General features: G+C 41.1%; 1 long non-coding RNA gene across 4 annotated transcripts; it reads right to left on the reverse strand.

Annotated features, from left to right (window-relative positions):
- Positions 1-62461: 62461 nt before the first annotated feature.
- LOC137164534 (uncharacterized) lies at positions 62462-225792 on the reverse strand. 4 transcript variants are annotated; one of them, XR_010923083.1, is made up of 5 exons: positions 225658-225792; positions 87217-87320; positions 66183-66406; positions 65100-65169; positions 62462-62988 (listed from the first exon to the last, which is right to left on the reverse strand). It is a non-coding gene; the product is annotated as an uncharacterized lncRNA (long non-coding RNA). The 4 variants fall into 4 exon arrangements; XR_010923085.1 differs by lacking the exon at positions 225658-225792 and adding an exon at positions 202449-202562 and having other exon boundaries at positions 66183-66360; XR_010923084.1 differs by lacking the exon at positions 225658-225792 and adding an exon at positions 202449-202562.
- Positions 225793-277561: the final 51769 nt, after the last annotated feature.

Raw genomic sequence — 277561 nt, forward strand, 5'->3', positions numbered from 1 at the left:
TACAAGGGAAAATAATTAAGCTTCCTGGACAGTAAAGGAGAGGAAATAACTTTTTTTAAAACTCACAGAAAATTATAATGGACAATTCATTAAAAAATACTTTTCACTCCTGTAACAACTTCTACTCAAGGAACTCAAAGCACTTTAGGAACAAATTAATTAAGGTGTTTTTCTAGCCTGAAAAAGATGGTAAAAAATGGCATTGTGTGGTTCCATGCATGATATCTAGAACCCCAAAATGCCATTTACACTGACGATAATATGACTATCTGTACCCCTATGTGTAGCTGAAGCGAGAATTTGTCCGGCAGACCCTCTATTATCGCTGATGCTGCACAACACAGAGACAAGCCAGAATACCTTGGGGGATGTAACACTCAGTTAGAAAACCATTGTTATTTTTAACTTGCAAACTGAGCCAGTTTGATATGGAAATCAGTGATATACAATGACTATTAACCAGCACCATGCCATTGCGAGCATCACTTTTTAGGGCAGAAGCACAGTTGTAGCCTTTCCAAGGTATCCTGGCCTTAGTGTCCCCATTTGACAGAGTGGTTAAGTAACTTGTAAAAGGTCAAGTGAGTTAGTGACAAAGCTGAGAATAGGCTCCAGCACTCCCAACCCAAATCCTTTGCTTTAGCCAGTACTCCATGCTTCCTTCCTGAAGGTAGCCCTCCTAACACCGTTACTAGACAATTTCAGCCCACAAAGGGCCTGATCCAAAGTCCACTGATGCGAATGGAATGACTACTACTGGTCTCAACTGGTTGGGTCAGATAGAGCCATAGTTCCCAAGAACCAAATGCTGTGCCCCCGTGTGGACTTGCAAGGCTCCAAAAGCATCTTCAGTGTAGAAAGAGATGAGCTGCCTCACTCTCTGTACAGCAGATCACTGGTCTGTGGCAATGCACTCTGAAGTTGCACACAGCTGACTCGATTCTCCCCTGTCACTAGGATAACCATTTTGGCAAGCTGAGTCCATTTTCTAATACCTGTCCTGGCCATTCCAACTTTTTGGGCAAAAGTGGGCAATTGTCCCATTTGTTCTTGCCAAGTTGGCAAATGCACATTTTTGTCAAAAAAAAAATGGGGATGCAGAGAAATGAGGGGAAGCAGGGATGCCAGCCCCACATATGGGGGCAAGCAGAGCTCCGGGGGGGAGTCACTCAGAGCTCTGGCAAGTAATGGACAAACGCTAGCCTCAGCCTCACACGAGGGCAGGCAGTGCTTGGGTGAGGAGAGATGCCAGGCCCAAGCAGGGGTGGAGGGGAAGGGCTTGGGCTAGCACCACGCAGTGTCCCATTTTCCCTTTGGGAAATATGGTCATCCTACCTGTCACACACATCGTGTCGTTACTTACCTCTCTGCAAAGCTCATGTAAAACACTGCCACCTCAGAGTGACGCAAATAATTGCACAAGGTGGAAGGAAACGGGGAGTTTTAGGATTGGGGATATGGCCAGGACTGGGAAGTGTCAAAAAGAAGGGTCAAGATTACGCAGCAATACTACCCAAAGCCCCGTATGTGGAGGGGTGGGGTTGGAAGTGACAGGATCCTACTACAGAACAGGGGCTGCTCCAGTGGGCGTGGAGCGGCTGCACTGGTACGCTGCCAGCATTTTGGATGGAGCATGCTGTTGCCAACCTTTACGTAGGTCCCCTTCATAACACCAGGTCACCTGGGCCTTGTTCAGAGAATTGGGGTGTATGCCAAAGTCTCACACTAATATAGGCCCTAAAGGCAGCATGTGCCCTTTCTCCCTTTATGCTCTGTATTATTTTTCCATTGTAAAGTTTATTAAATGTGCTTCAAACTTTGTTTCATGGAGATATGACTGTGCAGACTAACTCTTGAAGGATCCTATTTCCCTGAATTTGACCGTTAGCACAACTGGGACAGACCTTCTAAAATATCATTTACTTCCTGCTTCTGACTGGCAAAGGAATACAATAATAATAACCTTGCTCACAGTATTTTGATACTTGTTCCAAGTCCTGGCCAAAACCAGTAAATGGAGAAGCAGGCAAAAATGAAAAGTAATGGGGATAAAAGTGAAGCAAATGCTGAAAGGTAAGTCTTAAGTTTGGGTGGGGGATAGTTTAGGCTGGTTCTTAATGGATCTGAACCACATCACCCTTGCATTGTAACAATAAGTGAACTGTGTAAAGAGAGGCTAGCTCTTTTTGCCAAACAATTTCCTTAGTGCCACTGCCAAGCATCAGAGGTTTGGATCTCAGCCATTAAGTGCCAGTTACTATAACTGGCCCTGTTGTAGAATCAGTGTGTGACTTGTGAACCTGACTTTTCAGCAACTCTTCTTCTGTACTCCTCAATTTGAGACCTTGTTTTTTCCTTAGGTATTTATATTCCCTCCCACCCCCCCATTAGTGTATTATCTGAGCACCTCACAATCTTTAATGCATTTAACCTCACAACATGCTGTGAGGTAGGGAAGTATTGTTCTCCCCATTTTACAGATGTGGAATTGAGGTACAAAGAGGCTATGACCCAGTTTTTTAACCTCGGTTGCCTCCATTTGTAAAACGGGGGATAATAGCACTTCCTTATTTCACAGCACATAATTAACAATGAAGACAAACTCAGAATGTCTGTACATTTCCTAGGTGTAGCCCTGATTGCTTTTGATGTAAAACACATGAGACCAGTGTATGCGAATGAACGTAAACTGGCTGTAGCTCAGTCAAAGCTCTGAATGGTACACAACTTGGAAAGAATAAACTTGTGCAAGGCTAACGGTGATTGCATTGGAGAGCCTGCAAGGTCTGGTTTGCAAAGGGATTTGCTAACTGCAGTTCGGTTCACCAGAACTGGAAACAAATCAACCCCTTAAATGCTGATCTGAGCTTGAGAAACTCAAATCCGCCTTCCACAGCTACAAGCTCCCCACCACAAGGACCTTTATTTTTCCTCTCAGACTGACCGAGGATCATCCAGCAAGCACCATGTTCCCCCTTTCCAGACACACCTAAAGTAATAAGGAAAGAGGGATGGAGCTTTTTGAGAAATAGAATGAGAGAAGCTGGCTTGAGAAGACCAAGGTCTCTAATTTACCAGCATTGGTGGAGGAATAGCCAGTGCAGCTGGTGTGGGTGCCCAGAGGCCCACACAACTTAGAGCAGGGTTTTCAAACCATGAGTCATGACCCAAAATTAGGTTGCCAGAATCCATCATAGGGTCGCGGTACTGGCTTGGTTCACACCCTGCCCCAGGTGGTGTGACCTGGTGCAGGGGTTGCAAGGCCACTCACTCAGATTTGGCCCGGCTGCCCCCCATCAGCATGATGGGGGGCAGTTGGGCCAAATCTGAGTGAGTGGCCTTGCAACCCCAGCCACCAGGTCGCAACACCACTCACACAGATTTGACCTGATTGGGCCAAACCTGAGTGGCAAGCTGAGCTCAGCCAGCGAGAGGGAGTGATTGCTTACTTACAGTAAGTACCAACTAGGGTGACCAGACAGCAAGTGAGAAAAATCAGGATGGGGGTGGGAGATAACGGGTGCCTATATTAGAAAAATCACTGAATATCGGGGTTGTCCCTATAAAATTGGTACATCTGGTCACCCTAGTACCAGCTCCCCAATAAACCCCCTCCACTCTGTGGATAGGTGATACCCCCACATCTTCCATACCCCCTGCCCAGGACCTTAGCCTCCCCAAAACAGCCCCCAGATGTCTCTTTTCCTCACAGCTGGGCAAGTCCCCTCCTGTCATACCACCTATCCTGGCCTCTAGCCTCCTCAGATCTTCCCCCATTGGATTCCCAGCCCCTTCTGCCCCCTCCACCCCCAATTCTTCCCTCAGCCTGCCACTTTACCCACAGGACTCTAAATCCCTTTAGCCCCTGCCCCTCATGGGCCATGTATGGGGGCACCTTTCTGCCTCCATATCCTTCACCTGGCTCACAGTGCACCCCCCACACTCCTCTGCCCCCAATGCTTTCCCCAGCCCCCAGAAAATCTCCATTTCCTTCCTCACTACAACCCCAGCCCCACCTAATCTCCACACTTCACCTCCTGGTCCCCAAATCTCCCCACCCGATAAGCCTTGGGGAGGGGAGTGCTGTGTAATTTAGGGGGCATCTCAGCACACCACCTCTCCCCCAGTTATTGGGGAATTGAGAATTACATGTTATAACATATTGAACAGTTGAACTGGCATGTTTGATGTATATAAATAAATGTTACACTCATTTAAGATTTGAGGAAGTAGGCCCACAACAAAAATCTGCACTGGGGCCCATCTTTCTGTTCATCTACCACTACCTACCAGCTGTGTGAACAAACTCAGCCCAGATTTGCTGAACTTTGGTGAGTGCTGGACAAATCAATCAACACATCAGAGCTCAAAGCTGAGGGTCTGTTTGAGTGGGCTGGAGGTTCTACTTGTGATCTGGAACAGCGGGTGTGAGCTCCTGAAGCAAATGGAGATGAAAACAGAATGTGATTGTATGTGTGATCAGCCCCATGCTGACGTGATAATAAATTCACATTTCTCATTTCTGTAGAAAGCTCACAACAGGCACTTCATCAATCAGTATTTCGATTTGTAATGTATTCCGTATGGCCCTCAGTCATTACTTAATGGGGAACATCCCATCTGCAAACATCTGACTTGGAGCTCAGAATCGAGGGAGCTGCTCATATTTCAACCACGTTTCCCAGAAACTGAACACTCAGCAACATATTCATTTTAGTGACAACCACCACTAATGAGAAACAGCCATGTGCTTCACCAAGTCTTTTACAACCAAAAGTATTTCATATTAACGGGGGGGAAATCAGCCTAATTGTAATGATGACTACCCCTTTAAACCCACACCAGCAGCATTCTGAAGTCCTTTCTGCCTTGCAAGTATGTTTGCACATGACTTTTCCCAATGCTTTTTACTGTTGTTGTTTGATTGGTTCTTTTATCAACATCACTAGTTAGATCAGTTGTTTTGACATATATTCTTTATATCAGAACCAGGAAGCCTGAGAAAGAATTGATGCATCTGCTGGATCAGCACAGGTTTAAGGAAGTAATTAAGGAAGGTAAGTTCTTTGCTGAGAAACTAAATGATCTCTTTTCTTCAGCCTTCACTGCCCAGAATTTTGGGGAGATACCAACCCTGGACCTGCTTCTTTCTGATAATGGAGAAAAGCTACTATCATAGATTCAAATGTCAGAAGAAGAGATTCTAGAGCAAACTGTTAATGTACAAAGCAATAAGTTACCAGGCCTAGATGGTACACCCAAAAGTTCTGAAGGATTCTTAAGTATGAAAAGGCTCGTCTACTAACAAAAATGTACAAATCTGTCATGAAAAAAAGACATTATTCCTGAGGACTGGAAGGTAGCAAATGTTTGTACTTTTATTTACAAAAAGGTTCTACAAGTGATCCATGGAATTAGAAACCAGTAAAACCTTACATCTGTACCTGGTAAAATTGGTTGAAATGATAATGCAGGCTATGTCTACACAAAAGGGCTTACAGCGGCACAGCTGTACCAATGCAGCTGTGCCACTGTAAGATCTTTCGTATAGCCGCTCTTTGCCAACAGAAGAGAGCTCTCTTGTCAACATAATTAAACCACCCCCAACATGCAGCGGTAGCTATGGCGGTGGGAGAAGCTCTCCTGCTGGCATAGTGCTGTCCACACCGGCACTCCTGTCAGTCTAACTTATGTCTCTTGGGAGATGATTTTTCAAACCCCGAGTGACACAAGTTATCCTGACAAAAGTGATAGTGTAGACATAGCCTAAGAACAGAATACCTGGAAGATCATGGGCTGATAGGGTCTAGCAGCATGGCTTCTGCAGAGGAAAATCATGTCTCACTAATCTCTTAGAATTCTTTGAATCTATCATTAAATTTGTGGATAAAAGGTAAAAGAAGGCGCTAAAGCAGAGAAAGAAACTCAAAGAAGAGAATGGGATCAGGACGAGAGAGGCCTAAAACCTGCCAAGGGAGGGGTTTCTGGTGCACTGAGAGGAGCTTGCAGGAAATATGGAAATTTGTGTCCCATGGGTGGTAGAGAACACTCTGAAGAAAAGAGGGAAGCCCAAATCAAAGAAAGGTCCCTCTAAAGGGTATAAGAACTAGTGTGGAAAGAAGAATCAGAAGTACAGAAGGTGTCTACTAATCCAAAGAGATTCTACAAGCAGAGACTATGCTTGAGAATTGAGAGCAGAAAGAGGGGGATATGAAAAAAAGAGAGAGAATGCAAAAGACGGGTATCAAAGGATCCACCAACCTAAGGAGATTGTAACATATGGACATTGCTCTAATACATATCCTTTTTTATGCAATAAATTGTGAATTAATTAACAGAATCTAGGTCTTGAGGGTCAGGGATAACCTATAATTATGCAGATAATTTTTTTAACCTATAATGAATTGTTAGATTAAATATTAGCAGTTAAATTAATCTAAATGCAGGTGCAAAACTACAGGTGCAATTTTGTACATGCAGAAACAGAAGCTGAGAGGAGATCCAGCTAAAAATTAGGCCTATAGTAGGAAAAAGAGTTTTATTGCGTTCTTTTCTCCACATACAATACCACAGCACTCTGTTATTGATCACTCAGGATTATCCTTTTTCTGTTAGTTGCCTTCAACCAACACATGCATAAATTTGCATCTTGAATTTCGTTGGATTCAATCCTTTCTTGTTTGCTTTGTCCTTTTCTTCCATGGAATTGCCTTTACATACAGTAGAGCACTTGTAGGCTGTATGCTTGTGTTACATACAACTTTTTGCCCATCAGGGATTTTATGCATTTCACAAGTACCTCCTAGAGTATCATAGAATCATAGAATATTAGAGTTGGAAGGGACGTCAGAAGGTCATCTAGTCCAACCCCCTGCTCAAAGCAGGACTAACCTCAGCTAAATCATCCCAGCCAGGGCTTTGTCAAGCCGCAACTTAAAAACCTAGAACCTCAGCAAATTCATGTGTATAAGAATTTTATTTTCCTTTGATCAACTATTTTTCCCCAAGATCTATACATGCTTATCACTGAAAAGCAACTGGTGTAAGGTCTGGTGTGGGTTGAAATACTGAATTGATACTCCCTGGGATTTTTCCAATCTTCCAAGTGATCTGAGCACCTGATCCATGTGGCTACCACATTACAGATGGTGGTGATCCAAAAAGTGATGCAGTTTAGCCAAAGAGGGACATTTTTCCTAGTACAATCTTAGCTGAAGTCCATAGCAAAAGCACAAATTATTCCAAACCTCATACAATAACTCACTCTATGTAGCTTTCTCTGATGTCCAGCCAATAGAGAATTGGCTAGCAACATTGGATTATGCATGTGTACACTACCCACCTATCTAAAAGAAACAATGCAAACTTCAGGACATAAAAACTTTATGAGTTTGGGATAAATCCTGGATTATTTTAGTTTGATTAATAATTACTTGGACCATTTTACGACATCAGCTGTAAGAGCACAACAGGTTCAAATGGGTTTATCCAAAATGCAGAAGGGGATTGAACCTTTCTGTGCTATGCATGTCAATTAAGTATGCCACACATCTGCTTGCCCTCTGTGCATGACTTAGATCCCATTACTTATCACACACAAAAATACTGCAAACCCAACTGCTTTCATTTGGAATGTGGTGACAGTAAATTCAACTTGTCCAGGGGAGTCAAACACGGGTGTCACGTAATATTGGCACAGCAATATGACATTGTTGGTAAATATTTTACAAGATAACCCATTATGGAACAATCTTACTAATTAATTAGTTGGTTAATTAATCAATTAACTGGAGGAAGTATTGCCTAGTGGATGCAGACTGGACTGGGACTCAGAAGACCTGAGTTCCATCATTGTTCTACTGGGTGATCTTGGGCAAGTCACTTCATCTCTCTGAGACTCAGTTTCCCCATCAATAAAATGAAGAAAATTATACTAACCTCCTTTGTAAAGCACTTTGAGATCTATTGATGAAAAGTGTTTTCTACAGGAGCTAGGTATATTTTTAATGACCCATTAGGCCACTTGCCTTCTAGCAAAAACAAACATGTGGTTCAGATGGTGCTATTCTCAGTTACATTTAGGAAGGAAGTTGTCCTTTCAGCTAAGATATACTCTGCTTTTGAAAGCTAGAACATCTGGCACTACACTCATATTCTGAGTATATAAAATGCATTTAAGCCAATGAATGTCTCTGACTATTCAAGTACCAACTATTAACCCAAATACCTTCTAGTGACTTTGAAACTTTAGATCGTGGGTAACTGTTAATTGAACACTGACCATAGTGCAGATCTGCAAAACTCACCTACGGACAGACCACATGTGGGACTATGCATTAATGATAAGAAAGATGCTGACAAATTGTATTCTCCTGGTTATCCTGAGATCAGCCAAAAATAGGAATTAAGCCAGATGATTGCACGTATTTTGGCTTCAATCTTCAGCTACACCTAACATTCCCTGGGCACATCTGGAGGCCCATTTGTAGCTCCTAAGTCCTGAAGACAGAGAAGGGCTGGTTTGGCTACCAGAACAGTTTAGGTAGCTCATAAGGGGCTGTCACCAGCAAAGGATTGTCAGAGTGTAATGACTATGTCCCGTTCCCCTCTATCCCCAGGAATGCCCCAGGTAGAGCCACTAGGCTTGGCATACAAGCTGACTATACTCAGTTGGGATCTTGCACACACCGGGACAGTCTCCACCTCCTTTCTGGCCTCTCAGAGCCTTACACTGCAATAAAAAACCTATGGCACCCAGTCTCAGAGGCCAGGTCACCTGACTGAGGCTCACAGCACTCAGCTTGCAGGGCTAAAAATTTCAGCATAGACATTGGGCTTAGGCTGGAGCCCAGGCTTTGAGCCCCTGCCCTCTTGCAGGGCCTCGGAACCCAGACTTCAGGCCGTGAGCTCTGCAATTGAATTGCCCCGCAGCCTGAGTCAGCTGACCCAGGCCAGCTGCAGTCATGCCACAGGTCTTTTATCACAGTGTAGATGTACCGTATCATTGCTAAAGTCGATCCAGATTTGTTCAGCATTCAGACATGCAGTACTCTGCTGAAAGCAGTGACATTCTGGCATTATTGTTATTCCTTAGACTGTAAATTCCTTTAAGTTCTGTGTTTGTTCGGCACCTAGCACAGTGAGGCCCTGCTCTCTTGATGGGGATCCAGGCACTATTGCAATACAGCGTATGCCTGATTATCCAAAACCCTATTATCCGAACCTCTACATTATCTGAATCCCTTCCTCGTCCTCATCCCCCAAACAACTGCCTGCGTGCACCCCCCTCCCACCCAGTGAAACCCCCTGCCCAGCTGCCAGCACGCATATCCCTTCCCGCTCCCCTTTGCCTCTTCCCACCACTCCGTGCTGGAGTCGCTGTTCACCTGGTTGGCACTGTTGCTCTGGCAGGGCTGACACAGCACCTCTGTGCACCCAGGGCAGCCTGAAGGAGCCAGCGCTGGAGGGCGGGCGCACCAAGCCAAGCAGCTGCAGGAGGAGCCCAGAAGCTCAGGAGCCTTGCTGCCACTGCGCATGCATCGCGACAACAGCGAAGTCTATGCACCCTGCTCCAGCTGCTTCTGACTGCAAGGGAGAGCACTGGGGAGGACTGGGACAAGAGGATGCCCTCTTGATTACTCAAACTCCCAATCATCCAAATGAAATCCATGCCCCGCCCCACGCTATTCAGATAAATGGGCATATGCTGTTTACATAAATAAAAACAAGAGATAAGCAGCGGGTCAGATCCTGAGCTCCCTACTCAGTTTTCCTCAGACTTTGTTCAGGGAAAAGTCCCACTAATGTCAAACCTCAATAAGAATGTTGGGGTTTAGCCTGCTGCCATTCTTTTAATTCCCAATGGGATGTGGTTTCACTGTCATCCTGAATATGTCCTATCTGCCTTTCCCACCAGCGACAAATATATTGGTGTATTGTGAAGGAAAAGGCAAGCTTCCTCTGTGTCCATTTGCATTCAGAAGGGAGAGGGGAGGGAGAGGAAAAGTAGCTTGTGATCCCATTATTGGTTGACTTGAAAGTTAGAAGAGACAGGGACCTGTACTTCAGTTTGCAATCACTCAGGCAGCTGCCCCCTCCTGTACCTTTGAATCATCACTTTGGATGAAGCATCATTATCGTGATCTTCACTATTTGAACTTAGAGCAGAATTCACTGACCCTTCCATTTCATACCCTTATAAAACAATCAAAACAGCCCCTCCCCTTGCACAATTAGGCTGGATTGTTTGTGTTCAGGAAGGAAAGATCAGAAATGCGTTCAAGAGAGAAATGTATAGTGTCAAATCATAACCGTCCTCCCATCTGCTTTTGACACTTTTGGAAGAGCATGTTTTGGTATGAGAGGTTAATGTCTGAAAGAAGGTACCAGAGTAGTCAGTCTCAAAGGGGCTATCATCAAACTGTGGCTGAACATGTTCATAGCCCTGTGTTCTACGTGTAGAACTCCACAATTCTCTCAGACATCTTTTATTGTAGACATTTTGGCAAACAAATTGAAAATATATCAGCTAAGTAGAAAATTAACATTGAATGTTAAGAAATTATATTTAAGGCTGAGTTACAAATCTCTGGAAATATGGATTTAATACTTAACTGAAGTTAGACCCTTTACTACACTGCTTTGTACAACATAAGGCCCCATCCCCTGGTATCACTAGTATGCATATACTTGTGCCAGAGCTGAGAACAGAACCAGGATCTCTGAAGTTGTACACCCATAGCTCACACGCTAGACCACAGCACTTCTCACGGAAGATTTTTCAAATGTATGTCCTTAGGTAGGCCAAATGTAAAAATGGGTGGTGACAACACTCACACCTCTTTTAGTAAAGTTCTTTGAGAGCTACCTCTGAAAAACACTGTGTAAATGCAAAACAACAGTATGAGGCAAATGCTTCAGCTGTAGTAACTTATGTACAAAGCAATTCAATGACTTGGCAGACAGGCCCTGTTTTCTAGTGGATTAGAGATCGGTTGTGGCTCTGAAAGACATGTGTTCTACTATTAGGCCCGATACTTAATGTGCTATAATAGTCATCACTCTTTACCAGCATTCAGAGTGAAGATCTGCTGTGCTGCTCATGAATGTGTGGCTAAATGCAGCTAGCAGAATTTGTTGTGTGTGCATTGAATGAGACAGGGCTCTGCAAATGACCATTTTTAGCTTGAACAATACTGTTCACTCCTTCAGTGTAATACTCTGTATCTTCATTTATTTACACAAAATAAAAAATAAAAGACATTTAAAAAAAGTTGAGCAATTTTAAAAACACAAACTACATTTCAAAATTCAATGAAGGTTGCTAAGTGACAACAATGTACTTCTGGTACCTATCTTATCATTTACAAAAACCCAAAGACCTAAAAGCAAGGAAATGAATAATTAACAGCAACATAAATCGTATACTGCCTACACAATCAACAAGCTGATTAATTTTATCATGTATAAAGAAATATGTTTTATCAAAAAACAACCTTAACACTAAGTCAAAATAAACATTATTCTTTATTCAATACCCTTAAAATATCAACCTGCAAAAAAAAAAAAAAAAAAAAAAAAAAAAACCCTTTTGAAAAAATACATAAAAATGGTCTCGCATATATCACTTCCCTGTTGATCAGACTTTCATTCTAGCCACATGCATCCACAATTTTACCATAAATTAATTATGGTATACGCTTTTCCTGTTTAACTACGTATGCAATATTATTCTCAAGATTAGAGGTGGGTGAAATTTTTCAAATGAAACATTTTTCATGGAAAAAAAAAAAGAAGAAGAAGATTCAGTGACATCAAAATGTTTTGCGAACTTGTGTCAATTTTGCCAGATTGGATCAGTCAAGAAAAAAAAAACTGGCATTTTTTTGGGGAAAAAAGCAAAATGGTTCAATTTTTCAGTTAGAAATGACTTTTTGTTTCAAAATTGCCTTTAATTTTATTTTTTTTTAAATAAAGAAATTTTAAAATGGTCGACATTTAAAAAACGCATTTTGATTTTGTCTTAAAATATTTCATTAGACCGGAAATGATTTTTTTCAACTTTTTGATTTGTTGAAAAAATAAAAAATATGCCATTTGCAATTTGACCCAAAACATTTTTTAAACAGTTTTCTGAAATTGCCAGCAATTTTGTAAAATTCTGTTATTCTCCCAACTCTACAGAAGATGTGGCAGCACATTCTCTCTGTTTCTCTCTAAAATCAAAGCAACCAAAATACATACAACCCCCTGTGCTCCAAAATCTTTGGGTCACAGTTAAGGTTGTTGTATTAGGATGAAGTATGCATTTTTTGTACTTGATCAGAATAATGTTTTTGTTTATTATATGGGCAGTATAATATTTCTGATGCCCTTAATTATTCTTTTTTCTTGCTAGGTACTGTACCTAGCTTTGTTGACACCTACCAAACTCCACTAGATTTTTTTAAACAAAAGTTTTTTATTATTTTTAATTATTTACTGAGTGTAATGCATGTATATGAATTATTCTATAAAAACACACTCTCTCTCTGCTCCAATGCCCTTAGAGCCTAATTCAATGCTCATATCAGTAGCAAAAATTCTTTGTTTTTATGTTTAATTCTAAGTACTTTTCACTAGATTTGAGCTAATCATGTTGGGCTCAGTTCACACAGGAAAATGTGCCTATTCTACAACAGCATGTGGATGATGTTTAACTGAGCATACAGCTGCTCAAACCATTCATTGTGGGCATAACTAGGAAATGCTTTCTGAAATGCCCACAGAAAGATTGTTTTACCAGTGAGAATTATGGGGGGCTTTTTACATACACTTTATTTACATTTAATGTTGCACAGTCACTTTCCAAGTTTTGAATCTTTGCAGACAACTTTGGCATAGCTGTTTGTTCCCTGCTGACCTCATTATCATATAAAATGTAGAAAGAAAAAAACAGGCGGAGGCTCCATATTAGTCCTTCTCTTTCTGCTCATTCCTCATCCCCACCCCCCACTACCCACCAGAAGGCAAAAGGTCAAAAACTAACCAACATAATTTTGCCCCCCAAAATTCCAGTCCTGTAACCCTAACAAAAAACATACAAAAAGGCACCATTTATTAATAAACAATTACAATTCAGTAAATCCTAAACACCCCCACACAATGAGCATATGAAAGTGTGAACTGTTGAACAGAATTGTTCAGTTATTTCTTGGCTCAATGGCTTTAAATAAATACATTTTTACATCCAGTCAGAACTGTTTCTTTCTCTGTAAAGGGAAAAGGGATATTTGGAGGCTGCTATTGCAGAGACAAATAAGAACCAACATGATTTTAACTTGATTACATTCTGTTGGGCTGTCCCAAGGAGCACTGCTCCTGACAGTAAGTGATTCTATGGAGAGAAAGGGGGTGGGGCGGGGAACCCGCCACAGAGATGATAAGGAAGGCTGGGATGAATTGTGGGCTCTGTTCTCTGTTATCCAAGGGTGGCTAGCTGCTGCTGCACTGAAGGCCTTTATTCCCTGCCTGTGGGAAAGTGGTGGGCGAAGGCTGCGTTCTCAGTTACACTACACATGCAGATTTTAATTAGCTGGATTAAAAACAAGACCGTATCATGTCCTTTAGCGGTATTCTATATAGAAACAAAAGATTTTCTTTCCTGGCTTTTGCAAGCAGCACAGTGCAGCATTAATAAAAAGGTCACAGCAGTTCAAGATGAAAGGTCACACATGATAGAAACGCTATGTGAGAGGAACATCATGCTTGTGGCTGCGATAAAGGAGCTCTGTCCAGGCAGGTCATCACAACTTTCATTGGGAGTAAGAAAATGTAAACATATGTGGTTGAGTGTGTGTCTGCGTGAGAGAAAGAGAGCGCGAGAGATGGATGGATATTTCTGAGAGAAAGATCAGAGCTGCAAGGTTCCAACTTTGTTTGGGGTGGGGGTGGGGGGTCAGATCTAGGGTTTGGGTTCAGTCTGAGCTGGAGACTGGGTCAAGCCCGGGATCTACATCTGCTTCCAATACTCAGAATGTTTGGGTTGAGGTTGTTGGTTTGGCCCCATTTCTAAGTAGTATTTTTAATCTATTGTGGGGAGCTGTAAAGGGCCAGTCTTACTCCCAATTAAGGCAGGGGGAGTTTCTTGTTTGACTTCAATGGGAGCAGGAGCAGGAGCAGGCCTTAAATACATATTGTTCTTCACTAATAACTATAAGGCCTGACCCTGAAAGGTGCTTCAACTCCTATCAGTGGATGACAAAAAGGCTCAGCCCTCTCAGGATCAGACCCTAAAATTAAACACACACACAAACAGCACACCATCGGCATGATCCTGCAAACCTTTGCTGACAGAATAACTCTATTGATTGCAAATGTGGCTGCTTTCATGTACCAAAGTCCACAGGCTCAGAACCTTGACACACAAGAGGCAAGCGACCACTGTAAGCTTACAGGGGAGCAGGAAAGAAGACAGGAAAAAGGGGAGTGGGAAAAGGAGAGAGGTAGATCAGGTCTAATGTTCTGTTTCTGCTTTACCATTCTCCTCCCTTCTATTATCCCAAGTTCCATTCTGAAAAAGATTCATTTATATGTCTGGAATGCTTTCCAGTCTGCCAAATTCATATGAAATTGCTTTTAAAGAGTATCCCTAGTGAAGAGTGAATTTAGCATTTCTGCCTATTTAACATGAATTTCCATTCTAGCTCTAGTCTAATTCAACATCATAATTATATAAGGGTCACCGCTCGGTTTGGTCCAGGTATTATTATTGATGGGTCAGACTCTCTAGTCTATTATAAGTGAGTGAGTCATGGCTAGAGCAATCAAGAAACAAAGATTTTTTTTTCTCAAAAGTATATTAAAAAAGGTAAAGGTAATGATAAAAACCTGAAACCAAAGTGCACCCTATTCTGCTTCCACTGAGATCAATGGCAAAACTTGATTTAATTCAATGCATGCAGGATCATTTTCCATACGCATTGAAATACATTATGTCTTAGCAAAAATCAGCTGATTTAGCCCCTTTAAAAAAACAATTAAAAATCATTTAATCTTTAATGGTTTTTGGGTTTTTTTTGAGAATAAAGAAGAAATTGTTAGTTGTGAATTTACAATATAAGGGGCTTCATTCTCATTTACACAAAGCCTTCTTCACAATACCATGGCGACATAAAGGGACCTTAATATTTAAACCCACCTTAACAGGCCTGACAATGAATATGACTGCCATTCACACCCGTTTTAATGTCCCTTAACGCTGCCAGAGTGGAGTAATGGGGCCTTAGTATTAATAAGAACATAAGAGCAGCCATATTGGATCAGACCAATGATACATCTAGCCCACTATCCTACTTCAGAAGGAATGGACAGAACAGGCAATCATCCAGTGAGCCATCCCATGTTGTCCACTTCTAGCTTCTGGCAATCAGAGGCTAGGGACAACCAGAGTATGCGCTAATAGCAATTGATTAACCTCCATGAACTGATTTAATTTTTTTCTGAACCCTACTATAGTTTTGACCTTCACAACATGCCCATGTTTTTTCACACTCCTGAGTGACATAAATTATACTGACAAAAGTGATAGTGTAGACATAGCCTAAGAACAGAATACCTGGAAAGTCGTGGGCTGATAGGGTCTAGCAGCACGGTTTCTGCAAAGGAAAATCATGTCTCACCAATTTTTTAGAATTCTTTGAATCTGTCATTAAAGTTGTGGATAAAAGGTAATTTCTTCTCCTAATGTGAAGCATCAAGTACCAGCACAGTGCCAAAAGCAGGACACTGAGCTAGATGGCATTGTGATGTGAACCAGTATAGTAATTCTTCTGTATCTATGGGCCAGATTGCAAACCCCTTATTCCCACTGATTTCAGCAAGACTAGTTGAGGCATGATTTCCTTCTACAAAAGCCATGCTGATTCTTCTCCAACAAATTGTGTGTATTAGTTTGTCTGATAATTCTGTTCTTTACTATAATTTCAACCAGTTTGCCTGGTACTGAAGTTAGGTTTACCAGCCTGTAACTGCCAGGATCACCTCTGGATCCTTTTTAAAAATTTGTGTCACATTAGCCATCCATCTGGTACAGAAGCTGATTTAAATCATAGGTTACACAACACAATTAGTAAGCTCTGTAATTTCATAGCTGAGTTTCTTCAGAACTCTTGGATGAATACTGTTTGATCCTGGTGACTTATCACTGCTTAATTTGTCAATCTGTTCCAAAACCTTCTCTACTGACACCTCAATCTGGGACAGTCCCTCAAATTTGTCACCTAAAAAGACTGGCTTAGGTGTGGGAATCTCCCTCACATCCTCTGCAGTGAAGACCAATGCAAAGAATTAATTTAACTTTTCTGCAATGGCCTTATCTTCCTCAAGTGCTCCTTTAACACCTCAATCATCCAGTGGTACCTCTGATTGGCCTTTTACTTCTGAAATAAGTAAAAAAAAAAATTTTTGCTGTTAGTTTTTGAGTCTTTGGCTAGTTGTTCTTCAAATTCTTTTTAGCCTGCCTAATTATATTTTTACACTGGACTTGTCACAGTTTATGCTCCTTTCTGTTTTCCTCAGTAGGATTTATCTTCCAATTTTTAAAGGATGCCTTTTTGCCTCTAACCGCTTCTTTCACTTTGTTATTTAGCCATGGTGACACTTTTTTGGTTCTTTTACTGTGTTTTTTAATTTGGGGTACACATTTAATTTGAGTCTCTAGTATGGTGTTTTGAAAAAGTTTCCATGCAGATTGCAGGCATTTCACTTTTGTGACTGCACCTTTTAACTAACTAGCTTCTTCATTTATCTTTAGATCCCCTTTCTGAGGTTAAATGCTACTGTGGTGGGCTTCTTTGGTGTCTTCCCCCCTCCTCCCACACCATGAAGGATGTTGAATTTAATTGCATGACGGTCACTATTACCAAGCAGTTCCGCTATATTCACCTCTTGTACGCGATCCTGTGAGTCACTTAGGAATAAATCAAGAACTGCCTCTTTCCTTGTGGGTTCCAAGACTAGCTGCTCCAAGACAGAGTCATTTATGGTGTCAAGAAACTTTATCTCTGCATCCTGTCCTCAGATGACATGTACCCAGCCAATACGAGAATAGTTCAAATCCCCCATTATTACCGAGTTTTCTATTTTTATAACCTCTCTAATCTCCTAGATCATTTCACAATCATCATCGCCATCTTGGCCAGGTGGTTGATAGTATATTCCTATTCTGTTATTCTAGCATGGAATTTCTATTCCTAGAGATTCTATGGTACAGTTTGATGCATTTAAGATTTTTTCTCTATTTGACTTTATGCTTTTTTTCACATATAGTGCCACTCCCCCACCACCATTACCTGTTCTGAGAACCAAGCTGACAGTATGTAAAACAGACATTTTAATCTGGTCTGTTGATTTTAAATTGGTTATATCATTTCATTTCAGGCCTAATTCTCCTCTCAGATATGTTTGCCAAGCCTCTATTAAAATCAATGGGAGTATTATGTTCATATCTGTCTAAGGTACTACTTATATAGCCCCCCATCCCCATACTACGTGAATGCCTCACAGTCTTTTAATGTATTTACTCACATGGGAAAATGAAGCACAGAGAGGCTAAGGCCCAGATCCTTAAAGGTGCTCAGGTGCCTAACTTCTATTGAAATCCATGGGAGTTTGGTACCTGAATATCTTTGCAGATTTGGGCCTAAGTGACTTGCCCAGAATCATACAGCAAGTCTGTGGCAGACCAGGGAATCAAACCCAAGTTGCAAGTCAGTACCCCAGCCCCTGGACCATCCATCCTGCCATCTATCTGAGGGCAAATTATAAACTACTGTGTTAATACTATGCTTTAGTATTAAAATATTTCATTTCAGAACTCATTTGATGAGAGAGAGAGGCAGACAGACAAACAGACAGAGAATAGCCCAAAGATACAGTAATTGATCTAGTTAAACAGCTCTTTTACTTTTCTCCTTGATTTGCAATACTATGGGTACAGGCCCAGGGCTTTATCCCGCTCTCACTGAAGCAAATGGTGTTTTTCCATTCACTACAGTGGGAACAGGAGTGAACCCTCATTCTGACAGGTTTCTTTGTCTCCATTTCAGTTTGAATTATTGTTATTATGTTATTAATTTGTATTATGCTCTCTGTATGAATCAACAAGTGTATCCAGTAGAAAGACATGATTTCCCCACCCCCACTCCAATTTAATCCAGCAATTCTATTTTTAATGTAGTCTGCCATTGTGAAAAGCTCTTTTATAGGGTGACAGCATCTAGCATGACTTGGCCATGTAAGCAATATAAATGCAAAGCAGTTAATTATATTTTAAGAGGAAAGCACTATTATTTCAGGAGTGGGTTGAAGCAAATCTGGAAGTAATACAAACACAATATGAACTGATGCAAGCTATTTAAGAATAAGCAGATCAACATGCTTCAATTAATTAGGGAATAGCTGTATGTGGTTTACAAACACAAGCTCTATGTGCATAAATATAAACCCAATATAATATTTTTAATAAATATAAAAATTAGGACCAAGTAAATTCCAGGTATTAATAATAATAAAAAACCCTGATATTTTAAATGTGATAAATTCATTTTCCAAGGAGGACAAGCTGTTAAGATGTCTGTTTACAGGAACTCCAGTTTAAAGCAGTGATCATCAACACGTGGCATCAAAGTACCACAGGCAGCTACCCCAGAGTCTGGTTCTGAGGTGTGTCTGCTTTTAGGCAGAGATAGAAGAGCGCTGAACACAGTGGTTCTCTTCATGGACCTGATCAAAGCCGACTGAAATCAATGGGATTCTTTCCATTAACTTCACTGGGTTTTAGATTACACCCTATGCTTTCTGTCACATACAGGCAGCACTGCAAGTGGATTGCAACTACCAGAATTCCTCCCAGTCCTTCCAATCAACCAGGAGAATGAGAAACTCTTGACATTCCATCCCAGGAACCAGGACTTGGGGTAGGAAAAGAGAGGTGATACTGGGTCCAGCTGTTTCCTGATATAACTCCATCTCAGTGTAACTCTAATATCTGCAATGCACTGTGTTTCAAGTGGAGTCACACAGAGCCATAGAATAATTGCATGGACTTTAAAGAGCCCATAATAGGTTTTCTAAGTGTAGAGGTTGGCACCACTGTCTTTGGTCTATATTTTCTTTTGTCGCTATTATGTGCACCAGTTGACTACTTTACCAACAACCTCCCTCCCTTGAGGAGGATTCATGTTTGTATTTAGTTTGCAAAATGCCTTGGCGTGAAAGATTCTATATTATAATAGTAGTATTAAATATGTATTTGAGGGAAATAATTATCACTAGAGAGAGGCAGAACTAAATTTGGATCTAGATTTCAAGCACTCCAAAGTTCAGAGTTGTTTGGATTTGGGATTTTAGTCCCATACATGATAAAAATAGGGGCCATTTGCAAAACCAAGCATAGTTCACGGGCATCTCCCTGTAGGTGTTAAGTTTGAATCCCCGTTAAATTCTAGGAGCATGACAAAATAGCTTTCTAAAAGAGGAGATTTGAAAAAGACGGAAGGAAAAGATACAGTCTATGTTTTTGCAACTGTATGTCCAAAAAATAAAGGAAATTCCTCTTTTTCCAATTTGTCTGTAAGGCCACTGATATATGGGGGAGGGGAGGAAGACTCCAGAGGGAAAAAGCTCTGGACTGGATTAAATTGGTACATTTCAAGGTTTTTGCTGAGCTTTCACACAGGCTGCCAAGGCACCCTGGCACCAAATTCTAATTCCCCAATGTTTCAGTTTCTGTTTTCTCCAAATGGTAAGAAACTTTCTGTTTTATCACTGGTAAATCTTGGTTGGCACACACAAAGAAGATGCTGTTCACTGTCTCTGGAAAACTTAACTGTTATCATGCACAGCCAGCACCATTTAGAACAGGAGCAGAAGCTTCAGTTCATATTTGGATTCCACCACAGAAGCTGCACATACAGACAAAAATTAAAATGATCCTTTTCAAACCAATTATCTACTTCATCCCGCCCACACAAAGACTTTTGCAATTTTAGTTTGGGTGTTTTAAGGATCATCTTTCTCATTTTTGCTTAGTTAAAAAATAAAGGAGTTTCTGTTATGTAAAGAACCAAAGAATCAGCAAACTCTAAAAGAATTCAAAGAGGGTGCAGTAGTTTTAGCCTTCTGTTTGTGTGTTTCCAATAGGTGTATTTAAATGTAAATGCTACCCTTTCACCCCTGAGCCACCTATTCTTACAGCTAGCAGAAAGAGAGCATTCATGGTATAATGTCTTTATGAGGAGAGATCTTATACTTAATTTCTCATGTGAATCAGACTCTTTTATAGCACATGTTTGAAAGATTGAAAGAACAATATTGGTCTAGTGGCTCAGCAGGCAGATCATTGCACTGTCACATGGGAGACCAGGGTTCAAAGGGACTTTGTGGATCTCAGCTAGCAAGCACACTGGTGAAGCTGTAAAACTGATGAGTCCACGATTGCACAATGGTTTAATTGTGCACTATCTACACTATCACACCATGTCAGTGCATTCAGTTGGAAACCATGTCCAACTAACGGTATGCTACATGGAATCATGGGTGGAAAGAAAGGCAGCATCCCACAATTCTTTACAAAGTTTGCACTGACCTCCAATACACTGTGGTAAGAATTGGTGGGCAGAGGGAAATATTTGTAACAAGTATTTCCAGCTGAACATTGGTGCACACTTTTGAATGTGTGATATGTAATTACAAGCAAGTACACACATCTGAATTGTTGCACGTTCGGTTCAAATCACCACGGACCCATATGCACAAATACCACACTTCAAATAAAGCGGCACATCAGGTCCCTGAGTGTACAGCATGGTTTGCAAGTGTCATGGAACAAGCTTGTTGACTTAAAGGTGCAGCTCACCTAAGGGGGCTGACTAAGGCTGAGATTCTGTGAACATAGACTCTTGTGCCCATGCAGAGTCCCTCTGAAATCAAATGGGACTCTGCATAATTTGCACCACTGCATGTATTTGTAGGATCAGGACACAAGGCCCCCTTTACATTGGTTAAAGAAGTTTAAAACTAAATTAACTAAGTGCTGGCCAGACAAACTGTGTAAGCCCCTTTCTGGCCACAGCTTAAATCATGCTTACACATTTCTTTTCTTAGCTTACTCATAGGCTTTAAGGTTGGAAGGAACCATCATGATCATTGAGTCTGACTTCCTGCACAGCACAGACCACAGAGCCTCACCCACTTCTAAAATACACCCCTAACCTCTGGCTGAGTTACTGAAGTCCTCAAATCATGGTTTAAAGTCTTCAAGTTACAGAAAATTCACCATTCACACTAGTTTAAACCTGCAAGTGACTCGTGCCCCATGCTGCAGGCGAAGGAGAAAATTCCCCAAGGTCTCAGCCAATCTGACTTGAGGGCATATTCCTTCCCCACCCCAAATATGATGATCAGTTAGACCCTGAGCAGGTGGACAAGACCCACTAGGCAGATACCTGAGAAAGAATTCTCTCTAGTAACTCAGAGCCCTAGTACCCCGTCTTCCGTCATTGGGGATTTTTGCTATTGGCAGTCGCCAATGGGCCATTGTAGTCAGTCCCATCATACCAGCCCCTCTATAAACTTAATCGCATTTGTCATAAATGCCTGTTCCTACTACATTTAAATCACATCAGTCATGTGACAGACAACAGGCCTGTGATTACTCACTGAATGCAGTTTTCTAACATGGCTATCAGGTGGCTATGAGAGCTGCAGTGTAGACATAAACTATGCCAACTACTTTTGAACATTATGATTGTTTAATTGAATTGTAGTAGCATCTAGGAGTCCCAGCCTTGGACCAGAGCCTCATTGTGTTAGGTGCTGTATAAGCATATAACAAAATGCCCCAAAGAGCTTACAGTCCAAGTACAAGCCACATTGCTTTCCCAATGTGATTGTATGAACAGGGACATAGACACCTGTGTATCCCACACTCATAAGCACAAGTGCTGAAGCTCAAAGAGAGACAACTTCCTTATTTCCCTTGCTTCCCCTCACCCAGATACATAGCATATCCTTTGTCATGGCACTAGGGGCCGATCCCGCACCTCTGAATTCAACAGGCATTTGCCATTAATTAACCCAGAACAAGTATGGAAATACTTCTGCAAATGTTTCCAAATGCAAAATGTGAAGGAACTAAGGGATGTAAATATTTAGGTGGAAGAAAGGAATGTGTGTTTGTCTGAAGTCATTTAAAAGTGTGCAGGTCCTCTTTAAGAGCAGCCAGAGCAAAATTTGTACGGTTATACTCATTAAAAGAAAAACTAGCCCTTTTGATTTTCCCCCTCCAGCAAAAAGTCCAAGTTTCAGCTGATTTGCTGTTTCAAAAGAAGAAAATATGCCAGACTGATTTAGTGGAGTTTTAAACATTTAACTCTTAAAATAAATCCTGAGACTAGAACTGAATATCTTGGAAGCTCCATGCAAGTAATTTGGAAACTAGTTTTGATAATACATTTAATGCACTGTTTGTACCTAGGATTGGCAACCCCACAGATTAAATAGTTAAATTACTGATATCAGCTACAACCAGCCTTTAATATATATATATATATATATATATATATATATACATATATATATACACACACACACACACACACAACATATCCTATGTCCTAGCTCCTACTTTGTCCAGAAGAATAAAACAGTGTTCATGCAACATCAAATTTGTAGAAAACACTAAGAATGTAATGTTGACATTTATTAGCTGAACAAACAAACTCAATATTAATTTGATTGTAGTCAGTGAATACTGAGATAATGCTTAGAAATCTCTTCTTAATGTGTCTAATGCATGTTGAAGTCAAATAGGAGTTCTCTATTGTATATATCTTCTCAACAGCTGAAAACTAGAAATATATTAGTTTGATAGAGACAAGAAAACTTTACCTACTGGTCTCTTCATCTTGAACAAATGCACAGCCTTTCTGTGAAAAACTTGGCATAATTTTAAAATATTTTAAAGGAGTGTATTGATAAACTTTGCCACAAAATATTTTTGTGCCAAAAATCAATCATTTAACTGAACCTTTAAAAAAACAAAACAAACAAACAAAAAACAAATAAATAAATGACTAGTTCAAAGTGTATAGTCATAGCTGCATATGGGAAAATAAATATGGGAATCTGCTACTTTGCTCTCTGCACTGTCTTAATTTCCATCTACTAATTATAGCAGCCTTTGGCTTTAATCATTTATCCCAGGACAGCCCATCTGATTATTAGATAAAGAAAAATGTATTAAAACTTAGTGAGTTACTGGAATCTTCTGGAACTAGAAACTATACAGATGGTCTGCAACATATTTGTATAGAACATGCCCAATTGTTGATGGTTTTCCAATTATTATAGTAGAATAGTAAGAAGGCAGATACTGGGCAGTGAGCACTGAGCAACTGTTGTCACAGAGCCTTCCCCTCTTGGCTGCTTCCCCATTCACCCAATAAGCAGTGTTGGTCTCCCAGAGCAGAGACAATGGTTGCTTTGGAGAAGGAGGGAAGCCTTAGAACACCATGTAGATTTAGGACTGGATAGAAGGTATTGTGCAGAGGCCATGCCCATTACTCATCCACTGGCAATGGGCTCTCTTCCTTTTGTCTGGAAAGACGGTAAACTTTCAATGCCATCTGAAAACAGAAGGCCTTTCACAGAGTGCAAGAACTCTGCCATCTCAATCATGTGAAAATATTGTAAACACTTTCCCAGCCCCCATTCAGCTGTCCGAGAAGCAGAGCTAGAAAACACCAAACAAAACAGGAAGGAAAGAAAAGGGGAGCATGTGTTAATTTATATTTTAGTCTGAATGAGCGTTTTGCTTATTTTTTTAGCATTAGTGAACAGAGTTAAGTTAGCTATTACAGAAGAAAGAGGGGTTATAAACCTACAATGAGTATTGTTTAGACAAAAATCCAGGGCCCACTAGTTCCCCCTCAGCTGGCCTTCTCTTGTATTTCATTACAGATTCTGCAAGAGTAGATTTCAAATATGTGAGAGAAATTAGAATTGTTCTCTTTCCATCATCAAACAGACCCATCCCTATGATCTTTTACCAACACACCACAGTACCTTCAATCCAAAAAAACTAAGCAATACAAGCTTCCTTACTTACATTTATTAGAATTAAATAGTGTGCTAACAATATATAGTGATAGATATAATTGTAATGTTTATGTATAGAATATACATGTTATACATAGACATAGACATATACATTCACAGAGAATACTCTAAGAGTAATGTTATATATTATTATTGTGAAAATGTGAAAGAACTAAGGGATGTAAATCATGTGGTAGTTAGCACATGTTAAAGTTTGTTTATGATTTCCATTTTAATAGCCCCTCACCCCACCACTCACCCCTTTCCAATTGCTTATATCTTTGTCAGAGTAGCTGCTTTGTTTTTATGAATTTTGAGCACAATCAGTTCTGCTAGTTTTGAGTTGTGTTCACCCACCACCAACATCAAACTCTTGGCATTACAAAATGTATGTTTATTATGATTCAAAGGGAATTTAATGTGTAGTAACTGTTATGTTATCTTGAAATTTTTTAAAAAGTATACTTTTGGTCCAAAATAAATTATTTGATATGAAGGAATCAACAAGAAAGAACAAAAATGAAGTCCATAAGAGAGGACAGTGTGTACATCTCCTCTGCAACTGGCTTTAAGAACTCTGAAAACTATATGGATGCTTATTTCTGCAAACAGGTAAAGCTCTTAGACAAGCTTGACAGAGAATACAGCATGGTGCATACCCAGGTTTTATACTTCCTACCCAGGCCCACCTTGGGGGCAACGTGGGGCTGCATTGTCCAGTGGAAGGTTCAGAAAGAATTATATACCCTTAGGATTGTGTAACATGCTCCCCCGCTGTGTCCTTGGCCATGTCTGTTGGCCAGTGGTGGAGGGAGGGGATACCTGTCCCTATTTCCTTGTCCACCTTTTCCCTCTGGAAGAATTTGTGACCCCAGGGATGCTAGGAGGGAAGCAGACTGCTGGGACTACAACTGAACCTAGCCCTTGCAGAGAAAGAAAAGGCCTTACAGCCTCCTTTGCACCTACAAAGGAAGAGGAAACCTTTAGCCAAGAAAAAGTGCATAAGGTTGGATAAGAAATATTATACGACACATTGTGGTTTGAATGTCCTCCACACTGGCTGTTCCTGTGTAAGGTGTAGTTAGCTCTGGAAGATGACATTCCTGGACATTCCAGTGCTGTGATGGACTCCCTTGACAAAGGAGCTGGGAGTTGACCCTTCTGAAACCAGTGAATCTTTGAAATTTCACAGTAGCCTTCTGTGTCCACACTGGTCTCCAGCTCCTTTGGTATTTTTAAATAAGAGGTTCCAATATAAATTTCATATTTAACACACCAGAGCAATGACGACAAAAATAGTGGCTTTGGTTACAACTGGGCGACACACCCATTTGCACGAAATCTTGCTCTAAAACTCAGTGGTTTTAGTCTGAAGATGGAAGGCCCCAATCTTGCAAAGAGCGCCATGCAGAAGCAGGCATATGAGCACACGTGGCGCTTATTGTAGGATTGGACTCTAAATGTGTCACCTGGGGCCAAATTCTGAACTCCTTACTCAGTCAAAATGCCCACTGCCTTCTCTGAGTGCAAGGTGAATGTAATGTTACCATCTTCGTGAACATGTTTTTATGCCTTATCAGCCATTATAACCGTGACCAACTAAATGTTGCAGATTAAAGGGAGGCAGCCATCTGATGGACTTACTCAGTAGGACTTTTCTAAAAGTACACAGTATAGCAGTGGTTCCCAACCTGGGGCTCAGGGGCCAAAAGTGGCCTGCAGGGGCATTCAAACTTGCCCAAGGCTCCCCTCCCGCTGGCTGCAGAAGGGAACCGCTGCCTAAGGACCCAGGTGGAGCATGTTTCCATGGGGCTAAAAGACCGGGGCAGGCTCCTTGCTGCAGCCAAGGGGATGGGAGATCAGTGCTCCCCTCCCCCTGGCTGTAGCAGGGAACACGGAAAAGTGCTCCACCTAGGTCCATATGCTCTGGGGTCCCCTTCTGGAGCTAGAGGGAGGGGAAATCAATGGTCCCCTCCCCCGGCATGGTTTCCCCATGCTGGTGGAATCCGCAAATGGTCAGGTAAGCCAACTTTCTGGTTCCTTTGCTCCACCAAAGCAGCACAAAGGGAGTGCAGAGGGATGAAAGATCAGGCTCAGAATGAACAAGAAAGCGCTAGGAGAGACTCTTGCCCCGGTATTGTGGGAGGTCAGATGAGGGTCCTTATTCATCATTTCCCATCATACCTACTCTACACAGCTTCCTAGAGTGCTCATGACCATGATCTGAAAGCCTAGTATTTTTATTCTGTAAACAAAGGAGTAAATGTATATATGATTATTATCCCTGCAAAGTCATTTAAGATTTCTATCTGTACAGTACACACACAGCTGGGAGGAAAAGTGATCACAGATTATGAAAACTATTTGCGGATAAGCATAGCACAGCCTCAGCTTGGGGTAGTTAAGAGGACTGATGCTTTAAATTTAAAAAAACATTCCCTGAGTCTGCCTTGCACATGCTATCTCACTCCTCTCCCGCTACACACAACCCTCCTCCTCCCTCCCCACACCACCACTCCTTTTTATAGAGACGCTGCAATAAATTAGAATTTTATGAGACGCCAAACAAAAACCTTTGCTACAATTGAAAACAAGACATAGCTGTACAGACATATGGAAGGTTTATGAGAGGAGAGGGAAAAAAATGATCCCTATGCAATAAAAAGTATGTTCCTCTATTTTTTGGTCTTTAAAAACTAAGAGTTAAATGAGACAGATGCGGTATTTTGCTCTACAGTGCAGTAGTGGAACATTTTCCACTACAGCAGCATAATACTTGTTATACCCAGCTCCGACTTCCATAGCTATCCTAGTGGGAAATGATCTTTATATCAATTTTCTGACTTTTTTTAAATAAAAATTTTAACCTGATGTATGGAAACGATATATCTTCACTCTCCAATATTTAGTTTAGATATTACAAGACATTAGTGAATTCCTGGGGTTTTCATATAATTTTATTTTGAGTTGAGTGCTGGACCTTTGAATTGCATTATTGGCTTTTAAAATATATTATGGGAGAAAAGTAGTTCTGCTTAACTTATATTTACATCTCTGCTCCAAACCTCAAAGTGCTTATTTTGATTACAATGTGCACTTTCTTGCTACATTTCTTTCTCCCCAAAATGATTCAGGTTGGGGGTTTTGTTCAGCTAAATGCTGGAGCAGGTTATTAAAAAAAAAGAAAAAATCTGCAATGCCATAAAGTCTGTTTACTTTTACTAAACAGAGTGGTTTGGAACTGAAGATGGTCCCAACCTACAAAGTTTGGGTCTGGATCCAAATTTTCCCAGAGATTTAGGGGAAGGTTTGAGATACAGGGTTTTGGTTCATCATCTTTGGACCATTATAGAAATGGAAGCCAGCCACAACCAAGGAGCTCAGTGATTGAGGGTGTTTGGATCTAGGGGATTGTTTGGAAGTGACAGAGTCTTGGAACCCAACACTGTACTCTGTGTGAGTGTGAAACTGACTCCTGTGCAGAGACCCAACACAAGCCTTGCATACCACTACGTCCCACTTATGCACCCAAAATACAGGTTAAGTGGGACTTAAGTAGGCTGACCTGTTGACAGAGTATAACCACCACTACACTGGACACAACATAGAAGTGCTTTAGCTTAATGTTTCTGTTAAAATGATCAGTAGTGAAATGGTTAACAATTGAATTATCCAGAGTTTTAACACCCCCATTGAAATTAATTGAAAACGCATGATGGGGAGTGCAGGGACTGCTCGCTGGACCCCACCTACTGGGTCCCCAAAGGAAGCAGAACTGCAGAATGGAGGAGGTGGGGTCATGGCTTAGTGGGCTCGTACACTGACATATGGTAATCTCCTCCATTCTAATGGACTGGCCAGACTATGTTCCTACCAGGTGGACAGCACAAAGAGTATGCATCACTTAAATCACACTTCAGGCCTCCAAACAGAGCTGAAATGGGACGTAATTGAGGGCTCTGTGCTGGCCCTCTGCACAGGGATGAATTTCATCCATCGTGTGCAAGAAGCAGCACCAGAAAGGATTTTGCCTTCCCTGGGTCTGGCCTATAGAGTTAGGTTGACACAAGGCCGTTTACGTTGACCTAACAGTGGCTGCGTCTACACTTAAGTTTCCTTTCCGCCAATGTAACTGCCCCACTATGCCAACTTAATTTCACCTCCACCAGCACCATAGAGTCAAATTCGCTGTAGTTAGGTCGAAGCAGTGTCAGCATAGACACTGTTGCTTACATCAACGATTATTAGCTTTTAGGAGCTGCCCCACAAGGCCCCACACTGACGGTACAATTGATACATGTGCACCATCGACGCAAAGAGCAAAGCACAGACATACACAAGCAATGTAATTACTGCAGCGGCTGCATGCCGACATAAATTAGGTTGACTTAATTTTGTAGTATAGACATGGCCTCTGACAAATCTCTCTGGTGAATCTCCTGGGGTTTAGCAGAGCTTCTCTGCCCTCTGCTCAGAATTATAATTTAAAAGCCACAATCTAGCACCAAAGAAATTTCCTTCCTTCACAGCAATAATCCGTTAGTCTTGTGGCATGTCCTGCACTAACAGCTCTTACTCGGCGAGCCTCTGGAATGTTACAAGAGTCAGGAGAAGTGAATGGCTGCACACCCTCAGGCCATTTATCATTGCATGGGACAGTAAGGAGAGAGAAGGCCACTCAGCCCCTGAAGACTGATTTTTATTTTTATTTTTTTTACTTCATTTTATTAGGATTTTGAATGTTTTTCAGATCCTGATTTTGGCCTCATTCCAGCAAAGCACATTCATAGTCCCATTGAATTCAATAAACAAATAATATCAGTAGCATGCATTAGATTTTCCCCAGACACTTTTAGAAATAGGCCCAAACTCGAGTTAGGACCTGCATCCAGACTTTCAGATTCCAAGGCCAGAAGGGACCATTGTGAACATCTAGTCTGACTTCCATAGAACTTCCCCCAGATAATCCCTAGAAAAGATAGTTTAGAAAAACATCCAATCCTAATTTAAAGATGGAGTGATGGCGATGGAGAACCCGCCTCAACCTTTAGTAAATTGTTCCAATGGTTAATTGATCTCACTGTTAAAAATGTATGCCTTATTTCCAGGCTGAATTTTCTATCTTCAACTTCCAGCCATTGGACCATCTTTTACCTTTCTCTGATAAACAAAAGAGCCCATTATCAAATATTTGTTCCCCAGGTGGGTATTTACACCTTAACTTTCTCTTTGTTCAGCTAAATTTTCCTAGTCTTTTAATCATTCTCCTGGCTCTTCTCTGAACCGTCTCCAAATTTATCGACATCCTTCTTGAATTGTGGACACCAGAACTGGACACAGTATTGCTGTAGCAGTTGCACAAGTGCCAAATACCTCTACTTCTACCCAAGAGTCCTCTGTTTATGCATCCCAGGGTCACATTGATCCTTTTGGCCACAGTGTCAGACTAGGAGTTCATATGCAACTGATATCCACCAAGATCCCCAAATCTTTGTCAATCACTGCTTCCTGAGATTAGAGTACCCATCCTGCATGCATTCTTTGTTCCTAGACGCATACATGTACATTTAGCAGCATTAAAACTCATACTGCTTGCTTGCACCCAGCTTAACAAACCATACAGATCTCTGTACCAATAACCTGGTCTCCTCTTTATTTACCACTCCTCCAATATTTATGTCATCTGCAGACTTTATCAGTGATGATTTTATGTTTTCTTTCAGGTCATTGATAAAAATGTTTAAATAGTTAGTAGGGCCAAGAAGTGATGATCCATGTGGAACCCCACTAGAGACACACTTGCTGGTTGATATTGAACCCCCATTGGTTATTTATATTTATTCTGACCTGGGCCAACTGAAAAATTCACTTAATAGATAATGTGAATTCCTACTCCCAAAGAATGGCATGGTATACATTTATAAAGCACTGTCCTTCTAGACTGTTTCAGGGATGACTTCACTTTGATTTTCAGGACAAGTAGTTCATTGGGATATATATGGTTGAACTATTTGTAACACATTCCAGATCCTGAAATTCTGGAGTCTATTTAATGATTCCTAATACTTTATCCTCATCATTCGATCAAATACAAGACCCAGACATAAGTATTATCATTTCTGAGAGCTTTATTGAAAGTCAAACAGTCTTGAGATTATTTTCAAGTCCTTTTCTGTTTTCCTAAATGCATAGTGTGCTCTATCTGTGTATGGAGTTCCTACGGGCAAATCTTACTTTCTACATATATAGCTTATTTTGTCTGGTGTTCTGAACATCTAATATAACTTCCCCCTCCCCCGCACCCCAACTGGGGGATGTAAGTCAAGTCCAAGTACAACTGTCAAGTTCTAAAATCAGCATCAAAGCCCAGTAAAAGCAGGAAGGAAAAACAATATGCTATGTTAAACAGTACTGCTTCAGATCTTAAAGGGTTATACAATAAAAGTCATACCCTCTTTGAGTTCTGGATGTTGCAAGCATTACCTAACATCCTCAGTCAGAAAACGACTGTTTATGAGGTGATGAGAAAAAAATACAGCTCCTTCTCTTGTCAGTAGGATATCTGCTCTAGCCCTGGTGGGGAAAAAATTGATGCCTCAGATGTACTAAGTCTTCTAGATACTGGAAAAACAGACCATTCACTGCACACTTTGGAGTCATTATCTTCCTTGGTCAATTCACATGGTCCCTGAGGTCATGAAAAAACTGTGTTATATCACGTCCTACCTTTAGGCTATTTTTCCTTTCATGGGAACCTGAAACTGGGATTTAAACAGATTTATCAAACCAGAAATAGAAATATTTATGTTTGGAAACACTGGTGTTCCTAAACATTGCTTTTCTGACTTTCTTTTTTTCCCCTTCACATTGATATGCTTCATAGAAGTATGAGGAGTAACTTAGAAATTATTTTTCTATGAAAAGTCCGCCTGCCTCTTATACACCATGAAACAGATTTTAGCTTAGGTTTTCAACCAATAATAAATAAGAAAAATACAAAATAGAATAATAGAATCATAGGACTGGAAGGGACTTCGAGAGGTCATCTAGTCCAGTCCCTTGCATTTATGGCAGGATTAAGTATTATCTAGACCATCCCTGACAGGAATTTGTCTAATTTACTCTTAAAAATCTCCAATGATGGTGATGTCACAACCTCCCTAGGCAATTTATTCCAGTGCTTAACTACCCTGAGAGTTAGGAAGTTTTTCTTAATGTCCAACCTAAACCGCCCTCGCTTCAATTTAAGCCCATTGCTTCTTGTCATATCCTCAGAGGTTAAGGAGAACATTTTTTCTCCATCCTCCTTGTAGCCTTTTATGTATTTGAAAACTCTTATCATGTCCCCCCACCCCAGTCTTCTCTTCTCCAGACTAAACCAACCCAGTTTTTTTCAGTCTTCCCACATAGGTCTTATTTTCTAGACCTTTAATCATTTTTGTTGCTCTTCTTTGGACTTTCTCCAATTTGTCCACAACTTTCCTGAAATGTGGTGCCCAGAACTGGACACAATACTCCAGTTGAGGCCTAATCAGCAAGGAGTAGAGCCGAAGAATTTCTTCTCGTATCTTTTTAAAACACTCCTGCTAATACATCCCAGAATGATGTTTGCTTTTTTAGCAACAGAGTTACACTGTTGACTTGTATTTTGCTTGTGATCCACTATGACCCCCAGATCTCTTTCTGCAGTACTCTTTCCTAGGAAGGCATTTCCCATTTCCATGACATCTGACAAAGTGGGTTACAGCCCACGAAAGCTGATACCTGCAGAAATTAAATTTGTTAGTCTTTAAAGTGCTACAGGACTCTCATTGTTTTTGCTATATACAGACTAACACAGCTACCCCTCTGGAACATTTCCCATTTTGTATGTGTGCAACTGATTGTTTCATCCTAAGTGGAGTACTTTGCATTTGTCCTTATTGAATTTCTTCCTATTTATTTCAGACCATTTCTCCAGTTTTTCCAGGTCATTTTCAATTTTAATCCTATTCTCCAAAGCACTTGCAACCCCTCCCAGATTAATATAATATTTAAGTGTAATCTTTATGCCGTTACAGAACCTCAGAGTTACAAATGGAAACCTCAGGAATGGAGTCTGTTCATAACTCTGAAATGTTCGTAACTCTTAATAAAACATTATGGATGTTCTTTCAAAAGTTTACAATTGAACATTGACTTAACACATCTTTGAAACTACTATGCAGAAAAAAAATGCTGCTATCTTAATTTAAATGAAACAAGCATAGAAACAGTTTCCTTACTTTGTCAACTCTTTTTTTTTAAACAAACTTTCTCTTTATAATTTTAGTAGTTTATGTTTAGCACAGTACTGAATTGTACTGTACAGAATTTGCTTCTGTCTCTGCTGCCTGATTGCGTATGTCCAGTTCCAAATTAGGTGTGCGGTTGACCGGTCAGTTCATAACTCTGATATTCATAACTCTGAGTTCTACTGTATCTAAATCATTGATAAAGATATTGAACAGAACCGGACCCAAAACTGATCACTTCAGGACCCCACTCGATATGCCAGCTTGACTGTGAACCACTGATAACTACTCTCTGGGAATGGTTTTCCACCCACACACCTAGCTCCATCTAGGCTATATTTGCCTAGTTTGTTTATGAAAAGGTCATGCAAGACTGTATCAAAAGCCTTACTAAAGGCAAGATATACCACATCTACCACTTCCCCCTATCCACAAGGCTTGTTACCCTGTCAAAGTAAGCTATCAGGTTGGTTTGACACAATTTGTTCTTGACAATTCCATGTTCTTAACTTATTATCTTCTAGGTGTTTGCAAATTGATTGCTTAATTGTTTGCTCCATTATCTTTCCAGGTTGTGCAACTGCAATGATAAGAGCATGGACTTTTATTTTACTTTTACCACTTTTTTCCACCTGTAGATCTCAGCATTTTTTAAAGTTCATAGACTCAGATTTTAAGGACAGAAGGGACCGTTATGATCATCTAATCTGACTCCCTCTATAAAACAGGCCACAGAATATCACCCAGGTACTCCTGTAGCAATCTCAGTAACGTGTGTTCGACTAAATCAGATCTTCCAGAAAAGCATTCAGTCTTCTGAAGACTTCAAGAGATGGAGAATCCACCATTTCCTTTGGTAGAATAGTTTGGTAAGTAGCAGTATCATTAACACCATGTCACAGATGGAAAAACGAGTGACCGATGATCCATAACACTGATAATATAATAAATCATTGGCAAAGTAAGAGTCTATGGATGATCACATGTAAAAGCTGTTGCACTTGACAAACAGTATAGACAGCATTCCCTATAGTGAATGTAACCAGATATAGGGAATACTGTAAATACTGAGCTAATGTTATGTAGGGATCCAAAACAAGAAGGGAAAGGATTTTTGTGTGAGCTCAGCTTCAGATTGTAAAATATGTTAAGCAAAATGTATTCTGTGCCCACATGTATCTGTGGATCGCAGAGATGAAGAACAGAAGCCAGGAAATTGGGAGTGGCAATATAAAATGAAGACCCACATATGGGACTATCAAAAAGAAAAGGAAGCTTGACATTCATGCATAGAGAGAAGGTGGTGTTTGAGGAGAGCATTTTCTGGCAGCAGGAACTGCAGGAGGAATGTGAAGGGTTTAGACAACTAGACCAATATAAAAGACAAGACAAATGGAAGACAGTAAAAGAAAAAGGCACTTTTCTTTTGGCATAAAATGCTTCTAGATTGCATCCATTTTCAAATACATTCCTAGATGAAATTCCCAGCCAACAACCAACAAATTCAGGAATAAAAAAACCCCACAAGAAATCAGTTTCTTCCTTAGCAGCTCTTTCTCCTCATTCTCCCCTGCTCCTTTCCAGTCAATTGAAAAGTAATCTTATTCTGTCAGTAATCTGTTATGTGGTTATGTGCTCTCTGGCCCAGAGCCTCATAGATATCTAGGTGCCTAACTCCCATAGAAAGCAATGGGCCTCTGTGACTGTTTCCCCATCTCTAACACAGCAATAAAGATACTGTTCCTTACCTATCTTTGTAAAATGCTTTGAGGTCCACAGATGAAAAAACAAAAGTGCTTGGCTATGCTTCTAGCTCACAACCAGGGTTTTGTTGCTGGGCCCAGTTTGTGTCCAAGCAAATTCCATATCATTCCTCTTCCTGAGGCTCCCATTTATTTCAGATAGGGGAGTTCAGGCTGTCCTTCCTGAATTCCTATAGCAACTGAACTTGCAAATTAGGCAATTCTACTACAGATAACTATTAAGGACAGGTTATACTTCAGCCTTCAGAGAGGCAGTAGCAAATGAGGAGACATTTCCAGAGCTCAGGCTTTAGCAGAGTCAAAAACAATACTCTAGTCCTCTGTGCAATTTCTTGATTAGGAGATTCAAAAGACTATTGACTTTAATCCTAGGATAAACTTTATAATAATGGGGTTTTTTAAAGATATAACCACCATTCTATTATCTGCAACTAATTTTCTGTGTGTTTCCTTTGTCATTGCTGTTAGGCTGAGTTCAGTTTGCAGAGGTGGGTCAAATTACTTTACAAGTCAGGACATTGCTGGCTTGCTTACTTGCTTGAGGCAAGTTATGTTTGAGTGAGGCCCAAGCAAAACAAATGAGACTTGGTAACGTTCCAACGGGGAGGCACCAAATCTACACAATGTCAGGTGGTGGGTTGGTTTTTGGTTTTTTCATGTTTAATGTTTTTAAAGGAGTTGTTCCGTAGCTATTTTTGGATTATTTGCAAAAGAATAGCTGCTAGTAGATATATCCCCATATATTACAGCATCATACTTTGTGCTTTCAGACATAAACTACAAAGCAATGTTAACTTGTCAGGGGTAATATTCTGTTCTTTTTGTTTTTTAAATTTCATTCATTATAGACAAATACAACTGGAGGTTGGCCAAAATAGATCAAATGATCCTTCTATGTTTCCAGCATTCCTGCTCAATAAATAATGTCTAATTTCTGCACTTTTTCCCTTTAAAAAAAAAATCAAGCATTAAGTATTAAGGTACGTGTTTCTCACAGTATATAATGTTAAACCACTACCCTTATCTCATTCAAATCCCTCCTCTAAACACACTGCTTGTATGATGGTCACAAAATGTGACTAAATAATAAAGATTTAAAAAACCAGAACAACCTACTCCTCTACTTTTAACTGAACCCTCAAGATGCACGTAGGCCTAAATTGACGAAAAATGTGACCATGTTACTCTTCTCCTCTTTCCTCTCCCCATCCCTCCTTATGTTTTTCACTCATACAAGTCTCATCATACCTAAACCATATTTTGAATGTTTTGGGGGCATGTTTTTCTATTTTTTCTGTAAAGTACAAAGTACACTTTGGGATATTGTAAAAATATTACATAATAACAATATTTGTAAGTCAATGGAGTTTGGTGCCTACCTACCACTATGAAGCCCCCTTGAAATCCCAGTCTAAGATGACATAAGAACATAAGAACAGCTATAGTGGTCCACCTAGCCCACTTCTGCCAATGGCCAATGCCAGGTTCTTCAGAGGTAATGAACAGAGCAGGTAATCATCAAATGATCCATCCCTTGTTGCCCATTCCCAGCTTCTAGCAAACAGAGGCTAGGGATACTTCAGACATAAAGTAACATAAAAGGGTGGTGGGGAGGGAATATATGTAAACACATGCTGGTTTGATACACATTTTGCAATTTTTTTCTGTATAATTATAAAGTAAATTCGAACTATTTCATCTTACCCTATTCCAAGCCAATATAACATGGGGATTTCTTATTGGCATCATAGCCAGTGTGAGCCTTACTAAGGGATCTGAAGGAAGAGAAGGGGATAGCCTGATGGATCAGGTTAGAAGGTTATTACATTGGTAAAGGGCAGCATGGAAGAAAGCAAAGAGTGTTGGGGGTGCGAGGATAAGAGGCAAGAACAGTCTAGGAGAGGAGGCAGAGTTGTGACGAGCACTGAGGACAAGAGCTTTGAACTCAGTACCATGAAACAGGGACAATGGAGGCATTCAAAAGAGGATTGATAAAATCAGAGTAGAGACAAGGGAACTAGTCAGGACACTTGTGTTTTGTTTGGACCAGAGTAAGTCAAGTGGGGTGTAAGAAGGCAGGCTGAAAAGGAAGAGGTGACAGTCATTAACAGGGGGATAATGTGGGCCTAGGTGAGAATTATGGCTGTCTGGCTAGAAAGAAAAAGACAGATCTTAGAAGTGTTAGGGGAGAAAAGTTAACAAGATTTGGACACAGTCTGCGTGTACAGCTAAAGTGAAAGGAATCAAAAATTATCCCCAGGTTATGGGCCTGAGTGAGAGAGGAATGGCGAGGATGTCAGCCAGGACAGAGAATGGGGACAGTGGAGACAGACTGGGAAGAAAGTTTGGGAACTCAGTTTTGGCCATTGTGAATTTTAAGCTGTGAGGGAGACATCCAAGAGAGGATGTCAGAGACACAGGCCAAGATGCAGGACTGGATGGAGGGACACAGATCAGAAGGGAAGAGGTGGATTGTCATGTCAGCAGCATAAAAGTGGTAGATTTCTAACTACCGCATTATAGGAGCCGATGAGATCACCCAGAGAGAGGGTGTAATGAGAGAAGAGGGTGGGCCTAAGGATGGACCCTGAGAGACTCCCAAGGAGAGCGGGAGAAGAGGGGGGGACCAGCGAAATAGAAGCTGAATGAGCAAACCAAGAAGCAGAAGGAAAAACCAGGAGAGGACAGTCATGAAAGCCAAGAAAGGATAAGTTTTCGTTTAATGTGATCAACAGTGTTAAAAGAAGAAGAGAGGTCAAGCAGGATGAGGATGGAGAACAGGCCCTGGGATTCGGCCAGGAAAAGACAATAGAGAGTGACTGTAAACTGTGGGGTTTCTGTGCTTTGATATGAAAATCCTTACTAACCAGATGTTGGTAGGACTGTGCATGAAGTCCACACTGGAATAATTAAAATAAAAGCTGTTAGCTGAAGTTATTTTTGGTGAGCATGTTTGGATCAGCATATTAAGTTGTTGGGGACACAGTCTGATGCTAGCCAAAAGGGCATGTGCCTGCCATTGCATCGAGCCATCCCTTGGAAATGGGCTCAGAACCAGTGATGGAGAATTGATATGGACTTTGCAATGAAGGACAAGCTAATATTGTTGATGACAGTCAACACATACTCAATATGGCCAGCGATTATGGACCTGATTCTGATCTATGCCCCAGCAGAGAGAAGGGGGAGGCAGACATGTCTATATGCCACCTTTGTGGCTCTCTGGATTCTGGAGCCAGTCAGAAAACAGTCTGTTTCACAGTATAGCGGGATGCTCTAAATATACCTTGGCTTCAATGGCCTATGGGCTATTTTTGCACCTCAGATTAGGAGGAACAGAGCAGCTGTGGCTACAAGGGCAGAGGGGGAGTGGTAAAATATAGCTCCACACTGCCTGAGGAAGCCTTTTTCACCAAAGGCAGTGATCTAATCAATGTATACCGGTCTAATAGGCCACAGCGATGGCCAGAATCAGGACCTACAGCCTGAATAGCTGCCCCATTGAAATAATGAGGGACTGATTTGCAGCATGGGATACTGAGCACCCACTCACTATGGTGATGAGGATCATACAAGGAGACAAATAAGTCATATCATACGGTGACTTCCAAATCCGAGGAATTTGGGCATTCTTAAAGAGGAATAGTATTAAATATACCTTATCATCTGCTTACTGCCTTTCATCAAATGCACTGGCAAACTGGTTGTTGCAGCTCAAAAGAGCAATAGAAAAAGCTACCTCACACACTCGTATGTCACAGCCTCATTGAAGAGGATTTTTTTGGTGTCTTATGCCTCAAAACCCACAGTTCCAAACTGCTCTTCCCTGGCAAAACCTCTGCACTGACCAATGATGAAAAAAAGGGATGACTTTTTCCTGGGGAGGACTCCCTGCTCCAGTACAGCAGCCTCTCCTGATGCAGTTTGCCTTTCTCTTATTTGATAATTACCACCCCTCCCCCAAAACCAACCTTTGGACAATGCTCATTAGGATAATCCTGCAGACACTCCTTCGAGACAATATTTTCCAAATGAGACTCTTACTGAAAAGCAAAATAAAAATGTGTCCCTGTATTTTTCTTATATTTATAAGTTGGCTTGATGTGGGCTTTGCATGGTATTTATCTCAGTAATTAAAGGATTGCTTACCTCACAATGTACACACATGGACCAAGATTGAGTCTCTGTGAGCTGTTGTGTTTCTGTCAACTGAAAGTTAAGCACTGTGCTAAGAAAATCCAAACAGTGGCTTGAAATTCCTCAGAATACAACAGAAAAGAGGCTGTGCTTTTCTCCTCTAAAAGGCTAGAGTAGAGAACTGGAATGGAAAGCAGCAGCTCTCTCAAGACACCTGTTTATTCTTTCGAAACAGGAATTCCATAGGTGGGGCCTTGCTGTTGTCTGATGTTATTAATGCATTTGCTTTTCACCTCTGGAGTCCCTGGTGGAAATCTTGTTTTTACCAATTGTGTTTGATGGTTTCATCTCATGGACAACAGACTAGTCCCTCTCTAAGCCACAAAAGACCAGGCAGTTCCTGCTTAACTGGGCCTCAGAAATGGAGTTGAAAAATTGCTACCGTCAGAATTGAACTTGCACAGAACCTGCCTGTCCTAAACATTCAACTAGCTAGTTCTAGTATGTCCCTCCCTCTCCTGAGCACTAAGCTCACCTTCAGAAAAGTATTATCTAAACCTCAGTGGGCTTATGCTGCTTACAGTCAGCTGTCTGAACCACAAAAATGTAGTGCCAGATTATTACTTCCAAGAAACTCAGAGCTACTGGGTCTGAAGTCACAAAGACAGTCTTGACTTACAGCTACTGCTCCCTTACAGAATATTTCAGCATTTGTTGTATACTTAAAGATGTCAAGAATATATTTTGTGTTAAGAGTGAGATGCCAATATGCATCCAGTTATTTAGGGCAAACTTCAAAACTAAGCATCAGCTTTGGATGTCTTAACTTGATCACTTTCGTTGGTTACTGAAAACTGGGGCATCTAATTTTGGTGGCCCATATTGAAAATGTATACTGTATTCTGCTCCATTAGGAAAGTACAGCTTTGGACACATCTCATGTCATAAATATCTATTCCTCAACAAACCTACCCCTTCACCTTTCCTGCCCAGACAAACACATAGAGAGCTTTTATTTTGAAACATCAAGGGCCTCAATAATCTCATTTACAGTTCTGTAAATCCAGAGTAAGTCCACTGAAATCAATGGAGTCATACAGGAGTAAATCCAGAGTAAGAAAGAGCCAGATTTGGCACTTCACCTCTTTCCAGGCCTCATTATATTTTTACTTTTCTATATTGCCTTAAAAAAATAAATATCCTAGTGCCATATGATATACTGTGTATAGCTAACAGCAGGGGCTTGTGTCAGCACACTCGGTAGAATGCCTTCAAAACATTACACCCATTTGGAATTCATGCACTTCAGGTATTTCCTAACACTCTTAAGGGCTTATAAATAGAAACAATATAAAGTATCAGACATTTTAGCTAGCCATTTTATTGGAAATACTCCCCAAAGGTAGACTGATTTGTATTTTTTGTAAAGCAGAAATATAAGATTCTGACTTAAGAGTTTCCATAAATCCCAAGTTGGCAGAGGGGGACTTCATACTATTCTACTTATCATTATCAAGGCCTGATGCTGCAGATCCCAATATGGTTTACACAGACTTGCTTTTTGGCTCCCAAATTGGAAGCAGCCAGCTAGTTTGCACAAGTCTCCCATTCTGAAATATGTATAATTTATTCGAGCTGATAGAAAGGATAAGAATCAACTGCCTGTTTCCCAGTTAATAAAAAGCATACAATGAGAGTACAGCTTTGCCAGCATATTTTGTTTACCCCAAAAAATGTTTGGCAACAAATGTGAAATCGGAAATGAACTCAGTATCTGATTATTTTCATTTTGAAGAATTAACTGCTCTGGGGGAAAGGCTTGTCTTGAACAGTCCTTTGTATGGATGAGTAATTAGCTCAAATACATACCTCTGAAGAAAACAGCAAACCCTTCTGATTCTCATGGTAGGACACAATATTAGCAATACACTCTTGAACATTATGAATCTGATTGTCTCTCCTGTAACTTCAGTGGAAGTCAGGAATAAATCCATTGAATTCAATGGCATTATACAGATGTAAACAAGAGGAGAGGAGTTTCAAAATATGGACTAGATTCTGCTATGCTTATTCAGGCAAAATTGAAGTCAGCATGACTGTGTGGAGTCAATCTAAAGTGGCCAAGAGACACAGAATGATTATTCAAAGTAGATTTTTCCCCCTCTTTAGTCTATATAATAAGATTCCAGGACACTCTGTCTCTGTGTCACTCTGAAGCCTTGAATGTTTGTTGAATCAGTGTGAAGCAATGGAAACAGATACAGATACAGATACAGGTACAGTTGAGAGCTCTGTTTGTTTAGAGATCACAAGGCTCAGTTGTCACTAGGATTCATAGTCTATTACTGTTCACTTGTTAAGTTCTTAATCATTTTGAGCTTACAGATTACACCTGTGCAACAGCTTGGGCTTTGAGCTACAGTAACGCATGTATGTACTGCCATGCCAATGTGATATGAGAGGTAACTTACCCAATCACCACTCTTATTCAGCAGCTAATTTGCATACAACAATTTCATTGGTTGTATGAGCCAGCACAGATGGTAGATTATTGCCACATCTCTGCAAGAGCAAGGGCTTTCAGCTACTAGTTAATATTTATATTTAATTGCTAATGATCATCTGGACTTCAAAAGAGCTGTACCCATTTATATCAGTTGAGGACCTTGCCCATCATTTCAAAGTATCTGATCATCCCTCTAGTATGTAAAAACCCACATACTTTTAAATGAAGGAAAGATCTTCAACTGGTGTAAATGGCTACAGGTCTTTTGAAATCAAGATGATCATTACTCCTTGCTAAAAGGAAAAGGGGGGGAGTGTCATTTGAAATAAGGAAAACAACTTAGGCAACCCTCTAAAATGCAGAGATGGGCAAACTGGTAATATTCACTTCGCAGGATGAAAGGTGGTTGTCACAGATGGACGCAGGTCTGGGGTGTTTTAAGAATATTCTGTGTCTAGCACCATTTTGCAGATTATGCCCAGCAGCCTGAACAATTACCAAAAGGAGCCTCAAACCATTCTTGGAATAAAACAGATGTGTGTTTAAGATGGAATTCCAAGCTCCTCCTCTGGAGTTGTTTAGATCTGGAACATGAGATTTTGAATCTAGCTGGATCCAAAACCAAGCAAAAGATCAATTTCCACTACTAGGGTTTAGATGCAGAAATTAGACCACAGCAATACCCCATTCATTGTAGAAGTCTCTTTTCTCTGGTCGGGGTTCCCGTTAACTGTTGCAATCTAAAAGGGCCTTCAGTCCCCTTTCAGTTTCTTCTGGAGATGTCAGCTAGCTGTTCCCATCAGGCAGGCTGTCATTTCAGATCACCATCCCATTTTAAGCCAACAGCCATCTTCCAGGAGGGTGGTAATTAGTACAATACCCTCTCCCCTCCATATACAATGGCAATGGGGAAACTTTACAGTCTGATCCCTGCTATTGGTGCTGCCCACAGGAATTTCAAATCCCAGAAGCCTTTGCTCAGTTCCCTAAAAATACACAAAATCTGGGGGATATGGAATTACTGCAGGTAGCATTAGCAGCAAAGCATGGACCGTGCCATTTCCATGTGGTTGGCTGGTCTGTTTGTAACTCTGGTGTTTGTAACTGAAGTTCTAATGTACAATACAAAGAAATCAAGCCAACAGCTCCTATTCCAGCTGCTAGGACAGCCCCACACAGAAGTACAAAGGGAACGGTCTGATGGAATCTCTTCCACTCCTAATATATGCAGTTGCTATCACGGCTTACAGGCCACTGTGCTGTATCCTCTTGCTGTGGTTACTACTGCTTCTTTCTTCACTTCTCATCCTTTTAATCCCAGCTTTCAGTCTGTTTGCTGCCTGGCCTTCTCTCTGCAGCCACCTCCCCATCCACTCCCTCCAGCCTGCTGCTCCTGCTTTCATTCAACCTCTGCCTCCCTCCTGAGTCTGGCCCGCTCTGATCTCAGGTTACTTACTACTTCCTTTTCCTGTACTCTCGGGATTTGGGCTGGAATTTAAACAGGGTAGCACAGTGCTCTCCCACTGGCTAGAGCCTTTCCTTACAACTCAGCCAGAGTGGAGGGAAGGTACTCAGTAATGGGCCAGTAGGTTCATTACAATACACTGTTCCTTGGCTCCTGCCCTCAGTCCTGATCCCATGTGTTACAATACAACCAGTGGTGAGAACAGATCAGAGTAGTAAGAGGAGCTCACCAACAGCTGGTGAATATGTTTGGAGCCCCAGAAACTTCCTAGCCAGGCACTTGCTCTTCCTGCTGCTTGCATTATAGAGGCTTCCACACAATGAGTTCCCCATTCACCAGTCAGTGAAGAGGCAAGTGAAGAAGGAGATCTGAGGGAACTGAGCTCCCCCAAGACCACTAGAGCATGGGGAACTCCCATATGCACATCTTTTTTTTATAATCCCTGCTCAGCACCTCTAGTTTGACAGACACCAACACACAGACTTCTGTAAGGGATACTGACTCAGCACTTCTAGCTTTCTGGGCTATTGTCAAGGCTGAGGTCTCTGACACGCTACCACTAAGATAATACCAAGACACAAGTTTTGGTAAGTTACCGGCTCAGCAATCCTAACTTTCTGGACTGATTTGAAAGTGCAGGCCTCTGTTGGTTATTGGCTCGGTATGGCCCCATGTAGTAGTTTTCGACTCTCATCAGAATGATTTTCAATAAAATTTAAACCAATCTTTATTGAGATGCTTGAGATCAGTCACACAAGCTTGCAGGATCTAAAGGGATACAAAATGTTGTGTTAACCTTGTGATTAGATTGTGTTTTCTAAAAATTATGGATGAGCCTGCACTTTCTGGTTTTGGTTGAAAAAGTCTAAATACCTCAAGAAATTATCCTCTTGCATAATCGACATGCTAGGTGAAATAAAAATGTGATTGAAGATATCATCTTACAACTTGTTCCTGTGGGATTTCAAGCATCACATCCATCTGCACTTCATTCTGTACATTTTTGTTACAGGAATGCGATTTCTGTGCGAGCTCTACTGAATTGTTTTTCACTATTGTTTTATCATTTTTTGCTGTTATTGGCATACTGTAATTTACATATAAGGGGTTGTGTTTAAAAGGGCAGACATATACCAGTGGATTTATGCCAGGGATAATCTGAAAAATGCCATGGGACTATCTGAATAAGGCCTACTTGTCTGAGTAAGATTTTGTAGACTGGGCCTATCTACTTTATTGTTATGATTATTAACTCACTTTAGCCGCCCCCCAACAATAGCAATATATTTTACAAGGTATTACATTTATATATCTACGGTTATACAAAAATTGTATAAGATTTCTTGGAAATAGTATGTGATCATGCAATTAAATACTGTATTGTAATGTACAGACACATGAGGCAGAGTTAAGGTTGTGTTTAACCTTTGCACTTCATGGTTCTTAAATGCTGCATTATGTAACCTTAATGTTTTATTAATGTGATATCTATATCTATATATAATATTCTATGTGGCAAATAGTAACTCTGTCTCCCGAGATAGAGCGGTATTAAGAACTATATGTATATCTATCTCCTCCCACGACCCTCCCACACACACACACACACACACACATACGAAGTGTACATATATCAAGGCAAATGTGCTAAATCCCAAGGGCAGACATATATGCGCCAGGGCTGAAGTTGCTAAGGCAGGTTCCAAGTATTCTCCTTGTATCCTCTTTTTAAGTCAATGAGCACATAAGGAAGTGCTTCCTTCCTCTCTGACAAGCCATTCTAGACTCAGTTGTGGGACACCATAATGGTTGTGTTTCCATTGCCCAGAGCTCCCAGCAGTGGCAAAATAGCCACTTCTGAGGAACATGGTCTCAACCAAGATGTGTAAAAATAAAACACATTTTCCCCATTTGAATGGGTTAGCCTTTGTGTCCGAAAAAGCAAAAATTTAAAAGTCTATTTAGGCATTTGCTCACTTTTCCAAGACATCTCATGGGTCCTGATTGTCACATATGAATCTGTTGCACATGCTCACCATGTATATTAATAATTCCCTTGAGGAATGCATCCTCTCAAAGTGTATGGTAGTGTGAGCTTTTAAAATAGGCCGTTTTTTGTTTCCTTTCATTATAAACGTAGAAGGTAATTAAGCAGGAGATTTAAGTTAACAATTAAACATGAATGCAACAGAATAAATTGTGTGTTTCCCTTTGGATTCCTGGAGAAGTAGAAAAGAGGGAGAGTTAGTCTTGTTATAAGAATTTGTTACAAGTGCTGCCTGAACATGTCTTGCATGTCTTGCTGTTGCACAGACCATCAGATCTTAAAACCAGAATTGTATCTCCTTATCTTCCCCACTATAGCTTAGATCCAAAATTGTTGCCAATGCTGCATTTTTTGGTCTCAATGAATTGCTATGTTTGTTCCAATACAGTGCTTGCAATCATTTCTAGAAAGCTGGGAGCCACATATGTCCCCAGTCTCGCCAAAAACATAACAACATGCTCATTCCCAATATTCCAACAAGCTCTCTGGAGGGTATGACATCTTTCAGTGCCTGTGGCTGTGCTCAGCTTTTATCTCAGTTTGTGAAGAGCAATCAAACAAGCCAAGACTGGCAACCTTTAGATTCTGATTAGAGAAGGCAATCACAATTGTACCTTTACTCTAACTGCACACACAGAGGAAGGCTGGCTTTGACTAGCAGGTCTGTGAGCCTAGTGTATACTCTAATTGATCCTTTTACCTTTAATTCTAGTTTTCTGTATTTTCATATATTTCCTTTTGATTTATTTGCTTTATCCCATCTTTGGATTGGGAGAGAGATGAATGTTTTGGGAAAGATTCTGGCTCCCCAGCATGCTAGAGATAACCAGGGGATATGGATTGGCTGCTTTGTGGATCGAGGTCCAAGGTAAATGGTTGCTGTGTTAGCCAGAATTCCTCTTGGGGTTCCAAGGAAGTATACACTGGAATGGTAGCTCTGCCATCCTTGCTGAGAATGCAGTAAGCTTCTCTCTCCATGTCGGCTAGTTTTGTAGGCCAAAGTATGTGACTGGAGGGAGGGGAGGAATGAGGCCATGGTCTCCCATAAGGATGGCTAGCATCTGCAAGGACATTAGGAGGGAGCAGAGATCATGCTCCACAATGGGAGAAGGGATGAGCGTTCCATGCTCATCCCCTCTGAGCATTGATACACAGAGATGGCTAAGAGAAGCCCCTTTATTTGTTCTGTGCTCATTTAATAATAAACATTATGGATATTTAATTTACAAAGAGAAGGCAAACAGAACTGCATCATTTGGGAGACAATTGGACTGAACAGAAAAGGCCTTACAAGTGTCTGTTCAAGAGGGCAGACTTTTTGTATTTCTGTTTGAGCAGGCATTAAGAATACATTATCACTGACACTCAGTGAAGAAAGAGGTTGTACTGAGAAACTTTCTGGAAAATCCATAGCTGGGGGGATGGAGGTGAAGAACAGAGAAATCAGAAAAATTCTAATGGAAGCTTTAATCATTTCTTTTACAGCAGTTAGCCAAAAGGAACATGCCACGCACTCAGGACAAGGGCCCCACCGCTCTGACAATTTTAGCCATCAAAAATAAAAAATCTAGATACAAAAATTGAATTGAATGTTAAGTATTCTGAATTCTTCATGCTATTTGTATCTTTCAATGCTAACCTTTTGTTTAATTTGCCCCTGAAATGGGCTCAGCTTCCCAAAAATGGCAATGCTACCTGTTCACCAGAACATATGAAGTAATTTCTGCTATGCTAGCCCTTTGAGACACACTCCAAGCTGAAATGACATGCAAAGTTTTGAACAGGAAGCTATGACATGGTGGGGTCCATATTTTGGCTAGAAGCCTCTCGAGATGATGTGGTGTCACCTAAAAATGGTGACATCTCTGTTTTTAGAAATATAGAGTGTTCTCCTCAGATCTATCATTTCAGAAAATCTCAATCGCAACTGAGATACAGTTTGAAACCAAATGAGGATGCCATTGACATCACTGAATTTCAGTTTGATATAATGTACATCTATTTCTTTTTTACTTATTAACAGATTAATACAAATCTTAAAAAATTGTTTTGCTGCTTAAACAGAAATAAACTAAGGCATGGTCTACACTAGACTGTTCTGTCACACAAAGTTAGCTTTTTTGACATGACAGGGCTGGAGTACATGCTTCAATCACTCCCCCCGCTCCCCGCCAACAAAACTACCCTGTTTTTTCAACAAAATAAAACCACCTCGACAAAAAGCTTAGAGCTTTTTTTACACAACTTAAATCGACAAAGCATCAGTGTAGACACAGCAGTTGGTTATGTCACGGTAAACAGCCTCCAAAAGTATCCCACAGTGCCCATCCTGACGGCTCTGGCTATCAGTTTGAACTCCACTGATCTGCAGCCACCCACCACTCCCCCTTTAAAGTCCTAGGAATATTTGAAATTCCACTTCCTGCTTGGTCAGTGTGGAGACCCCACATCTCATCTTCCCAGCTGACCATGGCAACTCCATGCACCAAACGCTCTCCCACTTGGAACACACCATAGCTTCAGGATCTCATCAGCATTTGGGGAGAGTTGGCTGTGCAGTCCCAGCTCCGCTCCAGCCGAAGAAACTTTGATACTTACAGGAATATTGTTCTCATTTATGTCTAACCTGTCAAGAAGGCATCTCCAGTGAGCTTTTAATCTGCAAACGCACATTCAACAGTCATTCGGTACCTGCTCAGCCTGTTATTGAAGCACTCCTTCCTACTCTCCAGGTTGCCTGTATAAGGTTTCATGAGCCATGGCAGTAAGGGATAGGCTGGGTCTCCCAAGATCACTCTGGGCATCTCAATATCCCCCATTGAAATCTTTTGCTCTGGAAATAAAGTCTCTGCTTGTAGCTTCCTCTGCAGTGTTCCTGAAGATGCATGCATCATGCACCTTCCCTGAACAACCTGTGTTGATGTCAGTGAAACACCCATGGTGATCCACAAGCGCATGCCATACCCTAGAGAAGTACCCCCTTTCTATTGATGTACTCAGTCACAAGATGGTCTGAGCCCAAAATTGGTATATGCATGCCATCTATCACCCCGACACAGTTAGGGAATCCCATCATTGCAAAGCCATCCACTATTTCACACACATTGCCCAGTCTCAGTCCTTTGCAGCAGAATGCGATTAATGGCCTTGCTCACTTGTGATAACACAGCTCCAGCAGTGGACTTCCTGACTCCAAATCGATTAGCAATCAACAGATGGCAGTCTGGACTTGCCAGCGTCCACATGGCAATCACCATGCACTTCTCCACCAAGAGGGCAGCTATCATTCTGGTGTCCTTGAGCCGTAAGGCAGGTGCAAGCACTGCAGAGAGTTCCAGGAAGGTGGCTTTGCGCTTTTGAAAGTTCTGCAGCCATTGCTCATCATCCCATACTTGCAAAACGATGCTATCCCACCACTCAGTGCTTGTTTCATGTGCCTAAAAGCAGTAGTGCACCATGTTCAGGTGCTCCATTAATGCAAACAATAATTTGCTTGCATGGCACACAGCAGGTCAGGTGCCTCATATTCCTGTTTCGGTTGGGAGCTCATGATATACTGCGCGACCAGCCACGATGTGTTCAGAACACTGACAGCAACAGCAGAGAGCAGTGCAGGATCCATCCTTTCAGATAGAGATGCCGGGCGCTCAGGAAATGGGGGGCCATTGAAAAATGCTGCAAAAAACGCAGTCGGGAACACAAGGAAAGACAGGATGGAAATCAATGTATCATGGGATGTTGAGCCCGCACCCATGATGCACTGCAATCCTCTTCGCCTTCCCACAACTCCTAGTGGCAAAAAGTGGTGAACTGCACAGTGGGATAGCTGCCCACAGTGCACTATTCTCACTGTGGATGCTGGAGCACCAAGTGTGGACGCGCTTTAGCGATGCAATGAGTGCTGTGTGGACTGGAGCAAGCTCTGTAATTACAGCACTTTTTGATCACCGATGTAACTTGTGTGAACAAAACTTTCTAATATAAACAAGGCCTTTATATACACACAATTATAAACTGGCCTATGGAAGTCCCTAAAGCTGTATTGACGAGACAGGCTACCAGTCATTCTCTTGAGCTTTGTGATACTGATCATGTAGTGTGGATGATTCTTTCTAGACAGTAGATGGAATGCCGAGTAATTATTGAACCAATGCATCCCAGCATGAATGCTGGGGAGATACCATACTTCTGGATTAGCCAGCTTTTGGACGAGCTGTCAATGAGAAGATGTAACTATGGCTACGTCTACACTGTGAGCTTGGGGTTAGATTTCCAGTTCGTGTACACATACTCACAATAGCTCTCAGCGAACTAGTGTGAGTGTAAGTAGCAGGGTGGTCGCAGCAGTAGCTGAGGCATGGCTTAGCCATGCCAGGTACAAACCAGCCTGAGCCTCAGGGGTACATACTTGGTAGGGCTAAGCCATATCACCGCTCCCTGTGCTAACACAGCTGCACTACTACTTATACCTGTGCTAGCTTTTATCAAGCTACAGCAAGTATGTGTACATGAGCTGGGAATCGCACCCCTAGCTCATAGTGTAGACATAGCCAATATGAAGAATTAAAGATCCCTTCACATATTTTGCAAGAATTGATGATGGCTTCAAGCATTATAAGGGTGACTCTGATTTGGTAATTATGTTCTGTCAGTCTCAATTCCTACTGCACTGTCTACTGGATATTGGACTCTTCTTCACTTCCAGTCTTAAACTGTTATATAATGTTAGGCAGTGTTAAATAATGATATTCAACTTACATGTTAAATTCTAAATGAGGATGACCTCAAAGGGCTTTAAAATGTTTATTGCATTAAGCTTCACTAAAACACACAAAGGGTGGGAAACATTAGTACCTCATTTTAGAGATGGGAAAAGTGAGACAAGGAGACCAAAGTTATGCAGGACATCATTTGTGGCACACAGATAATTTGGTGATGGAAACACTGTGAATACACAGAAAGACCAGGAGAGAAAGCAAAGTTCTCCTGTCTCTCCTGACCAAATTCTCTTTTGATTTTCTTCCTGTGTGATCCCATTGACTGAAATGAAGTTATAAAAGGTACAAGTCAATGGAGAATCCTACTCCAATGCTTTAGCCACAAGACCACCTTTTGTCTCCTGGCATGTACCACGCCAGAGGTGGGTAGAAGTGGGTAAAATAATGCCTACACATGGTATACAGGACAAGATGCTGCTGAAGATAATAGAGTTATGCAAAGTTACACTGTGTGACTGAGCACTGAGAAAGTGCTTCGGGTACAAGGCCCAAGGTATTATTCACTGTAGATAAAAAATGGCAGCAATAATAACAGAAATAGCAGCTGAGTCAAACTATTCCACAGCCAGAACATTTTAAGCATGATCAGATTAATCAAATGGAAAAATATGTAAATGTTCTTCATATAGCACACTATATGAATGGTATTACATGGGAAAGGAGACTGATTTATTCTCCTTTCCTGAGGCATATATTTAAGTCCCATTAACACTAGTATCAGGGAGACGATATACATCTCAATATTTAGTAGATGATTAGATCCCTTTGAATTACATCTCTGTAATCCCATACAGCCCCTCAAATATTTCATGGGGATTAAGTTTCCAAACAGATAGACTGTTTGGATTGTAAAGTCCCAGGCAGCACCCCAGCTTTGTATCACTACTATTATTATATGACACATAACAAATAAATTTTAGACATTCTTCTTCGTATCTCCCCTATTTCACAACAACTGTAATTTTGATGTGGCTTTACCTGGTATTACAGACAGCCATATATTCCTAGTTGATGAGGCACATACTGTGTACAAAGAAAAAAAAATCTTGCCTTAGATTTCCAGCCAATACTTCCTTTTGTAAAATTGTCATGACACTGCAACATCAATATCTGAACTGAACCCCTCTAACCTCCTAAATTAAAGGATAATAAACAGAGTGCATAAACTCTACAGCATTTTTGTCAAAGAAATCTTTGCTTCGTCCATATTCCTCAGGATGAAGAGAATTTAAATGCATGCAATTACATGCAACCACTCAAGGGCAGTTTTACTTTCAGATTAAACCATATATTAACATTAGTCTAAAAAATCTGAGTTCTTGCCACCTTATCACCTATGTTCATGTTACTAAACAAAATTAGCCTAAATCTGAATTAGGACTCAATTAAGCAAAACATTTAGGCCCTGATTCAGCATGGTAGTTAAGCACATGCATGTTTTTTTGGTGTATGAGCATTCCCAAAGCTTAAGTGCTTTGCTGAATAGGGGTGCACTGCTAAATGAGGGTCTACGTTATTTCAAACTCAAGATTGCTCTTGTGCATCCTAAACTGAGGTCTTTAAAAGTTTAATTCCTTTTTCCATTAAAATACTTCCCTATAAATATCAGTGTTTTCATTGATATGGGGTGCAATATTTATTCACCAAAGTCTACCACAAATATTTTGAAATCTTGCTGTTATTTTACAGTCCAGCATGAGAAATGATGTAGACTGCTAGTAAGTAAATATTGGGAAAAGAAATTCTCCAAATATTTTGTTGAATTTTTAAGTGGATTTGCTTGGACAGTGTTGAAGTTTCTTTTCTATAAATAGTCTAGTGACCAAGTTTACTGTCCCAGAGTATTAATCAAAACTGAATTTTAAGTGAATATTGGAGAATATGCACAGAAAGCAAATTTTGAATTCATAATTGCAAGTAATTGCACCAGAAACCTGATGCTCATCTATTTAAAACAAACATACATATGTTCAATCTAATCAGTCCAAATTATGAAGATCAAATACACACAATGAACTGACCCTGAGCAAGCTACAAACCAAGAATTATTCACAGGAATTAAGAGGAAAATCATATCAAATAACACATTTGAGAAAATCATGATCTGCCCATCGACAAATAGCAAGAGGAAAAATTCATCAAATAAATCATTTTTCATGAACTATTCATCCATCTCTAATCCCAGCTAAACCCAGCTAAGAGTTTCATATTGCTTATTTGTTAATGTTGCAGTGGCTTGTGGGATGAGTCAGAAACAACAGCTGAGGAAGAGCAAGCATTAATACAATAAAAAAGAGCTATCTTTATGATGTCACTTAAAACTGCAGAAAAACAACCTCTGACTAATTTTCTTCAGAAACAAAAAAAAAAAAAAAAGAAAAATCAAACACTGAAGTTAAACCTGAAATATCTAAGAACGCTTTCAGCACTAATAAGCTATTTTAGCAATAGGCTTTTCTTTATAGACAACAAGTGTGGATACTACAGTTAGGGAATATCTACACTGAAATTAAAAACCCGTAGCTGGAGGCTATAGTCCAAGAGTGAATGTCTACACTGCAATTCCAGCTGCGGGTTTTTAACTGTGGTGTAGACATACCTTTAGAGATGAGCAACTGGCTCCTTTTTGGACCTTTAGTTACTGATTATACCTTGCTGACCATCTCAACAGGCCATGCTATGGTTAAAAGGAATGGTTAATGATCATGTTTTTTCTTGATATTCTGAGCACCGTCATCTCTAGAAGGAAATGCTCCCAGGAACACTAAGTATTACAGCACTGTGAACTGATTTGCTACTGCTGTGATACACCCAGAACCACTTCTCTGCTGGGGCAGCATTCCACCACTCGCAGCACGGGGCTACATTCAGATACGTGTGTCTGTAACAGGGTGGCTCATCCCTTAAAGGCAGGAGGGCTGGGGCTGGGGCTGGGTAGGCAACTCTGCTTACAGAATGAGCTGCACTTGGGAGAGATCATGGTGATTGCCCTGGAGAACACAGCAGGAGGCTGCAATGAAGTGAGGAAGCTTGGGAAACTCTTAAGTCAGTGTGAAAGGCTTCTGCAGGAACCTGAGAGCAACCTGGGGAGCTGTGATAGAGAAGAGATGCTGTGAGCAGGAGGTGCCAGCTAGAGACCCTGACTGAGAGAAGGGTTCGAGTCTGGAAGCCAGAACCAGAAGGCTGAGGAATGCTGAGCTTCAGCCACGTAAAACCCGGGAGTTCTGGGCCCAGCTCCTACTAGAGACCCTGACTAGGAAAAGTAGGCAAGCAACTTGACTGTTGTGCTTTTGTAATGTTTGTCCCTGTCCATTACTGAGACAAAACCGGATGTGGTTTTATCCAGTATCAGACAGGGGACACCACAATGGAGAGCGTGCCACTTACCCCCACCAGCACCCTGAAGGTGGGTAAGGCAGTGCACTTTTCAAAACGCCGCCTCCACCACATGTGGCATGCAAGGTCACAACGTTCCTGGAAGTACCGGAATGTCTGATGTTCTGGGAATGTGCAAATGGCCACCCTAGGGAGAAAGGTTTGGAGGCCTGGAAGTGAGAGGGCTGAGCTCCAGCCAGATAAAGCCTGAGAGACTTTGAATTGGGACCTAGCTCTGAGGAGGAGGGCTGGGGGCTCCCTACCTAAAGGGAGAGAATGAATGAACTGGGGCTGGGGCCTGGAAGGCCAGTATTAAGGACTCAATTGAGAGGACTCCTGGAGGAGAATGTTTTAATTATCTGTGGACTATGTGTTACTGAGGGGCCCCAAAGGGGGCAGAAATTGGTAGCAGGACACTGCAGAGTGACGTCTCACCAGGAGGGGGTGCTGAGGAAGCATCTGACCCTGTTACAGTGTCCCATTAAGCGATGGCCGTAAATATGCAATCTAAAGTAGACTGTTTTCCAATTTTACAAGCCATTAGAGTATGTCTAATCTGCCATAAAACACCTGTAGCTGGTCCATGTCAGCTGACTCAGGTTCGCTGGGCTCAGGCTTTGGGGCTATAAAATTGCAGTGTAGATGTTCAAGTTCAAGCTGGAACCTAAGCCCTGGGACCTCAGAGGGTTGAAAGGCCCAGGCTCCAGCTTGAGCCCAAACATCTACACTGCAATGTTATAGCCCCACAGCCTGAACCCCACAAGGGGGTCTCTGGACTTGGACCTCCCCTGAGCCCAAACGCCCACCCTGCAATGTTATAGCACCGAAGCCTGAGCCAGCTGACATGGGTGAGTCACAGGTGTTTTATTGCAGTGTAGACATACCCTTAACAGTCCTGGTTTGGGCTATTGGTATATGAATGTGGCCTTGTTTTAGGTTATTTGTGTTAAGAAAGGAAGGATAATCTCGTGGCCAAAGTACTGGACTATACTGCAGATTTGGATTCAGCTCCCACAGATAGCTGGTATACAAGATGGCAGGACAGTTGGGCAAGATTTTCAAAGGCACAAGTTGTAGTTAGGAAACTGAGGCCCAGGAGCCTATCAATAAAACAAGTAGTAATGCTTCCCACCTTTTGTCATTTCTACTTGGATTGTAAGCTTTCCAGAGCAGGAAATATCTTTTTACTATATGCCTGTCCAGTGACTAGCACCGTGGGACCCCCATCTCAGTTGGAGTGTCTAGACACTATTCTAATACAAATAATAAACAATGGGCTATTGGCAACTAACATTTTGGGGAGCCAATTTCTTTTAAACTAGAGTCAATTTTTTCTCCCAGTATACATCTTACTTTTGCTCTTCACCACAACCCAATGATAGAAGCCTGGGAAAGCAGTCAGTCTGTACTCTCCTTTTCAAAAGAACTCTGGACTCACTGATCTAGCAGTGTATAACTCTTAATAACCAAAGGTCAATCTAATTTTCACATACTGCTGTTCTCTCCCCACAATCCTCACCCCACAGGTTTCAACTTTACTTTGAAGTGACTTCCTTGCATACCATGTTGAAATCCAGAAACGCATTACCAGTCGTTGTGGCTATGGGTTTATGCCGTGACTAGCCACCGCATGAGGGGAGTCAGACTATAATCTTCTGAATAATTCAGAATATGTAAATTAACACCAGCCAGACCTCTGTCATGTAGACCTTTTCCTCCAGGAACCTGAGGGACTGTGTCTGTGTGTTTTGTTTTAAAAGCCATCAGTTTCAGGCCATCATCATCATCTTTTTTTTTTTTTTTAAGGCTAAGTCAACCTCAGGGAACCAGAAAGATATGGATTTGTTCAATGTGGAACTATACTCTCCCCATCCCTCATCCCAGAAATCTGGAGCCAAATTCAAATCCTCTTAAATAAAATTAAAAAGAAGCTTTAATCCCTTTCCCCGGGATAAAATAATGGCATCTACAAGCAGTAGGCAAAACACACACAAACACATACGCTCAAAACCCAAATGGTACCAGTACCAGGTAGAGCCATCATATGGACTCAAAACAACCTATCTTTTTGGCCTTCGCTGCCTTCCCTCTCTTTGTGATATATACATGTGCATTTCTTCGCTCTAAAGATAAAAAAAACAAAATAAAACTGACTGCTCTAATCACAGGCATAATGAAATGTTTAAAAAAATCCAACAAATCAAAACCTATTTTAGGTTCCAAGTTTACACAGAGACTAGAGATATGCCTGTAATGAAATAAATATCAACCACCCACAGCTACCCATGGGATGTGGTTAGAGAAATTATGTCTGACAGGGTGGCAGAAAGCTTGCTGGCACTAAACAATAATTTCCATAGCACAGTATATGAGGAAGGGGCTGTTGCATGCAGAAATGAAGATTCATCATGGTGAGGAACATGCCATTGCTTAGCCAAGTAAAATGTGGGGAAGGGCAGTCCAATGACCACTTATGCCTATAGGAACCTATTGTTCTGAGGTACTTGAAAGCTCAGACATGGACTTTGGGTCTCTCTTCCAGCAATCCAGAGGTGTCTCACGGTAATCTTCCACACCCAAGAAATCTGAGAATGACTGGATTATTTTTATTTGCCACAAATAAAAATATAGATCAAAGCCTCATGATAGGAGCTTTAAACTAGAGCTATTCTTGCTAATTCTCCTGGGTTTCTCATCCCAGATCTCCTACTGAGCTCTTGTTTTCTGGATTTCATTTATTGAGAGCTTGTGAAGATTGTTGGAATTTTCCAGGAATGCAGGAAAGATAGTGATGGATGATCTGTTCACCACATATTCTAGATTGAAGTTTCCTTCCTAATTATACTTCCAGAGAGGAAAGTTAGCAACTATAGTGTATGAAAGGCTTGTCATCCTAATTCCTCCCGCAGCTAGGTCTTTTGGTCCACATTGGCTTTAATGTGGAATGAAGAGGTCTGCAGGGCATCATCTTTGGATGAGGGGAACATCCAAAATAGTGTGAAATAGCTGGAAGGCATGGTTTAAACATGTAACCTGAAACACTGGAAACTAGTACTCACAGTGGGGCTTAGCAACAAAATCAACAATCTAGATAGCTCATGACATGTGATCGCCAAAGCAGAAATAAGGTTACTTAAATATAGCCTGGATAGGTATTAGAATATTTCTGAGAAGTATACATCAAGCGCGAGACAGATGCTACTAATAAGTAAAGAGCTTTAGACATTTATTTTTGTATTTAAATATCCAGCTATATTTATCTGAAAGATTTACCATTACATTCTTGCCATAAAGGTATGCCAGTGACTTACTGCTGTCTAGACAAAAAGATATAAAACTGCAGAAGATAACTTTGAGGGGGAATATGAAGAAATACTTTAGGACTCCACCAGGACAGATTGTCAACACTTCAGGTGGGTCACTGATGTTTTGGTTTTAACCACTGTGTCTGTTAGGGCATTCAGTATTTTTATTTTGTAAGCACTGCTTACAATGCCTGGTCTTTAATCTATCGTAATTGTCTGTTTCTTGTCATTAGACTGACTCTCTTCAGATCACTACCATTTGGATTAACATTCATTTCAAATAACAAAAACAGGACTTCTGTTCTGTCACATCCAGAGACAGTTGCAGAGGTGCTCACTGACCATGACCCTCCGTTCTGAAGTAGCAACCATGGACCGCTTACAATTTTAAACAGGATATAAGGATATGAATAATTTTCAATGGACAAACTCTTCCCATTTCCAAACCTATTACAAAAAAATCCGGACTATCTGGTCACTCTCCTCTAAGTGTTTGCACAGGTTTAGGTCATCCTATGACCCCAGTGAAGAATTATTTTTGAAAACAAGTTAGGTATTTTCTCGGCTATTTTTAGCATAACCATAAAGCGGAACTGCTAAGCAGAAATTCCCAACCTCTCTTACAGTAATCAAAAGCTGGAAGGAACCAGAATAAAGCAGAAGACAGAAGAGTTAACACAGACTTCAAGGAGAATGTCTCAGGGAGGAATTAAGAGTTTGCACAAACTTCTCAAAATATTAGTAACCAACTTTTTTTTTTTTTTTTGCATGGGGCAAATAGTCATTAATCACTGCTTCCTCTAAGAGTTTCAACACAGGACCGAACACAAGACAGACTACTAGCAGCACTCAATAACACTTCAGAACATCAAATCTATATAAGAGCAGACAGATACAGCATAAAGTGACCAGAAAGTTGCCCTAAAGAAACAGCTGTGGATTCCACCTGAGGCCAATCCTCAAGTGGCATAAAATCAATGTGGCTGGCTCTATGCCACTCACTCCTCTGACGCCGCACAGGACACAGGTCAAGGCAATGGAAACGAAGCTATCAGCAGAGTCATGGGCATAACCTGCAGTGCCAGAGTGCACAGCATTCTCCATAATCCTGATTGAGCAACAGTGCTCCTGGAACAGTTGCAGCCAGCAGGGTAGACTGCACATTGAGATGAAGCAAGCCACTTTTCTCTCCCTTCTCCTCAGCTACACCAAGTGTAAATTGGCACCACTGAGTACTCAGCCTTTTTTCTCTGAAGTGGATTGGTTCATTTTCTTGCTCACAATTCTGCTCTGTTACACTTGTGTAAATGTGAAGCAGCTATGTTGATATCAATAGAGTAATTCCAGATTTACACAATGTAACAGAGAAAAGTTTAGCCTTATGCTATTAAAAACAGCTATACTGTATAATTAAATTCACTGTGATAATAGTGTCTGCTTTTTAGGTTTTACTTTCTGTTATCTATCCTTTAGAGCTAGGCAAATGCTGAGGGAGGAAAATCCACTAATATTCTGTCATATTTTTTAACTAATTAACTTCCATTTTGCTGGTGAACTCTTTGTATTTGTTCCTCATGAATGTTCTAGCAAATAACAGGAATGTCACTGATGCAGCTAAGATTAAGCAATATTACAAGATATTTTGAGTTTGTAATCATGAGTGTTCACATTAGGAGCACAATGCCAAGAATTATGTTCCTCCAATCAAGGAACAGAAACACATCACATAACCTTTGTTACCAAAGAACCTCAATTTTTGAATGTTCATAGATAATACTAACAACAAACTGTATCCGAACATTCTACTGACCAATAATTATTCACTGTACAATTTTGAATAATGAATATATCCCAGAAAATAACAGCCAGCCCACAAACAGATAAAGCAGTGACATTCGTCAAACAAACTATTGGTTAAAAATTATTTACTCAGATAAATACTAAATACGTTTTATGACCCCAGCTCTAAGTCCATCCCTAATGCAGGCAAGAATTGCAATTCCATATAAATGTAAGTGATATCACAGTTATTCCCTTATACCTGTAAGAGACAACTATACAATTATGGTATCTGGAACTGTTAGGAAATGTTAACATTTTATTTACGATCAAAGTATATTCTGTCTTTATTATTTCAAGATATTTCGCCCCCCTCCTCTTCTGTCCTCTCTTTCTGTTCATTTTCTGTAGTGTCTTCTAACCAGAATCCAAACACAATAATATTAGGGTCAAACTTTTGAACTTGTAGTGTTCAAGTGTCAAAACCAGGCAAAATAAGTTCATAGGTTCATAGTTTCATAGGTTACATATAGGCCCAATTCTGCAACCCTTATTCATGTTGAATAGGAATTTTCTCCAGGAATAGTTCCATTGAAATCAATGGGACTACTTGTAGAGTGAGGTACTCTTCAGTGTTAGCAAGGGTTGCAGAATTTGGCCTTATATTACCATCATTGTCCCTGTCTGTACTTGGCTCTGTCATGCTGACAACATAACATGACATGAACTGTAATAATGTACCCAGTGTCATGCATGAAGTCATGCCAAGATCAAAAGGAACCTCCAAATATTGTTTGTTTAAATATTTTCCTTTCACAAACTTAGTTTAAAGGAAACACCATCTGTCAGAGGTTTGACTTTGGCTAATACCCTAAAAAGCAAGACTGAATGGGAGTTTGGTGCATTTTGCCCAGTCAGCATTACCAGGAAACATTCCTCTACGCTGTCTGTTTTATATCTCAATACAGAACCGTTGGAATGCAAACCCTACAACGTGCATGGATATCATGTGTTAGTGAATGAATTATGCTCTTTCTGATCACACTGAAAACACTTATGTCATATTGTTGATTCTTCAGCCACCTGTTCTTGTCAAGAGGTCTAGCACACATTCTTGATTAGCTTCAGTCATGCTCTGTTCTGTATTTTTGGGTTTTTTTAATCAGTTGCCATCATTTTCATATCAGTATCTTTTTGCACAGCTATATCTGTGTACATGAGAGGGAGAGAATGACACAATATATACTACAGTCCATGTAAAAGAATACATGCTTATTCCCCAACACCTATAACAACGCAATAAAGCCTATTTAAATAAGGACTTGTTCAAAAATGAAATCCAGTTAAACATTCACTTCTACTACTTCAAGGACCAGATTTTGCATTGACTTACACGCAATGCTTTCCCTTTGAGGTCAATCAGATTGCAAAGGGTGTAAAAGTCTTAGAAGCATTTAGACCAAGAAATAATATATAGCAGAATTGCCCGAAGAAATAGAACTGATAAATTAATACATTTTATACCAAAATAATTTATTCTCACTCCCACTGTTCATGTAAAAACTGGAGTCTATTAAATGTATAAAATCCCTGAAAGAATATATGGTATATACAAGTCTAATTGCTTAGATTGAGGCTATAACAAATCAAGGCCTATATATTGCCACATAAATATCTTCTTTAGGGATCAGTGTGATTCTGAAATCATGGAGGGATATGTATACATGCGTATGTATGTATGCTATTCTGACCTGGCTCCCAGAATTTCAGCAATCTAAGGGAGTGGATGGTATTGAGTATTGATAACAGGATTTAGAAACTTTCACATCTGGTTCTAATCCAGTCTGGGTTGGTACTGACAAAAAGTTTTGTTATGATCTAATAGCTGTTTAGTGACCTAGGTGAAAAGAGTTGATGGGCTCAATGCAGGTGCCAGTAGACAGGTGTCCATATTTCCTTGAAGACCATCTGTGGAGAGAGGTCAAAAGATTAGAAACATGGGGCGTGACTTGCTTTCATACATAGAAGTTGGCACCTCTCTGTCATAGCTGAGGCACAGTACCAAGGAATTGCTGCCCCTTATTACCTGATCTTTGGATAGATGGAGGGCTTAAGTCTCCAATACTATCCATTCAGCTGGAAAATTTCAAAATCATTTAATTTACATCAAATTTAATATAAGTCCAACAAACAAGAACCTATATGCATGATGATATGTCATCTAATATGTAAAATGGTAAACTATCAGGATCCCTTTGCTAATCTGATAGGCCCTGATTCAGCAAACTATTAAGTATAAGCTTAACGTTAAAATACATGATTAGTCCCATTTCTATTTACTTGCTTAAAGTTAATCGTGTGTTTATGTGCTTTGCTGGATCAAGGACTGAATGTACCGAGGCATTTCTTTAAGGAGAGATGGTCTTTTGAAAACATTCCACTCCTTAATAGTAGGTTGAAGCAGACTGATTCAGGCAAACTCACTCTGTTTTGCTTCTACTGTATACTTAAAATTTAGTGCTACAGGTGTTTGTAAAGTCTGTATTATGCAATAACATTGCATTCCTATATTTAGCTCTTATTTTCCTGTCAATTGCATCCCTAACAGATGCTGTGACTAACACAATTTTAAATCAGCAATTTTATAAGAGACAGAGTTGAACAAGGAGCAGAGATAGATGCATTGAAAGTCCACCCTTTTATCATGGATCATGTAATCCCATTTACCCCCAAAATGAATTTGGGCAGACTAGCACAGTAACTAGTTTTTTGTTTTGTTTTGACGGGAAATAATTCTGGCCTCTGCAGGAGGACCCTGCCTCTCTGAAGATGTTGTTGAGGTAGGGTGTCCTAGCCCTCCCACACCAAAGGCTTTCTTTCTAAATTACATAGGCTTGGACAACAAAACTATTCCTTTATGGGCGGAGTTTTTGTCTTTAGGACTTCCATTTTCCAGTGATGAAGCTAAAGATTTTTTTTCTATGCAGTTGACTAGTTGGGATACTTAACAAAACTGGTCAGGAAATCATTTTTTTCCCCATAAAAATTTCCATTTTACAGAAAACCATTTTCCACCAAAAATATATTTTGATGGGAAACTTTTGACCAACTCTCCTGGCGATCTTGATAACAAAGCTCATTGGTAATGCAGCGTGATTAACACTGAATTTGTTAGCTATATTATCACAATACGAATAACGCCAGAAAAAAAGGAAGCTGATAATTGTCATTGGGCAGGGCTACTCCCCAGATCTAATGTGTGCTCTACCCCTCAGTCTTTTTCAAGGAGGTTTATTTTCTTAACAGAAGCAAGTAAACAAACAGAAAAAGTCTCATAACTTAGTCCTTACTTTTAGATTTCCACTTCACCCCTCTGCAGGGTCTCTGGGGATATGCTTACACTGCAGTTATATACCTATGGCTGGCCCATGCCAGCTGACTCAGGCTGACGGACTCTGGCTAAGTGGCTGTTTAATTGTGGTGTAGACATTTAGGCTGGGGCTGGAGCCTGGGATCTAGAACCCTGCAAGGTGGGAGGATCCCAGAGCTTGGGCTGCAGCCCAAGCCCAAATGTCTGCACACCAGTTAAACAGCTCCTTAGCCCAAGCCCTGCAAGACTGAGTCAGCCGGCACGGGCCAGCCGTGGTTGTCTAACTGCAGTGTGGACATACCCTGGCAGGTTCCCAGTTCTAACCAGCTCTGCTCCCTCTGTGGGGCAGGAGCCTCGGGGCTATCTCCCTGAATACCTGGCCCCCTTGCTCCTAGGGACCTACTACAGGAATTAGCTCACTCCACCATAGCTTTCCTTCCCCAGGCAGAGTCGGTCTCAATCAATTTCCTCTTTCTGCCCAGCGACAGCCCTTTATAGACCCAAGTGGCTTTAATTGGCTGGATTGGACTCACCTCCTCTGGTCCATGGGAGCTGGGTTTAGTCTATCCACAGGGACCAGCTACCCTGTGGCAAACATTGTTCAAGATTAAGTTTAGTTCTGAGATTGGTACTGAATACGAGCCAGATAATTTAATGATGTTATCATCTGGTTAGTTTTGGATACCTGACTCTACAATTCTGTTTTCTAAATAATTGTCAATTAAACTAGAGGAAAATCAATGTATTTCTTTTGTTTTGATGTCTAGTATCCAGTTTTAAACCACAACATAAGCTTAAGGTCTTTTTATCCCTTTACGGCTCGAGATAATTTTCTTGCATGTGCCACTGTTTTAAAAAAAAACATTTTGCCTTTTTTGGCCTTGTTTCAAAAATGTCTATTGAGTTATGTTAGCTGAAATGATAAATGATAACTCAAGCAGAAACTATGGGACTTATTCAGGACTTACTGTATGAAGTTCTATGGCTTGTATTATACAGGAGGTCACACTGGATTATCATAATGGTCCTTTCTGGCCTTAAAAATCTATGAAATACAATGTGTACATTCTCTCTCTCATTATATATCTATGTCCTTTGAAAGAAAACAAGTGCAATCAGTTAATTGCCATGAACATGAAATGTACATTACAATATTTTAAATGTCATTAAGGTCATGATCCTATGGGAGGATGTGTAGGAGCGGGTAGAGATCCCATTAAGACTCAGAGAGGTCCTCTTTCTGGATCTTATTACTGGATCAGGGCTTAAAGTTGCTATGTAGATTAACAAAAGCCAGGAAAATGTAGGCACTAAGCATTCATGGCCAAAATTTGTTCTCAGTTATACCAGTGTAAATCTGGAGGGACTCCACGGATTTAAATGAAGTTTTTAGTCCATTGAACTCAATGGAGTTACTCCCAGTTTATTTTGAGTGATGTAACTGAAAAAAATAATGTAGCCCTTCATCCTTAGCATCTTATGCCATTGAGACTTCTATTACTGTTATTTAAGTATCTTTGTTCAGTTTATTTTTTGCAAAGAGTTATGAATGCAAGTGATCATTATTTTGCAAACTCATGCAAAATGCAATTTCATTTGCCTGATTTTATTTTCCAACAATCTTTCTCATTCAGTGGTAAGAGAGCGCAGTCTAAAAACATAATCCATTCTTCAAGTGCAGTTCTTCCCGAATTTGCAGAAGTGGGAAAGGATAAAAAAAGCACAACAACAGAAAATGTTACTTGAAGCTGGAGGCAGAGCCTCACCATAGACAAAGGTCCACCTGCAATCGAATTTTTATTGGTCATGTGTGGATTTCTAATTCCAATAAACAGGCAACAGGAGAAAGTAAAGCTTACAAACTATAAATCAAAACCACACAGACCCTTAGAAAATGCTAAAGTTATACATGGCCTTAGGCCTCTTCTGGATTTTACAGTATTCCATTCCCAAGTATAAAGTGTTGTATTGTGTCCTTGTCTGTAGCCAGAAATTACTGCACAGGAACAAACAGGCTGGTGCCGCTGAGTATTTGGCAGTAAAATTAACAGTCTGAAAGAAAAAAAAAGAACCTCAGGAGAATTGCTGGTCCAGATGTTAACTGGATATTTCTTTCCATGTGGATATTGTTAAATGAAATACCAGATTCTAAAGATTCCTTCCTCATTCATAGTACAGAAAATTGGGAACGGGGAGGGGGAGGTGACAGCACTGGATCCAGAAAGAGCATGAAACCTATTGTGAGCTCTTTCTAGTCTAAAATTCACAGCCACAAAACTGAATCCTCTTCTGAGAACCAGGGCCTGCATCCAAGCTCCCAGAATTCACATGCCTCTGTTTTTCTTCACTACAGAGCCATAGTGTACAAACACTCCATAAAACACAAAGAGCCAGACTTTCAGCACAGGTCTTTTTGACTTCAATAGAATCATTCCAGTATCTGATCCATAGAGTTTGTAACTTAGTGACACTAGCAGTGCCCAGGTGAATGCAACAATGGCAATTCTGCTTGACCCCTGTGGAGGGGTCTGGAGTGAGCGCCTTGCTCCCTTCCCCCCACTCCTCCAGTACACATGAAAGGACAAGGCACAGTCTAGTCCTGTATGAACTGCCTAAAGATGTCACCCAGTTGGGCCAAACTGATGACAGATGAAACAGGGAAAAACAAACTTTCTGCTTCTTCTTAAGTGTCTTATCCACACTTAAAGTGGAATGGGGAAACTTCTCCCCTCAGTCTAACTCTAAACCTGAGGCAGTTTCCTGAAATGCCATTCTCAGATAACAGAAAACAGTTACAGTGCAGACAGAGCAGCTATCAGTGGAAATAAGGTTTAAATTCTTCAACTACAGGACCCCAAGACCTGTTGCTAATCTGTTAGCACCTTGCAGCAGCAGTGGTGTGATAATAACTAGCTCCCAGTCTCCCCTGGAGGGAAGTGTCCTAATATGTGCTACATGTTATGCTTTGGGATGCAGGGAAAGGGCACAGACATTGTCGTATTTGCTCAGGCTTTGGCACACTTAAGCCATTGAATTCCTTATGCCATTGTGGGTGCTGAGACCAGTGGTAACGTCCATCTGATATCACAAGGCAGCAGCATACAGCAGGTACACTTAAGTAGCTCATTCCAGTGTTTACAAATACAATAGGTTCTGGCAATATTCCCTACATCTGAAATGGTGAAAGCTACAAGAAACGCAATATCTCCCAAACCGGAAGGAACTTTTCAAGGGACTGACCCAAAGCCCACTGCAGCCAATGGGAGTCTTTCCATTGACATGAGTGGGCTATGGATCAGGACTTAAGTGCTGCCATTCAGAAAGGGTTTAAAATAGCAGCAGCAGAAGAATTGACCCACACATGGCTATCGTAAACAACATTTTCTTTTATTAATTGGAGAACATTTGAAAAAGTCCATCAGGAACAGGAGAGGATGAAGAGAGGGATGATCCAAGTTTAGCTCTCCAGGGACCTGACCCAACTCCCATTAAAGTCAATGGGAGTTGTTAGACAAAGGGGCTGATGAAACAGGTTTAAACAGCCTGTAATCACAGGTCACTCTGTCACAAATTCAGGCCTACTCAAAATTTGTGAAGGGCCATTCCTGTCCAAAGCATTCAGGGCTTTAACAGAAGCAGATCTGGTATTGTTCCACTGCTCAGAGAGGGAGGCTATCCAGTAGTTTCTCACACTGTGACAGAATGTACCCCTGTGTTCATACCGTACACACTATGGGAATAATAATTTTTGTACATGGCATATCTTCTAAGGTATCATTTGAAAACTCATAATTTGCTGGCCATTTTTGTCCTGGTAAAATGTGTGTGGCAACATTGTACGTGAAGTAATAAGATTCCCCTGTGTGGTGTTAACACATGTTCCAAACCCCACAGTCCTGTCCAGGCAGAAGGTGGCAAACAGGACTGTCCTAAACAAAGGAATTTTCATTTAAGCAGTAAACAGAGTCATCAAGCAGGAAGAGAAGACAAAGGATGTTCAAACAGGTGAAAAAAACAGAAGGGACTATCCTTCCACATAGACACTTTATCTCCAGGATCTCAGCTGGAAAAGTCTTTCAAGAAGGGGACTGACACTATAAAAAGGAGGGACAAACACCCCAAGGGACCCCTTTCTCTCTCCCTGCCTATCACATTAATTTTACCTGGAGAGACAGAGGAAGCAGGCATTGGACTCTGGGAGATGGGTCTTGACCTGGAAGATCGGGCAATAATCTGCTGGAGCATGAGATGAGAAACTTTGCTTGAATCTAATATAGTCTGTTAAGTTAGGCATTAGTAAACATATCTTTATTTTTTTTGTACCATTTCTGACTTTCATGCCTCATTACTTGTACTCATTTAAACTCCACCTCTTTGTAGTTAATAAACTTGTTTTATTGTTTTATCTAATCTGGGTGTTCGAGTTGAAGTGTCTGAGTAATTCCATTTGGGGTAACAAATTGGTGCATAATATTCCCTTAAAGGAATAACGGACTCAGTATATTTGCACTGTCCAGCAGAGAGCTGGGCAGTAGATGACATATATTTATGGGGAGGAAATCTGAGACTAGGAGTGTGATGGGGTCACCCTGTGGTAAACTTTAAGGCTGGTATGAGCCAAGGTACAGCTGGCTGGCTGTAATGCACACATAGATATAACTGGGAGTGACTTACATGCTGGAGGCTGTTTGTGAGCAGCAAGACATTGTAAAGGGCACCCCAAGTTACAGGCAGGGGTGACACAACCACTTATTAGACTGGATTGTACCGTGGTATGTCACTCACTCCCTCTGTGTCATGGAGCTGTACCCTGTAGCAATTCTCTCTTTGATATCGTGCGGGGTAGGGGAAGGGTGTGTGACAGCAGGCCACAAGAGTGATATCGTGTGGACAGATGAGGAAGCCAAATTAATGAGACCACCAATCTCAAACCCATCATTACAAACTCTGCCTAGGGCTGGTTTCTTTGGTTACTACTACAACCCAGCAGATAACCCAAGTACTTTTAATTCTGACTTCAGGCTGGAGGGAAAGATTCCATTATCCCCAACCTTACGTATGTCTACTATATAAAACCCTTTCCTCAGTGTAGCATGGTGACATCTGCAAACATAAAGGTAAAATAGACAGAAAAGAGCCCAGGTAACTCCAGGGTGAGCAATCATATGAACTCAGAATAACCCAGACTTTCCTGCCCCCACTGCCCTTCAAGGTGGTGAAGTGACTTCCATCCCTTTGATTTGTACCTCAAGTCCATTCACCAGTTCTGTTCATTTTGGATGAGCACTCAAAAGCGTGGCTTATATGCAGCTGAACATATTCAAGCCTCTTTGGTTTAGACGCAGAGTGGGAAATCCTGAAAGATCAGATTTGCTCTTGAGGCTTGTGGTGCTTCTTACTTCCAGCTTCAGTAGATCGGAAATACTGCAAAATATACTCATGTCAGTTTGTTCATTCCTCATGGTGACAGCTGAAATGGTAGAACATGTGATAATGTGAAGTCACCCAAAAAGTCAAAATTCTAAAAAATGAAGTACTTTGTCAACTTAAGTTTCAAGAGTCTGACTTCGAGGAATGGATTGATCTATCATAATCGCAAATATTCTTGGTTTGACCTTCTGTTTATGCTATCAACCATGACTTCCAGCCTTCTTAAAGCAATCTAGAAATGAATATTCCCAGCCTGTATTCTGGTGTTTTTCTTCTCCCATTCAAATGAGCTGGTTGTGCCAAGTACAGTACAGTGCACGGGGACATCATTTATGATCAGCCACATGAAGTTGCGGACTCAGCATCAGATTGGAAGACAAGAGCTCCTTACTCCTAAACTTGGCTTGGAGACTAACTTCTTGTGTGATTTTGTGCAAGTCTCTTAATTTCACTATGCCTTATATTCCTGAAAATGATATGTTCCTTATAAAAAGATAGCTGGCAGTTATACAGTACTTCAAAGATGTTATTTGCTAAGGATTTATTATTTATTACTGCATGTGCTTACCACATAGGGAATAAATGGATATATTACTAAAGTACTTTATTTTTACGGTTATGTCAGAACAACAGCCATGAGAATAATTAGATTCTTTGGTCTCTGAAGGAGCTCACAGTTATCCATGTCCCTATTTCCTGCCCTGTGGTGAAGATGGGATGCTGTCTTTAAAACTTTTATGGCTAACAAGATGACTGCCAAGACAAATAGTCTCTTTCTCAGTCCAGAATCAAAACCCTTAGCACCAAATTAAACTTGCTGTTGTCATGGCAGCTGCTTGCTTTGCTCACACTTGGTTGTGCACCCTGAATGGCATGTGCAATAAAAAATGGGACTTTACATTTTAGCCAGCTCCAAATGTACATCTGGACTCAATCCCAGACTCGAGTTGTACCTTCAAGCTTCCTTTAGCAAATATTCAAACTCCTAGAAAAAGGATACCGTTTATAATCACTTGAAGGTGGCAAAGCATTATCTCCCAGTGGGACTGGGCTTTAATAGAAAGCAGTTTGATATGAAATAGCTGTTTGGAATTCTTAATAATACTGGGAATTTACAGATCAACTGACACAAAGAGCGGAGTAATCCCCCCCTGACTCAAGAGAGTCTTTAGAAATAAAGAGAGTGAAAAGCTATTTTGTGTAATTTCAGCACAATACTCTGTGTGTGTGTGTATATATAAATAAATATATATAAGGTAAAATTCATCAGAGATCCTGCAGACTTCACATATTTGGGGGACACCCTGTTTTGAATTGTTACAGGTATTTGAAATATGGTTATTTAAAAGCTGTGTTGCTGGCCTGTGGCATGCTGGCAAGATAGCCTACAACCATGCTCTTACTTTGGGAACAACCATAGGTCTCCTGCTCCCTAGCTCACTGTAGACCAGGTGCCTTATGAATTTGTTCAGCTTGATCTCTGGGTTAGGGCTCAGTCCTGCAAGGTGCTGAATGAACGCTTGCCATGCACTGCTGAGAGCTCCAGCTGCTCGTTGGAGACACGTGGCACCTCAGAGTTTCAACCCTACCAGAGCAAATTAACAGCAGGTTTAGAAAAGATTGTAAATTCTGCCCTCCCAGCTGTAAGGAGAGTGATGCAATGGCAGAGGGAAGTAGGGGAGGGGTTAGGGGAAAAAAACACACATTGGGGACAGACAGCCATGGAATGAAGAGCTATGTTCTCTGATTATATTAGAAGCCTGAGGGTCCCCTGCTGGGGAAAAGAAACAATTAACATTTTCATTTTAAACAATCAACTCAGGTATTTATGATTTATTCAAAATATATGTAGGCGCTTACTTTTTAGATGTAGTATAATAAAGCCATCACTTACTGACTATTCCACTACTGTGTTAGGCTGTTAGTAAACAAAACAGCACTAGTTAGTCATTGATATCACTGTATTATTGCTCTACAGCATTTGAAAGTTCGGCTTCAAATTAGATTTCTTTTAAGTACACAATTGGGGTTAACTTATGATTTGAGGTTTGTACCTGAATCAGTGGAAGGTTAAATTTAGATTACCCCAGAAAATAAAAATTATAATAATCAACCGGGGGCCACATTGTCTTCAATGGGCCCAGGCTGATTTACACTAATCAGTCTCATGGCCTCAATATTTACAAGGGAATATTTACAAAGATGAATTACACTGGAAACAGCTGTCATTTGCAAAAATAACACAAAGGTATGGGGTCCATAGAACAATGCCTTTCTTTTCTTAACACTATAAAGTTAGACTTTTCATCTCTTTTCCTCATACTCTCTATTTTCCAATTTGTGGATCTTCTGCTGAATGATCTAATAATGACTTATCTTTATACAACAGCTCACTCACTTCTTGAAATGCAGAGTTAGATTAAAACTATACAGGGTCTGGCTCCACCAAAAGTTTAGGCCTTCACAAAAATTCCCACACACACAGCATAAACAGCCATACAGTGCACCTTGTACACCATTTGAGTCACTAACACAACTCACAGGTACTGTCTCCCTGTTCTCGTTCCCAAAAGTCACATCGTGGTGTGACCAAGAGGTTGAGAGGACACTGTGTGCATTGGTGTATCTTCTCTTCCCTCAGCTCTGTACTGGCAACAGGTGGTTAAGCCAGCAACAATCATCTATGTACCATGCCATCTAATGCTCACTAGTTTATAGTTATGTGAGTAAGTATCCTAACTGGGTGAACTATATTCCTATCTGCCATCTACAAGACCTGTAGTGGGCTGGCACTGGCCTCTTTCAAAAGACCACCCACCCAGCCACAACCCACTAAGTCAGCTATTGAACTTGACCATGCACATCATCACAAGCACCCTGTATTCCACTCCCCATTGCTACCCCATGGCTACCAGTTCTGAGCTACATAGTCCCTCCACACAGTCATCATAGAGAGTCTATAGCCAGACTGGTGGGTGGATGGATGGAAGAAAGAAAGAAAGAATCTTATGATAAACACATCTGGTTTATATAAACAAGCTCTGCAACCAGTCAATATTTGGTAGGAGAATACAACATGGTGTCAGGAGTAACCTAAGAACAGAGACAGACAGAACAAAGCAACAACGGTTGCATAAAAAAGGAACACAGCAACAAAGGTTGCAAGATCTCATCAACAATGTACCACAATACACCACAGAACTTCAGTTTTGACAGAACTTCAGAACAGACAGACTAGAAACAAGATTTCTCATTGCTACCAAGCTCCACAAAGTAACTAGAGATATATGGGTATCTTATTTAAATTATGCTATGAGGAAGTAGGCAGAGCATATCTTTAAATTCTTTGACTTTACTGAAGACAATCACAAAGATGACTAAGATAGGGTTCTGGCTATGAATACATACTGAAAGAGAATGTATTCACCAAAGAATTCATGAACTGGGGGAAACATTGAATGTTTTACAAGGGTTCTGGACACAGTGGCTGAAAACTGAGATTTTGGAAATGCAAAACATGAAAATATCAGTAACAGGCTGGTTATTGGGTTAACAGATAAAAATCTTTCACAGCAGCTACAACTGATGAGAGATTTAACCCTAGCCACAGCTATTCAAATAGCAAAGGAGACTGAGCTGGTGAGACAGCAAAACCAAGAGCAACTTGCCAAACTTGAAAAACAAGAAACTAGCTTAGAAGCAGATGCAGCATGAGTGCTAAAAGTCATTATCATAAGATCTCTGAGGCAAGGAGAGAGAACTCCTCAGGTAAAAGGGACAAATTCCAGCCTACATGCACAAGGTAAAGAAAAAGTCATATCCCAAGAGATGATGCACTTCCAGAGAGAGGTGCATGGTGTAATACAGGCATGAAATATGGATATTTTACAGCTGTTTGCTGCACCAAAGCTGTCAGGGAGGTGACTCATATCAAGAGCCATTGTTTTTGGGAACTGTCACTTGGAATGATGTAGAACCTGCCTGGAGAGTGAAATTGAATATTTCTGCCAAGATTATTGACTTTAAAATTGACTCAGGAGTTGACATCACTGTAAATCCCTTCTGAGATGACTATCACCTTCAACCCCTCCCAGAAAGGAAGTCACCTGACATAGCTCTGACTATCCCTGGAGATATTCTGAACTGCATGGGGCAGTTCATCACAGAAACAACATCCAAAGACCAACAACCTTCTCTGCTGCAGCATGGCAACCATGATGGGCCTAGTGAAAAAAGTGGAAAAACTCAACAGAGGATTTGACAATACTGGACTTTTGAAAGGAGACCAGTACAGATTAATCTGAGAGATAATGTTGAACCATACAGTGTACAAACATCTCCACCAGAGAGATCTTGGAAGAGACTTGCTGCAGATTAATGCAAATTCCCAGGATTTCATTACCTGGTCGCTGTGGACTATTTTCCAGGTATTCAGAAATAATGTATTTGAGAGACATAATATGACAGTGTTATCGAGAAACTGAAGTGTACTTTTTCACTTTGGTATTCCACAATAACTAGTGACGGACAATGGACCACAACACACTGCAGCAGAATTTAAGTCATTCTGATTTTGATCACATTACTAGTACATTACCCACAAATTAATGGAGAGACTGAAAAAGCTGTACAGACAGCCAAAAAAATCCTGCAGGAGGAAGACTCATTCCTTGGTCTTCTGCGTTACAGATTAACACCAGCAGTGGCTACTGAATATAGTCCAGCACAACTCCTGATGTGAACACAACTCAGAATTACTGTTCAAACTTTGGAAAAGTACATGCCTCCAAAGTGTCTAGACATGAAGAAAATATAAATCTGATAGAAAGGCAAAAAAAAAACTTATGAACTCTTTTACAACAGATGACAGATGACATTCAATTAGAGAACTGCAGCTAGAACTTGGTGACTGTGCTTATGTCAAATTGGATGGAGAAAAAGAATGGCCAATTCAGCTGTCAAGGTATAAGAGTTCAGCGCCTAGATCATTTGTGATCCAGACTGACAGTGGAGAGTTCAGCAGAAACCATTGACATTTGCAGTTTGGTCCTCAGAAAGAACAATCAAAGATAGCAAATTCTACAGATGGCAGATGCAAAACAAGAAGAACATGACTCGATGATTCCAAACTAACCAGAGCCAGTCATTGCAACTAATGAACAGCCAGATGACCAAGTTGTTACATGTTTGGATCTCGTAATTAGAAAACCAGTATGATTCAGAGACACTTTACAGACTGATACTGTCTTTGAAGTTCAGTATGTGTGACAGTGTAAATATTGTAAAAGGTAGCAAAGTAAAATTTAAAGGGGGAGATGTAATGGAATGTTAAATTATCATACTGTTCAGCCACTAGGTGGCATTGTGTGTAAAATACCTCCTTTAAACTAAACTCAGCCATACCAGGAAGAGCATTAAAGGATCTTATGATGAACACATCTGGTGTGTATAAGCAAGCTCTGTAACCAGTCTATATCTTGTCCAGAAGTACATGATGCTAATCCTCCCCCATATGAACTCAGCCACATGATATTTATCTCTGGGGCACCCACTGCCCCTTTTGGGAAGCAATATTGAAAAAGTTATTGACCAAGTTTGGCTCTTAAAAATGGTACTTGCTAAAACTCACAAGCCAAAGAGATTGAAATGCACTTGTGCAGCAACACTAGGGCAAGAGAGTTTCTGGACAACTTACTGTCATGGTAGCAGGTAGATCAAGGAGACTGAGCAATAGCCATGCACTATGATTTTGAGCCGCACACTTGGCAAACATCTGAAAAGGAGCTGCAGGTATGTTGCAATTATCCACTTCTGTTAAGGGAGTTTTATACATTTATTAAATGTGCCCTGCTGATTTGTACATCTGATTTAGTGTTGACTTTAACTCTTTTCTGAAAGATAATAAATTACATGTCCTCTGCTCAGATGTGAGAATGACTCCTGGGCCTGTTGCTACTTTTCTATTTGGGAATTACCATAGCAGAGGGCCAGCATTGATTAAGCAGTTAGCACTGATTAACTACAAAGAAGGTGAAAGACAGGGTAATGTAATCATGTTTCCTGAACAATGGGTCGGAGTGTGCTTACAGGTTCCTGAGACAGGAGCACCTCATATGAGGAAGCTGTAACAAAACTGTTAGATTCTTACAACATTTTTGATGGGTGAGGGACATGGGGGTGAGTGGCAGAGGTAGTGGGGGGAAGGGATTACAGGCAAGAGGAACTGTCAGCCCCATATTCTTCCTGACCTCTGAGGGGACTTGAGCCCTTCTCCCTGCCCCACCTCTATGTGAGCTGGCATCTGGAAAAGACCCTGTCCCTTTGAGTGGGGAGCTAAGAACAGACATGCTCAGAGTATGAACCAACCACTGGCTCGCAAGCACTGGCACTGGGAAGGGGAAAGGAAAACACAGACTGAAATGAATGGAGCAGTTCACACATCTCAGAGCTTTTTCAGGCTTTATTCATCTCTATGAGGACTATCATACTGAGATCAATGAGCACTCTGCACCTCTGTGAGCATCCTATACCACAGGTGGATGTAAAAAGCCCCTTCCCAAATGCCACGCCCCGATCAGGGGAAGGAACTTTGCATCTTCACTCTGCTGCCCCTTCCTGCCTCCAGTTGGTAAAAACATTTCTCATAGCCCCACTACCTTTCCACTTCCCCATAACTCTTCCCAACTTACCTGGCAAAGAGGAGGATAGAGGACACAATGTGAAAGGGAACAGTGTGAATTTTCACTGCACTGAATCCACAGTTCTGTAGTTTAGAAATGTGCTAAATTAAATTAACAAAATTATATCAAAAGTGTAACCCCATGAGTTACTATTTCTGGCTTGTCCACTGTCACAATTTGACTTTCCAGATCCCCCTCTGTAATTTTGTATAAAGGATTGAGATCTGTCTCCTGCTATAGCACAGAGAAGAACTAAAGAGACACACAATGAACTAGGTTCATCAATAAAAGCAGAAGTTTCCGCAAACATTACTGCACATTGCTACAAATTTCCACCAAAATTTCCACTTCTCTGCAAAACCCAGAAAATGACCCTGATTTTGTGTGAAAGAAAATCCTACAAAATGTTGCCCTATATAGGGATGTAATTTCCACTTTTTCTAGATCCATCAGAGACCAGGTTATCTTCCCGCTGTGTCAGATACAACATAGGTCTGGATACTGCAGAAGATAGTGCGTATGCAAAGGGCAGCAGGAGGCACCCTGCTGGAGACAGAAGCAGATCTCTGAAGGCAGGTAAGCCATATTTAATTTTTTTACCCCTCCCCCCTGGAAAAGGTGAAAAACATTTAAAATATCAAGCACTAGTTTAAAGTTTAATTTCCTGTTTATATGAAGATGAACCTAGCACAACTGATATATTTCTCTTTGAATCTATTACATTTTAGGGATTCATGCCTCTGTTATACTAGTAATACAAAAAATATAAATGCACAGCAATAATAATCCTACAATATGCAATGAAGCATAAACATTTATCAACTACCAATAGCACAGAAGAAAGCTTGCACTGTACTTCCTCTTTGTCACAAAGGTTTTTGGTGCAATAGGTGTCTTCTCAGTGTTTTTTCTCTATTAAGTCTTCTTAAGTTATATGGGATAATTTAATATTTTCAGCCTTCCTTCTAGATGAATCTTGCTTGTTTTTCCTCCAAGCATTTATTTTCTACTTCTGTATTATGTTTAGATTGAGGTCAGTGATTATGGGCCGTTTCCTCCCTAACTCAGTTAACTGTCTCTGTTCTAGTCAGGGAAATCAGTGTGACAGTACAACACAAAAGTGACGGTCATAGATTTCCTTGGCTGGCCTTTCACTCCTTTCCTCTCCAACATGAGTCGGCAGGATTCCTCACAAATCAGTTTGATCTGATCCCAAATGACACCAGAAGGAATAAAACTTCTGTTTGTGACACTACCTTGTTGAGAAATAATTTCTAATCAAATCTTTACCTTAATGCAACTATGTGACAATTTGGGGAATCTGTCTATATAATTTATGAATTGTGTATATGATTCTGAACTCTCTGCATCTTTATCAAGCAGCAATTTCTATTTTGAGTGTCAGGGCTAGTTACCTTCTCTGTAGCCCCTTTACTCCACATTGGACTGAAATTCCAGTGGATGGTGATAAAAGGCTGACCGTAAACAGTCAGCAACCTTAACAGTGGTACTCTGATCACACAATTGTTATGTAGGGGAGGGTGCCGGAGTGGGGAAACCAATGTGACCAAGCTGGTCTGTAGGGCTGGTGTTTGGAGCAGTGGAAAGCAGCAAAGCATGACAAAGAGATAAGGAGACTAAGCAGAAGGTTATAAAAGTAGTCATGGGGGGAAGGCAAGGAGGGTGGGGGGGGGGGGGGGGAAGACAGACTAGCCAAAGTCAGAGCAGCCGAACTGGGGTGGGGAAAAGTCTTCATGTTTCAGAACACAAACCATCCACTCCAACAAAGGGATGCTGGACAGCCCAAGGGATCCCCAAAATGCTCCAAAGTGGTGAGAAGACTGAGGCAGGGAAATATGCATAGGCTTTAGTCTTATATAGATCTGTGTATTTCTCATGCTATTAAAGAAAAAGCAACAGGATTGTAGAACCATGCGCAGAGTGTATGTGCTCTGTGTTATACCTTAGCATGCACCCCTTGAAGAGGTAAACCAAAAGGTTCAACCTTTGAATGGAGTTCCGACAGAGCGTGTATTTAAGCTAAAGGGGACATCTGGGGAGTAAGTACATCCCAGGGGCCAGGCAGTTGGGCTGCAGGGTCTAAGCTATATTGTTGCCACATATGAGAGTGTGTTTAGGGACCCCAAATGCAGGGAGAGTGCCTGGGCGCTCTTCAGACTCTGGAGGCTTAAAACATACAGGCGCTAGTGGCTGGCTCTCCTCCCATCAGTCTGATGATTGATCAAGAAGGGGCACTTGACAAGAACTATAACAAGCTGACAAGGGGCCTATCTTGCAAGATGTTAAGCACCCTCAGTTCTCACTGAAATTAGGCTCAGACCCTAAATCTGTGAGTTTGTCAAATTATTGATTTTGCTTTAAATCCTGATTTCATTTAAATTAATAGCAAATGTCCAGTTGGGTTAACAACAAGCAGGATTTGATGTTTCAAATAACATTTTTCTTTCAAGTATTAGGCGGATGCTGAATAGCTTTGGCTGACGCACTTTAGACAATAGATGTCTCTTATAAAATATGTCATTCTTATGCAGGTTTTTCATTATCAGGTCCCTCCCACCATGAGCTTAAATGAACTACCATTGGAACTGTGTAGTTTTATTCTATGTATTAGGGCTTACACTTTCAAAAGTGACCAGTGATTCTGGCCTCAATTTTAGGTTGCCTACCTTGAGACACTTTAAAGGGCCCTAATTTTCAGAGAGTTGATGCTCACTACTCTTTGTAAATTAGACTTTTAAGGAATCCTAAATTGGGCACTAAAAAATTGAGGTACCCCAACTCACAAACCCTTTTTCAAAAATTGGGCCTAAAAGCAAATACAGTACTCCTCGTCAGAGTAGAGTATTGATGAACTCAGGCACAATGCTTCAATAATGCCACACCTAGCGCTGCAAGGACAGCCCTGGATTGTGGAACCCACCGCACTAAGAACAGATAAAAAGTCTAGTGTGATATTTATTTTTTATGCTCTATATCATGTGACATGAAGCCCAAGCTACTTCATGCTGGTTGACAGCTTTGTGGTAATAGTAACATAAGCCCACCAGAGAATTAAAGCCTCCCCCTACTTATCACATTCATGGCTGGTCTCCCCACCCTTCCCCAATGGTCTGAAAACCCCAACTGACATGACAGACTGGTGAAGGGACAAAGATGGTACATTGAATTTTGGGTCTTGTAACCAAGGGGGCCCAAAAGGAATGGCTTTTCAGAGGTGTCCTGGTTTGCTAGAACAAGCTCTATTGAGATTAATACTGACAGTCTACTTTCAAAGGGCAAATCAACCCTACTGCAGTTACAGTGGTTGCCCTGGAAAGGGAAGACTGTTCAGTTGTTAGGTTAGTCTACGACTTGGGACACCTGAGTTCAAGTCCCTGCTCTGTCTGTCCTATGTGACCTCAGGCAAGTCACTAAGCCTCTGTGTGTCTCAATTCCCACCTGTAAAATGGTACAGATAATAGCACTGGGAATACATTGGCGGTTATGAATTGCTCCCATACTATGGTAAGGGGGCCTGTATAAGTACCATGGATATACAGAAGGGTTTCTCTCTCAGCAATCATCTCTCACTGTCTGGGCCCCCCACATGGGGGGAGGAAGGGTACTCTTTACCGGGGCCCAGAGGCCCTAAGGGGCCCGACCCAGGCTGCAACCCCCATTACCATGAGGAAAAACATTTTCATAGCTTATGAGATTGTATGTATGGGATGAAAGATTATGGGCTGTGTGTGGGAGGGGGCCAGTGTTACAAATTTGTACTGGACCCGTAAAAATTATGCTTGGGCCCTGCTCATTGTTCACCTTACTTTAGACCACAAGGCAAAAAGTGAATGATTAAAAAAAAAATGGAGAGACTTTAGGCAATTAAGGTTTTTTTGCATATTTGGGGAGTTTTGTGTGTTTTTCTTAAACACAGTAATTTTTGTTAATGAACAGAACATACTACACTTCATGCAGTTTCATTTATGATGATGGAAATGCAGCCTAACAGCTGATACATAGCCAGAGAACACAGTCACCACGCTGTATTATAAATGTGTGCTTAGCTAGCTAAGGGACTCTAAGGGTTGAAATCTTGAGATACTGTACATCACAACATTATTTATATATCTTATGGCTCCCACCGGGAATTCAGCAGTTATTCATGGAGAGGAAGCATATTCATTCCTGAGTGCTCCAAACATGAGACAGTTATGAAAAGCCTTCTGCACAAATGAAACCACCATGCTATCCCACTGGGAGATCTAACAACAGCTTCTGTTTCAATCTCAAAACTTACTGTACCTGAATGAGTGGGGGCTGGAAGATAGCTGGGTTACCAGGCAACAATATTTATTAAAAATTAGTCAGAGAGAGTTAGTGGGTATCTTGTGTTGGTTTAAAATTTTGCATCATTACAATACAAACAACAGAGTATGAAAGCAGAGAAATCTATATAACTGTTGAGGTGGTGATTGTGATGATATTAAAATGAACATTCAAGAAAAAGCAGCAATTTCTTCACCCATTTTGGAAAGCCTGTCCTGGGCAGTGTGCTAAGTTGTCATTTTAGTGCCTGTTCTTCCCCATGCTGGTTTCCTTAGATAGGGCTTGTGGATTTGCTTCTTTGTTTATTTCTACCTTCCCCCCACCTGCTTTGGTGTGGTGATGGATGCCCCCAATATTCAAGTATAGGCTTTCTTAGCCGAGTCCGGCCCAGGCTGGAATGTAAAGAAATAGGTTTTCACCTGTATAAGGTTGGTCCAAATGGTGCGCCTGGAACATCACCTATTCTTGTGTTCTGTGATATAACTTCTCCAAAGAGAAAATGCAATGGAATATAATCTTGTTTTGCAGAGGACTTTTCACAGAGCTGGATCCCCTGCTGTCTCAGAGGTGCTAAACTGATCATTCCCCACTGCGTGAAATGAGAATTAAGGCTCAATTCCTATTTCTTTAAATGGGGACGGAGGGCACTCAGAACAACCCAGAAACTTCTCAGCATCCCATCTCAACTAAAGTTCCTACAGAACTAGTCTGAGTGCTCAAAGGAGAAGGAGCTTTCTCTGCAGCCAGACAAACACTGTGGAACAAACTCCCAAGGAACTAAGGACCATCACAAACCGCACTACCTTCCATTCCAAGTCCAAAGGACCTTTCTAAAACACAAAACCTCGTAGTTATGGAGGAGTTTAACTATCCAGACATCTGCTGAAAAAGTAATACTGCAAAACACAGAATTTCCAATACATTCTTGGAATGTATAGGAGATAGCTTATGTTTCAGAATCTGGTCAAAATATCCAGGGGGGCAGCCATTTTAAACTTGATTTCAACCAACATGGAGGAATTGGTTGTGAATCTGAAGGTGGATGGCAGTTTGGGTGAAAGTGATTTTCATGCTAGATTTCATGTTTCTATGGAAAGGAAAGGGTGAGAATAGCAGAATAAGGGCAATGGACTTAAAAAAAATCAGAGTTTAACAAATTCAGATAACTGGTACCTAAGATCCCATGGGAAGAAAATTTGATAGATATAGAAGTTCAGGAGAGCTGGCAGTGTCTCAAGGAGACAATATTAAAGGCACAACTGCAAATGATGTCATTACACAGGAAAGATAGGAAGAATACTAAGAGGCCAGTATAGCTCCATCAGGAGCTCTTTAATGATCTGAAAATCAAAAACAAATCCTACAAGAAGTGGAAAAATGGACAAATCACTAAGGAGGAGTACAAAAGAATAGCAAACACATAGGGACAAAATCAGAAAGGCTAAGGCACAAAATGAATTACACTTAGCAAGGAACATAAAAGGCAGTAAGAAGTGATGCTCTAAATACATTAGAAGCAAGAGAAAGACAAAGGAAAGCATAGGTCCTCTACTTAGCAGGGAAGGGGAGGTAATAACTGATGACATCAAGAACACTGAGGTGCTTAATCGGTGTTCTGCTTCAGTCTTCACTAAAAAGCTTAATGGTGACCAATACCCAACACAATTAATATTAACAACAAGGGAAGGAAGAAATGCAAGCCAAAATAGGGAAAGAACACATTAAAGAATATTTAGATAAGTTAGATATATTCAAGTTGGCAGGGCCTGATGAAGTTCATCTAAAAGTACTTAAGGAACTAGCTGAAGCAATCTCAGAACTGTTAGAAATTTTCTTCAAGAACTCACGGAGGTGCCAGAGGTCTGGAGATGGGCAAACATAGCACTTACCTTTAAAAAGGGGAACAAAGAGAACCCAGAAAATTAGAGACTAATCAGTCTAACTTCAATACCTGGAAAGATACTGGAAAAAATTATTAAATAATCACTTTGTACACTCCTAGAGGATAATAGGATTATAAAGAATAGCCAGCATGGATTTGTCATGAAAAAATCATGCCAAACCAACCTAATTTCCTTCTTTGACATCTAGCGGATGGGGGAAGCAGTAGACATGATATATCTTGATTTTAGTAAGACTTTTGACAATCTCACGTGACAGTCTCATAAGCAAATTAGGGAAATGTGGTCTAGATGAAATTATTATAAGGTGAGTGTACATCTGGTTGAAAGACTGTACTCAATAAGTAATTATCAATGGTTCACTGTCAGACAGGGAAAATGTATCTAATGGGGTTCCACAACAGGTGGTCAGTCCTGGGTCCAGTACTATTCAATAGTTTCATTAATTATTTGGATAATGGAGTGGAGAGTATGTTTATAAAATGTACAGCTGACAGCAAATCGGGAAAGGTTGCAAGCACTTTCTAGAACAGGACTAGAATTCAAAATGACCTTTAAATTTGGAGAATTGGTCTGAAATCAACAAGATGAAGTTCAGCAAAGACAAATGCAAAGTCCTATACTTAGTAAGGAAAAAATCAAACGCACTATTAAAAACAGGGAATGACAGGATAGCTGCTAGTACTGCTGAAGAGGATCTAGGGCTTATAGTGGATCATAAATTGAACATGAGTCAACAATGAGATGCAGTTGCAAAAAAAGCTAATATCATTCTGGGGTGTATTAACAGAATATTGTATGTAAGACACAGAAGGTAACTGTTCCACTCTACACAGTGTCCAATTCTGTGTGCCACATTTTAGGAAAGATGTGGACAAATTGGAGAGAAAGTCCAGAGGACAGCAACAAAAATTATAAAAACCTGACATATGAAGAAAGGTTAAAAAATTGGGCATGTTTTGTCTTGAGAAAAGAAGACTATGGGGGAACCTGGTAATAGCTTTCAAATATGTAAAGGGCTATTATTAAAAAGCATTGAGATCAGTTGTTCTCCATGTCCACTGAAAGTAGGACAAGAAGTAATGGGCTTAATCTGCAGCAAGGGAGATTTGACTTAGATATTAGGAAAAACTTTCTAGCTCTAAGTGTAATTAAACTCTGGACTAGGTTTCCAAGGGAGGTTGTGGAATCCCCATCATTGGAGTTCTTTAAGAATAGGTTGGACAAACATCTATCAGGGATGGTCTAGGTTTACTTGGTCCTGCCTCAGCACAAGTCCTTTGACTGCTCAAGGTCTCTTTCAGCCCTACATTTCTATGATTATTTGACCTTGCCTTCTCTTACAAACCTATATATGATCCATGTTATTCTGACACTGAACCAGTGAGGGTTAAGCAGCTAACAGGCTACATGACCTGAAAACAACACATAAAGACATATTAGAAGAGTATGGAAATGGTAAACAGAGCCATTCCTTGTATATAGTTAGCAAAGCCATGTTATATAGACTAGAGTTCTTGAAATGTAGACTTGTATGGTTAGAGAGTCAGAGGCAGATACTAATTGTATTTGTCTGTGTACCTATATCTTGTTAGAAGTTTAACAATGTGATGTAATTAACTTGTGGATGCTAAACTTCTGTTCCGGTCTATAATATTTCATTACTATAGTCTATTGATTCAGAGATCATAAAGGAATATCAACATTTAGATAGAACTTGCGGTGTAATGATTTCACTGTCTTTATTTCTCTTTGAAATCTGTAGTAAACTGTCTATGCACTGTTTGAATGGTTAATTGCCTTATGCTAATGAATGCAACTAGTTACCAGTGTATGCCTAGGAAATAGAGATTTACTTCAAAGCAACAATGTACATTACCTATTCTTCATCCAAGTAATGTCTGCTCTCATCATTTGATGCCAAGAGGTTTAATAGCTGACTTCAGCTATAAAGGGACTTTAGGGCCTGCTCTTTACTATCTCAGATCTGCTTAAGCTTTGTCAGGGAAAGTCTTAAATTGCAAGACTGAGGTCTCCAGGTCTACTCCGGATTATCCCTGAAAATGCTCATGGAAGAATTTGAACAAACTCTGCACATTGACTGCCTATTGGATTATAACCTCTGGAACTGATTCTAGAAGGACTTTTACAAATCAACAGCCTCACTATCTCTGCTATGAAACTGACCTAAGGACTTTATTCATATCTGTATGTATTATGATCTTTTAACCACAGTAACTTTCTTTCATGTCCTTTTTAAAATAAATCTTAGATAAGTTAATAACAATTGGCTGTAAGCATGTATTTGGGTAAGATCTGAAATATTCATTGACCTGGTGGTTAATGTGTCCGATCTCTTGGTAGAACTTTATATATGGTGAATAATGTTTTAAATAACCCTCACTATATAGACTTGGCTGTCTGAGTGGGAGCCAAAGGCTGGATTGCTTTAAGAGAACTATATTTTGGCTTCTTTGTAATCAGTTAGGTATTATAGAAACTGTTTGGTTACTGACTTGGTGAAATCTGTTCTTGAATAAACCATCAGTTTGGGGGATCATGTGCCCTATTCTTTCCAGTTTGCCCTGATTAAGAATTGTCAGTATAACCCCTCCAGCAACCATGGTCACAGTTATATACTGTTTAAAACATTCCAAAACAAAACACTCCACTACATACACTTCTCCCCAGGGGAGAGGATGAGAGAACAAGTATGTGACATTGTTAATGCACTACTGGAAAAAGCTCAGATAGTACGGTGATGAGTGCGATATAAGTACCTATATAGAATAGATCAGAACAGAATATTGCCTCCCCATCTCCATCACATATCTCTACACGCAGCACTGAACAGATGAGGCTTTGAAGAATGTTACTATAGTTAACAGAAAATAGATCTCAAAGACAGAAGTTACATCCTGGGAAACAGAAAACAATTCAACCCATTGTTTTCAGAATTTGAGACCGCAATTTTGCAGTATTTATCAGCTGCTTCAATAGAAGCGATGGCTCTGTAGGTTGATTGGATTTACATAATGCTGTTACAACATTGCCATTTGAATACCATTGTTCTAATCATCGAAGTGGTAAGCAGTATTGGGGTTCTTCTGGCCCCTTTTCTACTCCTACATAGAATCATAGAGTTGGAAGGGACCTCAGAAGGTCATCTAGTCCAACCCCCTGCTCAAAGCAGGACTAACCTCAGCTAAATAATCCCAGCCAGGGTTTTGTCAAGCCGCAGCTTAAAAACCTCTAAAGATGGAGATTCTACCACCTCTCTAGCTAACCCATTCCAGTACTTCACCACCCTCCTAGTGAAAAACTTTTTCCTAATGTCCAACCTAGATCTCCCCCACTGCAATTTGAGACCGTTGCTCCTTGTTCTGTCATCTGCCACCACTGAGAACAGCCTAGCTCCATCCTCCCTGGAACCCCCTCTCAGGTAGTTAAAGGCTGCTATCAAATCTCCCCTCATTCTTCTCTTCTGCAGACTAAACAAGCCTACTTCCCTCAGCCTCTCCTCATAAGTCTTGTGCTCCAGCCCTCTAATCATTTTTGTTGCCCTCCGCTGGACTCTCTCCAACTTGTCCACATCCTTTTTGTAGTGGGGGGCCCAAAACTGGACACAATACTCCAAATACATACCCCACAGGGCACCAGTGACCAGGAATGCTTTCTACCACCTTCAGCTAGCTAGGAGTCCTTCCCATCAATTGCACGACTAGCCACTATGTGCCTGACTTAACTACTGCAACACAGCGTACAACAGGAGAACAGTGACCATGAAGAAGCTCCACGTGAGCCGACATCTGGTTGCCCCTCTTCTGAGGAAAATAGGTCCACAAGATGACACCAGCCTAATGCTGCTCAGTGTGGTGTACTGGCTTGCTACCTGATATCAGATCCAATTAAAGACCCTGATCCTGTTCTTCAGGGCCCACACTGGATTGGGCCCCATATCTCAGGAACTACCTCACTTGACAGCTTTCCATGATCTAGCCTGACAGCTGTAGTCATCAGTGCTCTTTGCCATGAGTGAGACTCAGGAGAAGATGGAGGGGAAATCAGGCTTTCTTGGCAACTGATCCACAGCTCTGACTCTTCCTTCCTCAAAACACCAGTCTGACAAGAGGTCTCTGTGTGGTTAAAGTGAGAAGTGCATCCCGCCTCTTTTCCAATAGCTTTTTCTCAGCAACTGCATAAGAATAGCCTGGGTTTCCTTCCTTGACGATAGAAGAAGAAAAGAGAAAAAGGAGGTAAAGTGAAAGGACCCACGTACCCTTCTAGCCAAGTAAACCAGAAAGGGACAGAGAATACAATCTCTCAAATCCCTGGTCTGCTAAAGTAACTTTTGTTAGCTCTTAGATACCATGGTGAGGGCAGATTAGACAGACAGGGAACATTGGCACCTGTGAAAAGCAAAACAGAAGTGTTTGCCATGAAAACAAAAAGTTAAAGAATTACAAAATACAGATACGTTTTAGCTTGTTTTCTGTGTCGCACACATACCACCAAGGCAATACTATAATGGCAGAATATTTTAAATATTTGCTTTACTATTGCATTCTCATGGGTCAAATTCTCTTAATTGCGTCCAGAAAGATGCAGTGGGGCTGCATGTTTTTACAATAGATGAGGGCAGTATACGGCCCCTTGTGTTAAAGGCAGTGGGCTAAATTCATCCCTGATGTAATCATGCAGAACACCATCAGAGCTGCCTTCAATGGAAGTTAGCCCCATGAACTCCACTTCCACAAACCTAAAAAGAGTTCTGCCTGTTGAGCTGAGACTGCATCTTTTCGAAGAGCAGTTGGAAGAAAAAAGTCAAAAGAGGAACAAACAAAAGCAGGATTGTGAAATGATACAGGCTGCAAAATCCACTGATTTAAAAATAAATCAAGAGTTAAAAGAATATGTCCACCAGGATAAAACTCCAAAGTTTAGAGAATTTCCCTGGTTGCTTGGACTGCATATGATTTCAAAAAGGCGTTGTGAAATCCTCCAGCTATTCACTCCAGCTGAGCCTGCTTAATTAGAATTCCTAAGCACTTAGGCACATTTCCTTAACAGCTAATGGTACAAATAATCACTTCAGGAGACAGTGAAATATACAACATTGACTTTGTTTCCTTCAGTTTTATAAAAACAGTCATAGCCAAGGCTCCCTGACAGTTTCATGGCTGAATCAAAACCACAGCCTAAAGTTTTAGGAGTTGGACACACTTGCAAAGCCCCTGCTCCCACCCTCCACCCCCAGCACTTCTTCAAGTGAACAGACATCCAAAGACATTTCATGCACCGTGGCAATGTTGAATTGGAGCATCATTAATTCCTTAGCAAAAGGCTGTGGGAAGCATATTAAAATGATGGAGAGCTTCGTTTATTAATCTGTGATGAAAACCAGGCTTCTGTTGGGGGTTGGTGGGGGTTGGGGGAGGGAGAAGATAGGCTTGTCTGTTTAATGCTTGGCTTGGATTTTTTTTTTTTTTTTTAAAAGGGCAGCTGAGTGCAGTGCTTCTGGCTGTGTCTTTCTGTATGTTCCTGGATGCCAGCATTCACAAAGACGGAGTTATGTAATGCTCTCCTATCAGGAATCCGAGTTCAAAAACATTTCATGAAGTCTCATGCTGTTCTTGCCCAAGCAATTGTTTCAGCTAATGAAAAGGCTGTATCAGCGCAATTCAGCTGTCTTAGTCCTCTGCATGCAACAGCAGCACTGTGCACTGTACTCTCTCTCTCTCTATCTCTCTCTCTCACTCACTCATTCTCTCTGTGTGTGCCTTATGACCATTTCTGTTCACTCCCTCGGGGGAAAAAAAGCTCTCTCCCAAACCACTTCATTGGTTCCGTCTGCGGAACAAAAAAAGGACACATCTAGGTGTGTTCTTCTTTTTCTTCTAATGCTCCTTCTGCTCCTTCGAAACAGGTCACTTTTCTTTGCTGGTTGTTTTTCAGGTTCACATTTCTTTGCTGTGTGCCTGAATCTTGATGAACACTGAAAAACCAGCAAAAGAAAAGCTGGGTATAGTGAATAGCACTTTACTTTCACAAAAGCATCAAGAAGACAGAGTTTTCTGATCTAGTTTTCAAATTAAGCTGTTCCCAGAAACATGCTAATTTCCGGTGGAATCATTTGGGGGTACATTTTCAGAAAGATTCACCATTGTTTCATGCACACAAGAAAATGAACCTACTTGTTGAGCATGGAATTTCACTAGCAGGGCACTATGCTACTTTCAAAAGGTGACACTTAAGACAATAAAAATCAATTAAGCAATTAGGCAAGAGTCTAATTTATTATGCAGCTAAATGAAAGTGCAAAAATAAGTGGATGGAATAAAAGCAGGGCCATCTATTTAAACCTGTATTCAATGTATTTATGCACCTAACTGGGCACCCAGTGTTAACCAATATATTTGCACATGCAAATAATTCCAATTTGCCTAAAAGCATTCTAATTGTAAGAGTTTGTTCCCTTTTCTCTACCAATCAAAGTACTGTGAGATTGGTTTGATTCCTAAAGATCTTTTATTGTTGCCTTTAAATTTCTATCTTAACTTTCACAAAGTTAAAGAAATTCAGGTGAAATATAAAATATGACAGTGTGAAACAGTTCAATGGAACATCCCATCAGAAAGTTTGATCAATATCAACTAACTTTAGTAGCTACTATTACAGACAGTAAAGAACAATGCAAATTAGTCTTTAACAATATATGTCTGGTATAACACTTGACTCTTGTCTATCAGCTTTCATTCAAGGATCTCACAGTATTTTTCAAGAACTCATTTGTTAAACCTTGCAAAATTCCTGTGAGGTGGATATTGTATACACACCCATTTTACACATGAGAAACCAAAGCACAAAGAGGTTGAGTGATTTGCACAAGATCAAGCAACAAGTCTGTGGAAGAGCCAAAATTAGCACACAAGAGCCAGGACTCCCAGTCCCATGCTTTAAAGATTATACTCCTTTATTATTTATTTATCTATGTATGAGCCACTGACATACACAGTTAGCTAACAATACCTTATTCTTTAAAAAAAGCAACTCAAATTTAGTTTATATCACTCTGTCCAACTAAATATGAAAATAATGACAAATTATCATTGAGAGACTGAGGGCTTGATCCAAAGCCTTTGGAAGGACTCCCAATAGGCTTTGGATCAGACCTGGAGCAAGAAGATCAATGAAAGATATATTTATTGTTACAGAAATGATTTATGTAATACTTGAATAGCACTGTGATATGATAATTCAAAGTTCAAATGGCTTAACAGATAGAGCACCCTATATAAATCCTAATGGATTTTCATCATGTTTCATCATATGTATTGGAAAAAAATGAAATGAACAGAGAAAAAGTATATGTTACTCTACTAAAATGCCATACAGACATGGAGGTGGGTTTTTTTTTAGTATTCTTTCAAAAGTGATAAATATCTAAGGATTTAAAAAGAAATTAGGAGGGAAATAACTCATTAATTTAAGGTAGTCATATTTTTAGGCTTTCATCTGCTACTAATCTCGTTTGTGTGTTTCTTTGCATGAAGGGAAGAAAGAGTTGTCAGACACCATTTACATTTAGCACAGTCCTGAGTTCCTTACTCATGCAAAACTCCCATGTATTTGAGTCCCATTAACTCCCAAAAACAGCCTTATTCCTTTCAGTCACTCTTCATTTGGAAAAAACTATGTGCAAATATATAGCACAAGATGAAAGATTTTTTTTCTATTATTACTGATTATTAAAGAAGGGTAAACTTTAGCCCACACAACGAATAACACTTTGAATCAGCGCCTTCCATTGAAGGAACTCAAAGGGCCTTACAAACATCCATTAATTTTCACAACATAGCTGACAGAGAGATAAAGAGAAGTATTAATATACTAATTTTACAGGTGGGTAAACTGAGGCACAGAACTCTTAGCTCTCTTACCTGAGATGATACAGCAAGCTAGTGGCAGAACCAGCATCAAAACTCAGGGGTTCTGACTCTCTATCCTGGGATACGAGCAGGAGACCATAATCTCTGAGAAATACCTTTAAAAACAAAAATTAAATAAACACACACTAAGACCCTGATCTGCAAACATGTAAGCACATATTTAACTTTACTACCATGAGTAATCCCAATAGACAGTAGTAGCGGCACTGGCCCACTGGATAGTACACTGGACTAGGTCTCTGGAGACTGGGTTCTGTTCCCTGCTCTGCCTGTTGTGTCTTGAGCAAGTCACTTCACTACTCATGCCTCAGTTTCTCCATTTGTAAAATGAGGATAATGATGCCAATCTCCTTTGTAAAGTGCTTTGAGATCTACTGATGAGAACCACTATATAAGAACTAGGTGTTAGGCCATAATTTTCATACTCAAATCCGTGGCAAAACTCCCATTGACTTCATTAGGGAGAGAAATGTGTCCATGACCATTGCCATTATTTCTCCCTCCCACTTCGGAAATGTCAGCACAATATGGTTTTCAGAATGTTTATCCCTAACCCAGAGCTCTCAGAAAAATGAATAAAAGCCATGGCATGTGCCAGCTTGCTGCTTCATGCAAAAGCACTATGAATGAAACATGTAAGGAGAGCAGCTGGTTGGGAAAGGAAAAGAATGGAAACTCAAAGATTTTTATGGCTTAAGGTCATTGAATATCACAGCATAAGCAAAACAAACTACTTATTGCTATATAGCTTTATATAATTGGGCTCTTCCCCCCCTCCACCCCGTCTCAAAGTATTAAAGATTGAAATCTAACTCATTCACATTTCATACTCCATTCAAAATTACACTAATTGACTACGATCCTATGCATAGCAATGATTTGTTGAAGATTTTATTAGCAGCAAAAATTTAATTTAAGTGCATGTCATATATATTAAGGCACATCAACAATATTCCCTTAGTACCAAGCATCTATGCTGGAATCTATCAGAATTTCTGGCCAATCCATTAATAAATATATTAGTTGCTGCTTGAAAATGTACATGGCTTCTTGTATTATCTTGAGTGTCAGACTATAAATGCAAGGGTGTGTATGGGCCTCTTTCTAATCTCACTTTCTCTATTTAAATCAGAAGTTAATGGAATTAGGCTGGTATAAAATTGGAGTGAGAACGTAATCAGACTCAGAACATTTTTAAAGAGGTACTATGAAAAAAAAATGAAATTTGACTGGCCAAGATGCTGACGTGTAGATAAACAATTACAACCACATAAATCAGAACTCAGGCCCCCATCCAGAAATGAGCTCTATGTGGTGGACCCGTGTCCATACCTTGCCCTACTGACTTCAGTGGGGCTCAGCACAAGGGCAGTGTTCCTTCTGAATAGTGTTCATTGCAGGATTGGGGCCTTATTTCTTAGCCAGTTTTTAAATAATATCCAACATGAAAATACAGTTTGTGAAATCAATCACACAGCTCAACAAACGCAGACTTTTGTTTCACAGCAAGGCACAAAATGAGATGAAACTAGCTGGAGACATAAAAGGTAACAAGTAAACATTCTACAAACCCATTAGAAGCAACAGGAAGACCAAGAACAGGTTAGGCCCCATTACTCAATGAGAGGGGAAAACAATAACAGAAAATGTGGAAATGGTGGAAGTGCTAAATGACTTTTTTGTTTCAATTTTCACCCACGAAGTTAGTAAGGATTGAATGTCTAACATAGTGAATGCCCATGAAAATGTGGTGGGATCTGAGGCTAAAATAGGGAAAGGACAAATTAAAAATTACTTAGACAAGTTAGATGTCTTCAAGTTAACAGGACCTGATGAAATACATACTAGAATACTCAAGGAGCTAAGTGAGGAGATAGCTGAATAATTAGGAATTATCTTTGAAAACTCATAGAAGACAGGAGAGATTCCAGAGGGACTGCTAGAGAGCAAATATAGTGCCAATCTATAAAAAAAGGGGGAATAAGGACAACCCAGGGAATTGCAGACCAGTAAGTTTAACTTCAGCACCCAGAAAGATAATGGAACAAATAATCAAGCAATCAATTAGCAAATACCTAGAAGATAATAAGGTGGTAAGTCACAGTCAGCATGGATTTGTCAAGAACAAATCACGTCAAACTAACCCAATAGCTTTCTTTGACAAGGTAACAAGCCTCGCGGATAGGGGAAAGTGATACATGTGATATATCTTGATTTTAGTAACACTTTTTATACTATCACCCATGAACTTCTCATAAACAAACTAGGGAAATACAACCTAGATGGAGCTACTATAAGGTGGGTGCATAACTGGCTGGAAAACCATTCTCAGAGAGAAGTTATCAGTGGTTCACAGTTAGGCTGGAAGGGCATATCGAGTGGGGCCCACAGGGATTGGTTCTGGGTCCAGTTCTGTTTAGATTTAGATAATGGTATAGAGAGTACCTTTATAAAGTTTGTGGATGATACCAAACTGGGAGGGGTTGCAAGTACTTTGGAGAATAGGATTAAAATTCAAAATGATCTGGACAAACTGGAGAAATGGTCTAAAGTAAATAGAATGAAATTCAATAAGGACAAATGCAAAGTACTCCACTTAGGAAGAAACAACCAGTTGTACACATACAAAATGGGAAATTACTCCGTAGGAGGGAGTACTATGGAAAAGGATCTGGAGGTCACAGTGGATCACAAGCTAAATATGAGTCAACAATGTCATACTATTGCAAAAAAACCAATCATCATTCTGGAATGTATTAGCAGGAGTGTTGTAAGCAAGACATGAGAAGTTTTTCTTCCGCTGTACTCCGTGCTGATTAGGCCTCAACTGGAGCATTGTGTCCAGTTCTAGGCACCACATTTCAGAAAAGATGTGAACAAATTGGAGAAAGTCCAGAGAAGAGCAACAAATATGATTAAAGGTCTAGAAAGCATGACCTATGTGGGAAGATTGAAAAAGCTGGGTTTGTTTAGTCTGGAGAAGAGAAGACTAAGGGGGGACATAATAGTTTTCAAGTACGTAAAAGGCTGGTACAAGGAGGAGGGAGCAAAATTGTTCTCCTTAACCTCTGAGAATGGGAAAAGAAGCAATGGGCTTAAATTGCAGCAAGGGAGGTTTAGGTTGGACATTAGGAAAAACGTCTTAACTGTCAGGATAGTTAAGCACTGAAACAAATTGCCTAAGGAGGTTGTGGAATCTTTGTCATTTGAGGTTTTTAAGTTCAGGTTAAACAAACAAGCAAGAATGGTCTAGTTATTATGTAGTCCTGTCTTGAGTGCAGGGCACTGAACTAGATGACCTCTCGAGGTCCCTTCCAGTCCCACACTTCTATGAGTCTATGATTTTCATCAGGATGTGAAAAATTCAAAACCACATATTCCATGTGAAATTTTAGCTTTAGATTTTGAGGAGAAGGAAGAAAAATTTAGTAAAATGTCTACCATTTCATAGTACTTTCTGCAAATTTGAATTGTATCAGACTAAACATTAACAAGTATTTCACATAGTTCCAGCATTCAGTGCCCAAATCAACCACATTCATTCTGTATAAATTGTCATGGTGTGTATCACAGGTATAATGTAAATATGAAAGTACAGGGTTTTGTTCAGGAGATTAACCTAATTATATTTTAATTACGTATATCCATGTTTCTGAGAAATATATCCCTAAAAAGTGTTTCAGAGGCCATTTTAACCACCTTGTATTTTTAATTCTATTACCAAAACAAACCGTGCTTTATACTATATCATTACTACACTTTGAACATTGTTCTTAGAAGTGAAATTCTTGTAGGGTACGTAAAATAATGGGTCCAGATTTTTTTATTTGGTGCATTTAGCTGCTGCTTTTGGGCCTGATTCAAAGTCCAGTGAAGTCCATAAGGCCGTAATTTCAGTGGGCATCAGGTACTTTAATACCTTTGAGTATCTGAGCATAGGAATCTTTCCACTGATTTTGCATCAGGTCCTTTGAGATCCATCACACCTGATCTCCATCTACTAGTGAGAAACAGCATAAGAAAGCCACAGACTTTTGCATCAGGAATAACAGTAATTACAAAAGGCCCTCTGAAATAATGACTGCTGAAAATCCATTATTTGGCATGTTTACCGTGTTTATTTTGGAAACCAATTATTTCCTTCACTGAAGAGGTGTAATATTGGAGAAGTTCATAAATGAGATGTCAAATAAATAATAAATGGGACAAAGCCATCCATCTATACTTTGACAGACGCACGCCTAATGAATCAAATCTACCGTGAATAAATATTTGTTTGGGGCATTTTTTCTGATTTGTCAGATTGCATTCATATTGTGAAACTTCGTATTAGAAGATTATGATTAGCAGTGAGAGAAGGAAAATTTAGATGTGTTATTATTTTTAATTTTCACCAATAGGGACCTTTATGCCCTCTTGTGGGTTTGTTCCATGTCCTTCCACCAGCTCCTCGGCCTACAAGTGATTCTACCATTGTGGCATCTGAGACACTTACCCAGTCAGAAAACACATGAAAATTAACTCCAATGGAAATAAATGTACACCCTTAATGAATTGACAGTTTAGGAGGACGACCTAGGGGTTGGCAAACAATACAAATTGACAAATTTCAATGCAAAATGAAGAAATTTACAGCTGGTGTCAGTCTTACAGAGTTTTTTGCCTTCTTACATGAATTATCTTGTGATCAACAGTGAACAAGTACAAGCATTGTCTGATGAAAGGTCTTGAAGCAACCATCTAACCCATGGCTAAAATTGCTCCCAATAGCATTCAAACTATTTTAATCATCTGTAGGGAGGATATGTGATCTCAGAAAACAGGATTAGGCCTGGCAGAAATAAAGCAGCTATTTTAGGTTTTGTACACACTTATCTTTCCCCCAAAATTTCCCACCATTGCTAGCATCAGTGGCTATGTTAGACAAGACATCCCTAGCCACCACCATTTTTACCAAAAATATCATTTAGATCTGCTTTGAAAAGGGAGTCAACACAGCTGTAAAACACCAGTCACCATTGGAGCCCTCTCTCCATTAGCATGCCTGTGGTTGCTACCAGTGATGCTGAACTGGTGCTGACAACATTGGGAAATTTTAGGAAGGAAAAGGCTACTGTAGACAAGGCCACAGAGGAGTGTCCAAGGCCTGTTTTTGTGAGGGAGCTACACCCTCTCTCTCGGAAGTTGCTGGCTACTCCTCACTAATATTTGTTCTGGAGTACACCACTGAGTGTTCATTGACTGTAAAGCCACTGAAGGACAAGCACAACACTGCAGGCCATTGGATAGCATGGTGCAGATCTTAATTAGACTACATTTTCCGCATGTTATCATTTCATCTTCAGGATGAAGAAAGAAGGCAGCTGTTGCCATGGTTCAGACTATAGAGCACATTCTAGTGGAGTTCCAGTTAAGAAAGACATGTAACACACTGTTATGAGCCCTCACTGTAGTCTGTACTCACTGTTCATTGCAGAATGGTGCTCCATGGAGACTCTCAGTGTTGGCAAATGCAGGGTTACATACACTGGAAGGAATTATTTGAACTTCTTTTCCAGACATCTGGATTAAAAATTAGCTAAAAGGACGGGCTTGGAGGGATAATATCCAGTCAGATGTCACAGGAATCAGTGTTAGATCTAGCCTTATTTAATATTTTCATAAATGATCTGGAAGAAGGAGTGAAAACTACATGAATGCATTTCTCAGATGTTATTAAATGAAGAGTTGCAACCACAAAGATTAAAAAGTTGGGCAGAAGCACAACAGAACTAGAATCAACTTGGAAAAATCCAATATAATCCTCCCAGGGTGGGAGAACAATCCAATGCATATCGTCAATGAGAGGGAAAATCTTGGAAAGCAGTAATGCTGAAGGAGACCTAGGAGTGGTAGTAGCAAATCAGACATGTGTTTGCAATGTGACATGGCTACAATGAAGGACAATCCAATTTTCAGTTGCCCACCTACAGGCATCTTGACATGATGCAGAGATGTTAAGAAGGATAGTCCACTTTTATACCATTCTAGTATGACCTCACTACAATGTTGAATTCATTTCTGGGCACCACATTACCAGAATAATAGATAAAAACTGAAGAAGTTCAGGAGCTGGTGGAAACGACTTATGAGAACAGATTTTTTTTAAAATAGAATATATATATTTACAGCTTTGGCTGAGAACTGTCAAAGGAGGGATATGATAACAGTTTGGTAATATTTGCAGTGTGGAGAGGAATAATTAGGATAGTATACACAGAAAATTGATGCTATTAGGAAAATCTTCCCAACAGATGTATTAGGCTGTGGAATAGCCTCCCAAGGAATGTGAAGGAATTCCCAGTTCACAGAAATATTGAAACTAGACTGGACAAAACACTATAAAATATTCCCTAGAGAGCAACCTGGTATTGGCAAGTTAAGAGACTGGAAAATCTATTAGGCCTCTTCTGTAACTGACTTCTAAGATTCTATCCTCCATTAGAACTAACTAGATGCCGGATGGCACAAAACTGGACAGACACAAGGGGAAGGGGGGAAATGAAGTGATTCCACAAGAAGATGAAGGATACCATGAAAAACTTTTATTTTTTCTGTTTCTGAGATTTACCTAGTTACCAAAGAACAATAATGTGCAGGAAGGTTTCTGAATTCTAGACAGGATGTAGAATTAGCACAAGACCCCTAAAGTGAAGTTGCATTATCAGGCATCACATAGTTTCTTTGGCCAGGCAGGAAGAAATAAGTTTTTCCACATGAGAATTTATCTTTTTTCCACCTTGAATTCAGTTTTAAATTTGTTAAGTTTTAAGACACAGATAAGAATTAGCTCAATATTCATTTTTCTCCTGTATCCTAGATGAGCACACCATTAAGAAATACAATAATTGAGATGATGTAGCAATAACAGTTGGATGTTAGGTCTCCACTACAGTCATTTAATTTAATATCTATTGTAGAATAATTGCACTTGAAGACCTGACTTTCTCAGTCTAAAACCCTCTGTGTTATAATATACTTGTTGGTACAACAGAAAGTATCACAATAACTACCTTGCCCATTATAAGATGTTTCTGCAAAAAGAAAGATGCATTTACCAAATAATAAGTATCCTCCAGTCCAACTTTACTGCTGCTTGCAGTTAATAGTATTAATGTTTGCTTGCAGAATTCTCTAATCATTGAAGAGAAAGAAAATAATTCTTCTAATTGCCGAATGGTTTTAGTTTCCCTAAGTAATTGACTTTCTTTAATTTTGAAAACAAAACAAAACAAAACAAACAAACAAAAAAACGGTTTCCCCTGCCTTCTTACCCACCCCCTGCTTGCTGGCAACCTTTAGAAAGACAGCGGTGTGTGCATTTTTTGTGCAACGGGGAGCAGTGCAGTGACAAAACTGATCTCAGAATTTCCAGCTGTAATATCTGAGTCCTTAAAGTCACATGTAGGTGGTGCTTATTCTGAAATTAAATTAGACTTTAGCTTCCAGTAAAGGACTCTGACAATAGTAAGACAGGAAAGAGAGCTTGTAATGAAAAAATGTTTGAGTGGTGGGCGGGTGTTGTCATCAAATAGAACACTCCAACTAAAGGGCAAAGAAATAGAACAGATTGGTTCTTTGGGCCAAGATTAACAGAAATAGCAGCCATCAGTTAGGCTCCTAAATCCACATACAGAGATCTGCCTGATTTTCAGAAGTGCTGAGTACCTACCAGCTTGCCACTGACGTCAACAGGGTGCTCAGCACTTTTTAAAGATCAGGTAGGAGCCTACATATTGATTGAGGAGTCTAATTTTAGGCTTCAGGAATTTTTTTAAAACTTGGCCTTGGTAGATAACTCTCCCCTTTTATGTGCCTCCCACACACAGACACATGCACACCCCTTGAAATCTTTTAAACGGCAATTAAACAGTATTTTAACAGTAAGCAGGTCTTTTTTAAGTAGGATTTTACCAGCAATTAAACAGTAAGTATGTCTCTGACTTTGGATGGCAGATCTAACGTACACTATTTTCCCCTCACTTTTGAGTGATTATTACTGACACTTAGAGGTGATGTTACACAAAAATTACCTTGAGCTGCCAATAACATGTCAGGCCCCCCAAATACCATCTTTGCCACACACCCTAACTTTTCTTTTCTTGTCACCACTGGGAAAAAGTATTGCTTTTATTGAACACCGAGGGGAACCTGATGTGCAAGGATAATTTCACAGGATGGTATTCTAACATACTGTCCTAAATTGTCAAAAGTGGCTAGAGATTTTGGGCTTGATCTTTAGAGGGCAAGTTCTCTGCACTTGCTAAAAATCAGGTCCTTTTAAGGTGCATCAGGTTGAGCATACAAAAACTGACACACCAAAAATCACTAGTCACTTCTGAAAAGGCTGATGATTGGCTTTTGTTTCTCAGTATTGGTTTACAAGATGGTGGCTTCACTGTTATACCAAAAATTACTCATATTCAGCTATAAAATACTGCTTGAGTATGCAGGAGTGAAATCAGACAGTGAAATCAGGAAGGCCAAAGCACAATTGGAGTTGCAGCTAGCAAGGGACATGAAGAGTAACAAGAAGGGTTTTCTACTGGTATGTTAGCAACAAGAAAGTCAGGGAAAGTGTGGGCCCCTTACTGAATGGGGGAGGCAACCTAGTGACAGATGATGTGGGAAAAGCTGAAGTGCTCAAAGCTTTTTCTGCCTCTGTCTTCACAGACAAGATCAGCTCCCAGACTACTGCACTGGGCAGCACAGAATGGGGAGGAGGTGAGCAGCCCTCAATGCTGAAAGAACAGGTACAGGACTATTTAGAAAGGTTGGTCATGGGGGCGGATGCAATGCATCCGAAGGTGCTGAGGGAGTTGGCTTATGTGATTGCAGCGCCATTGGCCGTTATCTTTGAAAACTTGTGGCGATTGGGGAAGGTCCCGGATGATTGGAAAAAAGCAAATACAGTGCTTCTTCAAAAAAAGGAAGGAGGAGGATCTGGGGAACTACAGACTGGTCAGCCTTACTTCAATCCATGGAAAAATCATGGAACAAGTCCTGAAGGAATCCATTTTGTAGCACTTGAAAGAGAGGAAGGTAATCAGGAACAGTCAGCATGGATTCACCAAGGGAAAGGCATGCCTGACCAACCTGATTGCCTTCTATGATGAGATGACTGGCTCTGTGGACGTGAGAAAAGCGATGGACGTGATATATCTTGACTTTAGCAAAGCTTTTGATACAGGTCTACCACAGTATTCTTATCAGCAAGTTAAAGAAGTATGGGTTGAATGAATGGACCATAACGTGGACAGAAAGCTGGCTAGATCGGGCTCAATGGGTAGTGATCAACGGCTCAATGTCTGGTTGGCAGCCAGAAACAAGTGGAGTGCCCCAGGGTTGGTCCTGGGGCTGGTTTTATTCAACATCTTAATTAATGATCTGGAGGATGGGGTGGATTGCACCCTCAGCAAGTTTGCAAATGACACTAAGCGGGGGGGGGGGGGGGAGGAAGGGTAAATATGCTGAAGGGCAGGAATAGGATACAGAATGAGCTAGACCAGTGTTTCTCAATTTTTTAAGTAGCAAGTATCCCCTAACTTCTGAAAATTTTAATAAGTATCCCAACACTCAATTTTCCACTGGATTTTATGTTCACAGACTAATGTGAGCTATGTGTTGGAAGAAGGGTTGAGTATATAAGGCCATGATATGACAGATGTCAGATTTAGTGTGGGTAGGGTTACCACCTTTACACTAGGGATACACAACTAGTGTACCTGGGCCAGAGGTGATGTTGGCCAAAGCTAGGAGGCTTTGAGCAGCATGCCAATGCTGGGGAATATAAAGCGCCATGCCAAATTTTTGCCATAGATTTGAAAGGAGGAATGGGTGAGAGAGAGAGATAGGGAAGGAAGGCGAGAGAGAGAGAGACAGGAAAAGAGGGTAACTGGTAAAATCAGGGGCTCTCAGAGTTGTTAATTTCACTGCTCAGTTAGAGCAGTGAAATTGACAAGTTTTCTGGGCACTGGATTTTGAGCCAGGGAGGGAGGCTGCCCCCCGCCTCCCAGCTGGGAGCTGTGACTGGGCAGGAAGTGGGAGCTGCTGCCCACCTCCCCCAGAACCCGGGAGCTGCTGCCCACCTCCCTTTCACTCTGCTTTTCCCCAGGAACCTCCTGCCTGTGTCTCGCGTACCCCCAGGGGTACGCATAACACAGGTTGAGAAACTATGACCTAGACAAATTGGAGGATTGGGCCAAAAGAAATCTGATGAGATTCAACAAGGGCAAGTGCAGAGTCCTGTGCTTAGGACAAAAGAATCCCATGCACAGCTACAGACTGGGGACTAACTGGCTAGGTAGCAGTTCTGCAGAAAAGAACATGGGGGTTACAGTGGAGGAGAAGCTGGATATGAGTCAGCAGTGTGCTCTTATTACCAAGAAGGCTAATGGCATATTGGGCTGTACTAGTAGGAGCATTGCCAGCAGATCGAGGGAAGTGATTATTCCCCAGTATTCAGCACTGATGAGGCCACATTTGGAGTATTGTGTCCAGTTTTGGCCCCCCACCCCACTACAGGAAGGATGTGGACAAATTGGAGAGAGTACAGAGGAGGGCAACAAAAATTATTAGGGGGCATATGACTTATGAAGAGAGGCTGTGGGAACTAGGCTTGTTTAGTCTGCAGAAGAGAAGAATGAGGGGGGATTTGATAGCAGCCTTTAACTACCTGAAGGGAGGTTCCAGGGAGGATGGAGCGAGGCTGTTTTTCCAGTGGTGACAGATGACAGAACAAGGAGCAATAGTCTCAAGTTGCAGTGGGGGAGATCTAGGTTGGATATTAGGAAAAACGTTTTCACTAGGTGAGGGGTGAAGCACTGGAATGGGTTACCTCGGGAGATGATGGAATCTTCATCCTTAGAGGTTTTTAAAGCCTGGCTTGACAAAGCCCTGGCTGGGATGATATAGTTGGGGTTAGTTCTACTTTAAGTAGGGGGTTGGACTAGATGACTTCCTGAGTCCCTTCCAACCCTAATATTCCATGATTCTATTATAAAGGATCAGTTTCACACATATTACCTACATACATCTGGATAGTGATTGTGTATGGTTCCAAAAGAATGACTTGTGCTTGCAGATAATGAATACTGGCAGGTAGAAAGGTGGCACAAGACTGGGAACCAGGAGAGCTCAGTTCTAATTCCAGCTCTGACATGGACTCTTTATGTGACCTTGGACATGTTATTTAACCTGTGTTCATAGTCAGTGGAAGTTACTCCTATCCTACCATGGCACAGATGCATGTAAATGAAATAATGAGGGGAAAAGTTATTCACACTTTTTAAAACCTCAAAATAGGTTTGGTTCATTTCATTACAGTTTTGAACAAAGATTTGGTAGGTTCTAAACTGGCTCAGCCATCTCTTCACAGGAGTTAAACATGGGCATAGGGGAAACAAGACTTTCCCATCCTGACCCTAAAAGCTATAGCTGAAGTCCATTATGTAGAACTGGACTCAAAGCCCCTTAGGGTACCTTAGGAGCAGCTCCAATTTATGCTACCTAGCTATATTCTCTGTGATATAATATGCCGCTTGTGAAATGGTGTAGCATCAGGAGGCTGATCCCTGCCCCAACACATCATTTCCTGCCCCCCATATCAGAAGAGGGGGGCCAGTTGGGAAAGGACCCAGCTAGAAAGTTTCCCTGCACCAGATGAATTCTCAGGTCTCTAGTAGTGCCAGATTCCACCACCTTGCACCTCCTGAAATGCACAGTGGCCAGAGCTGGAGGAGAAAATCTCCACCACAAACTCTGTCCTATGGTGCTCACAAACTAAGTGGATTAATGCTCTAATTCACGGGTTTCTGGTGATGCTACACCTCAAGATGGAAGCCAGATCAAAGGTCACTGTTTCCTGTCATTCCCAGAAAAGGAAGAGGTTGACTACTTTTAGCTTTCAGATCTGTTACAAGAGTTATTCCAGTTGTGGCCAGGTTGCTAGGTTAACAAAAATTATGTTTTTTTCTTCACAGCATAACAGACAGCTGGACAGATTGGTGGTAATTGACTATGCTTACGTCTGCCACCAATAGAGTGTAATGATTTAATATGTATATCTGCTATGCAGAGAATGCTTCTCCTGCAGAATGTTCATATCAAATAACTACTACACTGGATAAGGGGTGTTGGTATCATGGAGATTCCCAGAGTGATTGTATAAATATTTTCTCCTACCTCAGAGATGTTGTGGGAACAACCCAAAAGGATTTGCATCCCTCCAAAAATACATTAACTCATTTCCTAAAATGTGTATAGCCTATATTTTAAAACAAATTAACTAAGCAACAAAGTACAATGTGTTAGTTATTTTTATACATCGTTATTCACACACAGCACTGCAAGATGCTGATGATAAGAAGGAATATGATAAGCTCATTTTGATCACATTCCTCTCTCTTCACATCTGAGACTGACAAGAATTTCCAAAGTAGAATATTTAATATTTATTCTTTCCCCTGCCTCATCCCTTTCCCCCCACACACATACACTAGTCCCCACCCCCTGACAGAAAATAACCCATACAAATAAAAGTGCCTTGAAACAGCTTTTTCTTTGGTAGCTGTATTACATTACGGATTCATTATCTACTTTCCGTGAGTTGGAATTAAAGTGCATTAAGAAACGAAGAAAAATGTTATCATCACATATCACACTGGGACAGGCAGTTTTAGAAAAGCCCCAGCAGTAAAGAAGGAAACCATTTGCTTTTCTCCTGTACCATTAGTATCATCAGACTGATCGCTAATTGTACGGTGAAGCTTTAAAGACATCTATTCAGGTAAGTACTGGCCAAAAAAAACCCTGTATTTTCTCATTCATCAAAGCACAAGTACTTTCAAAAGTAGCCTAGTAACACAGAAAAGACTTGAAAATCCTCAAAGTCCAGCCACCTATGGAGCGATCATGTGAAAAAATGTCAAAGAATCACTTTTGTAAATGCTAAAGACAACTGCTACTGAGTGGTAAATACAAAATACTGTTTAATTGCAATTTTCAAAAATTCTTCCAGCTTTCAGTCATTATAAGTCTGCCCCTCTGATGGAAATGGGAATTCTTTCAGTTTCAAGCCAGTACTCTCCTTTCATTGCGATGAGGACCTAATTCAGAGCTTTAAACTGTGTTCTGCAATGCATAATTAATCTGGCTTCATAGAGACCTGAACAAAAGACCCCATTCAATCTTTAGCTCCTTCCCCCTGAGATATTGTTATTTCTAAAAACTCCTGCCAGCTGGGCTGGAGGGAAATCTCAGCACTGTGGGAGAATGAACAAACCGCAGGCCTCTGAGGGATTTGAAGTAACTATCTGACTAAATTGGATTAGAAAGTAAGTAAGGGGAGGAGAGGGAAAGCTCATTCTGAAGTCCATAAAGCTCATCAAAACTTCATAGAAGTTTTTCAGATGGCAACTGAGAGAAACTATGTGAGTTCCTGTAAGAAAACAAAGGAAGAATTTTAAAATTTAAGTGAGTCAATATGTGGAAGAATGTTAGGAAGGATTATTGCTATTATTTCAGCAAAACTGTTATGTCTGCCTTTGGGTTTTGGCATTGTGATTTTTGTATCAAAACCTGGTCTGCTTTACAACCATAATTCTTATCATTTCATTTCTGGTATTTGATAAATATCTCTTCTGCTTGAATCTAAAATATAGTTGGGAAAGGTTTTTTTAAAAGTTATACTAAATGCATTGCAGTTAAATGCCTCTTACCCAGAACAAACTCAGCTAGCCATGGAAAAACAAAATTCAGTCACGTTAAGAGCCAGCATCCTGCTTTTATTATCCACAAGCTCATTTGCGACAGTCCATTAGTGATGCTGCCCGGATCACCTTGCCTCTTCTTGCATATTTCACAACATTTTTGGCATGCACGGGTGTGCTCCTAAATATTGCTCAATTCACCATCAGACTTTTTGGAACACTCAGGCTGAGTCTGCACTAAAAAGTTAGGTTGACCCTACTATGTCGCTCAAGGGTGTGAAAAATCCAGCTCAGCGGCATAGTTAAACCAACCTAACCCCCAGTGTAGACAACACTAAGTTGACGGAAGAATTCTTCCATTAACCTAGCTACTGCTTCTAGGCGAGGTTCATTTCCTTGACCAATGACAGAACCCCTCCTTTCAGTGTAGCTAGTGTCTACACTGAAGTGCTACAGCTGTAGTGTTTCAAATGTAGACAAGCCCACAACAGAAAAGTATTACAGTTCCATTGAGAAGGTGCATGGCTCAGTAAAAAGATCCTTTGGGCTCACTGAGTTGTTACGTCTTCTAATTCCTTCCTTCTCCCTCCACGCTGCCCCTCCCTGCATTAACATGAAACTCGCTGTTCAGACTTCCAAATCTCTGAGCCAAATTCTGCCCTCAGTCACAGTTGTGTAAACCCACTCAAGTCAAATGAGGTTACAGGGGTGTAACTGAACACAGAATTTGGCCATCTAACTTCAGAAATATTTAAGAAAAAAGCTCTGTTCTCCATAATCATCATCATTTTCCACATTTTGATATGTTGCATGGAATACCAAGTGTCACTGTTATAGCAACAAAAGGAAAACATACACTTATTGGATTTTATCTTCTACAGAGAAGAAATTAAATAAACGTATATGGTAGGGCCAGTCCCCTTACAGGCAAATCTCCCATTGACATCATCAGAACTGTAAAATACAAAAGCTGTAATAAAAACTGGATAACTGGATTCTCTCTCCTTCCTTCCTTCTTCTCTTTTCTGTCTCTGTCTCTGATACACATGAAACAGAGGGAGGGAAAATTCCATGAGGAGGCACAGCTGTTCAGAACCATTTTTTCTGAACTTCCCTCGAGGATGAAGAACATTTGTTAAGAGCACACAGTTAGAAACACCCAATTCTCTACGTAACACACTAGTCTCTAGGTTGCCAAAGCCCATGCAAGTCCTCCCAAAATTAAGTCTCTGGGGACTCATATGCTTTCATGGTGTAAAAATCGGGTGTATTAGTTTTCAGTGCTCTGTCTCATAGTAAGGAACCTAGTATGCAAGATGAATAGTATACCCTTTTGATTTTACAAAAATAACTTTTTTAAAAGGGCATAAAAATTTACAACTATTTACAAATACTTGTCAAGACAATCCTAACTGGATATCCAATTTTCAAATTTTATTGTTACAGTTTGTGTTTAGTTATGTTATTTTCCATCATTATGAATTATTATCATTAGACCATTATCAGAGTAGTTGCCATAGAATAGATTTTTTTAAAGGATCCCAAGGTGATCCTGGCAATTACGGGTCTGGAAGCCTAACTTCAGTAACAGGCAAATTGGCTGAGGGTGTCAACAAACATGTGGAGAAGGGTGAAGCAGTCAATATAGTGTACTTGGACTTTTAGAAAACTTTTAACAAAGTTCCACATCAAAAGCTCTTAAGCAAAGGAAGGCACAGGATAAGAGGAAAGGCCCACTCATGGATCAGAAACTGGTTAAAGGATGGGGGAGGGGAAGGTAGGAATAAATGGTTAGTTTTCAAAGTGGATAGAGGTAAATAGCAAGCTCCCCCAAGGATTTGTACTGGGACTCATTCTTCTTCAATGTATTCAGAAATGATCTGGAAAAAGGGGTAAATAATGAGGTGGCAAAGTTTGCAGATGATACAAAATGCTCAAGATAGTTAAGTTCAAAGCTGACTGCAAAGAGTTACAAAAGGATCTCATAAAATTGGATGAATGGGCAAGAAAAAGGCAGATGATAGTCAATGTTGGTAAATGCGAAGAAATTCACACTGGAAAACATAATCCCAACTATACATACAAAATTATGGGGTCCAAATTAGCTGTTACCACTCAAGAAAGGGATCTTGGAGTCACTGTGGATTGTTCTTTGAAAACATCTGCTCAGTGTGCAGTGCAATAAAAAAAACTAATAGAATATTAGGAACCATTAGGAAAAGGATAGATAATAAGACAGAAAAAAACATAATGTCACTATATAAATCCATGGTATGCCCAGACCTTGAATACTGCATTCAGTTCTGATCACCCCATCTCAAAAAAGATAAATTAGAATTGGAAAAAGTCCAGCGAAGGCCAACAAAAATTATTGGGGTGTGGAACAGCTCCATGTGAGGAGTGATTAAAAAAACATGGACTGATCAGCTTAGAAAAAAAGATGACCAAGAGGGCATATGATAAAGGTCTATAAAACCATGAATAGTGTGGAGAAATTGAATAAGGACATGTTATTTACCCCTTTGCATAACACAGGAACCAGTGGTCACCCAATGAAATTAACAAGTAGCAGATTCAAATAAACATAAGGAAGTACTTCTTCGCACAATGCAGAGTCACCTGTGGAACTTATTGCCAGAGGTTGTTCTGAAAGCCAAAAGTATAACAGGGTTCAAAAAAAGAAATAGAAAATTTCTTGCAGAATAAGCCCCTCGTTGGTTATTGGCCAAGATGGTCAGGAACGCACCCCATGCTGTGTGTGTCCCGAAGCCTATGATTGCCAGAAGCTGAGAACGGATAACAGGGGACGGAAAATTGCCCTGTTCTGTTCATTCCCTCTGAAGCATCTGGCAACATCACTATCAAAAGACAGGCTACTGGGTGAGGTGGACCACTTGTCTGACCCAATATGGCCATTCTTATGTAATAATGCAGCTATTTTATGTTTTCCATGTTTTCAATAAACCAGACTTTTTGAGGAAGAAAACAAAACCCGCAAAATTCAATAGAATCTTGCAAATCAGTGGAACTCTTTAAAAGCGTACAAAGAAATATCTACATGTAACTTTCAAGCAAAAATATGTTAACAGTTCACATGCCACACAAACATGAAGGCATTTATCATATAAAACACATTCAATAAAGTGTCAATTCACACTAATCTTTTCTTTTCAGGAGTATGTAGATTCACTTCCTGCTCCGAACATCAGAAAGTAACCCTGCTCCTTTCAGTCAACAACCTCTTGTATCTTATGGTTCAGCACGTCTGATAACTGCTCAAGATCCATCTATTTCCTGATAGAATAGGAATAGGCCAGTCACAGTCCTTCCCTAATGTCCATTCCACTTCTAAAAAGTGCACACAGATTATAATTTCTGAGCCTGCTCTCTTCCCGTTGTCCCCCTTCTCCAGGGCTTCTGTAAATCAAAATAAAGACTTTTCAGATTCAAAGGGCAAAATAAGAGGGCAATTCAAAAGTGCCCAAGAGACCTCCAAGATCATATTTTAAAATGTAGGCCCAGTTCTCCTCTGACATACATTAATCTAACTCCATTGTCTTCAATGGAGTCATTCCAGATTTACACTGAAGAAAGTGGAAGAAAAATCAGGCCCTTATATTTTCTAAAGTAGACAGAAATTCTGCCATACAGAACTGTACATCTTTTATAAGAGAATTTTATATGAGATTTCCAAAAATCCCACAATACTGAATGCAGTGGTGTGCCGAGTGGAGAAGGGCAGGGGGGGCAGGACCCCAGGCACCAGCCTGCGGAGGGAGGCGGGGGGGTGCCAGGCCGTCCCTTCATGAGGCACAGGGACAGAGGGCGCAGGAGGCTCTCCCACTACCCACTGGCCGGAGGGGTGAAGCTGCCGTGCCTGAGCTGGTGCCGGGCTGCGGGGCTGGAGCAGGAGAGGCAGGCACCACATGGCGGGTAAGTGTGTGTGTGTGGGGGGGGAAGGAGCCCACCACAATGAGCACCAAAAATTCCCTAGCGCAGGAGGAGGTAAGCGGCATGTCCCCTCCCGCAGGTACAGACCCCCGCTTCCTGGGGCAGCTGGGGGACAGCACTGTCTGGTGGGAGCTGGGGACCCCTCCTGCCCTGCTCGGGGGGGGGCACAAATGCAGTGGGTGCTGGAGACCCATGGCATGCCACTGATTGAACGGAGACACCAAACTATTCTAAAACAGGTCTGGTTATCCAAAAAGCATCCTGCATAGCTCACTACCTAACATACACGGTCTGTAGCTCTTCTTTGTTTCAAAATGTGTCCCCCATAAACTACAAACTGCATGAGCCCACATAGACCATCTGTTCCTAATGTAAACCATTGAAAAATAATAGCTTACCAACATCTCTGAGCCTAGGGGAGGAAGTTACTCAATGTTTTCAAGCAAATCTAAATTGGGCATCAAAAAACAGAGATGTTGCCTAATAAAATAGGAAAATTAATGTGAGACAGGCTCTCACTCAGCTATGTTTAATTGTGCATACGAAATAACTCCAGGATGTAGAACTGCTAACTTCAAAGTTTTGATTTAATGCTCCTTTTAATCATGCTGAAATCTGTGGTTTATACATTCATGCATTAAAACCTAAAGTAAAGCTAAGGATAAAAAGCTGCAGAAAAAGATTAGAGGCATAAGTGTAACACTGGCCCAAGTTTTGGACAAAAGCCTCTATGGTTCTTGTTCTTGTAAACTGGTTCATGTTTTACAAGCATGTTCTTGTTGAGTACTAATGCAACGTCAATTATATGCAGAGAAAAATGTCTCAACTTGTCTGCTTTACTGAAGATGATATTGGGACCCGGGCTACACAGAAAAGATAGGGTAAAGCTATTTTGTGTGCCATAAAAAGTTAAAACTTGCAGGTTTGTTTGTTTTAAAAAAAAAAAAAAAAAAACTTAGCTTAAGATAACTATTTTATACACAAGAGGTAAAGGAGATGGAATCTGGTGGATCAGATCCTCCATCCACAGAACATTATATTTGAATTTCTCTGTTAAAAGAAATAGCATCAACAATATATTTTAACAACTTTACTAACGCTATTAACAGAAAACAAAGTGAGCTGAGATAGCTTTGGTCAACGAATATATCCTAGTGCTTGAATTAGGAGGAAGAGAAGTAACACCATTCTTCCTGAATAATCAAAGTAGTTCCAGTTTTATCCAACGTGGAGCCAATTTATGGTCCAAATCCTACTTGCCATATCTAAAATTCCTACTGTTATGTCTTCTCCACCTACTACAATGCACTAAAATGACCCCGATCCCTTTCCCGGTTGCCCTTTCGCTGTCCATCACTTTTGCTATTGCTGGGAGAGAAGTAGGAAATCATTACCAGAGCCATGTACGAGACCCATGGAAATCTGATCTTTAAGCATGCAGGGTGTTTGCGGATTTATTTGTTTATTTATTCATATGATTGTCACAAGGTAGCTTGCCCCTGGGGGCCTGCGGCTAGCCAGCCCTAATTATGAAGGAGGCATGCCTTGGTTGGATCAGGTAATTTGCTATAAAAGGCAACAGCTGGCTGAAGTAAAGGCAGGGGTGGAAGAAACTGAAGGAAATAAGAAAGGGTCCTGCAGGAAAGACCCGGATACACCAGAGGGTTTGGGAACCATAGGCTCCAGCCAGGTAGAGCTTGGGAGTAGCCTGCCAAAGCTGGAAAGGCCCCAGGCATGCCTGACAAAAGCTGTGCTCCAGTACAGAGTGTTGGGACTGGTGGCTTTGGGAGGAGCAGACTGCGACAGGGGAAGAGCTCTGGGTGTGACACAAGAACCAGGGTTGAGTAAGAACATTTGTCTTCTGATTATGGACTTTATTTTGGGGATCCTGAGGACTGTTTGAACTATGTCTGTTATAAAACCAGCCCACAGGGGAGACTGTGGAGTGCTTACGGGGCCTGTAAGAGGGGACTGACAAGAGCAGGGTGCCTGCAAAGTGACCCTGGGCTACCAGGGGATACTCAGTACATGACAAGCCTGCTACCATGAGGTATTTAATGTTCTTAGTCATGAACACTCAGGGCGCACTGTTTGAAAAAAATCAAACATTTGAGCCATACTCAGTCTTCACTTACTCTGGAACATGCAGGAAGAGAAAGCACTTCTCCACCAACCCACATGCACCTGCATTCTGGGGGTAGCCTGAAATTCTGCACCTTGCTCTTAGAGGGTGAAACACCCTATGCAGAGGGCCTCCCCAAGGTCTATGTAACACTTCATTACTTAAATCCCATGTAAGCCCAATTCTGAGGGCTAAAGAGGGGCCTAGTATCCTCTGCATCAGAGGGACCAAGTATCACACTGTCCCATGTTGAAAAGTTCCAGAGGGGTAGCCGTGTTAGTCTGTATACAGTAAAAACAACAAGAGTCCTGTAGCACCTTAAAGACTAACAAATTTCTGCAGGCATAAGCTTTCGTGGGCTGCAACCCACTGCATCAGATGCACACTGTCCCATGTGTGACATTTTATGCAATTTACTTAATAGGAATATGCATATTTGCAAATAATGTTCATGCAGCCATAAATGTCAGTTTATAAATATTTGCATTGTTTTAGCACTGGTGAGAAGTGTCAGTTTGATGACCCTGATAAATGAGGTCCTTCATTTATCTATAGGGCAACCTTCCCACACACACACGCACAAACACACACTGGCCTACTAGCCTGCCTCTATCCCGATGAGGACGACGCCCTCAAGGGGTAATGGGTATTTCGGTTTTCATGACCCAAACAGTTCTTGGCCTCTCTGCTAAGCCAACCAATCAGTCCAAAGTGAGGTGCTGAAACCCATCAAGCACCAATTAGATGGGAGCAATTTTTAATCCCTACTAAAATGGGATTGATTTAAACTGGTGACCTATGAGTGAAAGAGGAATTAGGAATGCTCTGGACAGCCAGTCCTCCAATAAGAGCTAACAGCACCTTTGAGAATGAGGTTTCTTTTCGGAAAGACAAGTTTACTAATTCCAGTTCTGACCTTTTTGGAGCTTAGTCAAGCAGAGTCTCAGGCTATCTGAACACACAGGCAAAATCTTCCATACACTGGGCTTGATCTCCTTCAAACATCCTATAATAAGGCGCCCCACCCTGTTCTTAAGGGGTCAGCTCCCATTAAGAAACATACAAACCTTAAAAACAAACATTAACACAACACCCAAATTCATTTGACACAAAATATTTGGCAATATAATATTGTTCAACAACTACATTTATTCCAAGGTCCTCACAATACCTGAGGGTGTCATATTTCCCCATGGGGGTCATCAGCAGACTACAGTCTTAAAATGAAGTACAAACGTCTTCCATCTGAGCTATAGAAATATCTAGTGGTGGGGGCAGGCTCTTACCCTCTACGTGGACCAGTCCTAGAGTGAAACACACAACACAACTATTTGTGAGACAACACTGGAATGCTGGATACCAGGAGTCTATTTCCGGCTCTGGGAACACAGTGCAGTCTAGTAGTTAGAGGCAGCATAAGGATGCACATAGTTTTAACGTTCTTTTCTGAAAGCATTGTGGCAAAGACTTAAATCTGTCACATCAGCTCCGTCCCCAGTGAGTTTGTGCAAGTTATCATTTCTGAAAAATGAATGGATCATTGCTGTTTCCCCCAAGGTAGGGATAAAAGGCCTTGCTTAATAATAGTTATGAAGTGCACAAAAATGTTAACAGCAGTCAGGGAAAAGACCTGGGACTAGAATTTATGGTCGGCTGGCTTGCAGCTCACTAGGCTACAGTGTGCGTCGCTAGAAATAGTCTGTCTCTCTCACAGACTCTCTCCCCCTTTTCCCACATGACATTTTACCTGCGATGCAGGAAAGCATGACAGACCCCCTGAATGAGCAAGTGTCTCACAAGACGAGTAACACTTGGCAGATCTACTGCTCAAAAGTGAATTTCATTGTTACAGCATAAGATATGGGGAAGAGTCCATGCCACCACAGATACTAAATAGTTCAAAGGGTGTGGTGAGGCATTAGCAGAACCCCACTCCCTGCCTGCACTGGGTGGGCCATAGCTGGTGCTGGAGGGAGCAGATGATATATCTGTATAAAAATGGTAGCAGCTGTTGCTTCATTGTGCACTACTCCAGGAGAGCAGCATTAGGAATTTAAAGAGCATGATGTATTTTTTTTTAAATGTCATTTTTGATATTTTAAACACTTTTTAACTACTATTTTGGTTGGTTAGTTTCATTTTAACAAAAGATTGACAGTGTAGGTTAAAGATGATGATAAACCACCCCCAAAACTGAACTTTGCAGGCTGTTTAGGACTAAGCCAGCTGTTATAGAAGCCTATGGCTTTCTGGGAACACATTCAGACCCTTTCTCAATAGTATTTTATCATTTACAAAGCTTTCATTACTCTCTGCCTACAGTATCTCTAGCCCCAATAGTGCCCATCTCTCCAGCTGGTCTAACCTGGCTCACCTTTTGATGCAACATCTCCATAGCAGGTAGTATCTAGGAAGCATTAGTTCGTGCTCTAGAAGTGCTGCCCTAACGCATGATTTACATTGGGAGCAACTCCACTGAGTTACACAAATGCCCCAAGTGTGGCTGGAAAGTTGGATGAATGCAATTGGAAATTTAAAAACAGCTCAACTACCTTCTCAAAGCTATTTAAAATGGAAAAAAAAAAAAAAAAAAAAGTGGGACAAAAGATTGGGAAGGTCAGAGAAGTCAAAAAGTCATGTGAATGGCAATTTTTAAAAAAAATAAGCTGTCTGGGATGTCACTTTAAAATCAGTTTTAGGGCTTTGGTAGGAGCATTTCTCTTTTTAAACAAACGTACTTTTAAAAAGCAAATTAGGAAATGGGAATCAAGTTGCAGTTGGCATAGAAAGAAACAAAACAGCAAAACAAAACAAAAATCAACCATTCACCAATTACTGAAACTTCTCATCTAAATGTTTGTAGTTTAAAAATAGAAATTATTTGTAAATACATGTGCTTTAATCAGTACACAAAAACCAAAGCCAATAATTAAAGGTTCAAAATAAAGGTTTAAACTCAAATGTAGTTTTGCAACTGCTGTTAAATCCAGATTACAAAATTCCTTTCACACAACGCACATAGCATCCTTTGAGACTTAATGACTTTCTGCAGCTGGGATAGTATGAATTTGAGTTCTTTCTGTTCTGAGTTATTTACTTCTAAAAGAAAATTCTCTATGGCAACTGGCCAAAGGGGCTTGTCTCTTTAGTGTGTGAAATGTGAGTAGATAAAACTTGACACCATATTTCATCCCTTCGTCTTCCTTCATGTCTGCATTCCTAACAGTAAATTATGGGGTGTCACTGACCATTTGGGGTGACAAGGAACAGCTTGTTCAAAAAGAAGACCAGGGACGATGGAGAGAGAAAATACTGCAGTGTTTCAAAACAATGCATGAAACTATAGTGGGATTTTGTTTTCCACCGCAGTGAAGAGAAGTTTAAATTGAGCAATAAGTGTGGTTCTCTTTTCTCTTTCAGGAATGTGATATTTATTCATTTTGGTTCAGTTTTTAAGTAAGTGTTTTTTATCACTTTAAATGAAGTCAACGGGAATATGTGTGTATATGATACATACCTGTGCACCCGCACACACGCTTCTCATCTATTACTTCTTTACAGTGACACATTTATCTCAGATATTGAGGGTCTGAGAAAATATGGTAAGCTTCTTCAGCCAAAGCTGGTTATGAAACAGCCAGTCAGGAACATCCCACTTCGAAGTGGAATTTGAGAAACAAGAGACATTCTGGGTAGTGCTTTGCAACTCAGTGAAGCTAAATATGATTTGGTAAGACCGATTTCCCTAAGAATTTCAGTCAGCCAAGGGTGAAACAGCAACCTTGGACATAATCTTCACCCTTCCTGGAGCTCATCTGAATGAATCATCTGTTGCTTTAGCTAAGGGATACTTGACTAGCACTGTGATCATTTCCTTTTGCACCCTGGAGTTGTTTCTAACTTCTGAGTTGAAGTTAAAAAAAATTACAGCTATGTGAAGAAGTACTGTACTGGAAAATTTTGGTTGTTTTTCTTAATTATTATTATTTATTTGTTTAAATGTCTGTATCCAGCAAGACGTTTTTTCAAGAAAAATTGAAAGAAACTGACTCTAAATGATGAAATGAAGAAGAAAATATAAACCCAGGCTGCAGCATGCTATATTTGATGCGCATGGCTAGATAGCTTGTGTTTACATACTGTATTTAGTTGAGTTTGTGCTTCAGCCTGCCCCAAAGGGTTGAGCTTCATTCCAAGTATTGGGTTAATGGCACACTGTCAACTTAGTTTATGTTAGAACGGTCTGACACTTTTTAGCATTCGCAGTGTCCAGTGGCTCTTGAGAACATTCACTTCATGTGGGCTTGCCTTGCTTTACATTTCAGGTACAAACAAGTCACAAAAATGCAAAGCAAAATTCTGCCAATCCCATCATGTTTCACCTGGTTTTGTCAGAGCCACACAAAACCAAGGAGCAGGCTGCCAGTCCCTGAGAAAATCCTTTTGTGCTGCAGGAGTGTGGGAGAGGAGCCCTACACTAGCCCTAAAGTGGCTGATGAGGATTCTCCCAGAGCCTGGAGAGATTTCTGCTGGCCCCACCTGGCCCCACACCCTCCTCCCCACAGGAGCAGGGGTTTATGTCAGGAGTGGCTGGAACAGGCGCAACATTCCTGGGCAGAGAAGTCGAGCCAGAGTATAATGCACTCCACCAATCCCCAGCCTGTGAAATGGTCCCCAGGAGATTGTTCTATCATAGGCATTTGAGAGCAGATGGTTTCTCTGGAATGATTTTGATGCAAAATAATCACCGGAACCGGGTTCAGTCAAAAAGTTTGTAAATCTTCGCAATTCTACAGCACTGCCAAAACTGAAGTTTAAATTATCCAAAAAAAAAAAAAAAAAAGTGGGAATTTGAATATGAGAGAAGTTGTTAATAAGGAGAGATCAAGAGGCCAGATCCTGAAGTTCTTACTCTGTCTTTGCTCAGCCCCTACTGTAGGAAATCTCCCCCTGGAATTGCATGACAATTGGATCCATGAGAATCAAGAAGTGAAAATGACTATAAACAGAAGTGAAAAATGATAAGCCTGGGTTTATTGTCCCCGCTGTGAGAAATGTAAAAAGTAAATAGCATAGGTGGTAAAAAGCAAATTAGAGTTTTAAACTGAATCCTCTCAGCTATTTATTAATGAGAGAGAAGTAGAGTAAATGCTAATATATTGTTTATCCTGAAGCATTTATTTTTACAAGTAGTCTCATGGAACTCAGTGGGATTACGTATTTGAGTAACTACTCACCAGTGAGGGTAAGCGATTAACTATCATCTCAGAAAATGGAATGAAAGTAAGTGATTCTGTTTAAAGCCTATACACAGAGCAAACAGAAAATTTTTAAGCAAGCTACATTCTGAAGCACTGCTGTACAGAAGAGAAAAAAAAAACTAGTTATGTTTTGCCACAATTTTTAAGCAACAATGAAATCCTTCTGTGATGGTTCCAGACAGACCTGCACTGCTAGTCCAGTGTTTGTAAGGTGAATGGAAGATAGCCCATACCCCTCATCATATTCAAGAATGCAGTGTGCTGGACTCACTAGTCCCTACACACAACAGCACTATTTATAATGCAACTGGGTATCAAAGAGCACAATTGGGGCTACACATTGTAGCTGACAACTACACAGATTTGCAAGGTGGGAGGGGAGGCTCCCTAAGAACAACTACTAGGTCACAATCGACCCCAATGGAAAAGAGTGGGGAAAGAAGAAGGGGCAATAGCCCTCCATCTGTGAAGCTGGTCAGCAATGCAAAGAAGGGTATGCTAAACCTCTTGGAATGACGTAGCAGGGGGCACACTGCCCCACACAATTGGAAGCTCCAGAAGGCAGTGTCCTGTACAGAGCTGTGGTGAAAGCCACCACAAGAACACACGGTACTGCCAATAATGTACAAACCACTGTTATGACTAGGCACCAACACGTGAGTTAAGAACAGTATAAGTCAGAGACGGGACCTAGGCTAAAAGCCCAGATCAACTCTAGGCAGGAGAAGTGGGGAGCTGGAAAGAGCAAGCTATATCTCCTGATGCTTCTCCACTGGTCCTAACTCATCAGCATAAGCTAGAGCAGCTTAATGTGTCACTTGGCTATGGTTACTATGGGACCATATATCAACTGAGAATTGACAGAGCACAGGTGTGTTTATCGTGTCCCCTCCCACTCCAATACGTGCCCTCCTGCCCTCTCTGCTGAGCAGAGGCAGTTGTAGGAGTTGGCAACACCACTTTATGCCAGGAGAATCCTCAGGTGGCTAGCTAGGGCCAGATTCTGCCACTTTGTGCCTCCAGAGAGACACGTGATGGAAAGAACAGTGGGTGGGAATCTGGCCTAAGGATGGGAGAGAAGAAGAGAATGCCTGAATAATGAGACAGTGATTCCCACCCCGCAAAACTTTTCAAGATCTCAAAAAAGTTTCCATTCCACCGCCAACATAACTGAGACTTTTTGAAGATTTTTGTGCAAAAGAGAGAGAGAGAGAGAGAACACAAGCCCCTTATGCCAGAATAGACAGTAGGCTGGGGCACTCCTTTGGATGTGAAAGCATGGAAGACTAGGAACTTGAACCAAGGTCTCCTCCACTGCTGCTGAATATCCTAACCACCAGACTATTGGCTATTCCAGAGTCCCCACTCACTCATGTTTTGACCAGAAATGCCATCCTGGACCTGAGAGACTTTTCCTGGCAAAAACTTCATCACAACTGGTATATTCCCAAGAAATGTTTCAGTTTCAATGAATCGGCATTTTCCAATGAAAAATCATTTTATTGAAAAAATGCCAATCAGCTGTAATGCTGGTGTCATAATCTGACAAGCACATCATCAAGCAATGCTGCAGTGGAATAGTCACACAAAGGACAGGCTCAGAGGAGTTCAAGTGGATCTCAAATCCCACTAAAATCAAAATAGCTTTTGAAAAACCCAGGGCTGGATCTGGAGACAAAGAAATGGTTTATCAACTCTAAAATGGGGATTTGGCAATTCTAAGTCAACCCTTTAACAAGATTTCAAAATAGTTGGTTTTGGTTTAGTTTCCTCTTTTAAAGAAAAGTATTTTTAAAAGTACTCCTCAGCAGACTCTGAGAGAGTTCACATGAGATGTTAAAATGGCTAACAAAGGGAAATGGCACTTTAACGGTTGAATCACAATATCACTCCAGCGCTAAGGATTTAAGGCAGTTTCTAGAATAACCCTGATTTTGGCTCTCTGCTAATTTTCTTAAAAGAGCTCCTTTCCACGTAATAGGCCAGGTGTTCAGCTGGCATTGCGCCACCGATTTCAATGGAGGCTCTCTATTTAAACCAGCTGATGATCTGATCCCAGCCTTCCTCATGCTTAGTCCCTCCCCCATGGAAATTTTTCAGAGGCAGAGATGAACCAGACAAGCTGTTTGTGAGTTATGAGGCTTTGAAAAGCGGTGGGTTTTCAAAGTTCTGAAAATTGTTCGGTTTTTTTGTTGATCCACTCAGAATTCCAAAAAGGGGATGATCACACAGCGAACTTGTTCTCTGCACAGATCCTGTCAGGGAACAGGCACACAGAACCAAGCTTGACTGCAAACATTTTTAAAGGTGTTGTCTGCATTCATTAAGTCTGATGCAAGTCACAGGCTTCGTCCCACATCATCTAACATTTTTTTTTAAAAAAACAACAGTATGCTCCTACCCCCTTTGTTGCAAAAGGCCTTACAAATACTAGACACTAGGGTCCCAATCCTGAAAAAACTTATACACATGCTTAATGCATGTGAGTAGTCCTGAGAAGTTCCCACTGACTTCAGTGGGATACTCAAAGGTGTAACTTACACACATGAGAAAGTCTTTGCAGAATTGGGGTCTAGGCTTGAAAGTTTGTCTGGTGATTTTCCTAAATATTACAGATTATACACAGTCCCTCCTGCTGTGCTTCTGACCACAAAACTACAAGCTCACTCCTTCCCACCCACCACCAGAGCACCCATCTTCAATTCTTGTTCCTGATAGCTGGTGACTTCACATTCACACCGCTCCAGGAGACACTGATATGACGATAGAATATTATAATTTGAAGGAAAGAATGCGAACGTCTGTGGACCTGTGAGGCTGCTGTCCTTTCATAGGAAGATTCAGGGAGAGTATCATTCAATCCAGAACCATTATGACTCAAGGAAAACTAAAGTGGTAATTCATCCCTCTTGTAACCTGAGGACTGATCATTCTCTCAAATGTATGCACGTCACCCGCATTGGCTTCCATTGGCAGGTCCTCATAGACTGGGAGAATTAGGCCTTAAACATGGGATTTTCAAGGCCGCCAATGGGATCTGGATGCTTAATTTCCATTCATTCCTAATGGGAATTGGGCATCCAAATCCCTTAGGAAGCACTGAAAATCTCAGCAAAAATGTTTTAACTTGGTCAAGACCTACTCTCTGAAGGACCAAACTTCTTATTCTTTATTATAGTCATCCTTTATTTACAGACTATTTTGTACTTTAATTATCAAAGATGTTGCTGCAGTAGCATCCAGAGACCCCAGTCAGGATCAGTGCCTCATTGTGCTAGGCACTGTATAAACATATACAGAGACTATAACCCTACCAACAAGCTTACAACCTACCATGTTTCCTAGCAAACGATGTTTGCAGTTGAATCATCTTGTGTTGGATGATGGACTTTCAGCTGCCATCACTGAGTCTTCACCACAAGAGCTGAGGAATCAGAAGAGGCCAAACACCATTAAGATATGTATGGTAAAAAATCACAAGAGCTGATCTAAGGGGATGTCTACACTGCCAGGGGCATTGTCAACAGTGCAGGATTGATTCTGCAGAATTGATTGAGCGGCAGTGGACACTTGCCCAATCGACCCAGAAGTCATCACCATTAATCCACTCCCGCAAGAAGAGTAACACTGCGTTGACCAGAGGACACTTCCCGTCAGCACAGCACAGTGAGGACACTGCAGTAAGTAGACGTTAGGAAGTCAATGGAAGATATGCAAGCTACTCTACATAGTTTTTGCGTATCTCTCATCAACTGCCGCCGAAATCTGCCGGCAGTGTAGATCAAGCCTAACATTCTTTGCAAAAACGAATGGTGGGTGAGGAGCAGAGTCCTAACCTTTATAAGTGATTATTTTAAGGGACGGATATCCTGGCTCAAACTTTGTAGCACCTTACTCCACAAGAGGGCCAACTGAATTTCAAGGGGATTACTTATTCTTTAAGGAATTGCTGAACGTAAGGATATCTGAATAAGATCCAAAACTATTTGTCATCAACAAAAATCCAAGACTAATAAAACCCCATTGAGCACTAGTCTAGCTTCTCCCACTGTGAAACAATTTACAGTATTGCTTTTTCAAAGAGCAAATATTTCTGATTTAGCCACATTCATGTTTGATCCTTTTCAGTTTGTCTTTTATTAGCATCTGAAACGTCTGACTAATTTGTCCTCGGTTACTTAAAACAAAAAACAATTCTTAAGCTCAGTGAAGATTCTCTGTGATTGATGCCAGTTCTGAGATGACCACTGAGCTCACAGGCACAAAATTACACTGCCACCCCTCACTCTTTGCTGTTATAATAAGACCAGACTGCCAGAAAATTAAAAATATACTGCAAGTGTTCACAAAAAAGACTCATTGCAATGGTATCACTCAAAGAAAGCTTGCTTGCCTTGAAAATGCTTCCCCCTCAGGTCCATTTCCAACTGGAGAGGCCCTCTGAGATGTCCTTTCTTTAAAATGGGGAAACTTGGGAAAAGGAAGAATACACTGCTTTTCACCCCTCGATCACCAGTTCAAATACAGTGCAGCTGGACAGAGACCAATTGTGAAAGCCGCATGGTGGTGGTAGCGATTCCAGATTCAGTTCCTGGAAAAGTGTCTTCATCTCAGAAAATGCCACCTCAATTAGCCCAGATTAGCCCTCTTGTTGTCAGCCTCTGCAGGGATGGAATGGGGTATGGAGATTGAATTGCTATCTCAGAATGTGTCACAATCTTATTTCTGGAGGAATAAAGGTGGAGAATTGCTAGGTGTTCCCCATAAAATTCCTCTTGCTGTCTGGGGTGAAGCGCCAGAAGGTCTTTTCTCAAAGGGACTGTTGGCTTCTGAGGTGAAGGCTCCATAGGCTCAGGGATTTCTGCTACTGCCAATGAGGAAAGCGATCCCCAGTACTGAATATTCAAAAGTAGGGAGTTGGTGGCAAGAAGGCCGGGAAGTGGCCAACTTCTGGGGAAGACCTGGCTGAGGAGGTTGCAAATGGTCTTCAAAAGATTTAAAGGTTTAGATAAATAAATGGTCTGTTCTGTATTTTCACTGTTCTGTGCCTCTAATATCAAAATAGGCCTGTTCAGTTGCAGAACAGAAACACAGGCCCAATTGTACTCCTCCAGGCACTGCATAGTGTCTATGCACACATCAGGCATAAAACAAGCTTATAGTAGTACCTGAATAGAGTGTGGTCCATGCCTGTTTTAGGTGTGCAGCCACCACGTCATGTAACCACAGGTAGCAGCTAATGTTACAAGACATGTCGGGAGAACATCAAGCTCCTATGTGAATTGACACAGGATGGTTTTTCGTGTGCGCACCCATGCATACATACAGGGGGAAAGGCTGAGAGTTAGGACTTCCTTGTAATGTGATCTTTAAAAAAAGAAAAGAAAAGGCATCCAACAGAACCTCACTAATCTGTGCAAAAGAGAAGAACATCTAGTGTGGGTTGCTGAGCTTTGGGGACTAGCAAGAACTGCCTGGGGAGGAGCAACCAGTATCAGTGGCAAATTATAAGACTCCTATCTTGCTTTGGGACATTACAGGGAGGGGAGAGGCAGTGGTGTAGTGATCCCTTAGTGGCCTGCAGAGCTCATGATGTCACTCACTTTTGACTTGCCAGTGTCTGCGTCACAGGTCCACTCCCTCGTTGACCTGTGTTTCAGTAAAATGCAAACCCATATAAAAAAGAGGCAGTGTTTACCCAGTTTAGCAAAGCCACTTTCATTTATGACTCCTGGAAATCCAGAATACAGCAGATAGCCTATAACTAGAGCAACGAGATCAATGTGAAATAGCTCTACTATATATTGTACGGATGCAAGTAGACAGTTGAGGTAACTCAAAAGGCTATGAGAAGAAAAGTTCAGCTGACTCGGATATGAATGGGTAATGGTGCCACTACGTACCATGTCTAATAGCATGCCATATTATTTCTACAGGGCTTCGGCATGCTCAGCCGCTCTGGGCACAGTATTCTTACTGATACTCATGCTCTTGGAAAGGTAATGTCCAGTTTTATTCAATCACAAAACTCCACCAGCCCAATACAATGAACAGCAACATCCAGAACAGATATCTAACGGATTCAGCAAAAAAAAAACTGCACTGGCAACAATGCAACCCAATACTGCAGTTGGATCCAGGCAATCAGTGCCTGCACCCATGTGGACCCCTCCTGCAGTTAATGAGGCTGCATGTGGACACAATCATCCACCCATGCAGTCCAGATGCAGGCTCAAAGTCAATGTTAGACACATAATCCTTAAACAGCCCACCATCCCAAAGCATATGGGTTCCACAAACATACTATAAGCATATAATTAATGCGTCATCCGTAGGACAAATAAATATTTTTTAGTGATCATAATCTTGTAGCTGCCCACCGCTACGCACATCCTACACCACCACTGGTGTACACTGCAGTACCATACGCGGAGCAACAAATGTGCAAGTGAAAGTTGCCTTAAGAAGCTTTAAGTCGCTCCGGTTTTCTTGCCCTGCTGTGAGAAAGTATCACACCAGGTAAAGGATGGGGCCCTCACCACACCCCATTTTTTGGACAGTGCACACAGAAAATGAGCAACTATTCCTATGCAACATATGCACTGCTTTGGTCCTGGGACTCATAAAATGGGACCATTTTTATGTCATTTACACCCTTTTTGATTTTTTAGATGGGATAATTCCACCACACCACACACCAGATGGAATCGTCAGGCACCAGATGACTGAGACCCAAATTAACACCTATGCTACAGTCTCTGAGTGCTACTGTCACAGCAGAATTAGTGGTCAAAACCAGAATGGAGCTCACATACCTTGGAAATAGCTCAGCTAAGAGCTCTCAACTGAGAGAAACTCTTGACTCAGGAAACAGCAAAGGGAAATCAATGGCAATCTTCCAGAGTACCCTTGAAGATGGAGTGTAATAAAGGTTAGGTGTTGTCCTTCTCCTGCTACTGTGTGTTGGGATTTTTCAAACAGAACTGGCAAATGTTATCCTGACTCTGACTAATGATGGTATTTCTCCAACAACAGCTGATGAGGAATCCCAAGGCCCATACATTTACAAAGCAGAGCCAGTAGAGGTGTCTGCCTGTCTGTGGGGTGAGAAATGTATTCACCACCTTTTCGATAGGAGTCTGAAATTGTGCTCAGCCAAAAGGTTCAGGGAGTATTTTTGATTCAAAGGCAAGCTGTTTCATGAACCCCACAGCGTATTTGAATAACTGGACTGCCAAAGGAGTTTCAGGCTGCTCGTAGAAATGTTCTTGTTAATATACCTTCGACCATGTACTGCTGGGCAGGCTATAGCTAAGTACTGCTTGCATCAGCTTATTGAAAAGCCCACAGCCTTATAAGCTGCAAAGTTTTTTTTTTTTCCCACGTAGAACTGGGAAGGAAAGAAACTTCAGCTGATGCTGTGCTGACAAGTGTGATTTCTGAAAAAAGAAGTCGTGACCCATCTGTGCCTAGTATAGTCCACCTGACCCGTTTGGGAGAAGCTGCTGTCTTTGCAGCCTGCCCTGACCTTGACATTTTCAGGCGGGCTACCCTAGGCACAGACGGGTCACAGAAGTCTCATAGCAGTAACAGAATAGGCCGCATATTTAAAAACAAGTTAATCATTGCACCCTTTGTTCCTTTCATAATGTTTGTAAAATGCACGTAAGTTGCACTCGTGGTTGGGGGAACCCGTCATTCCAGCTTCACGGCAGGGATGAGGAGGGTGGCAGGGGGGACGGTGTTTGAACGTATCCTATCCCATCAGAGGAATGGGAACTATTTTTTTTGGTGTGCACTGTTCCTGAATTCAGTATAATGGTACTTTACATTCCTCTAGCACTTTGTACCCAAGAATCTCAAAGCACTTGACAAAGCACTGATGAATGTAACCTGATGAATGGAATGTGGTATCATCACCCCCATTTTAGAGATGAGGAAATGTGCAAAGATGCTAAGGCCAACATTTTCAAAATGGGATATCTAAAGTTAATCATATTTAGGTACCTAAAGAAGTAGCCAAAAATGCTGAGCAGCCATTATTCCCCTCCTTGCCCCCGGCTGAGGTCTTAGCACTCAGCAATTTCTGAGTCGCTGACCACTTATCTACATGCCTTATGTATGATTTAGGTACTTAACTTTAGGCCCCCAAGTCTGAAAACGTTGACCTCAATGTCTTCCTCAAGATGACTCAAAGTCCATTGGCAGAGCTAGGAAGAGAACTCAGACTCAAGTCTTTTGTTTTAGTCAAAGACCTTGCTCCTAAACATTTTATTTACTCTTTTGGAGGCACAGGTAATAACTAGCATAAATTAGGGAGGTCTGGGATCAGCACCACTACCCATCCCCCAAAAATTTCACAGCAAGGGAGGGAGAACAGATCAGATATCCAAGAGAGACAGAGGACTCCCTTGGAGAGGGCTCTGAGTTACTACAGAGAATTATTTCCCAGTAGTCTGGCTCATGGGTCTTGCTCACATGCTCATGGTCTAACTGCTCACCATAGGTTATATGTCTATTACAAGGGCGGGTGGATGAGGTTCTGTGGCCTGCAATGTGCAGGAGGTCGGACTAGATGATCACATTAGTCCCTTCTGGTTAGGGTGACCAGACAGCAAGTGTGAAAAATCAGGACAGGGTTTGGGGGATAATAGGCACCTATAGAAGAAAAAGCCCTGAATATCAGGACTGTCCCTCTAAAATCAGGACAGCTTGTCACCCTACTTCTGGCCTTGAAGTGTATGAGACCCTGCCCCCTCATGAACATCCAGGAACAATCAGTTGCACACATACAAAATGGGAAATGACACCCTAGGAAAGAGTACTGCAGAAAGGAATCTGGGGGTATAGTGGATCACAAACTTAATATGAGTCAACAGTGTAACACTGCTGCTGCAAAAGAAAAATAAAAAAATAAAAAAGCAAACCTCATTCTGGGCTGTATTAGCAGGAGTGTTGTAAGCAAGACACGAGATGTAATTCTTCCGCTCTACTCCTTGCTAATTAGGCTCAACTGGAGTATTGTGTCCAGTTCTGGATGCCACATTTTAAGAAAGAGGTAGACAAATTTGAGAAAGTCCAGAGAAGAGCAACAAAATGATTAAAGGTCTAGAAAACATGGCCTATGAGGGAAGATTGAAAAAATTGGGTTTGTTTAGTCTGGAGAAGAGAAGAATGAGTAGGGACATGATAACAGTTTTCAAGTACATAAAAGGTTGTTACAAGGAGGAGGCAGAAAATGTGTTCCGCTTAATCTCTAAGGATAGGACAAGAAGCAATGGGCTTAAATTGCAGCAAGGGCAGTTTAGGCTGGACATTAGGAAAAACTTCCTAACTGTTAGGATAGTTAAGCACAGGAATAAATTGCCTAGGGAGGTTGTGAAATCTCCATCACTGGATATTTTTAAGAGCAGGTTAGACAAACATCTCTCAGGACGGTCTAGATAATGCTTGGTCCTGCCATAAATGCAGGGGACTGAACTAGACGACCTCTCAAGGTCCCTTCCAGTCCTATGATTCTATCCTACTGCCTGGGGACCTTGGAAACAAAGATCCCCCCCCAAATAATACAGACATGTTGAGAGGATCCTAGAAGAACTGTGAGAAAAGTGGATCAATCATTCCTCACCTGCTGCCGCAGCTCCCTACACAGATAAACAAAATTTCAAATACTCCACGAAATTTTCAAAGTAACAGGAACCAGGAGACATTTTTATTTTGGATAACATGGAATTTCAGATAACTGAAGCTGAACTGTATTGTGTCCCTAGGAACACAAGAAGTGAAACATTTTCATTTGAACCATTCATCAAAATTCCAGTGGAGGTAAGCAGTGAATTGGAAGAGCATTGTTGTAATCTCACAAATTGTCAGTATCTACAAAGTATCTACTTGTTCATGAATCCACACTTTATCTCTCATAAAATAGCTGAGACCTAGATTGGTCTAACATGGATTCTTCATGAGCTCCAGGACCCAGGATGGATGAATAGCTGGACATTACCTGGGGCAAATGTAATACTGCAGTGTGTCATATAATGGCTGTGCCCCTAGACATTAACTAGCATGTACCTGAACACACCTGTCTGGTAAGCAAATGTAAAATGAGTTTCCTGGGTGGGCTGAACCCAGCTCCTTCATATCTAAATGCAGGAGCCTCTAGCGTCTGAGCTAAAAGATCCAGCTCTATTAGCCAGCACTCTAGCAGGCTCATCAGTCTCTCTATGTGGCCCAGCTAGTAGAGAGACAGAGCGCCATGCTGAGTACATCTGCATTACACAAAAATGGGCCTGACCTGCACCACAATCTTTGTATCCAGTGTGAACACCAGAGGTGTTTGGAACAGAGTTAGCCCATCATATAGCCAGCTGAACAATTTAGCTCCAATTCTGACTTCAGATTCCAAATCTACAGAGTGTTCTGATTCAGGATTTAATTTGGGCCCATCCCTACAACAATAGCAGGAACAATTACAGTCTCTGTACTTGAAAGAGATTAGGTACCACTCTCTTCACGCACCCCTGAGTGCACATTGCCTCAAAGATGGCGCAGCCTGCAAACTCCCACCAGGACCTGGGGAGCTTGGGGAAGAGGCACAATCCTTCACCACACTCCTAGCGATGCAACTCCACATCACCTCCCCTAATGTGGCTAAATGCCATAGCCTATCCTGCTTTCATAAGCACGAGCAAGATTTTGCCTTGGTCTCTCTAGTTTCTTGAATATATCAGATCATAAAAGTGAAAACTGGATCCTCACGCTTGTTTGCTTGTCTGTTTTCTGCTTTGTTTAGAAGGGAACCTGAAATGGTTTTTAACGCCAATTAATGCGCAAGTATACAGCAGAGTACAGGGAAAAGAAAAATGCCTTCAATTTTCCATCAGGGCAAAAAGGAAAAGGGAAGTATCAACAACTTTTTCCTGTACTGCATCCAAGAGATCAAGGCCTGTTTGTCACCAGATCCCCCCAAACTTTTCCCCCAGTGAAACTCCAGAAGCATGTATGTAAGCAAGCATGTCAGGACTTGGAAGGGAAGCCAGTACAAGAATAACTAGCGTAGTATGAGTGTTCCACATTCATGAACATCTTGTGTTACCAAGATAAATGCAGCTACAAGACTCACCCTTGTGCATTCTTAACCCCTTCACTGTAGGATGCTTTCATACCAAAAATAAATAAAAAAAACCTCTCTCCAGGAAGGGATACTTCTCATAACTGGAAATTACGTATCTATAATACCAACACAGCCGCTCTCTTTTCAGACAGCCTTGTTTTAAAGGGTATCCATATAACTAATGCTGTTAAATATTTGCCAGCAAACTGTAGTGATATGATCAAGGGAGTTAGCTTTCCAAGATGCAAAGCATTAGGCTAGCCCTGCCCAGATGCCAAAGCATGAGGTTAGACCCTCCAAAAATGTTCAGAATTGTAAAAATGAAGATACACATAGTGCTTCCAGCTCATCTTCTAAAATCTCGGTACCCTGCAAGAGTTTCATTCCTTAGACTCTGGGAATGTAATCGTTTTAGGAATTGTTGTCAATAGTAATTTCTGGCAACTGTACTCGTTGCGGGGACAATAGCAGTGAAGATAAGCTGCTCTAGCCATCTTTCTGACTTCAGAGCATTACAAAACTAGCATTTAAATTCTCTGTCCCAATGTATTACTAATTAGAACCTTAACTCAAAAGAAATGTTTTTTGGTGCAATCAATAATGAAAAGGGAACATACACTATTATGCATGCACTTATCCCCAAAGCAAGAACTTAAAATAAAAATTGAAGCAAACTTTCAAGAAATGTTGACGTTTGAATGCATTTGGGTACTTATTTTTTGTTCTTAACATTTGAAAAGCAGAAGCACTTAAATACACTAAGATAGCCTGTTTTTCTGACCCAATCAGAAGTAAGGGAGAGGAAATCTCACAACAAAGTGTATTCTTGTAAACTTTCCAGTTCATAGTGCTTAGGGGACAAAGGATGGTCTTGTGGTTAAGTTTCTACTAGGTCTTAACAGATGTGAGTTCAGTTCCCAGCTCTCCAGGCCCTATTTGTCCACTGGGGGCAATCATATTTCCATGCTTCACATGGGTGCAATGGGAATAAATCCATAAATACTTGGGAGGTGAGACACTCTGATATTGTAGTGAGTTGTGGGCACATAAACATCTAACTACTTAAGACTGTGGTCAAAACACCTGGCTTAAAAAGCTATTACAACTTGGTGCAGGAGGGTGTGACAGGCAATAGTGGAGGCAGCCAAATGCCCAATTTGTGGGTTGTGGTCAAAAGTTTGAATGCTCTAATGTCCCCTTATTTTCAGATCACTTTTTCAAAGAGAATAATAAGTGGCAAACTGGAAAATTGGCACACAGAGTGGGAAAAGCATCGCACACATTATTTGTAAAGGCCAATTCAACCTTTACCGGCAGTTCTCATTTAGGTCCAAGCACACAGGTTGAATCTTAGTTTGAACTCTTCACCTCCCCTTGGGCACGCTTCCCCACTAAATATAAACCAGGCTGCTGACGTGACTGCAGCTGGCATTAACCTTTTCAGATGTTTTCTACACTGTCCTTGTTTTTGTTTACTATTTTTAAATCGGGAGAAGTTCTGACCTAAGCAGCAAAGCTATATCAGAAACACACATGGAAGAAAAGTGAAAGAAACCATTCTGTTGTCAGTGGGTGTAGCACCCAAGATTCATGGAAAATAAATGACGTGATCAGCCCACACTAATTTGAGATGGCAATGTTAATTTGCAATAAGAAGGGTGATTATATCAGTCCTATAAATGCTAGAACCTACTCATCTCTAATCCTTATAAAAATAGAGCTGCAGATGGAACCTGAAAAACACCTTGTCGCTGGAGTTCAAGGTGTTATGTGAACTATTCAGAATTCAAGTTACTCCAAATATGCAGCCAGCTAGAGACAAAAATTGCAAACTAACACTGCAGACCTAAGGAGAGATTTTAGTTTAAAGATTGTGCAATTCCTCTGAGAAGCCTGCCCTTCAAATCAGGCTGTGTACTGCAAATATGGAGTTGCATAAAATTTTCAAAATTATGAGTGTTGACTCATCTGGGACTTCAAAGCAAATATTAATGAAGGCAGAAAAATGTATTAGCTATGGTGAAACAAGAGCTTAAATCTAGCACTGTAAAATATTCAGCTTCTTCATTAAAACAGAAGTGAAACAATAAGAAGCAATGATCTTTTCCTTCCTTTAAGATAATGAGTGGGTGCTGATATTTGGGAATAGATGTTTTACTGCAACTAGATTGCCTAGTAGATATACATAGTTAGCTGGTGTCTGTAAGGTACAGCTTGACCATTTCCTCTGCAATTGTCATTCTCTCTCAGGGATAATTTGATGCTTCAGGGCATAATTCAATCACGAATCAATTGCAGGTTAGCAAGGAACTTTGCCTGGGGGCAGGTGATCCCATGTTTATCAATTGCAGGGTTCTTGCACCTTCCACTAAAGCAGCTTGTACTGGCCACATTCAGTGGCGTACTGTGGGTCTCCGGCACCCAGGGGCCAATGCTTGCATTTGCGGCTCCCCTCTTTTTCGCCAGGGGGCGCCTGTACTGCTGAAGGGGAGGGCATGGCCTACGGGCACACACTGCTCGGGGGGAGGAGCGTGCTGCTGGTGGGGGGGGGTTAACAGCTGGGGGGAGCGACATGGCTGGGAGGGGGCGCTGCTTGCAGGGGCGCAGCTGAGGAGAAGATAGCAGGGGCGCGGTGCTGCGCTGCCAGTCACTGGGGACTAACCAGGACTTGTGTTGGCCAGATCCTCTATCCCCCCATGGGTCTGGCCCATGTTCTCTGGCCCCAAGCAGCGTGGCGGCCGCCTCCCCTCCCCTCCCCGCCCTGCCCTGCCCCGCCCCTCTCCCATGTGGCACTGAAAGGCCCAGATGGCGCTCCATCCCCCAGGCCTGCGCCTGGGGGCCACAGTCTCCTCCCTCCCCCTGTCGGTATGCCACTGGCCTCATTGGTGACAGCATACTGAAGTTGATGGACCACTGATCTAACCTGGTGTGGCAATTCCAAAATTCCTACGAACTGTGGAATCACATTCTGTGGTCCTTATCCTTCCTCATTCCCTGCTGTTTGTGCTCCACTTATTGTGTCACATCTAACATGGGAGCTGTCAGCTAGAGCAATAGGACTATGATCCTGCAGGACCTGCTGCCATAATAGCGGGAGTAGGTAAAATGTTCTTTGTTGCAGGCAGGACTGAGTGGGCAAAAAAACAAGACTGCGGTAATCTGCGGGAAAACAGTAAATCTCACGTCAGTTTTTTCAGCACTGTAAAGCAAATTTCTCTTTTTCTTTTCTTTTTTTTTTAAATTAAGATTTTAATATTTAAATTTAAGTGAGGGATAGAAAGATTTGATGTCTATTATAACAGGAGTTAAAGTATTTTTGACATGGTTTAAACAAGATTTGTTTTATTCTTTCAGTGGTAAAAATTGTGTCTGAATTCCATAAACTGACTTTTTTTTTTTTTAAAGTAGCATGGGGGAATCAGTCTTTCTTGCGGGATTTGTGGAATCTAAGGCTTCTACGTGTGGGAGAGAAATAAAAATGTGGGAACAGGTGGTAGTGGGTATTGCAGGGCAAGACAGGAGTGGGATTTTAAAAATAGTCCGATGCAGGGCTCTACTGTAAACTGTTTGGAGCGTGGATGATTTTTTTTTGTTTGTTTTCTTTGAAGTGCTTAGCATACTAAAAAATGATGATAAAGAAGACGTCTGTACAAATAATTCTTTGCAAAACATATGGGCAGTCAACCTGTGGAATTCACTACCTGAGGAGGCCGTTGAGACAAATATTGTGGCTGGGTTTTCAAAAGGACTGGATAATTTTATGACCATTACCACCACTCAGAGGTAACTATACAATGCATAAGTAACTAAATCTCATGCTTCTGGGCATAAATGGTCTGCCTCCAAATTATTCCCACCCACTGAATAACATTGTGCAATCATTAGCGTGTTTCACAGAGACCTCCCTGTGTCGCATTGGGTATCGGGCACCACAGCTGGAGGCAGGATCTCAGACTAGACAAACCAATGAACGATCACATCTGGTACAGCAACCCCTGTGTTCCTATAATCCCTTTGTTAATAACAAGACAGTAAAATAATTCAGGCAGTAATTCAGTACATGTCAGATTCTGTTTACTTAACTGCTGTTTTAGGTAACTGCTAGTAAATCAAGCCCCTGTGTTTTTTCAGAAAAATTACAGTTGAGTAGTAAATTTATACTGCCTTCCACTCAAAACATGTCATCTGAAGTTCTAAACTAGTGTCAACCGAGAATTTCTGATTTGCCTGCAAGGTTATGAAAGCCAAATACATCAGTTCAGTGAGTCAGGGTTATGTACCCATGGGTTAGAGTACAAATGCTCTGTGCTTGCATACATTGGTATTCCCCCCCAATTGCTTATGCACATTAATGGCCTGTTTTACTTAAACGGTACAAAAAAGAATTGAAATGAAGAGAGAGATGCTTTCTCACACAAAACCAACATTTTCTGATACCTCTTTACATACTTTGAGTAACTTTGCACTAGGGGAGAAATTGATAGAGAGCACTGCATTTTGGAGACTGAAGTTTGATTAGCATTATTTAGACCTGGACTGGTTCCTGCACTTGGTGCAGATTTTGGTGGCTTGAAATGTACAGCCTAAAGATCCCAGTCTCTGGGAAGAGGGAGGAAAGTCTCTGCATAATTAAGCCTTATGCCAACCTACAGAAACAATGGATAACAGCCACTTGAGCACAAATATGAAATCTGGCAGAGAGGGAAGGGGATTATACATCCACATCTCATCAACTGGGCCTCAGTTTAACATGACGCATACTTGTAAACACAAAATAATTACATTTGGGTTTCTCTGTCTATGCCAAGAGAAAAACAGAGAGGATTTTTTGCTTTGTTGACTAAAATCTTAATATGTGTGATACCGGTTAAAGTTCAATTGCCAAGAATGAACAGTGGTGGTTTGAAAAGTGGCAGCAAATATTTTATCTGATGGGCAATATATAACCAGATTTTACACTGTTTAAAATATTGGATATTGCTGGGGCACCAAAAAGGGAGAATTGAAAAAAATGATTATTAGAGGACAAGCTTTATTACATTGACTAAATGTTTGCAATGAAACCAAAAATGACACAGAACTTGCCTGGATTCATGTTTCATTGCAAACTTGAAACTCAGCTCTCGGGAAAGGTTTGCAAATGTTTGAAAAACTACTGAGTCAACCTGGGCCCAGCCTCAAACAAACAGGAGTTACGCTCTACAGTCGAAAGAGCCATGGGAAATGTGCAGTTTCACGTCAAAACCAAGTGAAATGGGGAGAGTTTGACAGTTTCACTATGAATTGTGGGGACTGTTTAAACAAAAACTCAGAGGCTTCCTGAATACAAACAGACCAAAATTGATGGCAGTGTAACGCATATACAAAAAGAAACCATCATGTTTAGTATCTTTACCATAGTATCTGCTTCTATCTTATTGTGTCACTTCTAGACTAAGAGTTACATCCACCCCTGGTTTAATCCAGCTTTCATGGGACCTAAGGTGGTAGAAAAGTCTGCCTGGTGGTGAGGTAGGGCTACAAGTTGGAGGGTTACACCCCACAGGTGGCCAGCAGTGCCCAAAACGTAAATAATACTGGCTCTGGGAGTACATAGAACATGCAGGAATTAAATCAGGAAGGCCAAAGCACAATTAGAGTTGCAGCTAGCAAGGGACGTGAAGGGGAACAAGAAGGGTTTCTACAGATATGTTACCAACAAGAGGAAGATTAGGGAAAGTGTGGGCCCCTTACAGAATGGGGGAGGCAACCCAGTGACAGAGGATGTGGAGAAAACTGAGGTACTCAATGCCTTTTTTGCCTCTGTCTTCACAGACTGCACTGGGCGTCACAGAATGGGAAGGAGGTGAACATCCCGCAGTGCTGAAGGAACAGGTCCAAGACCATTTAGAAAGACTGGACATACACAAGTCCATGGGGCCAGATGCAATGCACCCGAGGGTGCTGCGGGAGTTGGCTGAGATGATTTCAGAGCCATTGGCTATTATCTTTGAAAGCTCGTGGCAATTGGGGGAGGTCCCTGATGAATGGAAAAAAGCAAATATAGTGCCCATCTTCAAGAAAGGGAGGAAAGAGGAGCCGGGGAACTACAGACCGGTCAGGCTTACCTCAATCCCTGGAAAAATCATGGAGCAGGTCCTCAAGAAATCCATTTTAAGGCACTTGGAAGAGAGGAGGGTGATCAGGAACAGTCAACACGAATTCACCAAGGGAAAGTCATGCCTGACCAACCTGATGGCTTTCTATGAAGCAGTGACTGGCTCTGTGGATATGGGGAAAGCGGTGGACATGATATACCTTGACTTTAGCAAAGCTTTTCATACGATCTCTCACAGTATTCTTATCAGCAAGTTAAAAAAGTATGGGTTGGATGAATGGTCTATAAAAAGAATCGAGAACTGGCTAGAGCATAGGGCTCAATGAGTGGTGATCAATGGCTCCATGTCTAGCTGGCAGCCGGTCACAAGTGGAGTGCCCCAGGAGTCAGTCCTGGGGCCAGTTTTGTTCAACATCTTCATTAATGATCTGGAAGATGGGGTGGATTGCACCCTCATCAAGTTTGCAGATGACACTAAACTAGGGGGAGTGGTAGATACCCTGGAAGGCAGGGATAGGATACAGGAGGACCTAAACAAACTGGAGGATTGGGCCAAAAGAAATCTGATGAGGTTCAACAAGGACAAGTGCAGAGTCCTGCACTTAGAACAGAAGAATCCCATGCACAGCTACAGACTGGGGACCAACGAGCTAGGCAGCAGTTCTGCAGAAAAGGACTTGGGGGTAACAGTGGATAAAAAGCTGGATATGAGCCAGCAGTGTGCCCTGGTTGCCAAGAAGGCTAATAGCATATTGGGCTGCATTAGTAGGAGCATTGCTAGCAGATCGCAGGAAGTGATTATTCCCCTCTATTCGGCATTGGTGAGGCCGCATTTGGAGTATTGTGTCCAGTTATGGGCCCCCACTACAAAAAGGATGTGGACAAGTTGGAGAGAGTGCAGCGGAGGGCAACAAAAATGATTAGGGGGCTAGAGCACAAGACGTATGAGGAGAGGCTGAGGGAACCAGGCTTGTTTAGCCTGCAGAAGAGAAGAATGAGGGGGGATTTGATAGCAGCCTTTAACTACCTGAAAGGGGGTTCCAGGGAGGATGGAGCTAGGCTGTTTTCAGTGGTGGCAGACGACAGAACAAGGAGCAACAGTCTCAAGTTGCAGTGGGGGAGGTCTAGGTTGGACCTTAGGAAAACATTTTTCACTAGGAGGGTGGTGAAGCACTGGAATGGGTTACCTAGGGAGGTGGTGGAATCTCCATCTTTAGAGGTTTTTAAGCTGCAGCTTGACAAAACCCTCGCTGGGATGATATAGCTGAGGTTAGTCCTGCTTTGAGCAGGGGGTTGGACTAGATGACCTCCTGAGGTCCCTTCCAACTCTATGATTCTATGATTCTATAGCTGGGGGTTTCAGGGATTCAGCGCATTCCCTAGGAAAGTTTTGCTAGCAGGGCTCTTATGCATCCCACTTCTCAGTAGAAGCTAAGACTATGTCTTTACTATAAAAAAAATAACAAGGCATGTTTTTATATGGTGATATGGTGCTAACTCATGACAGGTCTCTCACTCTAACATCCTAGTAGAGACAAGGCACAGATAGTCATTACCTCAGATAAATCCCAGCTTTTGATATAGATTTGACCTCAGCTAGCTACATCGAGGAACAAACAAAGGGGGAGGGGAAGAGACAACACACACGCAAGGATGAGAATGACTCTCTAGCCTGTGGTTAGAGCACCTTCCTGGCAGGTGGCAGATGCAGAATCCAGTTGCCCTGCTCCAATGGAAGAGTTCAATAGGAGATAGGGAGGAAGCCCTACATCTGAATATTCCATAGTCATACTCACCTGAGAGGAGGTAGATCCTTCTTCAACTCCCTTCTCCTCATCAGGTGAAGGGGGCACTTAAACTAGGGGTTTCCCAAATCCCAGGTAAGTACCATAACTACTGGACTAAAATTTATGAAGGAGAGGATCCTCCTCCTCTTCTCCCCCCGCCCCCATACACAGCTGTTCGTGTGAACTAGCCCGGGGTGGGAGGCCTGCCAGGTCAGACCCCACATGCAAGTTAGGCGGATGAATGTCTGTTCTCCCAGGTTACAATCACTCTGGGGCTTAGCCATAGGGTGTGACCAAAATGTGAAAATAAGGGCACTTTTTTTTTTCGATGAGAAGGAGGGGAGGATATAGTTGCAATATAAGACAAAGCCCCTAATATTGGGACGTCTGGTCACCCTACTTAGTCAGAGATATGCACCCAGATACCTAGAGCAAGGCAGCAAGCAGTGTGTATACCCAGAGACACAAACTAGGTGCTGAGGGAACTTCTTACTGCAAAAATTTAGAAGCTGAATGAGTTTAGGTACCTACTGAGTTCAGTGAGAGTTTTGTGAGCAGCAGTGGAACCTAAAACTGGGATTTAGGCATCTAATCTGGGGTTTAGGCACCTAAGTACCTTTGTGAATCTAAGCCTTAGTCCTTGCAATGCTGAGCTGAGCAAAGCAATGCCTAAATACCTTTAAAAATCTGAGCCTATGTCTCCTACTGCCTTGACTTACTCATTTAGCTGTTCTTTAGTCTCTCTCAAACAACAGCTGGTAGCTGTGCTTTGCCTGGCTTGTTTTCTATTGGTTGACACCTGACTGACAAATGGCTTATGGTAGGGTCTTTTACTAGGAAGAACCCTCAAGCCTAATTTGGCTTCCATTCTTTTCTTGTGCAGAATATAAATCAGTCCTGCAGAAGTCACCTGGACTAAATGGGAGTTACCATTACCTTTGTGGGGAATAATTCAGGTCCTATTCAAAGTGATAGAATCTTTTCACTGACTTCGGTGCGGTTTGGATCAGGTCCTATTTTAAGAGCATTCACTTTATAATATTGACACCAGCACAAGGGAATCAACAAATATGTATGGCCCATTCAGGGTGATTCTGTTGGAAAATATTTTTTCCAGAAGTTTCAAGAAACCCGTACAACTTTTTTTTTTAACCTTCTAGAGTGTTCTCAAAAGCCCAAATTTCTCCTGGTTCTGCAATCTCCTAATGAATACAGTTAACAACATATCAGAGAGAGAGAGATTGCCTTGGAATAAACAATTTTTCCTTGAGATGAGGAACACTTGGTTGTCCTGCCTCGAGGTTCTCAAGCCTAGTTCAAGAGCAGACTTTGAGTTAACAGGCTGTTTTAGTGTCAGACAATAAAGACAAAATGTAAACAGTGTCCAAAAGGAACCAAAGCCCTAATGTAAAGGGTTCATTTGGTCTTTAAATGAACTGGTTCAGTAAGTAAAAGGACTTGAAAATTCAGAACTCATCCAATAAACTCACAGTTCAACTGGGGGGTGTTAGCAACTAATCTCAAGAGGACTAGCCTGATGGTATCAGTAAATGTAAACAAACGAATGGGATTTGTGTGTGCATTCCCTGCTCACCTGCCAAGTTCATTTCAAAAGCTTGTGGTACAGAGTTGTTCTTTTTTTGTTGTTCATTTTAAAGTGAACCAGTAAGTCACAGCCATCATTGAACATCACTAGAATTGGGTATATTTCAGGTACCCAGAATATTATAACGGAAAGGAGACTCGAATATCACTTGAAGAAATAAAAAATATATGAAAGTGCATTACAGATGCACTGGAACTATAGGATGCACAAGAGGAAGAAAAGATATGAAGATAAAAAGTAAATATTGCATTGGGATGGACCTTTCTAACGTGCTCTCTCTCAGCTCTGTAGATCATCAGCTAAGGTCTTCATAACTTTTCTGGCAGCAAGTGGGTAGGAAAAAAACCCATCAAAATTCATTTTTTCCTTTTTTAAGAAATTCCTTAAGGGTATTATGTAAACAGTTCTCTCTGGCCTGTCTGCAACAGTTTAGATTCACCTAGCATCCCTAGCTGCCAGCTATTATAACACTAAGAATACAGAATCAATATATCCCTTTTCTGCTGTGATGTTCAGGGATGCCCCTGAATTCATCTCAAAATATTTCCTCTCTCTTCCTCTATTCTCAACCCCCCACTGCTTCCTACCAAATATTGGAATTCTTAAAGTGAGAAATAAATGTCATGAGATACTATCAAGGTTGGTATGCCCAAAATATGACCCACTGTGCACATCTGTTTTCCAAGCACATAGATGGTTGGTGTGTTGTTTTTATCTTCAATGATCTTTATTTTCTGGGAACAAATAATAAACCACAAAACACTGTTTTTTGTAATAAGCACTAATAATCTTATTAAAACACTTATTAAAACACTGTATTTTGTAATAAACAACAAAACATTGTGTGAGTGGGATGAGGATACATATATGTTGGTAAGAAAATAATTTTGGCTCACAGCTCCCAAGAAATAACAAAAAATGAAAAATGCTGGAATTAAACTTGGGGCATATTCAAATAAATGTTGAGTGGCAATGCTTTTTTTCTTCATCATGAATAGCTATTGGCAATATTTCAAGCCTATTGGTAAACTTGTCAAGGATCAGTTGAACAAAGAAAAGCTGGTTTAAATCCAGTACTTTGGTTATTTTGATCCTGCCAATGTGCTTATGTTCTTGCTGTCCCTATATCTATGAGCATCATTCTTAATATCTAGCTTACCTTGCAGAGATTTCACTAATTTATTTTATTTTGAAAATATAATTTCCATTTTTGGAGACTAGAATATCAAAAACTATAGTCCTGTACATAGCCCTACTCTTGCAAAGCTGTGGGTAACTTTACTCACACTAGTACGGTAGTCACAGTGAAGTCAAAGTTTGCACAATCAGGTCATGTTGAGTGTTTCCAATAGTTAAATGCAAAGGGACAGACTGCGACCTTCTTATTCATAGTGGTGAATTTTTACTCATAGGAATAGTCTCATTCAATTCAGTGCCCTCAGCCAAGTTCCTAGTGGACCTCTGTCCACATTACAAAAACCCTATCACAGCTGGGAATGGTTGTCACTTTTCTTGATAGACTCAGAAGAAAGTCCAAGAGTTGAACAGGGAGCCAAAGCATGCGTAGAGAATGCAGGAAGAATTTAGGCCTATGTGAGTAACTTCCCATTAACACTGCGGGTACGGCAACATTACAATCAGAGGTGTGACTGCAGCCATTGTAGACATACCCAAACTAGCTTTGATCTAGCTTAGTTTAAACAATAGCAATGAAACCTCAGCAGCACAGGGTCACCCCGCAAATACACATCCAGGCTCCTAGGAGGGCTGGTCTGGTTCATGTCTTGTTGACATCCATTCCAAATAAATACATCACAGTCAACTTTATTACCATCATTTTAATTACTTTCTAGTGTTTCACATATATATAAAAAATCTAAAATGATTTGCAATGCATTCCCTTACAAGGTGTGGAAGTGCCTATATGTTATTTGTTATATTGTATAGCTGCTCTAGAAAGCAGGAATTATTAGGTAAAATTGGTATTGTCCAGCACTCTAGCATAGATTAGGAAATTTTAGATCCCAATCTAACAAAATATTTACCATAACTTTAAGCATCTGAGTCGGCCCAGTGGGTAAGCGGTTCCAACAGCTGAGATTTCACAACAAATGTTCAGGTTTCTAACTGATTAACAATTACACAGACATACTGGATTAGTAACAATAACAAAGTTTCCACTTCATGCATCCGATGAAGTGGGTTTCAGCCCATGAAAGCTTATGTCCAAATAAATTTGTTAGTCTTTAAGGTGCCACAGAACTCTCGCTCTTTTGCTAAAAACAGACTAACATAGCTACCCCTCTGGAACTCAATAACAAAGTGAAACACCAAACTTAAAAACAGATTAGAGTTGCAGAACTGATTGCACTAACAAGCAGACTGGATCATGTGTGCCCCATTACTCTTCAGATTCATCAACTGTCTATTCTCAGCCACAGGTATCAACTAAATGGTGATGCACTTCCAATAAATCATCTGCAGAGCAGAGAAAAGCAGCAAGATTTTCACTTTAAACAAGTCTGAATTAAGACTTTTCATTAAGTGCCTCCAAATCTGGAGATAATTGTTCCTCCCAAAAAAGCAATTTTTGCACTCTCCCATTTATAAACATAAAGGGCTAAATGACTAATTGTGCTGGATTATCTCCAGATGCACGAAAATATTTTTTCTACACTAGCTCTACTCTACAGTCAGGGATGGAATTGTTCTAAATTTTGAAATCTGGAAGGGGCATATTTAAAAACTTTTCTGTGTTGAAACTGTGTTCTCCAGCATTGCAGTGAAATGAGTTGTAGCCGTAATACATCTTAGGGTGACCAAATAACAAGTGTGAAAAATCGGGACGGGGTGGAGGGCAGTAGGCACCTATATAAGACAAAGTCCTGAATATCAGGATTGTTCCTATAAAATCAGGACACCTGGTCATCCTGTCGCATTTATGATACCATAGCAGTGTCTGCTCATGGCTTTTGTTATTCTTGAAATGTGTCTCTAGAGTGACTTATCTATCTGCAAAACACCTGAAAAGCTGCACACTAATAAATCCTGCCCCACTGGTGTGGCAAACCTAGGATTTTTACATTTATTTTGAAAAGGCTTTTCCAGTATTGATATTGGCCCATTTCTTACCTGCTGGTAATTTATCTGCTCTTTTTGGTTTATGCTTCCACCATAAGAACTCCAAATTATAAAGCAGAAGGACTTTTGGGCCTTGGCTTTACAAACACCTATACATGTGAGTAACACTAAGGCTATGTCTACACTGCAGCACTAATTCGAATTAGCTTAATTCGGATTACAGAAAGCGATTTATAGAAAGCACTGCAGACTGTCCACACTACAGTGTTTGTGCTGGTTTCTTGCGTCCACACTGGCCAGCCTTAATTCGAATTAGAAAGCAGTGCAGTGCGGGAAGCTATCCCACAGTGCAACTAACCATAGAGGCTGTTGTGACGAGTGTCATCATCCCAAGATGCAGCGCTGTTTCCCCCACCCTCTTTCCCCACCCCAAACAAACAGGAAAAGGTGCTGTTTTTTTACTCCCCCGATCACCATTGCTGCAGGCACATGGAGCCAGCTGAACTATGCTTTCATTTTGACCATGACAAATACATCGCATCTTATCCTGGATTACTTTAGAACTGTATGCTGTTTGCCTTTTATGCTCCCCCCACCACTCCCTGTATATTGCTTGCCTTTGATTTTGATTCTACAGGTGTCTGTAGAATGTAAGATAAATAACAATGGAGTCAGTTAGTATATTAATACAGTGATACAAATGTTTCCATTTCACTGATGGAAAGCATGATATAATGTATCCATATATAGCACTGTGAATAAACTCTTAAGAAAGTATCAATTTCCATGATTGGCCACTGAAACAATGTAGCAAAGAATTTCCTCTCACTTCTGGTATTTAAAACGCATTCACCACGCGGGGGGAGGGGTGTGTGAAATCTTTCAAAGGGACAAACTTTAAAGGGCTAAACTTTCAAAGGGACAAATCTTAAAGGGACAAACTGCAAAGGGCTTGCTGGGCAGTTAAAACCCATTCACCACGCACGGGGGGGGGGGGGTGAAATTTTCAAACCCTTAAAGAGACAAACTGCAAAGGGCTTGTTGTGTGGGGGGGGGGGGGAGGGGCGTGATCACAGCTTGGATTTTAAACCCATTCACCGCAGGAAATGAAGATTTAAATCTTCCCGGGGCTGCTTTGGTAGAGGGTACTGAAATGAGGCATCATGGGTTACAGTCTGGAGGTCAATTAATTCAAATTAAGTCCCATTGCGTCCACACTCACACTAATGCGAATTAACTGATGCGCTTCAGGCGCTAATCCACTTGCAGAGGTGGTTTTATTAATTCGATTTTAAAGGCTCCTTACTTCGAATTAACAATGTGCAAGTGTAGACGTGGGAGTAATTAATTCAAATTAAGGGACTTTAATTCGAATTAAGCCACCAGTGTAGACCAGGCCTAAGTATGTGAGTAATCCTATGTAAATTAATGGGACTACTTGCATGTGTAAAGTAAAGCAGGAGCGGGGCCTTTGTGCTCATCTATCTCCACACTTTTCAACCTTAAAAATCTTCAGAGGTCTTATAAAAAGAAAGAAAGGAAGAAAACACTCCATTTTACACAGACTTTTTAAGAGAGAAGATCCCCTAATTTGAGGATGGAGGAAGGGGAGAAAGGAAAATTCTTTCCATTCTGTCCCACTATAAAAATACATCTATTGAAATGTGTTTCAGTGAGAGCTAAAAGTGTGTCCAAAATTTTCCCTTGAAAGCCTATTAATCGCTTTCGAATGTTGGCATCTGCATACTAGTGAAAATATATCATATAAAATATAATATTTCATATAACTAGGATTTATAGGCAAGTTTTGTAGGTATAAACCCAAAACTCTCTGCCAGAAAAACAACACACAGAAAAAAACAAGACATACCAGCTCTAATCTGTACTTTGGTAGCAGCTCTGAAAACCACACTGTGCGTAAACTATTTGCAATAAGGCCAGGTACATCTCAAAATCTGCTGATCCCATTTAGATCTCAGCGCTGATTTGTATCAACATATCAATATAAACCAATAACATATACAGCTTGGAAGATAAATTCACAGAAATATTTTTCTTTTTCAAACTGAATAGTAGATGGATACCGTATTAACTATGCCAACTGCATTGGTATCATCAGAAACCTGTTCACAGTTTATGTCACCATAACTACAGAGGCATACACAGGGTTGTGTGGTTACTGGAGTAGCTGCTAAAGATTCAGAATGAAGCAGCTGAGATCCATAAAGTAGAAGAAATGTATGTTGTGTGTTCAAAATCTTTCATGGCAGCATTTTCTTTTTATCAACACATTTTTTGCTTATATGTCAGTCTGTAAGATCGATCCTGCAATCCTTAAGCAAGCAAAATTCAGAGTGAAGTCAATGAGGATGTATATATGAGATTGAAAATAGTCTAAGCACGAGAGTAAAAGGGGGAAATCCCCCAAGTTTCAGGCTGTGTTGATAATTGTATAACTATTAAAGATGAAGAGATCTCAGGAGAAAAAGCTTGGATGCCAGACTTCTGAAGGTCAGATTTTATATCCTGACTCATGTTGAACAGTAGTACCCTATGTCATTAGTAGTTCCACTTAAATCAAGGGGATTACCTGTACAGTAAGGTACTGCTTATTCTGAGTAAGGATATCTCAATCTCAATCCCTTAGGGGATTTCATCCATACTTTAGACAGGAACAGGACCTCTCACATCACAAAGACAGCATGACAAAGGATAACTAGGTGGTAAACGAATCAATAAAATGGATTAATAGAAAAAGCTGCCTGCTAAGGTTTTGGAGCATATATAATAATTAATTAAGCACTAGTCCTGCATTTATATTCACTACACTCTGTGGGAGTTTTGCCTGGGAAGGGTCTTTGTACTATGCTTTGAAGATGCAAAGCGTTATTACAGGGCCAGATCCTCAGCTGTTTAATTATGCCATTTTATGCCATCTGAGGATTTGGCCCTCAATTTTTACAGTTAGCCAAAAACATATAATTAACTTTATGAAGGTTTGGGGGGGAAGACAAGTATGTTGCGAGTTTTGCCAGAGGCACACTTCACAATGACAATTCACTACTGTTAGCAGTTTATGTGGTCTGCTTTTGCTTAGTCTAGGTTTGAGACTACACGTAGTTTCAGACTTATATGCAGAGCCTGTTTTGTGAAAGCTATTACATTGCTTGCACAGATTTAAACACATGGTGTTTATGACTATGAAGCAGAGATCCATTTCCCCAGCATGTGACAGGCTGGAGCAAACATGAGCCCCAACTTAGAAATAGTCAAAAGCCTATCTATCTGAAGAGGTGACTAAAGTCACATCATGGTTTCCTGCAGCTGTTGTAAGAGCAGACTCATCTTGAAGTCATCTGGGCAACGGTCTTTTTTTCTGAGGTCTACAGATAGCAGCTTTCTCTTGAAGCATATTTTCAGCCTATATACCAGACACATCAGGCATCTTTGCCATCTCCACAGTGTCAGCTCAAATGACTTCCTAAGCAGTTCCTTTTCTGCCAGCTCTAAAAGACTGATTTGTTTGCTCATCCAAACTTACTACACCAGCTAATTTTGGCAATGAGTCAAGAAACACGCTAGATTTCTTTAATAGCTTCTTCCATGTGAGATCATGTGATGAACAAGCATTAGGCTTGCACAAATCTGCCTGTGTTCATTGGAAAGAAATAACTGTTTCTAGAGTAATGCTAATAGGCTCTACAGTGACATGTAGCCCATGAACAGCATTATACTGATCGGCATGATATACTGTCAACTATTCTTTATATTTGCTTATCAGAGTCCATTCAGTTCTTGGGATTCCCTTAAATCATACAAACCACAGATGTTAGAGAAGGGGAGGGAGATATATAGTGACCCCAAAAAGAGCAAGTTCTCCCTCCTTTTTCCATAGATTTGCAGATGTCTAAAAACAAAAACAAAAACAAATGAGTTGAGAGGAATAGCGTGTGTAAACAAAAAATGGGAGGGCCCATGAAGGAGTGATTGTGCTCCAGCAAACTGCCATGCATGGCAGATGCACTACCATAACATCATCTTACACATAATATAAAACCCCCTGCTTAGGTCCTTTATCCATAGAACACTATTATAGATGATTGTCAATGCATCCTGGAATCCATCATCTCAACAATTATAGCTGAATACCCAGCCTTTCTTCATGCCATACAGTTCTGTGCTTTGCCTGAGCAATGAATGAGATTATTTCACTTCTGCACCCTATTGAGATAGGCAGGTGATTTATAACCCACAGATGGAAAATAAGAGAAAGTGGTCTGACTTGTTTAAATTATAAGCACTGAAAAATTCAAATGTTTTAGCAGAAGTTCATTTAAACTTCACCTTTTGTAAATCTTTCTTTGGTAAATCTTTCTCTGTCCTTCTTCCTTGATCTTCCCTGGCTCCTCCTCCCTATGACAGGTTCCCAGCAACCTGCAAAGGTCCACTGTGCCCCATGCTTTGCGTCTCCTAACATCCCCACAAATCACCCAGACTTTGATGTTAAGTTTCAGGGCTCATCAGCTTCGGCATGCTTTCAACAGAAATTGGATTCCAGGCGGAATATAAATACTACATGCCAGACCACATTCATTTCCATTCAGAATAACACTAGGCCACTGTAGATAGCTCTTACTACAATTTTATTAACCAAGGTACATGTGTATGGGTGGAGGGGGAAGGTTATACAAACCAACCCTGAAATTAAAAAAAATGTTGGTTCTGATCAAGGATAGGATGAAAGTTCAGACCAGTTCTTACTCTAGCCAAACTGGTCTACTCATCCCATGTTTGAACAAAAACCATGTTTAGCTTTATAAAGCTACACCAATAATTGGCCAAATAAATTGCATGGAATCTAGAAACATTTTCTCAACTAAGTTCTTCAGTCAAGTGAGTTTTACAGCAAGGGAACAAAAGAAGTCTTCCACTAACAAGCTTGTTTTGGGTACCCTGTGGCTACTGAAAGAACCGTGCTAGCAATCACTTCTCTGCTGCAGTTATTAGCTTGCCTTGTTTATGTTGACTGAAAATGTGGAGCCACATCATCAGCTGGTGTAAATGGGCACAGCTCCAGATTACAGCCCATAGTTTAACAACCACATTATAGATCCATTTTAATTTGTGTAGGTGAGGTAATAATGTTTAAGCCTGTGTCTTGACAAAGAGCTGTGTGCAGCATGGTCCTTTTGGAAATGCAGATGAGTTCTAGTACTACTAAGTACATGGTTTGGGGCCTGATTACTTCTTATTTGTTCTCAAGTTTTGACACTATCCTGTGTTCTTTGACTCCTGCTGTCATGATTCTAGGCAGAAGGAACTCATGATCCTGTCGATCATTTATCTGTGAAATTCTAGAGGAAAATAAACCAAAAAAAGGCCTGAAAGGTAAATAGTGTTATGTTGGGGGTTGTTGAATCCTCATTGAAGCTGGTGGGCATTAAGGCCACCCTTCATGTCACATAACTATAAGAAGCAGTTAAGCTCCTAAAACCATAGGAGCCACTGCCCAAAACACAGGCAACATGCAAGGTCAATCAAGAACTGAGCTATGTGGGAAGAGGGGTTTCTTGGGGGGAGGGTCTGAATACAAACTCAGAGGGTTGGGTATTGTTTCAGTGTTACTATGTTTGTGAGAGTAAACACAGCCAGAAACACCAGGGAAGGAGACAAAGAAGGCCACAGAAAGACAAAGACATAGAAGTAAATGGTATAAAATACAACATGACTTTACAAAAGGTAGATCATGCCAGACCAACTTGATCTCCTTTTTTGAGAAGATAACAGATTTTTTAGACAAAGCAAATGCAGTAGATCTAATCTACCTGGATTTCAGTAAGGCATTTGATACAATTATACATGGGAAATTATTAGTTAAATTGGAGAAGATTGGGATTAATATGAGAAATGAGAGGTGGATAAAGAACTGGTTAAAGGGTAGACTACAATGGGTCATACTGAAAGATGAACTGTCAAGCTGGAAGGAAGTAACTAGTAGAGTTCCTCAGGGATCGGTCTTGGGACGAATCTTATTTAACATTTTTATTAATGACCTTGGCACAAAAAGTGGGAGTGTGCTAATAAAATTTGCGGATGACACAAAGTTGGGAGGTATTGTCAATATGGAGGAGGACTGGAATATCATACAAGAAGATCTGGATGATCTTGAAGACTGGAGTAATAGAAATGGGATGAAATTTAATAGTGCAAAGTTACATACTTAGGGAATAACAACAAGAATTTTTCCTATAAATTGGCATATTCTTGGACATATTTGACATATTCTTAGTCATTCAAAATTCTGTGGTGCTTTTTGTAAATGTGTTAATCCCAAATTCCAACTAAAATAACTACATTCTGGTTACCTAAATTCCCCCTTCAGTTTCACTTAGGAAAGATATCCTTCATATCTGTTCTAAACTGTTGCACAGAGCTTCTCTACTCAGCAGAAAACAGTCACCAGAAGTGACTGCATTTCAGTAAAGGCTGTGAAATAATCTCTGCGGATAGCAGAGCTGATTGAAAATCAGACTTTCCATTCTGCAGGAAACACTGAGATTTCAACATTTGTTTTCATCCCAAATTGGCACAAGAAGACAAAAAACTGAATTTTTTCATAGAATGGAAAGTTCTGAAAAATTTCAATTCAGAAATGTTGAAACATTTGTTTCTGCCTAAATTACCTCAATGCCTGATGGGAGTTGTAGTTTAGGTGCCTCAAACCCCATTCTCCTCTCTAGGCTGGGCTCCCCAGCCAGACTGTATTTCCCATGATGCACTTTAGTCATGGGACTCCCAAGATGCATTATGGCAGTTCAGCCAGAGATCATACCACAGTGCATCCTGGGAAGTCATGACAACTGACCTACAAATCCTATGAGGCACTGCAGCAGCTCAGGCAAATTGACCCAAAATGAAATGTTTTGATTTGGTTCAACACACCAAAAGGTTTCATTATGAGACAACATGACCCAAAATGAAATATTTCACTTAGCTTTCAACAGAGGAAATTTGAAAAATACCAGCAAAATCAAATTTTCCATGGAAAATGTTGACTTTGTGGAACTGCATTTTCCATCAAAAAGTCCTTTTGACAGAATATTCCTGACCAGCTCTAGTATATAGTCAGCATATCAATCTGATGAGGGCCTAGTGCTGTGTGGTGCTGAGTGGCAGGGCCAGATTAACCCATCAGTGGGCCATAGGCAAAATACACTTAAAATAGCCTACCTTCTCATGAACAACAATGAACAGCCATGCAGTACATTCACTGCAGCCTGGCTGCCATGTTGTGGATCTCCAAGACTGGTTGCACATCCTGATGTGGCTCAGGGCGCTACTCACTATAACGGGGGTCACACCACCACCCACTCAAATTTGGCCCAGAGCGGTCACGCCATCGTGACGGGGGTGGGGAGTGGCCAGGCCAAATTTGAATGAGTGACATTGTGACCCTCCTCATGGTGACCAGTGCCCCAAGTAGCAACAAGATGAGCAAATAGTTCTGGCAGATCCACAGCATGGCCAGCCAAACCATAGTGAGTATACTGTGTGGCTGTATATTGGGCCATGAGTTCTCCTCATGCATTTGGGCCCTCGCCACAAGCCTATCTCACCTACATGTTAATCTGGCCCTGGCCGTAGTTTACAATGGCTTCAGAAAAAAGGGAGGGAATTTAGCACCCTCAGGAGGTATTCAGAACCATACAGGACCAGGTCCTAAATGTTTAAAGCCCTCTGAGATGCTTTGGGATGAGAGGCACCATATAAAAACAATATCATCATTATCTCTATGTCATCTGTCGGTGCGCTCAAATTTCCTATCTGTTTTTGGTAAGTGAATGGGGCCTGGATAACTGATTGAGGCTCATTCTGCATAAGACCAAAGCAATATTAGTAAATTCAGAGAAGCAGTCAGAAGAGAAGGCAAGGATTAGATCTGTCCCTTTAACTGAGGATGAATGTCTGCCATTTGTCATTCAAATTCACACTTCCATTTAAGGATGTGATTAAATTCCCAGTTGCAGTTAGATGATCATATAGCAACAGTAACCACAAGTTCAAATATTTAATTGTGCAAATCATACAATCTAGCCTTAAATAAATAACATTAATCATGTAAATAAAATAATAAATAGGACAAGTGAGTTCCATTACCTTAAATGTACAGTCTCTGATGCCTGATGAAAAACAAGCAAAAATAGTCTATTTCAAAATAATTCTGCTAATGTGTCATATTTTATGTAGTTCTCTTTCTTGCTTCATTAGACATTTGGATGAAAATAAGAACTTTGATCCTTAAGCATGAACGTCTTCCCTTTTTGCTACCCCTCCACCAACATTGCGTCCCTCGCTGGCACTCAATAATCACCAGAGCAGCCAGTTTTGATTACACAAACACAAACATTATGACTTTGGATGGGGAATAAACAATTTTAGCAGATGAACCCTTAAGAAACAAAGATTCTATTTTCTTGCAACAGCCTTTAGTAATAAAGTAGATGAGTGACAAATGCAGGAACATACTGTATCGATTATAAGTAACGTTCTTTCTAAATCAAATGTTTTGCAAAGCTGTCAGTGATGTTGCAGCAGCTCTCTCTGACTCAGATTTTACCTTGTACAAAGTGTCCAAATTCTATTGACACTACATAAATTCTGCCTGGTGTCACTGTAGCGTACAGAGTTGTAGAAAAGAAACTTTATATTGCGTATTATCAGCCATAGTGCCCAGAGCTTACACAGGGAGGGGCTTATTCCAGGGGACAATTACTACTACCATTGTTCTTTGCAGTTTACACCAAGGAGGCAAAGTGAACCAGCTGTTAATTCTGCTGGAGCGCCATATAAGTTCCCTGGGTGAAAAATGCTCTGGGAAGATACTGAGTCAATGTACTCCTTATCTGCATTCATTATATCACCTTCCACAGCTGCACTGACTTCCTATGGCCCCAAAGCTGCAAATCCATCCCCTCCTGGATTTTCCATTGCCCTCTTCCACAGTCCATACCTACAACAGCTAGGAGAGTCCCGGATGTGAATCTGTATCTGTGAGCAGTTACCCACAGTCTTCCCCCACACACTGTGCTGTTTATTCTCCTACACTGTACTACTTATGCCTGGATTTAGAATAAATGCTGATAATGAAACCTGGTTTCATTGTCAACCTGAAACTCCTGCCATATTCACCAAAAGGTGATGGTTTTGATCCCAAACCAATTGAAAACCCCGCAGTCTCATCTTAATTTGACTTTGATTTCAAGGGATTGTTTGAACCCCAAATTCACAAAGCACAAACTCCAAAGCTAAAAGGGAAAAAGCCTTGCTTGACCCCTGGCTCACTGAGATCAGTAAGTTTTACTCTAGAACCCGTACTTTTTTCTGTCTCTGGAAATCACATTCCCTCTCTACTCATCTCATCATACCATATCAAGTAACAGTACCCATTATGTTGCTCGTCCCAATCCACGAAACACTTTAGTACATGAGAAGTCCCATTTAAATCAGTAACCATGAGCTTATTCAATTAAAATCAGGGCCACAAAGAGTGATGGTATTGGTTAGCAAAACTATCTCCCTGTGGTTGGTTTACATGGTTCATCTTTAAACATGCTGCTATGCCTCAGTGCAATGATAGAAATACTCATTGGACTTCTGCTATTCTGGACAAGACAGCAATTATTTTTCACCCTAGTTTCCATTCATAATTTTGATCCCAGAACATGGGTTTACTACCCTCTGTTTGATCAGTTTAATGGCATCTTATATCTACATTCCTAGAGTCAGTTGCCTTTAGGCAGGAGTTCTCCTGATTATCAACTCTGGCAACAATATCCATTACTGTAAAAATAGAATAGCTTGCAACTGCAATGCAGCAGATTGGCTGGCTAGCATAGGCCAAGAGAAATGCAGTTTGTTATTATAACCTCAACGATAGTTGCCTATGCCAGTTTAAATCTCCAGAAGATGAATTTGTATAGATACTGATAACTGGCCAGATTGACTCTACCTTCAATAATGGGATGAACTCATATTATTGTTGCTGGTTCTGTCTATAATAAAGATGGAAGATCTTTTTAGTAACATCCGGGAAATCATTATAGCAATAGTCCAAAAACAATTGCCAGTGAGTACTGTGCTGTCAACTCCTCTCAGTTCATTGCTTCATCACTTCACATCATTCATGTAGCAATTTAGTTTCCATGCTCATTAATGTCTGGTGCCTCTTACAATTACAGTTCCCAGCAAATTCAAAAGTCATAAAACATCCTAACATCTGTGAAATTCTATATCTACCATGACCATGTGGTACTGAACTCTTATTGTATGTTAAATCTGTTAAATCTAGATTGTGAAATGATACAACATATTTGGCCCTGGAAACATCAGACACTTATGAAAATGGGATGTCCCATTTGCTAAGAAAACAGAAATAAAATTCATCCTGTGTTGGCAGAAGATGAGCTAGAGTTTAGATTCAAACTTCCAAGTCTGTGGTTCTGGAGTCCAGTTCAGTTCAGAGCCAGATGCAAAGTTTGGGACTATTTAGATCCAGGATATAGGTACAGACCCATGTCCGGACCAATTATGTCTTTTCTACCTCTTAAATTCCATGTTTTTATCAATTATTTCATGTTGTTAGAGTGACATTCATTTTTATCAGTTATCATTTAATAGACAAGAAATTTGAACACAGGGATTTGTAGATATCAAAGTATCCAACTACTGTAAGTGCATCACTGTGCTGGCCCATGTTGACCTACCATGCTGAAATCATACTGGGAAGTACCATCTGGCTAGATCTGAGAATGATGTTCAAGCTCGAATGAGTCAACTTTCTCAGCACTATAGTGTCCTCCTGGAAATGGCATTGTAAAATACAGCAATGGTTGCTACATTGCTCTTTAGGGTAGACAAAGGCAAAAGGATGAAAAAAATCTATCTCCAATATGCGTGGGTTATTGGTGGTCCATAGGTTCAGAGATAGTTGAAATTCACATTTCCATTTTAAGTGTCTCATGGTTTTTTACTGTCTAACTGCCTGTGAGAAACATGTGTTATCAACACCAAATGGAAAAAATGGCCATTTTTGCCATGTAAATTCAATTCAACTTCTCACATGTCTGTTTGGTTTAGATTGGACCCGATTATATGAATTACATTATATCTAGTGCATTATATTCCCGCAATAGTTTTGTCCTGGCCTGTTGAATTTGTTCCCTGAAACTCCCTACTCCACCTCTGATGTTTTCCTCTTGCAATCTGAGCCACGTTTATAGCCAAAAAATAGCAGAAGAGTATATTGAATATACGTAACAAGTGGAGCATAATGTGTCATTTTTACTCTCTTGAGTCAAACCAGAATAATATGGGGTTTTTAAAAGCAATATGCTATTACCTAATTTTGATCACTCAACAAAAGTATTCCACTCTCTGGAGCATCAAGGACAGTTTTAAAAAACAGCAACACAAAAGATAAATCGGCACAGAAAAGCTACTGAGACAAGAAGTACACCTGCATATCATAAGCACCTATTTGTTTCACAATAGTGTGAATGGCTCCTTTTATGCATACTCTGCCCATTGGCACGGACAGCGGATGTTCTTTATTTATTTATATATTTATTTAGATTTTGCACTTATGCAAACTCTACACCAAAGGGATAATAAGAAAAAAGCACTTTTTGTTCCATAGCTATTCTGTCAGTCATTCAACTTGAATATGAAGTGCAATGATTATTTGTTTGCAACAATTTTACCAGAAGAATTGCCTTAAAACTATTATGGATTGGATGATTCTTTAATGTATTTTGGCTAGAAATCTTGACAAGTTAACACAGCCACTCCTATAAAACCTCTACTTCCAACTGCAAACAGGAAGTGCAATCACATGAAATTTTGAAGTAACTCAGCTTATTCAAAACTCAAAACAGGCTCAAGCCAGTTCTTAGTGAATCCAAACTGGTATGCTGACACTTACTATAAACAAAATTAGATTTTAATGGGTGGAAATAGTAAATTTCAGTACTCATTTAAGAGGGCCTGGTCCAATACTTACTGTGTGGGACAAAAGATGTAACTGTTTTCAGTATTTTTTAATAAATAATCACTTTTCCTGGATATGTTTATAATTAAGTCCAGTTATTTAATGAAAAATTCCTTTCATTTGAAAAATGTAATAAAACCATCTTTAAAACCCCAAATAATATCCAATACGAGAGGATAAGAGGCCAAATTCGAAGGTAATAGTGTACAACATGTGGAGGTAAGCTACAGATCAAATAATCAGAGCAAGTATAAATAGATATATTTTACATGGTAAGGAGGTGGTAGGACAAATCTTTATTATTGCTGTCCTGGCTTTTTTTTTAAAACACCCTCTTAGTGGTTGCTTTTCCTGTTTCAACTATGTCTTCCACCCACTTTGTGTGTTAAATCAACTTACAATCATTCACACCCACCTACTCTGATCTACTAACTTCTCCTACACACCACAACCACACGTGCAGTTCCTGAGCAGAGCAGTAGAAATTATTGCACTTTGAAAATGATTGCATGTGGTTGCAGGTTCACATGCCATCTAGTCTGTTTCAGGAGTGGTGAACATTCTCTTACAATATGACCTCTGAAGTTGGCCCAGGATGTGTGGTTACAGCAGATACTTGGGTTGAGAGGGACAAGGTTGAAAGCAGAGTGCCTTGTAATGAAAGCAGTGGGTATCCAACATATCCACCCACTAACGTGTTATAAACTCAAAGTAGAAAGAAAAAGAAGTTGTGAGTGTGTATGGTCATTACTAATGAATGAAAAGAAATTTGCTACCCAGAGGCACATGTTGTTCTTACACATTCCCAGTAGGTGTTCTGATTATAAACTTGTAGGTATTAGTTGCCATTATTACTATTGTTGCAGAAATAGTATGATTTATTGCTTGGTCTGATTTCCTGTATGTATAACAGGAATGTGTTCATAACCAATGTGCAAGCACACATAAAAAAATCTCCCTTCTTGTCAAACCATCTGATCTTTTTACTGCAGAAAAAAAAGGCTAAACAGAGAGAGAGCGCATTATTTTTAGTGTTCCTGAAGGAGTTTCATCCAAATATTCACATAGTTCTAGAATGAATAAATCACATCTCTGCATGCTCACTTTTGAATCAAGGACAAACTGAACAACTCCAGACTTCAGCCTCACCTATACCCAGTGGAATACTGCATCCTCTGTGCCAGCCTAATGCAACTGATCAAAAATGGGTTGTTTTTCAGTTAAGGGACATGCTAGCATAATTTACTATTTCCCTTTAGAAATCATATACAGAATGAATCTGACCTGCTGGAGGAAGTGAGTTTTAAAAGTCTAACCTGATATTGTGTCACCTGTTTCCTGGAGCTTCCTTCCTGTCGATTCAATAGCTAATTTTGCACCATTGTGTTGATGAAGTTGTCAGAGCAAGAAGGGAGGAAAATGCTCAAAGGAGTGTGAACAAAAGTTATATAAAATGAGTCAAAGAAGTCGATTTTAGTTTCGTTGGCTTGCAAACCACTTCCAATGCTGCATCCCAAAGGAAAGCCATGATTGCTTTGTCAATAATAACTTCATAATCGTTCATATTTTATAGGGCACTTTCCATTTATCAGAAAGCTAAAGATCTCAAAGCAATTTGTGAAATTAGTGCCAACTTCCTCTCTGTCAGTAGAGGGAGATATAAACTACATCTTCCTGTCCCAGCAAAGTTCCCTGGATCCCAAGAGGTTCATCCCAAAGCAGAGCAGGGGAAGGAGGATTCTTGCCATCATCACCCACCTTTGGGTTTCTTCCCAGGAGGCAACATTACTTTATAAGTGGAGTTCCACAGGACCTGTACCAGCAGAACGTGCATTGAATCAGTACATCTCCTGCCATCTCGGCCATGCTTTTCTCAGCCAAGGCAACATTTGGTCGGCACTGCCTCCTGTGGCCACCAGGCAGGAGATGAAGGGAAGCTATGAATATGTATTATCTGTGTCCATCCAACAGGAGGGTTATACCACCAATAAACTTGAGCTGAATCTGTCCTTGAAACTGGAATCTAGAAAGGGGTTACAGATGAGATTTCTAAAAGCACTTAGTCAATCACAAAACCACTGACTTCAATGTAACTCTGCTACCACTGAAGCACTGGGTGCTTCTGAAAACCCCATCCATGAATCCACTGATAGATAAACTAAGTAGGTGCACATGCACGCACATAGATTAAATGCATCACTTCCCCCTCTACTGAAATCCAGTCACCTCTAAGGGGAAAACATAGCTGCTGCTTAACAGCACACAACCACCACAAGTTTTAGCCTACACTTTCCTTAGAGAAAGTGCCATGGGCCCTTTAATGATTGCAACAGTCGGGTCTTGGTGTTATATCTCATTTGAAAAACAGCACCTCCAGGAGCACAGTGAGTGCTAGCCCATGCTGAGGCATTAATTCAGATGTGCAGTCTTAAAAAGAAGCATCTATTGCAGGAAGGTGATTATATAACCCAGAAACAGCTGCTCCCATTTCTGGGGTAGTGTCCCCAGACAACACGCCTCTGTAATCACTGAATTAAACATACAGTTAAGACCTTGTTATGAAGGCAATGGAGATGTGCAAATAGAGTTGTGTGATGAAACACATTTTGCTTTGTGAATAATTCATATCCAGGAACCACAGTTTCTTGTCTACAAAAAAACACCTTCTGCTTTAGTGAAGCCACGAAAATGGTATTTTTTCCCATTCTTGCCAGTGACAAAAATGTTCTTTGCAGAGCTTGGTCTGTGAATTACGCCCATTTTCTCCATTTCATTTTCCTGGTTGAGTTGCCGGAGGGGCTGCTTTGCATTCTTTCTGTATGTGACTTTGGGCACCTCACTGCTGGCATGACTAATGAATAAAACTCCTAATTGCATATGGTGCAGGCCCTTTACTCTGCCAACTGGTGGGCAGACTAGTGCAGGCTTCATTAATTAGCAGAGTTTTCCCATACAACGGCTAAGTGTGCATCCTGCCCATCATTTCATCCAAGACAGTCCAGTGCCCATGTGCTGTGAAGCCAAAAGCTTTAGTAGGTGAGTCTAAAGGAAGCCACCTTCCTGTGGAGCTGGAAAGAGCTGTAATAAGCTCCTCTCAGCTGGAAGCTGCTCTTTGCATAGCTCACACTGAATGCCAGTACCTGTGTAAAATGACAGTCGTTCAAAGATTCCATGTGCAGTACATTTGGAAAGTTTGCCTTCTTGGTGACTGCATTTGGCATCAGCAATAATTTCTCAGCAGCAGAATACACACAGCAGCACAGGCACCAATGTGTCCCTTCAGTTCTGGTGACGGACAGGAAGTCAGCGTGGGAGATCTTTGTGGGGAACTGTGGAACACATCAGGGAGGGACCCCGTGGCTGTGAAGAATGCTCCACCTCTTCCTGGGACCCCACTGTACACAAGCTGTACATCTACATGGCACACAATGCCCAGGCCTTGACTCAGATTTGAGTGCAAGCAAACTTTCTGTACACAAACAAATCAGTCTGACTCAGGTCAGGAAACATTCAGGACTCAAGTCGTAGAACTGTGCTAGGCAGTTGGGTCAGAGCCTGAGTCCAGATTCAGTTCCAGAAGGTCTCCAGAAGTACAGTGTGGATGCATTAGCATGGCTGTGAGACTTGGGTCCAGCAATCACAAGCCTGAGTTTACAATGAAGTGTGGACACTCAAGCAAGGGCTTAGAAACTCTGAGTCCACGAGCCCAGGTCCCACAGCCCCAGCATTAGTGTGCCTTGTAGCCATACCCTGAGATGGCATGGGATGGGGAGGACGTGGCTGCATGAGAAGAAGACAGGACCACAGCACCACCCCTCTCATTCCCTCAGGGATATTTGGTGTAAGATAATGCTGATTTAGCATTGACTTATGCTGCAGCTCCCCGCTGCAGTACAGATAACACCCCCCTCCATGAGACTTTGGGGCACCCACTCCATACCAGCACTGCAGCGAAGGGAGCAGAATGCAAAGGTATTGAGCCTCTGTGCAAATGCCATAACCCCTGTGTGGATGATCTTATATATGGTTTTCCTGCAGACACTGAACTACCTGTGAACATAGAGGGCCAAGGTCATTGTTTGAGCATTGAGTGGTGGGAAGTAGGGATGGGAAAATCCTTCCACTCCCAAAAGAAAAATTTGGAGGAAGCTCCTCAGATTGAAACTCTGTTTTTATATCCATAGATGATTTCCATAGAATCGTAGGACTGGAAGGGACCCCAAGAGGTCTTCTAGCCCAGTCCCCTGGACTCAGGGCAGGACCAAGTATAATCTACACCATTCCTGACAAGTGTCTATCCAAAGTAGATTTAAAAATCTCCAATGAAGGCAATTACCTCCCTAGGTAATTTATTCCAGTGCTTAACTACCCTGACAAATAGGAAGTTTTTCCTAATGTCCAACCTAAACTACCCTTGCTGCAATTTAAGGCCTCTTGTCTTATCCTCAGAGCTTAACAAGAACTATTTTTCTCCCTCCTCCTTGTAACGTTTTATGTACTTGAAAACTATTACCATGTTTCTCTACCCCAGACATCTCTTCTCCAGACTAAACAAACCCAGTTTGTTCGCTCTTCCCGCGTAGGTCATGTTTTCTAGACCTTTAATCATTTTTGTTGCTCTTCTCCGGACTTTCATCAATTTGTCCACATCTTTCCTGAAATGTGGCATCCAGAACCAGACACAATACTCCAGTTGAGGCCTAATCAGTGCAAAGCAAAGCAGAAGAATTACTTCTTGGGTCTTGATTACAACACTTCTTCTAATACATCCCAGAATGATGTTTGCTTTTTTTGCAACACTGTTGACTCTTATTTAGCTTGTGATCCACTATGACCCTCAGATCTCTTTCTGCAGTACTCCTTCCTAAGCAGTCATTTCCCGTTTTGTATTTGTGCAACTGATTATTCCTTCCTAAGTGGAGTACTTGGCATTTGTCCTTATTGAATTTCATCCTACTTATTTCAGACCATTTCTCCAGTTTGTCCAGTTCGTTTTTCATTTTAATCCTATCCTCCAAAGCACTTGCAACCCCTCCCATCCTGGTATCATCTGCAAACTTTATAAATAAGTGTACTCTCTATGCCATATTTCCCCTATGGAGACTGGGGAAGAAGAGATATAGCAGAGTTATAACATTTAATAGCTTGTTCTTTTGTGGCATGGGAGCAGTCTTACTGAAACTTTTCAGTCTCTCAGCAGGGTCTGTAAACTCTAACATTAATCTCATATACTCTATCCCTCTTCTTCTTCTACTAGCTCAATCTCCTGTCACACACCTCTACATTTCCTTTTCTCCTACCCTACATTTCAATCTCTTGTTCTGCCACTCCACCTTTCTAATTTTCTTCTTATCATTTTGCGATCTTCTTCCCTTGTTTCCCGCATCTGTTTTCTGATTTTAATAGAGATGGAAAAACTCTGACTCCCCAGAGAGAGAAAGCTCCCACCTCCTCAGCATCCGACACATGCCTAGGTGCTAGATGAGCAGTAAGGTAATGGGGAATGCCTGGTACCAGTACGACAACAGTCAACTCAAAGCAGTAAAAACATCACCAGAGTGTGCAGTAAAAGTCAAGGAATTTTTTTTTTCTTCTCTCTTTTTTAGTATATTCCTGCTTTCAATTGTTCTTGCTTGTAGAGCTAAAGGGAACTATACTGGAATGCAAGACAGAGTCCTGGGTGACACATATTACTTTTACTGTGGTGGGGTTACTTCATTATTCATAATCAAATTTGGAATGTGTGCCCACAGGGGGGAGGAAGAGAGAAAGGCCCCTTCAATAACCAATTTAGCTGAACATTTGAAAGCTCATACTTCCAGCTCAGATGATTTAAACCAAGTGCCCGTATTCTCTCACTAAAACTAAAGGGAATTATTTGTAATCTGTGCTGGGGAGAGGCCCAGGACAAATAACCTGTCTGTTTGTTAAACATCAGTGAGTTATCATTCATATTTCACCCTCATTCTAAAGGGGAAGTGAGTAAATTTTGTCCAGCAAGTAAATCTTGTGCTTGGTTTTATAAATTATTATGAGGATTTTAAACTCAGACCGGTGGGAATAAGCTGAAAGTGACTAATTCAGTCTTGGGGTAATACAGCACAACTCCAATGTCAATTGGTCCCAAGGTCTTTAGATTTTTGATCCCAGAGTATTTAGGATTCAAAACCATCTGGCCTGCTCCACACTGGCAACCCAAAATGTTTAATTATATTGGCTAGAACTATTTTTCACTAAATTTTTTAATGGTTTCACTAATTTGCTAAAGGCACAAAGGAGACACAGAGAGAGAGAGAGAAAATGCATACAACTCAAGGACCCAGAAAAACTATGATACTGATTCAAAGCCCATTGAGGTCCATGGCAATCTTTCCATGGACTTCAATGGTTGCTGAATAAGGCTCTATGTTAATAATTATTAATCTAATTGAATCCATCCTTTTGATGGGACTCATGTATGCTTATCAGGAGGCTCAGACCTCTATGATGACTGATTCATCTATGATATCATTGGAGGGGTGCCATTTTCTCACTTGGTCTGGAATTTTCAAAGATACTTGGGTGTTAGTATCTGAGCAACTAGGGACTTATGACTCTCTAAGGCTTCTTTGAAAATTTCACCCTGGGGTTTTAGGGCTGCATTAGTTCTTTTTTCAAAGTTTTCAGTGTTCTTTATGTTCAGATTTATTTCTTTAGTTAGAGACCTCACTTGCCCCTCAGTCTCCACTCTTTTTACAGAGGCTTGTGCAAAATCTTGTGCAGCACCTCAGGATCAACTCATTTTAATGGGTGAAGGCCCTACTTTGTAACCAGTTCTTTTACTTTGTTCATTTTAAAGGGCTGTTGAAAGCCTTGCATCACACTTTTATCTCCAGCTTAACATCTCGAATCATGTTTTACTGCATCGCATTCTGGGACTTATGCAAAGAAAGAAACTAATAAAAACACCAGGGTGAAATCTGTGTTATTTTATAACAAAAAGATATTTGAACTCCAGCTGTCCCAGTAAAACTACAGAACACATTTTATTATGCTATTACTATATAGGTTTTCAGTTTAAATCCAGCATTATCAAACTATTTTTTAACACATGCCATGATAATAGCTTGTTACTATGGCTGCTCTAATTTAATAAACAATAGCTATATTTTAGTATTATTAGCTATCAGTTTCCCCATATGCCGATAGAATCTATGAGTGCGTTCAGTTACTATGTCTCCTTAGAAGAGAAGATATGCATCCAGTATTGTACGTCTTACATGCTCAAAGTTGAAGGCCAAATCCTGCAGTCTTTATGCAGGAAATACCAAGTGGCCAAATCCTGAAGTTCCTATTCAAAGCTATACCGTGCCATCAGCTTTGTGCTTCAAAACTGGTAGCACAATATCACCCTCAGGCAAATCCTTATTGAGAACTGTAAGAGTCTACTTGAATAGAAACCTCAGGATTCAGCTCTGTGATTTCAGAGAGAATTTTTCCTGGTGAAAGACTGCAGGATTTGTCCCTCGATGAATAACCAAGAGGGAGCACACTACAAGAACACAAGTTAAATTAATTTACATGAAGATCTCGATCATGCTGTTAAAGTGCAGCTCTGAGCAAATTGCGGTGCAGAGCTAACTGGGCCTGCCAAAAAGGGAGGCCCTCAGCTGTTAAAATATACCTCAATGTCCCAGTTTTGTTATAATACAACTGAGATTAAATTAAAGGGGAAAACAGAAATATCACAGTCAACACATGACTGACCGCTGACTTAACATTACATGTAAGTCAGATATGTGCTGTCTAACAACTTTTATTCATCCTTCTCTTGCATGTAAAAAACATTCCTACATTCTAAACTATATGTTTTATTGCTTGCTCAATTACCAAGGGGCCAGCAGGTTGGGCATGAATTTGGAAAGGAGCTGCTGTAGAAATGTAGATTCAGAAGTTTGAAATAGCTGGAGAAATTCCATCGTATGCAGGAAGACTTGTCACACTCTTACCTGACAATTCAAAACACTAGCAGCAGTTCTGCTACAGGCCTGATTCTGTGCCCATTGACATCAAGGGCCAAACTCTCATTGAATGGAATGGAATGGGAGCACGGTTGTATGTGGACAAGGCTTTTCAGATGAGGGGAGATACTTCCTGTTGAAATGGTGCTGTGATTCATACCTAGTGCAGCCCAATGAAGTCCCTGGGATTGCATGGGATACAGGACAGAACTGGGCCCCAAAACTTCCAGATGAAATAAACTATATAAATGTTCCTGCCAGAGATTCACTATGTTAATAGAGAGCCAAGGTGGATGAAGTAATATCTTTTACTAAACCAACTTCTGTTGGTGAGAGAGACAAAGCTTTCGAGTTACACAGCGCTCTTTGTCAGACCTGGGAAAGGTACTCAGAGTGTCACAGTAAATACAAGGTGGAGCAGATTGTTTAGATTAACTATTAAGATTTGTGTAATCTGTTAAAAGGCCAGTTGCTAATTGTATTCCACTTTCTTTATCTCTCTGTTCTGTGCACCAACAACCTAGAAACATAAAGAGCTATCATTGCTGCTGTTCAAACTCAAAACACAGCTTAGTTTTGTGTTTGGCCTGTAACATCTCAGGATTACCAGCAAAGTGAGGGTTAAAAGGAAATGTGAGGCTAGCAATTCCTTTCAGTACAGTAACCCCAGTCTTTCCTCCCTTCAGATGCCTGCAGTCACGTCCAAGCTGATTGTGCCTGGAGAAAAGGGTGGGGGAAAGTGAATTTATGCCATCTTATGCTCTGTCAAAAGAAACTGCAAAGTACAGAGACAATTACAAAAAAGGTGGAAATTCTGACACACTGCGCTTTTCAAACACAAACAATGGGCTGAGGGATCTGGCCCAGCTGGTTGCTACGTGCACATTCTCATATAACCCTTATCAGCCATTTCCATTTGTAGGTAGCAGGAGCACAAATACCCTGAGGTGTGAGCAGAGTATAGGGCAAATTGAAAACAGTCTGCTAATGTCCATCATCCAGTGAAAAAGGCTATCTCAAGGGTCTTCAAAAATGTATTTGTTCCTCTATAACTAGTCTGCATTAGATATTGTAATGGATTTGCACTCAGGTTCTCAGTCTTTCTTTGTTTTCTTAGATGCTCTTTTCCTTCTTCTCTCCATTCCTCTCCCTCCTGGCATTACAGTAGCTGGTTCTGGATGTGAGTAAAAGTTAGGCTTCCATGAATAACATGCATCTTTGCTGCCTTCTCATTCTGTCTTCCTCTAGCCTGGTGTATGTATATCCCCAATCCTGACAAAGATCTGATTTATAGGTCCTTGTCACAGCAGCAGCTGTGTTGCCCTGTGTGAATTAAACACACAGAGCTCCCAGGGCTGCATTTCAAAGGGTGGGGGTTTAGAAAATCCATTTCTGCTTCTGTAATCTCTAGTTCTCATTGGTTGACATCCATACCACACATTAAAAGCTGCATTTCTACCTAAATGTTTTCTTTTTTGTCTTTAAGAATTCCCCTCAATCCCCTATATAAATTATGTCGTGATGAAGATGGCAAGCTCTATAAAAGGGCACTGCGTCAGCAGAAACAGTGGACAGGTTCCAGTGACAAGCTGCCTTTTAGCTCCAATTTAAAAGACGTTTACTTGAAACCAAACAACTTTGAGTTCCAGTATAAAGGACATCTTCCAATTTAAAGGTCATTTATCCAAGCAGATGCTGTTAGACTGTCTGGCATCAAGAGAGCCTAAGAGAGTGTGACAAATATGGTTTTTTGGACTTCTGACAGGGAAGCTTCCTTAGATGAATGCTTTCATTCCTCTCCAAGCCCAGTCCATCCAGAAGGTCGGGTCTTTTGTCATCTTCTCAACTTCATCGCACTAACAACAGTGCTGGAAATTGTATTTTGTATTAGTCACTTTGTCTTTTTTTTTTTAATCAAAATTTGGAATAAAATAGTGGTACATTGAAATGATAAAATGTCATTTATTCTGGGGCAAATTCTTCTTCATGTGTGACAGATGCTCAGCCCCATTTTCAATTAATTCTGTCTGACACTTTGTCCCACCCTTAGGTGAGATTCTTTTTGAGGCTTGAAGGAGTTTTGCATTTGGTTGCTAACTCCAGAAGAAACAGGTTCTGCAAACCATCCGTAAAGAAGGTCTCTGCAGAAGAGTGGCAGGGATGTTCTTCTTATGTCACCATTGGGTAGCTGCAGAAAGGGCAAGGCAGATGGTCAAACTTTGGATGGAGGGACATCCATAGTTAATTTTGTAGACATTGTTGACCAAGTTCCCCTTGATTTCAATGGAAATTGTCCCTGCTTATGTCAGGGATGAGCATGACCCAGCATCATCTTCATAGTACTGTATCTTTCTTTGTCGTTCCTTCTATCATTGGATTCCAAATTTATAAGGCAGGCAGCTCCATGGCATGGAAATTTGGGAACAAAGAAGTGACAAATGCTATCCTTACCATGTACCTCTCCCCAGAGGAATTTCATAGAAAATATACCAGTACTATTTTTCAGTAGTGAATCCACAGATTTAATATAAAGAAGGTCTGTCCACATAAAACAGCTTTCACAGATGCCCAGTGTTTCCCTACATTCTCTGTTCAAGTCTATCAGGGGGTTTTGCCATAGCTAGGCACAATGTCACAACAAGTTTACCCATTTTGTTGCGATTTGGAGTTCTAAGAGTGCCAAATCCTGAGATCCTTAGTCACTCAAGCCTTCCTTTAAAGTTCAGAGGTAGTTTTACCATAATAAAGATTGCATTGTAGCTAAATTGAAATCTCAGGATTAGATTCACTGTTTGGAAATTGTGTCACATCATTTACACTCTGCTGGCAATCTTTTTAACATGCAACCTACTTGATTTTAGTGGATTTGGTATAGGAGGCATATTTCCATGCTGTGTGCCAGAATTTTTGCTAAGAGTTGACTGTCATGATTAATTAGAAAGTCTGGACTGAACCTCTGGCTATGAACTGGGGATTTTCTTTATGTTGTCAGCATAGCACATTAATATATTCTTTTCACTTCCCTGTGTTAGTGGCCTTATTAATTGATGCCTTAATTCGTTTGGCACAATATGTTTGCATCATTGTTTTCTGCAACTCTTACTATACAATGAAACTTATACAAGTAGACTTGTTAGACAGCTTGCTGTAACATAAAGCTAGGCAATTTTTGTGTGTGCACACTAAATCTTTTTTCACTGAAAAATGCAGATTCGGGTTGACCAACCAATTCATGAAGCTGCAGCCACTGCAAGTATTAATGAGTCAAGGCTGTCCCTGCCTCACAAGCAGAAGTATTCATGAAGCTGAGGCTCACTATTTTTGAAATTTGCAAGTTTTGTGAAGGTAATGACACCTTGTAAATTCACATGAAGGCCAGTTTTTAAGCAGACTTGAGAGTGTCTAGATTGCTGAAAGGTTCAGAAATTCTGTAAATGGTTTTCTAATGGAGTGGGTGTTGGAATTCCAGGTATCCAAACGCAAGGTTCACCTACACTGTGCCCATCCGTAACACAAAGGTTAGATCAGATGTCAAGTCCAATCCTTTATGTCTCCATGTTCATACCACCTACTTGGATTAATGTGTTTATTTATCACTACTCAAAGGAGCTCTCATTTTGCCCTTTCATTAGCCTTATTTCTAAGTGTTGTATGGGCACCCAGGTCACTCTTGCATCTATAATAGCTAGCTTCAGGATTCTGTGCTAACCAAGAAAATTTGTCTGCGGAAGAAAAACAGGGACGCACCTTTAACTCAACTGAAATTGACATATTCCCAAGAAATGTTCTGATTTCTATGAAACCTCATTTTTAGACAGAAAACTGTTCCATAAAAACTGTTTAATACCTCTAAATAATTGTAATGCAGTAGCATCTAGGAGTCCAAACTGCTGATAAATTGTATAGTGAATTGCTTGACCACACTGTAATTCATTATGAAATATATTCAGGACACCAAATAACTGATATCAGTCAGGTTTATTGCTATAAGGCAATAATAAAATAGTACAGGGAAAAGGCTCAATGCATTACCAGTCTCCATAAAGCCATTTTGTGCAGTGTTGTTACATTCAACTTGCACAGAAGGTGTGCTCTGAAAATTACACCCTTAAAGCCATCTTTTTATGCCCTACCTGTTTTCAAATAAAAGGTACCATGTATGTCATCTGAAACTAGACTTAACCCATCAGCTTTCTACCTTGTTTTTCTGGTACCATGGGGTATAACCTTTATCTCTTTGTTCTGAACACATGCATTCCAGGTACCAAGGGACATGAAGGCACCTACTAGGTTTGTGCCAGGGTAGAAGATTCATATATCTTGCCCTTTTCCTTTGGGACATTCTAGTATTAGCTTGTGACAGTAATGCCGTAACCGTTGCCTATGGTAACACACTCGTGTTCTGATCCTGACAATGCTTATTTCAGTTAATGCAAGGTGTTATGGGATACTTGACATGGGAAGTCAGAATTGTGGGGAGAGTATAAAACGTTCAGTTAACATAACTTCCCAAGACTTATATTAATATTATGCCTAACTGTAGCCATGGACCAGGGGCCCAGGTATTAGGCAATGACCAAACACATACAAAAAGTGGGTCCCTGCCTCCAAAAGCATAGAATCTGTTAGGTTGCCACCTATCTTGATTTTACCAGGGAATTCTCCCACTTCCTCCAGAATACAGATGTTTTCCCATATGGGAAAATATGACATGACAAAGTACCATGGCTAGAGCCAGTCAATATTTTTTGCACTAAAGATATTCTTATCTGGAAACAAAATATTGTAAAAACTTATTGACTTCAAAATTTTCCATTTTGCATTCGCTTTTTTTAAATCAAACTCATGTTCAAAAACATTAATGAACATTTTCATTCACAGAAAACTGCATTTTCAAAAAATGAAAAATTTCAAACACAATTTTGATAAAACATTTCAATTTAAAAGTATCAATAAAAGTGTTGTTGAAATGTTCAGGGAAAATTAGTTTATTCTGAGCCCTGAAAAGTTCAGACAGTTTCAAATTTTCAAAATTTCCTGTGCAGGGGCATAACTACAGGTGGCCATGGGTGGGCCAGGGCCTGCCCACTTTGAAAGCAAGCCCACCCAGGCTCCGCTTAAACTACCTATGCAACTGGAGCTTTCTTGGGCTGCTGTTTCCCGAACTTCCTGCTTCCAGTCACATGGCTGGAAGAAGGAAGTGAAGCTGCCCCACACTCCAGTTGCCAAGCATCAGGCTTTCCCAGAATTCTCGCTTCCAGTCACATGAATGAAAGCAGGAAGTTTGGGTTTTTCAACCGGCTCACCCCTGTCAGCCAGAAGCCCTGCCAGAAGATCAAGTATGGCTATGCCCCTGTTCCTGTGAAACTGTTTTTCCATTTTTCAGTCAGTTTCTAACTACAGCCTTATATTTGTGCCAGATTGTGACGTGAACAAATCTGCCTTCCCCGACAAAAGCTACACAAGATGGAGAAGGGGCTGCTGACAAGTATGGCCAGATCAACCCCAGAAATACAAAGAAAAAAGACAAACTGAATCTGGGATTCAGCTATTCTCAGTTGTGTTATCTGTATTTTTAACCCAAAAGGAAGCAATAAGTGGGGGCCTAGGATTGTACAGTCTGATAATATAAGCTCTTCAATGCAAGGACTGGGTCTTCCTATATATTTGTACAGTGCCTAGCACATTTCAGATGTAATAAGTGACAATAATAACTTGCATCACTTCTGTTGCTGTCACTTCCTCAGGTCAATGGAATTTCCATTGACTTCAATTGACTTTGGTCAAAAAAGGCCATTCAGGAGCACATGGTGAATTATGCTAGAGCAGATTTCCTGCTTTCGGTGTCCAGTCCACTTTTTAGGTTCAGAAGAACATGAGGAAACTTAAAGCCTGAGGAGGTTGAACAGTTTTGTTGTAGCAATCAAACTGCTCTATCCTTCTCCTATATTGTAACACAGCTATTTCCCAGTGCCTGCAGCTGTAGCAGAAATCAATTACCTCCTGGTTAGTGTTTATCTGATTGAGCACAAAAAGCCCTGGGATCACCATTTAAAACAAAAGGGAAAGAAACTGATTCAGTTAGTGATTGGGGACACAAAAGGGTGAGGGATGCAGGGGGGGAGATCGGTACATTAAGTACAAACAGTCTGATTTGCCTTTCAGAACACCCTAAGTAATCTATTATGCAATTTGTTCCATTTGTTGCTCTTGATTGCTATACATCTTTAGAAAACAAAGGTTCTCTTTAAACTAGTCAACAGTATTGCAAGGACTGATATTGGGTTTCGTTTGCTGATGTCAGCAGCACCTTCAAACACCCCTATTATTGGAATGCAGGCAGCTGACCACAGACAAAACAGAACAGACAAAAGGCACCGGGGTCCAAGTTTCCTGCTGAGATGAATTTCATTTTAAGTTTGTTACTAGCACCTTTAAGATGTGTTGAGTTAATAAAAGGCTTCCTTCTCTCTCAGGCCATTGCAGAGTTGAAAAATCCTGCCAGCAGCAGTACCTACAAAGAGTCATCACTCTGCATGTCCTTATTTTGGGATTAAAAGGGCGTCTCTCTCAACCAAAATTTGTTTACTATATATAAATATATATATTAAAGATGCTTTAGCTTTTTTTCATCTTATTGCATCCTGGCCAAAAAGTGAGAAAGTGAACAGTAAAGAGATAAAGCACCCATGGTGTCTCCTATTTTATTTATGTAGGCTGAGACTTGGAAGACACCTATGTGGTTTAGATGCACATCTCCCATTAATTTCAATGGGAATTGTAGCTGGATATTTTCAGAAACATCTAAAGGGCTTAGAAAAACAAGATTCATGGAAAATCCCACCCTGCACATTTAAATCCACTAAGCAGCTTTGACTCTACACCACTTTGTAAACTGAGAGCAAACTATGAATAAGTGTTTCAGTATGGCTAAATTTAAATGTATACAGCTAGAAACAAAGAACGTAAGCCATACTTACAGGATGGGGGACTCTATCCTAGAAAGCAGTGAGTGTGAAAAAGATTTGGGGGTTGTGGTGGATAATCAGCTGAACATGAGTGTGATGCTGTGGGCAAAAAGGCTAATATGATACCTAGATGCATAAACAGGGAAATCTCCTGTAGAAGCAGAGAGGTTATTTTACCTCTGTATTTGGCACTGGTGCAACCACTGCTAGAATACTGTGTCCAGCTCTGGTGCCCACAATTCAATAAGGATGTAGAAAAATTGGAAAGGGTTCAGAGAGGAGCCATGAGAATGACTAAAGGATAAGAAAACAAGAGGATCAAACTATTTGAGTTCTAGTTAGCATGGATTCACTGAGGGCAAGTCATGCCTGACCAACCTGATAGCCTTCTATGATGAGATGATTGGCTCTGTGGATGTGGGGAAAGCAGTCAATGTGACCTATCTTGATTTTAGCAAAGCTTTTGATACGGTCTCCCACAGTATCCTGGCCAGCAAGTTAAGGAAGTATGGGATGGATGAATGGACTATAAGATGGATAGAAATCTGGCTAGATCATTGGGCTCAATGGGTAGTGATCAACAGCTTGATGTCTAGCTGGCAGCTGGCAACAAGCTTAAGGGGGAACCAAACTTTAGTGGGCTAGCTAATATATACTAAAAAAACCCACCCTTTATTAGAGCTGTCAGAAAATGGTTTTTATTCCCACAGAAAATTTTAACTTTGACAAACAAATCAAAAACCAAACATTTTTGGCTGAAAACTTTCAGCTGAAAATTGAAATTTTCTATTCAGAAGTGCTGCTGTGGTGCCTCACAGGAATTGTAGTTCAGGTGCCTCATGCCCCTATTCTCCTCTATTGGTCAGGAATCTGGTCACACTACATCTCCCATAATGCACTATATTCTCCCCTCTTGTTGAGCCACCATGGTGCATCACTAGAGTTCTTGACCATGGTGGATCATAGAAGATGTAGTCCATTTGAGGAACCTGGGCCAGAGAGGAGAATAGGGGCATGTGTCTTCCAGACTACAACTTCTCATGAGGCACCATGGTGGTACTTCCAACTAGAAATTTTTCAGCTTTTGACAAAAAATATTTCAGGTATTATATTTTTATTTTATTTATTTATTTTTACAAAAATTTGAAATTTTCCACAGAAAGCAGATACTTTTCATTAAAATTGTGTTTAATAAAAACCCTGAGTTTCCATCAAAAAAATGGTTTTGAGGAAAAAGTTTTGACCAGCCCTACTTTTCATCCTCACCAAGACAAACCCTTTGGCTGCAGAAATATACTTGGACAAAATTTTAAGTGGTCATTGATTTTAACAGCCTCCAATTGTAGGAGGCCAGTATGATACACCTTCCAGAGTCTGATTTTCTGAAGCGCTGAATTCTCAACAGTTCCAACTGAAATCAATGGGAGCTGCAGGTGCAGAGCAGTTTTGAACATCAAGCTCAAGCAATAAAGCATGAAAACATGTTCAGGCATAAGAATGTCCATACTGAATCAGAGCAATAGTCCATCTAGCCCAGTATCTTGTCTCTGACTGTGGCCAATGCCAGATGCTTCAGAGTGAATGAACAAAACAAGGCAATTTCAAGAGATCCATCACCTGTTGTCTAGTCCCAGCTTCTGACAGTTTGAAGTTTAGGGATAGTTGGAGCATGGAGTTGTGTCCCTGACCATCCTGGCTAATAGCCATGGAAGGACCTATCCTCCACTTATTTTTTTTAACCCATGTTGTGTCCATGTGTCCAAGTTGACTTTGTGTTGTGTGAATAAGTATTCCTTTAATGTTTGTTTTAATCCTGCTGCCTATTAATTTCATTGGGTGACCACTAGTTTTTGTGTTATGAGAAGGAGTAAATAACACGAGCATCCCAATATTAGTGGCCATTTTTGAAAATTTAGCTGCATGACTATAATTTGCTTAATTGAAACCCAGGGAATAAGATTGTAATATCTCACTTCTCTAACCTCAAACCTGTTTTATTTTTGTTTCCTGGTTCATTTTGGGATGCTTCTCATTCATAGTTTGTTTGTATAATATTAAGAAACAAATAAATTATATGCTCCAATCACTTTTCTTGCATTTTACATCTGTTACCTTCCACACCTCATGTACCTTTGTGTTTTATATTGTACAGTATACAGTAGTGGGACTGTATACCACTATGTTTGCACAACATGCAATATACAGTCTCAACCCCAATGACCATACATCCAGGCTGTTATTGATCCTGGTAGGCATTAGGTTGGAGGAGGGTTTTATTTGTCATTAATTAATAAAATCAAATCAATAATACTTTTCACTCAAGCATGTGACAACTGATGATCTCAAAGGGCTCTACAGGCATTGATGAAGTGTCTTATGACACTGCTGTGCGAAAGGTAATGATTATCCCAAATTTAAACAACATCAACAATCCAAGACACATGGAAAGAGCCACCAGATTTTTCATTTAGAAGTAGCAGACACAAGTGAGCAGATTGCTGTTCCCGCAAACGCAAATGGGAGTCTGGATGATGGGTCAAGAGGACAGGAATAATAGAAGGAAGAAGAATCTGGCTGAAGGTGGAGATATGTTTTTGAGTAAGTGCTGACATTTTAATAGATCTGGGCCCCAGTCAAGCATTACTCCATCCTTTCCCGAAGAGTAGCCCAAACACACAAGCAGGGGGTGATGCTGTTTAATTCGATGATAAAGAGTTTCTTAAGAAAAATGTAAGCTTATAGAATCATAGAAGATTAGAGTTGGAAGGGACCTCAGAAGGTCATCTAGTCCAACCCCCTGCTCAAAGCAGGACTAACCTCATCTAAATCATCCCAGCCAGGGCTTTGTCAAGCCGCAGCTTAAAAACCCTTAAAAATGGAGATTCCACCACCTCCCTAGGTAACCCATTCCAGTGCTTCACCACCCTCCTGGTGAAAAACTTTTTCTTAATATCCAAACTAGACCTCCCCCAGTGCAACTTGAGACTGTTGCTCCTAGTTCTGTCATCTACCACCACTGAAAACAGCCTAGCTCCATCCTCCCTGGAACCCCCTTTCAGGTAGTTAAAGGCTGCTATCAAATCCCTCCTCATTCTTCTATTTTGCAGGCTAAACAAGCCTAGTTCCCTCAGCCTCTCCTCATAAGTCTTGTACTCCAGCCCCCTAATCATTTTTGTTGGCCTCTGCTGCACTCTCTCCAACTTGTCCACATTCTTTTTGTAGTGGGGGCCCATAACTGGACACAATACTCCAAATGCGGCCTCACCAGTGCCGAATAGAAGGGAATAATCAGTTTCCTCGATCTGCTAACAGTGCTCCTACTAATGCAGCCCAATATGCTATTAGTCTTCTTGGCAACCAGGGCACACAGTTGACTCATATCCGGCTTCTTATCCATTGTAACTCCCAGATCCTTTTCTGCAGAACTCTGCCTAACCCGTTGGTCCCCAGTCTGTAGCTGTGCATGGGATTCTTCTATCCTAAGTGCAGGACTCTGCACTTGTCCTTGTTGAACCTCATCAGATTTCTTTTGGCCCAATCCTCCAATTTGTCTAGGTCATTCTGTATCCTATCCCTGCCTTCCAGGGTATCTACCACTCCCCCTAGTTTAGTGTCATCTGCAAACTTGATGAGGGTGCAATCCACTTCATCCGCCAGATCCTCCAGCTTATGAACTAAGAAAGATAACTAGAGTGATCATACATCCTGTTATGGCCAGGACAGTCCCCTCTTTTGCCCTGTCCTGGGTGTCCTTACTTTTCTGGCAAAACTGGGCATTTGTCCCATTTACTCTTGCCAGTAGATCATCAATTGGCAAGAGCAAATGGGACAAATGCCCAGTTTTGCCAAAGTGGGGCACCCCCCAGAAGGGCACGTTGGAATGTGTAGTAGAGTGGTGATGCCAGGCGCTGGGGCTCACCTAGGCTGTCAGCCCAAGACTTGGGCAGTGGAGGAGGGGCTCACTTGGGCTGTCAGCCCCACCCCAGGAGGCAGGGCTCAGGTGAGCAGCAATGCCAGGAAGCTCGGGCCAGCCTCACACGGGACAGGTTGGGGTGGGGTGGGGTGGGCCTCAGGCCAGGCCTGGGCTGTGTCCCATTTTAACTTTGGGAAATATGGTCACCCTAAATATAACTCAAAAAAAAGTCAGACCTCTGGGCCCACCCATTAACCAGGTGTATGTGTAAACCCAGTTATAACAATAACAAAGACCAATGCATGAGCAACCAATGAACACACATGTTGTTCTGGTGCCCCAATCCAAATTAACAGCTCCTCAAAAATCAAGACTCACTCCCAGCCAGCCACCCTGACAGATATATAGCCAGGCCAGAGTCCAGATCCAAACTGAACCTTCTCCAAAGTTCAGGAGAAGGATCAGAGCTCGAGTTTTGGTTCAGCCCATTCTTATAGAGTTAGGATCTTCTGCAAAGTTGGGGGAGGGGGATAAGGAGAGAGAGAGGAGGAAGAAAGTATTTCTATCCCGGAAACCTCTCACACCACTGTAAATCATTTCACTGACTTTGATGGAGTTACACTGGTGTTAGAGGAGAATCGGGCTCTGGCATTTTGCTTTGGCCCATTGTAGATCTAGGGGGCAACTGAAAAGCTCCACGGGGTGCTCAAATCCAGGATTTAGGTGCAGGCCTAGTTCCAATTGTTGTTTTAATATTACCATTTTATTAAGTTATAGCAAATGTCCTAATATGGACCATAAACAAAAAAGTCACAAACAGGCCTGGCTAATTACATCAATCTTGCCATTTGCTCACGGCAATTCCGACTCATCTCTAAATGCTGCTCATCTGTTTCTAATACAAGTACGTTTCAATTTCCTCAGTCAATATCAGGCACAGCAGTGGCACTATTGCTCGCTGCAGATGCTGACCCGGGGCAAATATGAATGAGAAAAAGCCCTGATGCTCTCAGAAGTCGGCTTGGGCAATGAGTCAGGTGGTCAGGGCTGCTGCTCTGACCCTGTGCTATCAGTGGACTGGGGTACAAAATGCAGAAATCTATGTAAATATTCTCATTGATATCATTTCAGTGTCTGCCTCTGCTAGCAGTGTTGCAGGAGGAACAGCCTGCTAAGCATTTTCCCATTTCAGGGAGCCCTTCCTCACGCCTCTTGCTTGTTTCTCTAAATGGTGAGGAGTGTTTGCTTGCTCTCTGCAGCTGACAGCCCAGAACCTCTTTCAGTGCTAAAGCCAATTCCCCATATTGCCACAGCCCTGCTCCTTGTCTCTCTTCTCCCCACTAGTCATTTAGATTTTTTCCTTTTTAAAAAAAAAAAAAAAAGAACTAGAAGTGACCCAGAGGAAGCCTTTCACAACTGCATATCCATGGAACCAGATTGTCAGCCATGTATTTGCTGTGTTCTGTACTGCAGAGGACTCCCTAACTGCAGAGTACAAATGGACAGCTCATTTTCATTTATCCTTGCCCTGTTTCAATTTACTTATGCCATGGTTTGAAAAAATAGGTGCCAAAAGTTAGCCTCATATGTCCTTATTTAAGCACCTAAATAAGTGGCCTGATTTTCAAAAGGGCAAAGCGCTCAACAGCTCCCATTAAAGTCAAGGACAGTAGCTGGATGTTCAGCACTTTGGAAAATGAAGTCACTGATTTAGCAGCCTAAATACAGACTGAGAAGCCTAACATTAGGTATCTGGTTTTTAAAAATTTGGCCTTATTTTCTACCTCATTGTTGGGGCTGGCATAAGCTTTGCTGATAACAATTGATGCCTCATGGAGGTCAGAATTCAGGTTGAATGATTCTCATGCTTACAGGCTCAGGTCAGAGGCTTACTATTCATTGGAACTTTATCCATAGTAGGGATAGACAAATGGAATAATAAATTGGCTGAATAGCATTACTATATGCCCAACTGGATGGTATCCAGATATCACTGGAATAATATTCAACTGTCAAACGTCTGCCCTTTCCTGATGTCTGGAATCAATTATCTTTACACAAATCCCAAAGCTCTCCTCTTCCACAACTGCTTGCCTTGATCTGTATTCCTGCCCAATATCTCACAGATTTGAAGACAATTAAGGCAACGGCTTTATGGACTTTGACAAGGAGTTTTGGGGCTTGTGGGTAAAGGAGGCTAGCATCATTGGTAAAACAAACGTAGGGTCAACTGGTAAGATAATATAATGGGTAGGTAGGATGTAGCTAAATTGTGAAGGGCTGTGAAAGGAAGGGCAAGAAGTTTGTTCTTTGCAGTGGAGGAGGGGAAACCAATGGCAGGATTTAAAGAGAAACGACCTAGTCAGAGTTACAAGCCAGGAAGATGATCTGAGCAGAAGCAATTTGAACAGACTGTGTCCTGTTTCTTGAGTGTTAAGTGAAAATATCACAAAATAATAATTAATCGGATTTTAAGGTAGACAGCTCATCTTCCTTCCAGAACTTTGTTCCTATGTTTTTCTCTGTGTTGGATATGAGAATCCAACCCCAAAGATAACATTTATTGAGCAGTTAATTTTATGGCCTGATTCTAGTAATTGGCAAAGGAAGTCTGGCTCCTTATACTTCTTGGGATTTTTCCCCTTTTCAGTTAGTGCTTGATAGAAAGCCCAGCAGCAGGCAGAATTCATGGCTCCATCATTTGCCGTCCCTCTTTGATGTAGAGCTAATCATAAATGATGCTTTTGAATCTAGTGAATTACAGCCCTAACATCTTAAAGGGTCCTGGTTTATCCAAAAGTCTATGTCTGGAACCTGTGGAGAGGGACACAAAAGTAAGTGGATATGTGGTAGGAAAGGAGGTGACAAGAGAGAAAAACACAGCCATGTGGTTATTACAACCTGCATTGTTCTATGCACCACATGGCACAACATGCAGTTTCTTTTGTTTCAGGATAAAAGGATAAAATTCAAGGACCTCAGAAAGGTTCTACAAAAAGTTTCTGAATTAGGAAGCCTGCACTTCTTTTGATTGCTTACTTACAAGATCAAATGGGTTCCTAGTAAATAATTACTCTCAGGATATATGTCATTTAAAACAGACCTTCAGATTTTCTCCAGCAGGACATCTAGTTTAAAATATATAATTACACACCACACATAGGGCCAAATTCCTGTCTGTGTTACTCCTGTGGAATCATTGACTTTGGATTTATACCACTGTAAAAGTTGAGAGAAGAATTTGTCCCATAATTGGGTCTGTGACTGTTGCTGTTTGCCTGACATGATCTTCTGATTGCATTTCAAAAGAAATTATTTCTCTAACAGGAAAACAAACACGACAGTTTCAATTAGACTGCATCACTCGCTTATTGTAGTTGTAGAATTTGACTGAGACCCCTGAAAGAATATTACTGGGTTTTTTTTTTTGTTTGTTTTTTTTTAAATAATGAAAGTCAGCACAGTTTTTATTTGCAGCAAAAGCTTTATTTACCACATGGGAGGTTTTTAATTTTTTAACAAAAGTTCATCGGAGGAAAAAATTATTTTCATTTGTCCTCAGAGGTGTTATTATTTACCCCCCTTCTTTGTAACATCATGATGCTCAGACTCATTCAGGTCCTGATTCATGAATGAACTCCTGTTCAGCAAAGTACTTAAGCATGTGCTTAACCTTAAATGCTTTCCTGAATTGGGGCCTCACCTGAGAATGTTTCTATGACAAATTTCCTGATGCAATATTTTCAGTAAACTATTCATGAAAATAGAAACAACATCGAGAGAGATATTTAAACAGGTACAGAGCTGGTTGAAGAATGTAAAAAGTGAACTGTTTGTTGTCATGTTATTTTTGTGTTCACATTACCAACTTTTATACATAAGTTTTTGCTGACCCAAACACTCCCATTGTTTGAATCAATAAATAAATAAATAAGCCTGACTTGCTGGCCAAGCAGGAAGACAGAGATATCATTGTTGTCATTGTTAATATTGGGGAGGCGGCTGTCAGATAAAGTGGTGATGAGAACAAACAGAAAATCTGCATAGACAGATAATTCAATCCCATGAGTAGAACTGGTTAAAAAAAAAAAAAAAAAAAAAAAGTGGTGGATAGGGCAGAATCATGAAAAAAATTCAATTCACCCCATCCCTTTTTCAAAATTTACATTTTCTCACATCGTGGCATTTGGAAATTTTGACCTGATCTATGGTTGATTGAAAAAAAAGGAGAGGATATTTTGAAAAAAAATTGTCAAAATATTTCCTATTGATTTTGCTAAAATAAATTTTGGCAAAATTTGGATCAGCTCTGCTCATAAGTACTCAATCATTGCATATTTATGAAAATATTCACAAATGCTGAAAGTGTCAAGAATTTTAGCATTAATGATTATCCATCTGAACACTAATCCTAGAAAATGCATTATTTTTCATTCACTATTCATCATTTACTATTCATTTTAAAATTTTCAGTCATCTAGTCGAGGAGCAGAAACAATATCAAGTGCTTAACTAACCAATCTCACACTATGAAAAGCAAAGAGAGAGTTGAGGTAAATGAGGTAATATATGTTATTGGACCAACTTCTGTTGGTGAAAGAGCCACATTTTTGAGCCTCACAGAGCTCTTCTTCAGATCTGGGCATAGATAGTCTATCTATTCCACCATCCCATTCACAAAGGTATCAGAATGCACAGTGACCAAAGTGACCAGAGAAAGAAATAACATGATCTGATGGTTGGAAGATGGTAGTGGAATTCAGACAAATTCAGACTGAAAAAAGGTGAAGAAGTTTAACAATGAGAATAATTAACCTTTGGAACAATTTGCCAAGGGTTGTGGTGGATTCTCCATCAATAACAATGTTTAAATCAAGATCGGATGTTTTTCTAAAAGATATGCTCTAGGAATTATTTTGGGGACGTTCTTAGGTCCGGGTTACACAAGAGGTCAGACTAGATTTTTACGGTCCCTTCTAGCCTTGGAATCTATGAATCTATTAATCAAGTCACAAACACCACACAGGATGAAATTTGTTGGTAAATACTATGCGGTGAATTCTCACAAATATTAAATACATCCACATGAAATCAGGAGTGGTACACGGAGGAAAAAGTATAAATTCTCAATTAATATTGTCTTCCCTCTGTTGAGTGGCAGCAAATGTTGGGACCTTGCAGATCAGTGTTCCACTTGAGGGGAAATCAGTGACATGGAGTCTGGGGAAGTTATTGTTGCAACTAGTTTATTTTGCACTAGGTAGCCACAACACCAGTGTCAGGGAGTATCTCTGCCCCCAAAACTGACTCTAGTTTCAGAGATTAAGGCAAAGAAACTCCCTTGCTGCTTGCCACAGCTTCTGCAAAAAGGAACCACATCACAGAACTAATAATATAAGCATAGCTTTAAACAGTGAACGGGGTTCGCAGACTAAGAAAAATAATTGGTAAGAGTATATGTATCATTGCCACCTGCTTATTTCCACCATAAAATTATTATTGGAAATAAGTAATTTAGCCAGTGTCAAATATTATTTATACCTTGAGAGCTTTCTCCCAAGCTCAGGGCCAGATTCTATAAGTTACGGGGGGAGGTGGAGGTTGTCACAATCTTTTCCACATCATTCATGACTCCATGTTGCAACAGAAAAGGTTTGGGACTGCCCTTCCATAGTTTCAGGACCTCACCTCCACTCCCACTTACCTTGAAAGCAAGGAGGTATAGTGGCAACTCTCCCTAAAGCTGTTCACAACCCCTGCAAGTCACAACCACCAGCTTCAGAACCCATACTCCAAGTACCTTCTGTGTGAAAAACCAGATATAGACCTGGCACAAGGTACTTCACTTCTCCCTCTCCCTCGCCTCCTCCCGCAGGCAGGAGGGAATCCAGAAGGCAGATTGTAACTTCAGAATCTGTCTTCCAGTCAGCTCCTGGGACAGCACAAAAACACACTACTTCTTGCTCAGGGGTCATGGCTAAGTCATGATCAAGTTCTTATTTGTTCAGCATCAGCAGTTTGGGTACAAGTTATAGAAGCCTCTGTCCCTTTCTGGAGAACTCAGAGTCTACGCAGCTGTTATGAGAGACCCAGAGTGAGGTTCCATCTTGGAAGGTTTTGTTTGTTCACTGGACTGTCCCTTCCCACATTTTTACTGTATTGAGAGGATGGCAGCCCTAAGGAAAAATCCTTAGGTGAGTCAGTACTAGTGGATTCTGGGAAAGCAGCAGAGGCCACTCAAGACAATCTTCCACCCTAGGCAATATTTCAGTGTGCCACCTCCATACAACTCAAATTTGGACTGGTCACCCCTTTGTCATGATGAAGGGACAGCTGGGCCAAATCTGAGTGAGAGGCATTGCAGCCTGGTGAATGCAGGTTGCAGCATCACTCAAATTTGGCCCAGCCACCCCTCTGTCATTATGGAGGGTTGGCTGGGCCAAATCTGTTGCCTAGATGGCTTCCTAGCTTGCCTATGGCAAGAGCAGCTGGGGGAAAAAAGCAGTATTGAGGAGAGATTTGAATGAAGAGAGGATGGGCACCAGGTACACTGGAGTCGGGTGGGGGAGGGGTTACAATCAAAGGGAGTGGCATGTAAGCAGCCATAAAGACAAGAGGGAAAGAAAGGATAGGTAAGCAATATTGAAGTCACAAAGAGGAGTAAAGGGTGGAGGGAAGGTCGGAGACATAGGCAGGGACAGAATTATGCAGAGCCTTAAGGGTGAGGAAAAGCCAGCAAGAGGAAGCCAGGGAAGAGATTCAAAAAGTGAAGTGTTCTATACAGCAAGAAAGGAAGATTACTTCAGAGGCAGATTTTTGAATGGACAGGAGGAGAGTGAGGCCAGAATCAGGGAGCAGCAAGTGGTCAAAATTAAGCTTAAAACAGAAAAGCACCTCCTGTGCTCATAAGCTATGTCTATATTTATGGTGGCATGTAAAGGACTTACGTTGCACGCCCCCTTAGCAGGGTATAAATAGCAGTGTAAATGGGGAGGCACACCTTCAGTGAACAGAGTAAAGACACACCTGATCTCTTAGGGAATATACCCTACACAGCTCTCTACACGCCCAAGCTGTGCCTCCCGCGTCTACACTGCCATATTTAGCAGTGTCGGAGTCTGTTGCCTCCCTCTTACCACAGCCTTTCATTGCTGCATATAGCTACATACCACAGTGTGGACACAGCCTGCTTTTCACTACAGCGTGTAGCAACATGTCCCTGCATAATGCCACCAGCCCAGACAAGGCCATAAAGTTAGATAACATGCCATATGCAGGTGTAAAATGAAAGGAATCTAGAAATGTTTCTTCATCCCATGTCCCATGTTAACTTCCTTGTAAACAGTGTGTGCTGCGGTAGTATGGAAGAGTTTGGAACAATGGAGTTACTGCATGAGACCCAGTGAGCCTGTTTCTCTTCTCACTTGTATCACTTCTGCACCAGAGTAACTCTAATAACTTCATCTGAGTAACTCCAGATTTACAACAGGGTAAGTAAAGGGGAAATCATTTTTGAAAATACAATAATGCCCTCTTTTTGTTTCGTAATCTGGATGAAACAGAGAACCTTATCTCATTGGGGAATTGTGCTCAGAGTCCATTGGTCTGGTCTTATGCGTCACCACAGCATTACCACTAGCCTGTAGCTCTCTATTAACCTCTCTTTCTCATGCATTCCAAGATTTAGCTTTGCAGCTCTCAGTGAAGTTTGCTCCACACTTTGTAATCACATCCATGCCTTCACTCATATGCACACAAACCCGTAAAGGTCAAAAGTCACAGATGTTTTGTTAAAAATGTGGAACCCATGACTTTCATGAGATCTGAGACACAAATCTAGCTTTACATATGCTGTACTGAGAAATGCATACATCCTGCATATGGTATATTTCACATTTACCTAATTTAAACATGATTCAGATTTACTCATTTCCACACAGCACAGCACATCTATAGTGGCTGGCTCTCAAAATGTTGACTTACATGATTACAAATGCAATTAACATTACAGCAGATTCCCTATTTTAAGAATACCTCTAAAGCTAATTACTTCCCATTGGTAAATGCCAACACTTTAATGGTGATCGCAATCACATGCAGAGAACTAAATAACAGTGTATATTAAACAGTGTTTATTAATTAAAATAATCTAAAATGATTGCCATTGATAGAAAAGATTTTAAGTGTGAGTGTGCACAAGGTGAAAAATACTAAGCATGTGCATTGTTCCTTATCGAGCTACATGATACAAGTCTATAATTTGGAGAGTGAGGAGAAACACTGGCTGTTTATAAAAATCTCTGTACAGAAGGAATGGAGGGTGGAGCTACTTTGCTCAGTTCCTCAATGCAACAATGGAAAACATTGTCCAAGGAGGCCTATCCTGCTCTGGAGCGTTTTAGGAATGAAAAAAGCCTCCGGCCCACCTGATTTCACCTAAGAGATTATCATCAGGACTTCTCATAATCAATACCTGGATGCCTTGGAAAGGTGTGGAGAAGGGGAACTTGCTCTGCCTTTTTTTTTTTTTTTTTTTAAATGACTACAACACAAACCCTTATCACTAAGACTTCAAAAAGTTTTCCAGAGGCAGGTGCAATGTACTATACCTCAGGTTACTAGAATCTACATGCGAAGCACTGAATATATGAGAATTGCAGGATGTACACAAAGGAAGAAGAAAGGAGAAACATTGAACAGGTAGCAGCCAATATTATTATTATTCCTATTATGGTAACACTTAGGGGACCCAGTCATGGACGAGGACCCCATTGTGCTAGGTGCTGTACAAACACAGAACAAGAAGACAGTCCCCGCCTCAAAAGAGATCACATTTTAACCCTGCTAAGCGTACCAACCTTGTGTTCATCTCAGCTCCCCTGAATGACAATAAAATAACAGGAGTGGGCTGCTGCAAAATACAGAGGTGGGAGCTTCAGAAATGCTCCCTGCATCCAGTACTATTACACTTTAATAAGCATTTCCTCTGCTGCGAACACAATTTAGACTACCGAGCTCTCTACCTGCTTTCCTATAATACTAGATCACAATTGCCCGTAAGAATTCTCTGTGTTTCTCTCCTCCAGTGCAATCTGCAGAGCTCTTTTAAATAACATTGATCTCATGACACATAGTACCCCCAAAAAGTGCAGACATGTGCACGTTCCACTCCACGAGGTGGATACATTTCACTGGTAAGGTGAGGTGACTTACAAAAAGAAAGTTCAACATTGACAAACATAGGTGCCTTTAAGTACCTACATCTACATTTAAGCATTTCAAATGGCCTGATCCTCAGCCACCACAACTCTCTTTGGAGGCTTTCCGGAGAGGGTTTGCCATCAGGTGGTGGCCCCTCATTTGTAGTCATGCAAGCTATGATAAGGGGAATCAAATCTCTCGTTCCTTGGTATTAAATGATTGCTGGAGACACCAGGTTGCAGTGTTTTCCTCCACAAACACCACCACACTGGTGTTCAAGGGAGAAACACATGTTCAAGGTGCTCTTTGTTTCCTTGTTTGCCTTCCTCTAAAGGGACAAGTTGTGTGAGGTAATATCTTTTATTGGAATGACTTCTGTTGGCTCGAAAACTTGTCTCTCTCACCAACAGAAATTGGACCCGTAAAAGATATTACCCCACCCAACTTGTCTCTCTAACATCTGGGGACCAACAGAGCTACCCCAACGCTGCATTTCTCTGAAGTGTCAAGTACTGGTCACTGCCACGGGCAAAATACTCAACCTTGATGGACCAATAGTCTGAGCTGACATGGATGTTCCTCTCTTCTTAAGCATTTACATGTTACATCACAGAAGCAGACAAAGCTGCACTCAGAGGATGGGTGAAATGGGGCCCAATTAGCGCCTCCCCAGCACTTCCCCAGACCCTGAACAGTGTAGGATAGTCCCCCCTCCTCTGGGGAAACTAGGATTCCTCCTCTTTTCCCCTTCTCTGCCCCTGCCATGTGGCTTTGGAGAAATACTGCAGAGAAAAGCCAACCAGAGACTCCAGCCAGTAGGAGCATCAGCAGACACATCCAAAGCAAGGGCCTTTGGACATGCAGAGAATTTCTGCAGTTTTGAGTGGACTTTCTCCACCCTGTGCTGATTGCTACGACCCTCCCACACCGTCTCATCACCACCCCTTCCCTCCATATTTGCTTTATTTGCCCTCTCCTTCCCTGACCCTTCTCACCCCTTCCTTTCTCTTCCCTTTTCTTTCCATGTAACTTATTCCCTCCTAACTAAACCCCTTCCCCCCACCAAAAAAAAATCATGGAGCTAATGTGACGTTTGCTGCCATTCCATTGTTCCCTCGACTTGTGTATTCTACCCCTTCCCTCACCCTGGGTCTGTCTTGTCTATTTAGAGCATACACTCTTCAGAACAGGGATAATCTACTATCCTGTATTTGTACAGTGCTTAGCATAATGGGGCCCATTCCTGGTTGGTCCCTAATCTCTACCGAAATAAACATGATTAATAGTAACAACAACATAGAAAAACCTGATCTTGTGAGGTGCTAAGAACCATCTATTTGCAGTACACTGAACTTAATAGGAACTGAGGATACTCACTACCCCTCTGAATCAGGTCCTGTAGGATTTTTAGCTATTAATGACATGGGTTCAGGCTGTGGAGTTTGGCTCTCCAGGTTCAGAAGTGCTTGCAGAATTTAGTATCCTGATTTCTGCAGCCTGATTCTTTAATGCTGTAATAGTAGCACAAAGGAGCCATATAGGTGGCTTAATTGACTACCTGGGAATTCCCCCATTATAAGGGGAATCCCCTAGCGGAAGTGAACTGGCCTTCTAGAAGGCATGACTGGAGGAAAATGGACCACTGGCTGGAGCACTACTTCAAAACCACAGGCACAAGTTACAGCAACCCTGAGCAGCCCTACCTTGTCCTGGGGACTGAACCAAGAATCCCCAGTGCACAAAGACAGAGTAAAGCCAACTTACCACATGTGCACATCTGCATACACAGTTCTGAACGCTGAGAGGAGCTAAGCCAGAACAGACAACTGAGCTCTAGTTTAACAGCAAGACAGGCTTCAGTCACTGAGCTCAGGCCTGGATCCGAATCTCACATTTCCCCAGAGTTGGAGGGGTGGATCTGGTATGCCACTCTTAACGCTCTAGTTTCCTACAAAGGCTTAATCGTTTTCAGCTGTGGTCAGCAGGGGCTGTCAAGCTGGATCCCCCCTCCTTACAGATAGAGAGGGCGGTTAGCAGGGTATTTTCCAGGAAGGCTCCCAGCCTCTAGAAATTGTTCCCCTCCCCTGGGTCTGAAATAGCCGAAATTTGGTGACTTTCTGGGCATGCTGCAAAAATATCTGTTTGATGGGGTCTCTGAAGAAGGCTGAGGGTATACTTCCAAGCTGACAAAGGGGGTAGGTGGCTGGCCAAGTTCCTGTGGAACTGATTTTCATGCTGCTGAACTTTAATTTAATTGTATGATTAATTACATTAGGGAGCCAAGAGCCTTAGATAGGCCTCTTTATTATTTTAAATCTAAATAAATACATAAAATAATTTTTCCCAGAGTAATTATGTAGGAGGAAGATCCATTGTGAACAGAAAAGAAGGTGCCATCTTTAAATGAAAGCAATGAGGACTCAATTTAAACTGTTCTGAGCATGACTCTTGTGTACCTGTACGCACTCGGGGGAGGAAGAGAGGGAAAAGGGGCTTTCAGAGTAGCAGTCGGATCAATGGGATGAATTTAAGAAAAATGTGGGTTGAATATCAGGAAAAGCCCTTCCATTAGTTTAGAGGATTGTCTCCTAAGGGAAGTGAATTGAGACATTTTAATCTGAACTAGATGAAAAGCAAGGGGGGAAAAAAGCCACTATGGGACTCCTACACAGGTAGGGGAATAACTTAGTAAACCAGTTCCATCTCTGACTTCCAATATTCAGGAGTACAGGTGAGGGGATTATTACAGAAAATATGCAGTTGAAACATTGATTTTTCCTCTCTCCATTAACCAAAACTGAAAGAGGCCAGAGCCTCAGTGGGAGTCACTTGTAACAGTCCCGTCTCCAGCTTGTCGCCAATATGTATATTTTTCTGCTCAGTCCTCCCCCACTCCTTGCATTTCCTATGAATTTCAGAAGGCTTCTTTGGCTCTTTTTAAATGCTCAAGTTAGCAGCCCCCAGCCCATGCTTTTCAGTCCATCTGTCTGCAAACTAAACACTCTCCCCAAATGCTAATGCAACTTGCTTAAACTCAAACCATTCCATGAAGCCAGAAAGACAGACAGTCCTCCCCAAAGAGTGTCTCTCAAAGAGGTGAAAGGTGCCCATGCTGCTCTGTGAGGAAACACCAGGGACACTCTTTAAACTTTAGAGTTTTATTAGTGCCTTTGTCAGCATTGTGTGTGTGTGTGTGTGTGTGTGCGTGTGTTTTGTTTTTTTTAAATGAGGGCTGTGAATTCATCTGTGACAGACTCAAAACAGGAAATTAACACCCTGCGGTGTAGCGGCAAAGCCTCAGAGGAAGCAGCAGTGGGGTAGATGAAGCCTGGGATGGACAAAGACTCAAACATAACATCACCCACAAAAGTAACACTTTTTTCAGGCAAAGGCATCACTGGCCACATTATGCACTTGTAATTTAAAAAAATAAAAGCATGGGGAAGATGAGGGGGAAGCATATACAAAGCAGTTATTTTACTGAGCATTTAACATTGAACAATACTGTTCAAAGTTAGGAATTAGAAAAATCTTACATGTTCATGAGAGGTATGCTTCCACTTAACATGTGGCTATGGTTTGAAATACTGGGTTTCATTTACCTCCCATCTTACTTGGATTATTCTTCCTACCATACTTCTGGATGGATTTCTGTGTTATCATGGCAGTATATGCCTAACACAGGGCTGTTAAAGTGACCTTTGTATCTTTCAATTTGTGTGGGGTCGTTTCTGTGTAAACACTTCAGAAGTCAATCTGTATTGGAAGGATTCTTCATCCTAGATCTTGGAATCCTACAAGGCAATTTAAGACACTGATGGAGAAGAGTAAAGCAGGTAGACAGCATAAGATTCTGGATGGCATAAAATACAAAGCATCTGTGACCTAATTGTAAAAAGAGACAAGAATCCACAATTCCCACTGAAGTCAATAGGAGCTACAGGTGCTCAGCTCATCTGAAAATAAATCAGGCTACCAATGCTTATGTGGTTGGATCACTCAGGTGAGTGAACTCTACCTGTATTTCCTTTAGATACAGGTAACGGTAATGTATCAGATGACAGACTGTTCCATGGGCCCAAGAAGAGATGGGGTCTAGCAGTTAGAGCTAGCAGAATGTAGTGGCAGAATGGCTCTGACAGTTGTGTGAATTGTGGTTTGGAAATATTGTCAGTATTTCATAAATAGTAATGGGATTATGATAATCCCTGTGATTTTGAAAGGCTGAGATTATGTCATGAATATGAAGTATATTTTGTACTGTCTATTTCTGCAATGCATGTCTTATAAAATATCAGTTAAAACCCACAACTGACACCAATTAATCTGCCATAGAGAAGTGTGGTGTTCTTCACCTCACGCTCCTTTTCATTTCACTCAAACAACTCTCAACAGCAGAGTAGTAGAACAGTCCTCATTCTATTCACCTAAATGAAAGACAAGACTTTGAAATTTTAGTACAATAGGAATTGGTGTTCTGAATCCGATCAGTGGCCCATTCTCTGACAGTGGTCAATAATAAAAGCTTCAGAAGAAGGTGCAAATTTTTGAAAATCTGCTCAAAGTGAGAGTTTCTTCCTAATCCTAGACAGTTAGGCTTTTTAAAAAAAACTAACCTAACTAGTGCCCAAATCCCATTAAAATTCAATGGGATTTGTGTGCCTAACTCCCTTTGGCCCCTGTGACAATCCCAGCCTTAGAGCTTGATTCTTGTCCTATACAGTGAGGGGTATACATTTTTTTTATCTAATATAACTCAACCACGGGGATCTTATCCAAACTATCGGTGTCTGCAACACTGTGCTAGAAATCTCATGAGAACAGGTTTTCTGTGGGGTTTCCAATACATTTTAATTCAAGTCAAACTAAAAATACCACAACACCCAATGTACTTTAGAGTACCCAGGGGACTGCTCTAAATTATTCAGGCTGGTGAACGGTAGTTGGTAATGCATTCCGATGCCAGCAGCTGCAGATGAGGGGGGGTGACATAGCTATGTTGACACTATGCCAGCAGTTGACTGTCCAATGCTAGGGAAATCCCCACCTAAGGAAATCTGTCTGTGTTCTGGTTTCTGTGAACCACCAGAGCAGCAGAAAGAGACTAGATTACAGCTCAGGATCTGCCACTTAATGTGTGAGTTTGTGTGGAGGGTGTAGAGGGTGGGCCTTGTTTTAGCTGACACAGTACTTCCATTCCTAATTAACACATGGCAAGTTACAAAATTAGAGTAATTTGACTCAGACATTTTTATGTGCAATGTTTGGAAAACCCTGGTAACGTACAAAGAGAGGAGAGGAACAATAGATTTATGCCAAATAAAAATCCAAAAGTATTGCATCTGAAATAACTTTCTTACACACAGAATTAAATATTAGAGAGCACCCTAGCTAGATTTGATCTAGATCCAACCAGCCTAGAATTCAGGGGTCTTCCGATGCAGGGCTTTGGTTGAGGCCCTTCTCTAGTAAACAGTGCTGTGAAAAATAGAGAGAGAGAGAGAGAGAGAGAAAGGAAAATACAGAAGCAATAGCAAAGCATTCCACCAGCAAACCGGAAATGAAGAAAAAACACCAAACACATCACACTCCTTGCTGGGGAGTTTATACAGTAACAATTCTATACAGTCAGATCGGATGTTATTGGGCTGATTTAGTTGAAAATAGGATATTGTACAGATACAGTCTGTATCAGATTCAGTACAGAACCTTGCTGTTTTTAAATGAATGTCTTTCCATCAGACAGGCTGATACGTTTTTCACTCTATATTCTTGTCCCATAGGATGAGATCATATCACTGTTAAAGCCAAATCCTTTCTCACCCTGTGTCTCTGCAAGAGGCTAATTAGAGGCTGCCAAGACTTCTGGTGAGGCATATTACATAAAAATGTATATGCATTTTTCCACAGCCCTTTCCATATTATTATTCTGACATGGGGACCATTTTCTTGAAAAAGGATGTAGCTGTCTTTCTTTACATAATTAACAGCTCCTAATAGAATATAAAAAAATCTCAGAAATATTTTGTTGAACAGGGATGAAAACATCCATTTCCAATATATTTCAGAGCTAGGACTCTGAAATTATTTTTGTTTATGGGAAAATTAAAAGCCATAAAACATATGGGCTTGAATCTCCTCTCCTTTATACCAGTGGACATAAGAATAACTGCACTGACGTACATGGAGCTACAGCGTAAAAGCAGTCTGAGTGATGTTGTGATCAGGTTTGTATCAGAGCTAGTAGGAAAATGGGAAGTCCAATGAAAAAATTTAAACTTTTTTTCTTTTTCAGCTTTTGGCCAAAATGCTGAAAATCAAAAAGTTTGCTAGGTTTTTTTTTTTGTTTTTTTTTTTTTTTTGACAAAAAATATAAAATTTGTGAAAAAAGATGACACTTTCTGTGATTTTTTTTAAGTCAAAAACCTAATTTTCTGTTTTGACAGAAAATTTTCAACCAAGCTCAGTCCCTATGTAGCCAACCCTGCAAACTCACACAGTCCCATTATTGTTTCCGTAAGTGCACAATGGGGCACCAAAATGACTGAAGCCTGGAGGCACTATCGCAATATAAATATTTATTACTAATAATTAGTAGTAGTATAACTTACTGGAAGACTATACACATTCAAAACAACATCAGTTGGATGTGGGACTTTCATGCCATTCAACCTATACACTTCTGTTTATAAATGGATTGCAATCAGGGCTAAATAGGCTAGTGTTCATATAATGTACTATATACTCAGAGCTTGTCTACACATAGAAGTTGCATCAGTTTAACTTAAAATAGTTTAGTTAAACCAGTGCAATTTTGTGTATGGATTCTCTTATTTTGGTTTAAACTTTGCAAGCTAAATCGATATAAGCCAGGTTTAAACCAATGTAAAAGAGAGTCCACAAACGTATTGCACTGCTTTAAATTAAACTGCTAAAAATTCACATCTTGACTTGGTGCATTTTTGTATGTAGACCAGACATCACCTTGGACCTGATTCTCCATGGCCTTGCATTTTGTGTAGCAATTTACAACCATACAAAGTGGGTGTAAAAAACTCCTATTTTGATTTAGAAGGGCCAGATCCTCCTCCCTGACTTTAATAGAGAAGCACCAATGTGCACCAGCTGAAAATCTATTCTATACTCTGTTTGCACAGGTGTAAATTGCTAATTATGTCATTTAATCACTAGATGAAGACTGCAGACTTTGCAGACTGATGTTTGAGAACAATAACATTGTTGTTTGAGAACAACACAAGAGTTGTCTTAATGAGGAATCTGAACCAAAACATTACTGATCCAGATAAAGAAAAGACTACGGTTTTCCATCTTCCAGGACAAATTCTATCTCAATAACAGTATCAGATATCCTAGAGGAAACTAGTAAATTCCCACTGGCAACTAAAGACACCAGTGCAGGAAAATGTAATATGATGATGAATCCTTCAAGGGACCTGGGATGAAAGTGGAAGACGAGAACACCAACTTGGTGATTCTTACAGGTGATTCTTCTGGTGCCAAACACAAGTCAAGGGAGATTTAGATAGCAACCAAGGTATGTACCAGTAGTGTAAAGAGGGTTTGGTATTCCCTGAATGTAAGGCCTCTTTAATGGAAGTCTGTTTTAGATGGAGATCTTCTGCATTGGATTAAAAAGTCTCCATTTAAGCAGAAGCATACTGACCTCTCAACTTCAAAACGAACAGAATTTGTGAGGCAAATTTTAAACTAAGTAGGCAAGAGTGAGATGCAGGACTTTAGCACAACTTAATAATTTGGAGTATAATTCCCACATGGCAGAAGAGAGAATCGTTCTGAAATCAAAAATGAAGATCAAGAATAGAATGAGCGCACTAAAGTATCTTTGCACAAACACAAGAAAAATGGTAAACTGGCAGGAAGAACCAGAAGCAATATTAAATGAGGGAGCAAGTGATCTAGTGAACATAGCTAAACCATGATGGGATGAGTTCCACCAATGAATGTCTATAATGAAGTATATAATTTATATACGAGAGACAGCAATGGAAAAACTGATGGAGAGATGGTAGTATATCTCAAGAGTATGTGTAATGCCTGCAGGCTGTAAAGCTACAGTTAAAAAATGAATATAATGGTGATGAATTTCTTTGAGTAAGCGACATGAATGAACAATCAAAAGTGGGCATTTGCTATAGGCCACCAGGATCAAAGAAGAGCAAGACCAACTCTTGGGATACTCAAAACCACAAGATATCATTTATACATAGATGATTTTAACCACCATCTGGTCTTTTTCAACCCCGTCTTCTATAATTCTATGAAAAAGCCCTGGGCAGGAGAAGACAATGAAACAACAACTATTAAAAAAGATTATGCGAATGTGCAGAAAAATATCATCTTCACAGATGCCATGTTCTCACTCAAAAGAGAATGAGCTCAGGGATAAGGATGGGCGAACCAGTTCAGACCCTTTAATGAACTTCTGCCTGTTCTGAAATGCAATATTTCTGAAGTTCTGTAAACTCTTTTTTCATGCACCTGCAGATTCAAAATTCAGCTGGAAGAGGAAGTGCAGAAATACCAAAAAGAAGGTGTTCCTGCAGCATTTCTAGCTTGCCTGAAAGTACAAACAACCAGAAGTCTCCTAAGAAAGCCTTTTCTCATGAGATTTCAGGCCCAAATTTGCAGACTTGGATAGCTTAGAGAAACTTCAGAAAATTCAGATAAATACCCAAATTCTGTAGTGTTTCATCCACAAGCTGAAACTGGAGCATGGGGTTATAAGACATTTGCCTACTGGACCAGGTACAGCTAGTAATGAAAGAAGGACGTTTGTTACCCATGCTCCACTCACTCTTCAGCTGTACCTATATTGGCAAAATCAGGTCTCATAGTTCATCACCAGTTTGGCTCAACTAGGGATAGCAACGATGGAAGCTGGAGTGTAGAAAGAGGGCAGGCGTTTTTATCACTAGTCATAAAACCGTCATCCCCTGTCTACACTACAGCTTCCACCTTTGCTACCAAGGTAGACTTTTTTCCCCAATATAGACAAGTGTACTTGTTCCAGACTGAGACAGAGAAAGTGAATGGATCTAAGGTCTGAGTCTTTGCTCTTCACTCTGTTTGAGACCTCGTGTCCATTTTGAAGATTCTCCTAGCACTTTCAGAACCCCCACCATTCCTCCAACCTGGGTTCCCTGCAGAGACATGAGGTGGGGGTCAAGATTCTCTCACAGCTCAAAATCTGAGGAGGGGATGAAGATTACCACTCCCAGTCTGGAGGCTGGAGTGAAGATCCTCTGTGGTGCCCATTGAAAGAAAGCCCCCACACTTGATACCAGGATGAAAGAGCAGACATGAGGAGCTACCAGAGTTCAGGTGTGTTTGATCTGTACGCATGCACATTTTTGTTTGGCCCATCAAAATTCTACCGTAATTCCCTTTGATTTACCAAAGGCATTTTTCTATCATATACATCAACAGCTCTGAAAAACTGAGGGCAGGAATGGAAGAATGTTGTGAGCCACACAAAATATACTCTCCAGGCCACTTCTGCCACCACCTGGCCTAGGGAGGAAGGAGACAAAGAAGGAGGGTGGATGTGGCCTAGGAGGAGAAGCAGTGTGTTAGGTTCACATGAGGAAAAGTGTGTGAAGGAGTTGTGCATGGCTGTGGATTGGGCTTGTCAGATTATGTTGCTTGGCTGTGTCATCCCTGTGAATCCTGTCCTGTTTATCTGAACCTTCTGAAGTTTGCCCACATCTACTCCACAGTACAGATTACTGTACCGCACAGGAGCTCATTAGACAACTGTAAGAGCTCCAGACATTTCAAGGAGGAATGGCTTCATTTTATGCAAAAAATCTTAGCATCTTTTCTAATATACTGAGGGTAGATGGTACTAAGGGTTAACAACAGCTCAGGTTCCCCTTTTTCTTTGCACAGATACTCAAGGAAAGTACTATAAATTGGCTGCTTGGATGACAGAAGACAGAGAATGCCTTTGGAAAGGTCAAGCTCCCAGCCAGGGTCATAGGACTGGGTTGATACCAAAGCTGATGTATTTTGTGTTTATTATGATTTATTATTTGTGTTACATCAGTGCCTAGAGGTCCCGGCTGAGATCAGGGTTCATTGTGCCAGGTACCAGCTGTTAAACTTTGCTAGTCCTAGATCTAGAGAAGATAATCAGGCTATTGTTGCTTCTTAATGTGTTACATGATGTGTCTGGGATGCCTTTTACAAACCTTTTTAATACCAACACCTTCACCAAAATAGCACCTCACTGTAAAGTTCTCCAACCCTGTAATAAAAAACATGAAGAACCTGTCTGGCTACTAACAGTGTTCTCACAAGGGGATTTTCAGTGTAGTTATATATAAGCATCCTCTAAAAGGGTTAAGCCACAAAACTTTTACTGAGGTATTAAAGGAACTGTGCGGGACTTTCTAAAAACATTTGTGCAGAGGCATGAATAGCTGCCTAGGGAAACTCCCCTATATTAATAGAACTAGTTGTCATTACCCAGCTGTGTGAGGCCTATGAGGGAGTAATTAAAGTATTCTTCTGTTATTTGGTTCGAATGTGGTAGCTTTGCGAAAGAGACCTTGATAAGTGGGAAAGTCAAAAAAGCAAGCTAATAAAGAGTGTCAGTGTTTACAAATAAAACACCAGTACCAAAGTACTGTCCTGTATCAACATACACATTCCTATCAAAGAGGCAACCCAGGCACTCTAAGCTCTACAGCACAGGATCAAATTATGCCTCTCTCCATCTCTGCACAGTTTCTGCACGGAAACGATTTCTGTTTCATTGACTGCCTTCTAATCAGCACCATATCAACTCTAGACCTCAGGACTTTTGTAAAATTAAACTGTTTGGTCTGCCTAGAAAAAAAAAAAAAAGCCATCCAAAAAGTCACAAGTCTGAACCCTTGAATGACAGTTGTAACAAGTGAGAATTGTCTAATCTGGTTGAACTGTTGTGATCCGTTTGAGTAGCTGACTAGTTTAATAGTCCTGGTATTCCCCAGAGGCTTCAGTAACAAGATTTTCTTTTTCTTTCAATTGCTTGTTATCAGATAAAGTGGGGCTCACGAGTGACCAAAGCCAGCTCAGTTTTAGAATATGCAGCTAAAAGAATCAATATCCAGGATATACAGGATGATGGAAGTTTTAACAACCATTATTAGCCCTACAACCTGAGCCCCACCAGCCTGAGTCAGCTGACCGGGGTCAGCCTGAGCCCTGTTGCGGGTCTTTTTTTCTAGTGTAGACATACCCTAAATGGGATGAGAGCTATTTTTAAAATCTGGCCCCGACGGTGATTGCTGAGCACTTGAAAATCTGGCCCATAGTTCCCTCTTACTTACACCAGTATAAAATAGTTGCATCAGTGTAAAATGGGTATAGATCACATGAGGATCAGGCTGATGGTCCACTGAGGAGCAGTTACCCAGCTGTTTTTCCTTTATGTAGCAGAATGAGAGAGAAACATAGGTTTCATTCTGTAACTAGTATTTCAGATGGGATCATTTTAGGGAAGGGCAAACCAGCCCTTAGATTGGGGTGGTTCTTATTCCACAGCCTGATTTTCCCTCTTTAGTCAGAATGAAAGACTGGAAGCCAGATTCTGATCACAGATTTACATCAGTGTAAATGAGTCCAGAATATGGCCTTTATTACAGGTGGGGTTAGTAGCATTGCATTTATTAAGGTTGCCCAACACTTCCCTTAAGATCTTGTTTTTAGTCGCTTATAAAAAAAACTTTGCCAACCTTTACCCATTTGGATACTTTATAAGACCTTGAAAAAAATCTCAGTTTGCACATGCTCATTACAGACTTCTTAGATATTAGCAGCTAAATCTTCAGATTCCATCCTCACTGAGCATGCTCCCAGCCTCTCTCAGCTCCTGGTGCTGACCATACTGTGCCTGGAGCATCTCCACAGGATCACTGACCATGCTCTAGCTTAGGGCATGGGGGCAAAGCTGCTCCTGGCTGCTTTGGGCCAGGATGGGGCTGCACATGGGAACTAAGAACAGGCAGCCAGTCTCTCCTGAGCCCTCAATGACCCTGCTTGGTGTCCAGACAGCACGGAGAAGGAAGATTCCCATCTGTATTCAAGTCAGGTAAGAACTGGACCTCAGGGGTCGGGGGAAGGTGGAGGAGGAGGTTGGGACAAAAAGTGGAGGGGGGAGACTGGGACTGGGAATTCGGGAGGAGCCAGGGCAGAGATTGGGGCTGGAAGGGAAACTGAGCGGAAAGCTGTGCGTGAGTAAAATACTGACATTGCATGAGGCACCTGGGAATGGCAGGGAAAGGAGTTTGGGACTGAGAACCAGTTGGATGGGGAAGGAAAGATTTGATGAGGGGCTTGATAGGAGGGGAGTACTGGGAATGACTGGGTAAAGAGACAAAGGGGAGAAATTGGCTGAGAAACCTGGGGAGGGATACTGGGACTGGGGATGGGGAACGTGGATAGGGGAGGCTCTGGGAATGGCTGGAAAAGGAAAATGGGGACAGAGACTGGGGACTGGGAATGACTGAGCTAGGAGATGGGGACTTGGGGGGGGGGGGACACTGGGGTTGGCTAGGTGAGGATAAAGGGACTGGGATGAGAAATAATGGATAGGGATGAGACAGGACAGGGACAGGAACAAGTTGAAGGAAAAGTTTGTTGGGAATGAACAGAAGAGTCTGTACCCACTAGAGAACACTCCTTTTCACAGCCTGGAATAGAACAGAAGATCCCCGAGTCTGACTCTTCATCTTCTGTCAGCAAATATCTGTGAAATTCAATGGCAAAGTGTCCCATGCCCCTTTAGCAATGGTCCACACAGAGAATAGCAACCTATTACTCCATTAGCTCAAGTGGCAGAGGTCTATAGGTTTCAGCCCTGTGGATGTCAATGTGATAAAAAGCTAGGAAATTACATAATAGAAACCCAACATTAAAAGAACATTATCAAGATTGCAAAGTCAAGCATTCAGAAGTTAGGAAGTTTTAGAATTAAGGTTGCCTGTGTAACCTTAATTCAGTCCCCTTTTATCTATGCATTATGATACAGTTTTAATTACATAACTTCATGATTTTTTCCACATAACCCGCTTTATTCAATGTACAGGACTGACTTGCTCGGGGTGAATCAGTATAGTGGAGTGAAAAGGACTATTGTCTATAGAACTGTTTCTTTGTCTGTTACAGAGATTAGAAGTTTTGTAGTGAATTATGCAGGGGACTGCCAAAAGAGAAAGGAAAGTCTGATGGTTAAGGCAATTGAATGCCATCTTGGAGAATTACGTTCTATCCCTGCCTATGCCACAGAGTTGCCATGTGATGCCAGGTAAGTCACTTAAATCAAGATTTTCACAGGTGCTCAATAATGACGTGTTCAACTTGAGACAACTGGTATCTGACTGGCAGAAGTGCTGAGTGCTCAGCTGCAACTGAAGTTAATGAGAGTGGTGCTTTGAACATATACAGTGCTATAAAATGTTACATTCTTTGTAAAAAAATCAGGGCATAGGTATCTCAAGTTTAGCACCTAAAATTAGTGTCCATTTTTGACATTTTGTCTGTGCCTCAGATCTCCATCTGCAAAATGAAGATAATTCCACCCCTTATCTCACAGGGCTGTTGTTAAATTAACTAATGTTTGTGAAGCACTTAAATACTGTAGTGATGAGCACCATAGAAAAAGCTCATGAGAAAATGAATAATCATATCTTCAGAGCAGGGCTGAATAGCATGCATCATTATAAGGCCTGGGGCACACACTGAACAATGAGGAGTGAACATTAAGTGAGCATCATCTGTTCTGTGCACTGAATGAGGCAGGGGTCTTGTGGAAAAAATAGTACATGATCAAGCAATTAAAGACTGTTTCATAATACATCTACATGAGGGCTTGGGAAGGAATTAAGACTGCCTGAGCAACCTTAATTCTGACATTTCCTAACTTTTTTGAGTGCTTAATTTTGCAACCTTACTGTTTCTTTAAAGTAGGTGGCTTTTTTGCTTGTTCGACTGATTGTTTGCTTGGTGTGTAATTATTTATTACTTAGCTCGCACAACAGCATATCTAAGGTATCTCGTGGACACAACCTGATGCTCCACTGCTTTGCACCTTCTGTAGTTTTCATAGATTCTGATGCAGGGAGGATCATTATGGTCATCTAGTCTGACCTCAATCTAAAATAAAGGCCAGAGAATTTTACCCACTAAATCCTGCTTCAAGTCCATAACTTCTGGCTGTGCTAGAGCATATCTTCTTAAGTGCCAGGCTGTTGTTATTCCTCCTTTTTTGTACAGTGCTCAAACACGTAAAGTAGACACCTCAAGATTCTTGAATGATACTATCAATGGTGCCTCTGCAAGATTCTCCGAATCAAGTAGGATTACTGACCCACCAAGCCAAAACCTCCAGCATTGAAGCTATGATCATCCACCATCAACTCCTTTGGGCTGGTCATGTTTTTTGAATGCCAGACAATCAACTCCTGAAGCAGGTCATGTTCTCACAACTGAACCATGGCCAACAGACGAGGGACAGACAAAAAAAAGCACTTCAAAGACACCCTCAAAGTCAACATGAAGAACTGCAGTATTGACATAACTTCATGAGAAACCCAAGCCCTCGACCAACCAAAAAGGAAAAAGGACCTTGTGACAAGGATCCCAGTATTTCGAGATCCAACAAAGACAACGGGAAACCGAGAAATGGGGGAAAGAACATGCCACAGCCCGACTCAACAATCCATATCCACCCCTTCCACTGGGAAATGTCTGCCCCAAATGCAACATGATCTGTAGATCCCAGAATGGAATTATTAGCCATCTATGGATCCACCAGCAATAACTGGATATCATTTCATGGAGGACAATCATCCATGAACTTTGAGGGATTGCCAACTATCTCTTAGAAAGAAATCCAGTCTTCATTTAAAGAGTTTAAGTGATGAAGAATCCTCAACTTCCCTAGGCAAGTTGTTCCAATGGTTAATTACCCTTACTTTTGAAAATTTGCATTTATTTCTACTCCGATTTTGTCTAGCTTCATCTTTCAGCTGTTAGATCTTGAAATTTACATGTTGTCACACAGCAAGCCAATGACAGAGTTCAGACAAGAAACCAGGTCTCCCATCACCTAGATAACACTGCCTCACAGTCACACCTGTGAAGAAAGGTATAAAACATTATTCCTGATGGTGGTGAGTGGTAGATACACGGAAGTAAGGAATCAGGCTCACAGGATAAAATTTAAAATGCAATCTTGTAGTCTAGCATGCATCTGCAAAGACCAAATAGGGCTGAATCTCCTCTCGTTTACACCAGTGTAGATCTAGAGTAACTCCACTGACATAAGTGATATAAAAGCAGTATAAGTGAAAGAAAAGTCAGGCTCTTTATTGTTATTATTTTATAGTACATATATTTTGTTTCCTAGTTATTGCATCAAACAAGCATCAAAATAGAAGTAGGTTTAAGAACAGTTTGCATGTGACCTACCAAAACCTGGGTGAACAGGATAAAGCAGAAAAAATTCTCACTTGAAGTTAGTGCTGATTTTACCCAACAAAGGAGCTAAGATTGGTCTTTTATTTTAAAAAAGGGCGGCCATAATCATGAGACTGCATAAGAAGCTTTTAAAGGGAAAATGCTGCTGCTCTGTAGATAACTGTGCAGTAACATGGCTGTCCTGCAGGAAGAGATGCATGCAGAGCAAAAGGAACAAAACAAAAAAGATCTGTTTACAGTCAGAGCTCTGCTCAGAAAACGGAGGGGGGGGCAAAAAAAAAAAAAAAAAAAACCAGAAAGCACACTGAACCTGGGAGGCTTCCATACATGGTTTCACACTTTTGATGAAACAGGCTGATGTGACCTCTGTGCTTAGTGTTTGCCAGTCATGCCACACTAACACTGAACAGAGCGACAATGTATAATACAAGCATACCATGGTTTTTCCCACACACTGTGTACCAAAGTGCTGTTACAGGATTAAACAGTGCAAGGTGGTGGAGCATGTGTGGTATAAATGACAGAACCCAACAATGTAAAGGCTTGAATAGTGAACAAGTAAAAGCATTCAACCATAGGGCTGATGAGAAGTAAAGAGAAAATAAGATAGCTAGACAGGGAAAAAATATTTGGAGAGAGATTAAAAACTGCATTTTCTTTGCACGGGTTGCTCATGGTACCAAAGGTGAATTACAGTCATGGAACCCAACCCTGAAATCAAGGTTTCTTGCCTACAAACCATCCATCAGGCATTGGTTTCAGAAAGTGGCAAGCTCAGACATCTGCTTTTCCACTCAACTCCGTTCATTTTATTTTTACCTCATCCTTGCACCCAGCTGTTTGTCTGTTTCAGCCACCTGCTGCCTCCTGTTTGACACTGAGGGTATGAGCAATCTGGGGCAAAGACTGACTTCTTTATTACTTCTTTGTACAGCATCTAGCACCATGGACCCTGATTCTTGATTAGGGTTCTTAGGTTCTGCAGTGATAAAAAATAGTGGTGTGTGCTGCAGGATTGGGTCCTTGCTTTGATGTAGAAGGGCCTGAACATACACCACTCCTTTGAACAGGAGTTTTGCCATTCCCTTCCATGGGAGCCAATTCAGGCCCATTAGCCACAAACAATGGGAGAGACCCTGAGGGACCTGTTCTCAGTTTACTGGCTTCCTGTTCTTGCTCTGGATTCCTTCTCAAACCAGTTTTGGGGGGTGACACCAATTAGTCTTAAATTGGTGAGAGAACGTGCAACTGAGGGCTCAAGATTGTGAAATGGGCTTTCATGGGAGTTCGATCTTGGTCATTCTCAGCTAAAAAAATCATTTCCACTGCCAACAGCTGTATTCTCTAGGTGTTGCCATGCTTGAGGAGTTGTCTGGATTTAGATTTTTTCTCTATTTTAATTAACTTCTATCTTATTATATTTGTATGTGGTTGTCTTTTAAATATTGTTCTGTGGTGTCCTAAAATGCTTCTAGTGGGAAGAGGGGTACATTGCTTGGAATTGCAATTATATATACCTAAAGTCAAGGCTGTAACTTTATAAAAAATAGCTCATTTTAAAATTAAAGCAGTGGGAAGATAACCCCACAATGAAGAACCAGAACTAGCTATGCTTGGTATGGCACTGAACACTATGCTGAGGGCCGGGGGATGTGCGGCAGTCACACCAGGTTAGAGTCTCATCTGACAAACAGGTGTAAATGCAGAGCAACTCCACTAAAGCCAAAGGAATTACTCTGCATTTATGCCAGAATATCTCAGGGCCTGATCCAAAGCCCAATGGAATCACTGGAAGTCTTTAAATGTGGGTTTTGCCTCAGCCCTTAGAAAAGAATCTGGCCCCAAGTGTGTAATAAAGGTACCCTTAAGAGCTGTAGTAAATGATGCACTCTGTAAGTAAATCAAACACGGGAACAGAGTAGCAAGTGAGGCAACAGCATACAATTGCTGAGTGTACTGGGCAGCTCGGTATCACAAAGTGGGCGTGGTTGCAAGAGACCACCATCATGCAGGAGATGGATGAGGTGTCAGCAGGAGGACTCTGAATAGCACCCAGGTGCAGAAGATATTAAAAGAGAAATAATCAACTGGAGGAGAGAGCAACAGAAAGTCAAGACAATCTGTTTAGAAAAGCAGGAAGCAACATGACATTAAGGCCAAGATGTTAAAAAACAGACATGTTGTAGATTCAAATGATATACATGGATGCAAAGAGATAATTGCATGCACCGAATTTACTATATGAAAAATGGATGTTCATGTGAATACATATACAGTAACACAATCACTGAAATAATACTGTGCTAAAGAATTACACGCTTTTCCACCAGTAAATTATGTGCAGCGATTGGGCTGTGTTAAGTTTGGAAGAGCTAATGTAAATTTTTCTGGTACTTTTCTCTCCCCCGCGCCCTCCCATTTGTAAAACCCTGCCATATAAATGCTTCATTAGCACTTCCATTGCCAAAGCCTTGCATGGGATATGGATATGAAACACAGTTCTTCTGTTCTCCCTCACTGCTGTGCTCAAGCCAACAGAACTCTGTGGACCAGTGTCGATTAAAAGCTGCACTCTTATTTCTTTTGAGACACAAGTCTCTACTGGACGAGTCTGATCAACATTTCTGTCACCCAGATCAATAGGAAGACTTACATTTTCCACTGTGCTACTCCTGCTGGAATTAGGCCTTTGGGCAACGCGTCAGTTATTTTACAGGAAGAAAGAAAACAATAATACACATTACTTACTTATGTCAGCAGTCCTGTCCTGAGTACGAGCAGTGATGTTATGGAAGTTGGGGGATCTAATATGACCACAGTTTCACAGTGCAAATCACACATATCATGTAACCTAACATATGTACTCTTATATGAGTCAAATCTGGTAGTCAAAGTTTTCTATTCTGAAATGTCATGATGGGGTCTTCAAGTCTTATACGCAAGCACTGCAAGAGACAGCTTTATATAATGGGGTCCGTATAAGCGTCACACTGCCCCATGTCCTGCAATCATTACAGGACACAGAACATTGTGTCCTTATTTAAAAAAAACACTACAGTATTTTACAGTAATGGACTAAAAACACTAATTTACAATAGTGTCACTGCAGTGATTTGGACCAGTTCTGTAGACTATTGTAGCATTTTTAAGGATGGCTCTTGCTACCATATATAGTTGTCTACAAGTCTCATTCTTTTATACATAGATCAACACTTCAGAATTCTGAACTGGGGCATGGCTGGGTAGATTGGCATACACTCAAGTATTATATGCACCTAAAAATAATTTGTGAGGAAAAAGTCAAATATGTTCCAAAATATTATAGATGTCTGTGTGTTTACTAAAAATAAATGGCAGCTGTTAAGAAGAACCACCACTTATTGTGGCTGCCATAATTTAATCTACGCCAAATTAAGATATACACAGATTTTCAGAAAATTAAAAGACTAGCAATATAATGAACTAAATAATTTGAGATTCAGATGTCAATGAGCACTGACTTAGAATAACTAGCTATAATAATACCTGGCTCTTATATAGCACTTTTTGTGTATAGATCTCAAAGCACTTTACAGAGAAGGTAAACCTCATTATCCAATTTTACAGATGAGGAAACTAAGGGACAGAGAAGTGAAGTGACTTACCTAAAGATCCCCTGAGCAATCCAGTGGAAAAGCTGGAATTAGAACATAGGTGTCCTGAGTCCCAGTCCAGTGCTCTAAGCCATTCTGCCTCCCATGTATATAATTTTTATCTAAAAAAGTTCAAATATGTGGCTAGCATAGACTGTCCACCTTGACTGGCAGTGACCAGATGAGAGCTAGCTAATGAGAATCAAGAGGAGGAACATATTCTGGGTTTGCTTTTCAATTCTACATTCCCTAACTAACCAGATTCTCAGTCGGTGTTTAAATAGATTGAGCTCCATTGAGGTCAATGGAACTTCCTCAATTCACACCACTTGAAGATGCAAGCCTAGACACTTTCCTACAACAAAAGGGTTAATAATGGATCAATGTTTGCTCTCAGCTGCACCTCTTGAAGACAGCAGGACATAAGAAGATAAGTGTTGCCATATTGGGTCAGACTATGGTCCATCTTGCCCAGTATCCTGTCTCCCATAGTGGTTCCATACCAGAGCTTCAGGGATAGTGTCCAGAACCGGCAATTCTGGAGTGATCCACCCACCTTCCACTTCCAGCTTCTGGCAGTCAGAGGTTTATGTTTATCCCGAGCATGGGGATGCATCCCTGACTATCTTGGCTAATCACCATTGATGGTCCTATCCAATTCATTTTTTATCCCAATTATATTTTTGGCCATCACAACATCCCATGGCAAAGAATTCCATAGATTAGTTGTATATTCCATGAATAAGTACTTCTCATTTATATTAAAACCTCAGCCTATTAATTTCATAGGGTGACCCCTGTATTTTGTATTGTGTGAAAGTGTAAATAACACTATTCATTTTTCCCATATCATTCATGATTATATAGACCTCTATCATATCCCCTCTTAATAATCTCATCCCTAAAATGAACAGCCTAATTTTTTTACTCTCTCCTCATATGGAAGCAATTCAATACCCTGAATCATCTTCGTTGCCTGTCTCTAAACCTTTTCCTGTTCCACTATATCCTGTTTTAGATGGGCACAATATTCAAGGTGTGGATGCACCATGGATTTATATAGTGGTATTATGATATTCTTCTACCTTATTTTCTATTTTTTCCTAATAATTCCGAATATATGGTTAGCCTTTTTGAATGCTGCTATGCATTGAGTAGAGGTTTTCAGATAGAAATCTTGGGGTCAGTGTGGATAGTTTTCTTGAGTGGTAACAGCTAATTTAGAACCCATTGTTATATATGTATAGTTGGAATTTTTTCCAACATGCGTTACTTTGCTTTTATCAACATTGAATTTCACCTGCCAATTTGTTGTCCAGTCACCTAGTTTTGTGAGATTCCCCCTGTAACTTCTTGCTTTGGACTTAATTATCTTGAATAATTTTGTATCATATGCAAACTTGTCTACTTCAGTATTCACTCTCTTTTCTATATCATTAATTAATATGTTGACCAGCACAGACCCCAGTACAGATCCTTGGGAGAGAATGGAGACTGACATTCTCCATTGTGAAAACTAATAATTTATTCCTACACTTTATTTCCTGACTTTCAACCAGTTACTGATCCATGAGAGGACCTCCCCTCTTATCCCATGGCTACTTAGTTTCCTTAAGAGCTTTTGGAGTGGTACTTTGTCAAAGTACACTATAATTGACTGGATCACCCTTATCCACATGCTTGCTGACTCCCTCAAAGAATTGTAATAGATTGGTGCGGTTTGACTTCCTTTTACAAAAGCCATGTTGACTCTTCCCCAACAAATCATGTTTATCTTAGAATTTTGTTCTTTATAATAGTTTCTAACAGTTTGCTCAGTACTGAAGTTAGGCTGATTGGCCTCTAATTGCCAGGATCGCCTCTGGAGCCCTTTTTAAAAATCAGCATTACATTAACTACCTTCCAGCCATCTGGTACAGAGGCTGGCTTCACTGATGATAATTCTTCAGTTTCATATCTGAGTTCCTTCAGAACTTTTTGTGAATACCATTTGGATTGCATACTAGGAGAGAATTTGATATAGCAAGTGGACAGTTAAATTAAATAGCTTTTATTTTATATTTATTTCATTTTCCTTTCCCTCTTTATTCTGCATCATTCCAGCAGAAAAACATCCCCCATGTGTGCCTGCTTACTCACCTCCTGCTAGTCACAAAACAAATCTTGGGTAAAATCAGCACTGCACTGTCATCTGAATGTGAACAGATTTCCCAGCAGAAGCCTTGTGTTCACATCTAGGCCATAGGGAAAGGTTAACTAAGTGGGCACAACTGAACTGAGTATACCACAGATTTGGCATCACTTTAAGATAGAAATGGACCCAAACTGAACACTCCTAAGCTTTGGGTCCAGATATTCAGTATCTGAACACAGAGCAGGTTCTGACTACAGAATGGACCAAGCTAAATCCCTCAGTCTGACCATCCCTGAACTGGGAAGTGTCTGAAATCTGGATCAGGAGCAGAATTTCACAGTTTGGGCCTCTCTCTGCCTTAAACAGTTTCTCTTGACTTATATCAGCATCAGCTACTACAGACAATTCACATCAATTAGCCTGACATTATAAATTATTCCTCATTTGGTCCCAAAATCTAACTAGCTTCAAGAAGAACTGGGAGTGAGAAGAGGGTTTATGTTGGCATCACAATTATGGTTTCCTCTCACCTCTCTAAAAAGAAAGGAGTTCTCAGCAGAGAAGCCAAACGTGCACATTGCTTTTCTCCTCAGATCAAATGCAGTGACCCAAAAAGGTGCTGACTGCATCTCCCTGCACTGTTCCTGCCCTACAGAGTACTCTTCAACTTCTCTAATCATAGTCCCTCATAAGTAGTGGATTCATCAATGGAAGAAATTCAGTGTCTGTTTTATTATTGTATAGCTAATAACCATATAGCTATTGATTGCATGGGGTCATGTTCAAACATTCTTTGTTCCCTGTTCCTAGGAAGCTTCTAAAGTCAAAGCAGTAACCTCGCCAGAGATTTTTCAAGGTGATGTCTTGCAACAGTCTTTTCAAACTGCCAGAACTCCATCAAGGATTGATGGTGTCCCTAAATCTTCTTATGTCAAGCCAGGTGCATATGGTGATAAAACGGTAAAAGCCAGCTTGACCTAGACAGCCCACAGATGCAGGTTTCTTTTCAGTTATCAATCAAGATCTGCAGCAGTGAAACTGGTCTTGCATTATCATCCTAGCAGACCAGCATGGGCACCCTGTGTTTAATAGAAAGGTGCTGGCTGCTTCTCTCTGTAGCACCCACTGCTGGCTAATTTAGAGACTGGAACGGTCATCAGATCAAAAAAGAAAGATACGCAGAACAGATTCTTCATCAGCTGTGATCAATTACTGGAGGAGGCAGATAAGAATGTGGGAGAAAGGCTTGAAAATCAGAATTTAACTTTGTAGTAAGTGAAAACATTTTGCCCATTTAATAGAATTTTTATTTAATCTTCCTCTGCTTCCCGGTAGCATCTGAGCACCTCACAAACTCAACGTACCCTCACAACAGCCCTGTGTGGTGGGAAAGCACAACTACCCCCATTTTACAGATGGGGAAACTGACACACAGAGAAGGTCACACAAGAAGGTCAAGGTCACACAAGAAGGCTGTGATAGGGCCTCATAGAAGCTAAATCTCAGATTTCTAGTTCAATGACTTAATGAAAAGACCATCTTCTTTCACTTGTATGTATAAATTGTGGAATTAGCCACTTAGCTTCCCAAACTGACAGATACATAGGCAAATATGTATTCACACAAGTATTTGTGTGCCCCTTATTAAAGTTCTCTGTGGGCTTGAGTATCATTCAGTTAGAGTGCAGTAATAATACAATCACATAATACAAACAGCTAATTATGATTAGCAAATAACCAAAACAATAGTTACAGCGAATGACTTGCGATCTACCCCTAGAGTGAAATATATTCTCATTATTTGAACAATTAACAGGTGTGTTAAAATCAAAGTCAGCTTGCAAAGAATTTGCAAACTGGGAAAAAAAAGACTATATTCTTCATGCAACTTTTTCATTGCAGATAGTTCATCCAGCTCCAGTCATGAGTTCTAGTGTCAGCTCTGCCACAAACTTACTGAGAGACTTTGGACAAGTCACTTGGACCAAATGTTTAAAGGTAGGTAGGCACCTGAAGATTCAGACAGACGCCTAATGAGATTTCCAAATGGGAGTTAGACACCTAGACGCTGTTGAAAACCCCAGTAGGCTCCTATCTGCATCTTTAGGCACCTAAATATATTTAAAAATCTGGCCCTTCATCTCCTTGCCTCAGGACCCCATCTGTAACATGAGGATTATCATACTTCCCTAACTGTGGGAATTAATTAGTCAATGTTTGTAAAGTGCTTTGAGCACGTATTATAAAGCTACTATTCAAGTTCTAAGTATTCAGCAGGTCTAGGTTTGTTCAGAAATTCTTGAACCTTAGAAAAACTCTCAAGAAAGCCGATCTGAGTTTCGACTGTCAGAAAACCTGAAACCAGTTGAGATTCGCCTGGTCTCAGATTTCACCGAGCATTGAGCACAACTCTAATAATGATCCCTTCTGACTTAATCTTCAGTCTTCCATTTGCTTTCTAACTGCTGCTAGACATGAACAGACAGCTTTCTGCTTTGGCCATTAACATGCCCCTAAGCTAGAATATTGGTTGCTCAATACAGCCGTTATATATGTATTTAAATTAAGTTCAGTGGCACTCAGATTTGAAATGTAAATACAATAGTTCTGATATGCTTGGCTAAACTCCTTTCATCTCCCTCATGCTGAAAAATTCTGGTGCTAAATTTACAAAACACATTACCAACATTTCTAGCTGCACTCAATACTATAAGTCAATATCAAATTCTGTATAGAATTTACATCATACAAACAGACTTTTCAACATGGGTAATTCATATGGGAACTCCTACAGAAGGAAGAGTGATTCCACTGGAGATTTCAATCATGTTAGGAGGGAACATCCCATTAGTGAGATATGATAAGAAGATAAGAATGGCCATATTGGGTCAGACCAATGGTTCATCTAGCCCAGTATCCGGTCTTCTGACAGTGGTCAATGCCAGGGGCTTCCGAGAGAGTGAACAGAACAAGGCAATTTATTGAGTGATCCATCCCCTGTCATCCAGTCCCAGCTTGTGGCAATCAGAGGTTTAGAAATACCCAGAACATGGGGTTGCATCCCTGACCATCTTGGCTAATAGTCATTGATGGACCTATCCTCCATGAACTTGTCCCATGGACTTACTCTGCCTGGTATACTGACATTTGGCTAAATGTCAGTCATTTCTTTACTTTCTTCCAGCAGTCCATTTCAGAGTTACAAATGAATAGAAGGCCCTTTCAATAGTCAGATGGGTGTCAAAAATCTGTGATAATCTCTCAATGGAGAAAGCTACCACCCTAAAATAAAACAAGTAAGTGGGAGGAGAATTGGGCTTACACTTGATAGTGGTTTAAATCAGCAGTATCTCCATTTACTTCAATCTAGTTACAGTGACAAATTTATGTATGAGAAAGAAGAACCAGCCCTGTGTAGCTAACAATATGGCTGCCATTTATAAGCTACTCGCTTTTAGGTTTATCCACACATATGCAGCATTTACATAGTCTTACAGCTGAAATAACTGTATTTTAGATTAAGAGAAAACAACAAAAATAAGAAACAAAAGTAAACACCACAGTATGTATCTTCTCAATAAACTATGTACCTCACCACAAAATAGCAGCTACCTCTACCAGGGAGCATACATCTAAAAATGTAAGGGTGAGGTACACTAAGCAAAATTAGAGCAGATGGCCATGCAGTGTATGTAACTAATACTCATTGTAAGCATAACTTTGTATATACATTTTTCCATGCCGTAATATATTACTTTACTAGTACCAGTCAAAATAGTTTTGCTTTGCTATACTGAGCAATCAAGCCTACGGACACTATAGTTGTTAAACTCTTTGCACTTATTTTTCTTATGCCTGAAACAATAAAAAGGAAAAAAAAAAAAAGGAAAAAAGAAGTAATTACATTTATTCTGTATGGAGTCGGAGCCCTTGGAATCTTTATAGGATCTTCCTACCATCGCCAGCTTCTGCAATGAGCAACATCAGAGAGACAAGGGGGATGAGGTAATATCTTTTATTGGACCAACTTCTGTTGGTGAAAGAGACCAGCTTTGAAGCTACACAGAGCTCTTCTTCAGACCCGCTCTGAAAGCTAGTCTCTTTCACCAACAGAAGTTGGTCCAATAAAAGATATTACCTCACCCACTTTGTCTCTCTGATATCCTGGGACCAATATAGCTACAGCTCTGCAAATGAACAATATGAGGCAGTCTGAGAGAGTGACCTCCAGGATACACAGATTTTAGCCCAGTTTTTAAAATTCCAAATAGCAGCAGTCTCACATTTCAGAATTCCCTTTTAGAATTTACCACATTCACCTTAGACTCCCTACCATGCAAAAAAAGAGTTTTCTAGAAGAGTACAGCATGCCTACAGTACCAATATGTTTCCCAATGATATCAATAAAACAGACGGATTGTGCAGGATTGCCAACTGCTCTCCATCACAAAACTGAAACCACTCATCTGAAGAGCCAGTGAAATTTAATTTTCAGAATCACGCCCATTGGAACTGTGCAAACTTTTCATTAGAGGAAGGTAAACTTCACACAGGGGAAGAAGATCATGCCTCCAGGATCCACAGATACAGCTCCTTCTAAACGCATCTTTAACCCTTCTGGCTGCTTCCATGGCACCCATCCACCCTTGTCCCTGGATCTGCAGAAGGCATTCAAATTAACAATTTGGGCATCGAAGCCAATCTGAGCACCAAAGCATAGAACTGAGTGTTTTCTCTTAGCTGGGCCCATGGAAAATGATTCCCAGAATGATATTAAACCTACACAGAATACAAGATATGCTTACGCAACGTAACAATGCTATCTGTAGTAAGATATATACTGAAACCTGAGTTTTAGTCAGGAAACCATGCTGTCTCTCTCTCCATTTACATTAGTGCAGCCTTTGGAAATTAGAATCAAGGTGTGCTTTTCTTTAAATGATCTCAAACAGTATAACGTAACCAGCCTGAAATCACTTTATGGCTTTTAAAAAGAGATAATTCAACATGTATAATTAAAAATGATGAGATAAGGTGTTCTTATGATTATACTTACAGACTATGGGCTTGGTTTTCAGCGGTGCTTGGCACCAACAGCTTCCATAGGCTTTATATATATAGATACTCTAGCCCTTGATTTTGTGCCTGCAATCAGGTCCTAATAAAAAACCCATCAAAGTCAACAGGAATCTTTCAGGAATCGATCAGGCCTTTTCTAGGTAGAATTACTTGTTGATGGAATTTTGCACCTGTATTTAATTGTGAATTAAACTCTGCATAAATCATTTTGATTTCCAAATAGATGACTGCACCTACACACCAGGAACTTAAATATCTAAATAAACTCAGCTGTGCCACCACAATAATGGTAAATCCAATTCACAAGTGAAAAAACTGAGGCCAGCTTTTCAAAATGTTCCCACAGTGCACACTGTAATTAATAGGTGCATTTAACTTAAACTTTTCTGTTGCACACAAATATGTAAGAAATAGAACAGGGGGAAGTCTGATATTTTACAATACGGTAGAAGACAGAGCATACACAAGTTGTACACGATCTTAGAAAGCTTCACAGATCAGGTAGATATCTCATTTCTTGTGCTTTATTATTAGACCAATTTGCATGTACCCCAGGACTTTGCTTTCAGGAGTTAATTTGCTCCTGCTGCTTATTCCTTAGCTGGTGTCATTCCTATCATCATCAAAATTTCCAGAGCAACCAAGCATGCTGTTACAAATTAAACACAAAGGGCCTGATTCTGATCTCATTTACCTCTGTGCAAATTGGGATGAACTCTTCTGATGTAAATGGAGTAGCACAGTGCCAGTTAAATCTCAGGTCTTACCCTATGGCCAAGATTTTCAAAAGCAACTAGAGATTTTGCATCTCTCCATTTTTTTAGTGCCCAGTTTGAGCCACCTTAAAGTGGCCTGGTTTTCAGATAGAGTCCAATGCTCACCGTCTGAAAATCAAGCCCCTTTTGGTGTCTTGAGTTGGGCATTCAAAAATGGAGACAGCCAAAATCACTAGTCACTTTTTAAAATCTACAACATATGTGATTGGAAGTAAGGAATAGTCAGCTTGGGCACCTAATATGGCAGTCTCTGAACAACAGAGTTTAGGGGCCTGATTCTGACCTTTCTAACAAAGTTACTCATAGAGTTACCAGTATAGGTAAGATTATTCATAGATTTTAAGGTCATTATGATCATCCATTTGACTGGTCAAACAGCACAAGCCATACAACTTCACCTGATAGTTCATACATCAAAATTAAAAAAAAAAGTCCTATGTTTCCATGCTATATTTCTATGGAGAAAAACTGAAAGGAACACAAAATTGTAAAACATGTATATAAGTAGAGTTGCCTGTGAATAGAATGTTCCTTAAACCTTCCCACGAAGTAGCAGGGAGTCTTTAAGATAATATAAAAAGATCAGTGACTCTTTATTATCATTCCCTAACATCAGATTCTAGTGTACAGATGAACAGCACTTGATTAGGGGAAAATGTGTACACACCCAGAGAATCCCACAGAGCACCTCTACTACAGTTCTCAGGCTGTTCCATCATGTATTATAAACTGATTGTGCTTCTATTCAAGTGCTTCCACTGAAAAAAATAATCAAGTGTGGGAGAAGGAATGTTGAGCTCTCAGCAGAGGGAGGTATTGACACAGTGTATAACTCCAGGATGAGGGAATCACTGACTTGACTGTTTCAGTGCTCCAATGCAGTCAGGATCTATATTCTTATCCACCTTCTTCTGTCCTCATTACAAAAAAAAAAAAACAAAAAACCATGTAACATCAAGCCCTTGAAACAACTTTGCTGCCATTGTCTGCCTGCTGTCAGATGTTTGGTTTACATTACTCTGGCAGTGAAAAGGGAAAAAAATGAGAGGGGACAAGGAGAGAGGAAATAAAGATGTAAACTTTAAGAAAGGCCTTTGGTCACCAAAAATAGCCAGATAGAGTAGCAGAATCCTGCCTAGTGCCTATGCTGCCAGTGCAGCAGCACAGAGCAAAGTTACATAATATTTTCCACATTTATTTCAGGGCTACCAGCCAGCTTGAACTAGTTCTTGGGAAGGGAGGGGAGGGCACTTTGAGTCTCTGCATTTTGCTGCAAGAGGAGGGAGAAATTCAAATGTATTGTAAAGAAATGTGTGTGCACGCGCGCATGTGTGTGTGTTTAATTACAGCTCACCCAACAACCATTGCCTTTGCCTCCTTAGTATTTTACTTTTACAGGGCTACAGGCAGCAGCCAGATCACAATCCAGATTGGATAGTGATTTACCTTCTATCTCCCTCTATAAAAATGCTAGCTCTTAAAACTGTCTTTTTCTTTCTTTTTACAGTGCTGACATGCACCGATTTGGAAAACGTTTACCCTTCAGAAAAATATCCACCTTATATCTCAAAAACAAGAACAACAAAAGAAAGATGCTTGAAAAAGGGGACATCAGGAACTGTGTTTCCATTAGTGTAGTAAGGAGATTCTCTTTTTGGACAAAACAGTTATTCTGAGAAAAAAGTTTTAACAAATTTAGTAGACAAAAAGTTTTCAGGTTTTGCTTTTTAATTCAATAAAAACTGCTTGTTTAGATTACAGATGCAAATCTGAACTTTCCCATACTTCAGGGTTACTCTAATCTAGTGTTAGGGTGACCTAACATCCCATAGTTTAGGGGACACAAGTCCTTTGCTGCCTAATTTCCTGGGTCCCATACCCAATATGGAGACACTATGAAGAATATGATCATATAAAAAGTATATTTTCCTGCAGTAAATGTGCAAAGGATTAAAAATATGATTTTGTACTATGAGTAAAATGTTGTTATCTGAGGATGTCCTATAAAAATAAGTGTTGGCCAGGACTTTTCATGGAGTTGTCCTTTATTTCCTTGAAATGTAGCTGGTCACCCTAGTTGGACTTACCTGTACATCTAGTTTAGATCTGAATTTTGCTGGCAACCCAAAATATTGCAACACTGCATCAGAACCAGCAGCAGGTGAAGGTGACTAGAATAATCAATACAAACAAAAAAAGAAATCACTGGCCAACGTGGATGAAGTGAAAAATGGGAACAAAGAACAGGTCAAAAATTGAGAGAACACCTTTGTTTAATAAAACCAATTTTGTCTCCTTCTTACCTACAAAAAGGAACTTATTTTTTAAATAGAAAGTGAACACAAATGGATTAACAATGGTCAATTGTGAACAAACAAAGGGCAGGTCTACACTAGAAGCTCTACATCAGCGCAGCTGTACTGATGCAGCTGCCCTGCAGTAGCACATCTGGTGGAGACACTGTATCCCAACAGGAGAGCGTTCTCCCATCAGCATAATTACTCCACCTCCACGAGAGGTGGAAGAGCATCTCCTAATGACATAGCGCCGGTGTGGACAGTGCTTAGATAGCTGTAACTTGTATCTTTTTTTACACCCCAGAGAGATGTAAATTAGATCAACTTAAGCAGTTGCGTAGACCTGCCAAAGACACCCTCAACCTTTGGAAGAGACAATAGATATCCTGTTCATAAGCAGATAAAATAAAATAAACTGTCTATAATACAATAAGTAAGATAATTATGTTCCATCACAAAACTGTTTCTGTGCATTCTTTATTGCTATTTGGTGAATTATGTAATTAAGTATTTAAAGATTAAAGATAAAGAGTGACAAGAAGGAGAAAAAGGAAAACAGAGAAGAAAGCTGAGAGAGAGAGAATAGAAAGACAGAAAAAGTGGATAAATAATAATAAGGATGTTTGAGGAAAGACGTTGTTTAGGCAGTCCTTGAAGGATGTTTAGCCTGCAGAGGTCACCAGGCAGGGATTCAAGAGACTCCAGTTCAATTCTGGGCTCAGACACAGATTTTTTGAGCAAGTTGTTTAATCTACTCTATGCCTCAGTTGTCCATCTATGAAAGCTTCCTTACCTCAAAGGGGTTCTGTGAGTGAAAAGGCTATTAATGATTGTGAAGCACTAGGATGATGAAGATGATATACACACCTAGGATAGAGAAAGGGAAGTTTGTGGTTAAAATACACTTTGTAGCAGCTCCCAGGGGATTAAGAGTTCATCTAGATAATGGTTCCAGAGACAACTCAAAGTCACATGTAAAAAAGCCCATTTCTTTACCTATGTTGTTCATAACTTTAGATTACTAAAAGTGAAAAAAAGTCAAAAGGTAATTTCCTCTCACTATTTATGCTCTGTGTTTATGGTCTGCATTTCTCACTGGTTAGGTAATAAAACTCAGTGAAGTCTGTTTCATTGTTGTGTATAGTCATTTTCACTGCCTGCTTCTCAGTGCTGTAATGTTTGGGTTTCTAACCCTGCTGGGGAATGTCTATTTCCTTAAATATAATTGTTTTCATTGGCATATTGTCGACATTGTGGGATTTTGTTTTTTTAAATGTGGAAACATGTAGTCCTAATAGTTATTACAAAATTTAACTTATGGGCCAAATATAAGTAAGCAGTGTCTTTAATTATTTCTCAGATGATTGCTGATATTATCGCCTACCTTCATATTCTGTAAGGAAAATGACCTTGGTCTTCCCAGTGATGTGGGAAAGTTCTTTTAAAGGGTGCACCTTGGTACTGAAGCTGGGTTTCTATTATACATATTGTGATTGTATCATAATATTGTCATAACAGTAATCATCCTTTACACACACTTTGTATGTATGTATGATACTTTAACAACAATAAAACTGACAGACCCAAGCAGCTCATAATTTACAGAACCAATCCTATCAGTTGGTAAGGACCCTCAACTTATATTGAAAATGGGAGATGAGAGTGCTCAAAACCTTTTAGGCAATTAAGAGTATATGTAAATACTTATTCTTTGATATACTGCAACAGGGATGACTTCAGCTAGGCCTAATAGACACCAAAAGGCCAACAGAATGAGAGGGAAGTTAATAAGTCAATAAGCAAGATTATAGACTTCCTGTTAGAAGGGACCAAGTGGGCATGATAGGGATGCTCAGAGGTCACAGCCAAGACTAAGGTATGTGCAATAGGGATGCTCAGGAGTTTTGATGCCTCCAACATTTTGGAGAATGTTCTTAGGTTAGCTCAATAGCCTTTCAGGAGTCTAATAGTATCTATTTAAGGTTTTGTTATGGGGTAAGCAAAAAAAGGGTACTGGGGATTAGTGGGACAAGGGACAATCTCCACAAAGGGATTTAGGTGCCTAATGTCCAGATTTAGGTGCTATTGTGATCCACAAAACCCCACGTCCGCTGCCACCGAACCAAAGTTCCCTACAGGACTAAGTTTCTGGGCATTCATGGGCATCCATGGGCATTCATTCTACTGCCTCAGCCAAGCATCCAGATGCCTCTTTCATGCCTAAGTCCCAGCATGATCCTCAAGCCAGGTGAAGATAGGCATTCCTCTTTTCATCTCATCTGCGGGGCCCAATCCATCAGGCGTGCTCTGGGCACACCTAACTCCATGCACAGTGGAGAGGAAAGGATGAGGCAGCAGTAATAGAAGCCTATCTTCTAACCTTTAGCCCAGTGGTTGGAGTACCCACTAGGGATATGGGAGATCCCAGTTCAATTTCCTCCTCTGCCTGATGTGGAGAAAGGAGTTGAACAGAAGTTGCCCATGTCTTAGGAAAGTGCCCTAACTACTCCACTATGGGATATTCTGATATGGAAATCTCTCAATCTCACCTGTTGAAGCTGTTCCACTTTGTATTAAATATTAATTGGGCCATAGAGTGAGGGAGAGAATTAGAAAAAGGTTATATGGGAGGTCATCACCTAGTCCTCAGTCATTTTGTATGGAGTTAGGTATGTGCTGTCATTCTTACAAGAAACAGCATAGGCTCCCACCCCAGGAAAGAGGTTCCTGACTGTGGATCACTAGGGGACATAGACACCTCTCTCCCTGCTTGATTTAGGCATTAAACTCCCTGAGGGGGTGAGGCTTAAGGACACACCTTTCTCATTGGTATCTGCGATTGGCTCGGGTAGTTGGCTCCTTCGCTTAGCATGTTGGATTTGTGGATCCCATTCTTAGGTACCCATCACCTCCCATGCATTGTACAGAGAGCCTAGGTGCCTAACACAGGGGTTGTGGATTCCACTAGGTATCAGGACGCCCAAAAATTAGGTATGGCAACACTCAGCATTGCCATGCCTTAGTCCCTTTGTGGATCTGGGCCATGGTCTTTTTCACTCCTGACATGAGAGAGGTGGAGTGTCCTGCTTCTGTAATATGCTTCTAGCCCCAGCAAGCTCAGGAAGCTTCGACCAGTCAGACTCATTAAAAACCACCACCATCTAGGCGAGACAAAAAGCAGAATCCTCTACAAACAATATCATGCAGATCTAATTTTCATGTTTAGAGTTTAGACGGATGCTGTAGAAATATGACAGATACTATCAGGTTAGCTCAGTACCACAGAATAATAAAAATATGTTGCTAATGCTACCTTAAAGAACAAAACAGACTAAAGACATTGAAATATATTTCACGTTACTATAGATGAATAAATTTAGTTTATTAAACTTCCCTAGACTTTTCTTCATGTTCTGGGCCCTTACTTTGGCGTCAGCATGACCACAGCTTTCAATACCAATTTGCTTTCAGATGCACACATTTTGGTTTTTGTTTAAAAAAAATAAAGTCAGTAAATGTTTTATACTCACTTTGGGTTTTTTTCTTTTTTAAATTGAAAATCAAAAGTTAAAGCAAGTGCTATTGAAAGTTGCATCCATGTCAACAGTCTCAGTTTCAAAACCATATATTTTTTTATTTTAACCATAATATGTAAATTGTGGTAGATAATCCTCCAGTCATCATAAAATATACCATTAAGACATCATCGAATGCGTCAGAAATCAGCAGCTTTTATTTATGCTGACCCTCAATAAAAATCAAAGTCGCGTTACAAAACCTCTTTCATTATGTTTAGATATAAGAATTTTAGCTTGAACTTAACTTTGCAGCAACCAGAAATACAGTCTGTACATTTAGTCTATCCTCACATAAATCATCAACAACCAGCCACTCTTCTGTTAGCATTTTTTAATGAAAGCAGATACATGATGTTCACTTTTCAACTGTCTCTTGTTTTATGGACTGATGCTCATTTTACTCACAAAACCTGCACATATTTGGTTTACTATACATTTTATTTTTGAAAATCAGAAATAGAAGATCATGAAACTGATCTCATAGAAAAGAGTTGTTGTAGACATGTTGGTCCCAGGATATTGGAGAGACAAGGTGGATCAGGTAATTTCTTCTATTGGACCCACATCTGTTAATGAAAGAGACTTTTTCGAGCTACATAGAGTTTTTGTTCTGTAGCTTTAAAACTTCTCTTTCACCAACAGAAGTCAGTCCAATAAAAGATATTATCTCACCCATCTTATCTCTCTTATAGAAAAAGCCATTTACACTAAAAGAATAAATCCCAATAGCATTTTAAGTTTCCTGCATGAATAATTTTTTTGTGTTCTCCATTTTGGCTCTTTGTCACATTTTGTGTCACAGATCCAGGCCTTGGCAGGCTGAGAGGTATGAGGATGTGAGTTGTTTATGGTCTATGTCTGAACAATGATTGCTCTTTTGGAACACTGACAAATAAGTTCATGATGCTATTTTATGTTATTGCTTAATTATAATTAGAGATAGGCCTGAGGTGAAACCTCAGCTCCAAACCTCCCTTTTTTTGCACCCTAACAATTTCATCTTTATCATTTGTGTTTTGGAGAGGAGACCAAAGTCTGGAAGGGGCCTTTTTTCTGGATCCATCTGTGATATGACTGTAACCCTAGCAGCATCGCACTGGAAGAGGGTAAGGTACTCACTGATATCTGATAGTATGTTTCAGCTGGTCTGCCCAATTCAGTGTACCCCAACTCACCAATGTAATAACCTGTATCAACAAGATGTCATGTAAGATATCAATAGAAATCTAATCAAATATTGATTATTAATATTATTGCATGGCGTATGTATGGAGGACAAATCCAAAATTACAAACACATTGGGAATTTTGTTATCAAAGTGTGTCTGCCAGGCAGGATTAAAGTTACCCCACCCTAGACAAAGGAATGTGGTTCTGACACCTTGAAGGTATTTCCAAGGTACATTAAGAGACAGTGGGAATGCAATTTATATAGAAGGTAAACAGGACCTCACAGCAAGTGGGAGGAAATTGCAAGAAACTGATGAATTTGCATTTTAGGGAGGGGGAAAAATCAGCACAAAAATTCCTTCACCAGGCAACTCCAAATTGTTTTTCTCACAACTTAATTAAATGAACATTACTTTGGGGGTTAATTTTCAGAAGAATCCATTTAAAAGGTTCACTGGCCTATAGAAGAGAGGGGCAAAGAACCCCAAGTTATCTTTCACCAAAGATGGCAAAGGAACTGAGCACTTTGGACACTGTGGGAGATCCTGACCAGAGGGGAGATCAGCCAACTTGCTGGAAGGTAGATTGGTAAGGAAACTACCTTGAAGAAAAGCTGTTTTATTAAGTCTTAGCCTCTAGAAAGCATTTTTAATTTTTATTTGCTTGACACCATTTCTAACTCTATCCTTTATATCTGAGCTCACTCAAAATCCTCTCCCCTTTTATTAATAAACTTGTTTTAATTTTTAATCTAAGCCAACCCAGTGCTCTGTTTGATTTAAAGTGAATGTTAACTCCAGTAAATGTGGCAAGCTGCTGGATATTGTAGCTTTAAAGGAACAAACAAACTTCAATATCTCCCTGAATGATCCTATAGAGGCCTGGACATTGTAGATGACATAGTTTTGGGAAAATTTGGGATTTAGGGATGTGGGGGTCCTTTTGCCAGCTGTAACTGAGGCCAGAGGGTGGCACTGATGTAACAAACAGGCTGCTGGAATCAGAATTGCTGCATCAGAGCTGCTAAATACAGACCCTGCATGCATCCAGACAAGAGAACTACAGCAGCAGAGGCACTCAGAGTTACACGGCAGGCAGCGACACCATCCCTCACTGGTCTGGATTGTACCCCAGAATGTAACAATGACCTAAGAGGATGGGTATCTCATGAGTAAAACCATTCTTTCCAAACGGAAACAGCTCATGAGATTTTGGTGTCTTTGAAGGCATATGTCACCCTGTCCTCAAACCCAAATCTTGGGCAAAATCCAATCCAGAGCCACATCTGGATACTCTTGCACTGCCTCTGTCCTGACCTGAAAAGACCATCTTCAGGGAGGAGACGGGAGTTCAGTTTCCAGGACAAATTGAGAGGTGAGACTAAACTGTCTAAGGGAGTCATGGTTTGGTGCAAGCTGCAACTTCTTATGGCTCTTCTCTGCATGTTGTTACATCACTGTAAAGCCACATTGTGATTAGACCCAGTGTGGCTGTACAAGGAAGGGATCAAGGAGCCTTCTTCCTTCTTGTCCCTCATATAAAAAAGGCCTGTTCTCTTTACCGGCCCCTAGGGGCACACATTGCCCCAAAGGGAAAAGAGGCAGTGCACTATGCCAGTTCACAGGGCAAGCCAGCCACACAATGGAAAAGAAAATGTGTACGTACACCCCTTTCACTTCCCCAGCTACTGGGCAGTTCTCCAAAGGATTATGCATCCCTGAGACGTAGCATCCCTGAGACGTAACATCCCCACTCACCCCTTAGTCAAGCGTTGTCTAACCTTAGGCTCACACCTATTTATGACACATAATTATACAACCAAACACACCACATCTGAATTGGACCCAGTGTCTGATGGAGTCTCCCTCATGTGCTGAGGGGTCAGAAGAGAGGAATGTATTAGGAAAAACTACTGACAACAGAATACAAGTGTAAGTTAAAGCAGACATCCTGTGCTCTAACTTACACTTCCCAGCTTCTTTATCTGTAAGAGCACTCCAGTTTAGACTCCCTTACACCAGACTAAGGGCTAATAGATTCCATACAATTAAAACCGGAGGACATTATGTTTAAAAAAAAAAAAGGCAATAGATTTTTTTAAGAAATCTGAATTTTTGTTGTTGTTCACATCCATGCGATTGTGTTTGCAGGAGAAAATAAAACACTACCTTTAAAAGTATATTGTCACTCTCTATACTTTAATGTAATAAAAAAATTCATCTTAAATTATTCATGACTTATTTTTTGCTGTAGATCTACACTCTATGTGCAAATAAAGAACAGAATCCCTGCCCCAAACCGTGTGTGTTCTAAGGTCCCATCTCAATTATATTAACAGCCACATCAGGGAACTCAACTGCAACATTTTTGTCCTGCAATATAGTTAGAACACAATTGCTTCTTGCAGTGTAGACAGGATCTGGCCATGTTCCTAAACCAAGCTACAGACTTGGACAGTTGGGTTGTATCATAGTATTGGGGAGGAAACACAAAACATGGTTAGATCCTATTTTCACTAAAGATGGAACCATATTTTCAGCGTTGTAGTCAGGTCCTCTGACTCAGTTGTTAAGACTCAGTATAGTTAAGATGGGTGCTAACAGGCATGAGCGGGAATACAGAATAATGCTTTGTACAAATTAAACACAGAGGGCCTTTCACTTACACTGATGTAAATGATGAGTCAGTAGAGTCACAGTGTGAAGTTGGCCGCATTACACCAGAGCAGAGCTAGTGCAAATGAGAGGAGAATCAGACCCTCACTTTCTAGAGAATGTTAAAGCCAGACGCAGAAAAAGGTGTCAAAATAGGGCAAAGTGCCAAAGAAACTGATCATCCCCCTGCAGCTGATTGCAGGCCTGCCTGCAAAAGGAACATTACCTCAGGCAAACGGTAAGGAGCCACTGCTCTGCTGACTGAAAAGCCAATAAGAGTGAGTACAGCCGACAATAAACGTGTAACCCTTCTGCCAGGTGCCAATGGCAGCAACAAAAGTTAGACTTTAGTCTACCTAGGTGTTTTTTCTAAAATAGATAAAACTACTGCTCTAGCCCCTGGGCTTCTACTTCTGGGAAATTAAAATACAACCTCCTTGTCCATTTTTGCAGATGGCTCTTCCCCACTAGCAAAAACTCAGTCTTTGGGAACATGGAACCATGAATGCCACTTTTGGGTGGGAAAGGAAAAACCAGCAAAAGAAACACAATACCACATGTATATTTACATACAACAAAATGAGCAAAACCCAGTCAATGTACCAGGAGTAGGGTCAATAGCACACTTCCAATATATTAATTGTCCATCTTGTGAACGTCGAGAACTCTTAGTCACAAAGCAATTTCCACCCACCTAAACCCTTACAGATCCAGTTAGACTCAGTGGTATCATGAATGGCTCTGATCCGGTCTGTGCCAGTCCAGAGAAGACTGCACCATTAAGTTTCACTCTCATTTACAGCTACCTGGCCCACTGTGAAGTTGGCTGTGTGACTCCACCACCTGTGTGGATGGATGGGGTCATCTCCACACAGCCATCACTAGTCTCATCAGACCTTGCTGTATCTACTGCCCCTACTGGGCCAATAACTCCAGTTCCACTGATTCATTACTCACAGGGTGATTCCTTCATATTTTCAGAGTGAGGAAGCCAGAGCAAAATAAGACCCATGGATAGAGTCCATTGGACAGAACCCTCTCCCCTGTCCTTACTGAGCTTGAATCTCATTTCTAATCCAGAGACCACGGCCTACAGAGTCACGGTGACTCGCTTATTCCAGGGAATACACTGTTCAGTTCCTAAGCTCTTTCATGAGTACAGTCACACCAACAATCTACTATCATTTATACCATAGTTTCTCAACCTGTGCTACGCATACCTCTGGGGGTACACAAGACACAGGCATGGGTATCCGGGGAAAAAAGAGTGAAGGGGAGGCAGGCGGCAGCTGCCAACTTCTGGGAAAGCCAGGCGGTGGCAGTCCACTTCCCACCTGGTCTCAGCTTCCAGCTGGGAGGCATGTGGCAGCCCCCAGCTTCTGGGGAAGGCAGGCAGCAGCCCCCCGCTTCCTGCCCTGTCACAGCTCCCAGCCAGGAGGCAGGTGGCAGCCACTAGTTTCTGGGGGAGGCGAGCAGCACCCCCCGCTTCCCACCGGGTCCCAGCTCCCAGGTGGGAGCCCGGTGGCAACCTCCTGTGTCTCGTGAGCAGGGCTCGCAGCTGGGTGGCAGCCACCCATGCCTGGGCTCCGAGCCAAGGGACAGCCCCCCACACCCCGGGTTGAAGATAGGTAGCAGCCTCCTGCCCACATCCCTGGGTCCCAGCCGGCATGGAAGCCTTCTCTGCCCCAGCTCAGATTTGGTGGCAGTCGCCCACCTCCTGAGCTGGCAGCCAGGCGGCAGCCGCCTGCAACTTGCCCAGGTGGCAGCCCCCTTCCCTGGCTGGAAGCCCAGTGCCCAGAAAACTTGTCAATTTCACTGCTCTAGCTGAGCAATGAAACTGACAACTATGACAGCCCCAGATTTCACCCTCTTTTCCTGTCTCTCTCTCTCTCCCCCCCCCCTCCTTCCCTGTGTCTCTCTCACCCCTTCCTCCTCTCAAATCTATGGGAAAAAAATTGGCATTGCTCTTTATATCCCCAGCATTGGCATGCTGCTCAAAGCCTCCTATCTTTGGCCAACATCACCTCTAGCACAGATACATACTTGAGTTGTGCACCCCTGGTGTAAATGTGGTAACCCTACCCACACTAGATCTGACAGCTGTCATATCACAGCTTTATATACTCAGCCCTTCTTCCAACATATGCCTCACATTAGTCTGTAAATATAAAATCCAGTGCAAAATTGAGTCTTGGGGTACTTATTACAATTTTCAGAAGTTAGGAGGTACTTGCTACTTAAAAAGGTTGAGAAACACTGCTTTATACTATCAAAACATAGACAAATTCCAACTAAAGCAACAAAACACTGTGGGTAAGCAACATTATAATACGTGTAAATGGAGCTGGCCAGAGTTAGCTTTTTCCCCTATGTAGGGAGCAGAAAGTTCAATCTCTCTCAGCCTTCTAGCTCTGGGGCTCTCACACACTCACACTCACCATTTTCCTTGAGCACATATATAGCCCTGCTAGGGTACCTTATGGTCTTGCCCTCTAAAATTTAAATAAAGGGCCAGTGTTGTGGCAAACTATTGAAATCCCTATAACTTTTGATTACAGCAAGGGCATTGGGGACGGGGGGAGATCTGCAGAAGACATAACCCTTGTGGAACAAAAGTTAGCCAAAGAGAAATGCTGAGATGTAAATGCACATCTGACAGAGAATGTGATGTGTCCACATCAGAACCTGTGTGCAACAATTCCTTTGTGTGTGGGGTCAGTCCCCTTGGAGAACAGCTATTATACATTGAGGCTGTGACCAAAATAAGTGTACTTCAGTTTGCACATAATTAACTCAGCTACAGGGATGAAGCAACTATAGATGCTAATCATGCAATGTGCTTCAAGTGTGCCACAGATCAAGCCTCAGGTGCTAATGGAACATGATGTGCTCTCTAGAGCTAATCATCACGTGCTGTCATTGGCTGTCTGCAAGCATCAGACGGAAACATCATACCACAGCTCAACCAAAGCTGCACTCACTCTTTCACAGCAACAGACATTTGTGGCTCACAATCAGCATCAGTTATGTTCCCCCAATGAAAGAACAGGAGTGTGATCATCTTCCTGCACTTGCAAAATGCCTTATCTAGATTGCATGCTTTGTTGTGGGTCCTGTAAGGCAACCTTAATTCTGGCATTTCCTAACGTCTGAGTGCTTGACTTTGCAACCTTAATAATGTTCTTTGAATGTAGGGGGTTTTTGTGTGTAATTTCCTGCGCTTTTACAAAAGCAAACAAAATAAACCAGAAATTCCACCATGTGGTATCTTACTGACACTCTTAGGGTTCACCAGCCGGGCTGGAACCTTTAGATCTATTTCACAGACTTCTGCCACTTCAGCTAACAGAGTAACTGATAGCAGTAGTAGGTTGTCATCCTCTATGTGGATCAGCACTAGATGGGAGTGAGACACTTTGCCAGAGGGATTCACATATATCTGCTGACTACAGAAGAATGGGGAGACTCAGAAATCCTGGGTTCTAGTCATGGATTCTGGAGGGGACTGTGCTCTAGTGGGCACAGACTCTTCTTCCTGCTCCCCCCCCCAATTTTGATACTTTCTGCCTATCTTGTGCAACCTGTCCCTATTCTAGTCCTGCCTCTTCCACACCCCTGGCTCCTCATCCCAGGCCCAGTCTTCATTCCTCAGGCTTCCCATTCCAGTCCCAGTGTCTTTGCGCAGTCAGTCCTACCACTCCTGTCTTCCCATCCCAAGTCTTCTACTTCCCAGTTGCTCCCAGTCTTCTTACCCAGCCATTCCCAATTCTTCCCACCTCCCGCCCACATTCCTGACTCCTTGTCCCCGGTCTCCTTTCCCAGCCTAAACAAGACTTTCTCCCTCCCACCTTCTTGCGTGATCTATGTCTCTTTACACCCCCAAACTCCAGTAGCATGCTCCCCTACCCACCTATATTTACCATCACCATTGGCTCAGGGTCCCAGTCTCCTGCCCTGGGCTCTTCATTGGTCTCAATGTCACATACAACTACTTGTCCTAGTCTCTTTGCTCAGCCAGGCTCAGTTCTCCCCTATACCCAGGCTCCTCATCAGAAATGTCTCCCTTCCTCCTATCCTCATTCTCAATGGCTTCCAGTCCCAGTCTCCCTCTCTGGCTCCTTGTCCAATCTCAGCATCCCCCCTCCCCCCACACACACACACCCATTTCCCTCTCCAATGTGGATTGGGAACTGTGCCTTTAAAGGCTAATGAATTCCAGAGGGGTAGCCATGTTAGTCAGTTTTTAGCAAAACAATGAGAGTCCTGTGGCACCTTAAAGACTAACAAATTTATTTGGGCATAAGCTTTCGTGGGCAGAAACGCATATGACGAAGTGGGTTTCTACCCACGAAAGCTTATGCCCAAATAAATTTGTTAGTCTTTAAAGGCTAAGCTTCCCAAACAGAAAGAGTCTAGGCAGGGAACTGTGAAGCTCTTGTTGTTGTCATGCACAGCCAGTTGGAGCCGGACACAGAATAAAGCCGATTTCTTGCAAGCATCCTAAGCACTGAGTGATGACTGAACACCACACAGTACCAGGAGTAACAAAGGAACTTGGAAAAAGATACTGAGCAGGAGAATTGAGCAGTTAAAAGCCCCACCACTGTTTCAACTGTGGAAAGCAACTGGAGAAGGTTTAAACAGCATTTCTTCTTGTATCTGCAAATAATGGGTGTCAGCAAAAAGGAAGACATTCAGAAAGTAGCCTTACTTCTCACAAGAGCAGGTTTGGAAGCACTTGATGTGTTTAACAACTTTCAGTTAACTCAGACAGGAGTTCAACGATGAAATTGCATTACAGAAATTTGAGCAGTACTGTGCTCCATGTAAAAATGAGAGAGATGTTTTTAAATAGAGCTTACAAAAAAAAAGGTGAAACCATAGAACAGTCTGTGACTCATCTAAAGCTGAAAAGCCAATCTTGCTATTTTGGGGCCTCTTAGAGTCCCTGATAAAATACCAGATTTTGATTGGCATCTGGAACAAAAAACTCAGAGAGTCTACTGGACAAGTAAGAATTAACCCTTGACAAAACGTTTAGAATTCGTCAAGCAAAAGGAAGTGACACAGTCCAGAATGAAGCTTATGGAGGACATTCAGTGCTCTGACACTGTGGACATGAATCAGAATCCAAAATACTATAAGAAAAGAGATCTGAGGCAGAAAGACTCAAAGCTGGAGTCCAACAATAAACAGCACATGGGGATACATACCCTATGGCAAACATCACAAGTCAAGACAATGCCCAGCATATAGGAAGAGATGCAAGAAATGCAATGAATACTTTGCAAGTGTTTGTAAGCACCAAAAGAGTGAGAACAGCTTGGACAAAAAGGGTGATGACAGTACTACTAGCTGAGATGAATTCTTCATAGAAACAAAAGACAGCAGAAGATAATTGGATGGCAATCATCAATCTGAATGCAAATGGTCCTAGGGATGGGGGTTTCATGACCACCACTCCCAAGAGGAAGAGATGGGTGGTGGTGGCTGGGGACTTCCTCCTAAGGGGGAGGGAGTCATCCATCTGCCATCTGGACCGGGAAACTTGAGAAGTGTGCTGCTTGCCTGGATCTAGAATTCAGGATGTGCTGGAGAGTCTGCTGAGACTTATCAAGCCCTCAGACTGCTACCCCTTCCTACTTCTCCACATAGGCACCAATGACACTGCCAAGAACAACCTTGAGTGGATCATTGCAGACTACATGGCTCTGGAAAGGAGGATAAAGGATTTTGAGGCACAAATGGTGTTCTCATCCATACTCCCCATTGAAGGAAAAGGCCCAGGTAGGGACCATCAAATTGTGGAAGTAAATGTGTGATTACGCAGGTGGTATTGGAGAAAGGGCTTTGGATTCTTCGACTACTATGGGATGTTGTTTCAGGAAAAAGAATTGCTAGGAAAAGATGGAATCCACCCAACAAAGAGAGGAGAGAGCATCTTCACAGTCAGGCTGGCTAACCTAGTGAGGAGGACTTTAAACTAGGTTTGCCAGGGGATGGGAACCTAAGCCTGGAGGTAAGTGGGGAAGTGGGATACCTGAAGGAAGCACAAGGAGGAGGGTGCAACAGGGGAGGCCTTCTGATCCCTACTGAGAAAATAGGGCAATCGGCTAGTTATCTTAGCTGCCTGTACATGAACACAAGAAGCCTGGGAAACAAGCAGGAGGAATTGGAAGCCCTGGCATAGCCAAGGAACTATGGTGTGATAGGAATAACCAAGACTTCATGGGGTAACTCACACAACTGGAGCACTGTCATCGATGGTATAAACCAGCGGTTCTCAACTGGTGGTACGCATACCACCGGTGGTACTTCGAAGAAGGCTGGGTGGTACGCGAGCCGTACTGTGCCACCGAAAGTGTCCCCCCCCCCCCGCCGCCGCCGCCGCCGCCGCCGCGAAACCCCACCGCCGCCGAAAGTCCCACCCCCACACTCCCCCCACCGCGAAACCCTGCCGCCGAAAAGGGGCAAACGGCAGCAGGGTTTTGGTGGAGGGCATTGTTCCCCCCATGTAACCCCACCACCGCCAAAAGTCCCCCCCCTTTTTTTCCCCGAGTAGTACTCGGGGGAAAAAAAGGTTGAGAACCGCTGGTATGAACTATTCAGGAAGGACAGACAGGGGAAGAGTTGCACTGTATGTAAGAAAGCATTATGACTGCTCAGAGCTCCAGTATGAAACTGAAGAAAAACCTGTTGAGAGTCTCTGGGTTAAGCTTAGAGGCAAGAGCAATAAGGGTGATGTTGTGGTAGGCATCTGTTATAGACAACCAGACCAGGAGGATGAGGTAGACAAAGCTTTCTTCAGACAACTAGTGAAAGTTTCCAGATCACAGGCCCTGGTTCTTAGGAGGGACTTCAATCACCCTGACATCTACTGGGAGAGCAATACAGCAGTGCACAGACAATCCAGGAAGTTTTTGGACAGTGTTGCAGACAACTTCCTGGTGCAAGTGCCAGAAGAATTTACGAGGGGCCGAGCTCCTCTTGACCTGCTGCTCACAAACAGGGAAGAATTAGTATGGGAAGTACAAGTGGGTGGTAACTTGGGCAGCAGTGACCATGAGATAGTAGAGTACAGGAACCTGACAAAAGGAAGAAAGGAGAACAACAGAATATGGACCCTGAACTTCAGAAAAGCAGACTTTGACTCCCTCAGGGAGCTGATGGGCAGGATCCCCTGGGAGGCTAATATGAGGGGAAAAGGAGTCCAAGAGAGCTGGCTGTATTTTAAAAAAACCTTACTGAGGGCTCAGGAACAAACCATCCCAATGTGCAGAAAAATAGTAAATATGGCAGGCAACAAGCTTTGCTTAACAAAGAAGTCTTTGGCGAGCTTGAACACAAAAAGGAAGCTTACAAAAAGTGGAAGCTTGGTCAGATGACCAGAGAGGAATATAAAAATACTGCTTGAGAATGCAAGAGTGAAATCAGGAAGGCCAAAGCACAACTGGAGTTGCAGCTAGCAAGAGAGGTGAAGGGTAACAAGAAGGGTTTCTACAGGTATGTTAGCAACAAGAAGGTGGCCAGGGAAAGTGTGGGCCCCTTACTGAATGGGGGGAGGGGTAACCTAGTGATAGATGATGTGGAAAAAACAGAAGTATTCAATGCTTTTTTTGCCTCTGTCTTCACAGATAAAATCAACCCACAGACTACTGCACTGGGCAGCACCGAATGGGGAGGAGGTGAGCAGCCCTCAATGCTGAGAGAACAGGTTCAGGACCATTTAGAAAGGCTGGTCCATGGGGGCAGATGCAACGCATCCGAGGGTGCTGAGGGAGTCGGCTTATGTGATTGCAGAGTCATTGGCCATTATCTTTGAAAACTTGTGGTGATTGGGGGAGGTTCAGGACGATTGGAAAAAGGCAAATACAGTGCCTATCTTCAAAAAAAGGGAAGGAGGAGGATTCGGGGAACTACAGACTGGTCAGCCTCACCTCAGTCCCTGGAAAAATCATGAAGCAGGTCCTCAAGGAATCCATTTTGAGGTACTTGGAAGAGAGGAAGGTAATCAGGAACAGTCAGCATGGATTCACCAAAAGCAAATCATGCCTGACCAACCTGATTGCCTTCTATGAGGAGATGACTGATTCTGTGGATGTGGGGAAAGCGGTGGACATGATATACCTTGACTTTAGCAAAGCTTTTGATACTGTGGGAGACTGTATTCTTATCAGCAAGTTAAAGAACTATGGGTTGGATGAATGGACTATAAGACGAATAGAAAGCGGGCTCAATGGGTAGTGATCAACGGCTCAATGTCTAGTTGGCAGCCACTAACAAGTGGAGTGCCCCAGGGGTCAGTGCTGGGCCCAGTTTTGTTCAACATCTTAATTAATGATCTGGAGGATGGGGTGGATTGCACCCTCAGCAAGTCTGCAGATGACACTAAGCTGGGGGGAATGGTAGATATCCTGGAAGATAGGGATAGGATACCGAGTGACCTAGACAAATAGGAGGATTGGGCCAAAATAAAATCTGATGAGGTTCAACAAGGACAAGTGCACTTAGGACAGAAGAATCCCATGCACTGCTACAGAATGGGGACTGACTGTCCAGGCCGCAGTTCTGCAGAAAAGGACCTGGGGGTTACAGCGGAGAAGAAGCTGGATATGAGTCAATAGTGTGCCCTTAGTGCCAATAAGGCTATTGGCATATTGGGCTGCATTAGCAGGAGCATTGCCAGCAGATCGCAGGAAGTGATTATTCCCCCCTATTCGGTACCGGTGAGGCCACATTTGGAGTATTGTATCTAGTTTTGGGGTCCCCACTACAGAAAGGATGTGGACAAATTGGAGAGAGTCCAGTGGAGGGCAACAAAAATGATTAGGGGGCTGGAGCACATGACTTCTGAGGAGAGGATGAGGGAACTAGGCTTGTTTAGTCTGCAGAAGAGAAGAATGAGGGGGGGATTTGATAGCAGCCTTTAACTACCTGAAAGGGGGTTCCAGGGAGGATGGAGCTAGGCTGTTCTCAATGGTAGTAGATGACAGAACATGGAGAAATGGTCTCTAGTTGCAGTGGGGGAGGTCTAGGTTCGATATTGGGAAAAACTTTTTCAGTAGGAGGGTGGTGAAGCACTGGAATGGGTTACCTAGGGAAGTGATAGAATCTCCATCCTTAGAGGTTTTTAAGGTGTGGCTTGACAAAGCCCTGGCTGGGATGGTTTAGTTGGGGTTGGTCCTGCTTTGAGCAGGGGGGTTGGACTAGATGATCTCCTGAGGTCCCTTCCAACCCTAATCTTCTATGATTCTATTAGTTCTAAAAGGAAAAACACAGGTATTGGAGGGTAACTGAGTAAAACCCACCACTTACAGTGGTGATCTCTAAAGGCACATGTGAACTAAATACATGGGTAAATAAATTGGAAAAGATAAAATTTGTAATAGTTCCATGGAGGAGGACACCCATTATGAAGTGGAAAGTACATCAAGCCCTTGGTCTCATCAAGAGGGTGCACTCTTTGGAGAGGCAGGAATGAAAACAATTGAGAAAGATTTTGGGATATCTTCCAGGGGATAGGAAAGCTCTCAACAAAGTATGGAGCAGAGCTGAAAGAATACAAAATGCATGTCCCAAAGGAAGTTCCCTTCACTCTAAGGCAGAGGCTAAAAGAGTAGCCGGATAGGGTCATTATTCTGGGAGGCATACAGTGCAGAGAAGAACCACCAGTGTGGGTACACTCAGTCATTGTAGGGGAAAAGACAGAATCCTTCACTTATGTAAAAAACGAATATTTTCCACTACCTCCCAGGGGAGAAATTCTGGGGGATACGGCTGATGCCAAATATTTTTCTATGCTAGATGCATCAGCAGATTCTGGCTGGTGCCCTTGTAAAAACAGAGCACATGTTTGTGCACATTCAACACCCACTTTGGGAAACACTGTTTCCATAGATGACCGTTGGGGATATGTTCAGCACCCAAGGTGTTTCACTTGAAAATACAGTATGTGGGATGGTATAGAGGGTACTAAGGATTACAGAGATAACATTTTGACCTGGGAAAAAACAGTAGAAGAGCATGAATAGAACCTCCACAAGCAGCTTTGGAAAGAACCAGAACTGTTGGGCTAACGCTAAACAAACAAAAATGTAAAGTCTGTTTAACAGAAATAACCTACCTGTTCCCCTTGATATGTTAACCTGTCTCCCAGGTATATCACAGTAAGGTTGAGGCCATAACCAACAGGCCCGCCCCAACAGACAAGGAAGGGGTGAAGAGATTCCTTGGAATGTTGAACTAAAAAGGGAAATTTGTGACTAACAGCCACCCAAACCAGCAATCTGAGAGAAATATAGTGCAAACATGTCCAATGGACATGGAATGCTAATTTTAATAGAGACACTGAGAAACATGGAGTTAATTAAAGAGGCCCCAGTCCTGAGGTACTGTGGCAGTAAGAGCAAAACGAAGTTGCCCACGGATGCCTATAAGGAAAGCATTGGTGCAATCCTCTTACAACAGGATGTTCAAAACTGGAGGGCACTGGCTTATGAGTCACAGGTACTAACAAAGACCGAGGCTATGTCTTCACTGACGGTGGCAAATTTGCCACCGTCAGATCATCTTATCTGGATTGACTGAGCGGTCAGCGAAGACTCGCTCAATCGATCCAGAAATCGACGTATTAAGACCACCTTCTCAAATGGAATAGTGCTGCGTCAATGGGAACACGGTTCCCGTCGGTGCAGTGCAGTGGAGACAGTGCACAGAACAGAAACACAGAAGTAGACGGGAGTTATGCAAGTTTTTTGCATAGTTTGCGTAACTCCAGTCAACTGCCACCAAATCTCTGAAGTAAGTGTAGACAAGCCCTAAGTGTCAATCTGCTCAAACAGAGGAGGGAGGCTTAGTCCATGGGTGTAAAACATTTACTGTTTTTATTCATGGGAGACCTGTCTTAGCTGAAACTGACCATATACCACTTACTGCCAAAAAGGGCCTGGCCACATCCAAAGCCCCTCAGAAAGTTGGGGGGAAGGGGCAGCTATAAATGAGACCACAAAATAGACAGGTGCCCTGCTTTCAATTCAGGTACCTGACCCAGTTTGCAGCAGCTAAGAGCTACAACTGCAGGGAAGGCTCCAGGCTGAAATATACTCAGCTCAGCACAGAGAGAATCTTTGGAGATTTTATCTGTGACACTCTAGCTAATCTCTCTAGAGTATATGTGAACTGAGGTTTTTTTAAAGTCTTATAACTTAGCCAAGTTTGGGGCAATTTTCACAAGAATGGCAAAAGGCCATCTTTGATGTAGTGACAGGCCCCCTCCCAATCCAAGCTGCTGCTCCAAAGCACAGGGGCACTAAAGCATCTGAAAGAAAAGACTGGCAGAAATTTTTAGCATGGGCAAAACTCGTTTTTCACTAGTCTCATCTATGACTGACTGAATGATTTTGGCTGAAATTTTCAGAAAACAAACCAGCCTGAAAGCAGACATTTGGCATGGAAAATTCCAGCCCCATAGTTATAGTCTGGCAAAGTTATAAGCAGCTGAAAAAAGGTCTTACCATGAGAAATGTCAGGTAACCTTAATAATAGTATTGCCTATAATCTCTCTCACACACAAATACCACTTTCTGTATAGATAATGGCATTACTTAGATATATACAAGAATAGCCACCACTTCAGAAATAAGAAAGGGAAAAGTAAGAAAATCTATAAACTAACAGAAATTAAGAATACTTATCAGCTGGAAGAGAGAGCAAGAAGAAGCCATTTCCAAAATGGCTACTTTAGAGCTGCAGTTGCAGCTCCAGAAAATGCGAGCAAAGCATACTGGGAAAAAGTTCTTCTACATAAAAGGTTAGTAGTGACCAGGATTTTAGCAAGGAAGATGCTCCTACAGAGGAGGCTACTTTTGTGTTGTGGCTATCACCTCTATGGGCCATATTTTCATAATTAAGTGTCAGAAAGCGACTTATTGGGTGCTGAGCACTGTCAAAAATCTGACTCTTATATACGGGCCTAAACGGGAACTGGGCTCTTTTGAAAATCTGGCCCAGAGTTCATTTGAAAAATCTATCCTGTATTTTAATATGTCTATGAGAAACAAAAAGACATGGGAAATCATGATCAGGTGGTGCTGATCTGACTGAATGAGTTTGCAATGGCTGTAATGCTCACATGTGGCAAAAGCACACATATGCAATAAGGACTTTATTGTGTCCTTTTACGTATGCAGCCAGGATCTCTTCCTACCATGACCTGAGATCCTGTATTTCTGAGGGAGAGTGAAAATATAACTAATACATTTTTAAAACTTTGATTTTTACCTTATAATAGTTTTTTCTATTGGAGTCCTTCTGCCAGGGGGTTTTGAGAGCAAAAAAGGCTGGGTTCCATATCTAAAAATTCCTCTGAAAATTACACAAAGTTCCTCTTAAAATTACAAAACAAAATTGGCTCAAGTCCCTACCCAGAAATCTGAGAAAACTAAACACCACACTTCAGCTCCTCTAATGGGCAAAATTTCCCCACTCAGAAATAAAACAAAACAAAAACAGAAACAAAAGCTTTTATCAACGGGAGAGGGAACTGGGAAACCACAGCAATGACTCAAAAGTATGCAAACAATAAAGTAAATACCCACTCCACAGTATCTGGGGCATTGTCCTTTGCCTCAGTTTCCCACCTTGGGGTGTGAAAGTCCAATGGAGGAATGTCCCTTTATCACACCACTCTCCCTTTCCCTGCACTCTAACTCACATTTTGTTGTCCAAGATCAGTAAAGTCACAAAATCCAGCTGTGCATTCAGGTGGGTTCACTTCCAGATCTGGGGAGGTGGCAGGGGCGAGTCATGTCCTCTGCTGCCACTCACCATTGCTGCCTCTTCCACAGCTGTGTCCTTATTCCAGTCCAGTCCTACAGCATTGCAACCACCAAACACAGCTATTAATAATCACAGCTTTTGCAGTGATGCTATGTTTGGAGGTTTTACCAGCTAGCACAGTTCTTAATGATTTCAGTGAGTAGTGGGGAACCTCACTTTGCTCCCTCCTCTATAATGCCTTTCATTAGAACAGTACTTCTCTATGAGAATTAAGGCTCACTCTCTAGTCCAGCTTATCAATAACTTCAGCTCTAGTAATCACTTAGAAAACAAAAGGAGTCTCACCTGAGCCTAATCAACTCTATCTTTAAACACCACAGAAGAATATCTAATCCTAAACAAAGCCTTCACCACTAGAGAAGAACACCCATTTCTCTACCCTCACCTTGGCTTTACTTCATTTCCCCAAACTTAACAAGTGAAGTTAAAGTTAGAGTGACCTCCTCAATGGGGACACATTAAGTACAGTTCTGCCACCCCTTAGTCATTCAGTAAGAGCAGCAATGTTTTATTACCACTGTATCCAAGACTTAAGTGATTTTTTACCCCCAAACTGCCAAAATTCATCACTCTGGCAAAACAGGGATGTCTATTGATCACCTAGTCAAAGTAGGTGTGTCTATGCAAATAGAGTCTGCTCCTCAGGCCTTTTCCCCCAGCTCATCAGTAGAGGGTAGGAGAGAGTTCATTTTCACCAGTCTTAAGATTACCACACTTTTAGGTATAGTGTAACTGATCTCTTGAGACATTCTATGGCTAGAAGCCAATGTTATATGTCTCACTGGAAAGCTAGGGATCTTTCTGTTGGAAAAAGCCCTGCCATTTCTAATCCTGCAGGTTCCTGAAAGATCTGTCCTGCAATCTGTCACTGGTCTAGAATTGAGCAAAGTGCATCAGACCTGTGTAATTTAAGTAGGAACATTTCTCTGGCAGATTGACTTAGAAAATAAATGGCAGATGACTGTTCAGAATGTGGAATGTTAGTAAGAGTCTCAGGGCACATGGATTAGTGGACAGAGTGAAAGTGAGGTAGTCAAAGGTGCATGATATATATGTTATTACATGGCCCTGAGATCTACTATATGGATATTACCAAAGCATAAGTGCTTCATATTAATAGATTAGATTGGCAGCGACAGAGACAGGGTATATACACTTACACCCAAACACAAACTGTATGGGTTTTACGCCATACTCAAAACTGAAGGGCATTCAGGTAGGATTCACAATAGCTGGAGCTTTAAGGGGCGTTCTCTCCAGTTCTTCCTAGGGCTCTGGAAGAGTGCATGCTCCCACACCTTTTGAAGGGCATGGGAGCATTTCTCTTCCCTTTTCAAAAAGCTAAGTCCACATGCAGCACCTACGGGTGTCAGTTGGGTTTTTGAGTTCGCAACAGCTCTGAGAAACCAGACCCTAAAGTCACAGCCTCAACTCCCAAGTCTGTATGCCTCTCCCTTGCGCAAGAATACAAGGACAGGGAGTTTCCTTGCTTCCTCCCCCACCCTCACCCCCTCCATACATTCACAAAGAACCGGACACACTCTGACTTTATATCTCTATATGCGTTTTGTTGACTTAGTACATTCATAGTACAACTTGCATATATCTGTAAATGTGCAATGCCATAAAAAGCTTGTTCTCAGCCCTTTTTCTGGAACAAAAACATTTTTGAAGATACCTTGACTGATAAAATATAGCAGTTTTATCTCTAGCTTTGCACAAATCAAGATTTGTTAGGTCTTGTGAGACACGCAGAACAGCAAGTAGGCAGGATGCTGAAAGATATGCCTAACATCAAAAATTTCCCTTGATGAATGTGGAACCGTAGGGAGCTAGAGTAAGTAAACAAGATGTTTAAAAATATTTTGCATTTAACAATTAAATGATTTTGCTTTTCCCAGCCACATTTTGCCTTTGGAGACACTCAGCAGCATCTTAACTGTATTTCATTCTTAAACATTCTGTAGGTTTTGTATTCCAGCAGGATACAACTTGAGTTCATTCATTCTTCCATCATAGTTTCCTGTGGCTCTTTGGTAGCAAACTGACATGGAGAAATGAGGTACTGGGACAGGATAGAAGACACAAAATTAACATGCGTATTTGGCATTAAAAATTTCTTTGCAGAGTTTACCCTTAAAATCTGACAGGCAGTTTGCCCATTGAATTTATTTCCCAAAGGCCCAATCCTGTGAGGTGCTGAGCACCTTCTGCAAAGTGATTAACACTCTCACCCCTGTTGAAATGAACAGGAGTTGCACTTGGTTGGCAACCATTAGGATAGAGCCTCAGGTCAGTTTTTAGGACTTTCTGACCACCATAAGGTATTGGCACTTCTTACTACAGAGCAGAGTTTCAGTCCTTCTGTAAAACAGGCAGCTGAGAGGAGCTTAGAACAGCTAGCACTGGCCAAAGGGGGACTGGCTATTCCATCCTGTTCTCTATAGATACTTATAGCACCATCATCCTTTGTAGAATCTGAGTGCCTTCCACCAGTGCATTAGCAATATGACTAATCTGTCATGTGTGGATTATTCTCTCTCCCACTGTCTCCTTAGGGAGAGAATTGCATCTGCAGTGGCTTGTTTTGTTTAGGTAAGGTTGGTTGGTTGGTTGGTTGGTTTGGGAGAGGGGTTTTTTATGTACACTCTGCTACATGTTTATATTAGAGAAGGCAAAGTCAAAGAAGTGCATCTTGCACTTGGTGCAGAAGGTGGTGAGGTTTGTGATGTCCTTAGTTCCTGAGGGAGTCCATTCCATAGACTCTGACTGGTCCCTGGTCTCTCTTTCCACCTAGACTAGCTATACCCTTATGATCGTAAGTTCCATTGTGCCTGAGGAGCGGAGTTCTTGACCATGGTCTTCATCCCACAGCCTTTGAGAGATCCGGGGCCCAAACCCTAGTAGAGCAGCTACATATGGAACATGAGTCTCCCAGTTTGCCTAGCTGTGATCATTTGCAAAATAAGGGCTATTGCTAATTGGTTAAGTCTACTTTAGTATTTGGTCATCGACTGGCTGAAACATATGACACAACCCATCATGTGAAGAATTTGCTTTTCTCCCACTCCCTCCAGCGCGGCAGAAAAGAGGGGAGAAGAGGTCCACATCTATATAACTAATACATGCAAAAGGTACAAGCTGTTGCCCAGTTAACTTCAGAGGAAAATGCTGTACCTTACAGTCCAAATGAAGAAGCTACTGAACTTGAAAAAGTGGTAAGACGTCCTGCAGGTCTGGAGCTCATTCCCTTTTATATCAAATGCATTTGAGGCATGTTGGTTGTTATACACACATCATAATTTCAAGCTGTGGTTTATATAGCTGGTAAAGGCACTGAAATAGCACATGCAGATTTATTCCCCTCTCTCAAATCAAGAGCCCCTGACAAGAATCAAAGTTAATCCTAGGTTGGGAGGTGCTTTGTGTCCACCACCTAGACAGTTTGTATTGCAGCCTAACACCGTGTAAGCCCCACAGGCCTTTTATGTAACATATCTCTTTCACACCAGAGTGTGTACTTTGCTTAGTCTTTTAATGTGCATTGAAAACCATGTCAGACAGAGATACATAGGGGAGATATTGAAGCAAAGGTATATGGAATGTAGCCTAGCCTTAGAAAAAAGCTGTATGTTGGACAGGAAGATTTGCTGAACTACCTTAAATGTCACCGCTACATGAAGGGACAGCAGACAGTGCATTACATGTGGGGTTTTTTCCACCTATGCCAATAGCAAAAAAAGAAACTAAGAATCTATTTGCTGTAATAGAAAACAATCCACCATTATCTTTGGCCTACAAACCCCATGACTGTCAAACAAAGCCTATAGTGTCTCTTATGCCTCTTTACACACTGCAAACTATAACTTAGAGATGGGGCCAGGCCAAACCAAAAACCCAGTTGCAAACACCTCTAGATTTTTGGGAAGTTTGGACCTGCATCCATTTTGAAATGGTGCTTGGCCTGTTCTCTATTTTTAAGGCTGTGGTTCTGAACTCTCAATTAATTTCAGGGGAAAATGCTGCATCCATATCTAGCATAAAGTTATGACTGCTGGGGGCCAACATCTGGATCCCGAGTCAATGCCTCTTACTATGACAAAGATAGATATACTAAAATCCACTGATTTTCCATTTCTAGTATTTATTGATTGAATCTGATAGCCCATATGCTAGCTGTTTAGTCATATTCTCTCTGAGCACACTCATTTGAAAATGATCTGTGTGAATCCCTTTTTCTTGTATTCCCATAATGGAAGGGTAGTACAACATAGGGTGGTTGCCCAATCTTGAAAAACATTGCTCTTCAGCTACAAAGTCTACTCCTGATTTAGCAACACAGAGCTGCACCCTTTTGTGCCAACGATTGAAGCACCAGAGCTCAAATCTAGTGGTGAGCCATTAGTGCTGACTGGCTTTTTCCGTTTTTAAAATAAAAACATTAGCCAAGTCATTTTTTCTAAGTGGTGACTGTGTTTTTGGGCAGTGAGCAGAAGCTTTTCATAAGGTTTCATACACAGCCAGGAACAATGACAATAACACATTTTAGTTAAATAAACCCTTTTGGTTCTACAGACTCAAGATAATTTCAACGGAAGTGTCTTGAGGAAGGTCCATAACCTCTTGCTTTCTACAGGGAACCACTGTTTAGTGAAACTATTGGTCTGGGGCCCAAGATCTCTTGGCTCTGTCTCTCACTGTTCCACTGACATTCTGTGTCCATGTACAAATGAGGCAGAATCCCAGATTTGCATGATGGGCCTGATTTATGTAGGCAGACTTCTGTGTCTATTGAAGTCAACAGGTCTCCACAGGGACTCAAAGATCCAACCTCATGGATCAGGATCTTCACCTGTAAGCTCTGGCGTGTTTTATTTGTCTGTAAAATGCCACATACGCCAGCTGATGGCCAGAAACAAATAACACAGCTACAAAATTTTAGAGCCAAAGCTAGTTATAAAAATCACCCCATCAAAACCAAACAAAAAGCCTCCACTGCCTGCAGTAGAGAAACACATACAGAATGATAACTGCTGGGACTCAATCCATATAGATACTGAGCACCATTCAATCAAATGGCTTCAATGGCAGTGGAAGATGCTCAACACCTCACAGGATCAGGTTCTTGGAAACACGACAAACCTTTGCTTTATTACAATAACAAAAACTAAAGGTAAACAATAATAAACAACATGTACGATGTACAAGCACAGGCTGTGTGATACCTCAAAGATGGAGAGTGTTAGAGGGATTTATTTATTTACAATGGCTTCCCTTTTTGTGGGTGTGGGTGCTACTATTTAGACATTTGGAGATATTGGAGTGGTTGAAAGAGGCAGGGCCAGATTTTTGAGTGTTCTGTTCCTACAGTTAGAGCTGCATCTTCAATGGAGATCAACTCCCAGTATAAATGAGGGCCAAGATTGTCAAAGTGCTCAGTACCCAGTATACAGAAAGCTTTTGAAAAAAAATCTATCCATTCATTTTGAGGCCTACATGCGAGCTGAGTTCCTTTGAAAATCTGACCCCCCTAGCTATCTGGTTGTGCCCACAAATCAGGCAGACAAACATCCAAAACCTGGCATTTTCCCTTGAAATTAATTAAGAGTTCAAAACCATAGCCTTAAAAAGAGAGAACGGGCCATGAACCCTTTCAAAATTTAGCCCAGAAGTCCCCACTTGGAAATCCCCCCCTTATTTGAGGTTAAGTGAGACCAAATTCAGTAAGGCTATCCTCTATGTTGTGTTTGAATAAACAGCTTTCACTTGCACCACATGTTGAGAGTAAGCACTCCTTCTGCAGCATTTTGTATAACTGCCAGCAGTACCCAGGATGATTTCTAGTGATTTCTCCTCTGCCCCTGTTGTCCTCCTATTACCCTTTTCACTTGTCAACCAAAACTTTGCCCAAATCATTCTGTACTATGTTATTCAATAAGCTATTGTTTTTGAAAGTTCATTTAATGTAGGGGAAATCTATTGCTCTTGCCCCACCACAAAACCACGCCCTGTCCTCTACACCGATTCTGGAGAAGTTACACCACATTCTGCCTATGTATATATCCCCCACAATTCCAGATGGATATTTTTATTCCTTTTTCACAGCCTGCCCTAAATTGTTGTGTTGTGTTGCTGCACACTGTTTACCAATTACCTCATTAAAGAATTTCTCCTACGGGTCAGTAAGCAATTCCGATTTGTTTAGTGCTTTTAGACTTTATCAAAGGCTTTATAAATAAACACGCAAGATGTTATTTTAGAATCCTAATGATGACCCTGAAGTACACAGAGAGATGTATCTTTTATATGTAATTTAACTTTGTGGATAAAGGGCCAGATGCTCATTTGGTATAAATTGGCAGAAAAATCTGGACCAAAACTTATATATGAAAACAAAAATGATAATAATCAATGTTTGGGATGGAGGGGCAGAGTTAATAAATCCTCCCAACAAATTTAATTGCACAATGTTTCATAAAAACAGACTAGCAGAATAAATACTGCGCTTTCCCAGAGGACTTTACCCTGCCCTGGCATTCTTCTTTGTAGTACGTAACACATTACGCTGAATGTCCACCTTCTTCCATTCCTGGAACAAACAACATTCTAAATCTGCTCTGGTAATCTGCGAGGATTCAATACACATCACACCATAGTTTTAATGTAATAATACAATTACAAATTAATAAAAGATGTGCAACTTCTGCAATACTCACATATAATTTTCAGAAAGCTCCTCAGCTGCAAAGCTTTATGAGCATCTCACTTATTTGTAGTCTAGCCAGAGCAACATAACATTGTTCCCTTTCTAAATTCAGTATACCAGGAAGGGTGAGCAATGGTACACAGAGCGCAATCCTCTGCCAGCGTAAAGCAGTACAGTTCCACTGACCTCAGTGGAACTGTGCTGACTTCCCCAGCTGAAGATTTGGCCCCTAATGTGTACACGAAGTCACTTTGTGCAGGGAGGGCGTATGGAAAATAATTGCCTTTGTGGCCCAGGAATTGTGGATACTGAAGCAGCATGGATCTATTTCACTGCCCCCACTAACCACAAAATGATTTAGGAATCAAAGTGTTCTCCCCCTCCCTGCTTTTATTCTGGTTTTATAAAGCTTTTCCTGGATTCTTTGAAATATGATGTCTTCATAGCTCTTGCAGGAAGCTAAGACCTTTGTCTGACAGCTGCACTAGTAGAGGACCCAAAGGATTATTTCCCCTCCCCTCTGTACTGATCCAACTACAGTAATGGTGTGGCAGACACAGCTGGTTAACTTGGGTTCAAAGCCAGTATCTCTTTCCCCCCTCCCAAAACATGCATACACATACTCACTGTATCTTTGGATTACTGGGGAGCTGACATCATCTCCTACCCCATTGTATTTTTTCCCTATTACAAGACCACAGGACTACAAAACAAACCCACTATGTGAAGCATTATTGGGGTGGCAGAGGGTTGGGGAACTCAGATTTTTCTCCAAATACTTTTCAGGCCTTGATCTTATAAATCCACAACAGCTCATATTTTGGGAGCTGCTCAGGACAAACGTGTTTTTAAAAGAAATCCACAATTTCTTTTTATCACTCTGGATTGAAAACTACAGTTACAGCTACTGTTATGGAGCTCCGTTGAGTCCTTGCAGACAAAGATGCCTGGGAGACAAATTAACTGAGGCTCCATTTTCTGAACAGATTAACTGTAAATAAAGCACACACCTGTTTTAAGTGATGCATCCAAGTATACATTTCAAGTAGGGAAAGGGAAGGCAAAGGTGCATGGAGTAAACATGAATGTGTTTTAAAAATCCTGCCTTGTAATTGTATTTCTTTGCACTCTGTGTTTAATCAATTGTGCAGTCAGGGACTCCAGAGACATGTTTGTTTAAGATATTATTTTTGCAAGCGGCTGAATGCAGGAGGGTGGTTTTCCATTAAAACATACATCGCTGGCTACTTGTAGAGGCTCCTTCCTCAACAGAAATGCAGGCAATTGTAATCATGGAGACAGGGCCACTTCAAGCAAATTCCCCCCTTCTGTTCCCACACTCAAGAAATACTGTCAATTATGGGGACCTCTCCTCTTCCAGCTGCAACATTGAGGTTCAATTTGCATTATCTCCTATATCTTAACCATACCATCTGAGGGTAGTTGAAGGGAGTATAACCAATAGGCCTGATTCTCCAAAGCTTTGCATCTTCAGCAGATATTTATATTGGTGCAAAGTGAATGCAAAATGCTACCAAATCAAACTGGTAGCATTTATACCTATTTTGCTCTTATGTAATGATCTCACAAGAGCCTGCTTCTCCGCTGCCTGCACCAATATGTCCAGAACTTTGGTTGGTTTGTTTATGCAGAGAATTTGGGGGAAGAGGGAATGGAGGTTTCCTCTTAAACAGTAGTAGAGGAAACCTGTGCTGTGTCCCAGCCAGGACCATGACAAAGGGGGAGACACCCTGAATCACTACAAGGATGAAGTTATTGTCCCCATAGCTCTGTCAGCATGAAGCAACTTCTACTCCACAGCACTAGAGCAAGAACTAGGATTTGAATTTGTTCCTGCTAAACAGGGGCCCCAAACCCCTGGAAGCATCCTAAGGTTGTAGATCTAGCACCTCATCTAAGCCAGCACTGTCCTGGGAGCTCCAGTTATAGGACAATGGAATCTTACAGTTTACTTCTTTAATGCAAAACACAGCATTACCCAGCCCTTGGACTTTTTATTTTAGGTGGAGAAACATTATCCAAGGTTTCAGGATATCTCATGCATATGTCCATGTGACTCATTCACCTCACCATCTCAGTTGCCCCTCCATCTTCAGCACTGAGACTTCATGCACAGCATGCTCATAACATTATGAATACATGAGGCCTGAATGCTGTCTTCTCCAAATGTCCATACTACACCCAGACCTTTTCAGAGATTTTATTTTGATTGGACCAAACCCAAAGAACCAGAGGGAAATAACCAAAGGAAGTCAGTGACTGAGACAGGCCAAGGGGGCTAGAAGGAAGGGCATGGGAAATACCAGGAAAAGAAAAATAATAGGGGGCTAAAGAGAGAAAAATCAGAAGGGAGATTGTAGCAGGGGATGAGGCGCAGAAGACTGGTGAGAAGGGGCATTGGAAATCGGGTGGGGCAAGGGAAAAGACACTCTCTCATAAGGCACTACAACCAGGCACTCCGATAATGCAACTGCTTCCCTTCAACATGAGGGGAGACCATGGTGCATCATGGGAGATGTAGTCCAACCAGGGAGCTTGGCCTATAAAGAAGAATAGGAGCATGAGGCACCCAAACTACAACTCCCATGAGCCACCACAGCAGGATTTCGGAAGTGCAACATTTCAGTTTTCAAACAAAATATTTCACAAATTTTGTTCAAAATTCAATATTTTCTAGGGGGAAAAAATATATTTTCCAACCAGTTCGATTACGGACATGTTGGGATTTTTTTTGTTTTTGTTCCTAGGCATCTATTTAATACATATAATCCCTCTCTTTTGCTTCAATTTTTTGAGGCCCCATATTCCCCCCGCCTCCACAGCCATCTTCATAGAGCTATATCTGCAGGCAGAAAGAGCAGGATGCCCCTTCACTGAGGTCATTCCAAGATTCAATTGCTGAAGGCTTGGGGGGAGAGGGGAAGAAGTCTAACTTTCATGTTCTCTGGAGCCAACGCCCATCAGATTTTAATAGAAAAATGTGATGAATCTCGCTCTGCATTCAGATTCCATAAGCAAATAGCCTCACTGGAGCTGCATTGAGCTGCCACTTGTGGAAGGAGAATACATAGTTCTCAATAGGTGCCACAGGCATTTTCCTTATTATAACCATGGAAGCCATGGAGACAAAATGAAATATTTTCTATATTCTGAATGCCACATTACCAGGAGGCAATATGGTCTAGTGGCCACTGGACCAGAACTCAGGAGAGCTGGATTCTATTCCCAGCTCTGCTACTGGCCTGCTGGGCAACCTTGGGCAAGTCACTTCACCTCTGTGCCTCACTTATAATTTGTTAAGTGGTATGAGTTCTACAGCTGAAAAGCAATATATAAGAGCTAGGTATTATTATATTACATATTATGCTACAATATAGAGATGGAAAAGACCTATTTGTTATTCAGTCACCTCTTTCCCTGCCATGCAGAACTTGTCCCTTTCAATACATTTTCTGGTGCTTTGTCCACTCAACTTTCAACAGCTCCAAAAAACAGTGCTTCCTCCACTTCCCATGGGAAATAATGCCCAAGCCTCAATGTCCCCTTTCTTAGTTTCATCCCATTAGAAGTAGTTATATTCCTCATCCCTCCCATGTTCCACACACAGAAATCCTTCTTTCTCCTTGGTGTTAATGGTCTTCAGATACCACTTTTGGGAGCTTATACTGCGCACTCTTATATCCATCTCTCCAACCCACTGTATCATTTGTGTCACTCTTTTAAGAATTCCCTTGAGTTTGCTAATATGCTTTTCATCCATAGATCTCAAAGAGCTTTGAACTGAACACAATACTTCAAGGAAAGCAAGTAGGCCTGATTCTGATCCCACTTTAGAGTTTTATACTCACATGATTCCAATTGAGTTCTGTTACTCCTGATTTACAACAGTCTAACCAAGAGAATGTTTCCTATTTGAAGTGGTCTGCCATACCTACCATACAGGAAAACTGTGGAGTTTATTCTCTATAAAGCACGTGGGGACTTTCTGGATAACAAGCGCTATATATGTCCCAATATTTTAATTATCGATTGTATTTGGCTGCTGTGGAAGCAGTTGCGTTATGATCAATTCACCATTTGGACTTTGGCCACAAGATTTTGTAGGTGAAACTGCTGGGCAGTGAAGGGGTGGTGGGGCAAAGGAACAGAAGACTCCTGCCAGTAAAACAGATTTTATAATTAATAGAAGAGGCAAAGAAAATTATTAAAAGCATATGCAAGGGAAATTAACCTATGTTTTAATGGAGCTACCCTTGTGCATTTTCCCTAGGATGAAAGCCCCTCTCTAAGGGCAGTCAAGCTTTTTCAGAAACAATATAACTGTTTCACAGCGGGTAGAATAACCTTTCTCCTGACTTTTCCCCCCTTTCCATATGCCAGTCCCATTTGACAGAGCTGTGTAGACCACAGGGCTAATGTTTAGAACATAAAGAGAAATTCATCTGGGATGAAAGGAGGTTATCCACAGCTCTGTTTCCTGTGCCTTTCGCCCCAACCCCCCTGTCTTAATATCAAATGTCTGCAGAGTTTTTAGAGGAGATTGGGGGTATATTACGATTAAACTTTTTTTATTATTACCTGAATTTCAGCCAAAAAAACCACTAATCACAATGTTCATAAAATGTAGTCCCAGGTCCAATTCATACTGCTCATTGTGGCATTAAAATAAATAAGTTAAAAGTAAAAGAAACATAATGTATGTTAATGCACATGAGGTCTCTTTATTGCTTTGTACAGCCCAAGGAGGAATTTCCTGTGTATGAAGCCAAATGCTGAGTGCTCAAAAATATCCTCCCAGCTTTATACAATGCAACAAATAGACTTGTTCAATATACCCATTTATTTTTAGACTAGGAAAACTGTGCTGTGTGTGTGCTCTGTGTGTAATATAACAGAGAGGTGCATAAGATATAGAAAACTATCAGGATAAAAGTCAGACATTAGGACTTTGGTAAATAGCCAAACACAAAGAAACCTTGAAAGGACTCTTACAAGAGCATCCCATAGTAACTGAAATTCTGTTACCTGCTCTCATTTGTCAAAAGCACAAGAAGGAGCACAAAAAGATAGATTTATATACTTTCTAAAATGCAGATTGATTTGGTTGATATTAACTGATTCAGTCTGGTAAATCTATTTTTAGGAACTGCTACATCACTGTCTAACATGTCAAGAGTCAGACCTATTGGAGCTCTTACTACATGGTCTCCTGACATGACAGATTAATGGCTGGTTCAGAGCTGCTAGGATTTATCGTGTCAAGGACTACTGAAAGGCTTTTTAGTTTGCACTTTACTGATGTAACAGTCAGGCACACATTTGAGCAGCTGATGCATCAATGTATCTAACATCCTTATGATAATTTGGGGAGAGGAAGTTAGTATACATGCAGAAATTGATTTTCTAAATAAGTTCATTTGTTCTTTTCCATTTTATTTAATTGCTGAAACAAAGGCCTCATTCTACACACACTCACCCACTAGAGTAACTTTACACATGTGAATTAGCCTTATTGAATTCAAGGGGACAGCTCATGTGCATAATTGTTTACAGGATCAGGGCCTAAACAAAGATATAAAACTCTAAGCCAGGCTTGGTGACATAAGGGGAGTTTCCAGTCTTGAGACTTGATCCAGCCAAAGCAAACCACATATAGAGAAGTCCAACAACTCCAGAGGACATTTCCTCAGCTGGAAGGATAATAATGATAGACTGAAGGCCAGGGAGTGTGTTAGAATGCAAAAACCTGGAATTGATTTGGGCAGCAATAGGTACATGGCAAAACCACAGAGGAAAAATAAAGCCATTTGAGTTTTGAAAATGCTGAGTATGTCTGAAATTGAACCCACGAGTATTTATTTTGTTTTAAAATCAACTTGTTTGGGGTTTTGGTAGGTGGGGAGTAAGGTTGGGTTTTGGTTTTTTACATGTTGGGGGTAATGAAGGGGAGGGAGAAAGCAGACTGGTGCTGCAGCCTGAGGTCTGTTATCAAGTTTATCTTATGCCAATTTTTATCTGGTCAAATTATACATGTGATTTGGGACAGACCAATGGGTTAACGCTAAGTTGGCACCAGTCCAAATACAGTAAGAACTTGATCTTGAAAGATGACCAGCACCTTCAATTCCCACAGAATACAAATGAAGTTGAAAAAGCTCAGCATCTCACAGGATGAAGCATTAAGGCCCAAGTCAACTCCTACTGAAATCAACAATGTCCCAACAACAACTATGTAGGTGAAACCAGACAATCATTATCCTCTCAGATGAACTCACACAGGAAAATGATAAAAGACAAAAACACCCTATCACCTGTGGGTGAGCACTTTTCACAAAATGATCATTCTATGTCTGACTTATCAGTCCTTATTCTCAAAGGAAACCTGCACAACACTTTTAAGAGATGAGCCTAGGAGTTTAAATTCATAACTCTGCTAGACACTGGAAATCATGGACTGAACAGAGACACTGCATTTATTACTTATTACAACAATCTGTAACCCACGAACCCCCTCTTTTTGCCCTATGACTGCAGAGGTATTAATGGGCCATTCTACCTTGAATAGTCCCTCAGAATATGTGCTAACTACTTATGCTAAACAACCTGTTCCACTTTGCATTTAGCTGGGAAGCTCAGAGTACCTTTCCCCGACCTGAAGAAAAGTTCTGTGTCATTGTGGCTCAAAAGCTTGTCTCTCTCACCAACAGAAATCGGTCCAATAAAAGATATTACCTCACCCACCTTGTCTCTCTGTGGGTAGAAAAGTAGAGAGTATGTACTGTTAAGTGGCTTAACTTTTCATTTCCTTGCTTTTGAATCAGGTATGCTGTGTACAAAGGTGTATGTATACCATGATATGATTTCTTTCTACAGAGAATTAGATTGTTCTATTCCTGAACATTCCAGCCACTCTCTCATGAAGAAATTAGCATTATGAAAAAACAAGCTAGTGGCTGGAGATTCTGTAGGTATACTATCTATAGCCTCATTAGTGAACAGAGCTTAACCAATTCTGCACTCAGTTTCTGTGTGTGTGTGAGTGTGTGTGTGAGTGTGAGTGTGTGTGTGTGTGAGTGTGAGAAAGAGAGAATAGAATAGAATAGAATAGAATTCGGTTTAGCCACACTGGGGAGTCATTATGTTCACACTCCATGAACATTTGAGCTATCAAGTCTTCCTAGCTCACGCACCCACCAAAAAAAAAAAAAACCAACCCACTTCACAGAAAGTGATTTTTAAAGTTGCAGACTTTAAGTTTTCATGGAAACAAAATGTTACATTTGCATACTTCAGTATTTATACTGGAACCTGTACAGGAAAGTACTACAAGATTTACTGAGGAAGGATAGGTTTCTGTAGGATTTTTAATTCCATTCTATATCATTTGATGCATAATTATAAGCCTTTTTTATAAGCCTCTTGAGTGGAGATACATTGTATATGTTGAAGAGTTCCAGAGGGGTAGCCGTGTTAGTCTGTATACAGCAAAAACAATTGTATATGTTGTAAGAGTAATTTCTAACGGACCTGATGACATTTCTATATAAATCTCTTGGTTGCATCCCTTTTACATTCTACAGGGATTTTTCCACACAGATTCATAGATTCTAAGGCCAGAAGGGACCATTATGATTTATCTAGTCTGACCTCCTGAAAAACACAGGCCATACAACTTTCCCAAAATAAATAAGGGAAGTACTAATCCAATCAGGCAAGAGAAGCAATGCTATGTGACTTATTTGACAAATTACAATTAAGCAACACAGCTTGCATTTGGAATAGTCATTATCAATCCACAAAATAAAAAACTTTCAAATAGATACTGGTAAAATCCATTCAAGTAATGAATATATTTGCAAGAACTGAAATCTGCTGGCAGATACTCCATAGTCGGAAATAGGATACGTTTTTTTGATTCATTGTCCCAGATTATCCACTGAGTTCTAGCAGCTAGATAGTTTATTGGATATGGAGAGGGATGGGAAGGTGAGTAGATTCACACTGTAAGTAGAAATATAATAGATTTGTTTGAAAGGGCTCGCACAATTTTTTTCAATTTAGATCTGTATAGATTCATACACTCCTCCCTGAGTTTTGCCTTGAGGTATGTGTTCAAATGATCCCAAAATTTCAAAGCAAACACTAATTTGAAATCTCCAAAATGTCAAGCTCATCATGTAACCTGAAACAGCGTGAGTTTCAGGTTCCACTGCGATCATTAAGCATTCTCCCCCAAATTAACATATACATGAATGGGCAAGATACCAGGAGGAAGAGAGTGACTTGCTTAGCGCAAAATCCACTTTAAAAAGTTTAGAGGTTTATCTAAAATATGTGACCCTCTTGCATCCGCAAATTGAGTTGGGCATCTCAGTGAGTAGTGTCTCAAGAGATTTCCAGAAGTACTTATTTTTGCCCTGGTAGCAAGCTAGAAAACACTTGACTAACTGAGCAGGGTTTCCCAAGGCTAAGGCACTGGAGTGGAAGTGAAGAGAGGGTTTTAATCCCAGCCCTATCATTATGTCTGTATGGCCTTGGGCAGGACACTTAACCTTTCTCTGCTTCAGTTGTCCTATTCATAAAATGGGTATAATGATACTTACCCCCCATCTGTAAAGAAATTTGAAATCCTCAGACAAAAAGCACAAAGTTTTCCATCTGTTAAGTATTATTATATCACGTAACCTCAAAGTGTTTAGTTCATAAAAGCGAGAATAAAGGCTCAAATCATTTTATTTTACCCAAATTGGCTCCCTCTTCCCTAGGAAACATATTCTAGATGGGGAAGTGGGGAAACTATTTCATTTATTTTTCCCCAAAGTTAACTCTACAGGTGCTCTGGAAATGGCATTTGAATCTTTAACCTCCATCTGTGTCATTTTAGTTTTGATAACACTGCTGCAAGCTTCCACTCTAATCCCCATGGAAACTGGCACTGAACTGCCAAAAACGGGATAGGGTGCTTTAAACTAAGCACTGTTTCAAAACAGGAAGGCTCTTTTTTTTAGATCCGTTTCCATGGGATCGGAAGCATTGCTGGCCTCCCAATTGTTTGAAATCTTGTAAATTGCACAGGCAGAGGCTAAGCTATTGCAAATGCCGTTTTTCCACCACGTCTCTATAGTAGTTAAAAGCTGTGGGCCTGATTCTTCTCTCGTGTGCATGGTTGTAAATCAGCAATAATTCAGCTGAAGTCAATATTACACCAGTGTAAAGTCACATTCAGAGGAGAATCAGAACAGAAGTGTAAACTTTGGAGGACATTTTTTTTAAATAGAGGGAGGAAAAAAGAGAAGGAATTATTACCTCCATTTATAACTTTTACTCAACATTGTTATACAAGCAAGAAATAGAAATCATCCAGTAGCCTTATTATGTATCTGAAAACAAGAGCCAAGAATCTGAAAGACATTACCCACTCTGTGCATCTATCTGTATGTCCACTTGCCTGGTAAATTGCACATCTACAAGAACAGTAGGAGGATGCTAGTTCTTTCCAGTGACTAAAGGAGAGACTAGGAGTTAGGAGATCAAGGGTTGATTCATGAATCTGCCACTGACCTGAAGAAGAGCTCTGTGTAAGCTCAAAAGCTTGTCTGTTTTACCCACAGAAGTTGGTCCAATAAAAAAAAATATTACCTCACCCACGTTGCCTCACTGACTTGTGTTGTTAACCTATCTGTTACTCAGTTTCCCCATCTGCAAAAGAAAAATAATAGGGGTGTTGGTTACGTCATATGAAATCCTCAGATTCGAAGTGCAAAGTATTATCATTATGCAACTCTTATCACCTCATGAGAAGTTCTACTAAATTTGAAGGGATATTTTGTTGTACAATTCCTTCAACACACACTTCAGGCCAAATCCCAAAGTCCTTACTCAATTTTTAGTTCAGCCTTTACATAAAGAAAATTCCCTAGCAAAGAACAGTCCCTGCAAAATGACTTCAGGGCTTGGCCTTTTCTTTTGTTATTAAACAGCTGGACATAGTTCTCTTACAGTATTTCAAGCAGCCACATTAAGATGATATTCAGTAGCTTATGTAGGAGTGTACAATTGCCTCTAATCTTCTCAGAGCATCAAGTTCTGCATACTTGTAATTACTTAAAATGCTAACAAGACAACCCAACATGCCCACAACTATGCATGTAAATTCAAATTGTACCAAAATGTAAGCAGCATAAGGAAAAGTCCAACTATGCTGCAATATTTGACAAGAAAAACATTCCAGTGACAAATACTAATTTAAAGATTAACCTAAATTAAACAATATAATAAATTTGGATCTTTCATTCTTATAATCATGGTTATTTCAGAGCATGAAGTTGCTGTTAAAACAAGTGATGACTGAAATGTATCTGTGGACACGTAACTAAGTATAGGAGCTTCCCACTGCAAATGCATGAAGAAGAATGAAATTTGAAAGTAATAAAACCGGTGACAAGCTGCAGGTTATGGGAATTGATGGAAAAGATTAGATCTCTGCAAGTGTAGTCCACTGGTCAGTGAGTCTTACATGTCCCTCCTGTGCCCAATCCACAGAGAAGATGTAGGCCAATTACTGCTCTCAGCTTCAGATGCCAGCTGCATAGCTCAAGCTGCCAAACTCACACTTTAAGCTATGGCGGTCCCTGGTTTTGGCCAAGATGGCAGCCATCTCAATCGTGGCTAAAAAGCAAGAGACAAGCAAATAATTTAGCACCAAATGATTCAGGGCCTGAACGAACAGGGTGCTGAGAGTTTCTTCATGAGTTCCCTCAATTTGAACACTGATGTCAGCTGAAGCAGCACCTCGCAGATTCAGAACAGAGACTTCCTGAGGGGATCTGGTAGTTATGGGCTTGATATTCAGAAGCGTTGAGCACCTGCAACTCCAACTGAAATCACTAGGCACTGTCATTCCTTAGAAAACCACAGACCCACAACATTTCTAATAGGATGTGTCTACACTTCAAAAAAAACACAAAACAGTGCAACTCTTACTAGCTAACTCATGTTAAAATAGCAGTGAAGATACTGCAACTCTGCTTTTAACTTGAGTTAACACTCAGGTTTAACCAGGAGTTGAAATTGACTTGCTGACCTGTTAAAAACCGAGTTGCTCTGTCTTCGCTGCTTTTTTAACCCACATTAGCACCACGCCTTTTATTTCAGTGTAAACATACACCCATTGAGAAATCATTTCACAGGCCTCACCTACACTAGGAAGTGGATCTGTGTTTGACAAGCGTCAAATATGGCTCCCCATCTGATCCCCTCACAACAACAGGCATTGATAGTGGTTTGTTCTGCTGTATAAACATGATTAACAGAATCAAAAAGCTGTTGTATGAAAGTTGAGTCCTATTAGGACTAAGATGTTAGAAAAGAGGTTGACCATGGTTTCTTACAAATGGAAACAATAAGTTAAACATTGTGGGAAGGTACACTTAGGGTGAGTGAATAATGACTAATCACTCTCTTCCCCACCCTGTCTTCTTCTCCCAACCTCTCTTTTAGGCCTTCTTTCATACGTCCCAACTCCGCTTGGAACTTCCTCCCTGACTCAATCCACCACGCCTCCACCCATTCTTCCTACATGTCCCTCCTTAAGTCACTCCATACAGAGGGTCCATCCATCTTAGTTCAGGCTAGAAAAAGCATTAACAAAATGCTCCAGTCTCCAGAAAATCTTACCCAAAAAAATTCCACACAAAAATCATGGAAGTGAGAGAAACATACTGAATGGCTCTTTTAATCACATGGTACTTTGTGGCTTCTCATCTCTAATCTTGCATTTAGATGTAGTCTGTTTATATGGCAAGCTCTTTTGGGCAGGGGCCTCTTTGTAAGGTGCTATGCACATCAATTCTGATATATAAATAACAAAGGGCTGGAAGAAGAATAGCCTCCTTGCACCTCACCTATCAGTTAGGTTAACTGGTAATCAAAATGCAAGTATAGAAAATTCTATCTCAGGCCATATTAAAAAAATGGGTCAATACTGGAGTTCTTACTCTTCTCAAGTCATCCTTCAGAAAAAATTCATATCGACTTCAATGAGACTTGTACTCCAGGATATGACCCCATAAGACTATCCCTTTACAACTGGCATTATTCATCTGTAACCTCCCAGCAAGGAGTCTAGCATTTGGTTGCAGAAGTCACTTTTCTGGATCTCTTTGATGTAAGTCTTTTTGTACAATGTGAGAAATATTTAATATTGTTTTTTATTAACTAGTAATTATTATACATCAGTGTTTTGCTCACCTTCTTTTTCTAGGAGACGGTCTCTGTCATTACATGCATATAGCATTATATAGCTCCCATTGACTTGAATGGAAGCATCTTACATACCTCAGAGAGTTTGTCCTTCCTGAGTGTGGTATTTTGTTTTGTTTTTCTTCTCCAAAAACCAAATTAAAAAAAAAAAAAAAGACACGCTGGGAAAATAAATTGTATGTAACTAAACAAAAAAAAAAAGGGGGCTGTTTTGGGTCATGTTTCATATCCACATAAAGAAGAAACTGGATGAATAGTGAATGGGAAAGGATCTCTATAATTGGAATCCTGCTGTTTTATGCAGGCCTGCACATCTGGAAGAGGAAGGGGGGAAATAAGAAACAGAGAAGTAGAAAATGCTGAAGTTGTCTCGCTGGAGAAAACTGTGGAGTCAGGAAAGCACATTGTCTGGTTTCTTAAGTTACAGAGAAAGTGAGCACTCAGCAAAGAAAAAGCTCAGCAACATCACCTTTCTCACCATGCCCCTCCAGCTCAGAATTCATCTTAATTCTTTTAAGCTACCACTCAACCCCCTACGTTAGTTACTTTCTCTAGAGGCATATGCTACTCTCCTTCTCTGCCAACCACAACAAACATAACAGTTACATAACTTCTCTGGCAAGGTGGCTTTCTTCCAGCCAACCTGCTAGTTACACATTAATAAGAATAGGCCTGGTATTATATAGAGCAAGCCAGAAAGACAAACACCCTCATTCACATGTTTGATAAAGAAGCGCATTTGTTTTTTGTTAAAGAATCTATAAATGCTTTTCTTAAACATTTCCATTGAAAAACAAGTTGGAGGTTTCATTAGTAAGAAGCAAAGCCTGTCACCTGGCAAAGACCGTGGAGGACCCTGATCCAGCACAGCCACTGTGATGTCACTAGGGAAAGGATTTGGAGACCTTACAAAAGGGGTCTGCACCCACTGGGCTTTGGAACTCTATGGGGGCTTCTGCTTTATCTCAGCACTCAGGTAACTTGGGGAACAGGAGCTGGGCTGGTTTATCTGTAGCTATGCTGTTCACTACCTATTCTCCCCCCATGAATGGGTAGTGCACCATCCCTGAGGTGGTATATCTGCTGTCACTCCACAGTCTGTGTAGGACTTCTTCCCTCTTCTCCCTCTTCAACTAGTCCCCTGCACAGCCAAGCCAACGGCATAGTGGAATCCAGGACAAAGACAACAGACACAGTATGTAAAATATATACTGTTGTAGATCAGGAACAAGTTATAAGACAGCACTCGCATTCAAATTGGAGAACTAAACAGAGAGAGCTACAGTATGTTGGACCAACACTGTAAGGAAGTATTGTGTAACCCAAGCCCTATTATTCTTATTACCGTGATTTTGTCATCCCAGTTTTATTCAGCAACCCAGTTATAGCTTCAAATTCCATTACACAGAGTAATTATGTTCAATCTTCAATGTAAAAAGCTGAATTAGCTCTCAAGTTACATTACAGAAAGCAAGTCATTCTTAGAAGTTTCTCAACTGAATCACAGGCAATTAAAACATCTAAGAGTACTCCAGTTAATTTTCTTTAACAGGATGAAGTCTTGGAAATAGGTAGAAGTAATTTCCTTTGTAGAGGTCCTGTGAATGCATATTATATGAATAATATATTGTTTGATTTAAAACATCTGAAGAACCAGAATAGTCTGTCACAAGCTGGTTCTAATGGCAATATAGAACAGGAGTGACCAAAGTGCTGTCAATGGGCCAAATGCAACTCATGCAGTGCTACCACAAATCATACAGCTATCCTCATCAATACAGGGAGTACCCAGCACAGGTAACCTTATTCTGAACACAAGGCTGCTTGGATCAAGATAGTGCATTGCTGGGACCAATAGTATCCCCAGGCTGCACCCCTGTGGCTATGTCTACACTGCACACTGCTTACGGCAGCATGTTGAGTACTCACACCACATGCCCCCCTTGCACAGGTATAAATAGCACTGTAGACAGTAAGGCACTGCCTAGTGGAGTAGACTAACTATACATCTAACCCTTAGGGTATGTACCCTATATGACTCTCTACATGCCCAAACTGTGCCTCCCACATCTACACTACTATTTTTAGCAGAGTAGTGTCCCACTGCCTCCTGGAAGGGAAAGGCTCCAGCAATGGAAAAGGGCTCCCCCGCAGGGGGAGGAAGCAAGGAAAGGCTCAGACAGCTTTTCACTGCCACATGTAGCTACATGCTGCAGCATGGACACAGTTGGCTTTTCACCACGATGTGAACATACCCTACATATTCCTACACATACCCTAGATGCCGTCACCAGTGGTGTGCGGTGTAGACAAACCCTATAGTGAAGTTGAGGGTAGCTGTAACCTATTATGTTCACAGCAAGTTAGGTGTGTCCCTCAGCAATCAACTGGATAAAGTCTAGGCACCCCCAGTAGAGAACACAGATATTTTAACCAAATCATCTCCCCATCACTAATGCCACTGCAGCAGTACATTCATCAATTCAGTACTTGAAGATATTGCAGCTAGGAACCCTTTTTGGATCCTGTCTTGTTCTCATATCTATGTTATAATTGCCAGTCTATCAGTCTCTTTGGTACAGCATCCCAGTAATTCTGACTGTACAGCCCTGCCATCAGCACCATAAAATGAGAAATGATAAACCCAGCTTTACCTGATTGTTTTAAATACGTTTAGAGAACAGAATACTGTAGTTTGGAAACATGGTATGTGGGTTGGTTTGGGATTTAAGGTAGGTTTTTGTTTCTTCCCCTCCCTGCCCCCTCTTCTGATGAATGGCATACTTGAAAACAAAATCTGAAAACAAAAACTTTGCTTTGCATTAATGTTTGCTCAGGGAGGACTGACTCATGAGCTTATTTTGCTACACTGGCTAATCTGGGTGCTTTCAACATAAAAATATAAAGTGACTTTGCGCAACCCTGGCTAGCCAACTAGACAAAACATTCTTTGTGTGCTGTAGAAGTAAGAACATTACATTACAATAAATATTTGAGTTGAAGGTGTGGGGCTGATATGCTTGTATTCACTATCATTATTTTATCCTGCTAGTTTCGTTAGTTTACAACCCTCCTCATGGTAAAGTGAAGTCATCCAGACTATTGCTTGGCATGCTCTAGTGCAAAGCATTACCCTGCTCCATAACGTACATATTGCATCAGATGATTGCCACCTCTGAGACACAGATACAAATTTCACTATATTTTTAAATAGCTGTGGAATGTAGGTTTCCTACCTAGAATATGTAATGCACTTCAGTGGCTTCCTGGGCTCTCTTTGAATTCTGGTACCCATTATCATCACCTTTAATTCTGCCTGGGAGAGGGGCTTATTGTTCAGAAAGGAACATATTCCTATTGTTTGGAAATTAAGGACCAGATTCTGTCACACGTAATTATGTTGAGTAGTACCTTACTGAAATGATCCTTTATCACCAGTAGAATGAGTGTAAGTGTAGTGACCTAGGCTCTGAGGCTCACTGCCATAGGCTGCATAGATGTACCCACTCAGTCTTTACACAGCAAGCCTTACACTGATTTGGCTGGATTTTGTTGGAATAAGGACTGTAGAAATTGCCCCTGTTAAGGGCAAGTGAATCAATCAAGTTAAAACTGAAACCAAATCTTGGGGTAAAACGCAAATATTTTTGAAGATTCAAATAATTTGGTTAACTTTGGGGCTTTATTTTTTTTACTTTGAGCTTCTGCCCATTCCAGTTCCCACTTGGAATGAAAAAACAGCTAAGAATTCTGAGCTAGACAGTAGGCCAGAGAATGGAAAAACTTAGCAAGATTTAAACAGTAAATGTAATTAACCACTGGAATAATTTGCCTGGACACATGATGGATTCTCCATCACTTGAAGTCTTTAAATCAAGGCTGAATATGTTTCTAAGAGACATATATGCTATAGCTCAAACCGAAGTTATAGGCTTGTTGCATAATTACTGGGTGATGTTCTATGGCTCTATTAAGTAGGAGGTCAAACTTAATGACCATAGTAGTCCCATGTGGCCTTAAAACCTGTAAGGTTGAAAGAAGAATTAGACGTTTATATGTATAACAAGAATATCTAGAATTATAGCGTTTAATGTTAACAAAAAGAATTTTGGAAGGCAGATAAAACCATGTTTCAGCCTCTAACTATCAGAGATTAGGATGAGACCTTATAGGGGGCTAATAACCCCACATCTGCCCACTGTGGGGACTGTTTACTTTCTTCTGAACTGTCACATGCTGCCACTGTCAGATACAAGGTACTGGACAAGTTGCAACACAGGTGTGATCTGGTATGACAATTCCTATGGGCACCCACACAGAGACGTAAGACCTCCTGCCCCCATATCATCCCTCTGCATGGGCCACCTGAACCTTGAGAGTGGGGCCCAGGGCAAGAGGTTCTGCACCACCCACTTACTCCCACCACAGCAAATGGATGGTGAGCAGCAGGGAATGCATAGAGCCTTGGCTTTGTTCGGCATCTCCAATCTCTCTTCACAGCATGGCAGCCAGCAAAGCCAAACCAGTGCAAGAGGCAGAGGGGACAGTTATTTGTTGGTATAAGCCAGCAGCAAATTACTATGCCCCTAGTGCAAGTAAAATGTGCAGAGGGCCCTGTCCTCTGGTTACAATCTAGTCCTCCCTTTGGCTGAGCTTCAGATAAGCATCTACGACTGCTGAGGTTCACCCATCCGTAGGTCACACATCCCCACAGCAGCATCCAAAGGGTTAATGGAGGTTGTACACTTAAGTCTCCATGCCAAGTGAGTGTTCCTTCATAGTTACAATTAGAAAGACTTATCTCATAGTAAAAAGACCAAGACATTTCTCTCCACTATCATTACCAGCAGACACTAAAATGAGAAAAGGTATTTGTCTTCCCAGCAAACTCAACAGGCAGCTAACTTTGCTTTGCCTCCTAGTAGTTTTGAGTGTGAGGGAGGAAAATGTATTGGTTGTTTATGTGTTTGAGAATAATTGTTCATACTCCTTTCTTAGATTGTAAATGCTTTAAAGCAGAGACCACGATTTAATAAATATTTGGACAGTGCCCAGCACAAAGTAGCTTCAATCCTGACTGGGACCTCCAGGCACTACTACAACCCAAATAAGAAGAATGCAAATTAGGAGACATAACATAGGGCAATTTTGCAGCAAGTCTATGATTTATAATATAGATATAGAACTATGCACCGTACTGCCTTCAGTTCACCCACACAGCTCCCCTTGACATAAGTGAGAGCTCCAAACAAGGATTGAGGGCATGGAATGGCCCAAATTCCAATCTGTCTGGCTCCCTCAAAGAGACAACCTGGAGTAGGCGAATGAGCATGGGATTAAGTCAAGACTTCTCGAGATTTAATCCCAGTTCTTTTACTTTGATTTGCGGCAACATCAGCCAACTCACTGTTTCAAACATGATGAGGATCAATGATACTACAATAAGAAATGTGAGACATTACTGTGGTTCTAAGATCAGCATATTAATCACACAGAGCAACAATGAAAAGGCCTACGCTACAGATGGGAGTGTGTCTCCCAGCCCAGGTCCACAAACTTTACTACCAGGGCTCAGGTTAGCATGCTAAAAATAACTGTGTATAAATTGTGGCTCAGGCTGGAGCTCAGGCTCTCTAATGCTTGCAAAGGAGTGCAAATTCTTCTTATATGTGGAACAATATTACAGTATAATTATCATAGCTCCTTAGTCAGGGTTCCTGGAACTAGGCTAATGGATGCTGTCCATTTTAAAGCGAACTTTGTCTTTCAGATCCTGGTTCATAGACTCATAGACTTTAAGGTCGGAAGGGACCATTATGATCACGTAGTCTGACCTTCTGCACAAGGCAGGCCATGGAACCTCACCCACACACTCCTAGAATAGACCCCTAACCTATGACTGAGTTACTGAAGTCATCAAATAATGGTTTAAAGACTTCAAGGTACAGAGAATCCACCAGCAAGTGACCCATGCCTCATGCTGCAGAGGAAGGTGAAAAACCCCTAGAGTCTCTGCCAATCTGCCGCTGGAGGAAAATTTCTTCCCAACTCCAAACATGGCGATCAGCCAAACCCTGAGCATGTGGGCAAGACTCGCCAGCCAGACACCTGGAAAGAATTCTCTGTAGTAACTCAAAATCCACTCCATCAAACATCCCATCACAGGCCATTGGGCATATTCACAGCTAGTAGTCGAAGATCATCATACCATCCCTTCCATAAACTTATCAAACTCAGTTTTGAAGCCACCTATGTTTTTTGCCCCCACTGCTCCCCTTGGAAAGCTGTACCAGAACTTCTTTTATTTTGCCAGGGTTGAGATATATCAGTTTAGATGAGTCACTGATACAGCTTATTTCCAGAGCTGGCCTTACACATTTGCAGGATTCCAGCTGCTGAGGAGGTTATCATTGGGCTTCTACTCAAGGAAAGCATGAAGAAAAGCTCTATGTAAGCTCAAAAACGTCTCTCTCTCACAAACAGAAGTTGGCCCAATAAAAGGTATTACCTCTCCGAGCTTGCCTCTCTAAATATCCTGGGACCAACAAGGTTACAACAGCACCATCTTCTACTCAAGAAAGACTGCAGGAGTTTGGTATCTTTCACTGAGTTTCATCCCCCCACTCTGGCCTAAATGCCAGTGAGGTGATCAAGATCAGAGGGTCTGTAAGTACGATGCCAATACACTACACTATACAGACTGGGTTTCAGGAACCCAAATAGAGTTCATGAGTCCCAATACTTATTTACCCAAATGAAGAGAATCAGAAGGATTTATTAATAATATATTTGTATTGCTATAGGATGTATGGGCCCCAATCGTACACCAGGGCCCCATTTGCTCATAGACACTCATAGACTAGAAGGACAGAAGGGACCATTATGATTATCTAGTCTGACCTCCTGTGCAACACAGGCCACAGAACTTCACCCACCCACTCCTGTAATAGACCCCCTAAGCTAAGAGTTATTGAAGTCCTCAAATAATCATTATTTGTGGAGCTTACAATCTGAGAATTTGGCCCTGAGAAGCTTACAATCAAAGACAAGTTATGGATACAGCACTTAAACATGGGGAGCACAAGGTAACAATGATGCAAAACTGGTTAGCCTCTTGAGGTTAAAGCAGTGGACTGGTATTCATGATATAGGTTCAAGTCCCATTTCTGACATACTTTTCATATGTAACCTTAGCCAAATAATTTAATCTCTTTGTGCATTAGTTCCCCTCTGTGAAATAAGTATTATACCTTTCCCCCATCCTTTTTCTGCCTTGTCCATTTAAACAGTTAACTCTTTGCAGCAGGAACTGTAATTGAGCCCTGATCTCAACTGAGACCTCGAGGCGTTACTGTAATATCAACAATAATATCCGCTGTGCTTGGAATAAGATTAATTTAAAATAATAGGCTATAGGCTGTCCACTGACCATAAGTTTTTGGTGAAATAAACTATAATTTTTTAGCCTGCCGGTATTACACTGGTCATCTAATGAGAGGAAAGAAAAATTAGAAATGTTATGGGCATTCAAAAAACCAGCTCTATTGTTTAGGGCACTTTTTATCAGAAAGATGAAGTAAAATAAAGTCACTTTGCAGCAATATTTGGGAAGAATGTAATAAACACCAAAAGGCGGCACCAGGAGCGGGGTTTGCCAAAGTAAGTGGTTGACACTGTTTGGGTAGGCTGAGTACGCCTTTAAGAAAACAGAAACAAAACTTAGCAGGCAAAAGCAATTAAAGGTTTAAGCCAGACCCTCCGCTGGTTTCATTCAATTATGCCAGTTTACACAAGCTGAGAATCTGTCCCTTAAAGTAATTTACACTGCTGCTGTATTATCTAGTAGTGTCTATTCTCCTCTCTTGCACACAAGCAGCTTGAAAGGAAGCGTCCCATGGAGCGCAAGCCAAAATCCACAAGATATATCTCATCACACTTCCTCATCACATCCCCTCAGCCTATGACCTATGGCCTTTTCCTTCATAATCTTTTGCTGTCCCGATACCACCGACTGTACAAGCATGGTTACCTACTTCCTCCAGAAACAAACTTTACCCAGTAACCATAGCCGTAATTTACCTAGTCAGGAAAAAGGTACAAAACAACTGCCCATTGTGAAAAAATGAGAACTCTGTTCCCAGTCATTGACCCCATCTCTACTGACACCAGAGTGGTGATTTTTCTTATCTGAGGAAACATGACAATGTGTGAGAAGATTGCTGGCTGGAATACTGCCGTCACATTGGGCAATGCCGCCTCTCCCTATCCCCTCCCCCAGTCACAAAATTGGAGAATAGATCTGACAGGATTTTATTGACAGACTTTTTATAGCTCCAGTTAAAAGGTCCCAAGATACCCATTCTGCTTTTCAGATGGTTCATTTGGAAGAACACTTAGTACAAAGGAATTGCAAAATCATGGTTAGTGAAAGTATGTTTTGCACTGAAGGGGGATTTTCCAAAGATCCCAAGAGACATCAGGACAGCATGGCTGACTACCAGAATTGTTCTCATGTATCGACTGAATACCAGTACACCACCAATAAAAGGAGCAAATAATTCATCCCTTGTGTATGGAATGAGATTTGTTAGAACCAATTCACAAAGAAAGGATGTGTGTGCTTGACAAATACAGAAGATTCTCCACACTGTAACACAACGTTAGGAGCTGTGGAATGGGAACCAGGACTCCCCTGTTAGTTCCTGGCTTTGTCACTGACTTACTTCATGGCCTTAAGGAAAGTCAGGGCTTGTCTACTACAATTGAAACACTACAGCAGTACAGTTGCAGTGCTATAGCTGCACTGTTTCAGTGTAGACACTCACTACAATGATGGAAGGTATTCTCCCATCAGCACAGTTAATATAGCTATCTAAGAGGCAGTGTTCTTCTGTCAGCCTAGCATTGTCTACACTAGGGGTTAGGTTGGCTTAACTATGTTGCTAAAGGGTGTGAATTTTTCACACCCCTGAGCAATGTAGCTGAGTCGACTTAACTTTTAAGTGTAGACCCAGCCTTGGATACAGCGATATGGGTGTAGGTGCCTAGGTAAAAGCAGCTTGCTTTTCAGAGGTACTGAGCACCCACAGCTCCTACTGAAGTCAAAAGGAGAATTTCTAGTGTAAAAATCATAGAGAAGAGTTTTTCTAGCCTTTTTTATACATCATGACACAGTGGGGAAAAAATCAACTCCCTCTTCCCCACCTTTTAAGAGGAAGGCTGGTCCTATTGTTAAAGAACTCCAAAGATTTGGTCTCAGCTCTTGGCTTTAGTCTGTGTGATTTTCGGCAAGTGACACTTCAACTCATTTCCCCATTTCAAAAATGGGAAGAGTATTTTCTCTCTCACCCTTTGTGTGTCCTGTCAAACTGCTGCCCTAAGAACTTAGTTTAACTGTCTCATATGATTTGTACATACATTCTAGTCCTTTTACACCACATAGAACCCTCAGAGCTGCACCAAGAAGCCCTAAAAGACCCCCCATCCAGCCAGGGGAGGATTCCTTTGGAGCAGGCACCACAGAAAAAAGATGAAAAGCTGCCCCTTGAGGATCTTGTTAAAAGCCTCAGCATAGCACAATAAGGTCCTGATCTCAGCTAGACCTTCTAGGTACAATTGTAATGCAAAAAATGTCACCTTTAATTTAGATGTGCTTTGGGATCCTCAGATGAAAACTACAGCAAAGAATTACAGTGGTTATTACTGGCAGCACCAATAGCTAAAGTTGCAAAATAATTTCCATTATAGCCCCTTATGTTCATAACTTTCCAAAACATTCATTATTGAGGCTGAATTTTTCTATACTTGGCCTCTGCTTGAAGATTAAAAAAAAAAAAACTTGCTGAAAATGTGAGCAAAATCCCTACAGCTGTTTTTGTGCTATGGAACAGTGGGAAACAAACACATACACACACATTTCCCATTGTAATACATTTCTAAACACACTTGTTTTTGAGCAAGGCTACAGCAGAAACAGCTGAAGTTTGAAATGTGAAACTCAGCATTGGCATTGTCCTTAATAAGGAGTGCATGCTAGACTGTGTTTGGGGAAGGGAGAAATTTTTAAAAGTTATAATTGCTTGAAAAGTCCCTTCTCACAATGCTCAGTAGCATCTGCTGTGATTTTAACAGAGCTTAGTGAAGCCGTCCCTTTCTGATATCACTACGGTTTTTCTCTGCCCAAACCAGCAGGCCCAGGGGATTCAGCTCTCAGGCTGCTGCTGTGACTATTTGCATGTGGGAGATTTTTCAGAGAGATATTTATGCTTTCAGCCTTGGCACTAATGTTCAGTGCTGCAGAGGGTTGGGCATCTTCTGTTGCTTCCCATTAAACTCAGTGGAACAAGTGGGCATGCAGCTGTTAGCAGAACTGGCCCTATTGTGAGGACAGAACTGAAGAGCAAAACTATGTTTCAGCTAAATCACTTTCAATCATCACTATTTCATACAGGGTTCTAGCACAGTTTTGACAGGGATCGGTTTACTGGACAAGGACAGTTTAAACCATGGTAGTCAGACTGCTAATGAATATTCTCTATATAGCCCGGCTAGTATGGCTCTTGGAAAGACAAAACATGCTAGAATTCTGTTGGCAACAGCTAAGCACTGGTGCATTAATGTACGGGTCCACAAGGCCCATCTCAAAAAGCCCCAGCCAATCTGGGGGCCCCTGGCAAGAGCACAAGAACCTCAGTAGAAGTGGGGGGAAGGGGCACAAGGCCCCACCCCTCTCTGTGGCCCCACCCCCTGCTCCTCCCCTTCCTCAAGGCCCCACCACCTTGCCAGGCCAGAAGCCAGAATTGGGCCATAATAAGAGCCATTTGGGGAGCCTTGGCCACTGTGGGGCAGGGGAAAAGGGTGCCTGAAAGCAGTCCCCAGCCTGTGTCTCCACCCCGTGGGACATGCCATCCAGAGCAGGTGGAGGGTCCAGGGCTCCCCATAGTGGCCTGGGCTCCCTAGGCAGTTCTTACAATAGCCAACCTTAGACTTCTGGCCTGGCTAGTGGACTGGGCCTGGGCCGGGAGGGGGGAAGGAGGAGCAGGAGCAGGGCCACTGAGGGACCAGGCCTCATGGCAAAGGCCCCCCTTAAACCTCCCACCAGGAAGAAGCTGGCATAGATGGCAGGGGCTGCATTTCACAGGAGCTGATCACCTTATCAGCTCCCCCACCATGAAGTACAGCCCCTGCTGGTGGCGCTCCTCACCTGCCTCCCAAGCTACACCCATGTTAAAAAGTGGGCAGGCATTGGTTTTTAATGGGGTTGGGTGGGCCTCAAATGTTCTTTGTGCCCAGAGCTCCAGTAAATCTTAATCCACCTCGGCAACAAACCTTTGAACACATTAGCAGGTAGCACCTTTCCAATGGTGAGCAAGGCCTACCACCTCAGATGCTTCTCTGAACATGATCAGAGCCTCTTTGATCTGCACAGTGGATCTGCGTGTATAGCAAGATTACGCACTCTTACTACATTTATAGCCTGTCCTCTTCCCAAGCAGATTGGATATACTTCAAGAAGAGTTTCTCAGTCCCAACTAGAGCCAGCAATTTCGGGGGTGAGGATGGAGGAGTTAGCCAAATTATTTTGAATGGAAAATAAACATTGTGTTTGAGGGGTAAGCTCGATCAAGTTTTACCTGGACAAGTTTGTCCATTACCAGTAGGCACATTCAGATGTTGACCTTGCCCTCGATTTAAAGTTCATTGTCATTGTCTCTTTCTGCTGTACATTTATGTAGTAGTGTCCCTAGAGAGCAAATATCCAGTTATACGTTTTTGCCCTAAAATTGCCATTAATTCACCAAAGTTCCCTCTATAAAAAAGGAAGAAAGCTAGAGACTGTCCCTTATGTTTTTAGTGTAAGTACTACTGGGTTTAAACTAACTATCTTTAAATGTCCTTGCAACAACACATTCCTAGTTCTGCCATTCTAGCACCTTCCCTACCATAACCAGAGACAATGTAAATTTACTTGGGGGAAAGGGGAGAGGAGAGGCTGGCAGGAGGTCATAAAATGGCAGCCAGGATTAGCATTTCACTCTACAGTACAACTTCTTATTTTCCTCAAGATTTCTAGTTGCCTCTGCAATGCTACTTTTGAGCAGTGAAGCCTTGATCTGTTGGAGGAGGTCATGCTCACCCCAAAATGGTATTTTTGGTGTGTCCCTAATGCTCTACTCTAGCCCAAAGAGTAAAACCAGTGTGTGCCCAGTTATCACATGGGGGAATCACACTGTCATGCTAAACAAGAGTCCTTGAACCAACGAGATACACCCATGTAACAGAGACCAGAGTCTAAGTATACTGAAGTCAATGGTCAAATGCCAGATTTACACTGTTAACTGAGATCAGAAGATAGCCCATCTGTGGTGTCATCAGTATGGGTCTTTCTCCAGCAAAGGAACTAGGTTGGAATAGGAGAGAGCGCTCACGCTGCATCAATTGAGGTGCAGGAGATTTCTGTCTGCTAAGATCTGCCACTCACCTGACTCACCCAATCTCCCTTGCTTTTGCTCCTGGAAATCCCCCAATTACACAATGCTGATGAGTAATCTGGGGGCCTCTGGTATCAGGCCCAGACAGCACTTTTGTTAACTTAGTGAGGAATCCAGTTAGAAGGTCTATAGAATAGCTAGAACAACACACTTGCATATCATTTGGATTTACACATCATTTGGACGAGATCTGGTCCAAAAATTTTCAACCAAATAGTTTTCTCATTAGAAAAATGCTATTTCCTCTCAATCTAATGGTTTTTCAGTAACATGTTAATAAACAGAATTTGATAGCAAAATTTTAACATGATTTGAAATCAAATGAGTATTTTGTTTTGATTTTCTCATTTTGTGTTTATATTCATCTAAATTTCATTATAGTATTTGACATTTTATATTGTTATGTTTTGACATTATCATAACAAAAAGTTTAATTGAGGTTGTTTTGATGTTTCCAAATCAAAGTTTTTTGGAATTTCTATTTCCCCTCCCAAAAAAATTTTGATTTTCTGTCCCAAATTGGGACAAAACACCAATTTTGAAATGTCAGAGATGTCCCAGAGAATGGAAATTCTACTTTCTAACCCACTCTAATTTTGACACATTCAAATTAATTTGTTGTTGACCCAGGGCAGCAGAAGGTCTAATAAAAAAAAAATGAATTAGTCAACAGGGTGCACAGATTTGATGGGAGTGGGAGCAAGGAAGACACCTTCTGAGGGAGGGAGAGAAAAGAGATCTCAACTGGTAGCAGCTGAGGCAATATTCCACAAGCCCCTTCTCCTTTCTTTCAGCATATGGGAACTGCTTCTGCTTTCTCCGCAACCACTTCCTTATGTTGCAGGGCATGGAGATCACATACTGCATCTGCGCCTGGGTTCCGGGACATGTCCTGCTCAACGCTGCTACCACTGGGCATCAGAGGTGGTGCTGCACTAGGAGATTGGCTCCCTTCTGCTGGAGGCAGGGAGAGGAGGATTATACAATTTGCTTCCCATACAGGGATGCCATTGCAGATTTCTTGTTTCAGGCCTATCCTTAATCTACGTGCTGGATCTCTAGTGATGTTGGGGCTAGGTTGATTGCCAGTTTTAAGTTCTAGAAGGGATTTTTCCCATATGGAAAAATTGGCAATGGATGTATGAGGGCTTTTAAACCTTCCACCCGGGATCCAAGTGGTTGGCTTGAGGGTGAAATTACAATTGTGTCAACTCTGGCAAGTTCCACTGCAGTTGGTGGGTTAGAAAGGGTTGATGGAGGATCCTGTTACTCGTGTTTTAGTGCTTGGCACAGCATTATATGGTGAGGGATGTGTCTCTGTCTCACACAGTTTGTGGCTTCCCTCATCTTCTCTCTCTTACCTCTGGCTTGGAGTTTCCCGTCAGAGTCCCTTAGTAAACCTATGGCATGCCCTCCACACCCACCCTCAGATTTGTAGTACACCAGGGACGTCGGTGCCAGCTGAAATCCCCAATGGAGCTACCCTGCCAGGTAGCTTGGGATGGTTACACCACTTAAGTTTTAAATGAAGTTGCAGCCTCCATGTCTAACTATAATATGGTGTCCATCACATTGCTTCTATGTGCACCTGAAAATACTTCACCATAAGTCTGTATGAGTAATGTTGGTCTTTACTCTCTAGAATAAAATAAGGCAGCTAACCAAAAGTAGTACTAATTAGAGACAGTTATGAGCTGTCAGGTTAGGTTCTAGCTCAGGATTACTCCGGAAAGTGGGGATATTTGATTCAGGTATCTTGACTGAGACCTCTCTCTAGTGCTAATGTACGACCTACTTTAAGTAACTAGGGCAGAACTGAAAATGCAAGTTCTTGTCTCACACTTAACGTTTGTGTTTTATTTCAGATTACAATAAATTATCTTCTCAGTCCCAGTGAACACAATGGGTCAGTCCTTCAGATGGTGGAAATTTCCATGGTTGTCGACTTCTGGCAGTTGAGGACTGAGTCCATTTTCTGGTTTTCTTTGGAATTAGAATGGAGTTTAAAATTAAGTAGATATCCCTTTCTCAACAGGCTTTCTTTTCAGGGAGAGGCAGCTATTTTTGTTTGAAAACTTAACATCATTAAACTCACAAGAAGGAACCTTAACTTTGATGCCCATTTAACCACAGCCCTTTGGATCACTCAGTAGGAGCGGCGGGTACTGTGAAATATGCAGACTCCTGTAAGAACTGTATTTTGAAAGGCAAATAGCTCAGGGTGACTCAAGTTTAAAAAAATAACTAGACCAGTACAATGGGAGGTTTACACTATTTTCTTTCCCTTTTAATATCAACCCAGGCCTCATTTCTGTTAATAAAATACCAGTATGTACTTCATCTAGATTATCATTTCATGAATAAAGTACTGTACATACACACATGCAACTCTCTGGAAGCGTCCCAAACAAGAGAAAATATCAATAGTAAAGATACAGCCCAGCTCTAGAAAGCTGTTAAGATTCCTTTTCATCTGAAGTGTATCTTTCCTAAGCTCACCAAGACAGTATCTTAGGGCTTGTTTACACGGTGCATTAGGCCATATCAAAGGGGTGTAAATTCTAGTGCCTGCTAGAGTGTTGCACATTAACTGGCCCATTTGGACCCTGCTGGCACACACTAAAAGTTCTTTAATGCATTTTATTATAGTCCTATTTGAAACAGTACTACATTAACATGCAGTAGGGAACTTTTAATGCATGTCAGCTGTCAGTAGTGTCCACACAGGTCTCTTAGCGCATGACATACTAGTGCACACTAGAATTTATTCCCCTCTGGCGCAGACTAACATAGAATGTAGTCACGCTCTCAGTCTTCTTTTATTGGTGATCCTTTTGTATTTCTTTATATGCCCTAGACAGCATGATGCATTGCAATGCAGAGACCCAGCCTCTCAGCCAGTAGGTCTTTCACACAGCCTGTGAGAGTGAAACTTAAGTGCATGTTGGAAATGATGTGCAGATCTCTGAGGAATGGCTGTCCAACTAATCTAGCACTGTCTACATTACCAGCCTATTCAGAGTTACATTTCTCCCTTTCCCTGATGGAAAAAGAAAGTGCCAGGAGAGAGGGTGAAAAACAACCTGGCAACACGAATCCTCTTTTAAGTGAAAAGGTGCTGGAAAACCTGAAGTCTATGTGTTAAATTGAGGTATCAGTCTAAGGCCATGCCTACAGCACAAAGTTCCGTTAACACAAGTTATGTTAGCGTACAGTGGCTAACTTTTGTATATCACTCGGGCGCATGCCCACCTGGCTGCTTGTGTCGGTACTGTGCATACTCACACAGATGGTTGCACCGATGAAAACTGAGGTGCACCACAGGTAGTTATCCCAGTATGCCCTCTGCTACTGTCTGGCGCAGTGCTTTGTTGGACATTTTCACAGTACTTTCTGTGTTATCTGCAATTTATCCAGGTATTTCTGTTAAGTAGGAGTCAAGTTCCCACAATGCCATTTTCTCTAGCCCATAATGCTTGTTCCATCCCATAATTTTTTCACACCTTTTTTAAATTCCCATGGTCCTTTGTGTGGCCCCTGCAGAGCTGAACACAGTTCTAATGACTATTTGCTAATACAGGATGTATGATTCTCCTGTGACTTGAGGGAATTCTACTACAAATGGGCCTGCAATGAGGAAGAGGAGGCAATGTTTAAGCACAATAACCAGTGTTGATGGACACAGTGAATAGAAGTGCCAGATTTCAGCTGGCATTCATGTAGCAGCTCCACATGGTGGATTGCCACTTCCGGGCCCAAGAAATGAGTGCTGATTTGGGGGATCACATCATAATGCAGCTTTGGGATGACAAGCAATGGCTGCATATCCACATTCCTGGATCTGTGTGCTGAGTTCATCTCAGCCCTCCAGTGCAGGAACACAAGAATGAGAGCTGTGTTGACAGCGAAAAAGCAAATGGCGATCACACTCTGGAAGCTTGCAACACTGGATTGATATCGGTCAGTGGCCAATCAGTTTGGAACTGAAAAATCCACAGTGGTGATCATCATCATCCAAGTGTGCAAGGCCAAGCTGAGAGGCCTGTGCAGCAATGAGGAGGACACAGTAGATGGATTTGCAGCAATGGGGTTCCAAAACTGCTCTCGGTGATAGACAGCACATTCTATTCTGACATCATCCCTCTTTGCCAGTGAGTACACAAACAGAAAAAAGATACTCTTCCATGGTTAGGCAAATGCTACTGGATCACTGGGGATGCTTCACTGAAATCAATGTGGGCTGGCCAGGGAAGGTGCATGACACATGCATCTTTAAGAACACAGGATTTTTCTGTACTAATAAGTGACCCATACTATAAACACCAAAATCCCAGTAGAGCAATAAACATTTATGTTTCTGTATTACAAACATATTGAAATGTTTTCATCATGTTAGAAAGCTGTAATGCATTGTGGCTGATCCTGTGGTTTTCACAGGTCAATAAAGGTGTAGCTAGGGTTCTCTGTGTTTTCCCTGGGCAAGGAATGGTAGGGGTAAGGGTTCCACCTGTTATGTTGGGGCATATAGGAAGCAGAGACCATGGAGCTTTCCATGGATTAGAAAGACAGATGAGTCTGGGGGTCTTTGGGCATATAGGCTGATAATGCACTGGAACATCTGAGTTGGTTGCCTGAGCAAACCTGTGATGTCCTGATGCACTTCCGAATGTACCTGTCAGGCTTTTTACCTCTCCTGTAACAACTGACTCATAGACTGACTCTAAGGTCAGAAGGGACCAATATGATCATATAGTCTGACCTCCTGCACAATGCAGGCCACAGAACCTCACCCACCTACTCCTGTAATAAACCTCTAACCTATGAATGAGTTATTAAAGTCCTCAAATCATGGTTTAAAGACTTTAAGGTACAGAGAATACACCAGCAAGTGAGCCGTGCCCCATGCTACAGAGGAAGGTGAAAACTCCACAGAGCCTTTGCCAATCTGCCCTGGGGGAAAATTCCTTCCCGACCTCAGATATGGTGATCAGTTAAACCCGGAGCATGTGGGCAAGACTCACCAGCCAGACACCCAAGAAAGAATTCTCTGTAATAACTCAGAACCCACCCCCTCTAACATCCCTTCACAGGCCATTGGCATATCTACCACCAGTAGTCAAAGATCAGTCAATTTCCATAGTAGGCCACCCCATCATACCATCCCTCCATAAATGTATCAAGGTCAGTTTTGAAGCCAGCTATGTTTTTTTCTCCCACTGCTCCCCTTGGAAGGCTATTCCAGAACTTCACTCCTCTGATGGTTAGAAATCTGCATCTAATTTCAAGTCTAAACTTCCTGATGGCCAGTTTATATCCATTAGTTCTTGTATCCACATTAGCACTGAACTTAAATAATTCCTCTCCCTCCCTGGTATTTATTCCTCTGATGTATTTATAGAGAGCAATCATATTTCCCCTCAAACTTCTTTTGGTTAGGCTAAACAAACCAAGCTCTTTGAGTCTCCTCTCATAAGGCAGGTTGTCCATTCTGCGGATCGTTCTAGTAGCCCTTCTCTGCACCTGTTCCAGTTTGAATTCATCTTTCTGAAACATGGGAGACCAGAACTGCACACATTATTCCAAATGAGGTCTCACCAGTGCCTTGTATAACAGTATTAACACCTCCCTATCTCTACTGGAAATACCTCGTCTGATGCATCCCAGGACCACATTAGCTTTTTTCATGGCCACATCACATTGGCAGTTCATAGTCATCCTGTGATCAACCAATACGCCCAGGTCCTTCTCCTCCTCTGTCACTTCCAACTGATATGTCCCCAGCTTATAGCAGAAATTCTTGTTATTAGTCCCTAAATGCATGACCTTGCACTTTCCACTATTAAATTTCATCCTATTTCTATTACTCCAGTTTACAAGCTCATCCAGATCTTCCGATATGATATCCTGATCCTTCTCTGTATTGGCAATACCTCTCAACTTTGTGTCATCCGCAGACTTTATTAGCACATTCCCACTTTTTGTGCCAAGGTCAGTAATAAAAAGGTTAAATACGATTGGTCCCAAGATGGATCCCTGAGGAACTCCACTAATAACCTCCCTCCAGCCTGACTATTCACCTTTCAGTATGACCCATTGTAGTCTCCCGTTTAACCAGTTCCTTATCCACCTTTCAATTTTCATATTAATCCCCATCTTTTCCAATTCAAGTAGTATCAAGTGCCTTACTGAAACCTAGGTAAATTAGATCCATTGCATTCCCTTTGCCTAAAGAAATCTGTTATCTTCTCAAAAAACGAGATCAGGTTGGTCTGGCATGATCTACCTTTTGTAAAGCCATATTGTATTTTATCCCAATTACCGTTAACCTCCATGTCCCTAACTACTTTCTCTTTCAAATTTTTTTCCAAGACCTTTCATACTACTGAGGTCAAACTAGCAGGCTTGTAGTTACCTGGATCACTTTTTCCCCTTTCTTAAAAATAGGAATTATGTTAGCAGTTCTCCAGTAATACAGTGTAGCCCCTGAGTTTACAGATTCATTAAAAATCCTTGCTAATACGCTTGCAATTTCATATGCTAGTTCCTTTAATATACTTGGATGGAGATTATCCAGCCCCCTTCCCCCCGATTTAGTCCCATAAAGCTGTTTGAGTTTGGCTTCTACCTCGGATGTGGTAATTTCTACTCCATATCCTCATTCCCACTAGCCACCCTACCACTATCCCCAAGCTCATCATTAGCCTCTTTAAAAACAGAGGCAAAGTATTTGTTTAGATGTTCAGCCATGCCTAGATTATGCTTAACCTCCACCCCATCCACAGTGCTTAGTGGTCCCACTTCCTCTTTCTTTGTTTTCTTCATATTTATATGGCTATAGAAACTTTTACTATTGGTTTTAAATCTCTTTGCAAGGTCCAACTCTACTTGACTTTTGGCCTTTCTCACTTTATCTCTACATGTTCTGACCTCCAAGAAGTAGCTTTCCTTGCTGATCCCTCCCATTTTCCACTCTTTTTAGGCTTTCTGCTTTCTCTTAATCACCTGTCTGAGATGCTTACTCATCCAGCTTGGTCTACCACTCTTGCCTATGAATTTTTCCCCTTCCTTCGGATGCAGGCTTTAGATAGTTCCTGCAAGTTTGACTTAAAATAATTCCAAGCCTCCTCCACATTTAGATCCATGAGTTCTTCAGTCCAGTCCACTTCCTCAACTAATTTCCTTTATTTTTTAAAGTTAGCCCTTTTGAACTCAAAGACCCTAGTCACAGATCAATTATTATTTATCTTTCCATTTAGTTTGAACTGAATTAGCTCATGGTCACTTGAACCAAGGTTGTCCCCTACAACCAGTTCTTCTATGAGTTCCTCACTACTCACCAATACCAAATCTAAAATGACATCCCCTCTTGTTGGTTCAGTAACTATTTGGTGAAGGAATCCGTCAGCTATCACATCCAGGAAAATCTGGGCCCTATTATTGCTACTAGCACTTGTCCTCCAGTCTATATCTGGGAAGTTAGTCTCCCATAATCACATAGTTCCCAGTAGTAGTTACTTCATTAAAAGCCTTAAAGAGGTCTCTATCCATGTCCAAATCAGATCCCGGTGGCCTGTAGCACACCCCAAGCACTATTCCAGGGGAAACTCTAGTAGTTTTCTTCCCCAATGTGATTTTTACCCAGATAGACTGTGTCTTATTAATTCCATCACTTCTAATTTCCTTACACTCTACCTCAACATTGATATACAGTGCTACTCCACCACCTTTGCCTTTATATCTATCTTTCCTAAACAGCACATATGCTTCAACACTTGTACACCAGTTGTGATTACTATTCCACCATGTTTCTGTTATCCCTATAATATCTGGTTTCACTTCCTTCTCCCAGTAGCTCTAGTTCCTCCATTTTGTTACCCAGTCTTCTCACACTGATATACAAACATCTAAATTTTTGCTGTTTGGCTTTGCTCATGTTCCTTACTTGATTTGGCACAGTCATTCTACTGCCAGTATTACCTATTAGACTGGTATCCACACTATCCTTCCTCTTAATGTCCATTCTGCTCCTCACTGCTGTGTCCTTTCTTACTTTATTTTCCTCCCTCTCAATGCTAAACTGCTCTCTCTATTCTTGGTCGTTTTCCATGGTCACAATCATCTGGCCCCTCCACGCCCTGTATTCACAATCAGTGGCTGCAGAGGACTGTGGAATACCACAGGACATATCCTCCCTATTCTGCTTCTTTCTCCTCCTGATCAAGGCCAAACGTTCAGCAGGTGTGGAAGGAGCACCACTCAAGACCACCATACCAGAGGTGAGGATTAAAACAGAGAGATAAACCACCAGATTTACAGTCACAATGGAAAGGGAAAGATAAGTCTCAAAACTCCCTTCCATTATTCCCATAAATACCTTCAATAAGAAATGTTAATTGTCATTTTAGCTTTGGAGTGCCTCGTTACAGCACTGCTCCTGCATCTCAAGCCATGGTGAGTAGGGCCTGGTGAAGAGGAGGAAGGGGTGTCTGTTACATGGAAGGTTTAGATACTGGGGGCCCTGGGTACAAGTATAGGAAAAATAGTGCAGTGAATATTGCCAATATTTCCACAGGCTGTGGTGATTTTGGCAGATATCTCAGTCCTGAGTGGGACAAAGGAACAGAGAACCCAGTAGCTACTGGCATCCCAGAGCTCCTTGGGCCCATGTGCTGTTAGCCTGTGTATTGCAATGGTGCCTGCCAAACTCATTGTAGAGTGGCATAGGAATTTGTACTACCATGGGGGAAGAAACAAGGATGCTATCCCTTAAAACATCCAGGAGAGGATTACAAAGTACCTTAGTGAAAGCTATCCTCTCGAGAGATCTCAATAAAAAAGGGACATTCCTATTCAGATCAACAAAGTACTCCACATGGGTCCCCCACCTAGCCCAATAAGCCAAAGACTGAAAAAGCAGATGCTGCTCCTACCTCTTTCTTCTACCTCTGTTCAGCACAGAACACTGATCTGATGTGGATTGTGTGATTCAGACTGTACTTATTTATTTTTCTTTCTAACATTTTACAAGTAAATGAGCTTTCAAATGTCAGTGCCTTTGTTCTCCAAATGTGCAGATGGGTGCCATTTTTAAATGAGGAAGAAGGGCATGTAGGAGAGGGAGGGAGAGAATGGAAGTTTGGGGCAACAAAATGGTAAAAAATCCTTATAAGAAATAAGAGACAAGGTGGGTGAGGGAATATCTTTTATTGGACCAACTTCTGTTACTTTCCTCTCTCACTAACAGAAGTTGGTCCAATAAAAGATATTCCCTCACCCACCTTGTCTCGCTAATACCCTGGAACCGACACAGCTACAACTACAACTCATACATATAAGGAATAATGCATGTAATACATTTATTCAAGGTCCCTTCCCCTTCCTCAAAGGGCTTGTCTGCTAGCTTGGCATGACTGGCTTGACTCCGGCAGCATTTCAAACAGCTCCTGGCTCGCTATATGGTTTGCATCCGCCTCACTGTGCACTGCAGGGGTATCCGCCTCAAGCTCCCATAAAGTGTCCACAGTTGAATGCAAAATGTTGGTGGGGTCTACACCAATGATGACATGCATTGTAGAAGTGGCAGGTCTGCAGGGCAGTCCCAGATGTGTTGTTGGTTTCCCTCACTTTCAGATAAGCATGCCAAAATTCCTTCACTTTGATGCAGCAACATTGCTCATTCCTATCATACTCCAGTTTCAACAACCCCTGTGCAGACTGCACATAGATGTCAATATTTCTTCAGATGCTCCTTAGCTGGGCTTGGATAGTCCCTTTTCCCTACAGGCTGAGGAAATCCAAAACTTTTTACGCTCCAGGCAGGAGTCCATCTAATAGACGTGTGTGTGTGTGTGTGTGACGCCAGCATGATCAGATGTGTACAACAAAGGTAAATTGGTAAGTATGCTTGCCAAGGTGGGCAATCCAGAAAACGCATTTCAAAGACATTGGATGTTTCAAGGGGGGGAGGAGGGCAAACTTACAGACACATGGGCAATGGAGTTCAAAATTGTGACTGGAGAAGCCACTGTCACAGAGACAGGGGCATTGTGGGACAGCTGCTAGAGGACTGTTGGGGTTGACATAGGTAATGCAGTCTCTACACTCTCATTATGTCAACCTAAACAGGTCAGCTATGGTTCTGCATCATTTTGGGAGGTGGTGTTGTTGTGTCACTGTAACAGGGTGCTTATATTAATGGGAAACAAATGTAAGTGTAGACACGTTAACAAATAGGTCAACACAAGTCAACTTAGATTGACCTACCCTTGTAGTATACCCCAAGCCTGATAAAATCCAGAAGCAGGTGTCTAAAGTGTAATGTACAACTTCCAGTGTGTGTTACACCATCTTAGGGCTCATCCAAGCTCAAATGCTAAGGTGATGAACACAGTATAAAAACCTAGAACAGAATAGAATCATCTACATGGGAATACTGACCATCATAGCTATACTAGAATAACTATGGACATTATCCCAAAATAACAGTTGCTTTTTTTCCAGACTATTCTGGAATAATGTTACTTTTATTCTGGAATAGTGTCCACATCTGGAAGCTATACCGAAATAGCTATAGCAGAATAGTTATTCCACTGTAGCTATGTTTGGAGATTTCCCATGTAGACAGGGCTTTGTAATCCTAGATTTACTCAATCTGTGGGCCAGATTATTTTCTCACAGCAGTTTTACACCGCTGTAACTCCACTGAATTCATTGGAAATATTCCAAATTTATACCAGAACCAGGCCAACTCCCACTTACCAATGAGTAGTTTATCCCATCTTCCATACCTCTCTACCCCAATTCTCCTTTCACACCAATGCAGATCAGGAGCAACCTAATGTAAATCAGGAGCAACTCCACTGAAGTGAATGGAATTACACTACTACAAAGCTGGCATAATAAGATCACAATCAGTCCTTGTGTAGGAGTCAGAAGCAGTAAAGAAGAACCCATGCTTAACGCCAAAGGGTCATACTACCTTACCTTACCATAGACTTTAGTTTCTCCTGTGCTGCTGACACATTGGGCAGTCCAGTTCCTCCACGGACTGTAATAGCTTGCTGTTTGTGGTACTTCCCAGGTCATGCACACACATTCAATATCCTTTGTCACCAACTTCTGCTAATTCTTCCTTGGCCTTCCTCGCTTTCTCTTTCTTCCCTTGATACCCAAATCAGTGCTTGCTTAGCATGGCTCCAATACAGTATACATGTCCCAACCACTTAAGCCTTCTCTCTTTGTTGATATTTTCTAACATGTCCTGTTCTGTCAGTTCTTACTCCCACGTTGGTTATTTTGTCTTTCCATGAAATGTGTAATATCTTCTTCAGTAATGTGCGTTGGGCTGCCTCCCTTCTCTTTTTTTGTTAGCCAATGTCATCAGCCAAGTCTCTGCTCGGTACAATTGCATTGTATAACCTAATCTTTAGTTTGATGTGGCCACACTCCACACTAGATTCTTACCCCCCCCCCCCCCCCCACACACACACACACACAATTATGTGAAGATAGGAAAAATACCATCTCAGAGTATGGCCATCATAAATTCGTCTTTTTTCTTTTCAGTTCAGAGCTGTCAAATTGGCTTGCTTGGCGGGGGGAGGAGGGGAGATACTTGGGTTTCTTCCCCCCGCTTTTCCACAATATGCATGACAATCTACCTCTCCTAAATCCAGAATCAGTCTCCTTTTCCTCAAAGTCACTATGAAATGTTTCCCATGATAGTTACTTGAGTGTGGCTCCTCAGCTGGCCCTGTCAGAATTTAAAACTTAAGCAGGAGCCAAAGCATGCTGGAGTCAGGTTAACACAAATCTGTGGTAGCAAGCATTTTTGTTTGAATCAGAACAATTTTAGGCGTAGAGTGGGGGCAGAAAATAGTTTCCCCATCCTAGGAAATCTTTCGAGCTTTGAAAATTTTTCCTGTCCCAGTTGGAATGAAAAAGTAGAAATCTCAAAAGTTTTTGAGAACTGACAATCTGAAAAAAAAAAAATTCAGTTTGGGTCAATAGAACTCTTTCCTTTCAATATCAAACTTTTTTTAAAAAATTGTTTTTATTATAATTATATTAAATTTCAAAACAAAAAAGTAATTTTGAACTGAAAAAAAGTGAATTTTGTTTTGAAACTGTCAAGACAGGACATTTTGACAATGTCAACATTAAAAAAAACCTTTCCTGAAAACGGTTTCATTTGCAATGAACTGGCATTTTTCAAAGAAAAATAAATCATTAAGTACGTGCTGCCCAGATTTATTTCAAAGTTCCTCTGAGTGGTGGTGTGAGTTTGGAGGCTGTGCTCCTTGCGGGGGGCTGAGGAGAGGGGGGAAAATCATCCTTCAGGCATTAAAAAAGTATGACTTCATAACTTTCAATACATTAACATAGATCAGCTCTGGGAATGGGCATAGTGTCCTTACCTGCTCATACAGAGTAAAGAAGAGCATTGCAAGTAAATGCCTTTATTGTGGCATTGCTTGTCAACATTGTTTTCCTCCCTTAAGCCATAAAAATCTATTTTTTTCTTATGCAAGTCAACCATAGAGAGGTCAGTCAAGGTCCAGAGTTTCTATTTTATTCTAGTGATGAATAAATTAAGACTAGACTCATGCCATTTATCAGCCCAACACCTCCTTCTAGTGTGTATTCAATCAAGAACTCAATCCTGCAGCGTCATTATAATCAAGGAACTAAACTTGCATTTTTTTAAGCAAATGAAGTCTCTAGCTCACATGGTTGTGAAGAAAGCCATGGAAACAGGAGTGAAACTTGATCTGATGTTTTGAAGTCTGCCTGTGTCTGCAGACAGCCTGAAAATGGTGTCAAAGTGTTCGTGCTGAAATCTGATGATAATTTAAGTGTCAATATTAATAATAACTCTACTCATCGGTTTTGCAGAACCATCAAGCTGATCTGCTGATTTGTCCATTTGGACATAAAAGGAAGTTATCAGCAAGAGGCATTGGTGCAGTTAGTTATCACCAAGCATTGCTGAGATGGAGCACAAGGAATTCAAACTCCTCTCTCCTCAAATTTAGAGTCAGCTCTGCCCATGCCCAAAAGGAAGAGTTAAATAAGACACGCATTCCTTCTCCAGCATCAAGAGCTTCAGCGGCCTCTGGGATTCCCAACACTAACGCCAGCACCATGAGAGCCATAGTCCCAGGAGCTCCCTACTCAACTGTCTCCCTAGTCAATTCCCCCCAGAGCTTCAACAGTGCATTAACTTACTCATCATCAGTACAAAAGTATTGATGGCATATGGAAATTTAGGATTTGGGACAATGCAAAATAAATCAGATTTAGTATCAAAAGCAGTAGATTACATAGAATACGCTCTACTGATTGGACTGGACTGCAGGGGGATGAACTGCTGCATACATCTGGGTTCCCTGCCACATTATTAATGTCTAGGACACTTGGCCTCGGTATAAATATTGTTACTGAAGCAGGCCACTGGCTGTTTCTCTGTAGGTGGTGAATTTATATCCAGTAAGAGGCTGATAAGGTTTTGGGGGCAGGCCATGAAATGTTCTGCAAAAAAATGTTACTACATTAATGTACCCGAGTCTCCTCTCACTTACATCAGCTTTAAATCCTTGTAAATCTATTGACTTTAACAGTGTTATTCCTCATTTAGTGCCAGGAGAGCTTTCCCTATTGACTTCTGTGAGAGCTAGATTGGGCCCTTAAACTGGGGTAAATAAGACCAGAATCAAACCCAATGCCTTTAGCTCCCTGGGCAAGTAGTGTTGCAAGAATCAGGTGCTCAGCCATGATGTGAGAAAGGAGGTATCGTAAAGCATTCCCTCTGGGAGACCTAGAATGGCTCTATAGAGAGTCCAATTAAATTCCCCCTGCTCAGAAGGATTGCACCCATAATGTGTGGCCTCAGGAGTGGAGCACTGAAGTGGAGAAAATTGGTATGTCCTCAAGTCTCTGGCAGGAGCAATGAGGACCTCTTTCTCCCCCAAAAAGAGAGACCCAATTGCATGGATCCTAGTTTAGCTGCTACTGCTCAACAAAAAAAAGGATGGGGTAAAAAAGTATAGTCTGAATTACACAATCCATATCAGATCAGTGTCCCACAGTCACATCATTACTGGACTACATTTCCAATCAGTCAATACAGATTAAATCCCCCAGAATGCCCTTGTTCTCCGCTAACTCACAATTAGGGCATGCTTGTCCTTTAGCCACAGTCCACATACCCCATTGTGAAGACTAGGAGAAACAAGCTGAAAGGGTTATGTTATTGATTTCTAGCACACATGAAACTAGTGGTAACTAGTTTCTTATTGTCTGTAAATCCACGAGCTATTTTGTACTTTGCTGTTTTGAAGAAAAAAAGAGTATGACGCAAAAAATAGTTATAGTCACATCAGTGCACAAAAATGAAGAGGAGTGTGAGGTAAGACTGCCACAAAACTCTTGTTATTGCCTTATTATGCCAATGCATATGGAACCTGATCCAAAGCCATGCTTCAAAATATGGCAGTAATAAGGGATGTTGTGGCAGTTTTACCTCAAACTTTCCTTCCTGAAAATATTGAAAGCCTAAATTTTCTATTCATCCACACAAGTAGACCATGCAAACAACGTAAGCTTTTCCCCACCCCACTTCTAATGTGGCTCAACTTGAAGGGACCACTTCCGTGTGAGAACATAGGAAAGGTTGAATGGATCTGGAGACCAAGCTAATTTTCAGGGAGAGGGTGGGGGACTGTTTGGGAGTTTTTGTTTGTTTGGGTTTTTTTTTTTAAGTTATGCAACTTTTTAAAACTGGTATGTTTCAGCCAAGTAAACAAAGATTGAGGCCAGCAGATATTCCTGAAATAGAAGTATTGCACAAGTATCTGTGCTTGACTATACACGCTTCATGATAAGATGACTTTTGATGCTGAAACCAATGTGACAGAATGGTTAAAAAAGGGGGAAGGGGAGCAGAAAACATTTGAAAGATACAAGGATAGCCACGAGCAATTATCTTTTCAACATCCAGCTTTAATGCTATTTTTTTTCAGTCATTCTTTCTCAAGAAAAGCAGTAGTAAGACAAGATTAGGACTTCATTAGAATGTGTCCAAGTCATAGATTCATAGAGTTTAATGACAGAAGGGAGTATCTGAGCATCTATTCTCACCTATTATATAACATAGGCCATAGAATTTCACCCAGTTACTGTCAGTCAACTGGAAAGAGGGTAGTCTAGTCTAGTGACCAGAGCAGGCAGCAGGCCTCGTGGCCAGGGTCAGAGCTGTAGTTAGTCATTCCCTTGGTAGTTGGTTCCATTGGCTAAGCACACCTATTATGAATAGTTAACACCACCAATGAATATAACACCAATCAGAAGTGATAAAAAAATTTATTGACAAACATGTGAGATCAAAAATATATTGAGAATGCCTATAAATCTTTCCAATTTGATTCTTTGGATAATAACTGTACATAGGTCAAAGGTCACCCTTCCCTATTTATCATAACAGCAACAGTAATTTTTAGCTGGGGTGGTTTTTGGGGAGTTTTTTTTTTTTGGTTGGTTGGCTTTTTTTTTTTTTTTTTTTTTTAAAGCAGCCATTGCTTTTGTGAACTTCTGTACATTTGTTTCTCATCATTCGGATCTTTAGATCTTTAAAAGCATATTAAATTTGGATGTAAAAATCCCACTTCTGGTTTCCATCTCTAGTGAACCTACATTGCTGTCACACAATGACTTCAGCACTTTCTTCTCATGCATTCCATGATTTTCATCCTCCTCTCTCTCCTGGAAAAGTGGAAGGCTTCTTGTCACAATGAAGTCATTCCCAGATGAATGCATTCAAGAGTATTCCTGCACATGCACAAAAAGGAATCAAAACTGCAAAATAAACAGTTGTGTGTTTACGTGGGATGCCACACGTCACATTTCCAGATATAATGATAGATAGCACTTTTACTGCACTTTACAGCTTCAAGGCACTGTAAATGCATGAATTAATGCAGATGAATAATATATGTAATAAATATTAATGATGTTAACTTTACTAATGCTCAACTATTTCAGAGTTTGGTTCATCAAAGAGAGACAGAATAAAAGAATGGGTGGAGTTTAAATGCAGAGACATGAAGAAAAATCAATACATTGTTTCTGAGATATGGTGGTCTTGTGATTAAGGCACTGGAGTAGAACCCAGGAGATCTAGATTCATTCACAGCTGCATTACAGACTCTTTCTGTGATCCTGAGCAAATCTCTTTATGCCTCCATTCCCTATCTGCAAAGTGGGTATAAATAATAAAGTGGGTACAAAAATCAGTTAAAAAAATGGCTTTTTGATCAAAACAAAAACTTCCATGGAAAATATGATGTAGGTAGAATTTTTCTGAAACAGGAAATTCCTTAGGGGTAATTTTTTTTCCACAAAAAAAGTTTTTGAAAATTGAAAATATTCTGGGTTTGGGTTTTTTCCTTTGGTTTTTGTATGTTTGTTTGTTGAAAAATCAACACGCTCTCCTGGGAAATTTTGGGAGAGACTTTCCAACAAAAATAATTGGGCCTCTTCAACCACCTGAAATAAATCAAACAACCTAAATTGACAAGACAAAAGGTGGGAGAAAAGTAAGATCTTAGCAAAAGGGACTGTCTCATGCTATGCTATGGGTATGGATAGTGCCCAATATAATGGGACTCCAGTCTCAGTTGGGGCAACTAGGCACTAATGAAATATAAATAATTATATTATAATTATGAATGATAGATTTAGATTGTTGTAGTTCATCCAATTTTCACAAGACTTTGTCTCAGATTCTGTTAAGTCACACTCTCTGAAGCAGTTGCTCTGGAATGCCATTTAAAGTGGGGGGACCACAGATTTGCGCCATATAATACTCACACCCCCCACTAGCCTGACCTTCCTCTTCCTCTCAGGTGCCACCTCCCACCACCTGCTTGACTCCTCTCTGCTCCCCTCAACCAGGCGGGCGGGAGGCTGGGGATGGTTCAAGGCCTCTTTGCCTCTTACCTTCTCACGAGCAACCCCCCCACTCCTTCCCAGGAGCCTCCCTCAGCCCTTGAAACACCTGAGGTCACCTAGACACAAAAGCCTCTGCCTCCCCTCCCCCGTCCATGAACCCTTACACCCATGCCCATCCCCTCCAAGAACCTCAGCCCTCGAAGGAGCCTTCTACTGTCCCCTCCAATCTCTGCCTCTCCAGTCCCCACTCCTTACCAGTGTCTGCTAGCAAACCTCGGGTCCATCCATCCTGGTACCCGGTGCCAAGTGGAGCAGGCCTCAGCTGCCACAGCTTCAGTGCACTAAGTGGCCAGCACACACAGAGTGGGTACCGGGGTGCCCCAGAGTACCCAGCCCTGTGTGCTGTAGTTAGAAGATTGCTGCGCTTGCACACAGCTTATTGTTGCCGGTGGCAATGTGCCAGGGTTCCCCCCCCCACACACACACACTTGTAAAACAGAAAAAAAAACTGTCCACTGTAACTGGCCATTGGTAAAGGCAGTTGAAAAGGCAGGCTGGACAAAAAGCCAGCGAGATGGCAACCCTACGGTTGGACTGTGACCCCCTCCTCAGCTCCACAGCCTGTGCTCTGGAGCTCGATCCTGCCAGGTGCTGAGCCCGTTGTTGGGAGTTGTGGGTGCTCCACAGCTCACAAGATCAGGCTCTATTGTCTCATTCACTGCTAATATGCATGGCAGTGAGCAGGCCCAGTCCTGGGAGCTTCATTCGTGTGAGTGAGGTTTATTCCCCGTGAGTAGTCCCATTGGGGTTCAGGCTCAGTGTCGGTGTATGGCTTATAAGCTATGTCTAACACCATGTTTTTTACAGTAACATCAACACTTACTAAACAAACAATATCAAGAAATATTTTTACATTTCCCTCCCATTTTTTGTTACCATTGAGATGCGGAGAGAGGAAAAAAACAAAACAAAACCAGTTTATGTGATGAGATCAGACTAAACAATTTGAGTAACTTCTTTACAGGCCAGAACATTTCACCCTTCATGTTTCAAAGAACCAGCCTGTATGAATACAGTATGGGACATATTCAGTCTCCCACCTGTGTAGACAGGCTGAGAGCTGGGGAGAGGCAAGGAGCTGTGAATTCTCTCCCCCAAGTGTGGAAGCTACTCCAGCCCACTAGGTGGAGCAGCCTACACAGGGCCCTTTCTTGTGCACACCTCTCTAACTTGTGTTGAGAGGTTTACACCCCCTGCATCTCCCACCTACACACTGATCTAATAAGCCAAAATTCTTTCTAATTTTAGACAAAGCAAAAAAGGCAAAAAAAGCAACAACAACAACAAAATAAAAAACCAACAATGCAAAGCAATAGATAAACTGAAAGCAGAAAATTATGAATGAAAGCTTAGTTCAGACCTTTGGACTATATTGCTATTAACATGTATTCCCGCGTAGGTTTTTCTAATGTCAGTATGATGCTCCTTTGTGCTTCAGAAGCTGTAAGAGTTTAGTCATCTATCAAAGGGCAACTTAACATTTTCCTGTAGCCAAGGGTTCAATGTGTTATTTGTTACCAGCAGGCTCCTGGATGGATCAAGCCCAAATCTTTGCTTTTTGGTGATAAACCACTCACTCAGAGGCTGAATTCATGCAGCGAGACTTCTGGCATAATATTTTACTTCTGACTTGCAACACGTGACTTTTAACCCAATATTAAAAACAGAAACTGTAATATTCCAATCACAGACTGCATTTTTTTGAAAGCTGATACCAAACATAACAATAAATGAACCCTTCTGAAAGGTTACAGTTGCTTTCATATAAAACATTTTCTACCAGGAAATGGAAGTAGAACGTTGAACTAAGTCTTAACTTTAAAGAACTGTGCACAGTCTCCAATGGCTGCATTAGCCTTTAAAACAAAAAAAGCAAAGCTTTTTATGAGCATGAGTAGCTCTAGTTTCATAAAAAAGGTATTATGGGTGACATGGTAAAATGAATGCAAGCCCAGTATTTTGGATACTCCTCTTAACCCCTTTTTAGCTCCCACTCTCTGCCACAGCAATTTTAGTGAAACAACCATTCCTATTAATAAAATTTCAGATTATTATGTTATTATTTGCATTACAGCAGCAAAGAGGCCTCAGCTGAGATAGTGGCCCCATTGTGCTAGGCACTGTATAAGCATAGCGAAAGAAAGTCTCTGTTCCAAAGAGTTTACAATCAAAAGAGAGAGAAGACAGACAAAGGGCAGGAGGGTAAACAGAGGCACGGGGTAGTGAAATGACTTGCCCAAGGTCACACAGCAGATTAGTGACAGAGTCAGGAATTCTGTACTGAGTGCAGTGCTCTAGCCTACACTTCCTCCAAAATCAACAAGTGCCCATGTTCTGGGAACATTTGCTTTGCTTGGAAGTACTGAAAAGGTTACTTTACACATTGTCTTCTTTGCTTAAACTTATTCTTTCATCACCGCATATAAAAAACAAGGCCATAAAAATGAACTTGGCAGGCCTGCTGGGTTGCCAACTTCCAGTGTCATCAAGCGTGACACAGCATTATTACTAAACATCCTGCATATAAAATCAGAGGTGATTTAATCTGGCTTTCTGCCATCCCCACTGGTTGTCATGCTGACACCATGTAAATAATACATCACATTAGGGCCATACTATTGTGCCCCATGCTGAGAGAAAAAAAAGACAACACATGGTATTATTATTAGCCACATCTTAGACACCTTGGAAATGTGAGAGATGAACATTGACATTAATCCAAATGTGCTGTGATCTCCAATTTCAAATACTTCATTAGGCTGTAAAGAAAACCACGCATCCACAGTAATTAAAACCAGTGATGTGCTGATTTATATCTCACACCCATTAAATGTCACCCTTCTAATTAAGACTGTTGCTAAATAACAGAGTTTGTAGATTGATGCAAGATTTTTTAAACATCAGGATTTTCTCAGAATAATGTTATTTGAAAAAAGGTCACAGCTTTGGAGGGAACTTGTAGACCAACAAAAACAAAAATCACAACTCCAGGCTGCAAAAAAAAAATAAAGTACCTAATTAAAATGCCCTGCTAAACATTAGACTGGCTGCTCTTATGTCGCACTCGTCTAAGGGTGTCAATCTATTGATGTCATCAGGACATACTTATTAAACCAACATGAATTTGTGGTTTTCACCGGGGAACACTATGAAACAAAGATAGTGCAGCTGATAATATGTCACCTCCTTCTTACACTATTTGTCTTTTTATCTAAATGTCACATGCCCTGAGTTGAACTGAAAACAGGTAGCAACATCCTTTGCAGTCTGTTTTCATAGCACCTTAACAGAGT

The sequence above is a fragment of the Emydura macquarii genome, unplaced genomic scaffold (assembly GCF_026122565.2).
Source record: "Emydura macquarii macquarii isolate MOO-44397 ecotype Brisbane River unplaced genomic scaffold, CSIRO-AGI_Emac_v2 contig_2676, whole genome shotgun sequence".
Lineage (NCBI taxonomy): Eukaryota > Metazoa > Chordata > Testudines > Chelidae > Emydura > Emydura macquarii.